General features: G+C 40.6%; 1 protein-coding gene and 1 long non-coding RNA gene across 7 annotated transcripts; one reads left to right on the plus strand and one right to left on the minus strand.

Moving 5' to 3' along the window:
* Positions 1-112,800: 112,800 nt before the first annotated feature.
* Positions 112,801-243,580, plus strand: tnpo1 (transportin 1). 6 transcript variants are annotated; one of them, XM_048527436.2, is made up of 25 exons: positions 112,801-112,902; positions 134,406-134,519; positions 135,152-135,227; positions 145,844-145,993; positions 151,355-151,461; positions 162,318-162,451; positions 167,035-167,116; positions 173,084-173,206; positions 173,693-173,811; positions 181,899-181,959; positions 182,770-182,938; positions 185,738-185,890; positions 186,804-187,029; positions 190,033-190,204; positions 192,263-192,349; positions 200,367-200,474; positions 201,945-202,103; positions 202,187-202,274; positions 202,427-202,525; positions 208,068-208,163; positions 212,065-212,140; positions 213,177-213,276; positions 220,082-220,156; positions 230,068-230,206; positions 237,306-243,580. In XM_048527436.2, exons 1-24 carry the CDS (start codon positions 112,882-112,884, stop codon positions 230,173-230,175), a joined length of 2,703 nt encoding a protein of 900 aa, XP_048383393.1. In that variant the 5' UTR covers positions 112,801-112,881; the 3' UTR covers positions 230,176-230,206; positions 237,306-243,580. The 6 variants fall into 6 exon arrangements, 2 of the variants coding, with proteins under 2 accessions (XP_048383393.1, XP_059500776.1); XR_009445597.1 differs by lacking the exon at positions 237,306-243,580 and having other exon boundaries at positions 213,177-214,626; positions 214,826-220,156; positions 230,068-230,120; XR_009445598.1 differs by lacking the exons at positions 230,068-230,206; positions 237,306-243,580 and having other exon boundaries at positions 213,177-215,448.
* On the minus strand, positions 113,392-134,752 carry LOC132209493 (uncharacterized). The gene is made up of 3 exons (XR_009445600.1): positions 133,940-134,752; positions 133,079-133,163; positions 113,392-113,497 (listed from the first exon to the last, which is right to left on the minus strand). It is a non-coding gene; the product is annotated as an uncharacterized LOC132209493 (long non-coding RNA).
* Positions 243,581-243,793: the final 213 nt, after the last annotated feature.

Consider the following 243,793-nt stretch of genomic DNA (forward strand, 5'->3'; position numbering starts at 1 on the left):
CTCAACTCCTGAAACAACCGCTTGATACCGCATGCCACTGTCTCTTCGCCACAAAGCTGCATGTGTTCCTCACTCCTTTCAGGCAGCTAAGAAATGCAAACTCAAAATAACCGTGGATGTTGGAAATCAGAAACAAAAACAGAAATTGCTGAAAAATCAGAGTTAATGTTTTGGGTTCTGTGACTCCTCCTCAGAATCCTGAAAGAAAACTGTTCTGAAGAAGGGTCAAAGGATGCAGAACATTGGCTATGATTTAGAACAAAGAACATAGAACAGTACAGCACAGTACAGGCCCTTTGGCTCACGATGTTGTGCCGAACTTTTACCCTAAGCCTAAGGTCTATAACCTCCAGCCCTACCTTATACTATCATCCATGTGCCTATCTAATAGCCGTTTAAATGCCCCTAATGAGGCTGACTCCACTACCCTCTCCAGCAATGCATTCCATACCCCTTCCACTCGCTGAGTAAAGAACCGACCTCTGACTTCTCCCCTTTATCTACCTCCACTCACGTTAAAACTATGCCCCCTCATAACTACCTCCACAGCAGGAAAAAGCCTCTGGATGTCCACTCTATCTATACCTCTGATCATTTTGTACACCTCTATCAAGTCACCTCTCTTCCTTTGTTGTTCTAAAGAGAAAAGCCAAGCTCTCTCAACTTTTCCTTGTAAGACCGTCCCTCCATTCCAGGAAACATCCTGGTAAATTTCCTCTGCACCTTTTCCAAAGCTTCCACATCTTTCCAGTAATGAGGCGATCAGAACTGGACACAATACTCCAGATGGGTCTGAACCAGGCTTTTGTATAGTTGAAGCATAAATTCACAGCTCTTGAACTCAATCCCTCTATCAATGAAAGCTAACACACCACACGCCCCCTTAACAACTCCATCCACCTGGGTGGCAGCTTTCAGGGAACTGTAGACATGAGCCCAAGATCCCTCTGCTCCTCCACACTGCCAAGAATCTTTCTGTTAGCCTTGTATTCTACTTTCAAGTTTTTCCTTCCAAAATGAATCACCTCACACTTTTCAGGGTTAAACTCCATCTGCTACTTCTCATTCCAGCTCTACATCCTATTGATGTCCGTTTGTAACCTAGAACAGCCCTCCGCACTGTCCACAATGTGACCTACCTTCATATCGTGCACAAACTTACTAATCCACACTTCCACTCCTTCATCCAGATCATTCACAAAAATCACAAATAGAAGAGGACTCAGAACTGATCCTTGTGGTACACCACTCGTAACTGAGCACCATGTTGAATATGTTCCATCCACTACCACCCTTTGTCTTCTAAGGGTCAGCCAATTCTGAATCCAATCTGCCGCATTTCCCCCTATCCCTTGCCTCCTTACCTTCTGCCTGAGTCTACCATGGGAAACCTTATCAAACGCCTTACAGAAATCCATGTATACCACATCCACTGTTCCACCTTCATCCACGTGTTTGGTCACCTCTTCAAAGAGGTCAATAAGGTTTGTGAGGCATGATCTACCCCTCACAAATCCGTGCTGACTATCACGAATCAAACTGTGCCTTTCCAAGTGATCATTAATCCTATCTCTCAGAGCCCTTTCCAATAATTTGCCCACCACTGATGTGAGACTAACTGGTCTGTAATTTCCGGGGTTATCCCTATTCCCTTTCTTGAACAAGGGAATGACATTTGCTCTCTCCAATCTTCCGGCACTATACCCATGGACAGTGAGGACAAAAAGATCATTGCCAAAGGCCTGTGATCTCTTCCCTCGCTTCCCATAGAATCCTTGGATAAATCCCATCAGGCCCGGCGGACTTATCTATCTTCAACTTCCCCAAAATTCCTAGGACATCTTCCTTACTAACATCGACCTCCTCTAGCCTACCAGCCTGTTTCACACTGCCCTCTTCTACAACTAGGTCCCTCTCAATTGTGAATACCAAAGAAACGTATTCATGAAGGACCTCTCCTATCACTTTAGGCTCTGTACACAAATTCCCTTTCCAATCCTAGACTGGCCCTACACTTTCTCTGGTCAGTCTCTTATTCCTCACGTACGTGTAAAAAGCCATGGAATTTTCCTTGTTCCTATCTGCCAACGTTTTCTCATGCTCCCTTATAGCTCTCCTAAGCCCTTTCTTCAACTCCTTCCTGGATAATTTGTATCCATCTATAGCCTTTTCCATTCCTTGCTTCCTAAACTTTTCATAAGCATCCTTCTTCCTCTTAACCATACGTTCGACCTCTCTCAAGAGCCATGGCTCCCTCACTCGACCGCATCTTCCGTGCCTGCTAGGGACAAACATCTCGAGCACACACAGTATGCATTCCTTAAACAATCTCCATATTTCAATAGTGCTTTTCTCTGACAGCATCTGTTCCCATTTTATGTTACCCAGTTCTTGCCTAACAGAATTGTAATTACCCTTCCCCCATTATAAACCTTACCTTGCTGTATATACCTATCCTTTTCCATGACTATTGTAAAAATAACAGAGTTAAGATCACTACTGCCAAAATGCTCTCCTACCAACAGGTCTAACATTTGGCCCGGTTCATTGTCAATCACCAAATCCAAAGTGGCCTCTCCTCGTCTTGGTCTACCTACATGCTGTATCAGGAGTCCATCCTGGATGCACTGGACAAAATCCGCTCCGTCTAAACTATTACAACCAAAATGTTTCCAATCAATATTAGCAAAGTTGACGCCACCCATGACTACACCCCGAGACTTCTGCACCTTTCCAGTATCTGCCTCCCAATCTGCTCCTCCACTTCTCTCAACCATTAGGGGATCTGTGTAAAAAAAATCCAACATAGTGACTGCTCCTTTCTTGTTCCTGACCTCAACCCAAACTGACTCTGTAGACATATTATTCTCAAACTGCCTTTCAGTAACTGCAATACTAGGCCTGACTAACAATGCCACTTCCCCACCTCTTTTTCCACCCTTCCTATTTATTTTAAAGCATCTAAATCCCGGAACTTCCAACATCCATTCCTCTCCCTGAGTTACCCTAGTTTTTGTAATGGCCACAACATTGTAGTTCCAAGTACTGACCCATGCTCTAAGTTCATCCGCATTATTTCTGATGCTTCTAGCCTTGAAGTATACACACCTCAAACCATCTCTGTGTCCACAATTACGTTTCATTGGCTGCATTTCTTTATTAACAACCTCACTCCCTGTTGATAATAAAATGTGAGGCTGGATGAACACAGCAGGCCAAACAGCATCTCAGGAGCACAAAAGCTGACGTTTCGGGCCTAGACCCTTCATCAGAGAGGGGGATGGGGGGAGGGAACTGGAATAAATAGGGAGAGAGGGGGAGGCGGACCGAAGATGGAGAGTAAAGAAGATAGGTGGAGAGAGTAGAGGTGGGGAGGTAGGGAGGGGATAGGTCAGTCCAGGGAAGACGGACAGGTCAAGGAGGTGGGATGAGGTTAGTAGGTAGCTGGGGGTGCGGCTTGGGGTGGGAGGAAGGGATGGGTGAGAGGAAGAACCGGTTAGGGAGGCAGAGACAGGTTGGACTGGTTTTGGGATGCAGTGGGTGGGGGGGAAGAGCTGGGCTGGTTGTGTGGTGCAGTGGGGGGAGGGGATGAACTGGGCTGGTTTAGGGATGCAGTGGGGGAAGGGGAGATTTTGAAACTGGTGAAGTCCACATTGATACCATATGGCTGCAGGGTTCCCAGGCGGAATATGAGTTGCTGTTCCTGCAACCTTCGGGTGGGATCATTGTGGCAGTGCAGGAGGCCCATGATGGACATGTCATCAAGAGAATGGGAGGGGGAGTGGAAATGGTTTGCGACTGGGAGGTGCAGTTGTTTGTTGCGAACTGAGCGGAGGTGTTCTGCAAAGCGGTCCCCAAGCCTCCGCTTGGTTTCCCCAATGTAGAGAAAGCCGCACCGGGTACAGTGGATACAGTATACCACATTGGCAGATGTGCAGGTGAACCTCTGCTTAATGCGGAATGTCATCTTGGGGCCTGGGATGGGGGTGAGGGAGGAGGTGTGGGGACAAGTGTAGCATTTCCTGCGGTTGCAGGGGAAGGTGCCGGGTGTGGTAGGGTTGGAGGGCAGTGTGGAGCGAACAAGGGAGTCACGGAGAGAGTGGTCTCTCCGGAAAGCAGACAGGGGTGGGGATGGAAAAATGTCTTGGGTGGTGGGGTCGGATTGTAAATGGCGGAAGTGTCGGAGGATAATGCGTTGTATCCGGAGGTTGGTAGGGTGGTGTGTGAGAACGAGGGGGATCCTCTTGGGGCGGTTGTGGCGGGGGCGGGGTGTGAGGGATGTGTCGCGGGAAATGCGGGAGACGCGGTCAAGGGCGTTCTCAATCACCGTGGGGGGGAAGTTGCGGTCCTTAAAGAACTTGGACATCTGGGATGTGCGGGAGTGGAATGTCTTATCGTGGGAGCAGATGCGGCGGAGGTGGAGGAATTGGGAATAGGGGATGGAATTTTTGCAGGAGGGTGGGTGGGAGGAGGTGTATTCTAGGTAGCTGTGGGAGTCGGTGGGCTTGAAATGGACATCAGTTACAAGCTGGTTGCCTGAGATGGAGACTGAGAGGTCCAGGAAGGTGAGGGATGTGCTGGAGATGGCCCAGGTGAACTGAAGGTTGGGGTGGAAGGTGTTGGTGAAGTGGATGAACTGTTCGAGCTCCTCTGGGGAGCAAGAGGCGGCGCCGATACAGTCATCAATGTACCGGAGGAAGAGGTGGGGTTTGGGGCCTGTGTAGGTGCGGAAGATGGACTGTTCCACGTAACCTACAAAGAGGCAGGCATAGCTGGGGCCCATGCGGGTGCCCATGGCCACCCCCTTAGTCTGTAGGAAGTGGGAGGAGTCAAAAGAGAAGTTGTTGAGTGTGAGGACGAGTTCCGCTAGGCGGATGAGAGTGTCGGTGGAGGGGGCCTGGTCGGGCCTGCGGGACAGGAAGAAGCGGAGGGCCTTGAGGCCATCTCCATGCGGAATGCAGGTGTACAGGGACTGGACGTCCATGGTGAATATGAGGTGTTGGGGCCCGGGGAATTGGACGTCCTGGAGGAGGTGGAGGGCGTGGGTGGTGTCACGGACATAGGTGGGGAGTTCCTGGACCAAAGGGGAGAAAATGGAGTCCAGATGGGTGGAGATGAGTTCGGTGGGGCAGGAGCAGGCTGAGACGATGGGTCGACCAGGGCAGGCAGGTTTGTGGATTTTGGGAAGGAGATAGAAACGGGCCGTGCGGGGTTGGGGAACAATGAGGTTGGAGGCTGTGGGTGGGAGGTCCCCTGAGGTGATGAGGTCATGAATGGTGTTGGAGATGATGGTTTGGTGCTCGGGTGTGGGGTCATGATCGAGGAGGCGGTAGGAGGTGGTGTCGGAGAGTTGGCGTCTGGTCTCGGCGATGTAGAGGTCAGTACGCCATACTACCACTGCGCCACCCTTGTCTGCGGGATTGATGGTGAGGTTGGGGTTGGAGCGGAGGGAGCGGAGGGCTGCCCGTTCTGCGGGGGAGAGGTTGGAGTGGGTGAGAGGGGTGGAGAGGTTGAGGCGGTTAATGTCTCGACGGCAGTTGGAGATGAAGAGGTCGAGGGAGGGTAGGAGGCCTGGGGGTGGTGTCCAGGAGGAGGACTTGTGTTGGAAGCGGGTGAAGGGGTCAGTGGAAGGAGGGTTGGGTTCCCGGTTGAAGAAGTAGGCATGCAGGCGAAGACGGCGGAAAAACTGCTCTATGTCCGACCGTGACTGGTATTCGTTGATGTGTGGTTGTAGGGGGACAAAGGTGAGCCCCTTGCTCAGGACTGACCGTTCGTCCTCAGTCAGTGGGAGGTCTGGGGGGATGGTGAAGATTCAGCAGGGCTCAGGGTGGCTGTCTCCTCTGGGGTTGCAGGCTGTGGAGGTTGTGGGCGGAGCGATGATGTCGTCGGCCGTGGGCGGGGTTCCGTCGGCCGTGGGCGGGGTTCCGTCGGCGTCGACCGTGGGCGGGGTTCCGTCGGCGTCGACCGTGGGCGGGGTTCCGTCGGCGTCGACCGTGGGCGGGGTTCCGTCGGCGTCGACCCTGTTGTGTCTGTTGGAAGGCTGAATACCTCATCCTCTGAATTACAAATCTGATTCCCCACCCCCTGCCAATCTAGTTTAAACCATCCTGTATAGCTTGAACAAACTTCCCTCCCAGGATATTTGTGCCCTTCCGATTCAGGTGCAACCTCTCCTTACTATACAGGTCCTAACTTCCCTAGAATGTACTCCAATTATCCACAAAATGGAAGCCCTCCCTCCTACACCAGCCCGGTAGCCACATGTTTAGCTGCACTCTCTCCCCATTTCTTACCTCGTTATCACGTGGCACAGGTAATAATCCAGAGATGACTACCTTGTTCATCCTGGACTTCAGCTTCCAACCTCATTCCCTGTATTCGTTTTTCACATTTTCAGTCCTTTTTCTGCCTGTGTCATTGGTACTGATGTGTACCATGACTGCTGGTTGATCACCCTCCCCCTTAAGGATCTTGAAGACACAATCCAAGACATCACAGATCCTTGCACAGGAGGCAACATACCATCCGTTCATCTCGTTCGCACCCACGGAACTGCCTGTCTATGCCTTTTACTATTGAATCCCCCACTACAATTGCTCTCCTATTCTCCCCCCCTTTCCTTCTGTGCCACACGGCCAGGCTTAGTGCCAGAGACCTGTCCGCTATGGCCCCTGGTAGGTTGTCCCCCACAACAGTATCCAAAACGGTATACTTATTATTGAGGGGAATGGCCACAGGGGATCTCTGCACGGTCTGCCTGTTCCCTTTCCCCTTCCTGACAGTCACCCAACTGCCTTTTTCCTGTACCTTGGGTATGACCACCTCCCTGTAACTCCTCTCTATTGGTCCCCACACCTCAGGAAGGACATACTAGCCCTGGAGCGTGTCCAGCGGAGATTCACACGGATGATCCCTGGAATGGTAGGTTTAACGTATGATGAACGGCTAAGGATCCTGGGATTGTACTCATTAGAGTTTAGAAGGTTGAGGGGAGATCTAATAGAAACTTACAAGATAATGTATGGTTTAGAAGGGGTGGACGCTAGGAAGTTGTTTCCGTTAGGCAGGGAGACTAGGACCCGTGGGCACAGCCTTAAAATTAGAGGGGGTAAATTTAAAACTGAAATGAGGAGACATTTCTTCAGCCAGAGAGTGGTGGGCTTGTGGAATTCATTGCCACGGAGTGCAGTGGAGGCTGGGACGTTGGATGCCTTCAAGGCAGAGATGGACAAATTCTTGATCTCAAAACGAATCAAAGGCTACGGGGAGAGTGCATGGAAGTGGTGTTGAAATGCCCATCAGCGATGATTTAAATGGCGGAGTGGACTTGATGGGCCAAATGGCCTTACTTCCACTCCTATGTCTTATGGTCTTATGGTCTATCACTCCCTCAGCTTCCCGAATGATCCGGAGTTCATCCAGCTCCAACGCCAGTTCCCTAATGTAGTTTGTGAGGAGCTGGGTGCACTTCTCACAGGTGAAGTCAGAAGGGACGCCAGCAGTGACCCTTACCTCCCACATCCTGCAACAGGAGCATGCAACTGCCCTAACTTCCATTCCCTCTCCTCTTGATTTCCAGAAGAATAAAAAAAAGCCTTACATTACTGACCCTCCACACAGTCTTTTTTTTGGTTAGAGGAGGCGGATGGGTGGGAGACACTACATGTGCAGTGTTTCGGGTTTAGCCAATGCCTGAATATATTAGTTCCCCCCTGGCTTGCGTTCTCTCCACACATCCACCGCTGGAAACATGGGGGCAGCTGCTGCACGAGGTAAGTTTTTATACAGGGGAAAAGAAAACAGCCTCACCTTACTGTCGGCACCCTGGCTTGCTCTGCTGCCACTGAAAACAAGAAGACCCCTGCTGCACGAGGTATTTCTCTCCACAAATCCTGCCAGACCTGCTGAGTTTTTCCAGAAATTTCTGATTTTGTTTGTGACCCACGATATGTAACCAGGCATTTCTCGGTAAAAGAACATCAAGGGGAAGAGCAGGAAGATGGTGACAATGAAGAAACAATGTCACTCATCCTCAGACTCAGAGCTATCAGCTCAAACATTGAGATAGCATATACTTCAGAGTCTAACTTAAAATCAGAAATATCAGGCATGAATGCAATCCAACGAGGAGGGGGAACAAGGATAGCACAAATGACAATTTGCTCCAGATTAAGATGTACAAATTTCCTCAAAGTCCAACATTATCCTGACTTGAAGCGATGACACCATTCCTTTTCTGTTACTGGGTTAAAATCCTGGATCTCCTTCCCAGGCCCAAACAAACAGCACAGTGGATGTACCTAAAACATTTAGTCTGTAATGGTTCAAGAGAGTAACTTGCCATTAGAAGGCTGGATTTCCAACTTTTTCAAATCATTTTTATTTGAATTAATACATTTCAAAACAGGGAGCGGCATGGTGACTCAGTGGTTAGCACTGCAGCCTCACAGTGCCAGAGACCTGGGTTCGATTCCAGCCTCGGGCGGCTGTCTGTGCGAAGCTTGCATGTTCTCCCCGTGTCAGTGTGGGTTTCCTCCTGGTGCTTCAGTTTCCTCCCACAGTCCAAAGATGTACAGGCTAGGTGGATTGGCCATGCTAAATTGCACATAGTGTTCAGGGGGGTGGGTCTGGGTGGGATGCTTCAAGGGGCAGTGTGGGCTTGTTGGGCAGAAGGGCCTGTTTCCACACTGTAGGGAATCTAATCTAATCTAATCTAATCACCATTAATGGTAATTAAAGATGGCTAATAAATGTGGGTCTAGCCAGCAATACCCATGACCCAAAAATCAATAAGAGAAAGAAATGAACAAAATTTACAACTCTTTGTAATGGATTTAAAGGTGAAGGGAACCTGTAAATTCCTCAGATGGCCTTCCCACTGTCCTCCTGCTTGACTTCAGCATTTGCACAATTATATCATGACAGATAAGGCTTAGGCCAACCCGTTTTTCTTTACCCCAGTTGAGACCCTTAAGAAAACACATTGACTACTTAAGGGCTACCTGTGCTGCCTCAATTTATAGCTGGCTAGAAGAATTCAAAGGTATGAACCTACTGGCTTACCCTGCTAGTGCCTCCAAGTCACCTCGCTCAAGGGCCAAGGTTTTGACATTGGACACTCCCAGGTCTGCCTGCGTAGTGATCCTTCTCCATCTCCAGCTTCTCCATCAAAGTTCCTTCCTCCTGTGCGCATCCTGGCCTAGGACTCACCTCCTGCTCTTGCTGTGAAAGTTCCTCTCCAACTCATACTCTCGAAATAGAAAAATGTCTTCAAATATTTAAAAGGCTGCCTTGACAGCGGCCTTGGGCACTCCTGCTGATAGTTCATTTTGACACCTCATTTTGGCAGTTCCTTGTTATAACAGTCTTTTTAGTTCCAGAGTGTATGTGCACCTTTTACACACTTTCATGTCTGTTATCAACAACTTCGAAGAACAACTTATCTCTCCCAAGGTGAACTCAACTTCACAGAATCACAGAAGTGTTGTCATGCCAATGGAGGCTGTTCAGCCCATCATATTTTCACATGCTGTCCAGATGAGCGTTATATCTTGGTACCCTTGTCCTGCCTTTTCTCCAAACCCTTCATATTACTTCTTTTAAAATAATTATACAATGCTATCTTGAATGCCTTAGTTGAACCTGCCTTCACCATGGCCCCCAAGTAATGTACTGTAGAAGCTAATTATCCTGCTGTCTAAATAACATTCTTCTTCCATTGTATTCCCTTCTTTTGAAAAGTACTTCAAGAATGTGCTGTCTTGCTTTCTAGCCTTTCATAAGTGGGAACTGTTTCTTCGAATTTACTCTGTCCAGACACCTCATGATACTGTAACCTTCCAACAATTCTCCCCATAACCTTTTCAAAACAGCCTCAACTTCTCAAAATCCTCGTCATAACTAAAGATTTTCAACTCTGGAACCATTTTCACAAAACCCTTCTGCAATTTTTCCAATGCATTCATATTCTTCCTAAAATGTGACACCCAATACTGTACATTATACCAGTTGAGGTCTAACTGGCTCTTATGCAAGTTTAGAATAGCCTCCTTGCTCTTGTATTCATTCTCCTGTTAATGTATCCCAGCATACTATATGTTTTATTTACTGCTCTGTACACTCGTCCTGCTACTTATAGTGACTTGGACACATACATACTTCTGTCTCTCTGCTCCTAAGCGCCCTTTAGCGTAGTACCCTTTAATTTGTACTGTCTTTCTATGCTCTTTCTTTCCACACTTAATACATTGAACTTCATCTGACCACTCTACCAACTTGTCAATATCATGTTGAAATTAGCTACTCTCCTCCTTGAGGCTTACAATGCTTCCAAGTTTTGAATCATTCGCAAAGTTTGAAATTGTCCCCTAATCACCAAGGTTTATATCATAAATGGATACCAAGAAAAACAAAGTGCCAATAACGAAGCCCAGGAAACTCCCCTCCAAGCATTCCTTCAGTTTGAAAATATCAGTGAATTGAATTCGCTTTATTGTCACGTGGCTTTGAATGAGAGCAGTCAAAAGTTTGCAATGTCGCTGCTTATGCTACCATCTTAGGTACAAGATACCTAGGTACAGATACTTCAGTATTTGATACAAAAATTGAAAGAATAATGAATAAAATTCCAGCATAAGAATAAAAAGGGAAGAAAGTACTCAATTTACAGCCCTTTCACCCCAGTCTGTGCCAGCACCGATCCTCCAGACCTCACTGGGCCAAGTCTCTGGACCACACTGGGCCCCGCCTACAGTCTACAAGGGACTCGCATCCTGCTCTAGCCTCCCATCTGGGACCCACCTCCTGCTCTGGCCTCCCGTCCGGGACCCAACTCTCGCTCTGGCCTCCCATCTGGGACCCACCTCACTCTCCGGCCTCCCGTCTGGGACCCACCTCCTGCTCTGGCCTCCCATCTGGGACCCACCTCCCGCTCTGGCCTCCTGTCTGTGACTTGCCTCCTGCCCTAGCCTCCCATCTGGAACTCACCTCTCGCTCTGGCCTCCCGTCTGGGACCCAGCTCACTCTCCGGCCTCCCATCTGGGACCCATCTCCTACTCTGGCCTCCCGTCTGGGACCCACCTCCCGCTCTGGCTTCCTGTCTGGGACCCACCTCCCGCTCTGGCTTCCTGTCTGGGACTCGCCTCCCGCCCTGGCCTCCCGTCTGGAATCCACCTCTCGCTCTGGCCTCCCGTCTGGGACCCACCTCACTCTCCAGCCTCCTGTGTGGCACCCACCTCCTGCTCTGGCCTCCTGTCCGGGACCCACCTCCTGCTCTGGCCTCCCGTCTGGGACCCACCTCCCACTCTGGCCTCCTGTCTGTGACTCGCCTCCTGCCCTGGCCTCCCATCTAGAACCCACCTCTCGCTCTGGCCTCCCGTCTGGGACCCACCTCACTCTCCGGCCTCCCGTCTGGGACCTACCTCCTGCTCTGGCCTCCCGTCTGGGACCCACCTCCCTCTCTGTCCTCCTGTCTGGGACTCGCCTCCCGCCCTGGCCTCCCGTCTGGAACCCACCTCTTGCTCTGGCCTCCCGTCTGGAACCCACCTCTCGCTCTGGCCTCCCGTCTGGGACTCGCCTCCTGCTTCAGCCTCCCGTCTGGGACTTGCCACCCGCTCTGGCCTTCCGCCTGGGACTCGTCTCCTGCTCCAGCCTCCTGTCTGGGACTCGCCTCCCACTCCGGCTTCTCGTCCGGGACCCAACTCCCGCTCCACACTCCAGTCAAACACTCGCCTGCCTCGCCTCCTGGAGCCATCTAGTTCATTACATATAAGTTTAAAAAGTTAAAAGTTAAAACAAAAAACTCAGGGAAGGAGAAAAAGAGAAAAGGAAAACAAAAGGAACAGAACAGGTGGAGCAGAGGAGCTACTGCCAGCTTCCTGCCATTGAAACCAATTTTGTATCCACTGTCCCTTTTATTCCATCAGGTCATCTTTGCTCAGAGGCCTGTTTTGTGGTGCTCTATTGAATGCCTTTTGGAAACCCATTTATACAATGTCAACTGCACCACCCTGATAATCTACTCTTGTTACCTCAGAGCCATAAGAGTTTCATGGCCCACCACGTCCATGCTGCTCATCGAGCATCTATCTGCTGTGGTCCCACTTTGTAGCACTTGGCCCGTAGCGTGTGAGTTATGGTTTCTCAAGTGTTCATCTTCTCAAACGTTGCGATGGTTCCACTTCAACTACCCTTTCAGGCAGTGAGGTCCAAATACCAGCTACCCAGTGAGTGTAATAATCTTCCTTAAATCCCCATGAAATTTCCATGATTGGTTTTCACCATTTTGCTGCTATCGTTCTCTGTCTCACCCTGTTAAAATTTGCCTTCTAGGTTACCCAAAAATTTTCATTTCTGCTTCACAATCTTTATATTGAATTCAGTCATTTATGTTCAAAATTCGATAAATGTTCTTTTATTGTTAGTCTATAAACTAAATCTATCAAAATACTCATTACCAAATTGAAAAGGTTCTGTCCTATTGGTGATTGTAGACCCTTATCTTGAAGGCACTCAAGAAATTCATCAGCTTTCTAAATTGAGCTTCTCTTTTATTCCCAATTTACATGAAAGACAAAGTCTTACAGTAGAAATTATTTCAATTCTACAGGTATCTCTTTTGCAGAATCAATAGAACTTGCAGCTTTTTTACTGTTATCAAGGGGCCCATAGACAAATCCCATTACAGTTTTAAGAGCGCTTTCATTTTCCAATTCTAACATTCTTGGCTCTGTTAATTGATTACTCTAACAGTATTGTTATGACACAACAACATTTTGTTCAACATTTATCATCCACAAAACACACTATCAATACAGGTTATGTCTTGTTTGTTTATTACTGATTGCATTTCAAAAGGAATTTATGAGTTACAAAGTACTTCTGAGCATTTTGATAAGATCCTGTGTGTATGTAGTTCATTCTTTCTGGATCCTACACTATTTGCACATTAAATGGTTGTATCATGGTATTATTTTTTATCAGTGAAGGAGCCATAAACATTGCTTGTATGTCACAGCTCATGTTATATCATCCTGCTGCTAGTAATAACTGTGCTGATCATGTTGTGTTTCAGTGCATTATCTGCTCTCATCGTTGGCCCGTGCAATTTAAACAAAAGACTAAGCTGAATACATAGACATTACTATTGGTAATAAAGTGTGTTGAAACAGCAGTCAGATAGCAAATGCTGGACACAATGTGGCTTTTAGTTATCTCTTGTGATATCTACAGGCAATTGAGGAAGAAAGGAACTGAGCTTCTTTTGTATAAAGATAATCAAATGAATGAATATAAATGAGTGATCATTTTCAAAGAAAAAGGAAAGACTACTATTTAATTAAAATGTTTCATGACCTCAGAATATGCTAACATGCTTTAAAGCCAATGAGGTGCTTTGAAGTGTGCCATGAGGTCATTGAAACGTAACTAATTATAAAGGTGAATGCAGTAACAAAACAGTTCCTGAGGATACATTAAAGATGGTAGGACAGGTGGTATGTCACAGTTACTGCATGTGGGAGTTCCTGGACACCAGCTTTGTCTAGAACACGCACATATCTGAGGCAAATGTTTGAAGTTTCAGCAGCTTTGGCTTAGAGCTTATGAGCTGGAGGCTGACCTAATATAGGTGAGCTATATTGATACATCAGGAAGGGGCATGTTACCTGGATTCTTTGTAGCAGAAAGCAATCCTCCCATGGTAGGAACATCTACTTTTGTCAGGGACAAGAGAGTGTGACTTCAAGTGAAGTAGGTAAGGGGGCCTGGAAGGAAGGACCTCAGAAGCATCCGCCTTTGTAATTGTCCGAGGGGCTTGAGATTCTTTCAGCTTGGCTGGATGAGAGAGAGGGTTGCAGGGTCGATGAGCTATCAGACAATGGTACAGGAAACCATCCAAGAGGGGGGAGTAAGAAGAAATGTAATGATAATAGGGGACAGCATAGTGAGGTGGTTTGACACAGTTCTCTGCAACAAGGAGGGTGACTCCAGAAGAGGCCAGAGAAAAAAAGATAGTCAGTAGTAAGATGGACAGTAAATATGAAGGCTAGGTAGCACATTAAGAAAAAGAACCTCAAACAACATAAACTCTGCATTATTTCTTGAGCCACATACAAATTGGCTTGTGGCAAATGAGATAAGAGAAATGAATGTGTAGATCAAAGACTTGTGTGAAAACGGGTTTCAATGTGTGGGCCACTGGCATAGATACTGGGGAAAATACCAATGCAAAGGTCTTGACTTTAACCACGATGGGGCTAATATTCTTGCCAACTGCGTAACTGGAGCATCAGAGAGGATTTTAAATTGAACAGACGGTCAAAGGCTTTAAATGGTGAGATGTGGTAAATGAAAAAGAACAGCAAAGGCCAAAGAGAATGGTGTTATTATGGAAAATAATCAACAAACTGTGACAGGAAGAGACAAGAAGTATGATTTTAAGAGTCAACCAACAGCTAAGACTAGAAGTTATAAAAAGAGTAAAAGGATAAAACTAAAGGCTCTGATTTTGACTGTGCAAAGCATGAATAAGTATGATCTAGTAGCCAACACAAGGGACGTGCCCATAAGGTGACATGGATCAGGACTGAAATCTTGAAGGATTCAGAACATTTAGGAATAATAGGGAAGTATGGAAAGGTAGATGGGTGGCTCTGATTGTTAATAACAGTTTTGACACAATAGGAAGGGATGCCTGCCTGAAATGGCTGTCTGATCATGTCTGAGCCTCTGACCTACCAACACAGGCTACCCTTGACTTACTGTGTTGGGACTCCTGACTGAAGGTTATCTACCTTGATTTGACTTTCCTGACTTTGTGTCTGTGCTAAAGGTCCAGACAAGATAGGGGTAATGTGAGCCTGATATCCCTGGCTGGGGATAAATTGTGAAAAGGCAATGCAAGGCTGGAATGGGATGAACATCACGTAGGTTCAAAGTGAATGAGGCAGCTTGGTCCAGCCCCTGAGCCAAGCGTGTGGCCCTGAGTGTGCTGTGTCCTTGCTGCAGCATCACAATGAGAGTTGTCAGTACAGCCCATGTGCAGAATTGAAGCGCAGCTATGGATCAGCAATGTGCCACAAGTGGTCTTAGAGACTGGCACATGTCAGATGTCAATGTCTGTGGACACAAGGTGCAAGTGGCCGATGTTCATAGAGTGTGTCTTCAGATATTGCTGCTGGCATCCAACATGCCAGCTGTTCAGACCGAACAGCTGGGTGAATTTGCCAGGTACCTGCTCTGATTTTCAGGTCGGGTTTTCTCATAGTGACTTTGGTAAAGTGGGAACCTGAATATTGTTGATCACCCAACTTGCCTCAATAATGCATTTGGCAAGTAATAATGCCCCTTAAAAGGCAACTCTCCCTTCTCTAAAGAGAAACTTGTCATGCAACTTGTGACAAACATAAAAGCTGGTACCAGATGGTCTTGATGTCGAGATTGGCTTTGTCAGATTTCTTATCTGATTCTGCAACAAATCAGGCCATAACACACATTGCTTAGTCCCTGATACCATCGGAATCCTGAAATACAAACAGAAATTGCTGGAAGTATTCAATAGATCAATTACCATCTGTGGACAGAATAAACAATTTCATATTTCAGGTGAAAACCCATCATCATTTCTAACTGACCTGCTGAGTGGTGTAGAACAACAAATTATAAAGTACAAACACGTAATGAAATGGCCAGAAGCCTTCATCAAAATTAATGGTCAAGCATCATTCAGTCAAATGAATAATTCACATAACTCAATATGCATTAATTTCAAAGTCATATCACACTAAGTAGTATTAATTAATTAACTAGGTAGAGTACCATGAAGCTGTTACACACAAAGGAAAGTCCAGCCAATTTGGTTCTGTTGGTGATAATGGGAACTGCAGATGCTGGCGAATCCAAGATAATAAAATGTGAGGCTGGATGAACACAGCAGGCCAAACAGCATCTCAGGAGCACAAAAACTGATGTTTCAGGCCTAGACCCTTCATCAGAGAGGAAGGGTCTAGACCCGAAACGTCAGCTTTTGTGCTTCTGAGATGTTGCTTGGCCTGCTGTGTTCATCCAGCCTCACACTTTGTTATCTTGGTTCTGTTAGTACTTCCATTTAAGTAAGTGATATTTGTCTATGTGACATCCTATTTGAAATGAATATACTGGGTGAAGAATTTCACAGGTTACCTGTGTAGCAACCTCATAAAAACATTAATGAAGATTTCCTGAGTGTTTGTGTCTTGCAATTTCATAAATGTATTCACAAAGAGCCTTTGTTTTGGTTTTTCCATTGTTTTCAACATTGTCCAGTCTTTCAGTGGGCATTCTCAGATTGGAAATAGGGGTGAAATTGATTAACTTTATGGGCAAATTTATGCATTCCGTGGATAGTGGATTTGATATTTGGCATTTATTAAAAGCCATTCATGATGTGCACCTTCAAAAGAGTGGACTTGCACTCATCCCCCACTGTGGCGATAGACTGGCAAATGGAAGGCCTGCTGTTATAGTGGGCAAAGGCATCAGGAGTGGAGCCCTGTGTCTTCCTTAAATCCAACACCATTGTAGAAATGTAAGAAATAATGGAGACACTTAGGGACTTCCTGCCATGTGGGAAATTGCCAGATAATCCCTAGATAACCTCCGAATGGATTCTCATTGGGTTCCCCCCTAGTCATTGCACTATGTCCAGAGGAACTCCCTGATGGCAACTATCACCTCATAGCTATGCCACTGCGGCTTGAACATGAACCTAAGCATTCCTGTGCTGTCTGGCCCCAGCCCTTTAAAACAGAGCATCGTCTTTGAAGTTTCCAGCCCTTTCATTTGGGCCTGCAGTAATGGGAGGAGGGTACGGTGTTTGGGGGATTCAGACCACAATTAGGAGGCTGGTTTGGAGGGTGAGTTTTCATCGACTTTTACTGGAAAATTGTCTGTGCCATGTGAGTTCTTCTCCTGCTTTGCTGCATCAGTCCTGAAAAAAATCAGCCTGACATCCTTTCAGCAAATTCAACAGAATATATAATCAATCCAACTTGCCTTGCTTCAATTTTACTCCAATTGGGATATTTACTAGAACAAAGTATTTCATGTATTCTACCCTTGGGTTGCAACATTTTATATTCCCACTTCTGTGTCAAAACTGAGCTTTCAAAATTTGTGATATTTTACTGTATTTTCATCTCCATGGAGGCCTGATGGGCATTACAAATTGCTTAAAATTATATTTAGCTTTTATTAAACATCTGACTTTGCTGAACTTTAAAACTAGTTGCCATTGTTTTGGAAGATTCTAACGAGGATTGTAGATGAACTAGACTCGACAATACACCCTGTGGAATGTGTCAGAGATAATAGGAACTGCAGATGCTGGAGAATCCAAGATAACAAAGTGTGGAGCTGGGTGAACACAGCAGGCCAAGCAGCACAAAAGCTGACGGTTCGGGCCTGGACCCTTCTTCAGAAATGGGGGAGGGGGAGAGGGTTCTGAAATAAATAGGGAGAGAGGGGGCGGCGGACCAAAGATGGAGAGAAAAGAAGATAGGTGGAGAGGAAAGTATAGGTGGGGAGGTAGGGAGGGGATAGGTCAGTCCAGGGAAGACGGACAGGTCAAGGAGGTGGGATGAGGTTAGTAGGTAGGAGATGGAGGTGCGGCTTGAGGTGCGAGGAGAGGATGGGTGAGAGGAAGAACAGGTTAGGGAGGTGGGGACAAGCTGGGCTGGTTGTGTGATGCAGTGGGGGGAGGGGACGAGCTGGGCTGGTTTTGGGATGCAGTGGGGGAAGGGGAGATTTTGAAGCTAGTGAAATCCACATTGATACCATTGGGCTGCAGGGTTCCCAAGCGGAATATAAGTTGCTGTTCCTGCAACCTTCGAGTGGCATCATTGTAGCACTACAGGAGGCCCATGATGGACATGTCGTCCGAGGAATGGGAGCGGGAGTTGAAATGGTTTGCGACTGGGAGGTGCAGTTGTTTACTGCGGACTGAGCTTAGGTGTTCTGCAAAGCAGTCCCCAAACCTCCGCTTGGTTTTCCCAATGTAGAGGGAGCCACAACGGGTACAGCGGATGCAGTATACGACATTGGCAGATGTGCAGGTGAACATCTGCTTGATGTGGAAAGTCTTCTTGGGGCCTGGGATGGGGGTGAGGGAGGAGGTGTGGGAGCAAGTGTAGCACTTTGTGCGGTTGCAGGGAAAAGTGCCGGGTGTGGTGGGGCTGGAGGAAAGTGTGGAGCGGACAAAGGAATCACAGAGAGAGTGATACCTCTGGAAAGCAAATAAGGGTGGAGAGGGAAAAATGTCTTTGGTGGTGGGGTTGATTTGCAGATGGTGGAAGTGTCGGAGGATGATGCATTGGATCCAGAGGTTGGTGGGGTGGTACGTGAGGACAAGGGGGATTCTCTTTTTGTGGTTATTGTGGGGAGGGGGTGTGAGGGATGAGTTGCGGGAAATGCGGGAGACATGGTCGAGGGTGTTCTCAACCACTGCGGGGGGATGTTGCAGTCCTTGAAAAACGAGGATAACTGAGATGTATGAGAGTGGAATGATTCATCCTGGGAGCAGATGTGGCAGAGGCGACGGAATTGGGAATAGGGGACAGCATTTTTGCAGGAAGATGGGTGGGAGGAGATGTATTCTAGGTAGCTATGGGAGTCGGTGGGCTTGAAATGGATATCGTTTTCTAGGTGGCTGCCTGAGATGGAGACAGAGCGGCCCAGGAAGGTGAGGGAGGTGTGAGAGATAGGCCAGGTGAACTTGAGGTGGGGGTGGAAGGTGTGGTGAAGTGGATGAACTGTTCGAGCTCCTCCTGGCCTGCTGTGTGCATCCAGCTCTACACTTTGTTACCCTGTGGAATGTCTCACCCGTTCTTCTGTGGACACTATATTATACATCAAACCAAAGTTGGTTCTGATACCATTCAGAGGGTTCCGACCAGGAGAAACAAAGGGATCTAGTCTCTCTCCCTTGTCTGTAACAGCACTGTTTATGGTATTTGTTTGTTAAATTCTCCACTATAACTTCGCCAGATTTAAGTGCAAGGTATCAAATTCGCCCACATAGGATTTCTGCTAATCTTCTGCCAAAGCGTCATTGACTGGTGCAGAGAACACCATGAAATTTCCTGACATTTGCATTTAAAGTGGTGATAAACAAGTGAGGCTTCTTCGGGGTCAATTGTTTAATTATCTGGATCCAATTTCCATTCAAGCCTTCCTAACCCATTCTTGTCTCGTCAGGCATCAGAAGCCCAATACGTAGTTAATCTTGCTCCTGAGACTGGTCCAGTCAATTGACCGGTCAAGATTTCTTATCTTTTTAAATAAAATCATTTTACTATTTATTGTCAATTTATGCACAGCTGTGTTTTAGATCCTTGCTGCACGCAACATCACACACGAATCCCATGCACAATAGTTTTCAAAGGCAGGCTACTGCTGAACTTTGCACACTTCATGCCACTGATTCTATGAGCATGGGTCATTTTACTCCAAATAACAGAAATTGGGTCTTAGCCCGAAATGTCAGTTTTCCTGCTCCTAAGATGCTGCTTGGCCTGCAGTGTTCATCCAGCTCCAGACCTTGGTATCTCGGATTCTCCAGCATGTGCAGTTCCTATTATCTCTAACATAAGTCTTGCTTTGTTCACCATCAGGAGTGACAGTGTTGTTCTTTGCCTTATGGATGTAAGCATATCTCTTGCCCAGGTAAAATTCTGTTTCAAAAACATAAGTTGCTGGAAAAGCTCAGCAGGTCTAGCAGCATCTGTGAAGAGAAATCAAAGGTAACCTTTCGGGTCCGGTGACCCTTCTTTAGAACTCTGATTTCGCTTCATAGATACTGCCAGGCCTGTTGACCTGCAGCCACAGTCCTTTCAGTTTTTATTTAAAATTCGGCTTCATTGAAGCAAGATACACCTTCAGTCCCCAGCAGGACAGTGTGGTCTTTCAGAATCTGAAAGCTTTGTTATCACCCTGTTAACAGAGCTTTGCACTGCGGTCTTCCAAGTATTGATTGGGCCTCGAAGATTAAAGCTGACTAATCAACATTAACCAGCCAAAGGCCTACACAGGAAAGTTGAAAATCTTCAATTAAGTCAGTTCCAGGTATATTTTGGAACACTTAGATCTCAGCTCTTCCCAACATGTGTCTACCTTTAAGAAAGGGATGGGTCATAAGTTGAACCAAAATGTGCACCACATCAAGCAAAGAGAAACTCTTCTTTGTAGGTGGTCTTGAAGATTTTGAATTACATCAGTAGATTTCCCCAAAGAGAGAATCGTGCCCTTAGATGGTATAGTGGCTCACAGCACCAGAGACACAGGTTTGATTCCACACTTGGGCACCTGTCTGTGTGGAGTTTACACATTCTGCCTGTGTCTATGTGGGATTCCTCTGTGTGCTCTGGTTTCCTCCCACAATCCAAAGATGTACAGGCTGGGTGGATTGGCCATGCTAAATTGTCCATAGGGTCTGGCTGGGATATTCTGAGGGTCAGTGTGGACTTTTTTGGCCAAAGGGCCAGTTTCCATACTGTAGGGATTCTATGAGATTTCTCAGATATGGTTAATACCTGGTGGCTAAAGGCATGGATTTAAAAACTATTTTTACAGTACTCAAAACCACCTGAAATCACCTGTGGTAACGTGTAGCTGACAATCCCTCATTTACCAATTTGCTGATCTCTTCATTTTAAAACTATTTTTCTTTCCTTGACTGTTTATTTGTGTTGACTAATCTCATATTATTTTAGTTTTATTCCTTGCAACTTTCAAGAACAGAAAATCCATTAATGTTACATTTACTCCAGTACAGAAGTATTCATTATTTAATTTACAATCGCCTTTTGTATTGTTATTTAAATATAATAGGTTGAATTAGAAAATTTTGCTGAAGGCTTTTGCATAGGTGTTCATAACTTGTACTGCTATACACAGATCTTATCAGTTAATTGCTTATTTCTTGGCAGGTGTTTCACCTATAGAGCATGGTCCACAGTAAGTTATAGATGTTACTTTCCCTTTATTTTGGTGTTTCTTGCAAATTGTCCTGATGACTGCAAGATGAAAAGCTTCAATCGAGTGTGTTTTTTTCGACAATACTCTAATTTGGTTCTCCTAAACAACTATTAACGCAGTCGTATAGAATGTTGATGAGGCCACATCTCAAAGAAATATTGTTAACGTATTTGATACACTTTAGAGAAATTTCACTCGCTGATACCTGGGATGGGGGTTGGTGTGTCTATCTTATATGGAAAAGCTATGTTCATTGGAATTTAGAAGCATGAGAGGTGAACCTGAAGAGACTTGACAGGATAGATACTGAAGGAGTGTTTCTCTTTGTGGAGGAGACTAGAAGCAGAGGCATAGTTTATAAAGAAGAGGTTTTCTATTTAGGATGAAGATGAACTTTTTTTCTCTGACAGGTTGTGAGCCTGTGGAACTCTCTTCCCCAGAAAAAGGTAGAGGTGGGGTCTTTGAGTATTTTTAAGATGTTCATGACTAAGAAGGGAGTCAAGTGTTTTGGAAGATAGCTGGGAATGTGGAGTTGAGGCCACAATCAGATCAGTCATGATTGTATTGAATATTGGAGCAGGTTAGAAGGGCTGCCTCCTGATCCTAGTGCATATGTCAGATGACCTAGATGTTTGTATGTATGATGAAATGCCTGTCACTGCAGGACCCTCTCATGAGTCTTAGCTTTTCCATTGCATTGTGTTCTCTCTTGACCAGGGAGAAAGCATGGAGTTATGATCTATGATCTATGAGTATTAGTGATGGTCTGTGTGCAGAGGAGGATAGGACACTATTTCTACAGGGTCATTCTGAGATATGGGTGCACAAAGGCATTAGGATAGGAGTGAGAGTAAATGAAGGCTGCTCAAATGGGGATGCAAGGTGGTGCCTGGAAAGACAGATAAATTGAAATCCAAGGTGTATTGTTTTGAGGAACACTATGCAAGAGAATTCTGGGAAAGACTGTGTGAGGCTTAGCACTTGAAACTGTTCTGCCACTCACCTTTCCAGCCCTGCTGAATTCCTAGATCGTCTTGGTCCATTGTCACCAGGTCAGAGGGATGCTGATTTCCTCAGTCACTTTCATCCAAGTGCAATGTTGTCTTATTATGAACCCCTGCAGCCTTTGTTATGGCATACACAGGTAAGAGTGGGAAACCCTCTTACCTGTGAGAGTGATTCCTCTTATTAGAAAATTCCTTTGACAGCTCCAACTTCTCATCCCATTCACTCTGTCTTGACTGGTCAGGATAATGGAGGTCAGATGCTAATTTCATGGCTCAGTTAAAGAGCCATGACAAAGCCACTGAGGATTTTCCTGGTTTCTCAACTTACTAATGATCCCACTGTTCGAGCATGATCTACATTGAGTGAAATGAAATCTACCCATTTAAATTGAGCTTATAGAGGCCAATGTACATTCCCACTTGGACTGCAGCCCCAGCTTACTGCATGGCCTCTAAAAAGTGGACAATGGATGTAGACAAGTCACACTTTGTAGAATTACTGTAATAAAACAAAAATGGTGTAAATTTCTATTTTTTGCTCAATATTTTAAGAAGCTACTCAGAAATGTTACAGAAGAAATGCTTAAAAACTGGAATCTTAGATCTTTTCTCAGATGTACAATTTTAACATTGTAGTGAAGTTATCAGATTTTGATTGTAGCGCAGAGGTGAAATAAAGGTGGATCAAATATAGTGATGAATGGAACTGCTAAGAAATAAAACAAATGTAAAGGTTTTATATACGCTGTAGATGGTTCTAAATGGATTAATTAATTAATTCAATGATGATGAAGTGATTTCCAATATGTCTTCACTCCAGCTGAAGTGTAAAAAACCTTTGCAGAACTTGGTTGTTATATTTAGGTTAGTCATGTCGAGCTGAAGTTTTTCTCCCCAAGAAGAAATGCAAAGTATAGAAAGATTTAATAATTCAGTAAACAGTACTAATTATTCGATAAACCTCCTTATTTGCAACATGGGAGATTTGCTGTATGTTAATAACATCCAGCCAAGTAGGAGATTGTTCACTAGAATCAACTTTTATCTTTTCTGTAAGTCTGTATCAATTGACACCACAAAACCAGGGAGCACTTCCCACGCACACAGACAGTCAGTGACATCAGTGGCAAAGATCCACGTCACAGCAGAAAATCACATTACTGCCAAATGTTACCGATAGCAACAGAAATTGTAAGAAAAGAAATGAAAAGAGACAGGACTGCAGAATGCAATCTATCAGTGAAAATTCCTGACAATAGAAATAAAATAATACTTTTTTGCTAACTGCAGACCAATAGCTCTGCTCTTAAGTCTTGTGTGTAGCCATCTTTTCATTTTTCACTGCACCATCTTCACCGTTTGAATGTGTCCCTTATGCCTCAGAATCTAAAATTATCACAAAGTTGTAAACTATTGCTTGTTAATCTATTGTTCTATTGACAGATCTAATACATGGCATTGAATGAGTAATTCTCACTGCTGACCACCGTTTGTATGAGACTGTCTGCACTACTGCTAATCCTCAGACAGGTTTTCTGCCACTATCCTCTTAGGAGGCACCTTAGTCTGATATGATAGAGAAAAACCACGTGCTAGTCTAATAATTGCATGCTTTTTTCTTTAAGATGTGATTGATTGTGTGTTAGCAGCAAGATATGTTACATTGGTATGATCAACATTGTTACAGAGACTATGAGTGGTAGGTGCTACTCCTTTGACATCCTCAACAATTCTTTACCCCAATCTCTACTTTTCAGTTGCTATTTACATTGCACCACGGAATCTGTTTGGGGAGGAAATGCTGATGGCCTGATAATGGAGATAATGATAACAACAACCTTCCCATTTTCAGGGCATTGGTGTTTAAGCATGTTTATGCCTGACCTAAAATTGATTCAATCGCAGTCACCCCATGTGCCATTGGTAACTCAAACGGTGGGACCCCCACACTCTACTGAGATTGTAAAGTTTTCCATTCCTAATCACCTGATTGTCTTTCTAAATGAAGCTTCATTTCATATCGGATTTTTATAATCTGCAAATAGTGAGGATAAGTCTAAGAAGACAAAGAAATGCATACTGACCTTCTATACTTCGTTATCTTCCCTTCACCCAAAATCATTTCTTTAGATATTGAAACTGAAGTTGTAATTTGAACTCACAAAAATAGAAGTTGCTGGAAAAGCTCAGCAGGTCTGGCAATATCAGTGAAGAGAAATCAGAATTAATGTTTCAGGACTGGTGACCCTTCCTCAGATTTACAGCATCTACAGTTCTTTTGGTTTTTGTTTTATAATTTGCACTATCTATATTGGTCCATAATACAGTATATCCAAAGATTTGTTGCAATGTGTTTTATGACAAAAAGCAAAGGAATCTGCTTAGCAATAAACGCAGTTTGAAGGAAATCTATGGCATTCTGGTCTTTGTATAATCATTTTTAACTTGTTCCAGCAGCGACAGTTTACCATCCAGTGTTTAAGGATGATCCTCAGCCAAAGGCTACAATATGTTACTTATGCATATTGGTAGCAGACACAGGCTGGCATTTGTGAAATTGGAATAAACTTTACGAAATAAATAGCACCTACTGACAATGAAGATTCTTTTTGCAGTTTTGTACATTGTTCAGCACTAAAATGTGTGAAGGAGATTTTGTTTCGTCTGGATACATTTGTTATATCTGCTGTAGTGGCCTATCAGTGAATCCAATCCTTGTAATGTACTCTCTGACAGAAGGCCATTTTTTTCCCAGTGCAGAATACTGCGATGGTCAATCACCCACTGCAAGGGAATAGGACACCTTATGTTCCTGACAATAGTGAATTGAGACAAATAGATCACAAATTAGGGCTACATTTCCTCAGTTTTTCTGGTGATAGTATTTCAGAAGCAAATTTCTACTGCACGTGGGAGACCAGACCAGGATTGTGACCCAGGCCCATGAAGACATAAACAGTTTTAAAAAGTACTGTTAATGAAATGTTGCTTTTTAAAAGAGGGCCATATGAAGCACAACTGCATTCCTGTTGGTGGATGAAGGGAAGATCAATTCTCTCAGGCGTGGCAGGGATTTTCCACATAACGGTGCTTGAAATGCATAATCCACTGCCGTTAGGTCACAAACAGGAACCTTCATTTCATCAAGCACAAGATTGGCCAGTTGTTGGGATTATAAGGCCCTGACTAGGAGGTCTTATGGAGCAGAGTGTGCTTTACTGCCTTTGAGCTAGAAGTTCCAGATACAAATACCACACTAAGACTCGGTAGGCAAGGATAGTACAATTCATAGCTTTGGTATCGGCCTGTAAATCATTCCACGACATGCCAGAGGCAGACCTTAAAAGTGGGAGAGATTAGCACTCAACTATGCGATGGAAAGAAATTGGAGTCCATAGCATCACTTGCCATAGTTCCAGGCTGTGTGTATGCTGCCTCAGTAACTTGGATTCCTTGAGTGGGGTTGGTTAGCTGGATGGATGGCTGATGTGAATCAAAGTGTTGTCAGTAACACAGGGTTCAATTCTGCTTCAATCTGGAGTATAAACAGGTTCAAAACAAAAATTGCTTGGAAAACCTTTTTGTTTTTGTTTCTGATTTTCAGCATCTGCTGTTTTTTGACTTTTTTGTTTCGTGGAAGCTGCTTCGTTGCCCAACTGGAGGATGGGGTGTTTTTCAATAATTAATAATCTTGATTTGGTTAAAGAAATGAGAAGGTAAATTATATTTTGTTTACCTGTTCGCAGCTGTGAAATAGTTTTTGCAAGAATAACCATCATGTGAACAAAGTAATGACATTGTTTTCTGGTTTTATTGCTATTTTATGGCTGAAGTTAATGGAAGCTAAGGCTGACACGTGAGAATCCTTTGAGGTAAAAAGCTTTTAAACAAAGGCATAACTATGCTTTAAAGTTGTTTAATTTTGCGGCTTAAAAAATGCAAGAGACCTATGGGCATATGGGAATTAGATTCTGTAATGCATCTTGTAGTCTTTTGGCTACTTTGTTCTTTGTGGGTGTATTCATTGGGATGTTTCAAGGTGATAGTGAACCACTGAGAGGTGACACTACATACTCTAAGCAAATGAATAAATTATTCATTGGTGCTAGCCTGTTTTCGTAAAAAGTCTGTGGAGATAGTAAGCTAAGGCAGAAAAGCTGTTACAAAAGAATAGTTATTACACAGGTAATTAACATGTCAAAGAATGAGTATGGAGGCAGCAGGAAGTGATATCAGTAAGTTCATCCACTTCACCAACACCTTCCACCCCAACCTTCAGTTCACCTGGGCCATCTCCAGCACATCCCTCACCTTCCTGGGCCTCTCAGTCTCCATCTCAGGCAACCAGCTTGTAACTGATGTCCATTTCAAGCCCACCGACTCCCACAGCTACCTAGAATACACCTCCTCCCACCCACCCTCCTGCAAAAATTCCATCCCCTATTCCCAATTCCTCCGCTTCCGCCGCATCTGCTCCCACGATGAAACATTCCACTCCCGCACATCCCAGATGTCCAAGTTCTTTAAGGACCGCAACTTTCCCCCCACAGTGATCGAGAATGCCCTTGACCGCGACTCCCGTATTTCCCGCAACACATCCCTCACACCCCGCCCCCGCCACAACCGCCCCAAGAGGATCCCCCTCGTTCTCACACACCACCCTACCAACCTCCGGATACAACGCATTATCCTCCGACACTTCCGCCATTTACAATCTGACCACACCACCCAAGACATTTTTCCATCCCCTCCCCTGTCTGCTTTCCGGAGAGACCACTCTCTCCGTGACTCCCTTGTTCGCTCCACACTGCCCTCCAACCCCACCACACCCGGCACCTTCCCCTGCAACCGCAGGAAATGCTACACTTGTCCCCACACCTCCTCCCTCACCCCCATCCCAGGCCCCAAGATGACATTCCACATTAAGCAGAGGTTCACCTGCACATCTGCCAATGTGGTATACTGCATCCACTGTACCCGGTGCGGCTTCCTCTACATTGGGGAAACCAAGCAGAGGCTTGGGGACCGCTTTGCAGAACACCTAAGCTCAGTTCGCAACAAACAACTGCACCTCCCAGTCGCAAACCATTTCCACTCCCCCTCCCATTCTCTAGATGACATGTCCATCATGGGCCTCCTGCAGTGCCACAATGATGCCACCCGAAGGTTGCAGGAACAGCAACTCATATTCCGCCTGGGAACCCTGCAGCCATATGGTATCAATGTGGACTTCACCAGTTTCAAAATCTCCCCTTCCCCTACTGCATCCCTAAACCAGCCCAGTTCGTCCCCTCCCCCCACTGCACCACACAACCAGCCCAGCTCTTCCCCCGCACCCACTGCATCCCAAAACCAGTCCAACCTGTCTCTGCCTCCCTAACCGGTTCTTCCTCTCACCCATCCCTTCCTCTCACCCCAAGCCGCACCCCCATCTACCTACTAACCTCATCCCACCTCCTTGACCTGTCCGTCTTCCCTGGACTGACCTATCCCCTCCCTACCTCCCCACCTACACTCTCTCCACCTTTCTTCTTTACTCTCCATCTTCGGTCCGCCTCCCCCTCTCTCCCTATTTATTCCAGTTCCCTCTCCCCATCCCCCTGTCTGATGAAGGGTCTAGGCCCGAAACGTCAGCTTTTGTGCTCCTGAGATGCTGCTTGGCCTGCTGTGTTCATCCAGCCTCACATTTTATTATCTCAGTAAGATGGCCATTACTTTTAAAGAAACGAACCAAGACTTGGTCCCATGTTGTTTATCCAATCCGAGACTGAACTGTTCATGTACGAATAAGCCAATTCACCTTCAGGATGTCTCTGATTGTAGGAACAATATTATTAAACCGGAGAAGGTTCAGAAAAAAAAGTTATCAGGGTGTTGCCAGGAATGGAGGATTGAATTATAAAAATATGCCAGATAGGCTGGGACTTTTTTTGTGGGAAGTTGAGGGATGACCATGTTTATAAAATCATGACAAGCACAGGATAAGGTGAATAGCAAAGGCCTTTTCCCTGAGGTGGGAGCGTTCAAAACTGGGGGACATATTTTTAAGGTGAGAGGAGAAAGATTTAAGAATTACATGAAAGCCAACTTTTTTTACACAAAGTGGTTCGTGTGCAGAGTGAACTGCTGGAGGAAGTGATGGATGCAGCTTCAGTTACAACGTTGGAAAGACATCTGGATAAGTACATGAATAGGAAAGATTTGGAGATCTATGGGCCAAACACAGGCAGGTGGGACCAGTTTGGTTTGGAAACATGGCTGGTATGGAATGGTTGGACCAAAGGATGTACTTCTATGCTGTATGACTCCATGTTTCTATCAGTGGCTGTAGGGTTAACACAGGATGTTTCTTAAGGTTTGGTATACAAAAAGGAAGACTGGGGAGAGAAAAATAACATCCATCAAAAGAGCAGAACAAAAGTGCTGTGCTCAGTGAATCAAACCGGCATCCCAAAGTGAAAACCCACTGCTTTTATCATTTGTTCGGTACTTGTTATAATAAACTTCATAAATTCTGTAAAACATGTGAAACATATTTGCATCTGAAACAAGCCTTGTTACTAATCAGCAGTGGTAAAATTGTAGATAGTTTTTTGCAAACCCAGTCTATAGTTGTAATTGACTTCGGTCCAATTAGGTTATGGCAAACCCCAAAAACATTTAGTACTGTGGTCAAGATCAGAGAACGTTGGGTCAAACCTGCCTTTCTGCAAATAATTTAAGAAAAAGCTGGGATTATCAGGACCACTGTAAGCATTCAGTTTCATAGTTGTAATCCATAGTATTGCTCCAGTGGTAATTATTTTTAAACTTCAATATATTTTAATTATGTCCAGACAGGAATTATATATTATGCAAGACAAACTGAAGAGAAATATCAGGGTCTCATTAAAAAATGGAGATGAAAACTGATCACATTATTTCATCTGTGGTGTATAGTTTTAGCCATTCCTCTATACTTTTACACTCTGTTCCCTTTGAAGTAAGGGCCAGCATTCCATTTGGATAATAGCTTCTTCTGATTCACACACCAGCAGGTGGGGACCAAGAGAGCGAGCACTAAGATAACAAGTGAGCAGCACTGAGATGCAGCCAGTTTAGTCCATGAGTTGATTCCTGTCCCTGCATGCAAACTATTCCGAAGCGTCAGTTACCAGTCTCCCTGAATTGCAAATCTATGCATCCTGAGTGGCCTGCAGATGCCATGAGTATTGTGAACGGTTGGCAAATGCTCGATGCCAATGCCCATTATTGCACGGTGCATGCAGCTGGTGACCATGAATCATGCTCCGAGGTGCGGTTGAGTCCTAATCAATATAGAGGTCCTTCAGAGTAATCGGAGAACTGAAGTTGCAATGATTTCTGATTTCCACGTTAAGAATTCTCACGACTAATTTGTTTGATGTATTCAGTAAAGAGAAAACTGCATATAAATGAGGCACATTGAAGCATTAATTGTGAGTTGGCCGAGCAATTCTCCCCCACCAGTGGTGAGAAACTTGCTTTGCTGCTGAGCAAAAAACATAAAAGATGGCATGAGATGCTCCTGACATTGAGATAAGCCTAACTGAACATCTTGTCCAATTCTGCTACAAATGCCTGCACAGGCGCTCTAAAAGTCTAGCATTACTTATGATTCTGTATTAGGTCAACATTTACTAAATAGTCCTGAGTGCACCAAGCATTACGCTGAAAGCCAATTTAGGATTGTTAGTTGGGTCAGGCTCACGTTACAGTGCATTTGCATGTACAGGGACCAAATATATTAATACACAGGTCAGTTCTGTGCAGACTGAAAAAAAAACCTAGACACTGCATTTGTTTCAACAAAATAGGTGGCAGGCATTCTCTGAGTCATTTCTCAGGGCAATGTCTTGATTACTAATGCCTGGTTTAAAATTTAAATAATGGTTTGCAGTTAAATATCAATCATCGAACTTGTTCATTCTTCATGGCAACATGGACTGCAGAGATTCAAGAAAACAGCTGGACACCACTTTCTCAAGGGCAACTCGGAATCCAGAATCTTGTACAATTGGAAAATATTATTTGCACCTTCATAGCACAAGCTCCAATATTGTCCATGTTTGCTGTGCAGGCACATGGCTCTGTTTCCTGAGGATTGTGAACCCTCAACAAAAGTCCTACCAGCAAAAAACTTTGATCTCAGAATATCCTTCCCCACTCAAACAATATGTTAAGTTTGTGAAACATTTTTAGCGTTCATTAAACTGCTACCAAATAAGCTTGATTCTACCACTTTGCATAAACTGCCTGCTGGCTTCATTTTCTAATTGTTATATCAATAAAGGTGATGCTTTATTAAGTTTCTCAAAGTATCCTTAAATCAACCAACTGTAACTGAGGTTACTTCTACTTGATTAAATAGCTGCAGTAAACCATGGAATACATAAATTAAACACAACTGATGATTTTCCAATTTGTCACTGACAACTGCTGCCAATTTCGAACTACGGACCTGCATTAATTTTACATTTAGTTACAACGTTATTTAGTACTGCATCTCAGCCAAGCCCAAATAGGCAAAAAGTGCCATTGGTTATAAACTGTAAGCCAATCTGCAATTTATAAATTATTTACAACAAGCTTTTCTTGCCCTTTTTTAATTTGGAAGCTAAAATATGACAGCATTAGAAACACAGGGGTGAATTTTAATCAGTACTTGAAGCTAATTAAAATACTGAACCGATTCAGTTTAAGTTATTTTTTTCTGAAGGGGCCACACAGGGTTTCAAGTTCTTTATTTTTTGTTCATTCACAAGAAGAGGGCATCAGCAACTCAGAGAATTTACTGCCCAGAGGGCAGTTAATAGTCAACCACATGGCTATGGGTCTGGAGTCACATGAAGGCCAGACCAAGTAAGAATAGCAGCTTCCTTCCCTTATGGACATTAGTGAACGAGGTGGTTTTTTCCCCAACAATCCACAATAGATTCATGGTCATCGTTAGATTCTTAATTCCAGATATTTATTGAATTCAAATTCTACCATCTGCCATGATGGGATTCAAATCCCAGTCCCCAGAATGCTATCTTGGTCTATGGATTAAGCAGTCCAGGGATAATACCTCACAGGATGCTACCCATTGCTGAGAAACTGAGGAATGAGGGCACAAGGCAGGGAGCCAGGCATAGCTGCTCCAGAGGATATGCCTGGTGCCATTACAGGGTCAATGAGGCAAAGCGAAACAGCATAAGATAATAATAGAAGTGAGAGATATCTTAGGGCACACTGAGTTGGTCCGCCATTCAATACCATAAAGTTTGATTCAATTGCATCTTTCCACCTGTTCCCCACATAGCTTGACACCCCAAAAATCTCCTACTTCAGCCTTAAATAGGTTCAATGATGCTATATAAGCAAACCTCTTGGGTAGAAAATTCCAAAGATTCACAACCCCTTAGGGGAAGAAACTTCTCATTTTAGTCAGAAATGATAGGGCCCTTAACCTAGGGCTGTGTCCCCTCATCCTAGGATCCCACTGTGGGGGAACAACCTCTTAGAGAGTTTACCCTATCAAGCCCCTTCACTATCTTGGAAGTTTCAATGAGATCACCTCTTATTATTTGAACTTCAAGAGAATATAGATCCAATTTACTGAATCACCTATCATAAGAAATTCTCCTAACTTAGCCACCAATCCAGTAAACATCTCACGTACCCCCTCCAATTCAAATATACCCTTCCTTAAAACTGCATATAGTATTCCTTTGGCATTGTGCAGAGAGCAGGGAATGTGGGCATTTGAAGACTGATGGAAGAGTAAAGCAAAATGACTGCCAGCATGGCAACTGGCCCACAAGGGAGTTGGTAACTGTGGTACGACTGTTGGATGTTGGATGCAGTGGTTGAGGTAATGTCTCATAGCCGCTAAGTAATATACTATTAATACACATACTCATCAAGGCATATCAGAATTAGCCCTGAGGGTATAAACATCTCAGACTCCATCTTAACTAGGGCCACTGGAAGCATGATGTGCTGGTGAAAGCCTGTTATAGTTTGCGACCACATGGCTTAATATGAGCACAGCACTGGTGTGCCTATGACTGTAATGTGTGCACTTATCAAGAATTGTAATAAACTGTCTGTTGAAACATTCAATGCCACTTTACCCACATTACGGGAACCAACATCAACTCTGCCACATAATGTACAAATGCCCTGCTGGAGGCAAAGATCACACCGCCATGACAGATGAAGGTAAATCCCTACTGTATGAAAGGTGGAGCCGTGGGAAGCCTGGGATGGGTGGGGGGGAGGGTGGGTTCTGGGAGAGTAAAAAACATTTCTTCCCGTGACTAGAGTAGTTGAAAATTGCATCACAGTGTGTGTAGATACCTCAAATTCTGTGCCAATGTTCCTTGATACGTAATCACCTACCACAGAGATATTTGTCCTGCATCACACTGGCAGTCATTGGTCAATCAGTCACCAGGGACAGGTGAGTGTGACAGTGAAAGAGGCAAGTATGACAGCTTAGGATATGGAGGAGCCTCAGACTTTGCAATTGACAAACAGGTTTCAGGTTCTTTCAATTTGATTTGATTTGATTTGATTTATTATTGTCATATGAACCAAGATACAGTGAAAAGTATTGTATTGCGTGTAAACCAGACAAATCATACCTTACATCAGAGTGATAGAATAGAATGCAGACCATAGTGTTACAGCTACAGAGAAGGTGCAGAGAAAGATCAACTTTCAGCTTTTTGGATAATAGTGAGAGCTGCAAGTGATGAGTTGATTCATCATAGCACTGTGGCAGAATAAGCCATTTAGACCATAAGACCATAAGATATAGGAGTGGAAGTAAGGCCATTTGACCCATCAAGTCCACTCTGCCATTTGAATCATGGCTGATGGGCATTTCAACTCCACTTCCCTGCACTCTCCCCGTGGCCCTTGATTCCTTGTGAGATCAAGAATTTGTCGATCTCTGCCTTGAAGGCATCCAACGTCCCGGCCTCCACTGCACTCCGTGGCAATGAATTCCACAAGCCCACCACTCTGGCTGAAGAAATGTTGTCTCCTTTCAGTTTTAAATTTACCCCCTCTAATTTTAAGGCTGTGCCCACGGGTCCTAGTCTCCCCGCCTAAAGGAAACAACTTCCTAGCGTCCACTCTTCTAAGTTGTAAGTTTCTATTAGATCTCCCCTCAACCTTCTAAACTCTAATGAGTACAATCCCAGGATCCTTAGACATTCATCATACATTGAACCTACCATTTAGTGAGGAAAGGGAAAAGGTATTCAGTGGTTGCAGGCAACAGCATTGTGGGAGGAATTGACAATGCTTTTTGCAGAAAAGAGCAATAATCCAGAAGGCAATGTTGCCTGCTCAGGATCTGCTCAAGGCTAGAGAAGAACAGACTGTGGGAGGGAAGATTAAGTTACTGTGGTCCGTATAATACCAATAACATAGGAAAGAGGTTTTTCACAGGCAGTATGTGAAGGCGGACACCAATTCAAAAACCAGAATTACAAAGGTAATTTCTTTGAATTATTACCTGAGCCATGAGCAAATTGGCATGGGGAAAATATGATTTGAGAAATGAATGCATGATTCAAAGTGTGACAGAATTGGGTTTTAGTGTGTCTGTCATTGGGACAATTACCAGGGAGAATAGGAGCTGTACCATTGGGCCTACACTGAATGTTGCTGGAGTTCCTGTTATAGCCAACATTTTATAAGGGATGTTGTTATAAAGCAGAGGTCAACTCCCTTCTGATAACTAAAACTGAAACACCCAGGAAGGCTCACCTTACCCTATAATTTACTAAAAGAAATGTGAGAAGTGGTATAACCTGCCAGTCACCCCTAATCTGTTACAAAGGAATGGTTAAATGAAATAGTCTCATAACGTTCACTCTATAAGCAAACAGTAACAATTTATTTGTTTAACTCTAACACTGAACAAATTAACTGAACTATTAACAAGCCAAACAAACAATTCCCCTCTAACTATTAACTATTCCCAAATAAAACAAAATTCTTATGGCATGTTGTTCCAATGAATACAATTCCCACTTACACAAACCAAAATTTAAAAAAATTAAAACGTAGCCTCTCGAAATTGCAGCCAGAGTACATCTTCTAGAATATTCTGTATCTTCTCATTTGACCTTTGGTCAGGACAGCCTTCTCCCTCAAATTCTTGTGTCAGGAATATTAGCTAAGAGGACTGTGCTACCTTTATTTAGATTATGCTTCCTCTGAGAGCTGAGAGAAAGCTGATCATTTATCAGATGGTAGTTGGGTTCTCTCTGCCAATTTTGAGAATGCCCTCTTTGTATACCCTTGATGACATATCAGTTTCTTACATTAGGATTGGTCCTATATAGTCAAAGCCATCAGATTTAAATTAAATTAGTTTTTAGCCTTTAAGTGCCTGGTTTAAATTAATTGGCTAAATTCAAACTTGTTGTCTTGATAACAAACTAAAACTGCTGCCTGGATTGCTAACCACGTAGCCTTTTGATACAAATGTTTCAATTCAGGGCCTCTCTCCGCACCTGCAAATCCCCAAGCTGATGCCTGCAGACTTTTGTTTTATCTCCAAGCCTAGTAAAAGTACATCATTGTTTAAAGGGACCATGCAGTCTTCTCCCCTATTATTTTACAAACATCAAATTCTAACATCCCACCTTCCAATCAATAAGTACTCTACCCAAACTCTGCAACACCTCCCCCTAAGAAAAAAATGAATCATCATTATGAAAAGAAGGCTTTTAAAAATTCTTTTCGAAACCTTAATGCTATGAAATTGCTAGATCCATATCTCATTAATCCAGGATAACATATTTCACACACACACACACACACACACACACACACACACACACACACACACACACACACATGCACACACGCACACACACACACACACACACACACACACACACACACACACACACACACACACACACAACATTGAACACCGCCGTTTTTATCTTATATACACATTTTCTTTTAAACCTGCTATAATTCATCTGCAATAACATTTTCACGACTCACAACATGTACAATCTGAGTCTTAAATGCTTGTAACATAAGGCTCCATCAAAATAATCTGGTGTTCCTGTCCATAAATTTTTCCAAAAATATCAAAGTATTTTGATTGGTGCGCATAACTGTCTCTGATGCACCGTTTGCAATGTAAACGTTAAAATGTAGTAAGGCCAATACCAAACTCAATAACTGCTTTTCAATGATTGAATGCCTTTTCTGGTGGATATTGAATTTCTTTCAATAACGAACTGGTTGGCCTTTCTATTCCACAATCATCCAATCCCTGCACCACTTACATCAATGGTAATTTTAAAGGGTTTCAAGAAATTTGGTGTGGCTAAAACAGGTGCAGTGCTTAATACTGCTTTTAAGTTCTCAAGTGCCTCCTGGTATTGTTCAGCAAACCAAAATTGTATGTTTTTTTTTTAAAAATCCATCAGCAATGCCACCATGCTACTAAAATTTGGTACAAGTTTCCTGTAGAATCCAGTCAGCCCCAAAAATCATGGCACTTTCTTCTCCAAGGATGGTCTTGGAAATTCCTCAATGGCCTTCACCTTCACATTCCTCGGTGTCATGCATCTGTGTACAATGTTGTGCCTTACGAAAGTCACTCCTGTCTTTGCAAATTCTACTTTTGCCAAGTTTATGACCAACTTTCCTTCTAACGCCTCTCAAAGGCCTCTGCCAAAGGCACCATGTGATCTTTCCACAAATGGCTAAAGATCACTAAGCCTTCTATATCGATGGAACAATTAGTCAATACTGCCACAACTCTGTTCATAAGTCTTTGAAAAGTGTCTGGTGCATTTTTCATTCCAAAGGGCATTACTTTAAATTGATATAGCTCATCTGGGCTTGCAAACGCAGGAATTTCTTTCAGTCTCTGTTACAAAGGTACTTGCTAGTAACCACGAAGTAAGTCCAACTTTGTGATGTAAGTGGCTTGTCCTACTTTTTCCACACAGTCTTCCTGCCTTAGAATTGGGTAGGAGTCACTTTTGGTCACAGCATTGACCTTCTGACAATCGTCACAGAATTGTGGAGTACCATTAGGTTTGGCAACCAATAAAATTCGCGAACCCCACTCATTTTGACTCAGCTCAATGGCCTCTTCTTAGAGCATTATTTACATTTCCTTTTGTGCCTATGCTGCTTTGAGAAGACTAAGCCAGTAGTGGTGTTTTATCGGAACAGCATTCCCAGTGTCGACTTCATTCTATTTCTACATATGTCCTCATAGCACTGCAACAAGTCTTTCAATTCAGCTCCTCTGCCCCTGGGGCAGATAGCTCACTACTCTATCCCATTCTTTAAGGTCTTCCTCATTATTCAATTTATTGTAAGGCACATCAAAAGCCAAATCATCTGGATTTGATTCCTCACTCTGAGTGGCAGTAGCTAATACCTGTTTCGCCTGCCCCCATTCACTGTCATAGTAATGTTTCACAATGTTCACATGGCATACTTGATAAACTTTTTTCCTATCTGGCATCTTTACCAGATAATTCGCCTGACTTAACTTCTCAATCTGACCACTAAACGTTGCTTTGAAGGGATCTCCTGCCACTGGTAGCAGCATCAATGCTTTATTCCCTTGGGCAAATGTGCCAATTTTTGATTTCTAATCTGCGTCTTGCTTCATTAGATGCTGTGTCACCTTCAAATGTTGTCTTGTCAATTCACCTCCTCCTCTTGATCTTTCTTTTGCCTCAGGTACATAATTGAACTGTGAGATCACTCACTTTGGACCTATCAAATTTTCCTTAACTAATTTTAAAGGCCCTCTTACTTCAAGTCTGAATATCAATTCACATAGAGTAAGCTGGGTTGATTCATCTTTAAGGACTGATGCCACTTTACACTGCTCCCTGGGATTCAGGATGGTACAAACTTGATTTAAGTGTTTGATGCCTAAACTATCCGTGACCTCCTTGAATAGTTTGGCAGTAAAATTGAACCGTCCGTCTGACTGACTCTCCCTGGGGAGTCCATAATGGGTAAAGAAAGCAAGTAACTTCTCCACAACCTTTCTTGACTAGACATTTCATAAAAGAATTGCCTCTAGAAGTCTAATAGACACATCCATTACGGTTAGCAAATATTGGATCTCACTTTTGGTTTTAGGGAGGAGACCTACACAAACAATAATAACCTGCATAAAAGGATCTTCAAATGCAGGAAGTGGCATCAAAGGCACTGGCTTTGTTACTGCCTGTGGCTTTCATACCATCTGACACATGGCAAAGTTCAGCCACACCTTTAAGTAATTCAGGCCAATAGAAATGCTTCTGTATCTTAGCCTGGGTCTTCCTCACTCCTACATAACCTCCTACAGGTAATTTGTGTGCTACCTGCTCTACTTCCTGTCTGTATTCTACCAGCATCACAATCGAGTGAACTTCTGCCCATTTCTCCTCTACACTAACCTGCCAAAGTCTCCATTTTTATTTAAGATTTTACTCTTAAAGCAATGATATTCCGTAGTACACTCTGATTCCTTTTCCAAGTAGGCTTTATGATATAAATCCTTTATCATCTCATCTTTTTGTGGTAAACCGATTAATCTTTCAGAACTAAACACCTCTGCCTAGTCCTCTACCTGCTTAGGTTTTTCCTTTGCCATTTCATCAAACAGGGTGTAAGTTAACTGGACATAAATTCCATCTTTCTTTTTCATTTTCCCTTCTTGTTTCAGCTTATGGTTGTGGGATCTTGTCACCACACTGTCTGAAAAACTTCCAAGGTATTTTCCTTCTAACTCCTCAGTTCCCTGGTTTTCTTTCAGTCTCTCCACTACAATGGGCATCATTCCTCCCTTCAATCTGGCTATATCATTTCCAAGAACAAACTGTACTCCTGGAATAGGCACACTTTCATCCACTCCCACTGTCACTTCCCCAGTCTTGATTGGACTTTTTAGCCTTATCTTACACAGAGGAACACTCTTTCTCTTTCCACATCAAAGGTTATCAGGGGAAATAAAATCTCCCATTGTTGGGGCTAACATATTGGCATGGAAGGAAGATTGGCCAGCAGAAATCTAGACAGTGGGAATAAATGGGCCTTTTTCAGGCCTGCAGGATGTCATAAATGGCGTGCCACAGCAGTCAGCACTGAAGCCTCAACTCTTTACAAATGATATATGAAGAAATGGGTGAAGTGATCAAAGGTATGGTAGTTAAATTTAAGGTAGATAAAAAGTGAATTACAAAGAGGACATAATGAGAGCCTACAAAATGATACAGATGGGTTAAGGACAAAGATTTGGCAAATGAAGTATAATGTAGGGACATGGGAAATCATTGTCTTTGGCAAAAGTAATAAAATGAATTTAATGGCTGCTAAAGCAGTTACTTCTCTTCTTGAAATATAAGAAGTTTCTTAAAAAGGACAAAAGACAAGTTGAAGGCTGATGTTTGCACAATTTTTTTTACAGTAAACAGCATGGTTTGTTTTTAGAATCTAGTCTTATGATAGACAGCGAATAAGAGCGGGTTAAGGAAGACATAGATTGTCATGATATTGTGACTAGTTTTTGTGCTTAGTGGCTAAAAGATTTCAGACAAGTGATTGCTACAGCATAGATTGCCATACTCAAAAATCAGGGGTATCAGCAAATGCTCAGTGTCAAAGGATGAACCTTGACTGTCAGAGCTCACCAGGCAGAATGGATCAGAATAGAAGCAGAAGACCAAAGAAGAGTTCCCTCATAAATTTGCCTCAGGAGGAGGACGCTGTCTTCCCAACATTAATGAAGTCAACACACACGTTGTGCCAACTGCCTGATATCAGTGAAACATACTCAATTGTCATCATTTATATCGTTCCTCTGTCTAATATCAAACAAAAACTGCTTGTTCTCAACAAATCTGATAAACTATCTGAAAATTCCTTAGGAATGGTTGTGTGTCTATTTTGTGCACTGTGATCGAACAGAAATCCCCCCCTGCCCCACGGCATCCCAAAACCAGCCCAGCTCATCCCCTCCCCCCACTGCATCGCAAAACCAGCCCAGCTCGTCCCCACCTCCCTAACGTGTTCTTTCTCTCACCTATTCCCTCCTCCCACCTCAAGCCGCACCTCCATTTCCTACCTACTAACCTCACCCCGCCTCCTTGAACTGTCCGTCCTCCCTGGACTGACCTATCCTTTCCCTACCTCCCCACCTACACTCACCTCTCCACCTATCTTCTTTTCTCTCCATCTTCAGTCCGCCTCCCCTTCTCTCCCTATTTATTTCTGAACCCTCTCCCCATCCCCCTCTCTGATGAAGGGTCTAGGCCCAAAACATCAGTTTTTGTGCTCTTGAGATGCTGCTTGGCCTGCTGTGTTCATCCAGCTTCATACTTTGTTATCTTACTATAACATTGAAACTGTTTTGTGGAGTTAAATGTTACAACCACACAATTAGAAAACCAGTTTCTCAGCAGGAAGAGAACATACATAGAGCATGCGTTATCGAAAACAATTAGAATTATCCTGCTCCAACTTGCTTGGATTCATTGCATTATGAGCAGCAAATGTAGTTAAGTAAGTTGGGAGAAGCTGACATAAAATTCTGTGCCTCACAGAAGAGGATGGAACAATGCAATGGGACAGACAAAGAAATAGATGCTGTATTTACCTCAGTTGTATCAGAAATATCAAGGAAAGGGCTGGTGGAAGATAGGGGAGTAGATCATTTTGCACTAATGTTCCAGAGTTGATGATCCCTCAGTAAGTCGAAAAGTATTTGAGAAGAGTTGTATTCAGTTGGATTGTATTTTACTGTACAGGGCAAATATGAGTTGAAAATGTGACAAGTATACAGGGTATTTGAGTGATCCTGCTGTTGTGCAATCATGCAACAAATTTGCTAAGGACACTGTCACAATGCTAAGGATATTCTGGGATAGAATGTGAAGTTATCAGTGCAGAGACAATTGAGTGCGAGAAATTGGGAGGAAAGGGTACACTGATGTAAATATAAAATACTGCTGATGCCGGAGATCTAAAATTAAAACAAAGTTTTGAAGAATTTTTTGAAGTATTTTTAGTGTTGGAGCTGATTGCCTCAAATTCTTGGAGCATTAATTTCTGTTTTATAATCTGTTGCATTGTTTTGGAACTTTAGATGAAAAATAGTCAAAACAATGGCACTTTAAAAAAGAGGAAGTCAGACAAAGGCAGTGAGTGCATAGGAGGTGAAAGAAATGAAATGAAATAAACTTGCACTGTTCTCTGACCCAGCAGTGGATCTGCACAGTTGACTGTTCTGCTGTTTGATTTCAAGTATCGCTGGACATCGAAGATGGTGTATGAAAAATTAACAAACAGTGAAATTCACAGCTGACTTGGAGAAACCTGTGTGGGGGACCTCACAGCAAGGGAGCAGATAAGTGGCTTTTCAAAGTTTAACCATACTGTTTTTTACTTTTGTGAATCTGCAATAGTGAGTAGAGTGAATTCCTTTTTGATCATATGTTTTATTGAGATCTGTCTTATGCTTAAATTTTAAAAATATAAAACATAGATATGAAGTTTGCCTGGAGCAGTGTTTTTTAGAGCAGTAAGATTTTCTGGGTTTGTAGATTGTTAAGGGGCAAAAGTAGCCTTTAGTAGAATGATGTGCTCCTCCTGTCATATATGGGAGATCAGTTTCCACGTTACTGATGACTGTGTCTGCAGGAAATGGTTGTAAATCCCAGTGGATCACATAGGTCGCTGGAGCAGTAGTTAGAGGTAGAAAGGAATTTACAGGAGCTGGGGATGTGATGGATGTCAGTTGGAAGAAGGGAGGTAAACTACAGGTACAGTCAGGTTGATGGGCTATTTCCTGAGAAGGTAGGAGGGGGAGGCAGGTCATACAGGCGTCTCCTGTGGCTATCACCATCTTAAAAAAGTATGCTGTTTTGGAAAATGTAGGGGGTGATGGACTCTGAGGAGAATGTAGCACTGACAGCCAGGTTTCCAGTCCCGAGGCTGGCTCTAACGAGAGGTACCTCAGGTTCCAACAATTGATTGTAACTGGGCACTCTCTAGTCCGGGCATAAACAGATGTTTCTGTGGCTGACAGCGAGACATTAGAAAGGTGTGCTGCCTCCCTGGTGCCAGCATCAAGGATATCTTGCAGGGGATGCAAAGTATTCTCAAACGGGAGAGGGAGCAGCAGGAGATTGTTGTAAAAGTTGAAACTGACAACAGGAAGAGAAAAGGATGAGATTCTGAGGAGACAATATGGGAAATTAGGCAGGAATTTAAACAGGAGGTCCTCAAGAGTAGTAATATCTGGATTGCTGCCAGTGCCCCAAGCTGGTGAGGGTAGGAATAGGAGGATAGAGCAGATGAATGTGTGGCTGAGGAGCTGGTGTAGGGGAAAAGGATTCACATTTCTGGATCATTGGAGTGCCCTCTGGGGTAGAAATGGCCTGTATAAGAAGGATGGATTGTGTCTCAATTAGCACGGGACTAATATATACTGGTGGAGAGATTTGCAAGAGCGGCTCAGGAGGATTTAAACCAGCTAGGGCGGCAGGGAGAAAGTGAGAAAATGTATCAGTCTAAGAATGGTATAGTTGGTCAAGTCAAACAGTCAGGGCAGGCAGCAACAAAACAGAGAATGAGGTTGGGCTGGTAAATTTAACTGCATTTATTTCAATGCAAGAGGCCTGACAAGTAGGGCAGATGAACTCCAGGCATAGCTGGGATCATGTGACTAGGATATCATAGCAACTACAGAGACGTGGCTTCAGGGATAGACAGTACTGGCAGCTTAATGTCCCAGGGTATAGATGCTATAGAAAGAATAGAAAGGGGGACAAGAGAGGAGGAGAAGTGGCATTATGATTAGGGATAATATTATGTTGGACTTAGGGAGGATATTCCTGAGAATAAGTCCAAGCAAGTTATTTGGGTGGAACTGAGAAGTAAGAAAGGGATGATTGCCTTACTGGGATTTTACTGCAGACCGTCCAGTCATCAATGGGATATTAAGAACAAATTTGTAAGGAGATCTCAGTTATGGTCGGGGATTTTAACTTTCCAAGCATAGACTGGAACTATCATAGTGTTAAAGGCTTGGATGGAGAGGAATTTGTTAAGTGTGTACAAGAATCTTTTCTCATTTAGTATGTGGATGTACCTACTAGGGAAGTTGCAAAACATGACCTACTCTGGGAAATTAGGTAGAGCAGGTAACTGAGGTGTCAGCGGGGGAGCACTTTGGGACCAGTGGCCATAATTCTATTAGTTTTAAAACAGTGAAGGACACCGATGTGTGGAACCACAGGAGATGGGGGAGATACTAAATAACTATTTTGCATCAATGCTTACAAGTGGAGAAGGATATGGAAGATAAGGAATGTGGAGAAATAAATTGAGATATCTTGAAAAATGTCCATATTACAGATGAAGTACTGGATATCTTAAAATGTATAAAGATGGATAAATCCCCCGGACCTGATCAGGTGTACGGTAGAACTAGGGAATGTGGGATGCTAGGGAAGTGGGTCCCTTGCTGAGATATTTATATCATCGATAACCACAGGCAAGATGCCAGAAGACTGGAGGTTAGCTAACATAGCGCCACTATTTAAGAAAAGTGGAAAGAAAAAGGCAGGGAACTATAGACCAATGAGTCTGATTTTGGTGGAGGGCAGATCGTTGGAGGGAATCCTGTGGGAAGGGATTTACATGTATTTGGAAAGGCAAGGACTGATTAGGGTCAGTCAACTTGGCATTGCACATGGGAAATCGTGTCTCACTAACTTAATTGAGTATTTTGAAGAACGGAGAGGATTGATGAGGGTAAAGAGGTGGATGTACTCTATATAGACTTCAGTAAGGCATTCAACAAGGTTCCTCATGGTCGACTGGTTAGCAAGGTTAGATCACACAGAATACAGGGAGAACTAGCCATTTGGATACGGAACTGGCTCGAAGGTAGAAGACAGATAGCAGTAGTGGAGGGTTGCATTTCAGACTCGAGGCCTGTGACCCAATGGCGTGCCACAAGGATCAGTACTGGGTCCACTGCTTTTCATAATTTATATAAATTTATATAAATATTTGAATGTAAACATAGTTGAAAGTGGAATCGCAGGTAGATAGGATAGTGAAGAAAGCATTTGATATGTTTTCCTTTATTCGTCAATGTATTGAGTATAGAAGTTAGGGGGTCATATTGTGACTGTACAGGATATTGATTAAGCCACATTTGTAATACTGCGTGCAATTCTGGTTTCCCTGCTATAGGAAGGATAGTATAAAACTTGAGAGGGTTCAGAAGAGATTTACAATATTGTGGCCAGGGTTGGAGGATGTGAGCTATTGGGAGTGGCTGAATAGGCTGGAGCTATTTTCCCTGGAGTGTCAGAGACTGACAAGTGACCTTATACACATTTATAAAATCATGAGGGGCATAGATAGGTTAAGTGGACAAGGTCATTTCCCCAGGTGGAGATCGAAACTAGAGGGCATAAGGTGAGAGGGGAAAGCTTTAAAAGGGACATAAGGGACAAAGTTCTACACTCAGAGGGTGGTGCGTGAATGAAATGAACTGCCAGAGGAAGTGTTGGAGCTAGTACAATGACATTTAAAAGGCATCTGGATGCATATATGAATAGGAAGGGTTTAGTGGGATATGGGCCAAATGCTGGCAAATGGGACAAGATTTATTTAGGTCGGCATGAACGTGTTGGACCGAAGGGTCTGTTTCTGTGCTGCACAGCTCTTTGACTCGAAATTCATCAGGTCTGGCAGTCTGTGGAGACAGAAATAGAGTTACTATTTTGAGACAAATAGAGATTCAATGTTCACCTTATTATCTGTCTACTTCATCTCTTGAATTTAAAAAAAAAGTCGTCACAGTGGAGAAATGGGGCTGGTTCACAATTGTGGAGCATTATGAATGAAGGGAGTTTTGTCAGAGGCATCCGAGCCAACAATGTCCACTTGTCCCTTTGTAAAGACTCCATTCAGAGTTTCAGCGGACAGAATGGAGGTATTTCAAAGCCATGTATCTGTCTGAGCAAAGTATTAGCTTTTGCTGTAGCCTGAGAAAGGGAAAGGGAAAGAGGTTCGGTTTAGATATGTGTAGTGAGAAGCTCACCATAACAAATGTGTGGGCCCTACCTAAACACAAGTAATCAAATATTATTTTAATGCGACTTCATTATAAATGACACTGTTGCAGGGTGTTCTAAATGCTTTCCAAGGTTGAGGTGAGAGGGCAACAGTATCTCCAGATACTAGTGAAAAACTTTCTACATTTTCTTTTCAGGTAGTAAGAATTAGAATTACAAGCAACTGTACAATTCTAAATAATGCTCTCATCCTTCTCCTTTCATTTCTTGTGCATCCAACTAACTGAAACAACTATGACTTACAGGGCTAGATAGTAAGAGATCACAGGCGCATGCTAACCATTCTATGGTGAATTGCATGAAATGTTAGGAGTATTAGATATTGCAGCATATATCATTTGAGAGATGTAAAGTAAATCCATGTGGAAAGAATGAAAGTTTATGAAGCCCTCATCTCCAAACCATTTCTTATGGATTTCACTATTCTTATATTTTTAAAGTTACTTGTCTGGACATGTAGTGCTGCATTTTATGAAAATATTCAGAAAATAAGCATCATTTTAAAGTTGTAGAAGTGATTCACAACTTGTTCTATCAAAACCTTCAGTAGTACAGGCTCCATTTTCTTCTATTCTGCATTTTAGCTGAACCAACAGTTTAAAAGATTGTATTTCTCTGGCATATTTCCCAGACAATAAACTTCTAATTTTTCCAAGTCTCATAAGCTAAGTTTGTGCACTGTTCACATGCTCCAAGCAGTAAAATAAAGCCTTGTCTTAGTGTTTATCAGTTATTAAAGAACAAGTTAATCTTAGATCTTATACAATGTACCTTTTTGATGGCTCCCTCATAAATGATCCGAAGTGTTGTCAATTTCAATACCTTTTCCATGACATGATTTTCTGATTATTGCTTGAAATTTAGGAGGGATCTATTGTGGTTTGTTGATTTATACTAAATGTCTAAAGAAACTAATCAAGGAGCAGTCTTTCTTCACAAATGTAGACACCTATTACCCTAATTCTCTTCCACTCCAGTCCTAAAGTTTAAATTCCAAAACTTCCTCATCATTTTTGAGTTGAGACAGTCTAGACAGGGTACTAAATCATATAAACATCAGAATGTATCACAATCAAGATTGATCTTGTCTTTTCCTAATTTCCACAAAAGTGAACTTTGCAACAATGAAAATAATGATTTTTCCCTTTCCCTGAAAATGCAAGGTCATTATTGTGCTCTTGCCTCAACTCAGCCAAGATCAACAAACTCAGCACAGATGAAAGATTTGAATTTGGGAACTTCCTGGTGTGTGTGGCTTCTTGCCAACCCATCTGCTGCACTTACCCAGTAAGTCATCAAGAAGCCGGTTTTGGAGTCTCATGAGAGAAACTATATCTGTCTCTGATTAACAAGGTGTGGAGCTGGATGAACACAGCAGGCCAAGCAGCATCAGAGGAGCAGGAAAGCTGACATTTCGGGCCTAGACTCTTCTTCAGAAATGGGGGAGGGGAAGGGGAAGGGGATTCTGAAATAAATAGGGAGAGAGGGGGATACTGATAGAAGATGGATAGAGGAGAAGATAGGTGGAGAAGAGACAGACAGATCAAAGAGGTGGGCGTGGACCCAGTAAAGGCGAGTGTAGATGGGCAGGTAGGGAGGAGGTAGGTCAGTCCAAGGAGGATGGACAAGTCAAGGGGGTGGGATGAGGCTAGTAGGTAGGAGATGGAGGTGAGGCTTGAGGTGAGAGGAGGGAATAGGTGATAGGAAGAACAGGTTAGGGAGGTGGGGACAAGCTGGGCTGGTTGTGTGATGCAGTGGGGTGAGGGGACGAACTGGGTTGGTTTAGGGATGCAGTGGGGGGAGGTGAGATTTTGAAGCTTGTGAAGTCCACATTGATACCATTGGGCTGCAGGGTTCCCGAGTGAAATATGAGTTGTTGTTCCTGCAACCTTCGGGTGGCATCATTGTGGCACTGCAGGAGGCCCACAATGGACATGGCATCTGTGGAGTGGCAGGGGGCGTTAAACTGGTTCGCGACTGGGAGATGCAGTTGTTTATTGTGAACTGAGCAGAGGTGTTCCACAAAGTGGTCCCCAAGCCTCCGCTTGGTTTCCCCAATGCAGAGAAGTCCACAACGGGTACAGCGGATGCAGTATACCACATTGGTAGATGCGCAGGAGAACATGTCCCCATCCCCATCTCCTACCCACTGGCCTCATCCCGCCCCCTTGACCTGTCCATCTTCCCTGGACTGACTTATCCCCTCCCTAACTGCCCACCTACACTCACCTTTACTGGCTCCACGCCCGCCTCTTTGACCTGTCTGTCTCCTCTCCACCTATCTTCTCCTCTATCCATCTTCCATCAGGGGAGGGGACGAGCTGGGCTGGTTTTGTGATGCAGTGGTGGGAGGGGAAGAACTGGGCTGGTTTTGGGATGCAGTGGGGGAAGGGGAGATTTTGAATCTTGTGAAGTCCACATTGATACCATTGGGCTGCAGGGTTCCCAAGCGGAATATGAGTTGCTGTTCCTGCAACCTTCGGGTGGCATCATTGTGGCACTGCAGGAGGCCCATGATGGACATGTCATCTAAAGAATGGGAGGGGGAGTTGAAATGGTTTGCGACTGGGTGGTGCAATTGTTTATTGCGAACCGAGTGGAGGTGTTCTGCAAAGCGGTCCTCGAGCCTCTGCTTGGTTTCCCCAATGTAGAGGAAGCCACACCGGGTACAGTGGATACAGTATACCACATTGGCAGATGTGCAGGTGAACATCTGTTTGACATGGAAGGTCATTCTGGGGCCTGGGCTGGAGGTGAGGGAGGAGGTGTGGGGGCAAGTGCAGCACTTCCTACGGTTGCAGGGGAAGGTGCCAGGTGTGGTGGGGTTGGAGGGCAGTGTGGAGTGGACAAGGGAGTCGCGGAGAGAGTGGTCTCTCCGGAAGGCCGACAAGGGTGGGGTTGGAAAAATAGCTTGGGTGGTAGGGTCGGAGTGTAGATGGTGGAAGTAGGAGACGAGCTGGGCTGGTTTTGTGATGCAGTGGGGGGATGATACGTTGTATCCGGAGGTTGGTGGGGTGGTATGTGAGAACGAGGGGGATCCTCTTTGGGCGGTTGTGGCGGGGGCGGGGTGTGAGGGATGTGTTGCGGGAAATGTGGGAGACGCGGTCAAGGGCGTTCTCGACCACTGTGGGGGGAAAGTTGCGGTCCTTGAAGAACGTGGACATCTGGGATGTGTGGGAGGGGAATGCCTCACCCTGGGAGCAGTTGCGGCGGAGGCGGAGGAATTGGGAATAGGGGATGGAATTTTTGCAGGAGGGTGGGTGGGAGGAGGTGTATTCTAGGTAGCTGTGGGAGTCAGTGGGCTTGAAATGAACATCAGTTTCTAGCTGGTTACCTGAGATGGAGACTGAGAGGTCCAGGAAGGTGAGGGATGTGTTGGAGATGACCCAGGTGAACTTGAGGTTGGGGTGGAAGGTGTTGGTGAAGAGGATGAACTGTTCGAGCTCCTCTGGGGAGCAAGAGGTGGCGCTGATACAGTCATCAATGTAACAGAGGAAGAGGTGGAGTTTGGGACCTGTGTAGGTGCGGAAGAGAGACTGTTCCACGTAACCTACAAATAGGCAGGCATAGCTGGGGCCCATGCGGGTACCCATGGCCAGCCCCTTTGTCTGTAGGAAGTGGGAGGAATGGAAAGAGAAGTTGTTGAAGGTGAGGACGAGTTCGGTTAGGCGAATGAGGGTGTTGGTGGAGGGGGATTGGTCGAGCCTGCGGGACAGGAAGAAGCGGAGGACCTTGAGGCTATCTGCATGAGGAATGCAGGTGTATAGGGAAAAGGTTGTGATCTGCTTTCTGATGCCTACAAGCCCCTGACCTCTTGGGTCTTCCTGTGCTACTTCTTTTATTCTTCCACCCTCTTGTACAGACTTTAATTCAGCTGCCTGGAGGCCATGCTGTCACATTGCTTCCTTCAGTTCCTTCACCTTTCCACTCTCCCCGTTCTTTCTAACCCTATCTAAAGTCCACTTCTTTGTTCAACCTTGGCTTTCACTCCTCATCACTCTTTCTTTGGTTTAGCTGGTTCTCCCAAGCATTGATCTACCAGAAACTGTGAATTCCTGTGATGGGATTTCAATGGGAAGAAGCCTTGTATCTTTTGTCCAAGGGGTTAGAAAATTTGCTACTAGAATCATCAATAATCCATACATCCTCTCCTCAGTTTTCAGTGTAAGGGGGCTAATCCAATTTGGTTTATAGACCTGGCCTATTTTAGGGATTCCAGGCCATTTATTTTATGCAGATCCCTCATGTGGCCTACTTCAACCCACGTCAGTAATCCATTGCACCTCTTCTGAGCCTTAGAAGCAGAACCTCTTCAGCAACACTGTTACTCAACCCAGTGAAGACGAATTTACACGTGACTAATCATTCAGTATTCCAGTGTAAATGGGGGTTGTACACAGGAACATTAGGAATCTCCATTGTCGCACACTCCAAAAGGAATTGCCTGAGATACTGGAGATTCCACTGGCAATTTCTCTGCACTGAAATTCTCCAAATGTCTCCATTTAACTCGAAGAATTCAGAGCGTTCTGATGCAATTATGTAAAATAGTTACTGAGGAAAAGTTACAGTGTTTAAATATAGGGCTTAACTCCTGAAAAACAATGCAACTGACGTCAAACTTAACTCATGCACCCCCGTTCCCCGTACCACCCCCAGGCCTTGACCTGATATCCACTAGAGCTTGCCACTCCCTGCCCTATTCTAGTCCTAATATTGTTGGAACCAACTCCCTGCCCCTGCCATTCGACCTGACCTCTTTTCCTGCCACTAGACACTTACCCCTCTTTGGACCCATATCACTTTTAAGGGAACCATCCCCCACCCCTCTTTTTACCTTCTTAGGACCCAAACCCACCTTCACTTCCTTAGGAGCTAGCTACCCAACTCCCACTTGGGAACCAAACTCTCCTCCCTTTCCCTGTTCTAGATCTGTGCCTTTTCGTCCATCCCACCCCCTCCCACACTGCAAACCTAATCTGCCTCTGCACCTCCATTTCCCCTGTCACTGGAACCAACACCTACCCCACTAAAACCACCACCCCCAGTCCCATCCTCTCCTGCACCCAGTGGACCCAATTTCTCCCATACTCACTACCCTAAATGCTGCCTCATTTCCCAGCCCCCTTTGCCCATTGGCACCATCTGGCTTTCTAACCACTACTCAACTGGCATTCTAGCCACCTGGCATACTAGCTCCAGCTCCTTAACCTCTACTTACATAGTACCCTTCCCACCTGGCACACTGTGTACCTGGTACCCAACTCCATGCTACCCCTCTGACGCCCTGACTTCCCGGCACACTAACCTCAAACTTAACTTCTATTCTTACTATTTGACCACAGCTGGTAAAGTGGCCTGCATCTGATTCTGGATCTTTGACTTTCTCAATATGGAAGCTCGCAATTGTGAAAAAGGGTCATGACTTACCCTCCCCTAAAGTTCAGCAACACAAAACAATCATCAGAATGGAAGTACAGCTCCATATTTTTGAAAGAGCTCTAATCACAGTCAGACCATCGAGCACAGGAGTTAGAACAGCATGTTGTGGCAGTACAGGATGTTGGTGGGACCAGTTTTAGTGTACTGCATCCAGTTCAGGTCTCTCTGCTACAGGAAAGGTGTTATTATACTGGAAAGGGTGCAGAAAGGATTTACAAGGATGTCATTAGGGCCAGAAGGTTTGAGTTATAACAAGAGGCTGTACAGGCTGGGAATTTTTTCCTTGGAGCATAGAAGTTTGAGGGGTGACCTTATACAGGTGTATAATATCATGAGATGCATGGATAAAGTGAATAGCCAAGGCATTTTCCCTAAGTAAGGGAGTCCAAAGTAGACAGCATAGATTTGAGGTGAGAGTGGAAAGATTTAAAAGGGACATGAGGGAAAATTTTTCACACAGAGTTTGGGGCAAATACAGAACGAACTGCCACAGAAAGTGGTAGAGGCAGGTACAATTACAACATTTAAAACACATTTTGGACAGGTACATGAATAGAAAAGGTTTAGAGGGACATGGGCCAAAAGCAGGCGATAATGACTAGCTTAGTTTGGGAAACTTGGTCAGCATGGACATGTTGGATTGAAATGCCTGTTTCAATAGTATATGACTCTATGACTCTAAACGCAGAGCTCTCTTTTCATGTCTAACAGAAAGGGTGTCACCCTCAGAAAATCCACCCATATAATCAGGGAATCTATGGTTCGACTATTTTCAAAGATCAATAGATATTTTGGAAGTTGTATGTTGACAAGTGTTTGCACATAAGCATGACCACAACCTGTGAGAAGAATTTTACTCAACTTTTATAGAGCCAAATGTTTTTCTTTACATTCAATGTCTGTCTGAAACCATAGCTAAAATTAAGAATCTCTTGTATCCTGATCTTAAATAAATTTCCATTTCCATTGTGCAAGCCAGCAGGATAGCCAATGCCAAATATTTGTCTTAAACACAGCCTTCCGATTAGCACTCTCCAAAGTAAATGTGTATCAGGTATCATTCAATGTTTAAACATGCAGTGAATTTCCAAGCACAAGGTATTGTCCATTAACCTCAGCGACCTACAAAAGGTGATGAGCCATTTTCCTGAACTTTGCAGCTCTTGAAATTATTCTTGATCCTCAAAGTTTTGTTGGAATTACAGTTTCAGGACTGCAACAGTGAAGGAGTGGTGATGTAGATAGTATCATCACTGTGCCTGGATATGCCCCATCCCACCATCAGGCCAGATTCACTCTAAGTGGCAGCACAGTAGTATACAGTTGGGATGGAGTTGCTATGTAAGTCCTCAACATTGATTCTGCACCCCAGGAGGTCTCATGGCACCAGGTCAAAAATGGACAAGAAAACCTTTTGCTGATTATCACTTCCTGCCCCACCTATCATCACCTCAGCTGAAGAAGCAGTATTCCTTGATTTTGAATATCGCTTGGAGAAAGCATGGAGACTGGGAAGGGAGAAGAATGTCCTCTCTCTGGAGGACTTCAATGTCCATACTAAGGGTGGCTGAGTAGTACTGATATTGCCCGAGCTGTCTGAGTCCTGAAGAACATAGCTGCTAGACTGGGTTTGTGGCAGGCAGAGTGGGAACCAATAAGAGAGTTATTTATCCTCATCTTTGGCACACTACCTGCCAAAGATGTGTCCATGGTAATAAAGATAAGAGTGACCACAACGCAGTCATTATGGAGATGAAGTCACATATTCACATTCGGGTACCTTTTGTCACATTGTGTGGCACTATTAATGAGCTAACTAGGACTGAGTTCAAACAGATCTATCAAATCAAAGCTGAGTATCCATGAGGCATTGTGTGCCATCAGTAGCAGCAGAATCAAATTCAAACAGAATCTGTAATCTCACCCTACCATTACTATCAAGCCGAGGCATTAAACTGGTATTATTTTACTCAATCACATCCCTTGATGATTGGGCACAGGGCTTGGCCCTTAGGAATTCCTGCAGAGATGTCCTGAAGATGAAATGACCAACCTCCAACAAGCACAATTATCTTCTTATGTGCCAGGGATAACTCCAACCAGCAGAGAGTTTCACCCCCGATTCCCATCAACTTTAATTTTAGTACGATTCCTTGATGCCACACTTTGTCATGGGCAGTCACTCTCATGTCATCTCTGGAGTTCTGCCCACTGATCCATGTTTGAATCAAGGCTGCGAAGACAGCCTGGCACAGACTGATTAAGCATTAGTGAGCAGGTGCTGCTTTCTAGCACTGCTGATGACCCCCTTCCATCACTTTGCTGATGCTCGAGAGGGGACTGTAATTGGCCGGGTTAGATTTGTCCTGCTCTGTGTTTACAGGACATACCTAGACAATTTTCCATAATGTTGGGTAGATGCCAGTGTTGTAACTGTACTAGAACAGCTTGGCTAGGTGTGTGGCAAGTTCTGAAGCACAAGGCTTTAGTATTACTGGTTGTCAGGGCCTAAAGATTTTGCAATATCCATTGTCTTCAGCCATTTCTTCATATTAAGTGCATTGAACTGGTATCTGCAGTGATGGGGCCCTCAGGAAGCTGCAAAGAAAAGTTATTCCACTTGGCGCTTTTGGCTCTAGATTGTTGCAAATGCTTCAGTCTTAGTTTTTGCACTGAGGTACTGGGCTCTCCCATTTTTAAGGTTGGGGACTTAGCGGAACCTCCTCATCCAGTGAGTTATTTCCTTGTCCTCTAATGTTCATGACTGCAGAGATTAGATCTGATCCAGTGGTTGTGAGGTGACTTAGCCCTGTCTATCACTTGCTGGCAAAGCTGTTTGACATGCATCCTGTTTGGTAGATTCACCAGGTTGACACCCCATTTTTAGGGATGCCAAATGCTATTGCTCTTGGCGTTGTATCCTGTGCTCTTCATTGAATCTGTGTTGATCCCCTGGCTCAATGGTAATGATAGAATAGGATATATGCCAGGCCATGAGGTGGTAGATTGTATTTGACCATAATCCTGCTGCTGCTGTTGGCCCCATAGCACCATCATGGACACTGGGACTTGAGTCACTAAATCTGTTCAAAATCTATTCTATTTACTGTGGTAGTAGTGCCACACAAAAAAATGTGAAGTGGTTGACCATGTTCTTCTTGGCGATAGTGACTGAAGATGTGAAAGATGCTGTCAAAGGAGTCTTGGTGATTTGCTGCTGTGTATTTTATAGATGGTACACACTGCTACCATTGTGTATCCATTGTGAAAGGCATGTTTTTTGAAGCTGCTGAAAAGGCTGCTAATCAAATGGACTGCATTGTCTTGAATGATGTTGTTCTTCATGAGCGTTGTTGGAGCTGCGCCCTCCAGACAAGTGGAGGGTATTCCATCACACTCCTAACTTGTGCCTTGTAGATGGTAGACGGGCTTTAGGATGTTAGGAAGTGAGCTATTTGTTGCAGAATTCTTAGCCTCTGACTTGATCTTGGATGCATATTTATTTGTATTCCCTCGTTATCACACTCTTTTCACATTAATCTCCACTTGAACCTAAAACTCTACTGTTTTAAAATGGGAATAGGATAACCAACTTCAAGACAAAATATCAGCAGATCAACTGATCTGCTAATTTAGCCAATGTGCTTCCTTCATAGTTTTACTGTCTGCCTGTCAACCAAATCAAATTATGGCTTGTCAAAGGGATTTCTTAAGTCAGGCTCTATTATGAATTTTTGGAACGGACATCGAGGCCCTTGTAATAGCTTTGAATATAAACTGCCTCAGTCCAGCAATGCAGAAACAGTGTAGTCAGCTGATTACAATGCAGCAATTACAGGCTTTTCCAGTTAAAATGTCTCAGCCCAGAATATTCAGCTCAGCTGCTGACATATTTTCTACCAGGCCAAATTAAATTTCCTAAACTGGAGGAGGAGTATGGAAGTGCATTAAAAATATTATTCAGCCATATTTAGGCATCTGTTTGGTTCAGTAATAAATTCTTACACCTGAACCAAAGGTGACGGATTTCAGATCCATTTCAGGACTTTAGTGTATGGTGCAGGCTTGGATCTCATATGTAGCTCAACTGGAAACACGAAGACTGTAATGGATTACAGACCCAATATCTTTAGGTCACTGGATCTTTTCCAGCTCAAAGGAGCCCAAATCCTTTGATTGTTCTCACAGTTGTGCCCCTACCTCTAGGCCAGGAGGTCCAGCTTCAAGTCCCACCTGCCATGGATATGTATTATACTATGTTTAAATGGGGTGATGCAAAATACTTAGTGACTGGTGTTGGAGGTCCATCATCTTTGCTCAGAATCATTTTGGGCTTTTGTGGAGCAGTGGCAGCATTCCTGTCTCTAGGTCAGAAGATCCGGGTCAGGTCATAGCTGCTTGGAGATGGGTTATAACACAAAAAAAATACTGCAGGCTGATGTTTTATAGTGGGCAGTGACTTATAAGTAAGATGTTAAACTGTGGCAATATGCACCTGCTTCGTTAGGTATAAAGATCACGGTAATTAAAGATGAGCAGTGGAGCTCCTTTGGAGTCCTAGCCATGGTTCCTCTCTCAATGAACAATATTTAAAAGAGATTGACTTGAATAAAATCGGGGTAGTTGGCTGAGTCAACATTTGACCAGCAAAACAGATTAACTAATTATGGATCTCAAACTTGGCATGTACAAACTTGTGGATTTATCCTTTAAAAAAGGTGTTCAACTTAATTAATGAATTAATTAGCTCCAACATACTTTGAGATACATTGAGGACATGAAACTCCGGATTTGGGGTCTCATGGGAATTCAAGCTTATTTTTTGTTACATCACTTTCGCTCCAAGTCTCATTCAAAAGTGAAAAGTTGAAGTATTTAATAATTTGGCCTTGATTCCATGTGGAGTTAAAGATCCAAACACTGACTCAGTACTATCAATGTGATTTAGCCCCACTTTAATGCATCATTGCACTACACATGCTGGATGTGATCAATAGATTAACTCTTTTAAGTACAATATTTTGTGAAGGCTCTTCCATAACCAAATTAATTTTGTAATTTAAAGAATTACTACAATTGCACATTTGTGTCTTTCAATGTGAATTTCATTATTCGGATAAAAAGGCAAATTGGGCAGAAATCTTACAGTAGTCTAATAACTTAATTTTTGAAAAGTAATAAGAAAAAATGTGTACATATTGATCCCTTTAATTTAAATAATGCTTTTGTTTCTTCATTTGCATTTTAAATAAACACAATTTTATTTCCAATGTTTAGTCTAACAGGACAAATTCAAAATATAGTATGGGCCATAGTAAATTGTCCCATAGTGTGCAAGCTAGGTGAATTCTCCATGGTAAATGCAGGGTTTCGGGGATGGTTTGGGTTGCTCTTCAAAAAGATGGTGCAGACTCAATGTATCGAATGGCCTCTATCTGCACTGTTGGGGATTCTACAAACATGTTGTGGGGCTTACCACATGTGAAATGAGTTGGAAAGGGTATAGGCCAAAGCCAGTAGATCAGTATCCAGTATAAAATATCCTAGTTACCAAAATAGGTCAAAAGAATTGGGACTGCTGACACATGAAATGATCAGATTGAAGTTTATAAACTGACGAAGGTACTACATTCTCCACAGACCCATCACTGTTGTACTGTCTGCACGCTTAGCTCTGTATGTAGTACAGTGAAGCACATTAGCATTGAAATCAAAATGTATCCATCTGTGAGTGTACCCATTATAAACTGCTAGAAAATGTTGAGTGACTTAAAAGATTGTGGGAGTGAAACATTGTTGGGAGCACAAGCAAGTGGTAGTGAGTGGACAGTCCTTCATACAGGTAATGATGTGATTTCCCTACGCAGTGGGTTCCACTGGATTGGCTTGGTTTGAGTTGTTGGAGAAGCTACTTGAGGGATTGAGCATCACCAGACACCCATTCTGGCAACAGACAGCGGCACTACTTGGTCTCCAGGTTCCACGGAAATCAAACCAGAGGCCCATGTTATTTCTGCGGTTTGGCGGGGTGGGGGGGCGAACAGAAAAAGTATTTATCTTCTGAAATGTGGGCCTGTGTTTTGCTGGGCCTCCTCAGAACGACTCCCAGTTGCTGTTGTGGCTTAGAGAGTGTAGAGAAAGCGGCACTCTCATGCATTTGAGGCTTTAGTTCCAATTTCAAAGCAGGAAAACTCGGCTGAAATTTACCCCAACATATGTATTGAGTGAGAATTATGCACTGTCTGGCATTGTTACGGCCTGATGACAGTTTCGATGAGTTTAATGAAACTGGTCAACGTGACCAAAACTGTTAACTGGAATCATATGTAAACACCCGGGTCTTGTCTAAATCATACAACAACCAAAGTAACATATCAAAAGAAGAAGAAAACAGAAACATTGAAAGATTCACTATTTTGAAATGTTCTATTGTGCTTAACATTTATGAGCTTTGAATGGATCAGTCAGCCAGTTTATTGATGTGTGCACAGCTGATTGTACAAACGCCAAACGTTTACAATTGGATGAACAGATGAAGTAAATATCACAGACCCACGTTTCAGAAGATAAATACTTTCCTAATTGGCGACCTCACTGTAAATATGTTTCTATGATAAAAGATGCTCCCGGAAACTACTGACAGACTGCACTCATCACAACCGCAGCTATATAAAGAATGTTAGAAAGGGAGCCCATTCCTGCGACTGTCACTTAGTACCAGCAGGGCCTTGTTGATACAAAGTCTCTCTCTTTACATCTTGGAGTGAATTTCATTGGGACCTCTTCCACTCCACTACCGGATCACTAACATTGGCACCGGGGATTTCGTTCTGAGGAAGGGTCACCGGACCCGAAACGTTAACTCTGATTTTCTTCACAGATGCTGCCAGACCTGCTGAGCTTTTCCTGCAACTTTGTTTTTGTTCCTGATTTTGTGGCGCAGCTGCCCACATTATAACTTTGACAAAATGTTTCCTGTTATAATGAACGTCATCCTTTTGAATGTCATTCCCTGTTAGCAAGGGGCCGAGTTTATTCTGTAGAAGATCAAATTAACTGCACCAGTTATAACATGGTAGATACCTTCCTATTCATAGAATATGTGAATTATTAGGAATATTATTTGCAGATACCATACTGAAAATGAGATTCTAAATCAAATGAAATCCATTTTCATGTCCAGGTTCTGCACGTGTATGTGTGTTATACAACACTAGCTGGATTTCCTCATGGAAAACATTACATTTGGGCAGTTAACATTCAAAAGTCTTACTATAAACAGTGACTAGTAACATAATTGAAGAGCCAGTGTTAACATGCCAGAGCTGTCATTGGCTTGCTTCAGACTTTGGAACAAGTTTCATGTTTCATCAGTGCACTGTGCCAGCAGGGCCTTGCAGTTGGGAGGTCTTGGAATGCATCCCATGTGGCATTTGTACAGCCATGAGCAAATACGGTTACATCTCAATAATAAGCACTTCATTACCAATTTATTTGGTCCAAAATTGCAGAGTGTTCTTATTTCGTGTAATTTCATTTGACTTGCTTTAACTATTTCCATACTAGTTACACATGATGGGAATCTTATATCATTTTGTTATAAATATTGTTTTCTTAAAAGTGATGTCCTTTGGAACTTGTATTGCTTTTTCCAGTGGTGCCATGTTCCACCCTGACCACTGTCACAGACTGAGCAGAAGAGTGATCACTACTTCGTCATGAGGAGAGGTTTCCATTGATTCCCATTAATTCCAGTTTTGCGAGAGCGCTTGATGCCATGTTTGGTCAAATGCTGAACAAAAATAGCAGTTTAAAGTTTCAGCAAAGATTTGTAGCTCGGGTTGGGATGAGATTGTTGACTTGCTCACTGATTGGCTTGTTTTTGTTCAGATGTTTTGTCACCATGCTAGGTGACAGCATCAGTGGAACCTTTATTGAAATGAGGTTATTCTGTTCTGCTTGGAATTTATACTGTCTGATCTGTTATGGTGAGTACTGTCATTTCCGATTTTGTTCTGTATGGAGTTTGTATATGGGGTCCAATTCTATATGTTGATTGCATTACAGGTTGATTGAAGCAATAAATATTTATTGCTTTATGTCCATATTTGGAACAAGGCTGCAATGAAGTCATGAGCTGATGGGCCCCAAACTAAGCATTAGTGGGCAGCTTATTGTGTATGCTGCTTGATAGTACTGTTGACAATATCTACTGTCGCTTTGCTGATCGATAGTAGACTGATTGGATGTTATTTGACTGCATTGTATTTGTCTCGCTTTTCTGTGTACAGGACATATCTGAAATTTTTCAAGTTCTTGGGTAGATGCCAGTATACTGAGAGAGCTTGGTTCGAGGCATTGTTACCTTTGGAGCACAAGTTTTCAGAATGCTTCTCAGAATGTCATCGGGGGCATAGTTTTTGCAGTATTCAAAGCTTTCAACTTTTCTTGCTATCACATGGAGTGAATTGCATTGGCAGAATCTAGAATCTGCCTAGATCACCTTATACCTTTTTCTACCTTTGAAACATTGTCAAAAACAAAATCTTTGCTTTGCTGTGAAGCTCTTTTGAGTGTTTGTTTTTCTTTCAATGGCATTTTATAAATCGAAGTTGTTAAATTATTATTTAAGCAAGGAGCATATTTCAAAATCCAAAATGTGGTTTTGACCTCTGTCAGACAAAAACAGTTATACAGGAAGCTGGTAGGACTTAACCTTTATAGTAATTTAATGCTATGTTTGAACAGTATTGCCAATAAAGCTTACATAAACAATGTATAAACTAGCAGGTACAACTCAAGTCACTAATTAAAGATAGCAGTGCACAGGAGACTTTCTGAACCAGTTTCAAGCACCGATCAAGAACAAATTATTTAAGCTATTGAATAATTAGTGTAACAACACATTAGGGTAGAAACTGGAAATCAAGGTCCACGATTTCTGGAGTCATCAGACGTGTCTAATTCAGATTGAATCCATTCAGATTCAGAGTATGTACAGTAGAATTTTATCAATTAAGAAAATAACTATTTATTGCAATCATACTGTTTTTAACCAATGGCGCAAAAAAGATGGGTTGAATTGCTAACCTATAGATCTATAATAATCACCAATCCTTTTCTTAAAATTCTCACACACGTGACAGACGCATAGAGAGTCAAGACACAAGCATTATGGGTGGGGAAGCAACAAGAAACATGAGCAACAGTTCTGGCATCAAGCTGGCATGCAAGCATCAATGAGTTGTTTTCCTTCCATTTCCTTTTGAAACTTTGAGGTTGCTCAAACCACACACATTCTCATTCTTTCATTCACTGGTTGAAGTCCCTGAAGGTCGTTTTTACCCTTTTCCTTTTTAGGAGTGGAATTTGTAGAGCAAGTGAAAGTATCTAGTTCTCAGAATTTTATTTTAAGCCTGAAGAGAGAGAAAGAGAGATTTAGGTGCTTCGTCTTTCACAGATTGGACATTTCTGCTGCATTGACCAAAAACAAAGCTGTCACCATTCACCCAATAACAAGAAGTCATTACGATGATGTGTACTGCTGAACACACGTAACCAGTCATATGCAAATAATGTTATGAATATAGTTCCATAATTCATGTGTTTGAGGTATGATTCAATTTTATGAATGTAGCTTTTCAGTTGGAGATTAAGTGGCTGAAAGTAAGATAAATGGAAATCCTGACTCAGAACCTAGTCAACAACCCTAAAGAGAATGCAAACTAAACAAACATGGCTCACTTATAATTAAAAAGGTAACCCATGTCTGTCTTGGTGAGAAATCTTGAACAATAAATTATTTATTTCTAAAGATGTAATAGAATCAGAAGGTTGATACTTACTTCAATAAAAGATTAAAACTGGTTGTCAAGCCCAGATGAGAAAAAAACTAGAGGCAATTTGTTAACATTTGGATTCTTAACAGGCACAACACGTCCTCCCACTGCAGATATTGCAGGAGACAAGGGAGCAAGGGAGAATCATAGACCCCCAAAACCTGGGTAAACCCACGATCATGCCAAGGGCAGGTCGGCAAACCCCAATGATGGAGTTGGACGTCTTTTCGAGCAGGGTAGGGTGGAAATATGTAGGGACTCAAAACAGTGAGGGGCAAATAGAATGTCACTGATTGGAACAAGGGACTCCAGAAGAGGCAATCCCTCTAACTGACCAGCAGTCACAGGATTAAAACTACATCACCTGGTAAGTTAATAAAATGTGAGGCTGGATGAACACAGCAGGCCCAGCAGCATCTCAGGAGCACAAAACCTGACGTTTCGGGCCTGGACCCTTCATCAGAGAGGGGGATGGGGTGAGGGTTCTGGAATAAATAGGGAGAGAGGGGGAGGCGGACCGAAGATGGAGAGAAAAGAAGATAGGTGGAGAGGAGAGTATAGGTGGGGAGGTAGGGAGGGGATAGGTCATTCCAGGGAGGACGGACAGGCCAAGGAAGTGGGATGAGGTTAGTAGGTAGGAAATGGAGGTGCGGCTTGGGGTGGGAGGAAGGGATGGGTGAGAGGAAGAACCGGTTAGGGAGGCAGAGACAGGTTGGACTGGTTTTGGGATGCAGTGGGTGGAGGGGAAGAGCTGGGCTGGTTGTGTGGTGCAGTGGGGGGAGGGGACGAACTGGGCTGGTTTTGGGATGCGGTGGGGGAAGGGGAGATTTTGAAGCTGGTGAAGTCCACATTGATACCATTGGGCTGTAGGGTTCCATGTTAAGCAAAGGTTCACCTGCACATCTGCCAATGTGGTATACTGCATCCATTGTACTCGGTGTGGCTTCCTCTACATTAGGGAAACCAAGCAGAGGCTTGGGGACCACTTCGCAGAACACCTCCGCTCGGTTCGCAATAAACAACTACACCTCCCAGTCGCAAACCATTTCCACTCCCCCTCCCATTCTCTAGATGACATGTCCATCATGGGCCTCCTGCAGTACCACAATGATGCCACCCGAAGGTTGCAGGAACAGCAACTCATATTCCGCTTGGGAACCCTGCAGCCCAATGGTATCAATGTGGACTTCACCAGCTTCAAAATCTCCCCTTCCCCCACCGCATCCCAAAACCAGCCCAGTTCGTCCCCTCCCCCCACTGCACCACACAACCAGCCCAGCTCTTCCCCTCCACCCACTGCATCCCAAAACCAGTCCAACCTGTCTCTGCCTCCCTAACCGGTTCTTCCTCTCACCCATCCCTTCCTCCCACCCCAAGCCGCACCTCCATTTCCTACCTACTAACCTCATCCCACTTCCTTGGCCTGTCCGTCCTCCCTGGAATGACCTATCCCCTCCCTACCTCCCCACCTATACTCTCCTCTCCACCTATCTTCTTTTCCCTCCATCTTCGGTCCGCCTCCCCCTCTGTCCCTATTTATTCCAGAACGCTCACCCCATCCCCCTCTCTGATGAAGGGTCCAGGCCCGAAACGTCAGGTTTTGTGCTCCTGAGATGCTGCTAGGCCTGCTGTGTTCATCCAGCCTCACATTTTATTATCTTGGATTCTCCAGCATCTGCAGTTCCCATTATCACCTGGTAAGTTGGTGCGATTGTAGACTGAGGCCCTTGATTGAGCTTAGTTAACCACTTAAGGGACTGAATTTATCCACAGGTGAGTGGGTCACCTGACATCTCCCCCATTGCTTATAAAATCATAGCAGTCAGAGGGAAGTGGGATGGCTTATAGTCACCAATGGCACACATTCTAAATTACTTGATTCCCCACCCATGGTTGGCCTGTAATATTCAGCCCGAAGTTGTTAGTGACATTTAAGTACCCATCACACAGACACACCAGAAAACACAAATGAACTACTTATTGTAGGAGGTGGAAAGAAGGAGAGAGGTTCTCTCACCACAGGTGACTCAGAGTCTCTAAACAGACAATGTAAAGGTAGTAAAAACAGATTGACCAAAATGGCTATGTCAGCTGTATAGGACCTGAATACAGTGCAGCAACAAGTTTAGTAATCATAAATGACCAGTCAAGGTCATTGAATGTCTCTTCAAATGTCATATCTTTGCAATTTCTCAATTCCCCTGCTGCACCTATCTGTGAAATGTGACTTACATTTCCCATTCACAGCTTCACCACACCCTCACAGCAGTGCGAGCTTCACAGCTATTAAACAAGAAAGACATACCAGCCACAGATATCACATTATACTTATTGGCACACGCCCCTTTTTTTACATGACAACCAGAACAACCGCATCGAAACGTTTTGAGTGACAAGCACACTTACACCGCTGTGGGGGACAGGGTAGAGGCCATTCACTGAGGCGACAACTGACATCCTGGCCAGTGATGAGGCTCAAAATATAGAAAATGATGTTGCTGTCAAAGCTAATCATTTATCTCGTTGTCGCTGTTTCGTATCTCTCAGTTTTTTCTGATTTAAAAGCAATAGTCAGCTTATTTTCTATCTATTAGTCTTCATTCTCACCAGCAGCTAAAATCTTCCTTCACCAGCCTTAAACTTGCGCCTTTCTCTTTTTTGAGATTCCCAACAACAACAACCTGGGCAGACAATAGTTGAGGAATGAGAAGGTTATCTCAATATGTTTGTTCATTTTGGGTGTTTGCTTCCAGGAAAGGCAACATTTATCGTCACTCCCAATTGCCTTTATGAAGGTGGTAACAAGCTCCTTTATTTGAGACACTGCCATCAATACAGTATTGGTATCCTCAGCCAGATCTGTTCTTCAACAAATTACTACAATTTGGTGTTATTTCTGTTGAATTATGAATTCACATTCACCATCTGGCTCGACGTGTTGGTTGCTGTGGGATTAGCACATTCAGAATTAAATAGCTCTCAGCACTACTGAACAGGGATGCATAATGAAGCTGCTAATGCAAAGCTGAGAAGCTCAACGAATGGAAAGGTCATACATCCATATTTTAACAGACTGAGACATGTCAATTGGACACTTTTTTTCTCATAAAGTAGTTGAGAAGCTCAAATGGACCATAAAAACACAATTATTGATGCATTGTGAGAGATTGACATAAATATAAGTATCATCTTGGTTCCATATTGTCTGAAGCATGTCTCGAGTACTTTATTAATGTATTGCAATTTTGTTAAGAATGTATAGAATATAGAAATCAAAATGTATAGTTCATAGAAGTTTGAGCACACCAGTGTTTGTCATGTTGGAATTGTAAAAGGTATCCCTGAGTCGATATTTCTCATGAATTGTGAGGTCAATAATAAAGAATTATATATTCAAACTGATTCACATGGAATGATTTGATTGAGTACTCCAGTTCAACTGTGTAACATGAGCTTATTGAAGAACAAGAATCTGATTCTATGATTGTTAAACTGATGCCTGTCCATGTTGAAACAAATTAAAGTAGAACTGGAAAACAGTCTAACTCTGTTTTAGGGAACTTAGGGCACTCATCCTCCTGATGAATTCTTTGCCACTTATCTGCGCCCTCATAGTGATGTGGTTATGTGAGATACAGCAGACTTATGTCAAATCATGGCACACACTCCAAGTGACTTTCAGAGTGGTCCAGGCAGCAAGATAATTTATTAAATGCCTCAGTGATCTGCAGTGGAAAAACTTTTGCTATATGCATGCTGCTCAGATATAAGACCATCCAACATAGGGTCAGAAGTAGACCATCCAGCCCATCAAGTCTATTCTGCCATTCAATGAGATCATGACTGATCTGATAATCCACAGATCTACTTTCCTGCCCTTTTCCAATAATTCTTAACTCCCATATTGAAAAAAGCTGTCTATCTCAGCCTTCAATATATTCAATGACCCAGCCTCTATACGTTTTTTCAGTAATTAATTCCACAGATTCATTCACTCTTCATTTTTAAATGGGCAATTACGCCCTCTGGTCCTGGATTCTCTCAAAAGGGGAAACAACTTTTTTACATCTACCCTGGCAAGCCCCCAATATGTGTACATGGCTTGTGCACAAGGGTAGTGAAGGAGCCTTAATTAAATTTGAGTAATTCACTCCTCATTCTCTACAGTTTAATTGCTGCCATATATGTCTGTTTTACAACCAATACAAGTTGTATCTGGCTCACATCAACAACTGCTAATTCATTACAGTCATGAAGCTATCAAAAGTGAACATTTAGCCCTTGGGATCTTTCTGTAGTAAAGTGTGTAACATGAGGAAAAGCACAAATAATTTGCAGAAAGTAAATCAAATTTATCAATTTTTTGAAAATTTTTGTTTTCTGTCAATGTTATTTCATTGATAATGCATGGGTGCAAACTATGGACTTTGAGCTGATGTGGTCAGTTTGCAAGGTGAACCCAATGAATGTGGGTGAATTGTGTGTTGGTAGACTGCTTTCATGATTAATGCTTCTTTTATAGCTAGTCTGAAGGAACTTTGACAGCAGCTTGCAAGATATAAAATTTTCAACAAGAACTGATCTGTTGAATTCTGTGTGTGTGTGTAGCCTGCCTGCTAAAAAAGGTAACAAGGTTTTATTTGAACAGCCAACACTTATAAACTGAGTTGATAAGTAATCCAACATGCAGCATATTTGTTTGGATCTTCTGCTTGTTAGCACATTCCTTCCTTCCTTCCTTCAGCTGGGAGGGAGGAGAATCTAGATCATGGAATTGTCTATATCCAAAATTCTTTTTCAATGGGAAAACAAAATGTAGATTTCTCGACATTGGGGCCCTGACTTCTTCTGGCGTTGACAGAGTACCTTCAGGAAATGTAGATGTCGGGTTGAATGCACACAAGTACATTTGCAAGGGAGAGACGACAACAGACAAAAGGATATTAGATTGACTCTGAGGCCATTTTAACTCCTTTCAATTAAATATTTCAGTATTTCTAATCAAAACCTGCAGGATAGGCCTGAACAGTGCATAAGTGCAAGTTGCAATACTTTCAAGTGAGTAATAGTTAACAATTACAGCCTTCTAATTCATTTCTTTCTTAATGCTTTTCACCACCAATGAGTCTTAAACCCAAGAATTTTATTCAGTTTTTGAATATTTTTAGTTGACTTGTTGGATGTTCTGACCCAGAGGTAGGGACACTACCAGCGTGCTATGAGAGACTCCCCTTTTTCTTCAGTTTTAGCAATATGTTTGACTCAGTGGAACATTGATTAGAATAAAATACAAGAAATCTTAAATGAAAACAGAAAATGCTGGAACACTCAGACATAACTGTCAAGAGAGAAAAAGAATTAACATATTCTTAGTCTGCATGTTTTTGGCCCAACAAGTAAGGAAACATTCCTGACTCTGGTTAATGAGGTGGGTCAGGCGGATAATGTATCCTGAAACTTCTAGGAAATTTTCATCATAATATCTGTGGATTTGAATTAGCAACTTGCCATTAGGGAGGGAGAGAGAGATAATGGGAACTGCAGATGCTGGAGATTCCAAGATAATAAAATGTGAGGCTGGATGAACACAGCAGGCCAAGCAGCATCTCAGGAGCACAAAAGCTGACGTTTCGGGCCTAGACCCTTCATCAGAGGGAGGCCCTGCTTTCGGTTGTGAAGATAGTTAAGCTTTTGATTATCCATATCACTGAATTCTTTTGTACAATGGGCATTCAGAGCCATTTTGAAAATTTAAATCCATGTATCTATTAATGTGCAAAGTTTTCCAGTTAATGATACTAATAAAATCTTGCTGCTATGGTTTAGGATTTATCCATGAACAAGAAGCAGCATCAGGGCAGCATTTCCCCAAACATCCATCCTCATAAAATTCAGCAAGATAAGCTAGAAAATAATAAATATTTAAACTCAGTTGTCACATAGAATCATCATAGATACAAAGTTTCAAGAAGAAAAGTAAACAATGAAAAGGAATATTGTTGTGGTATTGATGAGAGAGAATATGGCACTGTTGGAGAAAGAGAATGTAAAAGATGAGTTAAGGAAAGATTACTTTGCTTATAAACAACAAGTGCAATTACATTGCTCAATATAGTCTATAAACCACCAGCTCACGAGAAGGATGTAGGGGGACAAATCTGCAAGGAAATTAGAGGATTTGGAAAGTATAGAGTAGCTACAGGGAGACTTTAATTATCCCAATACAGGGAGGGATAATAGTAATATACAGGGCAGAGAGAGGCAAAATTTCCCAGAGTGAGTTCAGCAGAACTTTTACGCCAGTATGTTTTCAGTACAATAAGAAAGGAAGCACTGTGAGCTTGCATTTTTGAGATTGAGGTGGGCCAACTAGTCGGTGGGGGTGCATCTGGGGGATAGAGATCACTGCATCATAAAGTTTATGGTTATGATGGAAGATGTGAATAAACAATCCAGGGTAAGAATAGACAACTGAGGGAAAGTCATCTTCAATAGGGTAGGAATGGATCTAGATTGAATCCATTGGTGTCAAAGGAAAATTGGTAGATGAAAAATGGGCTACCTTCAAAGCATTGGTAGTGGGCAAGTTGTTGGAGGGAATCCTGTGGGACAGGATTTATATCTATTTGGAAAGGCAAGAACTTATTAGGGATAATCAACATTGCTTTGTGCATGGAGAATTATGTCTCACTAACTTGAATGAGTTTTGTTTTGCAGAAGTAACAAGGGCGATTGATGAGGGCAGAGGGGTAGATGTGATCGAAATGGACTTCAGTAAGGCAACATGGTAGACTGGTTGGCAAGGTAGATCCAACCATTTGGTTACAGAACTAGATCAAAGGTAGAAGACAGAGAGTGATGGTGAAGGGCTGCATTTCAGACTAGAGTGCTGTGCCACAAGGATCGGTGCTGGGTCCACCGCTTTTGGTCATTAATATAAATGAGTTTGATGTGAGCATAGGAAGTATGGTTAGTAAATTCATAGATGACACCAAAATTGGACGTGTAAGGGACAGCAAAGAAGGTTACCTCAGAGTACAACATGGCCTTGATCAGAAGTGCCAATGAGTTGAGGAGTGGCAGATGCAATGTAATTTAGATCAATGTGAGATGCTGCATTTTGGAAAGGCAACTCAGGGCAGGACTTCTACACCTAATGGTAAGATCCTGGGGATTGTTGCTGAACAAAGAGTACAGGCTCATAGTTCCTTGAAAGTGGAGTCAGAGGTGGACAGGATAGTCAAGAAGGCATTTGGTATGCTTTCATTTATTAGTGAGGACATTGAGTATAGGAGTTGGGAGGTCATACTGGGGTTGTACAGGACATTGGTTCTGCCACATTTGGAATACAATGTGCAATTCTGAGCTCCCTGCTGTAGAAATGGTATTGTGAAACTTGGAAGGGCTCAGAAAAGATTTACAAGGATCTTGGCAGGCTTGGAGTATTTGAGCTGTGGGGATAGGCTGAATAGGCTGGGGCTATTTTCACTGGAGTGTCAGAGGCTGAGGGGTAACCTTATAGATGTTTATAACATTATGGGGGGCATGGACAGGGGAAATAGACAAAGTCTTTTCCTTGGAGTGGGGAGTCCAAAACTAGAGGGCATAGGTTTACGGTAAGAAGGGAAAGATTTAAAAGGGACCTAAGGGGCACATTTTTCACGCGGAGTGTGCAGCTTGTATGGAATGAACTGCCAGGGGAAGTGGTGGAGTCTGGTACAATTACAACATTTAAAAGGCATTTAGATGGGTATATGAATAGGAAGCGTTTAGAGGGATATGATCCAAATGTTAGCAAATGGGACAAATTTAATTTAGGATATCTGGTCAGCATGAACAAGATGAACTGAAGGTTCTGTTTCTGTGCCATACATCTTTATGACAGGATGATTCAGGCAAAATCAAGGTATGTTTCCTTTAACTGGATGGATTGGACATTACAAATCCAAAGCTCCCTGGATGACAAAAGAGTGGAACTATTATAAAAAAAAGTATGTTTATGACAGATGTCAGGTAGAAAATACAATTGAAAACCAGGCTGATTATAGAAGGCACAGTGGGCTGGTGCAAAAGTAAATGAGGAGCATGAAAAAAGACTAGCAGTTCATATGAAAGGGCTTTCCAAAGTCTTCTGTAGGCATATAAATAATGAAAGTGTGGGTAAAAGGAAGAATGGGACTGATCAGAGACCAAAATTAAGATTTACACCTGGAGGCATGGCTCAAGTATTAAGTACCAAAGGTACAGATGCTGCTCAGATCATGGCGAAAGAGGAGGAAATACAGTCACTAGAATGGTTTAAAATCGATAAGGAAGTGGTATTGGATGTGTTGTATTTCATGCTGACTTGGATCAGGACTTAATGAGCTGCACCCAGTAATGCTGAGGTTAGTGCGAATGGAGATTGCAGAAGCTGGCAATAATTTTTCAGTCTTCCTTCATTTTAGGAGCAGTGTTAAGGAATGGGATAATTGTGAATGTTACATCATTGTTTAAAAAGTGTTGTTAGGATGAGCTAAGTACAGACTTTTGGCAGTTGGACAATCTCTAGAAACAATATTCGGGGCCAAAATCAATAGCCATATGGACAAATCCTAAATCCTATCCTTAATTAAAGCTTAGCCATCATGGATTTCTTAAAGAAAAATTATGTTTAATTTACTAGAGTTTTGTGGTAACACAATAGGCAGTCTGAATCAAGGCAATGATGTTAATGTGTTCTACATGAGTTACCAGAAGACATTTGAAACAGTGTCTCCCAACTGACTTGTGAATAAAGTTAGGTTTAATAGAATAACAAGGATTAAAGGAAAATTTATACAGAATTAGCTGAGTGATACGAAACAGAGAGTACTGATTAACTAACATTTTTCAGGTTGATGGAATGTTTGTAGGAAGTTCCCCAGTGATCTATGTTTGTGGAGGGGTCACCAGACCCAAAAAGCTGACTCTGTTTTTGCCTTCACAGCTGCTGCCAGACCTGCTGAGCTTTTCTAGCAACTTTGTTTTTGTTCCTGATTCTCAGTTCACATCTGCAGTTCTTTCGATTTTTATCTATGTTTGTGGCACTTGTGTCAATGTTAATGATGTAGACCTCAGTGTACTGGGCACTATTTCAAAATCTGTGGGTAATATGAAACTTGGAAGCATTGCAAACTGTCACGAGGAACATGTAGCACTTCAAAAGGCCATAGATATTTTGGTGGCTGGGTGAATAAGTGATAGATGGAGTGATGCAAAATGAGAGGACAGCAGAACATACAATATCCTTGGCTTGATTAGCAGCAACATTGAGAACAGGAGTGAAGAAGTTACACTGAGTTTATATAAGTTACTAGTTTGTCCTCAACTAGAGTATTGCACCCAGTTCCGGACACAGCACTTTAGGAAAAAATGTGAAGGTAGTAGAGCCAGTACAGAAGAGATTTACAAGAATGGATCTGGGGATGAGTAAGTTCTGCTATGAAGGACAATTGGAGAAGGAACAGCCCTGTTTGGAGGAGAGAAGGCTGAGAGGAGATTTATTGGAGTATACAAAATTAGGAACATGTGAATTGAGTAAATAGGGAGAAAATATTCCCATTTATGAAAGGATCAAGAATGAAAGGACACAAATTTAAAGTAATTTGTAAAATAAGCAAAGGTAATATGAGAAAATGCTTTCCCATGCAGCAAGTGGTCAGGGTCTGGAATGCATGGCCTGAGAATATGGTGGAGATAGCCACAATGAAAATGTTCAAAAGGAATTGGATGGTTATCTGAAAAGAAATAATGTGCAGGAAATAATGTGAGAAGGCAAGAGATTGATGCTAGATACAATGCTCATTTGACCACCTTTTGTGCTGTAACAAACTTGTGATTCTGCGATCATGAAATAGTTAAGTAGAGGCCATTTGGTCTGTCTTGTCTGTGTTTGCATTTCAAAGGGGCAATAATTCTAATGTCACTCTCACACCATCTCCCTGAAGCCCTGCCCATTCTTCCTTATTAGATTAAAATCAAATTTAATCTTTTGGAACATTTTGATTCCAGACAGTGAATTCCATTTAATTACATTGGTTAATTTTACTAGATAATTATTTGTTCCAACTTTGAATAATCAATTATCACTGTAAATTTTGATCTACCTGTTAATAGCAACAATTATTTCACATACACTTCTTTTGCACAAAACCATTACATCCTGTTATCAAGATTTTATTCAATATTTTGTAAATTAATTTCCCAATATAAATTCTTAGCTCTCTTATTACAGATTTTAATCATTACACCTTGTTACTACTTATTGCAGCTTGTTGTGGTGTAATCCACTTATTGCCTCACAGTTCCATGGCTTGTACTACAGGTAAACTTTTATAATTTAGCCAAGATGAATTCTCTGTTTCATGAGTTGCTATGTTTTGTTAATCAACAATGAATGAAATCATATTATAAAAAGAAAGGTGACTGCGTATCTACTTGATATACAAATAATATTTTCCACTTTTCCTCCTATTCTAAACATATTTCATCAGAAATTTGAAATTTCCTTGTCCCCCTATGTGCATTGTTCCAGTACATCAACATAAATTACAAAATTATTTGACTAGAAATTCTTGACATCTGGGAACACAAAGTAACTAGAATCTGGGAAAGCAAGACAGCATTTGGAAATGAGAGAAATAAGATTAGTCACCCTTCGGATAATAGATAGGATTTTAAACTGTTAACGTAAGGAAAGATACTTGTAAAAATAACAAAAACCTGAAGATAACAGAAAAGCATTTAATCAGCCCAAGGTAAAGAATAGTATCGATGTAATCATTGAGGGAACAGATGAGTCTTTGAACATAAGAATAAAAATATTGTTAAAAATTACACAATGGGAGCAATTAATAACAGTATATTACTTGCAGCAATGTAAATAGCATCAAACACAAAAGAGGAGACATGAAAACATTAGTCTGCAGTGAAAAGTCAAGTAAAATTGAAACAATTGAAATTTTGTTTGACAAAGGATAGGTCTAGAATTGAAATACTGCAGATTATTACATTAAGCGGGAGGAGGTTTTTGTGGTGCAATTGTTGCATTCTTACCAATGAACCAGAAGCTCTGGGTCCATTTCCCATATGGTTATCAGCTGCTTAAGGGCCATGTCCCACCTAGGCACACATGCTGTCCACCCTATTGTTGTGTTGCTGATTCAACAGGAAATGGGATGGGCAACTTCTTGCACTCAACTCATTTTGTGTTGACATAACTGAAAGAGGAAAATCTGATCCAGTCAAACTACCCAAGTTCTTCGCATTGCAAAAAGCAGTCATTGTAAATGCAGAGAAAAGATCCTGATGGAAGTGGGATATAGCAGCTTTTTCAAGCTTGGCAGCCAGACTGTTTGGCCTGCTGTGTTCATGCAGCTCCACACTTTGTTATCTCAGACATTTATATTTTGCTATTTCAGTTCCTTCTATTTTCAGTTATTTGTTCTTGTTGGCTTAGTTATATATTTGACAAAACTAATTTTGTTAGCTTGTCTCCAATGAGGTGAGGGACATTGGCTGTGGGCAAGCAGATGTTGTACCCATACCAGTGATAATAAGGGATAAAAGGCTAGAAAGGGCCAGATCCTGTTGGCAGGCATTCTTGAGAAGTAGGATAAGCAGACCATGAATCATTGAGTGCAGTGAGTTGACAGCCAATTGAGTGATCCAAACACTTTGCTCTTTACCAGCTGTTGCAATATTCAGCCAGAACTTCTTTTTTTAAGAAACACAAACAGAAATTACTGGAAAAGCTCAACTAGTCTGGCAGCATTTGTGGAGAAAAAGCAGAGTTGAGGCTTCGAGTCCAGTTCTGCCTCAGAACTGATTGTAGCTGGGAAATGATTGGTATACATGTCATAAGTCACATAATGAAGATAGGAGCAGGAAGAGGCCACTCAGCCCTCAAGTCTGTTCTTCCACCTCCACAAATCCCACATATGCCATATATGTTTGTGGAGCAAAGGGTGAGGAGTAAACAATACTCAACAATGAAGCCCAGAGAGAGAACAGCAGTTGGGCAGACAAAGGAATGGGTAAAGTTCAACCTAAGGAATGAATAGCTGCTAATAGGGCACATTAGGATCACAGTTTGATCTGTTGTTGTGTAAGCAGGCCATTCAGCCTGGCATCCATGCCAATGCTCCAAACAGCATTCCACCCACCTCATAACTCCACATTTCCCATGACTAATCCACCTAACCTATACTTCCTGAGACACTATGGGACAATTTAGCATGGCCAATCCACCTAACTAGTACATTTTTTTTATACAGTGTGAAAATAGGGCCTTCGACCCAATAAGCCCACACAGACCTTTGCAGCATCCCACCCAAACCCATCCTGCATAGCCCATCTAATCTACACACCCCTGAACACTATAGGCAATTTAGCATGGCCAATCCACCTAACCTGCGCATCTTTGGACTGTGGGAAGAAACTGGAGCAACTGGAGGAAATCCACGCAGAAACTGGGAGAATGTGCAAACCCCACACAGACAGTTGCCCGAGGCTGGAATTGAACCCAGGTCCCCAGTGCTGTGATGCTGCAGTGTTGACTATTGATAATGGGTTGCTTGTAGTAGCAACTCATTGTGATGACAAGGTCTGGTGTGTGGGAGTTTGGGGTAAGGACATGGGGGATGGTGCTCCAGCCCTAAAATTGTTAAACTCAATATTGAGTCCAGAAGGTTGTGGGGAAGATAGGAGAAGTGGAAAATGAGTTGCTATTCTCCCAGCTTTCGTTGAGCTTCACTGGACCACTGCAGTAAGACTGAGACAAAGATGTTGGTTAGGGAACATGGTGGCGTTGAACTGGCAGGCAACCAGACGCACAGGGTCATTTTTGCTGAGACAATGTCGATGTTCTGCAAAGAGGTCACTTTGTCTCCTCAATGTGGGGGAGTTTGAGTTTTGAGTTTGATCTGTTGTTGTCAAATGTACTGAGATACAGGGAAAAGTGTTGTTTTGGTGCTATTCCGACAGATTGTACCACACAAAGTGCATCAGGGTAGCAGAACAAGATGCAGAGTACAGTGTTGCAACCACAGAGAGGGTGCAGAGAGAAACATTAAAACTAACATTTAAGAGGACCATTCAAAAGGCCACATTGTGAGTAGGTAATAAACTAGATTAGATTGAGTAAAGTGCAGCTTCATCTGGAAGGTGTGCCTGGGCCTTTTATGGAGGGATGGTGGAGGTAAATGGGCACATCACCTTCTGTGATTGCATGAGAAAATGGCGCGCAGATGTAGTGCGTTGTCAGGAGTGGAGGAAGAGTGGATCAAGTTGCTCCAGAGGAGACAGTCTCTGAGGGAGACTGACGAGGGTGGCAAGGGCAATATGCATCTGGTGTTGGCATCTCACTGAAGGAACAGAAATGGAGGTTTACGATCCTCTGGATATGAACACTGGCGGAAGGGTTGGTGTAACTCTTCTAAAAGTTGTGCTTTAATTTCTAAGCACTGGTCCAACACTTTATTACCCTCTCACGGAGAGGTTTTGTCTATGGGTCCTCCCATGGGTAAAAAACATCAGCTGACTTCCAAAATTCCGGAGCAATCAACTCTGTAGAATATCAGCAGGGGCAGTTCAAATAGGACTTAACAGTGCAACTTGCCCTTTAGATTACACAATTGAATCAAACACAACCAGAGTGTTTTTTTTAGAACTCTTAAATTTCTTATTTTGCTAAATAAATATACTCTCAGGAATATGTAACATCTTGAAAAACAAAGTGAAATGTTTTTGTTATATATGAGCACCCCCACCTTCCATCGCTGCAATCTGATTCCCAATCCAGATAGACTGTCTTTTTCTGTCTCTGTTTATTTTAAATATTTTACATGAAATGAGTTCAAACATTGGTGTAGAGAGATTGGGGTAGATCTTAAGCTTGTGACGTTGTGAAACTCAGGTGATAAGGTGCAAGCAGCCCATTTTATATCTTATTTTCATGTCTGCATTGTGGACTTCAAATGTTAGAAAAGCAGAGGTCTCGTGCTGCAGTGGTACAGCCCTACCTTTACTTTCAAGTCCTAATCCAGGGCATCTTGGCTATGAAATCATTTTTCAGGGCTGATAATTATCCTGGAATTCTTCCATTGGTTCTCCACCATTCTCCAAAGGAAAGGGAGAAAGTGAGCAAATGTTTTTTGATGCTAAAACTTGTGCATGGTTGCATAAAGTGAAGGATTTCTGCCAATAGATCATATTCAAAATATCATTGCCAAGGGAATTTTTAAGACAGCAATAAAAGAGCATTCTTCAATCTAGCACAGTGAAGAGTGGGAGTCAGATGAACCTTTAATGATAAGATATTTGAATAAATGTTGCAGGAAGTGTGCAAGGCCTTTTTCTGTCATAGAAGGAAGTCATGATCATTGTTTCATGCTGAGCCTAGCAGGAGGCGGCTGAAAACATCAAAATAGGCAGCTCAGTGCCAACTAAAAACAGAAAGTACTTCAGAAATTCAGCAGATCTGACAATCACTGTGAAGACAAAACAGAGTTACTGTTCAAGTCCAGAATGATTCTTCTTCAGAAGACTTCTCTTCCAGTTCCAGAATGAGTCATACTAGACCCAAATCATTAACTCTGTTTCACTCTCCACAGATGCTGCCAGATCTATAGAGTTTGTACAGCACTTGCTGTTTTGTTTAATTCAGAATTCCAGCATCTGTGATATTTTGCTTTAATTAGTTCAGTGCCAAAGCCTGAAGGGAAAATACAGGTTTTTACCCAAATTCTCAGACCAGCATGCAATGCAACCGACCATAGAGCAGGCTTTACTAGACTTGTTTACCAATGAGATAGGATTAATTACTGACCACACAGTGAAATTGCCCTTGGGTAGCAGCAAGGAGAACATGCTTGAGTTTTACTTACATATTAAGGGAGAGAAGTTTTGAATTTAAACAAAAGCAATTATGAGGACATAAAAGCAGAGCCAGCAAAAGTGAGCTGGCAACTTAGGGTAAGGGATAGGCCGATAGAGATGCAATGGCAAACATTTAAGGTGATATTCCAAAAAGTGCAGAATGTATATATTGCAACGAATAAGAAAAATTCTAAGGGATTGGCCTGCCATCTACAGATAACTAAAAATGTCCAAGATACTATCAAACACAAAGAAAAGACACATAATTCGGCAAAGATACAAGGCAGGTCAGAAAATTGGACAGAGTTTATAAAAAAGCAAAAGTTACTGAAATTTTAATAAGGAGGGAAAAATCACAGTGCAAGAGACATTTAACCAAAACTGTAAAAATAGATGGAAAACATTTCTTCAGATGTTTAAAAAAGAGTTAATAAAATGACTATTGGGGAATTAGTAGTGGAGGATAAAGACATCCCGACAATAGCTGTGAATCAGGAATTGACAGAGTTGTAGGAGCTAGGGAAAATTAAAACAACCAGTAAAATTTAATTTCCATAGCTCCTTTCTGCCTTCTTTAATTTTCTTTTGACTTCTGTCCTTACCTCTTTGTATTCTTTTTTCTCATGCAACTTCTGCCGAGTATATTCTTTCTCTCTGTGAATTATCCCTTATGTATTCAATTTTCCATAGTCTCCCACTTGGCCTACTTTGCTCTTCATTTTTTGGGAAATATTGGCTTTCATGCTCTGTCCTCTTATGCACTATCTATGAAACATTCATATCTATTCTAAAGTGTGATGTCCAGAATTAAATGCAACACTTTTACCCAGGTTTATATAGGCTTAGCACCACTTCCCGGCTTTTATATTCCCACAATGAACTTTATCATTCCCACAGAGTCCGGTCTGAATGTGATCACAATTCCAACAAAAGGGCTGGAAAGTAGGAATGCACTGGGTGTACTTGTGGAAAATAAAGCTCATAGTAAAGGGGTATATTGGCATTGATAAAAGATTGGCTTTTTATCAGGAAACAGAGAGCAGAAGTAAATAGGTCATTTTCTGATTAGCCAAATATAACAAGTAGTGTCTCACAGGGATCAGTGCTGAAATCTTAACTTTTGACAATTTATTCAAATGACTCGAATGAAGAGACCAAAGTATACTGGTTAAACTTGATGATGAAGACACAGAAGCAAGTAAGAAAATAAGTCATAAAGAGAACATACAAAAGCAATTAAGGGATTAGTTTAAGTGAGTTGACAAAGATGTAAAAATGTAATATAATGCAAAATTATCCATTTTTGCCAGAAGAATAACAAGGAAAACTGTTGTCTTAAAGGTGAGAGATTGAAGAGCTCTGAGATGCAGAGGGACCTGAATACCTGATTGCACAAATCACAAAAGGTAACATGGCAAGTGCAGCAGATAATTAGGAAATGTAATAGAATGCTATTGTTTATTACAAGGGGAATTGAATACCAAAGGAGGGTATGCTTCTTTTAAAAAAAAACTATTTGGTGAATTGGCATTTGGAGTACTGTGCACAAGATGGAGGAAGTCTCCAAGGCTTCTCAGGTGGGATCTTCCAAATCCACAACCCTTACCATCTAAAAGGACAAGGGAAACAGATACATGGGAACACCACCGTATTCAAGGCCCCCTTCAAGCCGCGTGCCATCCTGACTTGGAAAATATCACTTTCCTCCCGCGTTGTTGGGTCAAAATCATGGAACTCACTCTCTCTCCCCTATTGGCATTGTGGGTTCACTTGCACCAACAGGACTGCTGTGGCTCAAGAAGGTAGCTTACCATTTTCTCACCACCAAGGCCAAATGGGGATGTGCAATAAATGCTGGCATATCAAACAATGCCCAGACGCAATAAATTAATTTTAGAAGTATTATTCTTTTTATTTAACGACAGATGGAAATGAATTGGAAGCAGTTCAGAGAAAGTATCTTAGTCAAATATCCGAAAAGGCAATTTCCTTGCTTTACAAGGATAGGTTGGACCAGTCGGTATATCCACCACACTTTAGAAGAACAAGCAACAACTTGATTGAAACAAATAAGATCCTAAGGGGCATTGACAATGTGCAGGTGGAAAGGATGTTTTCCCTTCTGGGAGAATCTGGATCTAGTGGTCAGTGTTTTAAAATAAGGAGTCCCCCTTTAAGACAGTATTGAGGCAAATTTTATGCTCACATGAGGGTCATGACCTTTTGGAACTGTCTTCCTGAGAGGAAGCAGAGTCTGAATATTTGCAAGGAGAGGTGGATGAATATTTATTAAGCAAAGAGGTGAGAGGTAATCATGGGTAGGGGAGATGTGATATAAACAGATCAATAATGATCTTATTAAATGAAAGAACAGCTTTGGGAGGCTGAATAGCCTAATTTTTCCCCAAATCTGTATGTCTGTATGCACTCTCTCGGCTGCATAGTTGGTTCGTGATGTAGAGTGACACCAACATTGTAGGTTCAAATCCTGCACCAGTTACAATGAAGGATTCCCCCTTCTCAATCTCACCCCTCACCTGAGCCAGGGTGACCCTCAGGCTAAACCACCTCCAGTCATCTCTCTAACAAGAGAGCAACCCTATGGTCTGGTAGGATTATGGTGATTTTATCTTTTTAACCTTTCTCCTCCTTTTGCTTTTCATTAAATTCCTTGCCCTCCTCATGATGCAGCTCCTCAATGTTTATAGTATGGTTGGCTTTCCAGGGTGTTCTATCATGAAGGTAGGGTGTGCAGCATAAAACAGACTATCTTTACACCACTTTTCAAGAATGTCAGGGCTTCTTCAATGTAGCCAACAGAGCAAAAATTACTTTCACATCTCAATGGTTTATCTGCTTTGTGTGCCAGCAATGTAATTATGATGCCAATATATCTGTACTGTGTGACTCTATCACTCCGTGACTCTATATAGGAGGGTTGTGCAATAGAGACATCAGCCCCATCATTAGCAGATGGCTTGTGAAATCGAGCAGCCACCTATCGACTAGTCGTGATAATTCAGATTAAGATAGCAAACTTTTCTGCTGCAAAATGAAGGCATTATGTCTATTGCCAGTGTATCTTCATTGGCCTGCATTATGTGCTGGCTCCAGCCAAGCTTTGAGGGAGTGGAATGTCTTTCAAGTGTAATATGTATTAGAGTTGACAAACCACAAACATAAAGCTATGTGTATGTAGTCAATGGCACCTTACGCATTGAGCAAGAATCCAAATCTCACTAAGTCATAACGAAATAACAAAGTGTAGAGCTGGATGAACACAGCAGGTCAAGCAGTATCTTAGGAGCAGAAAAGCTGACGGTTCAGGCCTAGACCCTTCATCAGATACAAGTTATAACAAAATATCGTCAACTCGCTTGAAACAAAGAGCCTCAGTGAAATTTATTTTGTGCAACAGTGGCAGCAAGCTGCAATATCACAAAGACCTCCTGCTCCTGTCTGAAAGAAACCTGACAATTCAATGTCCATAATCACTCTCATAGCCATTTTTCTAAATTATTTGCGTACTCGTTCATGAAATGCAAGCATTGCTGGCAAGATCAATGTTTATTCCCCTTACCCAACTGACTTTGAGAAGGTCACAGTGAAGTGCTTTTTTGAACTGCTACAAATCATAGTATCATTGGGCATGGAATTTCAATAGTCTGACCACGCAACAATAAGGGAGCAGTGATATATTTGCGAGTGAGGATAATGTATGACTTGGAAGGGAACTTGCAGGTAGTGGTTTTCCCATGCATCTGCTATCTTTGTTCATCAGAGATCATGTGTTTCCAAGGTGTTGTCAAAGAGACCCTGGCAAATTGCAGTACATTGCTGCCAATGTGAGCTGGTAATGAACGAACTAAGAGTTTAAGGTTGTGGATTAGGTGCCAGCCAAGTGTGTTGCTTTGTCCTAGATGATGTCAAGCTTATGTATTGTTGGAGTTATACTCACCCAGTCAATTGAAGAGTATTCCATGGCACTCATTGACTTCAGCCTTGTTAATGGTGTACTGGCTTTGGAGAGTCAAGAGAAAGCTAATTCTCCAAAAATTTCTGATTTCTGATCTGTATCATTTTGCAGATGATTAGGGCAGACTGCAGTAAGTGTAATTTTTTGGACCAGATTTTTTTTGTGGGCAAGAGAAAATATAGCAATTTTCTATACTGTTGGATAGATGCCAGTGTTGCAGCTGTACTGGAACAACTTGCAATGCATATACTGCTGGAGCACTAGCCTTTAGCACCACAGCCAAGATATTGTCAAGGCCTATAACCTTTACACACATGACTGCAGCAGGTGGCAGATTTCAGTCAAGAGTATCCTTGCTGAAATACAAATTTCCGTTACTCATTGAGGTTCAGCAAGGAAAATTGTTCCCTGAATTCCCCAAGATCATTTGGTCATCCCCTAAAACCTACTTCCCAATTATCCTCCCATTTCTGGCAGTTTGTCCTGCACTTTGCTCATTTACCCAGTTGTGCTTTGTACCTCAAGGGGCCCTCAATTACATTCATCTCAGTGAGAAATTGAACGTTTTTAAAAAAAATTATTCATAGGATGTGATCATTGCTGGCTAGGCTGACATTTATTCCGCATCCCTATTGTCTTAGGGCTGAGTGATTTGATAGGCCACTTTAGAGGGCAATTAATAGTCAATCACGTTGTTGTGGATCTGGAGACAGATGTAGGCCAGACCAGGTAAGGATGACAGATTTCCTTTCTTAATGGGCATTAGTAAACCAGATGTATATTAATAACAGTTACTAATATCATATTATATGGCCATGTCACACTAACCTTTTCTTGAATTCCGGACTTTTTTTATTGACCTGAAACTTCACAATCTAATTTGGTGAGATTTGAAGTTATGTCTCCAGAACATTAGTCTGGGATGCTGGATTACTTTTCCAATAACATTACCAATGTGACACGACCTCCTCATAAAGCTTGAATTATGACAAATTACTTCTACAAATGTTTATTGTATATGACTCTTAAAGGGTTTAAAAAGGATTTTACTGAAGACTGTCATAAGCACCATAAATGTTAAGGAAATGGACAAATGCAAATACTTTTAATTATATCATATGGACTTGTGGGCAGAATACCTTAGAATCCCAAGGAGTAAGATATAACATTCAAGTCCTGTTCGGTATCTGAAGCAACATCTACTATATCAAGCAACTGTAACTAATTGCTAACATGCAATTTTCCTCTTGCAGTTTAAAAACCCTAAATTGCTAGACTTGAAGGTAATAGTAAATGTACCACATGGTAAAGCGCAAACTCACTTTAACTCCACATATAACAAAGCTTACCACTTCCTGTATTTTAATAGTTTGGACGAAATCTGAAAAACTGAAACATTTGTACAATCATAACAACAGCTAGTGGAAGTCAATCAACCACTGCCCTAGTATTGAAGAACCGTTTATAGAGCAGTGGTGCAGAGGTATCATCCTGCTTTTGAATATTTGTTCATAATGTATAGTCAGGATAGGGTGTAACTGGGAATATTATGATAATTGTCAGTTTCAAATTAGCATGAAACACTGTTCGAAGTCACAATGTGCCTGCACTGTATACATCCAGCAGACTTCATTCTCACCAGTATTGTTGTATTATGTCTCACAGTCAGTATTTTGTTATGCCTTTAAGAGACATACATGTGATAATGTCACTGCATCATAGCATAAGATGTGAGGGTACAAAGTTCTCATCCTTCATCTCTTACCTTAGATTATTAAAGCATGTACTGCATTGGAAGTATCCTTCCTTAGTTGTAAACTAATAGCTTTAATACTAGCCCAAATACCTCTTTGCCTGAGGAATGTAATGGTTTTACATAAAATCATAGCATCCCTGCAGTGTGGAAACGGGCCATTCACATAATAGTTAGTTCTAATTATTGCTGTTGGATTCTTCAATACATAATATTCATTTAAAATTTCTTATGTTGTAAGAAACAAAATAAGAAACTCCACATCAGATAAAATGCCCTGTTGGAGACAATCCCACAAAATGATGGCTGTCTAGAAAAGACTAATTTTTTAAGGCAAAATATTTCAAAATCTAGTTGAAGACAAACAGAAAAACAACTTTGGACAAAGGACAATTTGAGAAAGAATTCCTCATCCTTAAACTGAACAGTTTCTTTCTGTGTACAGGTAGCTGTACAGATCTGTCGACGGTGGATTCGCCACAAAGATAGCAGATTGCATTTCCTTTTAAATATGATTGTCAGCAAAGAGAATTTCTGAGATTGCCTTAATTTAAAGAAAAGGACTTAAGTCCACTTTTGAACTGGAACATAATTTGATGAATTGCAGTACAAAAGTCTGAAAGAACATTCTGCAACTGGTAATTGATACATCAGTAACAATTAATCAGAACAGCACCTGAAAACATAGCATTCTTAAAGAAGGAAACACTATTCAAATACTGACACCAAGTCACAGGCACATGACTTACACTAATACAATGTTCAAGGCAGAATCTTGGATAGCATAATGCTAATTATGGATTAGGCATCTAAAGACACCTTCACATAATTACAAACTGTTCAAGCACCGTATTCCTTGTTAATTTACAGACCGACCAAACAATAAATGATCCCAAGTAAACAGATTTAAGAACCTTGCTTGCTATTGGCAGGGAGGCATTTTGCAGATAAAACATAATTGATCTTTTAACGGCTAATCAGAATGATCCAGAAAAGATCTGCAAGGCTCTTGAAACCAACTCAAGCTAAGGATTCACTTCAGGATTGACAGATTCCAACTCATGTCTTACAGTCAGCAACGCCAAGTCTCCGATGAAGGGTCTAGGCCCGAAACGTCAGCTTTTGTGCTCCTGAGATGCTGCTTGGCCTGCTGTGTTCATCCAGCCTCACATTTTATTATCCAAGACTGTCTTGACCTGTTTGTCAGAAGATGCTACAACAAAGAGTATAAAGTATGACCTTTCTGGCCGAGTAGTACTACCATAAAACTATGCATCCAGACACCCAGATAAAGTTCTTGACCTGGTTTCGAATCCCACCATGGCAGATGGTGGAATTTGAATTCAATTCTAAAAATCTGAAATTAAGAGTCGAATGATGGCCACAAAACCATTGCGGAATGCTGGAAATCCTCATCTGATTCACTAAAGTCCTTTACGGAAGGAAACTGCTATTCTTTCCTGGTCTGGCCTACATGTGACTCCAGTTACTCAAATGTGATTGACTCTTAACTGCCCGTTTAGGTATGGTAAATAAATACTGGCCCAGCAAGTGGTACTCACTTCATATGGATGATTTTTTTAAAAAGTCCTATCACTAAACTGCTGCTTCTTTACAAAATTAACAGACTATCTGAAAATGGTTGACTGCCAATATTAAATAACGGTAGTCCCTAACACCCTGACTGTGAATGTTGATCCTCATCTAACAATTTGGTGGTGCACATTGTAGCAGTTTTTTGTTATGTATTATTGATAATAAATCAAAATTTGTTTCAACAGTGAAATTCATGCTAAATAAGTTTGTGTTAAACCACATGATGCCAAATAGCAAAGCTAATGTCTCGTGCTCTATATTGGAATACTTGACTTGTGCAGGTGAGAAGATTTTCAAACAAAGGGTAATTGGATTTCAGTCTTGTGAAAGACATATACCTCAGCTGTTTTGCAATGCATTCACCTTGAGAATTGTGACTTTCCTTGGGTTGTATTTTTGCAATAGGTGAAATTTTATTGAAGAAACTGCTTGAGCAAATTGAAGACAAAGTGGTAATGGTCTTCATGGAGACAGCAGACGTCTTTCTTAAGCAATACCTGAGTGGATTACATTATCTGCAAAATCAGGAGTATATAACATTGGGTGTGACTCATACCGGAACTGTGTACCACAGATACCATTTTGGACTTCTAAGTGTGCTCTTACTGCCAATAAAACAGTCTCTAAAGATTTGTAGTTTGCTACAAGGAATTTAAATTTAAAGCAAATCTCAGCATATCTCTTTCTACATGCAATCACGTGACTTGATATATTCAATAGTTTGTTGTCAAATTTAAAAACCTCCAAGGCAAAGCAACGATGTGTATGCCAACACAACATAAAATCTTTAGATGTTGTTTTGGACACTATCTAACAGTAAAGCTAATGAAAAAATGCAAATTGTCATTGTTCATAGGTCAAGGAATTCATTTCTTTGTGTTTATTATAATAAACTTTACAGAATATAGTCTCAAATATAGATTTGACATTTCCTTGAAGAGCTCTCTGTTATTATTAGTATGAAAGAAAAGACTGGGAGAAAATGATTATCCTCTGCAGTGGTAACCTTGATCATTTAATTGCTTTATTACTTTGTATCACGGCAACAGGATTGTTCAAAAGCACAATAGCTTTTATTTGTTACTGCTGCTGAGTGGCAATTTACACTGATCAAATAACAACTGTGCTCAATATGGCTATTTATGATTCATTTCAGGAATATAAAATAAATGACAACTGCAATCAGTCACAAAAATATACTAGTTACATTTGCAGCCTTCCTACATCCATGCTCTCCTCACATTCCTTTTACTCAAGATTCAGTTAATTCAACTGTTGAGTTTACTAATAAATTAAGGTATTGCTTAAACTGAGTGGAGCAGATGACGTTTATAAAAAAAAATTCAAACAAAACTGTATCCAGGTTTGGTTCCATCACACTTGACCTACTACGCTCCTTGAGCTGATAATGTAGTAATAACGATAGCCAGGGTTGTGGAGAACGAGTGAAAATTCAGCCACTGATGCCCTCTTGGATTATGGTACAGCACCCCTATCCACATTCACTGGAAATTCTACCTCTTAAATTAATTTCACCAGAATAGTTTATATTAAATACAAGACAGAAATTTGACTCTACTTTTTCATAGCTGAAAGGATACAACTGATGTTGTTTGTAGGTTGAAAGTTGAATATATGGAATGGCATGAGGAAAGTGATGGAATTGAAGAAACTATATAGAAGGTCCAAATGGGAACCTGCATACAAGAACCAGATGGGCAATAGCAATGAAATGTCACTTTCTTCTCTTAATAATGGAACTCATATGTTACATTTTGTGTCTTGAAGTGATTTGGGTGGTCAGGTTGGTTTTTCTGAATTTGTGAGTAAACAGTAAAAAGTCTTTTTCAAAGGTGTTTTCGGAAAGACATTGCACTTTTAAAGCAATAACTAAAAGAAAACAAAAATACTGAATGAAATCTTGAAGGAACCATCAGTTTCATGTACATCGTGGATTAGAAAAATTTCAACTTATTGATATGAACTTACATATTTCTACGCTGCAAAAAAGTTCTGATTATGTCTAAGGATATGTGACAAGTGATGTGGCTTGACAGCTAAATATCTTGTTCATTTAGGATTGCCAACATTTTTACTTCTTATTCAGTTTTGCACTGTTTCTTAAATAATTTACTGTAATTTTTGTTATATCATTGATGTTTGACTGATTCCATATGGAAGATTGAGGATAACAACTTTGATTTGATTAACCAAGTGAGTAATTAAACAGTATTCTGTTTACTTGTGGTTAGTTGGGAAATGCTTTCTCTAAGGAAGGATAGCCTCATGGCCCGGGTCAAATGTACAGTTTATAGTTTTATTAGCCCAAGCTAATGTAAACTCAGGCTAACAAATGTGAAAATGCTTTGAAGCTATTTTGTTTACAATAGGTCATGATGATCTTTTGGTTTAGTAACTATCAGTTTTTTTATGGTTATTTTGAGATTTATATATGTACTGTTGTACCTTGCGATGACACTTTTTAACGTTGGATCTAAAACAACATTTACAGAGGAATTACACATGTTCTTATGGGTAAAATATATTGATAGGTTTTACAGAATATTTGAATGTATCAATTGCGATATTAGATATTAAATCGTTGGTGCAACATACAGATATCCAATTTACAAGTTACTGTGTTGGTATCATGTTATACTCAATGAACTAGTGAATGTACTAAATCCAGAGGCACAAACTGGCGTGAAAGGGAAATAATTGACAAATCGGGGAACACATCAGGAATGTGGCCAGCATCTTTAATGAAACCGATCAAGAAATAGGAATATCCTGTTAAGCCAATCTGAGAATGGACCATCTACTGTTCATGGATTGGCTGCCTTTGATAAAGTAAATGGAGTAGTGGCTTTCAAGGGATCATGAACAGTGATTCTTTATAGTTAAATAGCCAGAAGTGAAAACAAAAGGCAGATGAACAACTTCAGTCATCGGACAGGAACAAGAGAAATGTGCCTACTTATTGAGAAAACGTGCGCGTGTATCCTAAAGTAGATCGACTGAAAACCACTACTTTATTCAAGTATCTTTTATTTAAACTGATTTTGATAAATTTAATTAATTTTTTGAGAGATTGAAAACATATTTGTACTTGCAATGATATTAAGCTTTTAAATTGACTTTTCGGCATGCAGAGAGGTTATTAGAATTTGTAGTTGCCTCGACTCTGATCAAAACCTTCAGGAAAGGTCTTTTTGGAATGAAAACGAGTCATGCCATCGAGGCCTTGCTCGAAGATGAAAACTAAAAGGACTGCGGATGCTATAAATTAGAAACAAAAACAGAAGTTGCTGGAAAAGCTCATCAGGTCTGGCAGAATCTGTGACGGGCAACAGAAGAAAATGTTCAGGAGGTCTTAGAGAATATAAAAGTGGATAAATCTCCGGGATCTGATCAAATGTATCCTAGAATGTTATGGGAAGTAAGGGAGGAAGATACAAGACCCCTTGCAGAAATATTTGCCTCGTCTATTACTATGGCTGAAGTGCCTGATGACTGGTGGGAGGCTAATGTTGTACCTTTGTTTAAGAAAGGTTATAAGGAGAAACCGGGCAACTATAGACCTCTGAGTCTGACTTCGATTGTGGGTAAATTGTTGGTGGTCATTATTAAAGATAAGATTAGAGAGCCAAAAATTGATTAGGGAGAGTCAGCATGGTTTTGTGAGAGAAAAATTGTGCCTCACAAACTTGATTGTGTTTTTTGAGGATGTTACCAAAAAGGTTGATGATGGCAGCGCAGTAGAAGTTGTTTATTTGGGTTTTATTAAAGCCTTTGACAAGGTTCCACATGTAGATAATTAGTAGAGTTAGGTTACATGGGATTCTGGTGAGTTTGCCAATTGGATACATAATTGACTTAACAGCAGGAGACAGAAAGTAGTGGTGGAGGGTGACTTTTAGGACTGGTGGTCGGTTACCATCAGTATTCCAAAGGGATTGGTTCTGGGTCCTGATTTCCTGTCTGGGTCCTACATAAATGATTTGGATGAAAATATAGAAGGCATGGTTGGTAAATTTGCAGATCACACCAAACTTGGTGGAATAGTAGAGAGAGTGAAGAAGGTTTTCAAAGATTACAAAGGGATCTTGATCAAATGGGTAAATGGGCTGAAAAATGGCAGATGGAATTCAATCTGGATAAATGTGAGGTAATGCATTTTGGTGCAGCAAACAACAGTAGGGCATATATAATTAATGGTAAGGCCTTAGGTAGTGTTGTCGAACAAAGGGACCTAGGGGTGCAGGTGCATAATTCTTTAAAGCTTGCATCACATATAGACAACATGGTTAAAAAGGCATTTGGCATACTTGCCTTCATTGTTCAGCTCAGTGTAGGAGTTGGGATATTATGTTGAGGTTATACAGGACATTGCTGAGGCCTCTTTTGGAGTACTGTGTTGGTTTCCAGTCACCCAGATATAAGAGGGATATTATCAAGCTGAAGAGGGCTCAGAAGCGATTTACCAGGATGTTGCTGAGTATGGAAGGTTTGAGTTATATCTTAAGGCTGAATAGGCTGGGACTTTTTCACTGGAGCGCAGGAAGTTGAGACGTGACCTGATAGAAGTTTATAAAATAATGAGAGGTATAGATAGAGTTGATGTAGTTATATTTTCCCAAGACTAGGGGGCACATTTTAAGGTGAGAGGAGAGAGATTTAAAAAAGGCATAAGAGGAAAGTTTGAGTGTGGTTTCCATATGGTATGAACTTCCTGATGAAGTGGTGTAGGGTTGAGAACCGCAGAGTTAAAGGAAAACCACAGCTGGGATTATGTATAGGCCTCCAAACAGTAGTCAGGAGCTGGGGCACAAGACACACCAGGAGACAGAAAAGGTGTGTAAGAAAAACAAAGTTATGGTGATCATGGGGAATTTCAATATGCAGGTGGACTGGGAAAATCAGGTCAGTAATGGATTGAAAGATAATAAAATGTGGGGCTGGATGAACACAGCAGGCCCAGCAGCATCTCAGGAGCACAAAAGCTGACGTCTCGGGCCTAGACTCTTCATCAGAGAGGGGGATAGGGTGAGGGTTCTGGAATAAACAGGGAGAGAGGGGGAGGTGGACTGAAGATGGAGAGAAAAGAAGATAGGTGGAGAGGAGAGTATAGGTGGGGAGGTAGGGAGGGGATAGGTCAGTCCAGGGAAGACGGACAGGTCAAGGAGGTGGGATGAGGTTAGTAGGTAGGAAATGGAGGTACGGCTTGGGGTGGGAGGAAGGGATGGGTGAGAGGAAGAACAGGTTAGGGAGGCAGAGACAGGTTGGACTGGTTTTGGGATGCAGTGGGTGGAGGGGAAGAGCTGGGCTGGTTGTGTGGTGCAGTGGGAGGACGGGACGAACTGGGCTGGTTTTGGGATGCGTTGGGGGAAGGGGAGATTTTGAAGCTGGTGAAGTCCACATTGATACCATTGGGCTGCAGGGTTCCCAAGCGGAATATGAGTTGCTGTTCCTGCAACCTTCGGGTGGCATCATTGTGGCAGTGCAGGAGGCCCATGATAGACATGTCATCTAAAGAATGGGAGGGGGAGTTGAAATGGTTTGCGACTGGGAGGTGCAGTTGTTTATTGCGAACCGAGCGGAGGTGTTCTGCAAAGCGGTCTCCAAGCCTCCGCTTGGTTTCCCCAATGTAGAGGAAGCCACACCGGGTACAGTGGATGCAGTATACCACATTGGCAGATGTGCAGGTGAACCTCTGCTTAATGTGGAAAGTCACCTTGGGGCCTGGGATAGGGGTGAGGGAGGAGTTGTGGGGGCAAGTGTAGCATTTCCTGCGGTTGCAGGGGAAGGTGCTGGGTGTGGTGGGGTTGGAGGGCAGTGTGGAGCGAACAAGGGAGTCACGGAGAGAGTGGTCTCTCCGGAAAGCAGACAGGGGTGGGGATGGAAAAATGCCTTGGGTGGTGTGGTCGGATTGTAGATGGTGGAAGTGTCGGAGGATGATGCGTTGTATCCGGAGGTTGGTGGGGTGGTGTGTGAGAACGAGGGGGTCCTCTTTGGGCGGTTGTGGCGGGGGCGGGGTGTGAGGGATGTGTTGCGGGAAATGCGGGAGACGCGGTCAAGGGCGTTCTTGACCACTGTGGGGGGAAATGGATTGTGAGGTGGCTTTTTGGAACAGCTTCTGGTGGAGCCCACTAGGGAGCAGGCTATAGCTGACTCCCACAGCTACCTGGACTATACATCCTCACACGCCACTTCCTATAAAGACTCCATCCCATTCTCTCAGTTCCTCCGTTCTCCATCGTGTCCGTTCAGATGAGGCTAACTTCGACAAGGGAGCCTCCGAAATGTCCACTTTCTTCCTCAACCGAGAATTCCCCCACTCCATTGTTGACAAAGCCTTCAACCAGGTCCAACCCATCTCCCGCACTTCCACCCTCACCCCTTCTCTTCCCTCCTGCAACAGTGATATGTTTTCCCTTATCGTTACCTACCATCCCACCAGCATCCACATCCAGAATATCATCAGACCCCATTTCTGCCACCTCCAGTGAGATGCCACCACCAGGCATATATTCCCGTCCCCTCCCTTGTCCATCATCAGCAGGGAGTGTTCCCTCTGGGACACCCTGGTCCACACTTTTTTCACTCCCAACACCTCCCTCAGCCCTACGGCACCTCCCCCTGTAACCGGTGAAGGTGCAACACCTGTGCGTTTACCTCATCCCTCCCCAGTATCCAAGGGCCCAAACATACCTTCCAGGTGAAGGAACATTTCACCTGCACTTCCCAGAATCTAGTCTACCGCATTCACTGCTCACAAGGTGGTCTCCTGTACATTGGGGGAACAAAGCGTAGACTTGGTGACCCCTTTGCAGAACATCTACGTTCTGCTCACAAAAAATACCCTGAGGTACCTGTTGCCTGCCACCTTAATGCACCACCCTGCTCCCTGGCCAACATCTCTGTCTCTGGCTTGCTGCAGTGTTCCAGTGAGGCCCAAAGCAAGCTGGAGGAACAACACCTCATTTTCCACTTGGAGACCCTACAGCCCTCTGGACTCAGTATTGCGTTCAATAATTTTAGGGCCTAAACTCTCCCATGTCCTAGCCCCCTACCCCATACACCAGGCTTTGTTACTACAGAGCCTGCCACTACACACCCCCTGTTGTTAGTCACTAACAGCCCCCATTAACAACTATTCACTCTCCCAGCCTGATTGTTAGCAACACCTTTGTCTGTCCAACTGTCTTGCTCTCTCTTTAGGCTCTATCATATCATTTACTCCCTATGCCATCACCTTCCTATTTTCTGCATAAAAACCACCAACAGTTCTGAAGAAGAGTCACCAGACCTGAAAAGTTAACTCTGCTTTTCTCCTTCACAGATGCTGCCAGACCTGCTAAGCTTTTCCAGCAACTTTGGTTTTGTTCCTGATTTACAGCATCCGCAGTTATTTTTGTTTTTGTTTAATACTGGATTTAGTGTTGTGCAATGGGACAGGCTTGATAAGGGAGCTTAAGGTGAAGGAACCCTTAAGGAGCAGCTATCATAATATGATTGAATTTACTCTGCAATTTGAAAGGGAGAAGATAGGATCAGAGGTAATGGTATTAAAGCTTAATAAATGCCTCTTAACTTTAGAGACATGAGGGAGGATCTGGGCAGAATTGACTGGGAGAGGAGACTAGCAGCAAAAACAGTCAAACAGCAATGGCAGGCATGTCTAGGAGTAATTCAGGAGACACAGCAAAAATTGTTGCAGAGGAAAAAGATGCATGGTACAGGGACGATAAGGCAACCATGGTTGACTAGGGATAATAGGAACTGCAGATGCTGGAGAATCCAAGAGAACAAGGTGTGGAGCTGGATGAACACAGCAGGTCGAGCGCCATCTTAGGAGCAGGAAAGCTGACGTTTCTGGCCTAGAGCCTTCTGATGAGGGACAGGTAGCATTGCGGATGCGGGGAGGTTGCAGAAGGATCTAGATAGGTTAGGAGAGTGGGCAAAAAAGTGGCAGATAAAGTATAACTTGGGGAAGTGTGAGGTCATTCACTCTGGTAAGAAGAAAAGAAGCATGGACTATTTTCTAAATGGGGAGAAAATTCAGAAGTCGGAAGTGCAAAGAGACTTGAGAGTTCTAATCCAGGATTCTCTCAAGGTAAGCTTGCAGTTTGAGTCAGTAGTTTGGAAGGCAAATGCAACTTTGGCATTTTTATTGAGGGATCTTGAATATAAAAGTGGGGATATATGTCTGAGGCTCGATAAGGTCCTGGTCAGGCCACATTTGGAGTATTGAGTACAGTTTTGGGACCAATACCTCAGGAGAGATGGACTGGCCCTGGAGCAGATTCAGAGGAGATTCACGAGAATAGTCCCAGGAATGAAAAGCTTAACGTATGAGGAATGTTTGAAGACTCTGGGTCTATACTCGATGGAGTTTCAAATGCTGAGGGGGGGATCTAATTGATGCCTACAAAATGCTGAATGGCCTGGACAGAGTGGACGTTGGGAAGATGGTTCCATTGGTAAGAGAGACTAGGACCCGACGGCACAACCTTAGAGTAAAGGGAAGACCTTTTAGATTGGAGATAAGGAGAAACTTCTTCAGGCAGAGAGTGGTGAATCGATGGAATTCACTGCCTCAGAAGGTTGTGGAAGCCAGGTCATTGAGTATATTTAAGACAGAGTTAGATAGGTCCTTGATTGTCAAGGGGATCAAGGGTTACAAGGAGAAAGCAAGAAAATGGGTTTGAGAAACTTATCAGCCATGATTGAATGGCAGAGCAGAATCAATGTGATGAATGGCCTAATTTCTGCTCCTATGTCTTCTGGACTTATGGTCTTCTGGTGGCCATGAGTACAATTTCAATGTTTAAAAGACATTTGGATGTATATATGAATTGGAAAGGTTTGAAGGGATATGGGTCATGATCAGGCAGCTGGGACTAATTTAGTTTGGGGGTGTGATAGGATTGGACTGGTTGGACCGAAGAGTCTGTTTCCATGCTGTATGTCTATAACTCTATTAGTCTATGTATAAAGGTCTAAACTGTTTGCCATTCTTACAAAGTTGAGGACTCCGGGATATTTCTGCAGTAGTTCATCAGGGTAGTCTCCGAGACCCATCCAGCTGTGTTATCAACAACTTTCTCTCCATCATAAGGTCAGAAGTGGGAAGATTGTACAATATTTAGTGCCATTTGCGAATCCTCAGACACTGAAGCAGTCAATGTCCAAATGCAGCAAGACCTAGACAGTATCCAAGCTTGGGCTAATAAATGGCCACTAACATTTTCACCACACAAATGTGAGGCAACAACTATCTCCAGTAAGAGAAAATCTAACCATTACTCCATAATATTCAAAGAAGTTATCATCATAGAATCCCCACCACTGTCAACATCCATGAGTTGGGGGAGGGTACCATTCACCAGAAACTGAATTGGACTAGTGATACAAATTTGGTGAGTACAAGAACACTTTTGAGGCTAGAAATGTTGCACCTCCTGACCCCCAAAGCTTTTCCATTATATACACGGCACAAGTCAGGATTGTGATTGATTACAATTGTCTCCTTGCCTTGTTGTTGCAACTCCAACAATACTCAGAAAGCTTGACATCATCAAGAACAATGCTGACTGCTTGATTGGCACCACATCCACAAACATTCAATCACACTACCGCTGACAATCAGGAGTGTGTATCATCTGCAAGATGTACTGCAGAAACTTGCCAAAGACCCTTAGACAGCAACTTTTAAACTTATGATCACTTTCAGCTGGAAGGATAAGAACAGCAGATACATGAGAACACCACCTGCAAGTTAACCTCCAAGCCACTCGCTGCCCTGCCTTGGAAATATGTTGCCATTCCTTCAGTGTCAATGGGGCAAAATCCTAGTATTCCCTCACTAATGGCATTGTGGGTCAACCTCCAGCAGTTCAAGAAGGCAGCTCATCACCACCTCTTACAGGCAACTGGGGACAGACAATTAATGCTGGCCCAGCCAGCAATGTCCACATCCTTCAGGTGAATTTAAAAAAAATTGGATGATTATCCAGCAAAAAAATAAGATTATAAATGTAAACTTTAAAAATTAAATTCATACTGAAATAGTCTTCCACATCCTCAGGATATTCCTGAGCATTTCACAGCAAATGAACTGTAGTTCCTGAAATAATGGGAACTGCAGATGCTGGAGAATTCCAAGATCATAAAATGTGAGGCTGGATGAACACAGCAGGCCAAGCAGCATCTCAGGAGCACAAAAGCTGACGTTTCGGGCCTAGACCCGGAAACGTCAGCTTTTGTGCTCCTGAGATGCTGCTTGCCCTGCTGTGTTCATCCAGCCTCACATTTTATGAACTGTAGTTCCTCTTGCTTTTATAAGCAAAATAAATAGTCATTTTTCTCACTGCAATAAAATAAATCATGCGTCAATTGGAAGGAATTTGCTGTAATTTTGGAACCAAGTGGCAGAATTTCTATTTATATGGCTTATCAGGGATTTCAATGATCTTCTACACAAATTGTATTGGATAATCAGGAGACACTCTAAGAAACATCTTACAAACATTGATTGAAGGATTTTATCTTCATTGGATCATCAAGAATCAACTTCCATGAAAGACTTAAATGTATTAAGAATTGCTGTGAATTGGAAATATACTGACTAAAAGCCTGGACAAAACAAAGTAAATAGTAAATTTCAAAAGTAAATTCAATATACGCTTAAAAAGAGAGAATTTACCAAGCCACAGGGGAAGCGTTTTTCTAGCAAACAGTTGACATATCACAATTGACCAAATGGCCTTCTGCTGGAAAGTATGATAGTATAATTTCATAGTAGTTATAAAATTAGTGCAAAATAGGCCACCATTGTATAAACTGAATCAAAAATCCATGTAGGGACGCAATCGTAAACTGGTTTTATAACCAGTTGGGACATAATTTCACAGCAACATTCCTGGAATGTGGAAATTATTTTGAAATGATGCTAAATGTGAATTTTAAAGACACCAGGTAATACAGTGCTCAGGACAGAATAATATACATAGGAAGCTGAATTTTGATTGATTGGAAATCATTTTATTATTGATTGTCATACTTGGGATATTCAAATAAGTTAAAAGACAGTGACAATAGGAACATAGGAACATAAGAACATAGGAACAGAAGCAGGCAATTCAGCCCCATCGAGCCTATACTGCCATTCAGTGATATCATGGTTGGTCTGTGGCCTAACTATGTACCTGTTTTCGGCCCTTACCCCTTAATAACTTTGGTTGACAGAAGTTTATCTATCTCAGATTTAAAATTAACAACTGACCTAACATTAACTGCCATTTGTGGAAGAGTTCCAAACCTCTTCCAATCTTTGCGAGGACATTGATCATTTGTGTTTCAATAGAGCAAATATGGAGTTAGGAGGTGAGTTATTCACAGCAGTATTCCCAGCCTCTGACCTACATTTGCAGAAACTGTATACACAGCAAGTCCAGTTCAGTGTCTGGTCAATTGTAGCCTCCAGGATATTGATTGTGGGGGATTCAGTGATGATAACATCATTAAAGGTCAAGGGGTAATAGTTAGATTTTCTCTTATTGGGGATGGTCATTGCCTGGCAGTTGTGTGGCTGAATTTTAAAGCCTCTTTCCAGCCTAAGCTAAAAAATTGTTTCAGTTTTGCTCCATTTGAAAATGGATTGCTTCAAAGTCTGAGGAGTCAGAAATGGTGCTGAACATTATGCAAACATCCCCACTTCTGACCTTTGGTTGTTGATGAAGAAGCTGAAGGTGATTAGGCCTTGGGCACTGCCCTGAGAAATTCCCACAGTGATGTCCTGGAGCTGAGCTACCTGAACTCCAATAACCACAACTATCTTCCTAAGTGCCAGGTATGAATATGGCCAGTGGAAAGTTTACCTCCTAATGTCAATTAGTTACAGTTTTGCTCATGCTCCTTGATGCTACGCTCAGTCAACTGCAGCCTTGATGTTAAGAGCTGCCACTCTCACCAATGGAATTCAGCTCTTTTTGAACTAAGGCTGTAATGAGGGTCAGGAGCTGAGTGGCCCTAGAGGAACCCAAACTGGGCATCGTTGAGCAGGTGCTGCTTAAAGCACTGTTGATGGCACCTTTCATCACTTAACTGATGATTGAGAGTAGACTGATGGGGCAGTAATTGATCATTTTTGATTTGTTTTGCTTTTTGTGTACAGGATATACCTGGGCAATTTTCCACATTGTCAAGTAGTTATCAATGTTGTAACTGTAGTGGAAGAACTTGACAAGTGGACCACCATTTCCGGAACACTGGTTTTCAGTACTATTGCTGGAATGTTGTCAGGGCCCATAGGCTTTGCACTATACAGTGCCTCCAACCATTTCTTGATACCATGTGGAGTGAACTGAATGAGTTGAAGACTAGCATCTGTGATGCTGGAAACTACTGGAGGACGCCAAGATGGATGATGCCTTTAGCATTTCTGCTGAAGATCGCTGTGGATTTTTCAGCCTTATCTTTTGCACTGAAGCATTGGCTTTTCCTCATTAAAGAGATATTTGTGGATCCTCTTCTTCCTGCAAGTTGTTTAATTGTCCATACCATTCACAACTGGATTGGCAGGACTGCAGAACTAAGGAGACTATTCTAGTCCCCTAAGTACTATAACACTCTTTATTTTCATTGATACATTACAAGTTACTAAATATAGCTGTTGCAGGAAGGCAACTAAAGGTGAGTGTAGGTGAGGAAGTAGGCAGAAGATATCTGGAGGGAGGAGGGTAACTTCTTTAGAGTAGACATCCTTAGAAGAGGCTTCGCAAAAACCCTCTTCCCCTCCCCCATTTCTGATGAAGGGTCTAGGTCCGAAACATCAGCCTTCCTGCTCCTATGATGCTGCTTGGCCTGCTGTGTTCATCCAGCTCTACACCTTGTTATCTCAGATTCTCCAGCATCTGCAGTTCCTATTATCTTTGATACAATTTTAACCCTACTGTGAAGCATCTTCTAAGGATGCCTACCCCGAAGAAGTTACCCTCCTCCTTCCAGACAAACCTCAGGGGATCTTTCTCCCACTGCAACTCCCTTGTCCCTGGACTGACCTATCTCCTCCCCACCTCCCCACCTACACTCACCTTTACTGGCCCCATCCCCGCCTCTTTGACTTGTCTGTCTCCTCTCCACCTTGCTTCTCCTCTGTCCATCTTCTACCTGCCTCCCCCCTCTCTCCTTATTTATTTCAGAACCCCCTTCCCCTCCCTCATTTCTGATGAAGTGTCAAGGCTCGAAACATCAGCCTTTCTGCTTCTATGATGCTGCTTGGCCTGCTGTGTTCATCCAGCTCTACACCTTCTCATCTCTTAATTCTGTCTCTTACGTTGACTCTCTGATCTGCTTTTAAAGTCAGTTGTCTTTTTGTCCAGAGTCTAGAATTTTACCACTTCTGCTGCTCTTTGCGTCAGTGTTCCTCTGTTAGTTTTACCCTCCCATGGCTGTCAGAAGTTACATTTGGCTTGAGATTGCACTTCAGCGTCACTCCATCTCTTTCAACCTCCATCCGAGCAATAATGCTACGAGTGACTACACATTATTTAGTGATGATGCTCCATAACTGAGCAGTGATAATTCCCAGAGTTTTATTGTCTCTGTTTTTTCCAGATTCAATTGCTGTTGGCTGAGTACAGGTTTTTATGGCCAGTTTATTCAAGCAAACGAGGAGAAGTCTGCTTCAGTTACTAGACTGAAACAATACTCTGAAGCATACAGAAAAGTTGATTGTCTCCATACTGTTATTGACTCACTATCTACATTCCAGTCATTGTACAGATGTTCCTTCTATGTCATTGAGACCTTCTAGGCCTCCCTTACACAGCCAGGGAGTAAACAAACAAACTCCCACTAGATTTCCTGCCTCTTCTTTACCAATGCCAGTTCTACTCTGTCTCCTCCTCAGGCCCTCTTAGAATATATTCATTTATATTGTTTCCAGGCTACACAAATACCTACAGAGATCTTACTGATACTACATTCTAAATTGTTTGTGTTATTGAGGTATAATTTATCTCTTACAGCCTAAAATCTAAATTTCCCCCTAACAGACCTTCCTTGGCTCCTTGGTCAAAACTCAAATACAGAAGTGTCCTTTACATTCTGCCAATCATCAATATTAGCCGGGCATAACGCTTAGGTTTGTAAAGGTAGTGGATTAAACAAGCTGTATTATTTGGTCCTTCAACTGAGGTTCCTGATCTAACGCCCTATTGTCTTGATTTCTGAAGCGCCGTCACAATCTTCTATACAATTTGCTGGTGTGATAAATCAGCCATGTTTGACATTAAATGTCTAACAGTTGGATGACATTCAAAGCATGGGAGACAATCATAATCCGTGGGTGAATCTGTATATTTGCTCCCCAATTCCATATTTCCTCCCATTACATGATAATACCTATATGTTCAGTGTCACTGGCTAAGGCCTGAAGCAGCTGTTGGGGTGTATAGTATGTCTTATACACTTGCTGTATATCATCCCAGATCAGGATGAGTTATTCATGTAAATGTGGGATAACAAGTTTGGAAAAGGTTGAATTTCATGTTTCCCTCGGCTTGATTTGTAACTCCTTTCAAAGAAACAACAAAGAAACAAAGAAACCTACAGCACAGGAACAGGCCCTTCGGCCCTCCAAGCCTGTGTCGATCAAGATCCTCTGTCTAACCTGTCATATATTTTCTAATGGTCTGTGTCCATTTGCTCCCTGCCCATCCATGTACCTGTCCAAATATATCTTAAAAGACGCTAACGTGTCTGTGTCTACCACCTCCGCTGGCAACACGTTCCAGGCACGCACCACCCTCTGTGTAAAGAACTTTCCATGCATATCTCCCTTAAACTTTCCTCCTCTCACTTTGAACTCATGACCCCTAGTAACTGAGTCCCCCACTCTGGGAAAAAGCTTTTTGCTATCCACCCTGTCTATACCCCTCATGATCTTGTAGACCTCAATCAGGCCCCACCTCAATCTCCATCTTTCTAATGAAAATAATCCTAATCTATTCAACCTCTCTTCATAGCTAGCACCCTCCATACCAGGCAACATCCTGGTGAACCTCCTCTGCACCTTCTCCAAAGCATCCACATCCTTTTGGTAATGTGGCGACCAGAACTGTACACAGCACTCCAAATGTGGCCGAACCAAAGTCCTATACAACTGTAATATGACCTGCCAACTCTTGTACTCAATACCCCGTCCAATAAAGGAAAGCATGCCATATGCCTTCTTGACCACCCTATTGACCTGCGTTGTCACCTTCAGGGAACAATGGACCTGAACACCCAGATCTCTCTGTTCATCAATTTTCCCTAGGACTTTTCCATTTACTGTATAGTTCGCCCTTGAATTTGATCTTCCAAAATGCATCACCTCGCATTTGCCCGGATTGAACTCCATCTGCCGTTTATCTGCCCAACTCTCCAGTCTATCTATATTCTGCTGTAATTTCTAATAGTTCCCTTCACTATCAGCTACTCCACCAATCTTAGTGTCATCAGCAAACTTGCTGATGAGGCCACCTACACCTACCTCCAAATCATTTATATATATCACAAACAACAGTGGTCCCAGCACATATCCCTGTGGAACACCACTGGTTACAGGCCTCCAATTTGAGAAACTCCCTTCTACTACTACCCTCTGTCTCCTGTTGCCCAGCCAGTTTTTTATCCATCTAGCTAGCACACCCTGGACCCCATCTGACTTCACTTTCTCCATCAGCCTGCCATGGGGAACCGTATCAAACGCCTTACTGAAGTCCATGTATATGATATCTACAGCCTTTCCTTCATCAATCAACTTTGTCACGTCCTCAAAGAATTCTATTAAGTTGATAAGGCATGACCTTCCCTGTACAAAACCATATTGCCTATCACTGATAAGCCCATTTTCTTCCAAATGGGAATAGATCCTATCCCTTAGTATCTTCTCCAGTAGCTTCCCCACCACTGACGTCAGGCTCACTGGTCGATAATTACCTGGATTATCCTTGCTGCCCTTTTTAAACAAGGGGACAACATTAGCAAGTCTCCAGTCCTCTGGGACCTCACCTGTGTCTAAGGACTCTGCAAAGATATCTGTGAGGGCCCTGGCTATTTCCTCCCTCGCTTCTCTCAGTAACCTGGGATAGATCCCATCCTTTTAGTTATTTCAACCAGTTCTGCCTTTCCCACTCTTGCTGGCTCCTGTGGATGGAAGTACACTGCGTGGATGTAAATGAAGCATGGTAGGTTGTTCCTGTATCAAAACTTCTGCTGCCACATGGTAATACAATACATCCCATCACCCATATAAGCAACATGTATTGGCTCTTTTGCTGCCCATGTAGTCTCCATTGTGGTATTAAATCCACACCTTGCTTCCTTTATTAGATATAGAGGGTGAGAACATATGAATGAAATGGCTTCTATATTCTAGCCCTCCAGTGTACAACTAACTAAACCACCCTCTATCTATACTGTAGTAGATGGTATCAATAAGGTCATCTTTGTGTGGAACCACTGGAGATGGTAGATATACTCAACAAATATTTTGCATCAGTTCTTACTGTGAGGAAGGACACGGAGGCGAGGGAACTTGAAAAATAAATATTGATATCTTGAAAACGGTCCACATTACGTAAGAGGAAAACATAAAAGTAGATAAGTCTCTGGGACCTAATCAAGTATAATTCCCAGATTTTTTCCTACAGCCTTTCTTAAATAAAGGTACAACATTAGCCACCCTACAGTCCTTCGACACCTGACCTGTGGCTATAGATGATACAAATATGGGGCAGTACGGTAGCTCAGTGGTTAGCACTGCTGCCTTACAGCGTCTGGAACCCGGGTTTGATTCCACCCTGGGCAACCGTATGTGTGGAGTTTGCACATTCTCCCTGTGTCGACATGTGTTTCCTCTGGGTGCTCTGGTTTCCTCCCACAGTCCAAAGGTGTTTAGGTTAGGTGGATTAGCCATGCTAAATTGTTCATAATATTCAGGGATATGTATATTAGATGGGTTATAGAGGGGTGGACCTGGGTGGGATGCTCTGAGGTCAGTGTAGACTTGTTGGGCTGAAGGGCCAGTTTTCACACTGTAAGACTTCTATGTAATATCTCTACTAGGGTTCATGACACTAAATAAATCCTAAGATGTTGTGGAGGTTAGAGAAGAAATTGCAGGGCCCCTAGCAGAGATATTTCAATCATCTACAGCCACAAGTGAGGGACTGGAGGGTGGCTAATCTTGCATGTTTATTTAAGAAAGCCTGTAAAAAGTAGTCTGGGAGCTATAGGGCAGTGAGCTTGACATCAGTTCGAGTGGATTCTGAGAGATAGGATTCACAGGTATTTGAAGAAGTCGGGTCTGATTAGGAATAGTCAGCATGGCTTTGTCTGTGTGAAATCTTGATTGAGTCAGGGGCTGCGCTCCAAAAGCTTGTGTTATTGCAAATCAACCTGTTGGGCTATAACCTGGTGCAGTGTTACTTCTGACTTTGTCTGCCCCAGTCCATCACTGGAACTCCCACAACTTCTCCATAGTAAATATTGACATGAAATATTCATTTAGTAACTCACCCTTCTCCTGTGGCTCCACGCTGATGGTCTAATTGATCTTGAAGGGGCCTCATTTTCTCTTCACTTATCTTTTGTCCTTAATGTATTTGTAGAATTTCTTTGAATTCTCCTTAACCCAATTTGTCAAAGCTGTCTCATGTCCTCCTTTGCCTTCTGATTTCCCTTTAAAGTATACTCATACTGCCCTCCCACTCCTCTAGGGATTCACTGGAGCCCAGGTGTCTAGACACGCCATATGCCTTGTTCTTTTTTTTGTCCAAAGACTCAATTTTTCTAGTCATCCAGCATACCCTACACCTACCAGCCTTGCCCTTCATACTAACAGGAACATAGTATCTCTGAACTCTGTTTATCTCATTTTTGAAGGTCTCCCACTTTTTAACTGTCTCTTTACCTGCAAACTTCCTCCTCTACTTAACTTTTTGTAAGTTCCTGCCTAGTACTATCAAAATTGGCCTTGTTCCAGTTTAGAACTTTAGCTTTTAGATGAGGTCCGTCCTTTTCTATAACAATTTTAAAACTAATAGAATTATGATTGTATATGGTGAAATTAAAAAAAAAGTTATCAGCAGAAAAAGTTAACTCTCGGCTGGTCTGTGAGTGTTGGGCCCAAGACACCGAGTGATGTCATGTCATAATCTTACTTTTGAAAGACTGAAATATTCTGATAATTTCAAATTGACATTTTCAATAGTCCTTTCTTTGATTTTGCAATTTGTTTTCAATTGTCTTAAAGCCCTTCTTTAATTTTGAAGATCACCTATACAACAGAAGTGTATTTCTAGTGCTTTCATTTATTTTCAAAAGTATTTCTAAAAAGCTGAGTCCTAATGGGATATTTGCGAAAACACAGTTTAGCTATGTTTCAGGTACTTGTACAACATGAAAAACTTGTTTCAAATTATAGAATCCCTACAGTGTGGGAATAGGCCCTTTGGTCCAACAAGGTCACACCAACAGTCAGGGCATCCCACCCAAACCCATCCCCATATAATCCACCTAATTTATACCTCCCTGAACACTATGGGCAATTTAGCATGGCCAATCCACCTAGCCTGCATATCTGACCATAGGAGGAAACTGGAGGAAACCCAATCAGACACGGGGAGAACATGCAAACTCCACACAGACAGTCACCCAAGGGTGGAATTAAACCTGGGTCCCTGGCACTGTGAGGCAGCAATGCTAACCACTGAACCACCTGCAGATCTCATCATGTCCAAATTTTTGAAATTATTTATCCAATCAATTTTTAATTTATGATGTTTTGCAAACGACACCCTAAATTTCATTAAGGCCTCTTTAAGTGTAGGGTCAGTTTACCAGCTCCTTGAGATGTGGTACAGAGGGAAGTTGTGATTCATTATATTGGGTGGCACTGTCATTTCTCCATGTTTTGGCTGTTTGTACCTTACACTCATTGAAGCCTGCCACTGTGTTTACTCACAGTTCCTTTCTAATTTAGCATTAACACTGCATAATTGCAAATAAAGCAGTGATGATCATTTCCGCACTCTGCCTTTATCTTTCTTCTAAACCACCCACCAATTTTTTTTTAGCTTTCTGTGTGCCTTGTGCGTTCAATACATCTCTCAGCTTTCCCTTGATTATTTCTGATCATTGTTCTGCTATTAACCTAGTGATGGAGCTCTCCGTTTCCCTATCAAAGTTTACAACATTTTCCTCCTTCACTTTGTATGACTGCATTTTCAAAAATTTGTATCGTAATCAGCACAGATAACAACCATTGTGACCCTTCTTCATGGATTCTTCCAGCATGGATTTGGATCATTCACAGACCCTACATGGACATTACCAGCACAGAAATTGCTGGAAAACTCAGCAGATCTGGCAGCATCTGTGGCCAGAAATCAGAGTTAGCGTTTTGGGTCCAGTGACCCTTCCACAGAACAGATGAAGGCCTGAGGAAGGGTCACTGGATCCAAAAAGTCACCTATGATATGCTGAACTTTTCCAGCAATTTTTATTTTAGTTTCTGGTTTCCAGCATCTGCAGTTTCCTTCGGTTTCTCCTACCAGCACAGAATCAGCTCACATCCAAATTCTGCAAATTAGGTCAACAATGAGCCCCCTCACTTTCTTTTCAGTGTTTCTTATGCTCAGCATGACTTCAATTTCTTTGATCCTAATCAAACCATCTTGGCTCAGCTTATGCACTAACTATGGTGTTAATAGAAGTACTCCCTACTTTCACAGTGCTGCTTTGATGATTCGAGCTGAATATGATGTTTGTGAAGCCATGTGTTATCTTGACTTTTAAATGACTAACTACTAGAGTATGAGTATATGTTTTTCATTTGTTTTATTCAAGCGATGCAAGAGGATATCTGCCCCTGTTGCTCGGCCAAAGCATCGCTCTAAAACATATAGAAAAGTTGATTGCCTTTATGCTGTTATCGTATCATTATCCACGTTCCAAACTTCCTTCATACGCAACAAATAAAACAGTTATCCGTTCTATATGTCATAGGTTAATGTGTTAAAGTCTCCTTCACACAGCTAACCTGCTGTCCCTTCCTTTATCTGTCCAACTCTGTCACCTCCCAAAGCCTTCTTGGAATATTACATTAACATTGCCTCCCATTATCACAGATGGTTCCAGAGACTCTACAGAAACTATTAAGTTGCTTTTATTATGCAGGTATAATTTATCCCTTACAGTCTAAATTACCCCCCGAGATTTAACATTCTTGAATGGTGTCTCTATTCCATTTGGTTAAGGATGGTATGAAGAACTTGCCAACTGAATGATACCTGTCACTGAAGTGAACATTCTGAATTCCTCACTCACATATTCAGATCCATTGACCAGTTCTACTTCCTTTAAAATATGGTCTTGTCGTTTGTTTCAGTGCTCTATTTACCATGGTTGAATGAAGTCTTGCTGCTTCAATCCATCTTGAATAGTAGTCTATTAGGACTATATATCTGAGATAATGGGAACTGCAGATGCTGGAGAATCCAACATAATTAAGTGTGAAGCTGAATGCACACAGCAGGCCAAGCAGCATCTCAGGAGCACAAAATCTGATGTTTCGGGCCTAGACCTTTCATCAGAGAGGGGGATGGGGAGAGGGTTCTGGAATAAATAGGGAGAGAGGGGGAGATGGACTGAAGATGGAGAGAAAAGAAGATAGGTGGAGAGGAGAGTATAGGTGGGGAGGTAGGGAGGGGATAGGTCAGTCCAGGGAAGATGGACAGGTCAAGGAGGTGGGATGAGGTTAGTAGGTAGGAAATGGACGTGCGTCTTGAGGTGGGAGGAAGGGATGGGTGAGCGGAAGAACAGGTTAGGGAGGTAGAGACAGGCTAGGCTGGTTTTGAGATGCAGTGGGAGGAGGGGATGAGCTGGGCTGGTTGTGTGATGCAGTGGGGGGAAAGGAAGAACTGGGCTGTTTTTGGGATGCGGTGGGGGAAGGGGAGATTTTGAAGCTGGTGAAGTCCACATTGATACCATTGGGCTACAGGGCTCCCAAGCGGAATATGAGTTGCTGTTCCTGCAACCTTCAGGTGGCATCATTGTGGCACTGCAGGAGGCCCATGATGGACGTGTCAACTAAAGAATGGGAGGGGGAGTTGAAATGGTTCGCGACTGGGAGGTGCAGTTGTTTATTGCGAACCGAGTGGAGGTGTTCTGCAAAGCGGTACCCAAGCCTCCGTTTGGTTTCCCCAATGCAGAGGAAGCCACACTGGGTACAATGGATACAGTATACCACATTGGCAGATGTGCAGGTGAACATCTGCTTAATATGGAAAGTCATCTTGCGGCCTGGGATAGGGGTGACGAAGGAGGTGTGGGGGCAAGTGTAGCACTTCCTACGGTTGCAGGGGAAGGTGCCGGGTGTGGTGGGGTTGGAGGGCAGTGTGGAGCGGACAAGGGAGTCACAGAGTGAGTGGTCTCTCCGGAAAGCAGACAAGGGTGGGGATGAAAAAATGTCTTGGGTGGTGGGGTCGGATTGTAGATGGCGGAAGTGTCAGAGGATGATGTGTTGTATCCGGAGGTTGGTGGCGTGGTGTGTGAGAACGAGGGGGATCCTCTTGGGGCGAATGTGGCGGGGGCGGGGTGTGAGGGATGTGTTGCGGGAAATGCAGGAGACGCGGTCAAGGGCGTTCTCGACCACTGTGGGGGGAAATTTGTGGTCCTTGAAGAACGTGGACATCTGGGATGTGCGAGAGTGGAATGCCTCATCCTAGGAGCCAATGCGGCGGAGGCAGAGGAATTAGGAATAGGGGATGGAATTTTTGCAGGATGGTGGGTGGGAGGAGGTGTATTCTAGGTAGCTGTGGGAGCCAGTGGGCTTGAAATGGACATCAGGAAAGTCAAATAAATCAATTGCTAGATTTTCCCACAGCTTTTCTGGATTTTTTAAGCTACTAATGGCTCTCTTGGCACTTGACAGTTTATGGTACGTCATATGGCAAGATGAATTTTATATTTCTTTCAAAATGATCGGATGCCACACTGACTCTTGAGCTCTTGTTCTGCACTATGTGATGCCTAAATGCCCACCATAGTGTCTTCGTAATATCCTTACTTCTTTGACATTGGTAAAACTATTCTATTTTTATGTGCAAATAAGTCTGCAAAACTAAATATTGTTTTTGTTTGTGATTCCTTTTCATTTCTTGATCTGCTGGGCAGTATTTTGACCGCTATAACCATTGTGAAACTCACTTGCTTTCATGACTGCATGGATTTCTCTGACATTTCCCTCAGTTGTTGGCCACATACTGGTAATTGTATAGAAATATGACTCAATTTCTTGAGCAGGAATTAATGTTCTTTGCTTGATCCACTGTTATATTTAAGAGTGCACCAGTCTTTACTCATTCCTTGCCTGGAATATCGTCTATCACATAGTCGTATCTCAGCAGTGGAAGACTGAGTCTTGTATTCAAAATGACATTTTTGCTGTCTCCTTTCATATCATTAACATTACTTATATTCCAACAAACTGGAATCTCAATACCGACTGATAGTCCACGAACCTTTCGCATCCCCAAGTAACTACAAATGATTCCTTCTCTACTGCTGCACACTTCTTCTTCAGTTTCCATTAAAGCTTCTTTGTATCATGTTTGGTCCTGAGTAAGGACTGCTACTGTTCATCCACAGCTTCTGATAAATCGGGATTATAGTAAGGTAGAACACTCGTGATGAGTAATTTCACTTTACAATCTGAAAGACTGGCATCTGTCCCTGATTATGGTGCCATTTCTGGCCTTTATTCAAAACATCTCTTAGAGGTCATCGGCCAAATGAGATGAACTTTCTCACTTGATTCGCCATGTCTAAGAAGCACTGTACACAAATTACTTTTTCTGCCCCGTCTAAGACCTCCCTCTTTACATGCTTCTTTCTAGTCTGACATTTTATTTTGTTTAGGTTAGAACAATATCGTCAGTTACATCATATTCCATCGTACCACAGGATGATTGTGGAATGCTGGAGTTCCAGTAAAGCCTGCGTGAAAAACACTGTTCTGTTAATGAGGTGATAAAGTCTTATTAGAGCAATGCTAGTGAGCGATATTTCCTGATAGTTGTGCAATCTCGTTAATCATCTTTGGTCTTGTATAATGTAATGATGTTTGCATCATGTATGTCCTGTGTGATAAGGCTTCTCTCCAGCAAAGGATGAACTGAGAACTTACAAAATATGGAGTAATGCGAATATTTTGGCAATATTGAGCTCGGCAACAGAGTTTAAAATGCAAACTATAAAATGTTGAAAATTATAACTGGTTTCATTAGAGAAAAAGTCAGGACAGGTTCATGTTCTGCAGTCAAAGAGCTAACAGACAATTACAGATAACAAAGCGTGAAGCTGGATGAACACAGCAGGCCAAGCAGCATCTCAGGAGCACAAAAGCTGACGTTTTGGGCCTAAACCCTGATGAAGGGCCCAGGCCCGAAACGTCAGCTTTTGTGCTCCTGAGATGCTGCTTGGCCTGCTGTGTTCATCCAGCTTCACACTTTGTTATCTTGGATTCGCCAGCATCTGCAGTTCCCATTATCTCTAACAGACAATTACATATGAGATCATGGGAAAAGAAGGCAATCTTGCAGGGGTATAGGAACTGATGAGGTTAAGTCAAATAGATGATTACAAGGAACAATGGACAGAAAAAGGAATCTTGATTAGCTGGTACAAAAACAGAAATTGCTGTAAAATCTCAGCAGATCTGGCAGCATCTGTGGAGACAAATAAGAGCTAACTTTTCTAGCCAATGACCTTCTTTGGAACATGGAAAAGCTCAGCAGCTTTTTAGCCTCAGTGAAGGAAAAAAACAGAGTTAAAGTTTCTGTTATTTCCTTCACAGATGCTGCCAGGCCTGCTGATCTTTTCCAGCAACTTTTTGTTCCTGATTTACAGCATCCACAGTTGTTTCAGTTTTTATTATGGATTAACTGGGACCTGCTCAAACGGATGATGAGATCAAGTCACACGGAGACAATAGAACTTGGGCCAATTGTGCATGCGTATCATGATTCAGTGCCAGCTGAACCAGAATAAAAGAAGGGACATCAGACACATCAACAGGGATAACCTTCAGGGACAACCATCAAGGATGACCCCGAGTCAGGGCCTATGAGAAGACAGCGCGAACCTAGGAGCAACACTTGTACAAAGGATGACCTTGAGTCAGGGACTCAGAAAAGACAGCATCAACCTGTAGGATCGATCAATGTACAAAGGAAGTTACCCTGAGTCTAGAACTTAAAGTAGAAGATGATCTGACTGGGTACGAACCTGGTCAACATGCCTCAACTAACATAGAATTTGAGTTCAGGCTGTGAGTATTGTGTTTTGTTGTAGCAAATAATCAGTATTTTAGCAAGTGTCAAGTAAAAAGAAAGTTCAAATGTTTATCAAGTGTTTTAAGAGTAATTGGCATTCCAGCTAGTTAAGGAAAGAATATTTCATATTGTTGAATACTTTTATTAACTTTATTAAAGATTGAATTATACTAAATTCTCTGTATAATTGCTATTTTTCTACCACATCAGTTGATACCTTATTCTCAGGGTCAGTAGTTTAAGATCCAGCCCATCATCAGAACTCAGTACTTAGGGGAATATCACTGAAATTTACAGAGTACTGAGAGCTTGGATAGAGTGGATGTGAAAATGTTTCCACTCGTAGGGGAGACTAGGACCTGAGGGCCCAGAATCAAATTGAAGGGATGGCCATTTAGAATCATAGCATCCTACAGAACAGACAGAAGCAATTCAGCCAATTGAGTCTACCCTACCTTCCAAAGAACATCCCATTCAGACCCATCCTGTCCCCATGACTCCACATTTACTATGGCAAATCCTCATAATCCATACATCCCGGGACATGATGGGAAATTTAACAGGGCCAATCCACATAACCTACGCATCTTTGAACTGTGCGCGGAAACTGGAGAACCGGACTGAAACCGACAGAGACACAGGCAAACATGTGCAAACTCCACACAGACAGTCACCTAAGGCTGGAATGGAACCCAGATCCCTGGCAGCGTGAGGCAGCAGTGGAAACTGCTGTGCCACCATGCCACCCATTTAGAACTGAGATGGGGAGGAATTTCTTCAGTCGGAGATTGTGAGTCTGTGGAGCTCATTGCACAGAAGGCTGTGGAGGCCAAGTCATTCGGTATCTTTAAAGCAGGATAGATGGGTTCTTGTTTTGTGAGGAATCACAGGTTACAGGGAGAAATCAGAAGAATGGGTTTGAGAAACATATCAGCCATGATTGAATGGTGGAGCAGACTTGTTGGGCTGAATGTCCTAATTCTGGTCCTATATCATATGGTTTTAAAGAGCTAGAAAATGAAGAAAAATTAATACATTCATAACAGCATAGATTTGTTTCTAATATGCTGTTTATTAGTTTCAAACAGAGAAACCTTATGCACACACATCCTTGAACAACACTTTGGAAAATTTTGCATTACAATTAATTTTGTTTTCACATCAAATGTATGTAGAAATATTGATTTTTTAAAAAGATTAGTATGAAATAACTTAAACATCTTCATAACTCAATTAAACATAAAAGTGTCTTTTCGTCAGTTTTTCAAGAGTAAATTTTACATTTGAACGGCAACTTATTTGAATATGGTAAATGTGTGAAATTTTCTTTACATTTAAAAAAAAGGTACAAGTTATTGTAACTTTATTCTTAGCAAATCATTAAATGTAAACCCTGACAAAAGTACATTGCCCATCCCAACTTTATACCACACAAAAAGTACTGCCCACACAAAATACTGCATCAGAGCTCTAAGTATTCATGCTCAAAAGGCATACTTTTGTTTATTAAGCTTGGGCTGCCAGCAACCATTTTAGAGATTAAAAAGAGATGATGAGATACTGGTACAATAGTTTTTGTTTTCAAAGCAGTAGTTTGCCTTTCTGGTAGACTGTATACAATTACTCTTACAGGCAAACAATGAGCATCACTATTCATACAAGACTATCTCTCTTATGTAGTTTCACCATCTTTCAGCAAAGCAATTACTTGTATCAGCCAAAACCAAACATTTTTGCTCTTCTTTAAGAATAATCAGCTTTTTTTAAACTTTTCTATTTGAAATTCGTTGGTTTCCTTGAACAAACGTGTACCATGACACCGTTAAAATTCCCCTAGCCCAAATCCAATAATGTGGATGAAACATCAATGGGACATCTGCTAGGAAATTCAGGCATTCTATGACCTAACTCTGGAGTTGGAGAGCTGCCACTGTGTTTCAGCTCCATGCCTGAGATCCCATCTTACCAACCCGATGAGATCAAGAAGCCAAGGAAATGTGCCATGTGCTAAATAAATAATATGTCCAACCCACCCATTCCCTCCTCAGGCTGTAGATGCCTGTTTGTATGTAAAATCCTTCTGTCCTTGAGTTATGGTGCACAACTGTCTCTGTCTATAAATTTCTCTATTGGTATCTGTGAATAGAAATTTCTCTAAAACAGCCTAGGACTAAATAACTTGTATATAACTTTCAGACAAATTATTTATTAGAGTAAATATTTCCCACCATTGAAATGTAATGCATTATGAGGCAGTGATTATGATAGGAGTGCCATCTCAAAATTTAAAATCATTCCAAATATGCTTAACAATACCTTTACCAGAACAAATAGCTGAGAAATCACATGACACCAGGTTATAATCCAACAGGTTTATTTGAAAAAACAAGCTTTTGGAGCAGAGCCAGGCGAGGAAGCTACAGTCCGAAAGCTTGTGTTTTCAAATAAACCTGTTGGACAATAACCTGATGTGAGATTTCTGACCTTGTTCACCCCAGTCTAACACCAGCACCTGCATATCAGAGCAAATAGGAGAATTTGTGGAGGAGAATGCGTCCATTTATTTATGCCATTTCATATGTAATTTTGTGTCTGAAATGTGATGCAAAGATATTTTTATCATAATCAATTTGAAATAACATCTTGTCAGTGGCAACTGAATTTTATCCAGTCCAATTCTTGGCAGGAGTGCTCCTTCTGTCTGCAGCAACTGAAGGCTGTCCATTCTGGCTTACACAAGCATTTCTATCTCATCCATTTCCAGAAGGCCATAAGATCAAGAGACATAGAAGCAGAAGGCTTCGAGTCTGTTCTGCCACTTGGTGGCTGATTTGATCATTTTAAACTCCATTTTCCAATTTTTACCCCATACCCTTTGATTCCCTTACTGATTAAAAAAATCTGTCTATCTCAGTCTTGAAATTCTTAATAACCCATTCTTGACAGTTATTTGCAGCAAAGAATTCCACAGATACACTACCCTATAAAAGGAGAAGAAACTCCTCCTTATCTCTGTCCTAAATGGACAACCCCTTATTCTAAGATAATGGTCCTAGTTCTCCCACAAGGGGAAACAATCTCTCCACATCTACCATATCAAGCTCCTAAAATTTTTACATGTTTTACTAAGCTCATCCTCTCACTGTTGATGACTCCTTCTATCTTTTTCCTGAGAATGAAAAGTAAACTGATGAGGTTGTAGTTGATCTTGTTGGATTTGTTCTGTACTGTGCTGGAACAGCATGTTCTGGAGCTTGAGTCTTCAGCAGTATTTACAGAATATTGTCAGGCCCCACGCCGTTGCAGTATCCAGTGCCTTCAGTTATACTTTGATATCAGCTGGTTCCCTTGTCTGTAATCGACCTGATGCCATTAGACTTCGTGGGTTCTATCAATGGCAGCCATCATTCACTAGTATGATTGTCCACCTAATAAAATCCATACCACTAGTCATCATGGGGTCCCACAGGGCAACACCCTCCCAGCTGTACACAGAAATGCTATCTCCACTGCTGATGGTGATGTCTGGAATGTTGGCTGTAAGGTATAATGTTGTACGTGTGACTATTTTAGATTGCGGCTTGACTAATCTGTGAGGCAGCTCTCCAAAATTTGGTACTAGCTGCCAGATATTAGTAAGGAGGACTTTTCAGGATTGACCTGGCTAAGTTTATCATTGTCATTTCTTATGCAGGTGTTCCATTTGCCTTTACTCCTTTGAAACATCTTAGTGGTTTCAAACTTAGGTGGTTCCTTGAAAGTGGAGTTACAGGTAGATAGGATGGTGAAGAAGGGATTTGGTATGCTTGCATTTATTGGACTGTGCATTGAGTATACGAGTTGAGAGGTCATGTTGGGGCTGTACAGAACATTGGTCCAGCCACTTTGGAGAATTGCTTGCAATTCTGGTCTCCATCTTGCAGAAAGGATGCTGTAAAACTAGAAAAGGTTCAGAAATGATTTATGATAATGTCACCAGGGTTGGAGAGTTTGAGCTATTGGGAGAGGCTGAATAGGCTGGGGCTATTTTCCCTGGAGCGTTGGTGACCTTAGAGAGGTTTATAAAATCGTAAGGGGGATGGATAGGGTAAATAAGCAAGGTCTTTTCTCCAGGGTCAGGGAAGCCTAAAGTTGGAGGGCATAGGTTTAAGATGAGAGGGGAAAGATATGAGAGAGACCTAAGGGGCAACTTTTGCGTGCAGGGGATGTGTGTGTATGGAACAAGCAGCCAGAGGACGTGTTGGAAGCAGGTATAATTACAACATTTAAAAGGCATCAGGATGGGTATATGAGTAGGAAGTATTTAGAGGGATATGGACCAAATGGTGGCAAATGGGATGAGATTTATATAGGATATCTTGTCGGCATGGACAAGTTAGACCAAAGGGACTGTTTCTGTGCTGCATATCTCAATGATTCTGTGGCTCAATTACTGTGTTCTGCGGATTACTAAACAAATGGTAATTCCCTTACACCATAACCACCCACTTACCATTTGATTTGCGCTGTTAAAATACAGGTACAGCAGGCAATTAAGCACACAAAGACTATGTTAACTGTTATGAACATTTACTATGATGGTATAATGGCCATCATGACACCACACCTGAAGTATTGTGCACATTTTTGATTTCTTTGATGAAGAATTTACTGGAGTGTAGCGAAGATTCACTGGAATGATTCCTGGGGTTGAATGAATGTCATGTGAGAAGAGATTTGGGAGTTTGTGATCAGGAGGAGAGGGTTAGCTCAGTTGGTTAGCTAACCAACATGTAAATAGAGTCGGAGAGTCATACGGCATGGAAACAGACCATTCAGTCCAACCAGTCCATGCTGAACATAATTCCAAACTGAACTAGTCCCACCTGCCTATCTTCCATACTGGCAACATCCTGGTAAATCTCTTCTGAACATTTTCAAGTTTCACAACATCCCTCCTACAGCAGGGAGGCCAGAATTGAACGCAATATTCCAAGAGAGGCCTAACCAATGTGCTGTACAGCTGCAACATGACCTCCCAACTCATGTACTCAGTGCGCTGACCAACGGAGGCAAGCATATCAAATGCCTTCTTCACTATCTTGTCAACCTGTGACCCCACTTTCAAGGAACTTTGAACCTGCATTCCAGGGTCTCTTTATGCAGGAACCTTCTCAAGGACCTTACCATTAAGTCTATAAGTCCTGCCCTGATTTGTCTTTCCAAAATGCAGCACCTCACATTTATCTAAATTAAGCTCCATCTGCCACTCCTTGACCTATTAGCCCATCTAATCAAGGTCCCGCTGAACACTCAGATAACCTCCTTCACCGTCCACTCTGCTACCAATTCTTGTGTCATCTGCAAATTTACTAACCACACCTCCTATATTCACTTCCAAATTGTGGTGATAGACTTTGAGTACAGCCTGCATCCATGCCCTATATCGGCAGTAGAGATGTGGAGAGAGAAGGTTGTATGTGGCAATCTGCAGGAGGTTTCCTTGCCCATATTTGACTTGCTGCCAGAACGCTTCATGTGTTCCAGAGTTAATGTTTGGTTCAGAATAATGTCAACAGCATAGCATTTAATCCCTATTCCAGATGAGGTGTACTTGGGGGCTACCTTCTGATTCACTGCAGTAAAAATGCATAAATTGTGGTTCAACTGTCTACAAATAATTGAGGATATTAACTACAGAAAATGCAGATATGAATTATGTATACCTGAATTTGGAAAAAAATCAGAGGTGATCCAGTTGAAACATATCAAATCATAAAAGAGGTTGATTGTGCAAGTTACTGGAAGGATGATCCCATTGGCTGCAAGTCCAGCATTAGGGGTGACCATTTTAGAATATGGGATTAGCTATTTTCGATTGAGATTAGCAGAAATGTCTTCACTGAGAGGATTGTGGATGCTCACCTGTTTAACATACTCATGTCATCATTATTTCTTTGGATACTAAGGTAATTAAGGGACATGGTAATAGTGGTGTAAAGAGATATGTATATCTTAATGATGGTTCAAATGACAACGGTACTCTATCTGCTGAGCAGAAAGAAATGTTATCAAGACTTAGAGAGGTGAGACCTGGAGAGAGGGACTGCAACTGGAGCCCTGTGATCTGTGTACTTCATACTTTTGTGTAAATATGGAGTTTATAATATTACAAAGAGTCAGGGAGCCTTATTTTGCCAAGGATAAATTAAAGATTCAAGGAACTGAGCTTTCGCAACTTAGCAAGATACTGCAGCTTTTAAGACTGCAAGTGTAGGCACCCATCAACACTCTAAATGATCCATGAACGGAGAACCAAATAAACTATGCCCATGTCCAGAGAGCCAATCGGAGCAATCCAGGGTTCCTGCAGACATCTTCCAAAGCATTTTAGAGAGACGTCACCGATGATCATATTGAATGGCTCAAAGGGTCGAATATTTTGAACCCTGTTCCTCTTAATTATGTTCTTATTTATTATATTTTTGGAGACTTCGGAAAAATGTTACTGCAAAATCTGGTCAGAGAGCGTCCGCAGGCCTTGATTCTCCGAGTGGGTAGGTCCGCACTGAGGGAACAATCGTGCCCATAATGTTGGATTTTCTCAAAGCTCCGAAAGGCAATTCTCAAGAGCAAGATCCACTACCTGTGGTTGCCATGGAGACAGTTTCAAAGGTACAGGACCTGGTTGTCACGGTAACTGTCCGACCAATCAGATCCAAGCCTGATTGCACGTGATCCGGTCGCCGTTGGGCGCCATTTGAGGGCTGCGGATGTGTTTTGTACAGTTATACCGGACACTGTGATGGTTTGGGTAGGTCTATGTGTGTTCGCGGATGGATGTTCGTTATAATGTCGTAGGTTTACATTTTCTTTTCATTTAATCAGTTGTAACACATGGTAGGTGGTTAGAATACGCCATAAATATTGTAATGATTTCCGTTGAAATGTTATAGTGTTACCGATAGGTCATTGCGACCTTCTCAGGCCGCTTCGCACATTCCGCTCTATTAAAAAAAAATCAGTGAGGTCGAGCTTGAAGCCGGGCACGCTGTTGGACGGCATTTATCCTTTATATCTAACAGTTTTGTTTCACGCATTTCGCCGATGGCCGTTTAGACGCATCAACAATTATTCGTGCCCGAGATCTCAACACGTTATTTGATTATTTTTACATTTTGGAAGCAGCCCTCCAGGTGAGAGATACACATAAAAAATTACTTGTGTAGGAAGGGGACTGTTGTATGACTATCTAAATCCAGTCACTTAATTACCTGTTGTAGGAAACTGTCCGGCTTCTCGTGGATTTGGAAAGCTTTAATGGATAGCTTTCGCTCTTTAACTTCTCTAGCAATAATGAACTGGCGGAGTTGACTTGGATTGGTTGCCTTTATTCGTCCAATTAATAATCACACTTTGGAGTGTGTAAAGCCTGAGATTCCACTAATGTGACTGCAAAGGATAATACAAATGCAGAAACGTCAGTTGGGATTATTCTAGGCATCTACAGTTAACGCCAATGTAAAATGCTATTTGCACGTATGTTTTAGTTATTTTGTTTAATCTGTAGACCTCTCTGCCCATATTCCTCGATATCAAAATGTCTGTCAATCTCCATCATGAATATGATCAGTGATAGGATCAAGAATGTAAAACATTCACAACATTTTAAATGAAGAGCTTTGTCTTCCTTGGTTTTAAATGGTTGATATATTCTGAGACTGTAATTTCTAATGGTACTCTCTTCAGCCAAGGTATACGTTGCTATGGTATTTGCTCTGTCAAGCCTGTGAAGTATTTGTTTTAATGAAAACTTACCTTCTAGTATTACAAATGTCAGGTATAGATCTGGTCTATGTACAATTTTTTTCTCTCAGAAAAGACAATCCTATCACCTCTCGAATCAGTTCAGTAAATATTTACTAAACACCTACACACTTCCTTCTCCTTTGGATAAGGAGACCAAAAGTCTGCACCTCTCGATGTGGATTCACAAAGTTACTATGTTATTGTAATAAGATTTATTTTCCAATCCCTTTGTAATAAACTGTTGAACCATTTGCATTCCTAATTGCTGGCTGTACTTATTAGGTAGTTCTGAGAATCATGTACAGGCACACCCAGGCCCATCTCATTACTGATATTTGCATTCCCAATCATTTTAAGAGATGAAACACCTCTTATGTTTTCTGCCAAAAACCATAACATCGCACTACTCCTCATTATATTCCATCTGTCGCTCACTGGCCCACACGCTAAATCTGACTGTATGCTTTTGTAACTTACTTGCTTCATGATTGCATTTTATATTTTCACTGCATTTTGTGTGATCAGTGAATCTGTGTGTGTTACACTAACTCCAGTCATTTTTATAGGTTATAAATGGTGAGACCCAAGGCTTCTCGTAGCTCGGTACGTCACTGCCTAGCAGTCTGAAAATGACCTGTTTGTTCCTTTTCTGTTTTCAATTTGTTAACCAATCCTTAGTACATGCCAAGTTACATGAGCTGAGTTGTATGTAGCAATCCCTTGTGTGGCTTCTTATCAATTTTTTTTTGAAAATACAAATACAAATGCATAACATAAGAACTAGGAGCAGAAGCAGGTAATTCGGCCCCACGAGTCTGCTCTGCCATTCAGTATGATCATGGCTGATTTCATCTCCACCTCAACTCTTATTTTTCTGCCCACTCTCGATGACCCTTCAACCTGTAATAACTAAAAACCTGTTTGTCTCCTACTTTAATTTATTCAGTGTGCTGGCGTCCAGCACACTCTAGGGTGGTGAATTGAACAGATTCATAATCTTTTGAGAGAAGTATTTCATCCTCATCTGTTTTTAGTGCAAACCCCTTATGCTAAAATTATGACCTCATTTACCAGATTGTCCCAGAAGTGGAATCGTCTGCTTTACATATTGTTGACAAGATTGACTATATCCAGTAGCACTCTGTTTCCTCTCAGCTGTACAGTTGCTTAGAGATCCTGTGCCAGCTTGTTGACATACCGACTCATCTTCCACTTGCTGAAGTCGCTACCACATGTGGGCTTTAAAGGTCCACACACAGGCTTAAAAAATATTGGGAATGTAGCCTGATAATAACATTCCTAATAATAGATTCTTGTATTTTCTCTACTTTGGAGATAGAGACAAGATAGGCTGGAAGTGTTTTTGATAAAGCAAAGATGGCTGAGTGGGGATCTAATTGAATGTGCAAAGTTCTGAAGGGCATAGACAGTCGACAGGGAAAAACTTTTCCCCTTGGTCAGTAACCAAGAGGCACAGTTTTAAGATAAGGAGATGGCGGTTTAGAGAAGATTTGAGGAATTTCTTTTTCCATCCACGAGATTTGGGTATTTGAAACTCACTGCCTAAAAGAGAGGTGATGGTAGGAATCTTCAAGCCTTTTAAGAAGTGCTTAGATGAATGCTTGAAAGACCATAGCATATAAAGCTACATGCTAAATGTTGGGAAATGAAATTAGAATATACTGTAAAGATGTTTTCTGACAGATGCAAGTAAGATGGGCTGAGGGGCCTTTTCCCATGCTGTAAAAACTCTGCTTGTAAGGCTGGTGGAGTTAGAAACCTTCAAAACATTTAAGAAATATTTAGATCTGTATTTGTGATGCCAAGGCATGCAGGACTATGGCCAAGTCCTGGAAAATGGGATCAGAAGAGCTAGGTGCTTGTGTTTAATCAGCAAGGTGCGATGGGTCAGACAACCTTTTTCGTGTTATAGATCTGACTTCTACGACTCTTCAGGTTAACTCGTTTTTAAGTCCCTGTATTATTTTTATACCTCCGCCAATATTTTTTGCTCATACCTAACTGCCTCGAGGACAGTTAATTCTTGTATTTTCTCTACTGTTGGCGATAGAGACAAGATAGGCTGGAAGTGTTTTTGATAAAGCAGAGATGGCTGAGTGGGGATCTAATTGAATGTGCAAAGTTCGAGGACAGTTAAGAGTCTCCGCATTGCTGAGAGTCTGGAGTCACGTATTGGCTGGACTAGGTTAAGATGACAAATTTCTGTCTCTAGACTTAGTGAATCAGAGATAGTAGGAACTGCAGATGCTGGAGAATCTGAGATAACAAAGCATAGAGCTGGATGAACACAGCAGGCCAAGCAGCATCAGAGGAGCAGGAAAGCTGACGTTTCAGGCCTAGACCTTTCTTCAGAAAAAGAAGGGTCTAGGCCCAAAAAGTCAGCCTTGCAGCTTGGCCTGCTGTGTCCATCCAGCTCTACACCTTTTTATCTCTTTTTCTCGTGAATTAGTTTGGGTTCTATGACAATTAGCAGTGGTTACACAGTCAACATTAGAGCAGCTTCTTATTTTAAATTTTATTGATTTCAGACTTCACTATCTGCCCTGATTCAAATCCATCAAGTTCTTGTTTTAGATGTTTTGTTTCATGCCATGCCACTGCACCACTACCTCCTTGTGTTGTCATTATAATAATTTACTCACTTTAATCGAATACTATCCTTAAGTCAATTGAATACTACCCTTAAGTCAATTGAAAAGCAAAATACCATGAATAATGGAAATCTGAAATAGCAACAGAATATGATGGAAGTACTTAATGTATAATGCAACTGGTGAGAGAAACAGATTTAATGTTTTATGCCAATGACGTTTCTTCATAAATAAGAAAGGTTATTGATGTAATAGGTTTTGAGCAAGTGGTAGATGAGACAAGGACAAAAGAAAGGTCAGTGAATGACAAGAAGTGACCTCAAACATCCCGAGGGAAGGAGGACGTGGCATGAAAAGAAGAAAATGTGACTGGAGCAGGTATTGCTATCTGAAAGTGAAAAATCTGAGGTAAAATGTTCAGGGCCTGAAATTGTTGAGTTCATTGTTGAATCCAGCAGCCAGTAAAGTGCCTAATAAAAAGTGAGGTGCTCAAGCTTGTATTCAGCTTTACTTGAACAATGCAGAAAACAAAGAGAGGGATCTCTGTCAGAGAGCAAGGTAAAGGTTTAAAATGACAGGCCACTAAATGGTGGTGTTCCTCAAAATGGCCTCTCAGTCTGCACTTTGTCTCCCTAGTGTAGAAGTGACCAATTTGTGAACAGCAAGTACAGTAGACTAAATTGAAATGGGTTTATGTCACAAAGACATAAATTTAATGTTTTTGAGGGATTGTGGAAAAATTGATTTAATTCAAATTTGGTGGAAAGGCCTGGATTTTTATCAGATGTTTAAGAGGACTCTTCTGGGAAGTCACATGACTTCAGCTAATCACTTGGACTGCTGCTCAGGGATTAATCTGTCTTGGTTTAATGGCTTTTTAAAAAATTCATTCATGGGATGAGGGCATCACTGGCTACGCAGCATTTATTGCCCATTCCTAATTGCCCAGAGAGCAGTTAAGAATCAAACACTTGGGTCTGGACTCACATGTAGGCCAAACCAGGTAAGGATGGCAGTTTCCTCCCCTAAGTTCATTAGTGAACCAAGTGGGGTTTTTCCAACAATTGGCAATGGATTCACAGTCATCATTAGCTTGTTAATTCCAGATATTTATTGAATTCACATTCCACCACTTGCTGTGCTGTGATTCGAACCTGGTCCCCAAAACATTATCCGGGTGCCTGGATTAACAGCCTCGTGATAGTATTGCAGGCAGTGGAGATTTGTTTTAGTTTTCATTTGGGAGTAAGTGCAATCGGTGTGTTGGCGTCCAAGGTCTTTGTGTGATATGGACCTCTGAAATTGAAGAATGCCTTGGCTTGAGATACTAGGAACCGCTGATGCTGGAGAATCTGAGATAACACAGTGTGAAGCTGGATGAACACAGCAGGTCAAAGCAGCATCAGAGGAGCAGGAAAGCTTGACATTTCAGGATGGGACCTTTCTTCAGAAATGGGGGAGGGGAAGGGGATTCTGAAATAAATAGGGAGATGGGGGAGGCAGATAGATGATGGATAAAGGAGAAGATAGGGTGAGAGGAGACAGACAGGACAAACAGGTGGGGTTAGAGCCAGTGAAGGTGAATGCATGTGGGGAGTTAAGGAGGGGATAGGTCAGTCCAGTGAAGACGGACAGGTCAAGGGGGCAGGATGAGGTTAGTGGGTAGGGCTCGAGGTGGAAGGAATGGTCAGAGAGGCGGGGACTAGCTGGGCTGGTTTTGGCATGTGGTGGTTGGGGGAGGGGAGATTTTGAAGCTTGTGAAGTCCACATTGATACCCTTAGGCTGCAGGGTTCCCAAGCGAAATATGAGATGCCATTCCTGCATCTTTTGGGTGGCGTCATCGTGGAAGTGCAGGAGGCCCAGGACGGACATGTCGTCCGTGGGGTGGGGGGTGGAGGGGAAGGTAGTTGAAATGGTTTGCGACTGAGAGGTGTAGTTGTTTGTTGCGAACTGAGTGTAGGAGTTCCGCAAAGCGGTTCCCAAGTGTCCATTTGGTTTCCCCGATGTAGACGAGGCCACAATGGGAACAGCGGACACAGTATATCACATTAACAGATGTGCAGGTGAACATCTGTTTGATGTGAAATGTCTTCTTAGGGCCTGGGATGGGGTTGACGGGGAGGTATAGGGGCAGGTGTAGCACTTGCTTTGGTTGCAGGGAAAAGTGCTGGGGGTGGTAGCAATGGAGGGGAGTGTGGAGCGGATAGGGGAGTCACGGAGAGAGTGGTCCCTCTGGAAAGCAAATAAAGGTGGGGAGGGACAAATGTCTTTGGTAGTAGGGACAGATTGCAGATGGCGGAAATGTCGGAGGATGATGTGTTGGATTTGGAGGTTGGTGGCGTGGTACATAAGGATAAGGGGGCTTGCGTTGGCTTTCCTGGAATCTTGGAATGGCTGTACCCTTCAGCAAGGATATGAATTATTGTTCAGCCTGCTGAAGATGAACTTCCCAGCTCAGCTGTCTAGACTCTGGAGTGGAAAATGAAAGGATATAAGGAAAGACAATGCACTGACCTATCTCAGGCACACCAATGTAATTCATTGCTTCATCTGGCGGCAGTATTTGGACCCTTGGAAAGTGAGCTGAGAGGTGGTAAAATGGGTAGATGTTACATCTCTTGTGCTTAGATACAAAGGTTCCATCGTTGTCAGGATGTTTTGAGAACTGGACCAGGATATTGCTGAGGGAATGGTTCCTTTGGAATGTCAAGAGTTGAATGTTTGGTTGTGGAAAATAATCTTAAATATAGAAGTAGAAGGAGTGAGCGGGTGTGGAAAATGTGGACATGTTTGATCCCCTGTTGACCACAGTGGAAAGAATCTTCTGTGGATTATAAAAAACAATATTTTAGACATGCTGCTTTGGAAGACTGTACCATTAAAACAGATGCGACAAAGACTAAGAAACTGGATAAATGGAATCAAGTCTATACAGTAGTGTAAGTCACGAGACCGTGTAGTCAAGTTGAGTGAGTGGGCTTGTAACAAAATCAGTTGACAACCTGTTGCCAGAAATACAGACAGAATGGAATAGTTGGAGGTGAACATGTAAAGGTGGGAGAATAGCAAAGATTGAAAGCATTGCTGAAGCTTCCAGTTGGTTCAAAAGTAGGACACGGCACCAATATAGTCATCAGCATACTGGTGAGAGCTGTAGGAGGACAGGTGGAGAGTCCTTGAATGGAACAGGAATGAAGAATGTTCCATATATCGCACAAAAAGGCAGGAGTATCTAGAATTCCTGAGTACCAGCATAAACATCTGTGTTTGGGGGATATCAAAGTGTAGAGCTGGATGAACACAGCAGGCTGAGCAGGAAAGCTGACATTTCAGCTTTTGTGCTCCTGAGATGCTGCTTGGCCTGCTGTGTTCATCCAGCTTCACACTTTGTTATCTATTTCAGGTCTAGACCCTTCTTCAGAAATCTGAAGAAAGGTCAAGTCCCGAAGCCTTAGTTTTCCTGCTGCTCTGATGCTGCTTGGCCTGCTGTGTTCATCCAGCTCTACACCTTGTTATCTTAGATTCTGCAGCTTTGGCAGTTCCTACTATCTCTGAACATGTTTTGTTTGGGGGATGCACGATGAATGAAAGAAATTGTTCAGTCAGAGACCAAAGTGCTGGACAATGAAAACTTGTGCCTCTGTTCAAGGAAGAAGCAAGGGATCCCTCAGACCATGCTGGGCATTACAGGTGTAGAAAGATTGGCGTGATATGATGAAATATCTCCATCCTCAATGATAGAAGAGCCCAAAACATCAGTGGAAAAGATATGACTGAAGCATTCACAGCTATCTTCGGCCAGAAATGCCAAGTGGCTGATCCATCTCAGTTTCCTCCAGTAGCCCCCATTACAGATTCCTGTCTTCAGCCAAATTGTTTGCTCCACATGATGGCAAGAAATGGTTGGAGGCACTTGGTATTGCAAAGGCAATAGACCTTGACAATATTCCGACAATAGTACTGAAGACTTGTGCTCCAGAACTTGCAGCTCTGCTAGCCAAGCACTTCCAGTGCAGTTACAACACTGGCATTTACCTGACAATATGGAAGGTTGTACAGATATGTCATGTACACAAAAAGAAGGATGAATCGGATATGGCCAGTTACCACCCTATCAGTCTATTCTTGATCATCAATAAAGTGATGGAAGATGTCAAGAGTGCCTATCAAGCAGCACCTATTGAGCAATAATCTGCTCACTGACACTCAGTTTGAGTTCTGCTAGGGCTAAACTGCTCCTGACCCCATTACAGCTTTGGTTTAAACATGGACAAAAGAGCTGAATTTCACGTGAAGTGAGAGTGACAGTCTTTGACATTAAAGCTGCATTCAACTGAATGTGGCATCAAAGAGCCACAGCAAAACTGCTTCAATGGATAGCAGGAGTAACTCACCTGCCGGAGTCCCAAAGCCTGTCCAGCATTTACAAGACACAAGTCAGAAGTATGATGAATACTCCCCACTTGCATGCGTTAGTACTGCTCCAGCTGCACTGTAGAAGCTTGACATCATCTAGGGCAAAGCAGCCTGCTTGATTGGCACCACATCTACAAACATCCACTCCCTCCACCACTGACACTCAGTAACAGCAGTGTGTACTAGCTACAAGATACACTGCAGAAATGCATCAAAGGTTCTGTTTCTTCACTTTTTTGCAGTTTTAAACACCCTGGAATTTTCTCCCTAAGGGCAATGTGGGCAACCTGCAGCATGTGAACTGCAGCAGTTCAGAAAGACTGATCATCACCTTCTGATGGGCAGTAAATGCTGGCCAGCCAGCGATGCTCATGTCCTACAAGTGAACATATAAAGAAAGAAAACTGGTAGGGTGAGAAAATTGTGAACCTTTAAAGTGATGGAGGGCCTTTGAAGAAGTTCTGATGTAAGTGCAGAGAGACAGGATAATAGTGGAAAAACTGGAGCAAAGTTAGGAAGGAATCAGTTCAATAAAACAGGAACAGATGGATCTAAATAGGGTGGTCTTTTCAATAGATTGTGGAAAGGAGGTACAAATAACTGGTTTGGAAGAGGGAAGATATCTGATGAAGCCAGTGTTTTGGAAACAGTGGTTTGTTGTTTGGTGATGGGGTTATGGTCTGGTAAAATAAGAAGAATTGTCACAAGTGGTATTCCGCCTCTGCAGGGTAGAAGCTAGTTTGCCAGCAGACAATGGCAGTATCCCCTTCCTGTCATCAAGTTTGATTACAATATTAAGATTAGATCGACGAGAACAGTGCAGCAAGTTCAGAAAGAATCGGGTTAGAGCAAGTGAGAGGAACAGAGAAATTGAGGTGGCTGATAGGATACAGCTCTAAATGAAAAGCTCAGAGATTGAGACCATAGTGAGAATCCAATAAGAGGGAGAACACTGGAGACAGGTGAAAAGTTCTGTTGAGTGAGGGAGAACTCCTGGACAGAAATTTTTGAATGAATGAATGATTTTATTATCACATGCATTTTTCAGTGGAATTAAAAAAAACTTTTCCACTGTCACCACAATCTAGTGTCATTTTGAATGGCTTTACGAAAAAGGAAAGATATAACTTTGGAGAATCCATCAGCTCTGAGCCAGCTCATCGTCAATGATGCCCGCATCACCATCCCTCCTCCACCTTATCACATTCTTCACTGGACTCAAAAACGTTGAAAATTGGGATGGATGTCAAGGCAACTGAAGAATTCAATGTCATATCAAGTTCAGTTTGTAAACGTCAGTGTAAGGGAATAAAGTTGAGTACTTTGCAAAAGACAGATTGCTCTGTGTCAGAGAGGGGGTGGCTGAAGGCATTGTAAATACACAACAAGGAATAGAAGTCAGAGGGAAGTGTCGAGGAAAGGAGATTGAAACCTACGAGTTGTTGAAGCTTTAGATTCTTAGTGCCCAATAGAAATAACATGTTTCTCATCAAAGGATAAAATGAAACTGCAGAACTAAACAGTTTTCAGATAGTGTCACTACTGCTGAAGAGAGAGGTAAAGATTGTTCATGTGGCATTTCCTTTCTGTTTGTCCGATGTAGTGTTTGCCACAGTCTCTGCAGAGAATCTTGTCTATGATATTGGCCCTGTCCACAGTGGGTAGTGGGTGTTTGGTTTAAGTGAGCGGAGTCATAAGACTCCTATGACCACTGGGCATCACAGTAGCACACAAACCCACATCAACCCTACAACAATTGCTCACCCGAACCAAAGACCCAATACCCATTATGGACAGGACCAATGTCAGATACAATGTTCCCAAAGACTGTGACAAACAGGAAGGAAATTAACAACAAGGATACACAAACATCAATTGGCTACAAAAAGACATGATCAAAACTCACTCATCTCTATCCACATGGATAAGGAGAATGACCAATTTGACTGGGACAATGCCAAGATCCTGGGACAGGCAAAACAAAACAGGCATGGGAATTCCTAGAAGTCTGGTACTCCACGAAGAAAGCCATCAACAAACATATAGAGCTCAACCCCACATACACTCCACAGCGAATGAAAACTGCAAGTGAGGTAATCCAGCTGAACAGAGTCGAGAATTTAAATAACGGGTGGGAAAACACAATGTTGCTTCACCAGAGGCTGCGCTGATGATGTTACCCAGCAGGGTAATGAAAAATCTGCGGGGAAAAATAATGAACCAGCTCGGTGAGCCAACCAACCACAACTTTTTGTGAAATCCGTTGAATCAGTCATGACTGCATTTGCTGTTGATGAGTTCTGTGGGATATTTGACTTAAGTTTGTCCATGAACTTGATCAGAATGAACATGGAGTAAATATTAGGATATGAGGATCATTCAATCCTTGGCCCCATCACAGCCTTAGTTCAAACATGAACTGAAAGAGATGAAGTTCAGAACTGAGAGTGATTGCAAACAAAAACAGAAATTGTTGGAAAAACTCAGCATGTTTAGCAGCATCTGCCGAGAGAAAGCAGAGTTAATGTTTCATGTTCAGTGATCCTTCTTCAGAATTATATTGTCTTTCCTTCACCGTCACTGGTCTGCGTAGCCTCTAGTGTTTCAAGAAGACAACTAACCGCCACCTTCTCAAGGGCAATAAATACTATTTTAAACAGAAATGTCTACATCCCCTGGAATAACAGTAGAAGTTGGTACTGCTGAATTTGGTAAAACAGGCTTTGGCAAGGAATGATGATTAGTTGTATGATTGTTATACTCCGGCTTTGTTGGCTTTGGACTTAGAGGTGAAGATGAAAGCTTGTAAAGATACTTGCTTGAAGTACATAATATTCTGAACAGCCTTGATAGGATGAATGTGGAATGGATATTTCCAGAGTTAAGAATCACTGTTTTAAAATATTGAATAGATGAGAGCTTTTTGGAGAGTTCTGATTTTAGAACTAACTGCTTCAGAAGGCAGTGTACTTCAGAGATTCTTGTTAGGCAAGAGAATCAAAGGTTATTGAGGTAGAGTGGAAGACTGAATTCAAGACATGAACAGATTGAACTTGTTAAATGGCCAACCAGGGTCAAGGGACAAATGGCTTGCTTCTGTTCTGAACTGATGTGTTCCTGTTAGTGGTTGGAGTTGTTGGTTGGTTTGCCAATCTGACTGGTTTACATTGCAAACGTTTCGTCTCCCTTCTGGGTGACATTGTCAATGCTGTGTAACCTCTATTGAAGCTCTGTGTGGTTGTGTCCCTCTCTGATTTTATGTGGTCTGGTCTGTCATGGTGGGCAGTCTTGTTTCTGACTTTATACCATAGTGGTATGTTGATGGGGTCTATTTCAACATATTTGTTAATTGCATCAATGGTTAAAAACCCAGGCCTCCAGGAATTCTCCTGCATGTCTTTGTCTTGCTTGTATCTTAGTACTGTAACTTTTGTCCCAGTTAAATTGATGCCCTTCTATGTTGGAGTGTATTGAAATGAGGGAGAGTTGGTCAGACCGTTTTGCTGCAAGTTTGATTTCCATGTATCCTGGTGGTGAGTTTCCTGCCCGTCTATCCTATGTAGTGTCTCTTGCAGTTACTGCAATTAACAAATATGTTGAAATACGCCCTATCTGCATACCACTCCAGTATAAAACCAGAAACAAGACTGCCCACCATGACAGACTGGACCATATAAATTCAGAGTGGGACAGAACAATAGCACTTCATTGGAGACTACACAGCACTGACTATGTCACCTAGAAGGGAGACGAAATAGTTGCATGAAAAGCAGTCAGCATGGCACACCAACCTGAGCTATAGATCTTTGTTAACACATTAGAAATATTCCTATTAGCAGTGCTTAAAACAATTCAAAAATGATGTTATATGAATTTCTCTCATGTAAAGAATACTTAATAATGGCACTATTAATTAATAGCTTCAGTCTTTGGCTTGGTAACCTATTTTGCATTTGGAAAGGAATATTTGGTATTTCACCTGATGGATGCTATTACTTTGGTCTAAAGGAGATTAAAAACCTCGGAACTTTGTTTTTAAAATTCCAGATAGATTCTTCATTTGACAATTAGCCACTCGTTAATTTTGTAACTATAGTAGTTGCCCTGCTTCTAAACTAATCTATATTGTTTATATCACAAACAATAATGGACACAGCACTGATCCCTGTGGCATGCAACTGGACATCAGCCTCCAGTCACACGAACAGCCTTCTACTGCTAAGCCAATTTTGGGTCCAACTTGCTAAATTACCCTGGATCGCAAGTCCTTTTAAAGACTTTGAGTCTTATGAATTAGAACTGTTATAGTAATGCTTCACAAGAGTCATGATTAAAATTATTGCCACCTCCAAATTAGATTATTACAGTTTTCAATTCTTCCAAAGCTTTAGTATGCTCACCTTGTACTACTTGTTAGTCAAACAACTGGGCTCTGTGGTGATCACGTCACTGTGCTGTCCTAATCCTGAGTCCATATGTCTTGTTTGTTCTTGTGTCATTAGCACTTAATGAAAGTAATGTATGAAAAGGTAAAATAAGTCTGACCCTCTGTTTTACTTTGTAATTTCAATCTTGTGTAATCGTTAACAAACCTTTTAGCAATTTTACTGCTCGTTAAGGCACTTTAGTCATTCTGACTTCTGGTAGTAATTATCACTAACCAAGCCAGTCATCTTAGTGAAGGACCAAATTTTACCTAGTGCTGAGAAATAGATTCATCTATGATTACAGTATCCTTTGAAAGCTGGGAGGTTGAATTCAATTAAGATTAAATATTACAATGCACATAAATTAAGCAATCCTTAGTGTCCAAATCGACCACTGAAAATTTTTGTTGCACGTTAGTAGTTTCTATCTGGCAAGAATTTGATCTTTCTCAACTCCACTTTCCTGCCTTTTCCCTGTAACCCTTAATTCGCTTACTCCATCCACTGATGATGCTCAGTAGCAGCAGTGTGCACTATGTACAAGATGCACTGTAGTAATTCACCAAAGATCCGCAGACAGCACCTTCCAAACCCACGATCACTTCCACCTGGATGGAAGAAGGCAGCAGATATATGGGAACATGAACATCTTCAAGTTCCCCTCCAAGCCACTCACCATGTTGACTTGGAAATATATCACTGTTTCTTCACTTTTCCAGGTCAAAATCCTGGAATTTCCTCCCTAATATCATGGTGTGTCAACCCACAGCAGGTGTATTGCAGCAGTTCAGGAAGGCAGTTCAATACCTTCTCAAGGACAACAGGGGATGGGCACTAAGTGCTAGGCAGCCAGCGATGCCCACAATCCCACAAATGAATTTTTTTCAAAATCCTGTATGTATTTAAACATGCAGCCTCAATAACTCTCTGTGGTAAGGAATTCCACAGATTCACTAACCTCCAAGGGAGGGGAAAAAAAATCCACCCAGCTGCCTTTAAATATATGATCCCATGTTCTGCGATTATGTCCACTGGCCCTACGCTCTGCCAGAAAGGAAACAACCTGTCTGCATCTACTCTGTCAAGTCCTTCAGGAATCTTATGTTTCAATAAGCTTGTCTCTCTTTCTTCTGAATTCCAATGAGTACAGGCCCAACGTATTCAGTTTCTCTTCATAAGATTGCCCCTCCATACCCAGGCACATCTTAATGTAGCTCTCTTTGACCAGATTGAAGTTTTTGAAGAGGTTATTGAGAAGATAGGAAAGCAGAGTGTTAGATATTGTCTACATGGCCTTAACAATGCCTTTTGACAAGGTTCTGCATGGTAGACTGATTAGTATGGTTAGATCACATGGATCCAGGGAGACAGAGCATTGTTGCTTCGACTAGAGGCCTGTGACCACCGGTGTGCTGCAAGGATCAGTGCTGAGTCCACGGTTGTTTGTCAGATATACAAATTATTTGGATGTGAATATAGGAGGCATGGTTGGTATATGTTGCAGATGACACCAAAATTGGTGGTAAAGTAGACAGTGAAGAAAGTTCTGAGAGTACAATGAGATCTTGATCAACTGGGCTGGTAGGCCGAGGAATGGCAGATGGAGTTTAATGTAGCTAAATGCCAGGTGTTGCAATTTGGTAAGGCAAACCAGGGCAGAATTTGTACAGTAAATGGTAACTCCTGGGAAGTGTTGTGGAAGCAGAGAGACCTGGGAGGGGGAAAGTACATAGTTCCTTGAAGTGGTAACACAGGTAGTCAGGGTGGTGAAGGAGGTGTTTGGCATGTTTCCCTTCATCAATCCAGACTGTTGAGTACAGATGTTAAATGTCATGTTACAGATGTACAGCATGTTGATCAGGCCACATTTGGAATATTGTGTACAATTCTGGTTGTCCTGCTGTAAGAAGATGTTTTTAAACAAGAAAGTGTACAGAAAAGATTTACAAGAATGTTACCCAGACTGGAGTTATAAGGAGAGGTTGGATGGGTGGGACTTCTTTCCCTGCAGTTTCGGAGGCTTGAGGGGTGACCTTAGGTGAAGGGCATTGATAAGGTGAGTAGCCAAGGTCTTTTCCTCAGGGTAGGGGAATCCAAAACTAGAAGGCATGGGTTTAAGGTGAGAGGAAAAAGATTTAAAAGGGACCTGAGGCGCAACTGTTTCACCCAGAAGGTGGTGCATATGTGGAACAAACTGTCAGAAGAAGTGGGAGAGGTGAGTGCAGTTATAACTTTGAAGAGACAATTGGACAGTTACATTTGGAAAGGTTTAGAGGGATTATAAGATGAATGGTGGCAAATGGAACTAATTAGGACACAAATAGGAGCAGGAGTAGGACATCTGGCTCTTAGGGTCTGCTCTGTCATTCAATAAGATCATGGATGATCTTTTCATGGACTTGGCTCCACTGACCTGCCCGCTTACTGGGTTCAATTTAGGAAACCTGGTTGATGTGGACAAGTTGTGCCAAATACCATATGACTCCATAACTTGTCTTCCCATCTATTTTTGTCATTTGCAAACTTGCCTACAGTATAATCACTTTTCTCATCCAAGTAATTAACTTATATTGTAAGTAATTGTGGCCCTAGCACTGATCCCTGTAGCACTTCACGAGTTATATATTGTCATCTTGAAAATGCTTCCCACCCCTTTTTCCCGTTTCTGTCTGTCTTTGGGCTATCCAGTCCTCTAGCTTTGCTTATATACTACCTCCAATACTGTGGGGTTGTCTTATTAAGCCGTTTAACATGTGGTGTGTCTTCTAAAAATCCAGATATATTTCATCCACTGTTTCAACTTTGTCTAACCTGCTTTTATCTCCTCAAAGAATTCTAGTAAGTTAGTCAGGCATGATGTCCCTTTATGAAGCCATGTTGACTCTGTGATCATATTGTGTTTCTCTAAATGTTCTGTTATTACATCTTTCAGATTAGATTCTAACTTTTATCAATAGCAGACATTAAACCTGCCTATAGTTAACAGATTTTTAATTCCCTCCATTTCATTAAAGGTATTACATGGGTAATTTTTTTTCGATTGTCTGGGACTTCTCTAGAATGTTAGGATTCTTGGAATATCATTCTAGTGCCAGTGCATTGTTATCTCTGTAACTACTTCCTTTAATATCCTAGGATACATTCCGTCAGGTCCGAGAATTTATTTGTTTTTAATTCCATTAGTATCCATAGCATTTTTATTTCTAGTGGTAGTTATTGTATTTATTTCATCACATCTTTTTGCCCCTTGATTATTTAGTGATTTTGGAATGCTGTCAGTGTCTTCTACTCTGAAGACTGATGGAAATTATTCAATTCCTCTGCCATTAAAAGTTGTGTCTTCTATCTTTATGTGTGCAAAAAAAGTAGGCTCTTGTGATAGTGCGTGGGGACAGCTTTTTGTAAGTACTTCCTTTTGAATACAATTCTATCACATTTCTTGTGAAATAGATTGCTTAAGTCTGTTCCAAATATTTTATGCATTATAGAAGTGTTACTTACAAGCACATGTACCAGTCACTTAACTAAACTGATCAGAAGTAAAAGCATTGCGGTAAATTAAAGAAAATGGTGCAGACATTCAAAACCGGGATCAATCACTGGAAAAAAAGAGCTAGAATTAGCATCTTGGGTCCGTGATCTTTTAGTCAAATCAGAAGAATGAAAGGTGAACACCATTTTCCTCTCATTAAGTGCATGTTTCACAAATGGTGATCCATGACATCTATTGTTGATTGTTGTAAGAACCTGTCTGATTCATTGATGTCCTTTTTAAGGATGGAAATTCACCATCTTTACCAGGTCTTGCCTACCTTTGACTCCAGACCCACAGCAAAATGCTTAAGTCGCTCAATTGGAGAACAGCTATGAATTGCAATAAATGCTGAACTTTGCAGCAATGCCCATGTCACATGAAAGAATAAAAAATTATATGTAAATGTAGTAGCATTTAGAACTTTAATAATGCTTAATTTTAGAGGCATCATGCACAAAAGTGCACACAGTTAGAAAAAGACAATGTTGATGTTTCACAAAATCATGAGTGTGTTTTAAGCAATGTATTGTAAATTGCCACTGTAGGATTGTTCTGATGGAATGGAAGATTTGAGAGGTTAATTTTGATTCGGGCGTTTTAATGAGACTTGATATGCATAGAATGCAATGAAGGTGATTATGATTTGTAATGAGATGTAAAGCTGTGGTTTGCATGTTCTCGTTGATGAGAAATGGTCTAGCTTTGTATATTTCACCTGAAGTTAAAATGCTGTTTCTGTTGTTGCTGAAGCACAAAACAAAAAATACTGTTTTTAAAATCATATTTAATGGTATCTGACGAAAGTACTGAAGGTTCTGGAAGTACAACTAAAATAGGAATAAATTGTGACATGGTTTCATGGTACTGAAGTGCTGTTTGTTTGGTGCATTTGAGTTATACTGTATACAATGTGATTAATAGGTGGTTCTGAATCAAAGTTAAATGCCAGGATTTTACTGTTGTGGGCAACGTGATAAGGTACAGGTGTGTATGTTTGATGAAAGCAAAATTGTGCTAAGCTGTAATAGCACTTCACATCAAGAAACTTACTGAGACGTAAATAGGACTGAAACCCAGCATATCCAAAATCAGTGCCACATCCCTTCCCCAAGAATATAAACTGTATTTCACTGAACTGTGGATGGTGGAATCGTTCTATATATAATGGCATTAGAGGCACAAAATCAGCATTTGCACGTAATACAATAGGCAGCATGTTTATTTGTGAAGTGGACTGTAAATTACTTCAGGAAGATGCTTGGCTGAACTTAAAAACCAGTATAGATGGGAACAGAGAAAAGAAATAAAAGGAAGAAAGAGTCAGAATGTTATTAGAGAACCCCCAAAAATTATCATCTACGTATTAAAAGAATTGGGTCATTTAGGAGTCAGAAACAAGAACCATTTGTGAAGCAGTGCTGCTTTACTCAAGACAAGGAAGTGGGAATATCGCAATAAAAGAGGAGGAAGTAGAGAAATTGTTTGTTTGAGATCAAAATAGAGGAGCTACTGAAAAAGTGAGCAGTGATCAAACTGGAGAAGTCACCCAGTCTGGAAGGAATGCATCCTAGTTTGTAGAAGAGTAAACATTTTGGGAACTACAGCTACCAACTCATCTTTCATCAAAAAATGAGGAGGGGGGATAAACCTGATGTACCTGTTGCCAATCTGCCTAATGTCAGTGATGAAATATTGAGAGGCATTAATCCATGAATTGACACTTGGAAAACTATATGGGCTAATAAATGAAAGTGAGCACAGCTTTGTCGAAGGTGAATACTGATTCACGTATTTGAACCCTTTGAAGGAACGGAGAAGATAGTTGAGTCACAGGGTTGAGCATATGGATTTCTCTAAGTTCTTTTAATAAAGCACAGCAAAATAGATCTGTTAGCAAGATTGAAGCCCCTGGAATTAAAGTGGCTGTGTGAATATAGAATTGGTATGGATTAAAAGCAGAAAATAGAGATGAATGGTTATTTTTCAGAAGAGGGAAACATGCAGTGGAATCCCCAGGAGTAAGTTTTTGTTTTGGGACTGCTGCACTTTTCAATACTATATATTAAAGACCAATCTTGTGTCTGCAGGCATAATTTGAAGGTTTGTGGAAAACAAACTTGAAAAAATCTTTAAAAATGTGGAGAACAGTAAGACTTCAGAATGATCCAAAGTGAAATGTGAAGATACATGGCCAATGAGCTTTAACTCAGGAGTGTAAACAGATTGGTTTTAGTGGGGACCACATAAACCGAATGGTACAGTTTTAAATGAATTCAGGAATGGACCTGGTTTCGATATGCAGAAGTCATTGTGGCAGGTTTGTGAAGGCTGTTTAAAAAGATGTACAGTGCTGGGTCCTTGGCTTTTACACACACACACACACACACACACACACACACACACACACACACACACACACACACACACACACACACACACACACACACACAGAGAGATAAAGTATCAAAATAAAGGAGTTAAGCTAAACCTTAATAAAATAGGTGAGGTTGCACCTGAAGTGATGAGTCCAGTTCTCGCATTGGGGATGTTGCAGAGGAGATTTGCTGTTGTTGTACCAAGCATGAAAGAATTCAGTTGTGTGAAGAGGCTGGTGAAGCTGGATTTGTCGCATTTGGGCAGAAGAGGTTTTGGAGAGATTTGATGAAGACTGTGAGGGAGTTTTAATAGTATAAATAAAGAGAATTGTTTCTAGAGATAGGATTAATGTCAAGATGACTACAGCAGACACTAATTTTATACCATGAGTTTTGAGCAATTGAGTAAGCTGTTCAGTGTTACACAAGGTGGCACAATTATAAAGGAAAAAGAGACAGCCTCAGATATGTAAATCCTTTAAAGAAAAGCTGGTGTAAAAACCATAAAAGGATAGGGGATTGCATGTTTTATATATGATGGCAGAGAGCAAAGTAATGTTAAGTCTGTACGAATCATTGACTAATCCACAGTGAGAATGCAACATTGTTTTGAATATTGTTCTCTATAAATTATACCAAGATAATGGAGAACATGTAGAAGAGATTCCAAAGATATGTTGAATGCGATGCACAAGAGTTATGGAGTCATTTAGCAAGGAAACTGACCTTCCGGTCCAACTCGTGCCTGCCAACCAGATTTTCCAAACTAAACTAATCCCTGGCCTTTATCTCTCTGAATCTTTCCTTTTTACCAGTTCAAGCACACGAGCTCAGTAGTTAGCACTGCTGCCTCACAGCACTAGGGATCTGGGTTCAATTCCAACTTTGGGCAATTGTCCGTATGGAGTTTGCATGTTCTCCCCGTGACTGTGTGGGATTCCTCCTACAGTTCAAAAATGTGTAGGTTAGGTGGATTAACCCAGCTAAATTGCCCTGAGTGTCAAGGGATGTGTAAATTAGGTGGATTCGCCTTTGGAAGCGCAGCGTTACAGTGATAGGATAGGCAGGTGAGGGTGGGTAGGATGCTCTTGAGATTCAGTGTGGACTTGTTGGGCCAAATAGCTATACCCACACTGTGTAGGGATTCTACGATGATGAAAAAGATTACTGAGTTTTTAATGAATTCACTGCCTAAAAGGATGGTAGAAGCTGGAACCCTCAAGGCATTGGAGTATTTAGATGAGCACTTAAAATGCCATAGCTTAGAAAGGTACAGGATAAGTTCTGCAGAATGGAATTAGAGTAGATAGATACTTGCTATGATGGGCTGAAGGGCCTTTTTGTGCTGTAAAAACTTTCCAGAGCCAACTCTCAATGTTTTTGAATGCCTTTGAGATGTAAGGTCAGGTAAGGTAGGGTGTGAAAAATGGAAAATGAAGCTTTTTCTAAATTATTTAAAAATGCAACACTATTTTCATTTTTTTTGATATTGAGCTTGTTTGCAGGCAAATTTTGTTATGAATGAGCTTTCTCAAAGGTTTAGTAAATAACTGTGCATGTATGAACTAGACCCTTCATCCAGAAAACATTGATATTGGGGTGTTCAAAATTGAATAGTTTGAAGAAAATGGGGAGGCAGTGGATAATACCTAGTGGTGTTATCGCTGGACTGTTAATCCAGAGACCGAGATAATGAACTGGGGACTGGGTTCAAATCCTGCCACTGCAGATGGTGACATTTGAATTCTTTAAAATGTCTGAAATTAAGAATTCTAATGATGATTATGGATCCTTTGTTGAATGCCTGATAACTCGCCTAGTTCACATGTCTTTTAGGGAAGTAAACTGCCATCCTTACCTGGTCTGGCCTACTGACAGCAATGTAGTTGACTCTCAACTGCCCTCTGGGCACATAATGCTGCCTGGTCAGCAATGCCCTCCTCCTGAGAATGAATAAAAACATGTCAAATTTGATTGTTCTACTTGACAACGTACATGATATTTTAAACAAAAAGAAAAGCATTTACCAAAAGAATAAAGAGGCTCGTGTGAAGTATTGTGTTGTTAATGTGTGAAATATTCAATCAGAAGCAATGATTTGAATCTTAGTAATATTTAGAAGTGGATAAACATTATTTTTAGAAATTATAGGGAAGAGGAGATGGATAGATTATGAAAGAGCAATGATATGCTAGATGTAAAAATTTGTGTGATTTTTGAGAAGCTGTTGGAAAGATGTGTGTGTTGTTTGTACCGGCAGCACGATGGCTCATTGATTAACACTGCTGCTTCACAACGCCAGGAGCCTAGGTTCGATTCCTCGGATGAGTGTCTGTTTGGAGTGTGCACATTCTCCCCACGTCTGCGTGCGTTTCCTCTGGGTGCTGCAGTTTCCTCCCATAGTCCAAAAATGTGCAGGCTTGGTGGATTGGCCATGCTAAATTACCCATTGTATTCAGGGATGTGTGGATTAGGTGGGTTATAGGGGGATGGGTCTGGTTGGGATGCTGTGAGTGTCGGTATGGTGTTGTTGGGCCAAAGGGCCTCTTTCCATGCTGTAGGGATTCTATGATTTGAAAGGAAATACAACCCGAGAAATAATATTATAGCAACTGATTTAATTTTTGTGTGCAGATGCTGTTTATGGGTGCATAATGTAGTCTAAAGATCATTTATTGATATAGGATCAGAACTGCTGAGTTAATTTAAATTTATGTACCTTGCTGTTCACGCAGTAATATTAAATAATTGATTTTGTTCTTCTATGAAGCGTTAACAAAGTTTTCTAAAGTTAATTTTACTGATTTTTGAAGTATTTTCAATTCCGTGCCGACTGATATGTCTTTAGGACCCAGCGAAGGAGATTGGCAGATTTGTGGTGAGACGTATGACCGGCTGCGCATTAGGACCCGGGGAAGGGAGCAGGCTTTCAGCTCTGTTGTCTGAGTGGATTGAAAATTCGCCATGAGTCTGTCGTTTTAGGCCCTGGCGGTGCAGTGTCAGTAGAATTTGTTATCACGTTTGATTGAGGGCAAAGAAAACGCATACTTTGTAAAGTACAGTCAGGTCTGTCGGGAATTAAGTTGAGTTTCAATTTTGCATTGCGGTAAAGGGCAGTCGCTAATGGTGAGTTTGAATGTGTTTGCAGTTTGGTGTTTGACCCGACTCTCTCTGTTTCATTGCAGCAAACCAAGATGGAGTACGAGTGGAAACCCGATGAGCAAGGACTCCAGCAAATTCTGCAGCTACTGAAGGAATCGCAGTCTCCAGACACGGCCATACAGAGATCCGTTCAGCAAGTATCCTTTGCAAAAGCGGCCGGGCCTGACTTATTTTTCTTAAAAATGTCCGTCATCACCGGTTCGAGGCTTCGTGTGTCGTATTCGAGACGGGCGAATCAAGAATGAAGTAGTTTAAGGTTGTGCCCCAGTCGAAGAGGCTGAAGGACACGCTTCCCCCGTTTGCAAATCTCTCTTTTTTTAATTTAAATATTTCGTACAGCTTTTTTAAAAACCTTTTTACGTGATTTGACGCTTCCATATTATGGATACAAAGCGCCACCACCAGACTGAGCTCGAAGCCTATGGCGTACGCAGTTTTACGGAACCTTTTTTAACTGGTGCTTTAATACGAATGGCATGCTTAACACACAATCGCCATGCGCCTCACGTTGTATAAATTGGGTGATGGGGGAGGTGAATATTGTAATACGTTGTTTTAATCACTGCGGATACCTTTATTCACTCCATTTGAACGATGCATTTACATGTGTTTTGCAGATTACATTATTTGATAAACTATTAAAATAACTTTTAATGAATTAGGCTGTTTTAACATCTCTATTTTAACTGAAGGACTGTACCATGTTTTGACTTCAGATATGCTATATTTTTGTGGTTGCTTCAATGTGTTTCCTTAGCTGCTGCTTAAGAAACTGGAGCAACTTAATCAATATCCTGACTTCAATAACTATCTGATTTTCGTTCTGACAAAGTTAAAATCAGAAGGTAGGTGCTTTTGGTACTTGTTTGTTATATTTACTGACACCTCCTAGTTTGCTTTCAAACAGTTATCTGACTGAAAAAATATGTCTAAACAGTTTATGTATAATAAATCTTTGGTGAAAGAGATAAACAAGGGAACATTTTGCAAGTGTTTACTGTCTAAAATGCTTTGCAGCATTTTTTATTTTATAAATTTCAAATTTTTGAGATATTTGTGTGTCAGTTTTGGTACCAGCTAATCATAGAATCCTTTCAGTGTGGAAATAGACTCTTTGGCCCCACAAGTCGCATTGGCCCTCGGAGCGTCTCCCTTGGATCCATCCCCCAATAACCCACCTAATCTACACATCCCTGAACACTATAGGCAATTTAGCACAGTCAATCCACCTGGCCTGCGCATCTTTAGATTGTGGGAGGAAACTGGAGCACCCGGAGGAAACCCATGCAGACAAGGGGAGAATGCGCAAACTCCACTCAGACGGTCGTCCGAGGATGGAATCGAACCTGTGTCCCTTGCGCTGTGAGGCAGCAGTGCTAACCACTGAGTCATTGTGCTGCCCCTAATCATTTAGCTCATCATGTATCCTCCCTTGGTGGTCATCTGGGCAATGGATCATTAGTTAAAACATCTTGCTTTAAAAAATAGTTTGCATGTAAATTTGAATTTATTTAGCTGTATTCAGTTTATAGCTACATATATGTTCATAACCAACAGGAGCTATCCGCTACTGAAATTTAAGGATCAAAATTTCTAACATAAATATCTAACACAGGTTTAGAAGTAAACTTATATGTGGGCTTGACTTTTTCTAATTGAACATTGGAAGTGTAGTAAAAAAGGCCAATAGCTTAAATTAACTTCAACCACTTCAGGTTTTGGTGAGTTTATCCATCAGTTAAATTTCTGCATTCTAGTCTTGTAATGACTGTGTGTCACGTGACAACTTTTAATTCTAACCTGATAAATGGCAGAAAGACAATGCAAATTCAGATATATTACAAGTTCTCTTTGGTAAGAGAGTATCTTCAGGTTAACTTATCTCTTAAATGTTGTAGACAGTTTTACATTTGGTGATGACCAGATTTGTAATTCATACAATAAAATTAGGGGAACGAGTTTGGAAGCAGGTGTTTCGTGTAAATCTCAACGCTGATGTTACATGAAAGCTATTTGGTGCTCATCATTTGATCTGTAGAGTGAAATTGCATGATCAGGCATTATTATTTGTGAAACACAAAATTTCAGTTTGTTCTCCCATTGAGTAGTGGTGATAGGTGACTAAGGCAATATTCACAGTTGACCTTTTTAAAACATTTAGTGATGAACATGTATTATTAATACAATATCTTTCATATCCTTTATTTGTCCCAAAGAGGTTTACAGATAGCAGATTGCCATTGGCATAGTCTATTTTGTAGCAGTTAAAGCTATTTTGCATAGATGATGGAGAAAACCACTTGATAAAATAAAATACTGTGAATTCTAGAAATCCGAAATAAAAACAGAAAATGCTTTAGCATCAGGCAGCATTTAAGGCAAATGGCATTTCAACTCCATAGTCTTTTATCTGAACTGGCTCATTTTGTTTTGGTGGTATGGAGTGAACAGCATTGGCCAAGATATTTCAAAGGAAATAAAGCATCAGTTTAATGTTTCACCTGTCAGCTGGTTTAGTGATAGGGAAGTGACTTGAATTAATATTCATTTATCACGTGGCCCAGTTATGTTGATTAATGGCTCAATTTTCTCATTGTTTATTTTGATCTGTTCAAACTTAGTATAGTGTTTGCTGCCAACATTTGAAAAATAGGACAGCAATGGAGGAAGTGAAATTTTGTTGCATAATTTTAGTTTTTGATGCAAACGTCCTGATATTGAGATTTATGTTTTTAAGGTAATGTTGGGGGTATTTTTAAGAATTGAGACATCCATAATGCTGTACTGATTGGGAGCCATAAAAACTTTGTTGGCTGACAGATGAAGTTGCAATAAAAATAATGCAGATCAAAAACATTAATTCTGTTTCTCTCTTCATAGATGAGCTACAACTGCTGAGCATTTTCAATGTTTTCTGGCATCCATAGTATTTTACTTTAGTTGGTGTTACAACTTTGACTCACTAAATTTAGTTTGACTTTGAGGTGTTCCTAGCATCTAAAGTACTTACAATTTTTATTCAGAGAGAATATTTTCCTTGAGATTTGTTGGGATGATTGCTGTACAAATACTTTCAAGAAAAGTTCCTGAAATATGGCAATTGGCTATATAAAGTATACATCAAGGCTGTCTTCACCTTTGTACCCAGCTCTGATTAGTTTCTCCCAGATGAAGTGCATGTTTTTAAAATAATTGTCAATTCGTTTTCTAAAGCACGAGTTGCACAAAAAAAAATGATTTCCACGTTCAGGAAGTAACCACCAATGTACTTTGCGAGACTAGTGGCTCTGCCTACAGTTTGCAGTCACTTGATTTCCAGACTTTTTCTTTAAAAAGACATTTACCAATAGTTGTTTTAGTCCAGATACTATTTGAGACCCAGTGAAGTTATTACTTGTTCAAATTAAAAAGTAGGTGATTTCTTCTTTGCTCGCTGGTTTGAATTTGCATTTTCATATCAGCATTTGGAGTGAATCCTAACAACTCGGTATGCACATACTGTAATGTAGACCTAAATGAATTAAATACAATAATGCCTCATTAGCAGAGGTAATATTCACCATACTAAATTACTTTGTGTGGGGTGTGCTTGTTTTAATTTTAGATTAAACTGGGCATTTGTTTGCATTGTTGAAACCAATAATAAACATGCATGTGGTAAGTGCATAGTATTTTTTCCAGAATCTAAAGAGAAGCCTGATTTGTATTTTGATTGCAGACTGTTAGAACCGAAGCTGTTACTAAAGAGTGAATGTTTTGCACTTTATAGTTCTGAACTGGCATGTGCTATTTTCTATCTTATAAAGGATTCACAATGACCATTGCAATTAATTTAGAAGTTAATATATAATTTTGAATGTGAATTCACAGTAAGTTGAAAATATAAAATACAAGTATACAAAGTTGAACATAAACTTTTTGGTGTTTGTTGTATTATCCACTGTTACTTTTATTCAAGAAGTGTGACATAAAGAATTCGCTGAGTTGGATTCTTAGGAATATGTAAATTCAAAATCATCTATTACCTGTTAGACCAGACAATAGTGAAGGTGCATCAGAATTTTTAAACTGCTTTGTTTGTGACCTTTGGTAAAAATTTTGAGTAACTGTTAATTTTACTTGGGTGAGTTTCACAATAATTGTAGTTACACATAGACTACCATTCTCAAAGAAGCACAAACCAAATGAAAACCTATTTTATGCACAGATTGGTTGGCAGCTTGTCTGTACTGTGTACTGACCAGCTGACTTGAAACTACAATGCAGGCTGCATCTGGTTAGAATTTGAATTTTAGTGCAACCTGATATGGTTGGAAGCCCAGGTACATTGTTTAATCCTTGAGGGATGGGGATTTCCCAGAGTGCAAATCAATTTAAGAACATTGTAGAAAAGCTGGTACGGGTAAGAGTTAGCCATGTCATTTGATGAACAACAGAGATAAAAAGTGCCAATGAAGTGGGTTAGTTCTGATATTGCTGTTTTAACAATAATGGAAAATGTATTACAAAGGCTTTCAGCGGTATTATCTGTATATCTTTTGATTTTAGTTTTTGTGTTTTTAGCTAACTTCTTCCACATCTTATTCCTCACTGCAAATGTTGGGATTAACATGTAGATAAAGATGAGTTGTTTAATGGTTTGTTGTGTTTTCCAAATGTTTAGCATATAGTTGTATATACAAAAGCAATTTTAATATATTCATGTATGGATGATCATTTGAAATACTGCCTTGTATTTGACCTGAAATAGTGACTGCTTGGTTCCAGTGTATAGTGAAACGGTTTCTTTTGTTTTCTTTCAGCAGTTGATTGTGTCAAAAAGAGAGTTATGTCAGCTGAAATTTAAATTCTGAATGGAAAGATTGCTAGTTAAATTAGTCTTTTGTCATAATTGTCAGGCAAAAGATTTTTTTGTGGCATGAAAATATGAAGGTTTTTTAAGGGAGTCAGCAACTGAAACAGGCGATAGCCTAGTGGTAGTATTGGTGGACTGTTAATTCAGACTCAGATAATGTTCTGGGGACCCAGGTTCGAATCCTGTGACGCAGATGGTGGAATTTGAATTCAATAAAATATCTGGAATTAAGAATCTAATGATGTCAGTGAATCCATTGTCGATTTTTGGAAAAACCCATCTGGCTCACTAATGCCCTTAGGGAAGGAAACTGCCATCCTTACCTGGTCTGGCTTACATGTGACTCCAGATCCACAGAAATGTGGTTGTCTCTAACTGTCCGATGGGCAATAAATGCTGCCTAGCCAGCGTCATCCTCATCCCTTAAATAAATTTTTTTAAAAAGTATAGAATTGGGTCCAAAAGCAAAATACTGAAGATTGTGGAAAACTGCAATAAAAACGTGGTCTTGATAGAAATTGTCATCAGGCAGGATTACGTTTCATCAGAAAGTGGAAAGGTTTATACAGTAAGTTTTAAACATTTTTTTATCCAGTGTTTACCAGACCCTTCGCTTGTTTCACTCCTGCATTGTGGAGATCCTTCTTTTTACTTTCTACTCTCTACACCTTTGAAAACTTCACCCATTACTTTTGACTAAGTTCTCAGTCAGCATTGTAATCTTTCTTTACATTATTTGATTCCTAGTTTCTGTTGCTGTCTCTCAAAATCCTCCCTACTGTGAAGCATCAAACTGTTGATTTCCATAAGCAACACAACTTGCACAAGTTCTGAAATGTGACTTGTTTTATTTTAGAATATTCACAATTGTATTTCCCAATGCTCTCATTAGATCTTAGTACTGTTGAGAAAATCTGAGCACTTCGTTTTGTTCACTGGCTTTGTTGTATTTATTGAATGGGGCAAATCTTGTGGTCTGCTCTGTTTCCTATGTGAAATTGGATTAATTACAGTTTATTAGTGGCTGGAGCCTTCATGCAGACCATTGTCATAGAGCTGTACAGCTTGGAAACAGACCCTTTGGTCCAACCAGTTTCCATTTTCCCAAACTAACCTAGTCCTCTTTGCTCGTACCTGGCTTACATCCCTCCAAGCTCACCCCCATATCCCCAAAAAATACTTGAACCTATTGAAATGTCTTTCAGATGCTGCAACTGTATCTACATCCACCACTTTCCAACAATTTCTTCTGTACTGCCTAGCCCCTAATTGTCATCTGTCAATCACAATTCATCTAAACCTCCACAGCCTGTATTCTTTGACATAGCGACACAGAAAATAGGAGCAGGAATAGGCCAGTTTGCTCTTTGAGTCTGCCTTGCTATTTGTTATAATCATTGTGATAATGCTGTGCCTTTGAGAAATGTGTTCTGGCCTGTTTCTCTGGCGGAGGGATGTTGTTACAGTGGTGTGCAAAATTGTCACCTTCAGACAGGCAGTTATGGAGTCATACAGTATGCAAACAGACCCACCAGTCCAACCATTCGATGCCAAACATAATTCCAAACTAAGCTAGCCCTAACTGTCTGCTTCTGTCCCATATCTCTCCAAACCTTTCCTATTCATGTACTTAACCAAAAGTCTTTTAACTGTTGTGATTGTGCCCGCAAACAGCTTTGAGTTCTCTCAGTCTTGCCTTCATTTAAAAAAAAACACACAATCAGTGGGTGGGGTATGTTCTCACAGACCAAAAAGATTTTGCTGTTGCTTTCAGTTAGTTGGTGGTTTGTGCTGGCTGCTGGAACTGAAAGCTTGAGTTCTCTTCAGCTGGAGTGAAACCTTAGACAGTGAGGCTTCCCCTTTTTTAAAAAAAATCAGAGGGCAGATAGTTTCATTCGGTGTTTCCTTCTGCTGGACTGGAGAGAAAGAGGATGTGAGAATAGTAACTGTGGCTGAATTGCCTTTACCAGGGGTGTGTTTATGGGATGCTGCCTGTATTGGAACAGTTGATGATTAGGGGTTAAATAATATTTTATGTATTTCAATAGAGTAAAGATATTTACATACTCTTCTTGCATTTTGACTGTTGTAACAATAAGGTGTGCTTTGATTAACACTCAGTGGTTGACCAATTGAATCCTATCCTGAACACACTGCCTTACATTAGCCTTTTTAAACAATATTAAAGTTAGGGTCTAGGCTATCTCCATGATATACTTTGTAGAGGGTGTTGGGGTTCTTGTGTTGTTCATAACATCATGACTAGACACCCAACTTAATAGCCTGTTTCACTTTCTTCCCCCATAACTGTTGATCACTTTAGTCCCAAATGTTATATTTAACTCTACCTTGAAATCATACAATGTTTTGGCCTTATCTGCGTTCTGTGGTACCGAATTCCACAGGCTTACCACTCGAGGTGAAGAAATTTCTCTTCCTTTCAGTCCTAAATGGTTTACTCCATATCTTCAAACTGTGACCCCGGTTCTGAATTCCTATCATGGGGAGTGTGCTGGTTTCTGAGAGGTCAAGCCTTATGCTTCTGAGCTCAGAAGAATATAATTATATAATCAATCTCTTCTTGTACATCGGCCCTGCCATCCCAGAAATCAGTCTGGTAAACCTTTGCTGCTGTCTGTCTTTTGCAAGAACATTGTTCACCAGATAAGGTGACCAGAACTGCACATAATATCAAAGGTATGGTCTTACTATAGCCCTGTACAATTGCAGTAAAACATCCTTGCTGCTGTATCCAAATTCCCTCCCTATGAAAGTCAGTGTACCATTTGCCTTATCGATTGTCTGTCTGTTGCATCTGCATGTTCACTTTGTGATTAGGTGTATGTAATCACCCAGGTCCTGTTGCAAATTCCCTGCCTCAATTTATAGCCATTCAGATAATAATCCACCTTTCTGTTTTTGCTCCCAAAGTGAATAACCTCTCACTTAGCCACATTATTTTGCATCTTCCTTCCTTTGCCCTCTCACTCAGTTTGTCCAAATCACATTGGAGCATTCGTGTGTCATCCTTGCATCTCACCCTCCCACCCATGAGCAGGATGCTCAATATATCCTGCTCATGCAAATTTACATTACCTATGTTTGCTTTTATCCCTTCCAACTTATAACTTTTATTCTCATATTTGCTACTCCTGGCCTTGCCATTCACTATCTGTGAGGCTTCCTCCAACTCTTTGCCTTGCTGTTGGGGGGTATGCCTTTAACTGCCTCAGTTCTGTGTTTCAGGACTTTGCTTCCTTAAACTTTCCATTTGTCTCTATGACAGAGGCATGGAATGTTTCTCAATAGGATTAACACTAACATGTAACAAGGCTTCAAAGTTAAGTCATTAATTAACTTTGTATTCCAATTGAGTATAACATGTAGGCCTTGGTGAAATGAAATTCGGCATAGTTGAATTAGTTAAGGGCAGTACAGTGTCTCAGTGGTTAGCACAGCTGCCTCACAGGACCAGGGACCTGGGTTTGATTCCAGCCCCTGCTGACTGTCTGTGTGGAGTTTGCACGTTCTCCCCATGTTTGCGTGGGTTTCCTCCCGGGTGCTTGAGTTTTCTCCCACAGTCCAAAGATGTGCAGGCTAGGTGGATTGGCCATGCTGAATTGCCCATAGTGTTCAAGGATGTGTAGATTAGGTGGGTTATAAGGGGATGGATCTGGGTGGGATGTTCTGAGTATCACTGTGGACTTGTTGGGCTGAAGGGCCTGTTCGCACAATGTAGGGGTTCTTTTCTACAATCTATAAACCCAGTGGACCGTAGGCTGCTGTCCCACTAAAAAAGAGGTGATTGGCAGTGGAGTTTAATCTGAAGATTGCTGTACTTCAGACAAGGGGTGAGGTTGAGAAGGCAGACTTTTATGGTCACCTTAATTGAGCCTGCACTGTTGGTATCGATCTGCATTGTAAGTCATTTGTTCACCGTTGAGTTCATATTCCATCAAATGATAGATTGTTTGGGACTGGGTAACGGTTGTGAAGACGATGAATAAATAGCTCTAAAAATATTGATGCGAACGGAGATTCATTTAAGGTCCAGAAATGGGTTGTTTCAAGAGAGTAATAAAGATCATCATAGGTAACTGCAGCAGGTGGTAACCTGATATCTAACCTGATTGATGTCACAATAAACTTTATTTTCATGTACAAAACAATTACTACCACTTCTGGCCATTTTCCCACACCCACAGGAGAATCTCAAATGATTAATTTATTTTTATCTTAGCTTGTGGGTTTTGCTAGCAAGGTCAGCCTTTGTTGTCCTTGAACATGCCCTTACTAGGCCACTTCAAAGGGCAGTTAAGAATCCACTGCACTGTTGTGGATCTTGAATCCTAAATAGGTCAGACCAAGAAATGTTGGCAGATTTCTTTGCCTGAAGGACATTTAATGAGCTAGATTTTTACAATAATCAGTGATAGTTTCAGTGGTTACCTTTGACTGATCTTGACTTTCATGCCAAATTTGTTTAATCTGATTTTAAAATCCATCACCTGCACTGGTTGAATTTGAATCAGTTTCTCTTGATCCTGAGCCAGAGAATCTGGATTACTACCAATGGCATTACCTCTGCACGCTACCCCAGGGACCTCCACTGCATACTCCCTTCTGATTTAAAAAAAAACTCGTTTCCAAGCATCTGCTGGAAATTTTGTAGTTCAGTTTTGAAAACTAGAATCTACTCATCATATCAGCAATTACCCTAAGCAATAATTAGCAAACCTTTTCCCTGAGGATTTGTTAGAGAAGTCACGCCAAATTTTAATGTTTAAGAAATTTTTTTGAAAAATCCTCTGGTCTCTCTATAATGTAATCTTATTCCATCGGTCATGGAGAATATTGATGGTTGGGGTGTTGTGTAAGTAGATCACCCGATCTTCAGTCTATGAAGTTAGTCATAGCACAGCTGTGTCGTTCCAGGTGAGTTTTCAGTTTTGTTCCTACCTTGTCTGTTGTGGATGATGAAGTTGATGTTGAGTAATCATGTCAGTTTTTCATTAGTGGTTTAATCTTTATCTTGTTCTGCTGATGGTCAGACTAGTCATTACCAGACTATTTTTGGTCATTGGTAACCTTTCCAAACTGCTATTGGTCAGAAACCTGTAAATGGGTGCTGCCTTGAACACTGGAGTGATAGGTTGACTTTGAAATTAGGTTGTCACAAACCAACCATAAGAAAGATGTAGGAGCAGAATTAGGCCATTTGGCTTATTAAGTCTGCTTCACCATTCAGTCATGGCCGACCATGTTTCTCAAGTCTATTCTTCTGCTGACTCCCCATAACCCTTGACTCCTTTACTTAAAGAAGAACCTACGTATCTCTGTCATAAATGTATTCAGTGTCTTAGTCTCCACGTTGTTTGTTTGTGTCAATGTGTACCACACGTTCAGGTGCCACGTAATATGGGGCAAATGTTAACTAACATTTAATGCTTAATTATCGAATGTTTCATATTGGCACTGAATTGTAATCATTAACAACTATGCTGTCTATTTTCCTTGTAAAAGGGGAAGCTTCCTTGATGTGACAGCTAAGTATTTGGATCAGAGACTTCCATGAGGAACTTGTAAACCACTGTTATGTGATTACTCTGATCCAGAGGTACCTTTCCTTTTTGTAAGGCATGACTCCGTCCCTTGGAGGGCTTTACCCACCCCCAGTGTCCTCCAGTTTGGTCGGCTTTTTGTATTCATTATGATGTTTAAAAACTTCTGCTCATGCTGTCCACTCACTTGGTCTCTTGTGTGTCTGATGGGATCACAACTGAAGGCGTTTGGAACGGTGTACTTCTAGTTGAAACCAAACCTAGCATTGGCCAGCACTTTGTTAATCTGCATGTATGCTTCAGTCCATTACTAATTACATGTGTATTTGTAGGTGAAGGCCAAACTCGATTTAATTATTTTAAAATAAGATGTGTAATATGCTTGGTTTTTGTTAGCTTTTATTCAGTGTGACACTTGCTTTTGAATCAGACAGGTTCAGACTTTATTTGTAGGCATGTGAACACTCATCAAAAATGTGAATGCTTAATTGAAGTAGGATTCCAGAGCATAAGGCTACTTCCTCTTTTTAGAAGGAGACTAACTAGTGCTGGTTGAAACTGATGGTCAACACTCCTCAGGTGAGGGGAGCGGTTGAAAAAGAGTCCTTCATGCTAATCTCAGCTTGTACAGGAATTGAACTCTCATAATTGGCATCACTTAGTATCTGAAACCAGCTGCCCAGTCAACTGAGCTAGCCAAACCCTGTCATATCAAAGGCCCCATCTTTTGAATTAGATGCAGAAGTAAAAGACTGAATTATTCAAACAGAAGTGACATTCTCCCACTCACTAAGCATCATATATTCTTAGACGACAAAACTACTTTAAACATTTGGATAAATTCTGTATAAATTAATTTACAGTAAAATAGTGACTGCACTTAAAAGTTCTTTATTGGCATGGAACTGCTTGCAGATGCCGCGAGGATGCATAAAATGAAAGTAATTCCATTTTTGCACGCATCACATTCATACCAGTATTGCAGTGGCTTTAAAAACACAATGCACTGTATGAAAGCGCTGACCTTTTCATTGTTCTATTATAGATGAACCTACGCGATCCTTAAGTGGTCTGATTTTGAAGAACAATGTGAAAGCACATTTACACAATTTCCCTAATGGGGTAACAGATTTCATTAAAAATGAGTGCCTGAAAAATATTGGTGATTCCTCACCTTTAATAAGAGCTACTGTTGGTAAGTTGTTAACTAATGTTTTCTAAGGTTTTGAAGTAGATCTGTAGCTCGGGTTGAGTGTTGAGGCTGGTTGGCTTGCCAAGCCGGTTGTTTGTTCTGTAGACATTTCGTTGCTGTGCTTGGTAACATCCTCAGTGCAGCCTCTGATTAAGCATCGGTGTGTTTTCCCGCCTGGTTTTTAAATTCTGGGGTCTGTTGCAATGGATTGCCTCACTTCTGGGTTTCCTCCATAGTGGAATGTCTGTGGGGTCAAGTTCAATGCGTTCATTAATAGTCTGCTCCATAGAGTGCCATGCTTCCAAGAATTCTTGTGCTTGTCTCTGCCTAGCCTGTCCCAGGATCTTGGTGTTGTCCCAGTCGAAATTGTGGTTCTCCTTATCCACGTGGATTGAGATGAGTAAGTACTGGTCGTGTCTTTTTGTAGCCAGTTGATGTTTATGTACTCATGTTGTTAGTTTCCTTCCTGTTTCCCCGATGTGGTGTTTCTCGCAGTCTCTGCAGGGGATCTTGTAGATGACATTGGTCCTGTCCGTGGCGGGGATTGGGTCTTTAGTTTGAGTGAGCAGTTGTCATAGGGTTGATGTGGGTTGATGTGCCACTCTGATGCCCAGCAGTTGTACAAGTCTTGTGCTGAGTTCTGATGTGTTCCTGATGTAGGGTAGTGTAATATGTAGGTAGGACATGTAGAATCTTTCTGATGCTGTGCCTGTAGGCATCTCCTGACCCAGTTCTTTGGATATTCATTATCCTTGAACACTTGGAAGAGGTATTCCTCCTCCTCTTGGCGTAGTTCCATGTTGTTGCAGTGTGTAGTTGCCCTTTTAAAAAGTGTTCACATGCAGCTTCGTTTGTGTGTGCTGGGATGGCTACTATTGAAGTTCAGTACTTGGTCTGTATTTGTGGCTTTTTGGTGTACTTTCATTTGCAGTTCCCCATTTGTCTTGCGCTCTACCATCATGTCCAGGAATGGGAGTCGTTGTCCCCTGCAAAGACTGTGAGAAACACTACATCAGACAAACTGGAAGGAAACTAACAACATGATCACCAACTGGCTACAAAAAGACATATCCAGTACCCTTGTACCTCAATCCCTATGGACAGGGAGAACCATGATTTCGACTGGGACAACACTGAGATCCTGGGACAGGCTAGGCAGAGACAAGCACAAGAATTCTTGCAAGCATGGCACTCCATGGAGCAGACTATTAATGAACGCGTTGAACTTGACCCCATAGACATTCCACTATGGAGGAAACCCAGAAGTGAGGCAATCCAATGCAACGGACTTCAGAGTTTAAAAACCAGGCAGGAAAACACACTGATGCTTAACCAGAGGCTGCAATGAGGATGTTACCAAGCATGGTAATGAAACCATGCTCTCTGATGAAGGGTCTAGGCCCGAAATGTCAGCTTTTGTGCTCCTGAGATGCTGCTTGGCCTGCTGCGTTCATCCAGCTCCATACTTTGTTATCTTGGATTGTACAACATTTGCAGTTCCCATTATCGCATGGTAATGAAACGTCTGCAGAACAACAAACCAGCTTGGCGAGCGAACCAACCTCAATAACTAATGTTTTGATATGTTGACTCTAGATACTTTCATAACTTGCACTTGTAAATTTTAAAGTAACTTGTTGCAGATAGTACCTTATTTTTCTTTTAGGAGAATCATCCAAGTCTGGTAGTTTTTTTGTACTTTCCTTTATAAGGCCATGAAAAATAGGTGCAGGTCTAGGTTGTACAGTTGTTCAAGCCTGCTGCACAATTCAGCAGAATCATGGCCGATCTTATGCAACATTATCTTCCGCACTATCCCCATATCCCTTACCATCAATATCTACAGGTATGTCAGTTACTGCCTTAAATAAAATTAGAACTGTATATTCACAGCCCTCCCTGAGCTAGAGAATTATGAAGATCTGCAGCCTTCAGAATGAAGAAGATTCTCCTCCTCTCAATCTTAAATGACTGACCCCTAGTTCTGAGTTCTTCGGCTAAGTAAAACGTTCCCTCTGCATCTGCTGTACTACATCCCCTAATAAGTTGTATTGGATTACTACTTGCTGTTCTAAGTTATGTGGCCCATAAGCATAGTCTGCTCAATCTATTCTTATCCCAAAAATCTATTTTTAAGTTTTGTTGCACTTCCTTGAAGACTGGTAGATACTTCTCCCTTGCATTAGGGCAATGACTGTGTAGTGTCCCGGTATCAAGGATAACTTGCTTCAGCTTTGGTTCTGTTTGTTCAAGATTGGTCATAAAGTCCATTGTGTAGTCTATGGACTCAGCCACATGTGGGGCCATGGTGCTTGGAGAGTCGAATGAGTGGTTTGTGTTCTTTCTCTGGTGCCTCAACTTGGCCTCTGCATGTTACCAACAGTTTCTTGGTGCTTGGCGACTTCCTGAGAAAGCAACCTTTTTTGATCAGTCACAAGTCATGGACTTGCCATGAGTTAATGGGGGTGTTTGACTTTTTCAGGCATGGTTTGAAGACTGTCCAAATGTTTTGCGGTCCAGCCATGACTGCGTTCCAAAGAAACTGCTTGTTTAGGGAATCATGTCAAGTTTAAACATGGCCAGCCCAGTGGAGCTGGTTTAGAGTAATTTAGCCTCACTGTATCAACACTTCTGTACCTTTTATTCTCCTATTTCCCTGTTTAACATAGAAGCATAGAAAGTAGGTGCAGGAATAGGCCATTTTGGTTCTTGGAGCCTGCACCACCATGCAACATGATCGTGGCTGATCATGCAATCTCAATATCCCATTACCGTCCTCTCCCCATACTCCTTGATCTCTTGAGCCGCATCCAGCTCCTCCTTGAATATATCTAATGAACTGGCTCCATCAGCTTCCTGTCACAGAGAATTCCACAGGTTCTCAACTCTGAGTGAAGAAATTCTTCCTCATTTCAGCCCTGAATGGCTTTCCCTTTATTCTTATTCTGTCACCACTTGTTCTGGACTTCTCCAACATTGGGAACATTGTTCATCCATCTGGCTTGTCCAGTCTCATCAAGATTTTGTATGTTTCTGATATTCCCCCCACCATCAGTCTTCTAAATCCCAGCAAATACAAGCCTAATTGACCCAGTCTTTCTTCATCTGCTGGGAAACAGTCTGGTGAAGCTTCGCTGGACTCCTAGCAAGAATGTCTTCCCTCAGACCAGGAGTCCAAAACTGCATGCAGTACTCAAGGTGTGGCCTCACCAAGGCCCTGCTTAACTGTAGCAAGACATCCTTACTTGGTTACCCAAATCCTCTTGTTATGAAAGAGAGCATGCCAAGCAAGCCATTAGCTTTCGTTGCTGACTGCTTTACCTGCATGGCAGCCTTCAGTGACTGTTTCACTGTGACACCCAAGTCTCATTGCACCTCACCTTTTCCTAAACTGCCAACATTCAGATAAGAATCTGCCTCCCTGTGTTTGTGACCAAAGTGGATAACCTCACATTTATTCACTTCATATTGCATTTTCCAAGTATTTGCCCGCTCAGCCAGTCTGTCCAAATCACACTGCAACCTCTTAATATCCTCCTTGCAGCACACATTGCCACTCAGCTTAGTGTCATCTGCAGACTTGGAGGTATATCATTCAGTTCCTTTGTCTAGATCCTTAATATATGTAGTGAACAACTGAGATCCCAGCACTGAACCCTGTGTTATCCCACGCATCACTGTCTGGCTCTTTGAAAAGGACTCATTTATTCCAATTCTCTGCTTAAATGTTAACGTGCATTTTCCTTTCATGTTTTTTTGCTATGCCTGCATGTTAACTTTGTAATTCAAGCGCAAGTGCACCCGCCTCCATCTGAACGTCTACATTTAACAAATTTTCCACTCTTCAGTATTTTTCCTTCCAGACTACAAAGCTTTACACTTAACCTCTTAACCCTTTGCTAATCTATTCCAAGTCCCCAACATGTTTATGTTACAGAATTCCCTTTAATTCAGTGCTTCTTATACTATTCAATAATGTAACTTTATTTTAACACTTAAAAATTAGTGTGATGCCAAACCCGAACAACACCAAAACTGCAACATAGCTGCATTGTGGTATGTAGTATTTATTAAAGTTTGCATATTTGTAGATCAATCTGTAATGCACCATAAAATTATGACAGTTTGTTTTAAAGTACTTAGTTGTTGTCTTTAAAGTTATTTTATGTTCTCACTATTCCATTATTTTTTATAACCCCGTTCAACTCTTAGACCTTGACCAGGAAAGAATGGACACAATTTCATATTTGCATTCAGCATTACGAATCTTAAACAGCATTGCTAAAGTTCCCTTAAGGTCGTCTTGATATTGGTATTCGTGACAGACCAATAACATAAACTTGACATTTTGAACTGAGAATTTCAATTTTCTCTGCCTTCTTTCTCTCTCTCACACGCACACACGCACACGCACGCACGCACACACGCACACACACAAGCACATGTATGCAATAATCCGTTCGTTTTCTGCGGTCTCTTTCTCTTCCCCCCAACCTACCTACCCACCCACAGATCAACAAGCGGGCTCATGTGACAGCCTCAGCTTGTGCTCATGTACGGCTGCGACCCCGTGGGCAATGTTTTTAAATACTCTTGAGATGAAGGCTGCTGGTGCAAGGTTCATTGTGAGCGGGCTGAAGTATGCTGTCATTGTTCTGTGATTGAAGTTGAGCATTTGTGAGTTCCCCTTGAAAACAGTCTTGATGAATTGCTGCTTTTCATCCTGTAAACGTGGGAATTTGTTGGTTTTAAAGCATTATGCAGTACAAGTTGTAGCTGTTGCCATCTTTAAAGCTCAAATGAAACATGCTTGAATGTTCGCCTGAAAGGAAGGTGTCATAACACTTTTAAAACTGTCATTTAATAGAAAATTAGCTGACCTCTACCACTGAATTCAGTATCTACCACGTCCGCACCTGATGCAATGCGGTAACTCATCTAGCTTAATTCAACAACATCTCCCTTCTTCACAACCATAATCACTCAGATGAGCAGTCGTAATGTAGGAATGCTTACAAATTGAAGTTTGCTTGGTTGTTTACTGTTATGATTCGCCATGTGTATAGCTGGGTCCACCATAACCACAGTCAGTGTCCTAGAATTCCCCAGTTGCATCAAGCACTGGACCACTTAAAGGAAAAGATCCATCATTTTGGACAAGGGCAGAAGGTGTACACTTGACAGGGTCAGTGACATTCCAAGAACAGAAATGTTGTAATGCAAGTACATTAACTTCTTATAAATTAAAGATTTAGTTAATTCATGAAGAATGTGATAGTTTTGATTACACTTGCACCATTTACCTAGTCTTTTGTATTTGTGATGCTGAATTGAGACAGAAATATTGTTAATCTTACATTACAGGAATTCTGATTACAACTATAGCATCAAAGGGTGAACTACAAAACTGGCCAGACCTCTTGCCTAAGTTGTGTGCACTGTTGGATTCAGAAGATTACAACACATGTGAAGTAAGTTTTTGTTCTGTAGATTTTATTGATTTTAGAACTTCAGTTTGATCAGGTGCCAAGTCACTTTTTAACTTGGAGACATCTTCCTCTGGGCAACAGTATACTTTGGATACTATAAATCTGAAATACGACTAGTAATACCTGAAGGCCAGTTTAGACCATAGTTGAAATTTTTTTGCCCTTTTGCTACGTCTATGGCAACTTCAGAGTGACCAGTAATAAAAAATAAGGAATTGACAAGCATTGCTATGTCCTTGTATTTAATAACGCATTTAAGATATTTCCAGCAGAAGTGAAGTCTTAGTGACTATACACAAGTTAAATTTAAAAAATATTGTGGTGAAATTTTCACCTTTCTCTGTCTCCACCTGTGGCCTATCTGTCTTTGATAACACAATTTTGAGAATTGTGCAGCATTACTGCTTGGTTTCTGACAGGTTCAAGTGTATTTAGAGGGGTGCTTCACAGGACTTTTAACTTGGAGTCAGTTTGATACTTATTAATTTTTTTTTATTCTTGCTTATTTACAACAAAACCTCAGTATAGTTCAGTATTTAAGCTGAGTTTTTAATACCTTCTCTTCAACTCATCAATGTATTTCCATAAACAAGGTGTTAGTGTATCCATTGTAGTTTCCCTTGCATTTTTGCTTTTCAGACATTCAATTGAACAGCATCTTTCTCCTTTTAAACCAATGTTTAGGAAATCTGTGCCTCACTTCTGATATTATGCTCACTGTATACTTGCAGCCTTCTCCAGCAGAAATGCAATATTGTCACCATCAGCAAAGCTGAACTTTTATTCCACAAAATATCTTCAAGTTGCAGTGGGGACATAGATAACACGAGCTTTCAGCCTGCACAAATGCACAATACCATTCATTTCTGCACTGGTTGCTTCAAATTACATCACTATGGACTCTGCACAGTGCAGTCTTGATTTTCATGACCATTCATTGCTTTGCAGCGAATGAAGTACTATTTGAAGCATGGAGATTGTTGTAACGCACGAAACATGGCAGCCAATTCTGTGCACAAACAGCTCCCAAAATGAAGTAAATAGCAGTTAACATATTTCTTTGAGGCAGGTGAGCACCAATGAGTAGTTACGTTCATGGCATCACCAGGGCAATTACCAAGTGCTTTGAAGGCATACTGTTCAGTACAGTCCAGTGAGGTTGTCAAGAACAAAGAATCAGTTACTTTTCAAATCAAGTTCTTCATGCATGGTGAAATGAAAGACCAGAACTTTGAACAACAGTCAAAGAACACTGTAGGAAGATGTTGCATAGAAGAATCTTTCTCTGGCTATATGGTATCCAAAGGAGGACCTAAAAAGGGGCATGACTTTCCAACCTGCCATTGCTGTTAATGTTGTCTCAGCCCTATTTTCCTCCTTTGCAAAAACACTCAACTATTCATATATGTTAGTTTGGCACTCATGTTTGCGTTTGTCTAATATGTTCTATATAGCCAGAAAAATATAACTGTTGATTTGTGTAGTACTATTAATTATCCTATTTTTCAGTTCTTAATCATTGTAACTTGCATGGTATTTGAATGTTTGCTCCCTTTCAGTTCTGTGGTCTCATTTGTGGGGAGCAGTGGCACAGTGATGATGTCATTGCATTAGTTATCAGGAAGCCCAGGCCAATACCACAGAGACATTGACATTGACATATGACAGCAACAATTAGTAAAAATCTGTAATTGAAACCTAATGCCAATAATAATGACTATGAAGCTGTCATCAATTGTCGTAATACCCATCTGATCCATTGATTTTCTTTAGTGAAGGAAATTAACCACTTGTTGTTTGGTCTGACTGCACATAACCAAGTCCCTGGTAATGTGGCTGATGCACCTACCCTCTGAAATGGCCTGGCAGACTGCTCAGTTCTCAAAAGGCAAGTAGCAATGGGCAGTAAAGGCAAGCTGTGCCAGTAATGCCTGCATCCCATGACGGAATTTTCAGAAATTCTCTCCTCTGTCCTTCAATGGTAGTAAGATTTAAAATTGTTGACTGGTACTTTGGCACTGGATGGTTTGCTTTATCTTCTCAGGCCATCTAAGGCTGTGTTGGGAACTGCTGCAAGTTGTTTTATGTCATGTTGTGAGCCTTCTGGAAAAGCTGGTGAAAGTCTTATTAGTACACTGCAGACAGCATTGGCGAATGGCAGGAAATTTGACAGTAGCGCATGAGTTTTTCCAGCGTTGTATTTTTATTTTAGATTTCCAGCACTTGCAATATTTTGCTTCTATCCACCTAGTATTTTGAAGTTATAAGTGAACCTGCTGTCTCCTTTAGGTATCAGAAGTGTCTGTTGCAGTTGTCTCCTATCTGTTGCAGTTGTCTCCTCATGGGTAAGGAGAAAGGACTTATATTGCCAGTTGATCTAGATTTGTCACCTGCTCCTCTTAATGGATGTTCTTTACCATTGAACAGGAATGTTCCATGATATTTTTGCAGATATAGTTGGTGGACTACGATGTTTGCGGCATGATCATCAGTTTTATTTGTGTTTACAGTGCAAGCGTTTTTGCTTTAAATGCTGATTGTTCAGTTATATTTTCTGAGACCTTGCGGTAAATGACAAAAGAACATTAATAACACAAACCAACATGTGGCCTCTTGTTTTTCCTTTTAGTAAATCAAGCTGTGAAAATAACCGCACTTTACTTAGTGTTCTGCAACCCCAGCAAAACTTCCTCTCTGTCTCACTCTGTCTCACATGCACGTGCACTCGCACACACACTCATGCCCACCAACATTTGATGCCTTTCTAAACCAAAAAAACCATTTTTGTCTCTGTGCGACCCTTGCCCCTCTATCCTCTGTCTATTAATATATCTTTGAGAAGCTTCATAAATGTTGCCTTTGTGTCCATCTCTGGCAACACATTGCAGACATTTAACTGTCTTTTATGTGTGTTAAAACCAAACAAACAAACCTTGCCTCTCACATCTCCTTTAAACTTATTCTGTTTTACCTTAAACCTGTGTCCTGGGTAATTAACATTTCTACTCTGGGGATAAAGAGTCTGACTATCCACTCTGTCCTGCCACTCATAAGTTTATAAACATCAGTCAGGCGTTCCCCCCCCCCCCACCCGACCTTCAACGTTCAGGTGACAGCAAAACAAGTTTGTCCAATTTCTTCTAGCTAACACCCCCAAACTAGGCAACATCTAGTATACTGTTTCTGTACCCTCTCTAAAGCCTCCACATCCTTCTGGTGGTGTGGTGACCGGGACGGTAAACAGTATTCCAAATATGGTCTAACTAAAGTTGCATACAGCTGCAACAGAACTGGCCAGTTTTTTTTATACTTATGCCCTGACTGGTGAAGTCAAGCATGCCATATACATTTTGACCACCTTATCCACTGTGTTGCCAAGTTTAGGAACGGTGTGGGCCTGTACATTTTGATCTCTTTGTTTGTTGATGTTATTCAGTCCATTTCCTGTATGCTACTTCTGCGTTAGATCTCCAAACTGCTTTATTTGCATTTGTCCAGATTAAACTTTTATCTGCCATTTCTTCATCCAAGTCTGCAGCCTGTCAGTATCCTGCTGTAACTGGTCATAGATCTCTGTTTGAAAAAGCACTTCCACTCTGTCTGCTATGTCTAAGTCATTTCTGTATCCAACTTATCAGCTCACCATGGATGCCATGTGACTTCACCTTTTGTATCAGATCAGTATCTTCTCCATAATTGTCTTACCACTGATGTAAGGTTCACCAGCCTGTAATTTCCCAGATTATCCCTGTTGCCCTTCTAAAACAAAGGAGCAACATTGTCTGTTCTCTGGTTTTTTGGGACCTCTTGTGTGACTAAAGAGGGTACAAAGAGTTTTGTATAAGGCCGTAGCAATTTCCTCACCTTCCTCCCTAGGTATTCTGGGATAGATAGAATCCCAAAGGTCCTGGGACTTGTGTACATTAATGCTTTTCAAAACACAACACCACCTTTTTAAAATATATGTTGACATGCCGTAGAATATCAACAAGATACATCATCCACCATGTCCTTCTCGTTTGTGAATACCGATGCCAAGTATTTGTTAAGGATCTCTCCCACTTCCTGTGGATATATGCATATATTCCCTTCGACCTACCCCTTCCCTAGCTACTCATGCTCCTTATTATGTATAAAATGTCTTGGGATTTTCCTTAATCTTGCTAGCCAAAGACATTTCATAATGAGCTCCTGTCAATTTTGGTTCAGCTGTTGTACCTCCCCTACATCTTTTTGGGTAGATAATTAACACTCTGGGTAATATCCAACTATAATTTCAGTGTATTGAGGTAGAACTTGCGGAAACTGAAAATGCATGAGAAAATTAATTTGAGTTATGGAGTCATACAGCATGAAAACAGATCCTTCAGTCCAAACTGACCATAATCTCAAAGTAAACTAGTCTCACCTGCCTGATTTTGGCCCATATCTCCAAACATTTCTTATTCATGTACTTATCTACATTGTATGTTGCAAGCCTCCCAGCATCCGTCACTTCCTCTTGAAGTTTATTCCACACAAGAGCCACTGTGTAAAATAAAAACAAATGTACCTTTTGTGTCCTTTTTAAAATCATTTCCCCCACTTTTAAAAACATGCCCCCTTGTCTTGAAATCCCCCACCCTGAGGAAAAAGCATCTGCCAGTCACTTTATCTATAGCTCTCATGATTTTATAAACCATCTCATAAGGTCATCTGTCAACCTACTACGCTCCAGTGAAAAAGGTCCTAGCCCATACAGCATCTCCTTATAATTGAAACCCTCCATTCATGGCAACATCCTGGTAAATGTCTTCTGAACACCCTCCAACTACTTAATACCATTCCTATAACAGAGAGGCTAGAACTGCACATAGTTCTCCAGAAGAGGCCTCTCATCCTGTAAAACCTCAGTGTGACGTCCCGACTCCTATACTCAGACCTTTTGAGCAATGGAGGCAAGCATGCTAAACACCTTAAACACCCTATGTATGATGCAAACGTCAAAAAATTATGTGCCTGAACCCCAAGGGGTATCTATTTTACAACACTACCCAAGACCCTACTTTTAACTCTAAGTTTTGCCTTTGTTTGTTGTACCAAAACACACTACCTTGCATTTAACCAATTAAGCCCATTGACTCAATTGATCAAGATCTCTTTGTAATCTTAGATAACCTCCTTCACAGTCCAATCTTGGTGTCATCGGCAAGCTTACTAACCACACTTTTTATATTCTCATCTGAATCATTTATAAAAATAACAAATGGAAGTGGACTGGCACTGATCCCTGTGGAACACCTCTGATCACAAGCCTCCTGCCTGAAAAACAACCCTCCATCATCACACTGTTTCCTGCTGTGAAGCCAATTTTGCATCCAGCTGGCATGCCTTAGACATTAAACTAAGACATTTTGCTTGGCAGTTTTAATGTCTTTGCCTGCATGTCTTTTTCAACCCACTAAAAGAGCTCTTGTAAATTAAGAGACTGGAAATTCCAACACAACTAGATCAACTGTGACCTAGTAGGATGGTGGAGCAGGCTCTAGGAGCCGAATGGCGTGCCCCTTCTCTTAATTTGTAAATTCATCTATGTTCGTGGTTAACCAGGTGCATTGTGCAAATAATGCTAACCATTTCCACTAAAGTTGATTGAAAAATACCACCTGTTTTGGGTAGTGTAGATCAGATTGTCATATTGCACATCTAAGTTTTCATATACACAATAAGTGTCAAGAACATAGCATGCAATTGCTTTCCACATCAAACTCATCATGTATGGAGAAGTGAACAAAGAGAACTTTGAACAGCAATCAAAGGACCATTGTGATGATGATGTACGAAATCTTTCTTGAGCTGCATGATAATCAAAGAAGGAGCTAAAAAAGGACATGGTTTGCAAACTTGCTGTTGAAGCAGTTGCAGCATGGCCCTGCTTTCCTCCTTTCCAGAAACAGGAAACTGAAATCGAATAATGTTGTCTTGAAAGTTATTTCTGCAGTTGTGATCAGTAGAGGTCCCAGGAGCATTGGCTTTCTCTTGGCCACAGCTGTCCGATTTCAAATTGGCACTTTCCCTCTATGAAAATGAGGATTCAGTTTTGCTTAGAGTGGCAGCTGTTTCCCAAGCTCAACTATTTCTTGTACGTTAAATCTACTATTTTTCAGTTTTATTAGGTTCAATGCATCTTCATGATTTTGATAAACTCTCTCAACATTCTAAAATATAGTTTTGTTTTAATGTTCACTGACCAATGCTAAATTGCATTCAATTAACAAAGGAGATTTTTAAGCATGAAACCGAAGTGATGGATACTGTGTGCAAAAGTGTGTTGAAATTAGTGCGAGATCTAAAAGTACAATTCTTAAGCACATCTTCAGACAAGAATTATTTATATGGTTCTCAATGCTTTTGTATTGGACAATATGGATTAAAACCAATATGACCATTTACATTTGCATCATTATTGACTATTCTCTGAATCTATCGGTATTATTAATAAAATGGATATCAGAATCATGGAAGGGTGACCATTTGGCTCATTATGACTTCTGAAAGAGGAGTACAGCGAATGCTAATCCCCTGTGTTTTTTTTCCTATAGCTCTGCACTTGCATTCAAATAATGATCCAATTTCCTCTTGAATGCCTCTAATATACACTGGCACTGCCATATTTGTTTCCTCTCATCACAGTTGCTGCTTTTGCCAATTATCTTAATTCTGTGCCTTTTGACTCTTGATTTTTCCAGCAAGATGGAACTATTTCCTGTCTACTTCATCCAAATCCCTGATTTTTCAGTGACTTAATCTAGTTCCCCCTCAGATTGCTCCTCCCCAAGGAGAGTAGTCCCAACTTCTTCACTTTTTCCATGTGACTGGTTCCAGGGATGAACATTGTACTTGTGAATGTTTCCTGCACCTGATCTAACTCCTTTAAATCCTTCAAGTGTGGTGGCCAGGACGGGACACTGAATCTGGAATGCACTGCCCGGTGGAGTAGGTGAGGTGGAAATCCTCTCAATCTTTCAAAGATACTTGGATGATGATTTGAAATGCCATTACATTGTAGGTTATGGACCAAGTACTGGAAAAAGGGACTGGCGTAGATGTAATAGTTTTGTCATAACAGACTTGATGAGTTAAAGCGCTTCTTCTGTAGTGTATGATTCAGAACATAGCACTCCAGCTGAAACAAAACAAATGTTTTATGCAGATTTATTATAAGTTACTTATTTTTGATTGCTACCTGCATTTATAAAGCTCGTGGTGCCGTATGATTTAGTACCTCCTCTCTCAATTTGTTCTTTCACCAATACTGACGTGCACATGCACATGTATACAAAGGTTCCTCTGCTGATGCCCCTCCATCTCTTTTGAATTTGACTCGTTATTTTGTATTGTCCTGCTTTGTTCCGTAAAATGGGTCACTCCACGCTTTGTGCATTAATTTGCATCTGTCTCATGTCCTTTGGAAGTTCCATATACTTAGGCCCCTCATAATTCACAATATCTCATAACTTCATGCCACCCTCAAGTTTTGAGATTAATATGTGCTGCAAAGTCTAGGTGATTGGATTGGATGCTAATTGATTTGGATTCATTAGATTAAAACCTAGGTCACTTCAATCTTTCTAATAAAATAAAACTTCATTCTCTGCTTCCTACCATGGTCTAATATTCTACTTCAGTGAATACAATCCAAAATAATTTTTCTGAAGTATTCTTATATGGAATACTGAAAAAGACACTGATTTGAAAATGCATATGTGTAAGCCCTTTATATAGCTTGGTTGTGATGTTTTTCTTTAACCATGTTGACATCATTGACGTGAATACAGGAGAAGTAGAATTAAAGACATTTTTGAGTTGAATTTATTGCTATCTACCCTGTGTGCAAAACAGCAAAGTTAGGTTAGTTGCAAATGGCTTCTCTAACCTTGGGTTACTTTCAACACTTTCGAACTAAGTCTCCCTAATAAATCAAAGCTTCTGTGCAGGCTTAAGACTCTTCTGCAAGTGAAGTCTCTATTGCAAGTTGAAGTAAATGAATGTTTAATCAACTTGTTTCAAAGCATTTAAACTTTAATGCTGTAAAAGTAATTGTGCAGCAAAAAATGTTATCAGACAACTTACTTCCAAGTGCTCTTTGAAATTAAGGTCCTATTTATTGATTCTATTTGACAAAATCCTTAAGAAATTTACTAGATATAGACATTTTGAATGTTAAAAATTTCTTCTGTCAGTATCAGTTCAAATCAAAAGTACCAGTGGATCTGATGTGGCTAGGTCTTGGATTTGGGGTTTTTTATCTCTACAGTTTTCAAATAGTAACCAAAGTATTTCAAATAATTTTAACTATACATGAGAAAACTAAATCCAATGTTTGTAACAGTAATGTGGTCTTGTTTTTTTTTTTGCTTTGTTTCTAAGTACACATGCAACTTTGCTCAAGGTGTTGCTGTGGATTATGAAGGTGTACTTGTACTAGTAGAAATTATATCAGATCGGTACAGTGCCATGTGGTATGTGGAGTGTTTTATAAAATAGATCTCTGTCTGGCAGAGACTTTGTTTTAAGATGCATGATTTGACTTCCTTGATGCCATTTTTTTTAAGCATTGAGCATGCCTGCATATTAGTTCAGGCTCACAACAACTATACCTCCTTCAGTCATATGCTGTATCAGTGTCCTCTTAGTAACCATAATTCTACTAGGGAACATAAAATCTAAACAGTTAGAATGCTTTCTTGTTCAAAAAGGGGAATAGGGATAACCCTGTAAATTACAGGCCGGTTAGTCTTAGTCAGTGCTGGGCAAATTATTGGAAAGGGCTCTGACAGATAGGATTTATGATCATTTGGAAAAGCACAGTTTGATTAATAATAGTCAGCATGGATTTTTGAGGGGTAGATCATGCCTCATAAACCTTACTGAATTCTTTTAAGAGGTGACCAAGCATGTAGATGAAGGTAAAGCAGTGGATGTGGTATACATGAATTTAAGTAAGGCGTTTGATAAGGTTCCCCATTGTAGGCTCATGCAGAAGGTAAGGAGGCATGGGCTAGGGGGAAATGTGGCAGACTGGATTCAGAATTGGCTGACGCTTAGACAAAGGGTGGTATTGGATAGAAAATATTCTACATGTTGCTCAGTTACAAGTGGTGCACCACAAGGATCTGTTTTGGGTCCTCTTCTATTTGTGATTTTTATAAATGATTTGGATGAACGGGTGGAAGGGTGGATTCGTAAGTTCACGGACAATACGAAGGTGGGTAACGTTGTGGACAGTGTGGAGGACTGTTCTAGATTACAAAGGGACATTGATAGGATGCAGAGCTGGGCTGAGAAGTGGCAGGTGGCGTTTAACCCTGAAAAGTGTGAGGTGATTCATTTTGGAAGGACATACTTGAAAACAGAATACAGGGTTAACAGACAGATTCTTGATAGTGTGGAAGAGCAGAGGGATCTTGGGGTTCATGTCCATAGTTCCCTGAAAGCTGCCACCCAGGTGGATAGAGTTGTTAAGAAGGCGTGTGGTGTGTTAGCTTTCATTAGTAGAGGGATTGAGTTCGAGCCATGAAGTTATGCTCCAGCTATACGAAAGCCCGGTTCGGCCACATCTGGAGTATTGTGTCCAGTTCTGGTTGCGTCATTATGGGAAAGATGTAGAAGTGCTGGAAAAGTTGCAGAGGAGATTTACTGGATGCCTGGAATGGAGGGAATGTCTCACAAGGAAAGGTTGAGAGAGCTAGGGCTTTTCTCTTTAGAACGATGAATGGTTAGAGGTGTACAAAATGATCAAAGGTATAGATGGTGTAGACAGCCAGAGACTTTTTCCTAGGTTGGAGGTAGCTATTATGAGGGGGCATAGTTTTAAAGTGAGTGGAGGTAGATATAAGGGAGACGTAGAGGTAGGTTCTTTACTCAGAGTGTTGGGGCGTGGAATGCATTGCTGGAGAGGGCAGTGCAGTCCGCCTCATTCGGGGCATTGATAATCTATCAGATAGCCACTTCATCAAGAATGCCTAAGGTAGAGGTGGAGGTTCAATAGACATTAGGATTAGAGTAAAAGTTCGACACAACATCGTGGGCTGAAGGACCTGTACTGTATTGTACTGTTCTGTGTTCTATGCTCCCTTGGTTATACAGCTTTCATAATAACATAACTCATGATCTTCTTTGTCACTTTGAAAGGAATTTATGCTTCGTTAGCATTGTATAGTTAGAAGTATTGCTTTGAGTTTACCTCCTTGAACTTCTAAACAGCATTAACACGGTTGTGAAGTTTAAAATGATTAAAGGATAGAAGTTGGGGGCATATCTGATTTTTAATCTAACAGGCAGACATAACAATGCAGGTGTTTTTTTTTTACACTCTTTTGTGTACTATTGTTTTCCTGGCTTTTATCTTGTGTCTCATCAGTTCTTACTCATTCTATCCTTGTACAGCTAGCTCAGCTACTACCATGATGATTTTATGCTCTTATACATTTCTTCAGCCAGAGAGTGGTGAGCCTGTGGAATTCATTGCCACGGAGCGCTGTGGATGCCGGGACGTTAAATGTCTTCAAGGCAGAGATTGATAAATTCTTGATCTCGCGGGGAATTAAGGGCTCTGGGGAGAGTGCGGGTAGGTGGAGTTGAAATGCTCATCAGCCATGATTAAATGGCGGAGTGGACTAGATGGGCTGAATGGCCTTACTTCCACTCCTATGTCTTATGGTGTTATGATACATTATTATTAGATTATATCTTATGAATGTCATTAAGTTATCACAGTTAAAAATGCTGTCAAATTTGATTGGCTAATAGAGCCTACTTAACATTTGGAATTGACTTGTATTTTCTCCCTTTATCAGGGTGCCTTTGGTGCTCTTCAGAAGATATGTGAAGACTCTGCTGAGATTTTAGACAGTGACATTTTGGACAGACCTCTGAATGTCATGATTCCAAAATTTCTGCAATTTTTTAAACACAGCAGTTCCAAGATTAGGCAAGTTCAGTTTATGTTCCTATTTAATATGATTCTGATATTTAAACTGCTTATAGTTCTTTTGTGCTAACTCATTTCAAATAATCTGATCTTGGTGTGTGTTTATACATTTTCAAGTATTCCAAGTAACATTCCTACTTCCATGGGTCTATCGCAGCCACTTATCAATTTTCCCATGTGCTTTGAATGCATATTTCTTTGAGTTAAATTTCCCGCTTATATTGAAAGATTATCTTATTCTCAAATGGCAAATACGCAAAGTCTGGACATTCATCATACAGAGTAGAAATGAGGGTAGAGAAAGTAATGGGACAGTTGTCTAGAAAACTAAAACGAGTGTTTTGAAATGAAGAAGGTGCAGACGTGGATGAACACAGCAGGCCAAGCAGTATCAAAGGAGCAGGACAGCTGACGATTCGGGTCTAGGCCCTTCTTCAGAAATGGGGGAGGGGAAGGAGATTCTGAAATAAATAGGGAGAAAGGGGGAGGCGGATAGAAAATGGATAGGTGGAGAGGAGACAAAGGGTTGGAGCCAGTGAAGGTGAGTAGATGGGGAGTTAGGGAGGGGGCATGTCAGTCCAGGGAGGATGGACAGGTCAAGGAGGCAGGGTGAGGCTCGTACGTAGGAGATGGGGGTGGGGCTTGAGGTTGGAGGAGTGGATAGGTGGGAAGACAGATTTGGGAGGCATGTATGAGCTGGGCTAGTTTTGGGATGCAGTCGGAGGAGGGGAGATTTTGAAGCTTCTGAAGTTCACTTTGATACCATCGGGCTGCAGGGTTCTCCAGAAGCTTGGGGACCGCTCTGTGGAACACCAACACATGGTTCGCACCAAAGAACCGCTCCTCCAATCTCTAACCATTTCAACTCCCCCTCCCACTCTTTGACGATATGCCCATCGTGGGCTTCCTGCAGTGCCACAGCGATGCCACCTGAAGGTTGCGGGAACAGCAACTCATGTTTTGCTTGTGAGCCCTGCAGCCCAATGGTATCAGTGTGTCTACCCACCTCAAGCCCCACTCCCACCTCCTACCTACAGGCCTCATCCCGCCTCCTTGACTGACTGCCCTCCCTGGACTGACCTGTCCCCTCCTTAACTCCCCACCTACACTCACCTTTACTAGCTCCAACCCTGTCTGTCTCCTCTCCACCTATCTTCTCCATTTTCCACCTTCTATCCGCCTCCCCTTTTCTCCCTATTTATTTCAGAATCCCCTTCCCCTCCCCCATTTCTGAAGAAGGGTGTAGACCCAAAACATTAGCTTTCCTGCTCCTCTGATAGTGCTTGGCCTGCTGTGTTCGTCCACCTCTAAACCTTGTTGTCTCAGATTCTCCAGCATTGGCAGTTCCTACTATCTCTGTTTTGAGATGAACATGCCTTCAGGTCGAGGTTTCTGACTAGTACTCCCTCATAATTAGGAGATCCTAAAAAGATCCAAGAACTTGTTACTTAAATATGCAGCGTGGTTTCTTTTGTGGATGTTTCTTTTAAGGAAAGGTAATTATGTATGCTTATTATTAAACAAGTAAAAAAACAGCTTTAATTAGTCAAGACTTGGGAGTCCATGACACTGTATATCTTTCATTTTACATCCAGAATGTTTGTGCATGCTGCAATGTTCGAGTTTGACCATTCCCCTTTAAAAAAAAGTGTTCAAATTCGTCTCATGCAATCCAATTTTTTTTCCTCATGAGATTTACTCAGTATCTTTCCCTTGAATGTGTTTTAACCTCTTTCTAAGCCCTTAGTTTTGATTGGATACTCTCCTTTTCTACCTTTTGTTAACTAATATCCCCTTCTTTGACATGAATAAAGTGTGGCACTGCTTATTTACAGACCTTCCACTTCGCTTATTTTCCCAACCTGATTTAGGGGTGCTTGGGAGGAGGAAGAATTAACTATCGGTAGAGAAACCGGGGTAACTACAGGGACCAAATGCTGCTAAATCCACTGGGCCTGATGGATTGCATTCTAGGATTTTAAAAGAAGTAGCTGCAGGGATAGCAGACGCATTGATAGTAATCTTTTAAGAATCCTTAAATTTTGGCAAAGTTCTGGAGGGTGGAAAAACTGCTAATATAATCCCCTCCTTCAAAAGGGGAAGGAAACAAAATAAAGCAAGATACTATAGATCAGTTAGCTTAAGGCTGACATTGGGAAAATACTTCTATCTATTATAAAGGATGTGATTGCAGAGAATTTAGAAACACATAATCAAGCAGAGTCAGAATGGCTTCGTGAAGGGAAAATCATGCCTGACAGATATCTTGCTGTTCTTTTTGGAAGGTAACAAGCAAGGTAGCTAAAGGGGAAACCAGCAGATGTGCTGTATGTTTAAATTTTCAAAAGTAATTTAATAAAGCACCATGCATAAGACTACTCAATAAGATAAGAGCCCACAAGTTTATTTTCCTGGATAGAGGATTGGCTTTCGTTAGTTAACCAGAGTTGGGATAAAGGAGGCATTTTTCATATAACCTGTAACTAATGAGTGCTACAGGGATCAGTGCTGTCGGTACAAGTATATGTAGTATATAAATGACTTGGATGAGGGCAGTGAATGTACTATTGTCAGACTTACAGATGACACGCAGTAGGCAAGTAGTGAGTACGACACACAATCTGCACAGGGATATAGATTAGTTAAGTGCACGGGCAAAACTTGACAAATGGGAATACGTTGTGTGAAAATATGCACTTTGGCGGAGGAATAGAGAAGCTGAATATTATTCAGATTGAGAATGCTGCAGCAAAGAGGGATTTGGGGATTTTAATGCATAAATCACAAAAAGCTAGCGTCCAGTTTCAATAGATAACAGAAGGCAAATGGAATATTGGCCTCTATTTCAAAAGAGATAGATGATAAAAGTGGAATGGCCTTGCTAAAACTATTTGAGATGATACTCGTCAGACCACAACTGGAATATACTGGCATTGGAGGCAATCCAGAGAAAGTTAGGGTCTGTGCTTATCAATGTTTAGAAGAATGAGAGGTGACCTTATTGAAGCATGTAAGATTGTTAAGTGACTTAACAAAATAGATGCAGACAGGTTGTTTCTTCTTGTGGGAATGTCTCGGACCAGAGGGCATAACTGCAGAATAAAAGGGCCACACGTTTAAGACAGCTGAGGAGGAATACTTTCCTTGGAGGATAATAAATCAATGCAGTTTTTTCCAGCAGAAGGCCGTTTAGGTTGCATTGTTAACTATGTTCACACTGAAGTAGACCGATGTCTAATAATTAAGGGAATCCAACGTTATGGGGCTAAAGCTCGAAAATGGAGTTGAGGATTTCCACATCAAGCAGACGCTTTGGGCCAAATGACAGACTGTTTCTTCATATTTCTGCCTTTGCTCTAAGGTACATTGAGCACACTGGTTTGAAATGTGAGTTGCCATGGCAAACTGTTTGAAATTCTACCATGATATTATCATGATTCCTTTGGGGATCCTTAACTATGAGATCTTATTAAATCCACCTTCTTACACATTACAAGATCTAAACTACTTGGAGGCATTAAGGATAGCAGATGCTGGAAGCTAGAGTCAATTAATGCAGAGCTGGAAAAGCACAGTTGGTTACACAGTATCTGAGAAACAGGAAAGTCAACATTTTGGGCTGAAACCACTTGTCATGATGCCGTCTAACTGGCTGTGCTTTTCTAGTTCCACTTTTATTGACACAAGATCTAGACTAGTCTTATCCTGGGTAGGGAGTGCAATGTACTGCTCTAAGAATCAATCCCTAATTCACTATGTTCCTCTAACAACGTTTCCTGTGCTCATCCAATCTGTCTAGTTCATATACCATTTAAAATCACTCATGACAATTTTGAGCCCTTCTCATGCACCTCCATCATTTCCCAGCTTATACGTTGTCCTACATTGAGGCAACTCTTTGGGGAATCTAGAGATGACTGTGTCACCCGTGATGACTTTGTTTTTGCTGTCCCTTATTTCAATCCAAACTGATTTCACATCAATAATATGCCAAAATATGTTCGTCTTGCGTCTTGAGTGTTGAATTCTATTCTGCACGTCCTATTCTACTTTGGTTCTGGACAAGCAAGGGTAGGCGAGATTAAAAACTAGTGGGTATAGTTTCAAGATGAGGGGAAATATTTAAAAGGGACCCAGGAGCCAACTTCTTCACACAGAGGGTGATGCAAGTATAGAATGAACTACCAGAGAAGGTGGCAGAGGAGAGTACAGTTACAACATTTAAAAGACATTTGGACAGGTACTTGGATAGAAAATGTTTAGAGGGATTTGAGCCAAATGCAGGTGCATAGAACTAGTTTAGTTTGAATAAGTTAGAGCGAACGGTCTATTTCTGTACTGTATGATTCTGTTGATATTCTGGACGGAGGTGCTGCATTTGAACTTTATTGAATTCTTGTTTTCCAACAATTAATCTGTAGTTTAATTAGGAAATGCAAAGATTTTCGTTTAAAGAACAAATTATTGGTTCCAAATAATTTTGGAAATCATTCACATTGGATTATGACAGGAAAATTAAATGTGACAGATTTAACTGATTTGAAATAATGTTTTCTGATACAAAAATATTGCAATGCTTTTAGGTCTCATGCTGTTGCTTGTGTGAACCAGTTCATCATTAGTAGAACTCAAGCACTGATGTTGCATATTGACTCTTTCATCGAGGTACGTTTACTTGTTCATTTTGCAAATGACTTATAAGACTTCAGAATCATCAGTTAACTTCGCAATACATCATTTTTATGTCTGAACTATAGTGATATTGCAAGATTACTGACTAGGAAACCTTTCAAATCAACAGTACAAGGATGCTGACCAAGCAACAGTTGGTTCCATCACTAACTGATTAAATTGAATGTGTCCTTTTTCCTTAAAACAGTTGATTTGATTTTCCATGTTAAAGTTCTAAAACAGTTATGGTTAACACTTTATCATTTGAATTGGGTTTATATTCTAGGACATGGGGTGTTTTAATGGAAATCCTGTAATCCATGTAATATAAATAGAGTAAAACCTATTGTGTCATGGTAAGCTAAGACTAAACTTGATTTACAGAATTCAATCCTGTTATTTTTCATAATTGACAAACAGAATTACGTTTATTCAGTTGGCAGTTTATCACAAATACTGTCAATGTTGCTTGCTGCAATGTATAAGATTCCATGTTTCTGGCTTCAGAAACTGTGCTTTTTGGACATACTTGTCGTAAAAATTGACCCATTTTCTTATCCAGAATACTGTAAATGCATTAGTAAGTCAGCCTCAATTTTCGGCCTAACATGCATGTTCTACTTACCACTACTTGTAACTGGTTGCAAGGGTTCAAGATGGTGATTTGGTTTCTGTTGCAAAGATGAGAGATTAAAACTGCCCACTTCTTGCAGCTGATGGTGATGAGTTTTCGAAAATTTAGTCTCTTAACAACACTATTCACTTTTATACTCTGCATATAATTTGTTCCTCCCTTTTGAAGGAGATTGTTGAGACTTGGACTGTTGACTTAAAAACATTCCCAGCAGTTGTTCTTTGAGATCTTTAGTAATAAATTTATGCACATTTAATTCATTTTCTGTCTCCCTCCTCCACTTTTCCTCTCCCCTCTCTCATTTTCACTTTCTTTAAAATTTTTATTTTCATTTGTGAGACGAAGATGCTGCTGGCTGGCTAACGTTTATTGCCTGTCCCCCCCCTACTTGCCCTTGAGAAGGTGGTGGAGAGCTGCCTTCTTGAACTGCTGCAGCCCACCTGCTATGGATTGATCTACAATGCCAGTGGGAGGAAATTCCAGGATTTTGATCCACTGACAATGACGGAACAGCAATTATGTTTCCAAGTCAGGATGGTTGTGGCTCGGAGGGGAACTTGGAAGGTGGTGGTGTTCCCATGTATGCGCTGCCCTTGTCCTCGTGGTTGAAAGTGGTCATGGGTTTAGAAGGTGCTGTCAGAGGATCTTTGATGAATTTCTGCTGTGAATCTTGGAAATAGTACATACTGCTGTTACTGAACGTTGGTGTTGGAGGGAGTGGATGCTTGTGGTTGTGGTGCCCATCGAGCAGGCTGTTTTGACCTGGATGGTGTCAAGCTTCTTGAATGTTGTTGGAACTGCACCCGTACACTTAAGTGACCTGTCACTCTCCTGACTTGTGCCTAGTAAATGATGGACAGGCCTTGGGGAGTAGGGAGGTGAGTTGCTGCATTATATATAGCCTCTGATCTGCTGTTGTAGCTGCTGTGACTATGTCGTGAGTTCAGTTGAGTTTGTTGTCAATGGAACCCCTTGGATGTTGATAGTGGGGAATTCACTGATGGGAATAACATTGAATGTCAAGAGGCAGTGGTTAGATTGACCATCTCCAATATGAGACATTGCCTTGCATTTGTATGTTATGAATGTTATCCATGAGCTTTTATTTTTCACAATAACCTTTTGATATGGCACCTTACCAGATGCCTTCTGGATGTCCCAATATAATATATCTACAGGCTTTCCTTACCTGCAGTGCATGTTACTTAGAAACCAGGAACCGTAGTGTGCTATTTGACCCTTCCAGCCAGCTTCTCCATTTATTGTAATCATGATTGATCCCCTATGTGAACACCATATTCTTACTTTCTCTCCATTACCCCCATTCCTTTAACATCTAAAAATGTATCAGTCTCCTTCACGGACACACTTGGTGACCTGAGATCCACAGATTTTTATGGTCATGAGTTTCATAGTTGACCACCTTCTGCATGAAGAACTATTTCATCATCTCAATCCTAAACAGTGTACGTGGTATCCTGAGACTGTGACCCCAATTCTAGACTCCCCAGCCTCCCAGATCTAGTCTGTCAAGCCCTGTTAAAATATTGTGTTTCTACCAAGTACTTTCTCATTATTTTAAGCTCCTGAGAATACAGACCCAGTCGAACCAATCTCTCCTTCTACGACAAGCCTCCCTTATCAGCCTAGAGATCCTCTGCTGCACTTCCTGTATTGCACATCTAACTGCTGTTAGATAAGAAGATCAAAACTGCGCGCATTATTCCTGGTGCGGTCTCACCAAGATCCAGTATAAATGCAGTAAGTCAGCCATACTTCTGAATTCATATTCTTTTGGAATAAAGGCCAACATACCATTCACCTTCCTACTAGCCTGCTGCACTTTGGTGTTAAAGGACACCTAGTTCCCTTTTGTATGTCCATTACAATCTCTTTAATCTATTCTAATAGCTTCCTCACTGCAGACATCAGGCTAACAGGTTTATAATTTCTTCTTTCCGCCCTTCTTGAATAGAGGGCTATATTTGTTACTTCTCGGTCCGATAGAACTTTGTTTGAATCAAGGGAATTTTGGAAAATTAACACCAGCACAATCTTCTTAAAGAACTTAGAATGAAGTCCATCTAGACCTGGAGATTAGTCAGCCGCAGCTCTGTAATTTTGTGGATATCCCTTCTCTCATGACTGTGTATTTTTGGTCAATTTCTTCCTCCCTCCCACCTCCTGATATATAGATAATATCAGAACGCTTTTGTATCCTCTGTTGTGAAGAGAGAAACAAAATATTTGTTCATTTCATTACAGTTTCTTTATTATATCCTATCATCTCTCCATTCTCCCTGTTCAGAGTGCATTGGTTAGGCTACTTTCAGAATACTGTGTACAATTCTGGTCTCCCTGTAATAGGAAGGATATTGTGAAACTCAAAAGGGTTCAGAAAAGGTTTACAAGGATGTTGTCAGGGTTGGAGCGTTTGAGCTTTAGGGAGAGGCTGAATGGGCTGGGACTATTTTCCCTGGAGCATTGGGGGCTGAGGGCTGATGTTAGAGGTTTATAAAATCATATGGGGCATGGATCGGGTAAATAGACAAGGTCTTTTCCCTGGGGTGGGGGAGATCAAAACTAGGGGGCGTAGGTTTAAGGTGAGAGGGGGAAGATTTAAAAGGGGCTTAAGGGGCAACTTTTTCATGCAGAGGGTGCAGTGTGTGTGGGATGAGCTGCCAGAGGAAATTGGATGCTGTTGTCTTTTAAATATTGTAATTGCATCTGGATGGGTATATGAATAGGAAGGGTTTAGAGGAATATGGGCCAAATAGGAGTAGATTTATTTAGGCATCTGGACAGCTTAGATGATTTCGACCAAAGAGTCTGTTTCCATGCTGTATATCTCTGACTCTATGACCAATGCTGTCTTTACTTACCTGTTTCCTTGTTAGGTACCTGTGGAAACTCCTATTTGTTTTAATGTTCCTAGCTAACTTGTAGTTCAAGTTTTCTCCTCCCGATTTTCCTTTTTGTAATATTGTTTTTCTTTATGTTCTGACTTCTTTGCGCATTTATATGCTTTTTCTTAATTTTGATGCTCTTTCTAACTTCTCTTGTTGATTAAGAATGGTGGGCCTCCTGCCTTTAGAATTTTTCTTCATAGTAGGAATATACATACTTTGAGTAAATATACATACTTTGAGTAAATTGACATAAAATTCAGTTATATTATGATTATTATTACTTTGGGGTGCCTTTTCTTTGAGCTCATTAACTTGTCCCGTTACGCAATACCATGTCTAATGTAGCTTGCTCTCTGTTTCCAAATGTGTTGCTCTAAGAAACTCCAAAGTGTTCTGTGATCTCTTTATCCATGCTATTCCTGCCAATCTGACTTTTCCTGTTTCAGAGATAGTAGGAACTTCAGGTGCTGGAGAATCTGAGATAACAAGGTGTAGACCCGAATGAACACAGCAGGCAAAACAGCATCAGAGCAGCAGGAAGGCTGATGTTTTGGGCCGGGACCCTTCTTCAGAAAAATTTCAGAGTTTCACACAAAAGGTGTAAGCCTGAAACGTCAGCCCTCCTGCTCCTCCGATGCTGCTTGGCCTGCTCTGTTCATCCGGCTCTACACCTTGTTATCCCTTGACTTTTCCTGTTTATATATAGACTAAAGTCACGCATGATTACGCCAACACTTTACCAAAAGCAACCCAGCGTTTCTTTCTGTGTTCTTTGTCCTGCATTGTGCTTACAGTTAGGGCTGTATCCGACTCTCTGTAGCGACTTCTTTCTCCTACTGATTCTCATCTCCTCAAACCGATTTGTAAATCCTCATCTCCTAAGCTAAGTTTCTAATTGCCATCATGAGTAGCTCCTTATTGGAGTTATTTATCTTGAATGTCATATGCCTCCCGATTTTGGACTGAATCCATGTCATCTTGAAACCATGCCTCTCTAATGGCTATTAGATTGTATTTATTTACTGAAGTGTCTGCTGTCAGTCCATTTATTTTACGAATGTGAAGTGGCATACAGATATGGTATCTTTAGCTTTGTCTTTTTGTTGTCTTTTGTAACAACTAGTCTTGATGGATGTATTCTGAGTCTTCTTTGTTTCTACTCTCCTTTCCCATATTGATGTTTTTCCCTCCTACTTTGTTCTGCTTTGTTAATAAGATTGTATTGTTCCAAAAATTGGTCGCTTGCCCACAGAATTTAGTTTTAAATTCTCCCAGCTTCTTGTGCAGATCAGAAGAATATTGGCCCCAACATGCTACCAGTGTTGACCCTCTCAGTGGTACAGCTCCCATTCACTCCACTGGTCCATGAGCCAGAATCAGCTTTTCCCATGCCAGTCTTTGAACCATATATTCATCTCTGTAAGTTTAGCTCTGAATTAATTGGCTCATGGGAAATTGAGCCGATAAACTACTTCTATTGCTGCATTAGTTATATTTAGATGCCCATAGAAATCTAAATATTCCGTTTTCTCAAATGAATGAAATAAGATTTCCTGATCAAGTGATTTATGGCAATATCCATTCATTTTATTTCAGTTTTTAAATATTTTTATGCCTAAAGACATTTGATATGAAGATTTTTGTCCAGAGAGAGAATTTAGTCATCTTTTATGAAGCCTGTCAAAACCAAGGTCTCTTAAATCCTGGCAAATTGACCCTGTGCATCAGGTTTTTTTTTTGAACACTTGGTCGTTTACTGCTTGAAATGCTTTTATTTGAGTAAGACGCTATGGCATTACTTTGAAAACTGCTGAGTCGTTTTGTCATACAGATTTTTAATGTTATATCTTTTGAAATTTACTCTGTATCTTTACTTCCTTTACATAAAATAAAGTTACAGGAGCAATTGTATTAAATGCTGTATTAGGGTTGGTTGTGATTCATTTTCAATGTTTTGTAAATTATTTTGGGCAGTTATCTGAAATTGACTTAACATTGTTTGAATCCAATATTAACTTGTTACAACATGAAAGCAATTTTGTGGCCTGCCATTGAGAAGACACAAAATGTCAAAGCTCTTATTCTTTTAAGTGGCAACATGGAAATTTACCCACATCGACTATTGTATAAACATTCAGGATCTTTTATGTTGGGTATTCATCAAATAATGAAACTTATAATTTAGGCTGATGCTGCTTACTGGTTTAATGTGCGTAGTCTCCACATGGTACATATTGGCAGTATGTGTTTGTCAGGTGTATTGAATTCTGAGTGTTGAATGCACTTTCACTCTTAGTGCTGACATGTGGACATTTAAGTTCATTATCTCTCTTTCACTATGGGCTTTGTGTGCAATGTCTTGCAATTATGTAATATATGAATTCATGCAATTCTAAGCATTAAAAATTGTCCTCTCAGAACTTGTTTGCATTGGCTGGAGATGAAGAATCTGAAGTACGGAAAAATGTATGCCGTGCACTTGTTATGCTGCTCGAAGTTAGAATGGATCGCTTGCTCCCTCAGATGCACAACATTGTTGAGGTGAACACTGTGTTAAAGTACTCTTGGCTTTTTTTCTTCCTCACAACAGCTGTTCCCTTTCTTAATTAAATGTTGTGAACACTCATTCGGGTATGTCATGGTTTTGTAATGTGTTTTATAAACAAATATTTCTTGTGATGATACAGACTCTTGAAAAAACTTTCTCAAATCAGTGGTGAACTTAGTTTTCTCATGTTATTTCGGCTTTATATTAAATTTTGTTCTAATGTTATTCCACCAAGCGATTTCTGATTTGTTTCAGAAATATTCTCAACTTAAAATAGAAGCCTACTTTTGGGGTCAGCTTTTGATGTCCAATTATACAATCACCTAGAAGTATCTTGACAATTCTGTTTATGTTAATTTGTGCCACTTCGATTTGTTTGTTTCAAAGCGATATACTATAATGTGTAGTTGTATGTTTAAACAATTAAACAAAAACAGGTGCTGAGTTTTACTCATAATGATGACATTACTTTTCTGTAGTACATGTTGCAGAGGACACAGGATCAAGATGAAAATGTAGCACTGGAAGCTTGTGAGTTCTGGCTTACATTGGCTGAACAACCCATTTGCAAGGATGTACTTTCTGGACATATGTCTCTGTGAGTAACTGTCTTTCACTGTAAGAAGATTAATTTTAAATGTGCTAATTCTTACAAAGCATTTTTATTGTTATGCAACCTCTGTACATTTTTTTAAATCAAGTTGGCAATCATCGCTGAAAGGACTGATCCCTTGGGCAATCATCTCTTCAAACAAATGGAAAATATTAAAATGTTCTATGGAAATGGGAACCTTATTGAAGTAACTTTATGTAATTAAAAAAGTGAAAGCTGAACCTTTTTTAGCAAGGTTTCTTGGGGCACCTAATTACTTCTAAGCTGACTGGCCAGATTTTTTTTTCTTTTTGGTAAAATACTGAAAATGTAGCTGTTTATTGGCTATTGAGAATGATATTTTATCTCTCTCTTCCTTATACTTGCTCAGAATTAATGCCAGATGAAGAATTTGGGAAGATCATTTAATACATGATATTCCTTTATTTAGTTAAGCATGCTTCAGGTTCCACAAAACTGCTGTAACATCACAATGTAAATGCAAAGTGATTAATGAGGTACAAGTTAACAGGTTAATAGTACATCGCCACTTTTTTGTGTTTTTTTACTATATACTGTGAATAGAGAGCACCAATTTTGAAGTAAAATTGCGTTAGTTGATGCTGGGAATATTATCTAATTGTTGTACAACAGGACAGTGGTTTTCAGGATAGAGGGAAGAATAGTGGGGAAAAGAATCTAAGCTAGTTTCAGTGACTTCAGAATTGTAGGGTATCAGAAATCCTGTCAAATAATGCCTGTCAGCAATATTATGGGCCAGACTTGTGCTGTATGAAATGTGCACAGCTGTGTAAAAGGTGATTTAACTGTAGCTTGCATAACTAAGTAACATTCCAGCTGTAGTTTATACAAAACTGCTGTTGATAGTGAACATGATGGAATTGGCTGCTAGTCATCTTCAGAACATTCAGTCAGGAAACTACAATGGAAATAATTTATTCCTTTGGGATTCTAAATTTAACTTTTTTTAAATTAAAACACAGTTTACTCGGAAAACGCAATTTTGCTTCAAAATTGGTGCTCTCTATTCACAGTATATAGTTTAAAAAAAAACAAAAGTGGCGATGTACTATTTGAATATTGGATGGCTGCATGATACCGACTTGCATGACAAGGCGACCAGTTCCTCAGTAAACTGATAAACTTCTTCATGGATAGGGACATTTCCAGTAGACCAAAAGCAGTAGTGAGGAAAACACAAGGTTAAAACATTAGAAAACGAGAATCAACGTATTGGGAGTGTGTTTAGAAGAGAATTCCTGAAAATTTAAGAATGTGGAAAAGACAAATGATGTGAAATGCAGATAGGTAGGTTTGCAGTCTCACGTCTTTGTTTTCCTTCTTTCTGCTGCCTTTTCATCCCCTTCCTAGCCCATTTCATCTTGTTCATTCTCATCTGTCAGTTGTGATTCATTTGATAGTGCATTCCTCTCTGAGCCAGAGATTGTGTCCTGCATTGAGAATTGAATGTGAAAATTAAAGTTCACAATCCAGTGCAACAGGAGGGACGCACTCTTTTAGTACACATGTTATATTGAGGACTCATTTGACCCCTTTAATTGGACTCTAAGGATCCCATCTACTGTTTTGAAGAGTTACGGGTGTTACTCCAGTCAGTCTAGCTAATATTTGAGACTCAATCGAATCATGAAAGCAGATTATCTTGTTACTGAGATGATGGGAACCGCACATGCGGAGAATCTGAGATAACAAAGTGTACATCTGGATGAACACAGCAGGCCAAGCAGCATCTGGGGAGCACAAAAGCTGTCGTTTCGGGCCTAGACCCTTCATCAGAAAAGGGGGAGGGGGAGAGGATTGTGAAATAAATAGGGAGAGAGGGGGAGGTGGATCGAAGATAGAGGAGAAGATAGGTGCAGAGGAGACAGACAAGTTAGAGGCGGGGATGGAGCCAGTTGAAGTGAGTGTAGGTGGGGAGGTAGGGAGGGGGTAGGTCAGTCTGGGGAGGACGGACAGGTCAAGGGGGCGTGATGAGGTTAGTAGGTAGGGAATGGGGGTGCGCCTTGAGGTGGGAGGAGGGAATAGGTGAGAGGATGAACAGGACATCTGAGATCCTGGACCCCTCTATCTCCATCTCAGGCAACCACCTGGAATCCATTTCAAGCCCACTGACTCCCACAACTACCTAGAATACACCTCCCACCCACCTTCCTGCAAAAATGACATCCCCTATTCCCAATTCCTTTGCCTCCGCCACATCTCCTAGGATGAGGCATTCCAGTCTCCCCCCCCCCCCACAGTGATCGAGAACCCCCTCGACTGTCTTTCCCACAATTCATCCCTCACACTCCGTCCCCGTGATAACCACCAAAAGAAAATCCCCATCGTCCTCACGTACCATCCCCACCAACCTCCGGATCCAACGCGTCATCCTCCGACACTTCTGCAATTCGACCCCACCACCAAAGATGTGTTTGCTTTCCAGAGGGACCACTCTCTCCTTGACTCCCTTGTCCGCTCCACACTCCCCTCCAACCTCACCAGACCCGGCACTTTGCCCTGCAGCTGCAAAAAGTGCTACACCTGCCCCCATACGTCCTCCCTTGCCTCCATTGCAGGAAGACTTTCCACATCAAGCAGATGTTCACCTGCCAACGTGGTATACTGCATCCGCTGTACCCGTTGTGGCCTCCTCTACATCAGGGAAACCAAGCGGAGGCTTGGGGACTGCTTTGCAGAACACCTATGCTCGGTTCGCAATAAATAACTGCACCTCCCAGTCATGAACCATTTCAACTCCCCCTCCCATTCCTCATGCGACATGTCCATCGTGGGCCTCCTGCAGTGCCACAACGATGCCACACGAATGTTGCAAGAGCAGCACCTCATATTCTGCTTGGGAACCCTGCAGTCCAATGGTATCAATGTGGATTTCACAAGCTTCAAAATCTCCCCTCCCCCTACTGCATCCCAAAACCAGCCCGTCATCGCCTCCCTAACCTGTTCTTCCTCTCGCCTATCTCTCTCTCCTCCTCCCCCCCCAACACCTCAAGCGGCACCCCCATTTCCTTCCTACTAACCTCATCGTGTCCCCTTGACCTGTCCGTCTTCCCCAGACTGACCTATCCGCCCCCTACCTCCCCACCTACACTCACCTCTACAGGCTCCATCCTGCCCCTTTAACTCGTCTGTCTCCCATCCACCTATCTTCTCCTCTATCCGTCTTTGATCCTCCTCCTCCCCCTCTGTACTTATTCATTTCAGAACCCTCTCCCCCTTCCCCCTTTTCTGATGAAGGGTCTGGACCCGAAATGTTAGCTTTTGTGCTCCTTAAATGCTGCTTGGCCTGCTGTTTTCATCCAGCTCTGCACTTTGTTATCTTGTTACTGATATGGCTTTTTGTCAGAGCTTAATTTGTGCAAATTGGCTGCTGATTTGCCTATCTTATAGTGACAGCAAAAAAAAGCCTGAGTGGGAATAGCTTGTAATTAATGCCAAATATTGAATGCTGCCAAAATAACTCTTGCATATCAACCCAGACCTCGTCAGTCAAGTAGCCAACCTTCTCTTTATCAAAGGTCGAGCACTTCCCATAGCTAGGTGGGCTCACAGACAAGAAGACCTGACACAGCATCACTGCATCATCTCAGCCTTCTGCAAACTACGATAGCCAGCCTTTGACAGTCAAGACTTTGGCAAGTCATTGCGAGCCTCAACTGTGTAGAGTAGTTGTCATCACCACATACTTGTATTAAAGTGAAACTTGTATTGTGTGTTAATGACCTGTAAAAGCGGTAGAGAAATCCCCATTAGATGTGCCTCCACTGCATCCTTCAGACTCAAACACATGATTGTCCTTTTTGAAACTATCATTGCCCTACCCCAACCAAGCATGCAGGCAAAACTCCTGTGACATCAACTCTGATGGACCAGGCATTGTGTCTAAATGACCAAAAGGTCTGCAATGTTCGGGGAGAAGAAAGTGAACAGTTTGAGGACACTTTCAAAGTGTCCTTGGCAGCATTGACATTAATGTCTGGGAGGAGTTGCTCAAATTAGTCAACATAATGACAAATTGTCTTACTAAAAATACTGTATCATGCTTTGAATCACAGTATCTTTTTGATTTATTGTCACGTGTACCAAAATACAATGAAAAGCTTCGTTATTGAGCGGAATAGGCAGATCACAGCAAGCAAAGGATGTACAGATCAAAAAGACTTAGAGGCAAATAAATTACATTGCAGGTTTCTTTATTTGAGGGTAGAGTCCATTCAACAGTCTGATAATGCCTGAGAAAAAAAACTGTTCCTGAACCTGCTCATGCACATGTTCAGGTTTCTGCATTCTCTGCCTGACTGAAGAGTTGGAGGTGGTCAGGACCAGGGTGCGATGGGTCTTTTGATATTGGCCGCCTTTCTTTGATCATCAGGAACAGCATTGGCAGTAAAGGGAAGCAAATCTGGTACACACTACCTTGTGGGATGTCAATCTTGATGTGCTGAAAGATCTGTGCATCAAGATTTTAGACACTGTTCCTAAAAACACACTCACCTGAGATATGAAATCCTCAAATTAAGGACTTTATTGGCACTTTGGAATTATGTACTTGAGTGAAATTTGATCAAGGACATCATGTGGTCATGCAAGGTGCATTTTGCTAACCTGGAAAGTACTTGTATGTGTCTCCCCTCTGCATCCTGTTAGCCAGTCAAGATGCTAATCCTGCATTGAGTTTTTATATTGCATAGTAATTTAAGTGTGGTAATTTTCATCAAAAAAACAAACAGGCCACATATAATGCAGAAAATAAGGAATGTAAATGGATTGTGGACACTACAACATTCACTAGTTGTTTTGATGCAGGTATATAAATCATCACAACAATAAAAACCATGCTTTCTTTCTAGGGGAATAGAAATAAAATGTAGACGTTATGCTGAACTCTTTGTATTGCATTACATTTAAGAATAGTGTATGCAGTTGTAATTGTCATTGTTATTTAAAATAAGTGCAAGAAAGATTTAAAACAATGCTACCAGTTTGCGGGAACAAGAGTACGCCTCTTATCTCCTTGAGCTGATTCTGAACTTCAAGGTTATACGTTTCAGCAAATCAAGGTTATATGTTTCAGCAAAGGACAGAATCTTGCTTCAGTTGAAAAGTGAAGGCTGAAGGATTGTCTAATATGCCTTTAAAATTATGAAAGGTGTTGAAAAGAGTAGATAAGTGTTTCCTCATGTAAGGAAGAGCAAACAAAAAAGCCAAGAATGGTGAGCATGTGAAACTCTGTTTGAAGCAAGCAGAATATATCCACTTAAGCAGATTATTAGGCATATGAGGGAGAACAGAGCAGTGGATTATGTTGGTTGGTGAGGAAAGATGTGAAGAAATACAAGTGGAACATAATTGTCAGATAAGTAGGTTGGTTTGTGTATATTTCCATTCCTGTTTTGAATCACTTACTATGCTGTAGTACTGCTCATTATTTTTGCACCAGCACTGCACGTTGTCCTTATTCAGTACTGAATATGCGATGATCTATGTTCTTGTGGAATCCCTGAATTGTTTTTTGATTCCCTATCCTTTGCCTGACGTATGGCTTCCTTAACAACTTGCTTTTTCTTTTGTGATCACTACCTGGACTATTCCAGGAATTTTTAAACTTAGTGACTTGAGTGCATAGTTGCTGTTTGAATGTGCAATACAATAATCAAGAATCTTCTTAGCACAGTGGTGTCAGAATCCTGAATCATCTGAAGTCTTTGAAATTTCAGTAAAATTTCATGAACTAAATTAAAGTAGTTAAGAAAAAAAGCTGTGTAATATATTCAAACTCAATGCCCTCATTTTTAAATTTAATTTAAATGTATTTAATTTTATGTCTACAGAACCTCAAAGTTACCTATGCTGAAACGTGACTCTATATATTTTTTGTTTTATTTTAATTTGGTACTTGTCTGTTTTGGCCCAAGGTGTAGTGTTTAAACACTCTCTGAACAATTCCTCAATGCCCTTAAAATACTTCGGAGGTTCTCTCAAAGTCCAAGAAGCCATATTTCACTTACAATGTTTGCTTTCTTTGGTAGCTGCCCTGATTCTCATAGTGTCAATGATCCCAGCATTGAACAGACTTTTCTGAGTGAAACAGTGAAAATTACAACAACCAGGCAGAGCTATTGCGACCTCTCCACTTTGTCAGGTCATTGTCCAAATATGATGAACTCTACCACCAAAAAAGTCAAATGTGCATATAGTTAGAATGTTGAAAGTATGCTTCAGGTGCCTGATCAGTCTGGATGTTATGCCATGCAATTTGCTTGGCGTTAATGATACCCTAAATGCCATACAACATTTGGAGCCTGGGAAGACCCAGCACGCAAGCATTGTGTAAGGGGTTAGCAAAGGAGCAGGGAAAAAGCCTCCTTCAAAAAAAAATAGCCATTTTCATACGTTTGATGTGTATTGACTAATTGAACTTTCTGTTGTTGGCTACATCTTGTTAAAATAGAACATTCCTGTTTCTCATGACAATATCCTGTTGTGTTCTATTTTATTTTGCACCTTTTCTGTCTGCATTTCACACCCGGCTCTCTCTTCATTATAACTCACCGATTGAATCCTTACCAGGTCAATACATGCAATGATTTTGGTTCTGCTTTTTTATTCTATGTTGTTCTACTTGTGTCTCTCTCGAATATTTTTAAGTTTTGGCAGTTCAGGGCTACAGTTACATAGGCAGGCATTCATTCATTCATTCATAAATAATTTCCCGGCATTTGCATTTGTAAATAAGCAGCTGTTTAGATATGATAGATTGATTAATTTGACCAAATATGTTCATAACGTCACAAATGAGGATGTTTCACTGATACCAGAGGATGGACAGACAGTTGTCAAGCTTCACAAAGTTCTGAAGGCAGCTTTCTGCTCTCTAGCTGGTGTATTAGGGAACTGTTTCCTGCATCATCTCTCCATCTTTCATGTCACCTTCCATCTGAAGCAGACACCCTTCTAAAGAGAACTGTCAGCTGATTGAGCATTGGTTGATATTCCTTATTTTAGAAGATGGCAGTTTACATGATGTTAATGACTTGTCCAAATTCTTCAGTCAGTGAACATGAGATAGCTACTCATCTGATTAGAATAACCTGTGTTCCCTTGCCCGCTTTCATCTGAATGTTGGTTTTCATTTCTTTTTGGAAAAAAAGCTTTACTTTCCTAAACACACAATAATAAGGTAGGCAATTATTTGATGTCACCTTATGAAATATGGTGGCATGGGTGGTTTTTTTGTCACTTCCCTTATTTCTTGTTGATTAGAAATTGTTTGGAGGAAGGAAGTAACTGCCAAAGCAGGAAGCTACTGCAAGAAGCAATAGAAAAATTAGTTTTAAATGGACTCCAAATTCCAACAGTATGCTTATTGATATTTGTCAGTGTTTCCTGCTGATGTAAATTTTGTTTGACACAGAGTACCTGAAAGATGCTGTAGATTTGCATAAGATAACTGGCTAATTTTATTTTGATAAGGTGTTTAAATTGAGATGGCTTCTCTCCTTCTTTGGTTTGTTAGCTGTTAGAAATACTGCTGCATGGACAAGGGCACAGATATCATTTTATCTCTAGATAAGAGTGTCCGTCATGCCAGCAATATTTGCCAAAAATAAGTCCTCAAATCTAGTGAAACCTGACTGGGTTTTTCAAAATTGTTCAAGTTATGACTTTGTAGAATTGATTGTCAAAAGCAGACAAAACAATAAGCAAAATGTCTGGGGCATTATTACTGTGCTAAGCAATTTGTAATCTTTTAACTTAATTGTTATTCAAAGCACCCAATTTTGAATGTCAGTAAATCTTGCTTATGTGAGCACGCTCAGGCAAAACTGATAGTGTAGGAACAGTCTGTATACTTATCAGTAGAAAGGCTTCGTTAGACATGAATAACTAATTTATCCATATTTGTACACCGGTTTCAAATACCTGATAGTGTGCACTACAAAATTTACAGCAACTTGGTATCATTTCAATGAATAATTGTAGTAAGTATTTAATTATGCTTAACTGCATATATTTTTAAAAAACCTTGACTCGAGAACATTTAATTTCAGATTAATACCTGTCCTTGTGAATGGGATGAAATATTCAGAAATTGATATTATTCTGCTTAAGGTGAGTTACTTTGTTTATATCTGAGCACAATAATTTTGAAGTAGATTTGTTTTTAAGCAGTCCACATCCATAGGCAGCAAGATCTATCCATATGAAGCAATTGACAACCTTTAGCAGCAAAATCTGGATAACGTTTGGGCTTGGGCTGATAAGTGGTGAGCAGCACTCAAGCCATGCACGTTCCAGAAAATCAGTTTCTAACAGGAGGGAATCTAACTATATCTTGATATTCAGTTGCACTTCTGTCAGTGAATCCCCCCCACTTTCAAAGTCCTCAAGGTAAGGGACCAGAAAACTGAATTTGGTCGGCCACATAAATATAGTGGCTACGAGAGCAAATCGGAGGTCACTGAGGTAACTTGATTAACCAAAACATGCTTGCCAAGCTCAAGGTTCAAGCCAGAGATGTCATGGAATCCTCTGCACTTGCCTGGATGAGCACAGTTCTAACAACACCAACTACCTCCACTATTTATGTACTACAATTCAACAGCACTCGACTGTCAACGCTTTCAAATTTGACCTCTACCACAGGGCTTTCCAGACTGTGTGCTATGATCCCCAGTGGGGTCATCAGCTACACCTTAGGGCTTGTGAGCACCAGCGCAGTTTCTGCTCTCGCATGCCTTTTATCCATCCTCCTCTTGCAGGCAATTCTCCCCCAGCCTCCCCTCTCAGATGTTTCCCTCCCACGATGCCCACATCCTGTGAATAAATAAAGATGTTTTGCCAACAGTCCAGATTTTTGAGAAAATGGTGTTTTTAAGGTTAAAAGTAAATAACAATTAACTGCTAAATTTTCTTTTTCAGGGTGATGTTGAAGAAGATGAAGCTGTTCCTGATAATGAACAAGACATCAAACCTCGCTTTCACCGATCCCGAACGGTCGCTCAACAGCATGAAGAAGATGGAATCGGTGAAGAAGAGGAGGACGAGGACGATCTCGATGATGATGACACAATTTCTGATTGGAATTTAAGTATGGCCAAATGGAAAATGTTGCTTATAAGATTGATTTGCTTTCCTATTCAGTATCCCTTATTACCTAATAAATTTTACCTAGCCTTTTTATTTTAAAAAAAGTATAATTTCCAGGACCATTTTTAATACAGGGATGCCATTCAAGGAACTATGTAAGCTCATTTGCCATGGCAAATGGTTGCAAGAAGTGGGCGATACCAAGATGGTATTATAATCAGTTTGTGTACAGATAGTTAACACTACAGTATACCGATAACAGTGCTGTGGAACACTAAATGAGAACACTGGGTCTCCAACAAAGTGCCCCTGCTGTATTCTGTCAGAGTATTTTAAAACTGCATGGAATTTGATGCACTTTATAAATTAGTTGTTCCAGCACATTTCCAATGAGTTGTAATTTAGGTTTTGTTTGATTTAACATTGGTACTTAATTGAAATGTGTAACTGTTCCAGAGATCACCTTCCCAAAGCCTCGGGAGTAATAGCAAAAAAATGGATGCTGTTTGAATACAATTCAATGTAATCATACTATCTGAATCAAAAAGCTGACACTATTAAAATTCCACAAAGTCTGTCAATTTAGGAATTTTTACAGACTTTGTGGAATTTTAATAGTGTTTATTAAAAGAGGGGGGCTCAGAGGGCATAAGTATTATAGGGGTGCCTGATGAAAGAAGTACGCTTATGGAATAGGATTGCAGATCCAGTTAGTAGTGTTGAAGTTTTGCTGAAAGGAAACTTTTGAAACATTGCATCAAAATTCATAATAATAGTACTGTGTGTTGCAGAAATGATGTTTGTAAGGCAAGTAATGTAAAGTTCAGTTTTAACTATTAGACAGAAGTTGCTGGAAAAGCTCAGCAGTTCTGGCAGCTTCTGTCAAGAGAAAATCAGAGTTAACTTTTTGGGTCCGGTGACTCAAACTCTCAAGTTCTGAGGAAGGGTCGCTGGACCCAAGATGTTAACTCTGATTTTGTTTTCTTCTTCACAGATACTGCCAGACCTGCTGAGCTTTTCCAGCAACTTCTGTTTTTGTTCCTGATTTACAGCATCCACGGTTCTTTCAGTTTTTATTTAACTATTAGACCCCCTAGTTCCTGGACACAACGTATGCATAATTTTTCTTTTTTTAAAAGGTGATTGAATAGATGCTGTCATCACCATTACGTAGTAGTAATTAATATCACTATTCTCTTGAGTCCAAAAAAGGAACTAACCTTATCCATTAAATATTTTTGGTTTTAAGAATGTGTGTTTTTTTTTAAACATAAGAATCAGAACCAGGAGCAGGAGTAGGCCATTTGGCCTGTTGAGCCCACTCTAAGATGATGGCTGATCTTTTCATGGCCTCTGTTCCATTTACCCACCCTCTCACCATAACACTTAATTTTTTGAATAGTAAGGGAATTACCCATCTTAGCTTTACAAACTAGTTAATGAGGAAGCGTCAACTACTTCACTCAGCAGGGAATTCCACAGATTCACAACTTTTTGAGTGAAGAAGTCCCTCCTCAATTCAGTCCTAAATCCGGTTCCCCTAGTTTTGAGGCTATGCCCTCTTGTTTTAGTTTCAGCTGCCAGTGGAAACCACCTCCCTGCTTGTGTCTCATCTATTCCCTTCATAATTTTAACGGTTCCTATAAGATTCCCCCCACTTCATTCTTTTATATTCCAATGAATACAGCCCCAGTCTATTCAGCCTCTATAAACCAACCTTGCCAACTCTGGAATCAATCTAGTGACTTTTCTCTGCTGCCCATCCAGTACCAATACATCCTTTCTCAAGTAAGGACATGAAAAACTGTATGCAGTACTCCAGCTGTGGCCTCACCAGCACCCTATAGAGCTGCAACATAACCTGCCTGCTTTCGAACTCAATCCCTCTAGCAATGAAGGCAGAAATTCTGTTTGCCTTCTTAATTACCAGGTGTACCTGCAAACCAACCTCCTGCGATTTATGCATGAGGACACCCAGGTCCCTCTGCTCAGCAGCATGCTGCAAGTTTTTACCATTCAAGTAATAGACTCTGTTACTGTTATTCCTACCGCAATTGATGACTTCACATTTATCAGCATTGAAGTCCATCTGCCAGCCCTTCACCCACTCACTTCTTATGTATATCTCTCTGCAAACTTGCAGACTCTGCTGCACATTTTGCTCTACCACTAATCTTAGGGCCATCCTCAAGTTTTGACACACTGCACATAGTCCCCAGCTCCAAATCATCTATGTAAATTATAAACAATTGCAATTTCATGTTCTATCAGCCTCTCAATATCAGTAAAATTCTTGAAATATTGAGCTGAAACTTTCACCCATTAAGTTTTTGGTCCACATATTTAAAATGTAACACTCACAGTTATATCTGACCAAACTTTACAAATTCTCATTGAAGTTTATCACTTTTTATATATTTCTGTTATACCAGCTTTGTGAACCTTGGCATGTCCTCTTATCACATCATTACATCGAAAGAAGTCACTTCTCAACAACACTATATGCATACTTACATTACAAGGGCTAAAACAATTCGTGAAGACAGCAAGGCAGTTTGGAATGAGCAAGTAATGCTGGCTGAACCAGTGATGCTCACTTCCCATCAATGATGAAGAGAAGTTCTGTTTGTTCTTTATCTGGTTTAAATAGCCAGCTAATTTCTAAATTAACTGCTTTTGAAGGCACTGGCACTGCCCTACAATAGTTTGTAGAAGTTAAGGCCAGTTTGAAGGTCCTACTTTTACATACGCGTAAGTTATTATAAGTACAGCATAATAAATGTAACAAATTATTCTTTAGGAAAATGTTCTGCTGCTGCATTAGATGTGCTAGCTAATGTTTTCCGGGATGAATTGTTGCCACACGTGCTGCCACTCCTGAAAGAGCTGCTGTTTCACCCAGATTGGGTAGTGAAGGAATCTGGAATTCTGGTACTTGGAGCTATTGCTGAAGGTTGGTTCAAGATTGCATTCTGGAAAAGTTAATTTACATTTACATCTTTTAAAAAATTATCTATAACATGGAAACTTTTAATCTTAGGATTGATTTTAGTATGTATGTAAATTTAGAGTGCATACATTTTTAGTAAAAGCTCATTAACATTGCAATCATAACTTCGAGTATGTAAATGGATTCCTGTACACACAATGCATGCACTTTAGCTGGCTTTTGTGGCACCTTTCCATGAATAAGGGGAAATTAGTGCATGAGAGTAACCTTGAACGCTTAAAGGGAAAAAATTATTTCTTTACTGTATTTTCAGTTTGAGATTGAGCTGTTCAGCTGTTTTCTTGGTTGTTAGATGTGGCATAAAAAATCAGAATGAAGGGAAGAAAAAATCAAATATGTATTACTTGCTAGCTGTAATTTGATGAGCAAGAACTAAAATTCGTGCATGCATCACTTTGTGACTCCTTTGCAGTTAAAATTGAGCCTCTGACTTGGAATAATTAACGTTTCAGTTAAATTATAACATTCCCATCTTGCTAGAAGGAATGTTAATTCAGCTGTTGGATTTTTAACATTGCTCATGATTGCATCACATTTGTAATCACTTCATATAAAAACTAAAATTTGATATGATTCTGGATTTTCTGCTACAATTCTTGATCACTTCTGAACTAAGCTCACTCAGTGAAGATTAAGCTTGTTCTCCACTGAGAAACAGATCCAAGGGAAAATGTTGTGAAGTAGCATAATATGGTGTGTAGGGGACCAGTGAAGATTAGAGATTGTTAGCATACTGGCAAGAAAATGCAGTACTTTTATTTATACATGTGAACAATATATTTATCTGTAGAACATGGATCTCAGCTTTGTAAGATGATGATCAGGGAATTTCCCCCAATTTTTTTTCATTTTACAGGCTGTATGCAGGGTATGATTCCTTTCCTGCCTGAGCTTATCCCTCACCTTATTCAGTGCCTGTCTGATAAAAAAGCTCTTGTGCGTTCTATAACCTGTTGGACACTCAGCCGCTATGCACATTGGGTAGTAAGTCAGCCCCCAGATACTTACTTGAAGCCATTAATGACTGAGCTGTTGAAGCGTATCTTGGACAGCAATAAACGAGTACAAGAGGCTGCCTGCAGGTATGTTACTGGATAATATTTTGAGAGGTCATTACAAGTTTTCTGGATGAAATTATAAATGTTGCATCTTTTTATTATTGTAAGAATGACAAGCACGTAAGATTCAAACTCTGTTGTGAAATGCCTTTGACCCTAATTCCCAACTTCATGGCTTCTGAGGCTGAACCAGACTCTTTGCAACCTGAGTATTGTACTTGACCCTGAAATGAGCTTCCACCTGTGTCTGCCTATGGTATCTTATTTCTACTGCCATGACCTCACCTAACTGCCTCGAAATCAGCTCATCCATGTTATTTGTAAACTTTCAGATTTCACTATTCCAATTCTCTCCTGGCTTGCCTATCACATCCTTTGTTCTATAATCTTGAAGTCATCCAACCCTCTGCCTGTGTCCTTGATCGCACCAAGTCTGTCTACTCTTCCTTGTGTGCTTGTGGGTGTACATTAGCTTCCATTTAGACAATGCCTTGATTTTAAATCACATCTTTGTCTTCAGATTCCCTTCTTATCCTTGAACCTCCTTATCTTAATAATGCTACAGAACGTCTGAAATATATGTGCTGATACACTCTGGCTTCTTGAGTGTCCCAGACTTTAATTGCTCTGCTGTTGATGTCCATGCCTTCAGTTGTTTAGGCCTTAAACTCTGGGATTCCTGCCCTTAACCTCCTCATTTCTGTTTCCGATTTTAAGATGCTCCTTAAAATGCACCTCCTTGACAAGTTTTCGCAACTTGTTCTAATGTTGCCTGATGTGGCTTATTCAAATGTTGCTTTGATACTTTTGTGAAGCACCAGAGGACATTTTATTTCATTATTGGTGCTATAAGTAAAAGTTATAATTTTGCTAAATATCTTCTGGACGAATGTCCACTGCCAGTATTGTGCAAAATGACTGAATTTTACATTCTGCAACATGTTCCCTCAAATAAATTTCAGTCATTGCTTCAATGGTTTATATTTTTGCGGTTGGCTTTTTTTGCATTGTTGTTTACTTTGAAACACACAGAATCATGCGGCACAGAAGGAAGCAGCTCACGCTTGGAAAGGATTGTCCAGTTCATCTGAAAATATAGTATTTCTCCTATAATGCTGCAAATTTGTGCAATTGCCTTTTTAAAAGTGAAATTTGATTCTGTTGCTATTTTAGGTAAAATAATTAGCTTTGGATTCTAATAAACCTTGGCTAATTCACTTTTGTAAACAAAAATACAAATTTTGATTGAAATCAATACAGTTTGGTCAGTTTTGAGCCCCTTTGTGCGATTTCGTTTGTGTAGCCCTTGACAGGTGCTGTAATGATCAGAAGCAAGCTTCATTTTCAATTTGAAATTTGTTAGGCTAGTGTCCCTACTCTTTGAAGTATTTCTAAGATCTTGGAGTGCACATAACTTGTAATTGACATAAGTATTTAATTAGTGTGAGTTTCAAAGAGCTAGACTAAAGTTTACCAGTTCAGATTAGTTTCAAGACCTATTTTATGAATAAATATTTTCACTAGTTTTTTGGAATTCATTAAGTTCAAAGCATATACAAGAGAAAAGGTATTTAATGAGTCAGTAGAGACTCAAGGATATCTCGTTGTGACATTGGTTAAAGGGTACCAGTGTCACATTCTGTTCTGTTGACTGATCTTCTGACATAAATGGTCTTATACATCAAATCACTGAAACCCAGGATAACCTTTGGCCACTATCTCCTGTGCATGATCAAGCACATCATGTACTCTGATTGGACAGTTAATCCCTCAACAGTCAGAAACAATTCATTATCAAATATGGATTAGCTAGGTAGTATCTGCTCTATTCCTGAGTAGACTTCTGAAACTAGTGGTCATCCTACTGACAAAATTTCTTACTCCACTTCATTAATGCTTTTAACAAGTTCATCATTTTGTAAAGACTGTCCCTTTTGTAACAACTTGTCCCTCTAAACATACCATTTCCACACACATTTACCAAGGTAAAATGACACCAGTGAACAATTAGCGTCTACTTAAAGTGTAATGTTACCTCCTCGTGATTAACTGTTGTTCCAGATGTTTTAATTGATGCATCTTAAGAATTCGCCAAAATCCATGGAAAATCCTTTAACTAAAGAACCATGTGCGATGTCACAATAACTGTTGAGACTGAAATAGACGGCTTTGAGGAACAGTTAAGTCCTTTAAAGTATTCGCTAGTGTTAACCTAAGTTTACATTGATTTGAGCTAGAAAACAGCAAAGAAATCATACATAATCCTTAGTTTTGACGTTGCATATGACTACTTCAGTATAAAACGTATTTAACAGCCAACTACAATTAAACAGAATGGAATTTAATTTCTCCGTTGCTTAGTTAAGTGAAAGTTATTAATTATTTTAAAAAGGTTAAATCCTATATATGATTCTTGGTGTTGTCAGAACTGTTCACAGAATTTACTTTTGTCATTGGAAAGCCCAGTAATAAATATCCTCATTACTGAAATTTGCCCTGGAGATGACAATCAACTTTGTCATTCCCAATCACTACTTCAACTGAGTATGCTCATCGTTGATCTTTCATACGGTAGCAGTTTACATCCATTAAACTTAGACCAGTCTTCAGTTTTCCCTTTCGAAAGGTAGGTCTGCTGCTGCTGATGAGAACAAAGAGGCATGTAGTAAGATGTGTGAATATTCTGGAAAACACAAAGGAACTGAACCAGATGTAAGACAGAACATTTCCAGGAGCCAAGATAGTGTAGTGCTGCCATGTTAATCAATATTTGAACTGTAAATAAAAGTTACTGATTTGATGTGTCTTAACTCATTAGCATGTACTGTATGCATAATTTGGGATTTTATAAATTTGTGATTGATATGTTTATGTTGCAAATTCTATTATTATGACCATGGACAGATTTGAAGAATCAGTTCTGCAGCTAAAATTGTCCTGATTTCTAGTGGTCTGTATACAAAAAAGTGTGTTTAAGTCTATATTATAAATTATATATTACAATTTCTTTTAAAATTTGCTTTCCAGTGCTTTTGCTACCCTAGAGGAAGAAGCTTGCACGGAGTTGGTGCCATACCTTGGTTACATACTTGATACCCTTGTTTTTGCTTTTAACAAATATCAACATAAGAATCTTCTAATTCTTTATGATGCTATTGGAACCCTTGCTGACTCAGTAGGGCATCATTTAAATAAGCAGGTGAGGGAAAGAAAATGCTGTTGCATAATCCATGTCTTGAGTTAATAGAACTGAGAGGAAGTTAAAACTGAACCGGGCAGAGTGTAATCGATTGGATGCCTTTTAAGTAAAAAAAAGAACTGAGGATGCTGTAAATCAGGAACAAAAACAGAAATTGCTAGAAATTTTTTTCTTCACAGATGCTGCTAGATCTGCTGAGCTTTTCCAGCAACTTCTGTTTTTGAACACTTTGCGATTGTGGGTGTTTGAATCTAGGAGTAATTAAACACAAGGTAGTTACTAATGAATGAGTGGTTAGAAGGTGGAACGAGGAGTAATTGAGATAAAGATTATGGGTATGTCAATGAGGAAGTTAGGTATAAATAAGAAGGACAAGGGATTCAATAATTTGAGCAGATAATTTTAGTTGAAAAGGGATGGGAAGTATTATCACCTGTGGACTGTATGACCTGTTTCTGTGCTGTAAGTTATGTGCAATATACCCTAAGTTGGCTGTTTTCAAGCACAATGATGTAGCAGTGTACTCTTTTAGTACTTGCTTGCAAATTCAGATTTTGCATTGAAATATTGTACAGTTTTGCTTTACTCAATTTAAAACTCACCACTTGTACTTATTAATAATGTGTTAGAAAATATTAGGCTTGTAGTTACTATCATGATTTCTTCTCTGTTACATCAACCACTCATCACTTACGGTCAAGAGTTTACTACCCAATATGCCTGTCTCTGGCTCTTTATTTTTAAACAGCAACATTTTTGTTTCAGTACTCATGGTAAAATCTTTTCTGGAATCAGCATATTTAATCTAAATGTTGCATTGACTAGGTATCAAGAAAACCTTTTGTGGCTGTTTGTTTTTGGCTATAATTTCAAAAACATACAAATTTGAATGATATGTAACAGGAGCAGGCTATGCTATTTGGCCCTCGCACTTGCTGTGCCATTTAATAAATTAAAGATTGATCAGATTGTGGCCTTAGTTCAAGTGACTGTCCCATCCCCACACCACACCCATTCAGTAACCCTTTAGCACATTGCAGATGATTTACTGCCACCCCCCTGTCCACACTTCCCGACAACCCAATAGTGCGACAAGCACATCTTCTGTGATCCTATACACAAAAATTAAAGGAGTTCTTAACCCCACGAAAGTAAACGATTTTCTGGAGCAGGTTTTCAAAAAGTTTCTAAATATTATAATATAGAATTTGTAGTATTTATTTCTGAGGAGGCAAATGATCACATTCGTTTAAAATAAACAGAGTTTATTTCAGAATACTGGATTGGCTTTTCGTGTCTGTTATGAATGGATTGCTTTATACGTATATTATGCTATCCGACAGATTTTCTAATTGCACTAGGACTTCAGACAGTTGAAAGTACAATACAGTGCTGTGCCCCTTTTTTTCAAACAGCGACCTAAGTAGGTCAAACAACTTGACTGATTGGAATGAAGAGTCCTTACTGAGACACCCAGACCCCATACCAAAAAATAAAAGAGCGACTCATTCAAAGTCAAATCTACAATTTCAGTTTCAAATCATATATATATAAGTGAAAGAAATAAAAATAGGCAAAACTAAAATTATTGGAGATTTTAAAAATTCACCTCTGGAATAAGGCTCCATACTTAGAACGGTACATTTTTGGTTGATAGTGACAAAGATGTCTTGTGATATTTGAAATTCATTTACGCTTCAATGGAAAAATCCTTGATCATACAGCACATTTATCTACAGTTTGTAGGAGAGCAGCTTTCCCATCTACTCCAGTTTTATGCCCTTCCACATATTTGACTATTGAGCTTCAGTTCATGACTTGTAGCAAAGTTTCTGGAAGAATGAGTCCTCTTAGACACATGATCACAGGAAGTTAGAGTCTGATTTAATCATTAATAATAATGGCCTTTGAAAGCCTCATTATTTATATTGCAAAATTTGGACTATGATGTTACCATGATAGATGTTTACTGCTGATTTTCTGATGCTTTGTGTTGTCAAGTAGTTTAACAGCATTCAGTAGAGCTATAAAATTAATCTACTTTGAATCTTTCACAAGGAATATATACAAATGTTGATGCCTCCGCTCATTCAGAAATGGAACATGTTGAAAGATGAAGACAAAGATCTTTTTCCCTTACTTGAGGTATGTAGAGCTTCAGTTTGTTATTTGCACAAAAATATTTCATGTTAGTCGATTTATTGAAATGGGAAATTACAGATTAAGAAACTTTGTTGGTCACAGATAGCGTCTTCGTTTCTTTTCAAGCCGAGAATTCAGCGAGGTTCACTACAGTCTTCGTGAAGAAATTTCTCCTGATCTCAGGCCTAAATGGCTACCCCATCTTGTTAGAGGGTGACCCCTGGTTCTGAACTCCTCAGTCATCCTTCTTGCATTTACCTCGTCTAGTCTCATAAGAGCTTTATAGGATTCTGACATTCCCCGCATATAATCCTAACTGATCCATGCTCTCTTCATATTGTCATCCCAGGAACCCATCTGGTAAACATTTCTTGTATTCTCTTCATAGCCTGAATATCCTTCCTCAGATGAGAAGACTGAAATTGCACATGAAACTGGAGGCATGGTCTAACCAGGGTCCTGTGCAAATGCAGCAAGGTGCCCCAGCTCTTGTATACGAATCCTTTCACTATCAAGACAAACTTACCATTTGCTGCCTTCACTGCCTACTACACCTGTATGTTTATTTTCAATGACTGGTGTACATGGAAACCATGTCTTGTTGCACTCCTCCTCCCCACCCCCCTTCGCAGTCCCTTACCATTCAGATAATCTGCCATTTTGTCTATGCTACCTAAGTGGATAGCCTCCATTTGTCCATCTTTTATTATGCATCCATCTGTTATACATTTGCGCACTCACTCAACTTGCCCAAATCTCTCAGAAGCACCTCTGCGTCGTCCTCACAGTTCACGCTTCTACCCAGCTTTGTGTCATCTACAAACTTAGAGATGTTGTATTTAGTTCCCTCATCTAAACCATTAATGTATATTTTGAACAGCTGAGGTCATTGTGCTGATCTCTATTAACCTGATGGCTGATTGCCACTCAGAAAATGATCCATTTATTCCTACCTTTTGTTCCTTGTCTGCGAACTACTGTCTATGCTTTGATTTTTGCATGCTGATTTCTTGTGGGCAACCTTTTCAGAAGCCCAAGTAAGTCACATCCACCCTTTTATCAACTTTACTAAACACATTGTCAAAAAATTCCAACGCGTTTTTATAAATCACTGAAGACTTTGTCCAATCCTGTCACTGTTTTCCAAGTACTCTATAATTTCTTGTTTTCTTTTACCTCACTTTTAAATAGTGAGTTTACATTAGCTTCTCTTTTAATCCAAAGGAGCTGCTCCAGAGGCTATTAAATCTTGAAGGATGACCATGAATGCACCCACTGTTTTTCAGGTCAAATCCTTGAACACTGTTAAGTAACCCAGTTCTCGTTGCACCTCCTTTCTCAGTCTGTCTCCTATCAGATATTCTGCATTCCTGCTTTTGTTACCATGGTGGATAACCTCACATTATCCACGCTATGTTTCATCTGCCATGCATTTACTGTTTCCTGCTGATTGTGCCCTAACTGAGGTCATGCAGATAACACTGTGAAGAATCTCCCTAAGTTGCACCAATCTCCATGGCATTGTGGTGTAAATGGCTTGTTTTCATAGAAGATCATAAAATCCTTAGTGTGGGAACAGGCCTTTTAGCCCCACAAGTCCACACTGAACCTCAGAGCATCTCACCTAGACCCTTGTAACTTACCTAATCTACACATTCCTGAACATTATGGGCAATTTAGTGTGGCCAGTTCACTTAACCCGCACATCTTTGGACTGTGGGAGGAAACCAGAGTATCCGGAGGAAACCTATGAAGACATGGGGAGAATGTTTGTGTGGCGTGTGCACAGTCGCCCAAGGGTGGGATTGAACCTGGGTTACTGGCGCTGTGAGGCAGCAGTGCTAACCAATGAGCCACTGTGCCGCCCCAATGCCCGATAAAAAGTAAAATGAATTAACTTCTAATTTCAGCACGTTCCTTAGTTCTGGCAAACCATGTGAATAACTTTCTTTATTGGAATAAATGCAAGCATCATGATGTCAGCCTTTCAACTAATTAAGCAGTCTTCTATTTGAATGATGTTACCTTTCTAGCTGTTAACCTTGTAAGTTAACGTGAATAAGTGTTGTGAAGTCCAAGCTTGTTTCAATTACATTTTATCCGTGGTTTTTACCAGTTTCTCAATCAAGACTTTCCATTTAACATCTCACCTAATCTTATGCTCTAAATAATATGAATAACAATGTGGATATTTGCGACAATGAGCATAGTTAGTCGGGCCAGTACTTGCCGGCTATCCCAAGTTCCTCTTGAAAAATGTTGACCTAAGAAGTGTTGTATTGAAAATAATAGGCAACACATTACTCCAGTTTGAACAATAATGATTTTTACTGGTCTTGCTACTATCTGTCTTGGAACCATTTTACTTTATTCAGTGGTGACACTGATCGTCCTGTTCTATGAGCCATTTTGTTAACCAGCCTTTTTCAATGTACTTTGTCAAAGGATATATTGAAATCCAAGGGACTTAAGTGCTGTAGTGGCTGTGCCCCTCTTCTGAGCCAGAAGGTCCAATTTCGAATCCTGTATGCCACAGAAGTGTTGTCATAAGATTAATTAAAGATAATTATCTTAAAATCAGTGGGAAGAAGATTTTCCTTGTTCCCCTCATCACCCCCACTTTCTTACTACCTCAAGAAATTTATTTAGTAAATAATTGCTTGGTACTTTAGAATCTGAGAATTGCTGAAAAAAAACACTGTCTGTTCAAGCTTTTCATCTTGCTGTCGTTAGGACCATTTGCAAGAATACCAATTCAAGGAAGAAAAATTGCATAATTCATGAGAGGACAATGCTGATTGATAGTTGCATTTAGCATAGCAATGCCTCTTGATGTTGATTGGCAGTTAACTGCCAGGTTTGGTTTAAATTTTAACCCAGGCAGTTGATCTCTGAATCGTCAAGGTGATTAATTCTCTTGACATTTAAGAAGCATCTGGAAGAGTATATAAAATGCCAGGGCATAGTTAGCTATGGACCAAGTACAGATAAATGGGATTAGTGTAATTTGATGTTTATTGGTTGGCATAGACATAGTTTATGACTCTATGACTCTATTAAACTGTCCGAAGCTATGTCACTGGCAGTTTAAAATGTGACCCTAGAGAGATTACAGTAAGCTATCAAAACCTTAAAATTAAGTTGGAAGAACTGTCTTAATTGAGGAAAAGAAAGTAGGCACACGTGCTTTAGTGAATTTCAGAGCTCAAGGCTCGGGCAAGTGAAGCCATGACCACTACAGAATTTCAGAATTTTTATGGTGCAGGAGGAGACCATTCAGTTTGTCATACCTGCAAATAATTCTATTATCCAGTGCCATCCTTCTGCCTTTTTCTTCTATTTCCCTGCACACCGTTACTGTCCAAAAAAAAATCCAGTGCCCTCATGAATGGCTCAGTTGAAGCTGCCTCCACCACCACGTTTCCAGGTGGCTGTTCCATACCTTAATAACTTGCTGTATGAAAAGTTTGTTTTACACATGACCCTGGCTTTGTTTGCACATCACCTTTAAATCGCTGCCCTTTTTTTTTAAAACAAGTAGAAACAGCTTCACTGTATCTACTGTACCAGCCCACCCTCTATTTTGATAATCTCAATCAGATCTCCTTTCAGACCCTCCTGTCTTATGTAGAACAGTCTCCACTTTCAGTCTATCCTCAGATGAAATTTCTAATATCTGGAAATGTTATTTTAAGTCATTTCTTCACTTTTACAATGTATTTGAATTTTTCTTATAATGTGGCAGTACAACTATGCGCACTACTCCAGTTGAGATCGTGCAAGTGTCTTATACAAATTCAACACCACTTTGCTGTTGTATTGTGAGCCCCTATTAACAAAGCTGAGAACCTTCAATGCTTTATTTGCTGCTCTCTTCATCTGTCCTGTCACCTTCACTGATTCTTGCGTGTTTCCGTCCCAATCCCTCTGCTCCTGCACCCCCTTTGAAATTGTATCCTGTATTTTATATTGTCTTTATCTTCTTCCAACCAAAATCCATCACCTCATACTATTTTGCATTCAACCTCATCTGCCACCTATCCACCCAATATACCAACTTATCACTGTCCTTTTGGAGTTTCACACTATCCTTTCAACATACAGTTCATCCAGCTTTGGTGCCATCTGCAAACTTTGAAATTGTTCTTGAGCATCAAAATCCAGATCAAGACAAGCAAGATTCCCAATGCCAACCCCTGGGGAACTTGGCTACAAGCGTTCCCCCAGCTTGAAAAATATCCATTGACCTTTACCCTCTATTTCTGTCACTCAGATCACTCACCTAGTTTACTATCCATGTTGTCACTCTCTCTTTTATACCATCTACAACTTGCGTCACACTTTATCAAGTGCCTTCCGACAACTCGTGTATATGTACATATTACATCAAAAGCATTAACCTCATCAAACCTTTCCGTTACCTCTTCAAAAAAACTCCAGGTCAATTAAACACACTTTCCCCTTCCATGCTGACTGTCTTCGTAATGAGCCTACTATTTTTCAGCTTTTCCGTTCTACCCCAAATAATTGTTTCCAAATGTTTCCTAGCAGCCGGAGTTAAACGAATTGCTGGAGTTATCCTTGCACCCTTTTAAAGTAGGCCATAATGTTGGCAGTTCTCCAGTCTTCTGGCACTTCGTCAGAGTTGAGAGAAGACTGAAGTACAATGGCCAGTGCCCTCGAAATTTCCACTTCCTTCTAAATCCTTGCGGTTGCATCTCATCTAGCCCTAGTGTCTTGTTAACTTCTTCTAAGTGTCAACAACCTATCCAAGACTACTGCCTCCTTCATTTCCTTTCTAGTGATGAAGCTCCATCCCATGTCACCGTGACCTGGGCAGTATCCCTCTCTTTCGTGAAGGCATTTGCAAAGTATTCATTTAATACCTCAGCCATGATCGTATCTCCATCTGTAAATCTCGTTTTGGTCTCTGATCGGCCAGACTCCACTTTTACCCATTACTGTTTATATGCCTGTAGAAAACTTAGGAATCCCCCTTATGTTGCTAATTTCCTTTGTCTTTTCTCATAGTTCTCATTTGCTTTTTCACCTCTCCCGTAACCTTTGGTATTGGTGTTGATTCTCATTTGTATTTTCTGGCTTACACTTGTGATAAGCACATCTTCCCTATCTAACGTTAGTTTCTGCGTCCTTTACTTGAACTACAATGTAATTGCACCCTTTTTTATTCCATAGCTCTAGCCAAATTGACTGTGTTCTTAAACCCTCTGAGACATTCTCCTTGTTTGGCACTGTAGTGTTACCCTAACCAACACAGCTACCCCTCCTTTTCCTTTTTCCTTTTTTTCTATCTTTCCTGAACAGCTTACACCTAGGAATATTTTATAAGCAGTCTTGCCCTTCCTTGAGTGAGATCTCTATCACGTTGCAACATCATTATTCCAAATTACAATCTCGTCTGTAAATCCCCAACCTTGGTTGCCATACTGACTATACTCCATATGTTTACATGCATGCACATTTAACTGATTTTTTTTTTGTCTCCTCTATTCCAGCTTCACTCATTATCTTACTACTTTCTATGCTTGTGATACCTGTATCCTTGAGCATTTTGAGAGCTGTGTTGTTCACCTCGAATATGGTCTTTCACTTCCCACGCCCCTGCCAAGTTATCTTAAAGCCATAAGACGTGAGCAAAGCACCCTGAAAGGTTTCAGTCCCAGCTGTGTTTAGGTGCACCTCATCTTGGTTATACAGGTGGCATTTTCCCCAGAGCCAGTGCTAGTGTCCAAGGAATCTAAAGCCCTACCTCATGCATTAGCTTTCCAGCCGCACATTCAACTGCCTCATCTGTACTCCACTAATGGAAGCATAGAAATAGGAACAGGAGGAGGACATTCGGCCCTTCCAGCCTGCTGCACCATTCATCATGGATCATGGTGATTAGCTGATTCAGTAGTCTAATCTTGCTTTCTCCCCGTAACGTTTGGTCCCATTCATCCCAAGTGGTATGTCTAGCCGCCTCTTGAATATATTTCAATATTGTGGTATCATGTGTTCCTGTGGTAATGAATTCCACAGGTTCACCACTCTTTGCGTTAAGAAATGTCTCTTCATTTCTGGTCTAAATGGTCTATCCACATCCTCAGAATGTGACCACTGATTCATGACACGCCCACCATCAGGAACAAGCTCCCTGCATCTACCCTGTCTAGTCCTATGAGAATTTTGTATGTCTCTGAGATCCCCCCCCTGCCTTTATTTGTCTGAACTCCAGCAAAAACAATCCTATCCTAGTCAATCTGTCATGCGTCAGTCCCGCCATCCTTGAAATCAGCCTGATAAACCTTTAGTGTAACTCCCTCGATGACAAGAGCATCGTTCCTTGAAAAAGGAGACAAAACTGTACACAGTCTTCCAGGTATGACTTCACCAAGGCCCTGTATAACTGCAACAACACATCACTGCTGCTGTACTTGAAACCTCTCACAATGAATGTTAACATACCATTTGCTGCCTTTGCCACCTGTTGCACCTACATGCTTACCTTCAGTGACTGGTGCAGAAGGATACCCAGCTCCCTCTGCACACTCCCCTCTCCTAATTTACAGTCATTCAGGTAGTAATCTGCCTTCTTGCTTTAGCTTCCAAAGTGAATAACCTCACATTTATCCAAATTGTACTGCATCTGCAATTGATGTGCTCACTCACCCAATCTGTCCAGATTACGTTGAAGGATTTCTGCATCCTTGTCGCAGTTCACCCTCCCACCCAACTCGGTATCATCTGCCAACTCAGATGTTACATTTAGTTCCCTCATCCAAATCATTAATATATATATATTCTGAATAGCTGGGGTCCCAGTGTCAATCCTGGTGGCACCCCACTAGTTACTACCTGCCAATTTGAAAAGGACCCATTAATTCCTTCTCTTTCCTATCTGCCAACCAGTTATCTATCCATCTCAATACTCTTGCCGTAATTCCACGTGCTTTAATCTTACACAATAATCTCTTACACGGGACTTTATTGAACGCTTTCTGAAAGTCCATATGTGCTACGTTGACTGGCTTCCCTCCAAATCAACCAGTTACGTCTTCGTAACAGTTATGGCTGTGTACTTAAGAGGTCAGAATAAGAGAAATGCAGTTATCACAAATGTTTTCTGCTAGCTGCAAGTAGCCACTGTCCCCTCTGCAACTAGGAAGCTCCACATGTGCCCTTTGGTGTGCCTGACGAATGGCTTCCATGTGGCTGCCTTTCAGATCCATGCAGTTGAAAAGCAGATTGAAAGGGGCTCTGCAAGGAGGCACTTATTTTCCAAACTTCTTGATTCATATGTCTGAAATGGAAATACTCTTACCTGGCTGCTATGTTTTGATGAAACATTATTGTAGTGCAGGTTTTTCTTTGGATTTCTAAATGTTAAGGCACAATAGTGACCTGGCGTATGTCGTCTTTCCTCAGTCTACTTTTCAACTTCACCACCTTTGGCCAACATCTAAATAAATATCACTTTTTCTCCGTCTTTCAGAAGATCTATCCAGGAAGTAGTATCTGATTAGCTTTCTGTTGGTTAAATTCTCAAATAGGTGGCAAATGCAGGTCTGGGCGCACGGGTGCTTAGACACCAGTAATCTATACATGTGTATACCCAATTTAAATAATAAATCGTCAGCTGGTGTTGGAGCAAGGAGGAGAATAAAATTAACATCAGTAAATGGAGCTGGTATTAAGCAACTGATTCAGTGGAATTTTTTTTCAACAAATGAGAATTTTTAAAAATTAGAAACTCAGTTTTCATTATAAATTAGTAAAAATTGATGGACAATTTCTGGAGCTAAGCCTTCCCGAATGTACTGGTACCACTAAAATGTATTCACGATCTCTGTACGTTTAAAGCTGTCCATTGCCTTCTAAATTTAAATCACAAAGGTAGTGATATGAGAGCTGTTTAGGATGTTTGTCACAAATTTTAGTTATGTAAGAAAGGCTCCATGTTCTTGACTGAATTTTCAGAAGTAGCACTTTGTTAAATCTAATATGTTGTGTGTTACAGTGCCTGTCTTCTGTTGCCACTGCCTTGCAGTCTGGCTTTCTTCCATACTGTGAACCTGTATACCAGCGTTGTGTAAATCTAGTCCAAAAGACGCTTTCCCAAGCTATGGCAAGTATTTTAGCACTACATACAAATTGTCCACAAGAGCAGTGATTTGTTAATTTTTATTATATATCAGTGGATTTATTGCAATCAAGAATTTATAAGGAACCTCTTTATCCAATGTTGTTAGAATGTTAAATTTGATACTACAAGGAGTTGTTAAGAATAATGTACACCTTGAAGTTGAATTCATGTTTTCTATTTTGTGCTTTAAGAGGAAGGGCAGACATGGCTTAGTTTTATTTGAGTGTTTTTGTGGGTTAGTATTTCTGTACCTTTTGATAAGATTTTCAGGCCTTCATGTGAACAGTTCAGTACATGAAAGGAAAGGACTGGGCTGTTGCTCAGCAACATGGGTCTACTAACATACAGAGGCAAAATAATCCAAGAAGTCTGTCATTGTGATGTATGCCAAAAAAAGAATGCTAGACACTGCATTTGGGGAGCTTGTGCACTTGCTCTGAAATTAGAGTAATGGTTTAGTTTGCAACTTGTTTTCGGCAACTTAGGGGAGATTTAGGGAAACAGTGTTTACTGGCTGCAGAGAAATTTGTTGAAAGGAAGTGGTTGCAGTTGTACCAGCTTGGGCCTGAACAAGTGACCTTCATGTGAAAATAGCTGTTGCTCTTCATGGGTTTGGGCTGCTTATAAACAGCGTTCATTCTAAGCTGCACACTGTACCACTGCTCCAGTATTCAGTACATGTCGATTCGTGTGCTGATGCAGATAAAAAGAACAGTGTGAATTGGACTTCTTTTCTGATGTCTGTAATGATGTATTTACAGTCTTTCATTTTGTTTTTCTTGTTTGATAAATGCTTTATTTTCTCTAACAGCCTGTTGTGAATCTGTTCAGTAACTGATATGTAGATTAAAAAAGTTAGGATCTAACAAGCTGGTTTTCACTGTGGGATCTGACTTACTCTATATTAATATCAGCTAGGATTATAATAAGATGAATGGCACAAGATTGATATGACGAGGCGAGATAATAGGCGTGAGACAAAGATGAGTGCATATACTTTACCAGGTAGAACCAATTGGATAGACTTTTTTTGGGCATGAATTCTACAGACTTTATTTTAGCATGTTAATTTGTCAATTTGTTCATCAACTGTTTATTTTATTCAATATTCACTAATGTTAATTATGAACAAGTATTGTTGTCATGCTTAGCAAGTGATTCATTGTTGTAATCGGGCAATATCTGTCCATCAGCTCGAATTTAGATTTTTTTGTTTCCTTTTTTTTTGAATTTAAGAAACCTCCTATGGAAGTCTATGGACCATTCCAGGAGTGGAAGGGACGACTAGATCAATAGAATAATGATTTCTGACACTACTTAGAGATACGTTCAGGCTTCATCTACAGATCATCTGAGTACACTTAGTTTCAGGCAGAAAAAAATCAATATTATTGTGATCCAAATTGTTTCATTGTCTTGGTCTTTGCTCATGTCATTGTTCTTGTATTATAGTTGCATGGTTCCCAGCCTGATCAGTGTGAGGCCCCAGATAAAGATTTTATGATTGTGGCACTTGATTTACTGAGTGGTCTGGCCGAAGGCCTTGGAGGAAGCATTGAGCAACTTGTAGCACGGAGCAATATTTTGTCGTTAATGTACCAGTGCATGCAGGTAAGCAAAGCTTCTACTGTAACTGAACTTTTTTTTTTCTAATTCCAAAAAGAAATCAAACCATTTTTTCTTTTTAATTATAGGACAAGATGCCCGAAGTACGGCAGAGTTCGTTTGCCTTATTGGGTGATTTAACAAAAGCCTGTTTTCAGCATGTGAAGCCTTGCATTGGTATACAATGTTGTCTTTGTTCACTTGTTTCTGCCACTATACGCATAATGTGAAATTCACGGCTAATAAATTCAAGGATGTATATTTTGTCCTATAAATATATTTGTTAAACACTACATCGATTGTAACTCCAGGTTTGTTTCTTATTGCAGCTGATTTCATGCCAGTTCTTGGAACTAATCTGAACCCAGAATTTATTTCGGTGTGTAATAATGCTACATGGGCAATTGGAGAGATCTCAATTCAGATGGGTTAGTATTTGATGGATATACTGCACACTGTGAATTTGGTAATAAATGTATGTTTAGAACCAGAGGTGTTTTCAGCACATGGTCAGGCATCACACAACGTCAGGTAATAGTCCAGCACGTTTATTTGAAATCACAAGCTTTCAGACTGCAGCTCCTTCACTGGGTGCAGCAAGAGAGACGAGCACACAGAGCGTTTATAGACCGAGAGATTAAAAGATTGTACAAATGGTGTGAGTGGAGTGTCAGATAATAAGTCACTGCAAGAATGGTGACCAAGGATGGTAGACTGTGAGTAAAGCGTCAACAGCTGAATAATTCACAAAAGGATGACCTGTAATCTGATTAAATAAGAGACAAAAGATTAAAAATAAGGTGGTGTTGGAGACAAACTAAGACTGGAGTAATATGATAGGTATGAGAGGTGCATCCCAAGCGTCTAACCAAAGTAATAAGTAAATCAAAATTATACAAGCTAGAGAGATCATAATTTATCAGTGATGCTGTCAAAACAGGGCAGTAAGGAAGATTTTACAGACACAGAAGAGTGATGATGGAGTTACACGTAGTGCCACATGAACCCAAGATCATGGTTGAGGCCATCTTCGCGGGCATGGACGTTGGCTATCAGTCGTTGCTCGGCGATTCTGCATTGTTGTGTGTCTCAAAGTCCGCCTTGGAAGATGCATACCCGAAAATCAGAAGTTGAATGCCCTTGACCGCTGAAGTGTGGCCTGACTGGCAGGAAACAATCTTGTCTGGCAATTTGCTGGCGTGGTGTCCATTCATCTGTTGTTGTAGCACCTGCATGGTCTCACCGATATACCACGCCTCAGGCACCTTTGCCTGCAGCGCATGTGATAGACAACATTGGCTGAGTAACATGAGTGTCTGCCATGTATGTGTTGGATGGTGTTCCCACTTGTGATGGTAGTATCCGTGTCTGATGTGTCTTGCAGAGGTTGCCATGGCAGGGTTGTGTGGTTGACTTTGCCCTGTAGGCAGGCTATTTGCTACAGACAGTGGTCTTTTTAAGGCCTGGTGTTTGTTTGGAGGCGTTGGGAAGATCTTGGCAAGATGTTCATTGTCATCGATGACCTGTTCAAGGCTGTGAAGAGCACGGCGTAGTTTCTCCACTCACTCCAGGATGATGAAGGGTACTCTAACAGTCATATTCTCTGTCTGTTTTCTGAGGAGGTCATTGGTGATCAATGAGTTGAACATCGTACCCTGTTCTTACGAGATCGTCCTTCAAAACCTTTAGGTGTCTGTTGCGTTCCTCCTCGTTGGAGCAGATCTTGTGTAAGCTCTGAGCTTATCTGTAGGGGATGGCCACTTTATGTTTAGGGTGGAAGCTAGAGAAGTGCAGCATCATGAGGTTATCTGTCTGTAAAGTAAGGTACTGAGGTGTCGGTCCTTCATGCTATATCCGACCCCACCACAATGTTCTGAATCTGTAAAATCTTCCTTTTTGTCCTGTTTTGACAGCATTACCTTGATAAATTATAATCTCTACCTCAATTAGTTTGCACAGTTTTGAATCACTTGTTACATTACTTTGGTTAGACCCTCGGCATGTGACTTGTACCTATCATGTTATTCCAGTCATCTAGATTGTCTTCAGCACTACCTTATTTTTAATTTTTATAATTATCTCTCTGCCGCATTTAATTGGATTGTAGGTCAGCCCTTCAGTGGTTATTCAGCTGTTGACACTTTACTCACCGTCAAACACTCTTGGCCACCTGTGGAGAGTTATTATCTGTCACATGAGTTGCCTGATCTCTTGATCTGTACCAATAAACTGTGTCTGTGTGCTCTTCTCTCTCATGCTCTCTCTACCTGACAAAGGAGTCTGCACACCAAAAGTTTGAGATTTCAAAAAACCCTGCTGGACTATAACATGATGTTGTACAGCTTCTGACTTAGTCCACACCGGACCAACACCAGCACCTCCACATCATTTTTAGCGCATGGTAAATGACTACTTGTGATGCATCTTGCTTTGAGGACTCCAAAATATTCCTCCTTGTCCGATCCTTTTTAGTTAATATTGTATTTACCTGTGCATATGTTTATTTTTTGCTTTAAAAATTGAGTGGTCTTTGCTAATTTCCCTGAGGCAAAACATTCTGCATTGTAACAACACTGATCTCAGCCATCCTGTTCATAAGTTACCTTTTTCCAAATCTCTTTCCTCACTTCAAGATTTGAAATTGATTACTTTGTCACATTGACTTTAAACATGACTTTTTGTCATATTTTAATCAAAAAAAGTCCCTTGTTCACTTCAGTCAAAGACTTAGTAACTTTTTGAAAAATGTTACTTTCTTTGTCCTACCCTATGCTAGTGTAAATAGTTTCAAGATATTGAACCTTCAGTACCAACTTCCTTAATCCTTGATATATCTGTGAATATTTCTTATGGTTGCATCATGGTTATTTTCCTGGACCAGTAGTATACAGAAAACATGGATGACCTTGATTCGTTCTCAACATTGATTTTTGCCTCTTTAAATGAATGGACAAAGAAACTTGTTAATTATCACCTACCACAATTCCTCAGCTGGTGAACTAGTACTTCTCCATGTTGAACATCACCTTGGAAGAAGCACCAAGATATCAAAGCTCAGTGCATGCTCTGGTTTGTTGGGTTTCACTGTCCCACAACCAGTTCATAGCACAGTGAATGATCACGTTGATTGAGTCCTGTAGTACATAGCTGCCAGACCAGGCTTCTGGCAGGTTGTAAGAACCAAATCAAGAGAATAACCTACACGTCCAGTTGCTTGCCAATATTTTGCAGATTTGCTTATCACAACAAAGAAAGAAGTCACCACCAATACAGCTCTTGTGGAGACACACTGTCCACAGTCTGATGACAGGACTACTATTGTCATGTCATGTAGATGCAACAGTATGCAGTTGGGATAAATTATGAACAGATATAACAGCTCTCACTGTTTCCATTAAGTGCATGCCCCCACACACTAACTTCATGGCACAGTCTTTATGTTTCACCGTTAGCATATAACTGATACTGGTCGTTGAATGGTATACAGAGTAATGCTAGATATTCCTGAAAATGAAGCGCCAACCTGGTGAAGCTACAGCATAGAACTAAATGTGTGCTAAACAAATAAACAGAAAGGCAGGCCACTATGGAGCTACTGAGAGATCCATGCGACTGTACAACTAAAAGGGAGCATTTGTATGCACAGAACCAAGTGATCCCATGTAGAATAGAACAGCAAGGCTCTGCAACTCTACCATTTGTTGATGGTGGTGAGACGTTAAGCAAGTAACAGGAGGAGCATGCTCCAGTAATTCTCCCAGCTCAGCAAAACCTGAGTGCATATGTGGGTACAAATGGCTTGGCTGAAGCCTTTGTAGCTGTCTCCAACTAGAATTGCCAGATTACTGATTTCTTGGGATCTACACAATATTTACCTGTTTCAGCTAGTTCATTTCACGGCATGTGATTGCAGTGTGTACTGGATGTAATGTCTGTGCAATAGAAGCAATAGACTTCCTTTAGTAAAAACAGTTGGGCTCCGTAAGTAGCAGTTCTCAAACTGAACTGTTCCACTACAGCTATAAATATTCGCATCCTGGTGTTATGGAATATTGCTCTTTATATACGGTGCAAGAATGCGAATTCAATGCAGCCTACTGCAATTAAGAACAGATTGTTGATTAACTCACACCATCAGAGTTAGTGCAAATAATGTAACTGGAACAGCTATACCAGTACCATGCCTAATAAGACAGGTCACAAGCTAGCTATCCTGCAGTCCTCGTCTTACTTGACTTTTCTTAGTTTCTTCACCACCTTGATAAGTATATGATGGCGTGGTGTATCACAGAATACTGACTTGGAGATATGTTACCATTCCTTCAATTTTGCTTGGTTACATTCATGAAGCTCCCTAACTAATGGCACTATTATACTGTCACTGCAAATTGCAGCAGTTCACAAAGACCACTTCTGTCACCTTGAGATCAATGAGGCATGGGCAATAAACATCAGACTTGTTAGCTTCTGTGTTCCAAAGAATGACTCAAATATATCTCTCCACTTTGTTTTCTATCCTGGTATGTTCAAAACTGAACACAGTACTTCTTTCTCACTTGCAAATTGGAATAAACAGATCTGTGAGATGAATGAGTGGAACAGTTTCAGGTCGATGACCTTTCATCAGTTTCATCCTATGTTGGAAATGTAACCAGTTTGAAGAAAGTGAAGGTGCAATAAAGAACAAAAACAAAAAGTTTGTGTTGGGGTGAATAGAATTATAGGATGGTTACAGCACAGAAAAAGCCATTGCCCTGTCATGCCTGTTGCAAGTCTCTGGCAGAGCACTTCACTAGGCCCCACTTCTGCACCCTTTATTAAGGTGAACCCTAACTTTATTAATAAAGAGTAAAACCAAAGCCAAAAGAGGGATTGAGCTCCACTTAATTACTGAATTCATTGGGTCATGACCACACCAAGATGGGATCAGTGTTCAAACAAGGAGAGAACAATTCAATCTAAACCAAAATGTTGGAGCAGTGTAATGATTGGGATAAAGTGAGCAGAGCATGACAGATTGGAATAAGTTTAGTGGCAATAGTACGTCAGCTAATAAGATCACTTGAAGGAAAACGAAAGGGAAAAAAAACAGTATCTGATTGCATCTGTGATTCTTTGCCATCTCCTCAAATTAAAGCAGAGATAGTAAACAAATTTGTGCCTTCCTCTTACAAGGTTCACACCAGAAATAGTGAGAAACCAGAATCTAATGAGTGAGAAACTGAAGGTAATGAAAATTACTGAAATTAAAAAAAATTAATGCCAACAAGTTTCAAGGATCTAATGGCCTAATAAGAGACAGAGAATATATCTTAGAGATAGTGGGTGCATTGGTTGTGACTGTCCAAAGCATCCTACATTCTGAAAGATCCCTGTAGATTTGGAGGTAGCAAATGTGCCACTGCTGTTGGAGTAAGGGAAAAGAAAATTGGGATCTTGAAGCTAATTAGCTTCATCTTCCAAGAAAATGTTGGATCCGTTTTATTTTGCAAGGTAGTATCAGTGGATTTACAAAAATATGCAATTAGAATCATATGGTTAACAGTATTTCTGAGGATGGCACTAGCAGGATGGACAAAGGTGGTTCGAGAGAAGCAAAAATCGATGGATGCAATGCATTTGTATATGAAAAGATCTTGCAAAGGATTCTTGTAGAATTAAAGTAAAATATTACCGTGCTCTATTTGTAAGCCTCTATTCATGGCACAGAGAGGAATTTGGATGGTTTTCATTATCTGCTGAATGTGACAAACGATTGCTGATTGATTCAAGAAATTGATGTTAATTGAAGACATTTGGAAAAGTATGCAGTATGTATTCCACCCTGAAGGCCTCTGACAGAATCAGGTTCAAGGATGCAATTTTATTTGCAACTAAATTAGCAGAAAAAGTGTGTAGAATTTTAAAATTTAATGGCTGAATATCTACCTTTAGCTAGTAAACTCTTCACTAATTTTATTTTTTCATTAGGGATTGAAATGCAGCCCTATGTGCCAATGGTCTTGCACCAGCTGGTGGATATCATTAATAGACCTAACACACCAAAAACGTTACTGGAAAATACAGGTAACTCATACTGGTTTTGTAGGATATTTAATTTGTTGAATGTTGTGATTAAGAATGTATGAAAGGAATATTTAAACTGCGTAAGTGATAATACTTGGATGTTGGCAGAAAAATATAGGCCTGTTTGCAAAATACATTATTCAGCATGAGTTAGACCAAATCGTTCGATTTTAAGCTTTTAGATCCAGCTGCTGACCTCAGTCAAGGGCAGTAGTTCTACCGATCAGGTTGCCTTCTTGAGTGACTCTGATTAGTTTGGGATGATATTTAGTTCGTACTCGTTTTTGTATTGATTTGAGTCTTTACGAGCCTCAAATTTAGAGATGCTGAACAAACTTGCGATATTGTGTTGCTAAAGTTACAAAACTTCAAAATCACAAAAGGATATTTTGTCTAAATCAGAATAAACTGGAAAAGCTCAGCAGGTCTAGCAACATCTGTGAAGAAAAGATCAGAACTAATGTTTTGAAAAGTTAACTCTGATTTTTATTTTTCTTCACAGCTGCCATACCTGCTGAGCTTTTGCAGCAACTTCTGTTTTTGTTCCTGATTTACAGCATCCGCAGTTGTTTTGGTTTTTATTTTGTCTAAATGTTTGATTTACACAGGTCAGCCTTTGAAAGTGAAATTCAGGATAAAAGAAATACATTGTTAGCTATTAGATTACATAATTTTGAGTCTTGTAAGTGCATGATAATTGGAACAAGCTTGTCAATTCACTGTCAAATACATGGTCTGTTTAGTTACCTTCAGAAACTATTGTTAGCAACAAATCCGTTTATGAATGCTGAATTAAATAAAAATTATATTTAATGTTAAAAATGAACCTATTAGACACAGGATGTAGGAGCAAGTAGAGGCTACTCAGTCCATTGGTCTGCCCTACCATTCAGTGAGATCATGGCTCATCTAATAATTTTCAACTCTACTTTCCTATAGAATAAATATACAGGTTAAGGATATGATGGAAAGTCTTGTACTTGGCTACATAAGTGTGGCTGCAACAACATTCTCGAAGCTCAACACACTCCAGGGCAAAACCGCTCATGTGATCAGCCAATCCACAACCTTTAAACATTCAGTACCTCCGGCACCAGCGCAAAGTGTTAGTAAAAGTCAAAAAATAAGTGTCTACCAACTATTTCTCCTTTTAACAGTATTTTTCAAAGTGCAGCCTCTCTGCATAGAAGTACAAGGACAGCAGATCCATGAGTACCACACAACCTCCTTTACAGTTGCTGGTCAGAATGCTGGAATTCCTCCCTGAAACAGTGTATGTACACCGTGTGGACTTTCGCAGTTCAGGAAGGCAGCTCAGCACTGTCTTCTGCTAAACAGTTAGGAATGTGCAACAAATGCTGGGATTGCCAGTGATGTTCACATCTTATGATTGAATAAGTATAATCTTATTAGCTATAATTTTTTTTCTGACAAACTCATGGAATTTATTTCATTTGTTGAACCCTGCGGATTGTTCGGTACTCTCATGAATGAATCTTTTTTAATAAATGCATACAGACCTTGCAACTGACATGGAGTTCATTTGACTCCTTATCATATCATTTGATGGTTAATGAGTGCCTAGAATGAGGCCATTTATAAGCTTGTTCCTCTTTCTCAGCATTTGAATAATATTTAGATTCTTCAAATTGTAAGTGCAGGTATGCAGCAGGATGCTGCACAGCAACAGTAAATGTAAACAAAATGTTGCACGTTTAATGAAGGATAACTGATCAACTGTATCTTAAATATCCTGTCTTTAGAGTTAGGCTTGAAGAATTATGTTTTGTGTCAACCTGCTGTCTTAGAATAAAAAAGAGACTTAATGGTTTTCTGTAATGAAGGGACACTTGCCCATTGTGTATCCTGTATACAAGTTGCTAGTGCTTTCTTACTTCAGTCTTAAACTTACAAAATATCTCCAATATAGACATTTAGATAACCTTAGTGCAGTTCCAGAGGTGGTTATAAAGTCTTACCACATGCTTTGGCAACCCGGTTTCTTAGCTCTCTTTCTCTGCCTGATATAAAACAAAAGGCTGCTGAGGCTGGAAATATGAACTCAAAAGAAAAAATGCTGGAAAAGCCAACAGGATCGGGCAGGATTTGGAAGTGGAAACTGGGGCAAATGTTTCAGGTCAATATGTTGCATCACTGCCTTTTCTACTTCTGATGTATAGCCGACAACCTGAAGTATTGACTGTTTTTCTTTCCACAAATGCTGCTGATGTGCTCGGATATTTCCAGCATTTGCTTCTGCCATTTTTTAGATCAATGCCTTTTGGACAGAATCAAATTCAAACTGTTTTTTGAATTTGAAATGTTGTATTCTTGTTTATTTTCCTACAGCTCTGGTCTTTAAGGAAGTGTTTAAATAGTTCATAAAGAGCTGTTTCTGTAGTTAATGGGATTTTTTTTGGGACAATGATTAGAAATTTTATGTAAGTATTGATAATTTAAGCAATTTGGTTAAAAAGTGGAGCTTTAAGCTAATGCACTATTATTCAAACTGAGAATTTATTTTATGTGCAACTTACATGGTACACAACTTGCAAGAAATGTCATATTAATTGGCCTACGTCATACAGTTTGATCAGTATATCCTACACTGAACTTTATTTTTGAATGGACATTCATCTGCTTTCTGCATGTCTCATCAGATTGTTCATGAATGCTTGTTTTAATGAGAATGTTGCATAGTTTGTGTCTCTTGAACATAGGTTTCCCTCCTCTGCTTTATATGAATCTGCTGGATTTTTGTAACGTCCTTGTAGTTAGCTTGGAATAATCCTAAAACCATTACTTTTTTCTTTGAATGATAACCTTTTGTGAGTTTAAAGAGGAACACTTCTAAAACACTTTGTTCATTTCCATGTTTGACATTACCTGGTTTTGCAGAAATATCTAAGTGGATATTGCAAGGTCTTTGAAAAGAAAACTAGCTCATTTAAATGAAGGAAAGAAATTCCGATCTTGAATTTCTGCTGCTTTGAGGAAAGCTGATAGTTTTCTTTCTACTGTTAGTATCTAATAGCTGTACCCATGAGAATAAAATTTATTTTGAAGATGTTAATAATGTATTTGTTTCCCATTCAACATTCTCAATGTATTTGCAAAGTTGTCCTTATTACTATCCCAATATAGAAATCTCAATGCTTTTGATTTCTTGTGGTAGACAAATTGGCATTTTACATTGTACCAATTCTCAAATAAATTATGTTATAAACATTTGTAAGTGCTTCTGTATTTTTTGTAGTTAACTCAAATTAGTGTTTAGTGTACAAAGTGAGGGGTGAGCAGAGCATGACTATCACTTTTACATTTCAGTGATTTTTGCCTGTATTTGGTAATATTAGAGAAACAGTATAATGCAAGAGACTGCTGAGTATTCAGCATCCTTTCTAAGAATATGCTTCATATTTGAGTTTGAATATGTAGTTATACTGCATTAAGCATAGTGAAGAAAGCTTGAGATTTGATGCTAACGTTTTGGGGAAGAAAAGGTCTTGATGGTAAAAGTGTGACATGCCTCCACTGAAACAAATTTGTTTGCTTACAACACTGTAGGAAATGGAAGGGCTGTTAAGTTTGATTCATTTTTGTTCAGTTGGAAGGGTTAGTTTAAAATGTAGGTGTGCTTTTGGGAGTGTTCCCTCTTTTAACGTATTTTTTAAAATTTTTTTTTGATGATTGCACCATAACGTCTGCCTCCCTTCAGTGGGTGGTAGTTAATCTAATAATCAACACAAAAAGATGATCTTAATTTTGTTATCATACACAGATTCTGTTGATTTCTGTTTCTGAGTTATTTGTTGTTTTTTCTTTATTTTTCTCCTCCCCCTCATTTGCTCATGTCTTGGTTGGCGTTTGGTGGTGTATAACCGTGATTGCGTTACCGTAGCAATAACAATTGGTCGTCTTGGTTACGTTTGTCCTCAAGAGGTGGCCCCCATGCTACAGCAGTTTATAAGACCCTGGTGTGTATTATTCAATCTTTATTTAATTCATTTTCCTCTTCACTCTTTCTCTATCTCTTTCTCACTTATAGCAATAGTTTTCAGTTGATTGCAAATTCACAATCCTTAACCATTGCCAACCATGTGACTAATCTTGTCCTATCAGGTTTGTGATTTTTCAGTAGCACCGTTATGTGTATATTTTTATTTTATGTTGTGGCTAACAACTAACTGATGCATGGGATAAGATTGTCACATGCTTGCTGTGTTGAGAGGCTTGATTATGAACGTAAACGCATTCGAGAAATTTTCATCAGAATGATTAAATTGCATGCAGAAATCTTTTTTAAAAATATAGAAACACAGAACTTTAAACTTCTGTTGATTTGAGAAACATTCTGAAATTGTTAACTTTAAAGTCAAACACTTTGCTTGCAAACTGTGAAAGTCTTTTGTTGTATTCAGCTTGTATGAATACCAGCTTGTGTTCCACCTTGTCTTATATTCAGTCATTTGTCTTTCACATGCTGCTTCTTTTAAATTGAATGCATAAAGTAAACCCTGTATTACTGAATATCTTGTATTTCGAAGGATGGCATTGTTGCAATGATGGGGTTAATTGAGGTACTTTCTAAAATGAACTTAGTGTTTGATGGAATAATCAAGTCACAAAGAATAAAAGTATTTGTTTTTTGTTCAGCTTTTATTTTGGAAGTGAATATTAGTTGACTTTAAATAATACTTGATAATGCATAGATTTCACAAAATAAAGCACCTGTAAAGTAAAATTGAAAACACTATTATAATGTTAAAACACAGCATCATTGGTTGATATGGAGTATATTAAACTCTCCAGTTTACATTCAGAACTTTAGTATTAATTGTAATACTGCTGTCAGATTTGCCAAGATGGCAAATTAAACCTAAATTAACTACAGCATATACATTCCATTGAATACTACTCATAGATGTGTTGTGTGTGGTGCATAGTGTATTAAAGCAAGTTCTGTACGTACCATTGTTTATACATGACCTTTCTTTAAACACTATTGAACAGGTGCACTTCCCTGCGAAACATAAGGGATAATGAAGAAAAAGATTCTGCTTTCCGTGGCATTTGCAGTATGATTGGTGTCAATCCAGGAGGAGTTGTACAGGTGATAAGCTGAGACCAGTTAATGTGATAACTTCTTGGTAGTAATGATTATGATGAGACTTAAAAATGGGAGCCAAGATGCTGCCATTATATTTGATTTGCTGAACTATGCCACTTTTTTTTCACGAATGGAAGTGGAATGCTTCCTAAAATCTTTAGCATAATTGATAGTATTATAGACTTTTCAATATATTTTACCAGCAGTTTCTTGAATGTTAGTTGAGAGTCAAATAACATGAACTTGAAGCAATATTTCTGTTTGGTTCCTGTGTGAAGGTCTGTTCTATATCAATGAAGAGCTATTTTGGTTTTGTACAGAAAGTACTTGATTAACAACCTGGTATGCGCAAGAACCTTCACTCTGCATCAAATGTGGGCTTCTTATTGACTCAATAATCAACAAGTTTATTCTTTTCATTTTGAGATTTTTCAATGAAAATGTTAATGGAGCAGGCAGAGTATATTGTCTCAAATTCAAATATTTTAGATTTTTAGGTAGTAACTGCTTAGAATTACGACTGTTAGTTTTTCACTGAATTACTTTTGGCTGCTTTTATTCATGCATGTGTTGCTAGCTAGGCAAGCATTTATTGCCCTTCTCTAATTGCCCAGAGGACAGTTAAGAGTTAGCCATATTGCTGTGGGTTTGGAGTCACATGTAGGCAAAACCAAATAAGGATGGTAGTATCCTTCCCTAAAGGACATTAGTGAACCAGCTGGATTATTTCTTATGATTGACAATGTTTCATGGTCATCCTTTGACTTTCAGTTTCAGAATTTATTGAGTTCAAAATTCCACCATCTGTCATGGTGAAATTCAAACCTAGAACATTACCTGGGTCTCTGAATTAATAGTCCAGTGTTAATGCCTCTAGGCCATCGGCCCTACTAATGCAGGTATTTGTTAATCCAACCAATCCAAGATGGGTGAATAGCCAAAATGACACCTTAAGCAGGAATGAGTGCATGATCTGTTCAAATTAAGTGCTTTCCTGCAGTAGTGTTGGAGCAATGGTTGGAACCTCTGACGAACCAGGCAAGAAGATAATATTTTCAAGATGGAACTTCACTGGTTGCACAAAGCAGAAATGTGTGACACTTCAGGACTGCTCCTAACAGAGACATAAGCTAAACCATCATTGTGAAGAAAGTTAATAAACAGAAGTTTACAGAAAAAGAAAAAAAATCCATGACAAGGAATGGTAAAAGAAGCACCTTCAATATAAAAGAAAACTCAACTATATCGCACACCAGAATATCTAGATATCTTGTAGTCTGAAGTTATAGTGCAACTGGATTCTAGCTGAAAGATGAGCATCATATTATTCCTTTCGATCCATTGCTGAGTCTGGTAAGTGATCTAAATTATGCTGCCTTCTGCTTTTATGATTACAGCATATCATACAATAGCATTCTTTTAAATGTACATGACTAATATTTAGCAAGATCTTTCAGTTGCTAAAATGTTATAGATCATTTGTCTTTACAGTAAATATGAAAACTACCTTATTGCTTAAATGGATATAGCTAATGCAATTTTGTTTCCCCAGGTAACACCATCGGCATTTTCACAAAAGGTGCATTTGAAGTTGACATATTTTGACCACTTCTGACCTCCAGAACCAGAGTTGAGGCTGTAGCTGTGACCGCTGTGGAAGATGAGAATGAGAAGCGAGATTTTGTATTACAGAATTGCAATCTGCAAAACCTTGACCCATTAACGTCAGAGGGAGAGATACTGTTCACAGATGGTGATTCTGCTGTGTCTCCAATCCTAACCTAAGAAAAGATCAAATAAACCATTTATTTATTTCACAAGTAGTGTAAAATATTGACACTACAATCTAGGTTCATCACAATGTATGCCTGTTATGCCTAATGTCATATTGAAATATTGGACCTACCTGATTTTTCAAATATCTGGAATCGGGATTTAGGACAGGCATTTGACTTCTTTCATGTGCTCAATAAAGGCCAAATGCTTGTCTTGTCGTTCCACATTAGGGGAAACCCACGGAGTGGTACCACCCAGATCCCCATGTTACTTCTGGTGTCTGACTTCTGACTGCTTGCAATCAAGGAGAGATGATTGTCCCAAAATTCAGTGGTTTCAGTAGGCAAGAGGCAAGGTTCCAGTGAAGGCTTGACAGTTGTCCACTCCTTGATTATTTAAGTAAGCCCTGACACTTGATGGTATAATGGCTTCAAACCAGAAATAGGCCCAGGTGAATTTCCATTCATTAAGGTTCCTTGCTAGTAATGAGGAATTTTGTTCACGAAATAACATTGTTCTAGGCATCGTCAGAACAACATGCACATACAATATTATGAATGTATATTTTTGAATAATGTGTCAGAAAGCTTCTACTTCGAGTCATAGGTTTCAAGGATAAGAGAGAGCATATATTACCATAAGCAGTGAGGAATTATTTGTAAGCTGCCTCAAACTGCTCATGTCCTCATGGTAACAGTGCTTCCATATTACTGATCAGTGTAGTCAAGAGGTAGTTCAAGGATTTTTGGTACGTGAATAGAGGAACAGTGATGGGAGGTAGCGGTGTTCCCATGCAGCTGCTGTTCTTGTCTCTCTGGGCTTAGGAAGTTGCTGGTGAGGAAATCTTCTGGCGAAGATTATTTGGTAACCTGCTGCAGACAACTCTTTAGCTAGTGTGTCTGTTGAGGAGCTGCTGCGTGTTTCGATTGGATAATGTATTGGCCAAGTGGGCTGGTTTATTCTAGATGTGTTTATTGAATAATGTTGCAGTTGCAGTGATCTTGACCTGAGTATCATAATTATACTTGTGAACATCAGTACTTTTTTTTTGGATGATACTGCAACGACATATCCAGGTTACTCAGAGAGGCAAAGGAGGAAATACCTGGGGCATTGGCAGATATCTTCACATCCTTGTTGACCACAAGTGAAGTTCCAGAGGACTGGAGATTTGCAAATGTTGTTCCCTTGTTTAAGAAAGGATGCAGGATAATCCAGGAAACTATGGGCCCGTGAGCTTGATGCCTATGGTGGGGAAACCCCTTGGAGAAGATCCTGAGGGACAAGATATGTGCGCATTTGGAAGAAAATTGACTTGTTAGTCACAGGCACCATGGTTTTGTCTGGGGAAGGTCATGTCTCAACAAACTGAATTTTTGAAGAGGTAACGAGGGCAAAAAATGAGGGAAGGTCTGTGGATGTAGTTTATGTGGACTTTAATAAGGCATTTCACAAAGTCCCACGTGGCAGGTTGGTACAAAAACTAAAATCACAAGGGATTTGGGCTAGATGGCCTGGCTGGATGGATAGAAAACTGGTTTGGTCATAGACAACAGAGGGTAGTGGTGGAAGGATGTTTTTCAGAATGGAGACCAGTAACTAGTGGTATTCCATAGGCGTCAGTCTTAGGCCCTTTGTTGTTTGTAGTATATATAAATGATTTGAAGGAAAATGTGGGTGGTCTGATAAGCAAGTTTGCTGATGACATGAGGATTCGTGAAATTGCTGATCGTGCCAATGATTGTGAAAGTATACAGCATAATACAGTTAGAGTGGCGACTTGGGCACAGAAATGGCAGATGCTGTTCAATCCAGGCAAATGCGAGGTGATGCATTTTGGACAACCATATTTAGGTGTGAATTCTATTGTAAGTGGCAGAACCATTCGGAACGCTAGCATTCAGATGGATCTGGGCATGCAGGTCCACAGTTCCTCAAAGTGGAAACACAGGTAGCCAAGAAGGTATATGGCATGCTTGCCTTCACTACCGAGGGCGAGGAGTACAAGAGTTCATAACACCCTTGTTAGGCTTCATTTCGAATATGGTGTGCAGTTTTGGTCACTACAGTACCAGAAGGATGTGGATGCTGTGGACAGAGTACAGAGAAGATTCATCAGGATGTTGCCTGGTCTCCAGGGCATTGACTATGAGGAAAGTTTTAAAAAGAGTAGGATTGCTTTCACTGGAAAGACGGCAGCTGAGAGGAGACCTGATAGAGGTCTGCAAAATTGAGAGGCACAGATAGGGTGGATGGTCATTGGCTTTTTTCCAGGTTGAAGTTTCAATTACAAGGCAACACAGGTTTGAGGTCAGAGGGGGATAGTTTAAAGGAGATATGTGAGTGATGTTTTCAGAGTGGTAGCAGCCGAGAATGCATTACCAAAAGAGATGGTGGAAGCAGGCACATTGAAGACATTTAAAGGGCACCTGGATGGGCACATGAATAGGGAGGGAATAAAGTGATACGGTTTGAAAAATTACTTTTTCTTTTTAAATTAATTAGGGCAGGATGGTCAGCACAGGCTTGGAGGGCTTGTGCTGTACTTTTTCACTTGCTCATTTGTTTGTTCAGTTGAGAGAGGGATAAGGATAATTACTCATTTTTTGAATACATATGTTCCTTGAATTGACAATCAGGAGTTTCTGCCTTGGTCTTCATGTAACTGAATAGGCTGATTCTGAACCCACAGACCTTTGGACACATTGTGAAGTATTGGGATCTGGAACACTGGTTCTGCTTTTCTTTCTACTCTGCTTCATCATTAAGATATTGTGATTCAAAGCATAATACAACTTGATGGACAAGTTGTCACAATTTTGAACAATTGAAGCACATTTCTCTTAGTCACTAATGTCACTGCTACCACACTTCAAGATGACCTTACAGAATGCCTTTTAAGCATTTTTTTCTTTTCTGCCCTGGAATGTGATCTGTTTGAAAGTTACAAGAGCAACACCTGTTGGGCATGCACCTTTTTAGCCAGCTGTTTATCAAGTCCTATCCATTGAATTTGATTTCCCAGAAATTGGCCTGAATGCTTGTGGAACTAGCATGAAGAAGGATGCAAATGTTTATTTGATGGTCCTCCCATTGAATTCAGAGGGTAGGATTATTGTTGGTGAAACTTCTGTAGCACTCTTGGATTGTGTATCAGCAACACAAGTGTCACTGTGGTACAGAAATGTGGTGATGGCTGCTTTTCATATTAGGAGATTTATTATCGAATATTTGTGGCTATAGTTTGTACAAGGCTGGGTTAGCACAGCTCATTGTGTTTGGGATCTCATCATTCATGATGGCCTTTTTGAGAGGTGAATGGAAAGTACTTAAAGGTTGTCACCTTTGACATTTGCAGGATGTGAATCTTTGAAGAGGTGAGGGTTGTTATGAGTTTAATAATGGCAGAACTTAAGTTCAGACTGAATCTCTTCTATGCAGAATTGAAGAGATTGAGAGTGGCTTGCAAATTTAGTACAGTGAAGAATAGTACTGCTGCCATGCAAAACTATTGATCAGCTTTGTCAATTTTGGCCAAGGTCAGATTCTTGGGAATACAGAAATTGCAGAGCAAGAGTGCAAGCAAAACCATTCTAGGTATTCATTTGGCTGCAGTGAGGTATAGATTGTAACCAGGTGATGGCAGTCCCACCAAGGTGGCTAAGAGTGGAAAGGCATTGGAGTAGAATGGTGCAGTGAATTGTACGAAAGGTGGCAGATAGATTGAGAAGAATCTTGCCAAACTTCTAATATGTCTAGATAGATCTAGACTAATCATTTTATCTGGTCTGGTCCAACAATTGTGTGACTTCCTATCTTAAATGTTTTGATCATCCCCGGGTCAAGAACTCTGTGTTAGTCTCCTTGATAAACAGAGAAGTTCTGCCAGTTGGATCATTGCCAGATGTTCATTATATATTTCTGCATAACCCTGTCATCATTGTGCATCTATAAAATACAATTCATTTGTCTTCCTTGATTTTGTACTTGTTGCCTTGTTTCGTTTTCTGAATCATTTTGTATTAATTTCTCCATTATTAGCTATGGTAATACCATCTCAATGTTGACACTTTTTTCTAATGTATCCATGGTGTGGCATTTCTGTTTAGTTCTTGCATTTTATGGGGATACATTTCATAACTATTGATCAGTCTTTAAATGTTTTCCCCATTTATGATTTCATTTTTGTCCGTCAGTTTTCTAGTGTATATTCTGCATTCCTTTTCACTTGTCCTTAAAATCTGTCTTTTTTCAATTTATTATTTGGGTCTCATGTCAAACAAAGGCCATCAGTCTTTATTGAAACATTATTGTGTTGAAACAGCTGCTGTCTGGCCGTTCCCTTGCAAGTCTCTTTTATATGGCTACTTTAGTAAAATTGAAAATTATATGAGATTAGAATAAAGCAGTACTGTTTTTATTTCAAAATAGAAACAGAAGTTGCTGGAAAAGCTCAGCAGGTCTGGCAGCATCTGTCACTGGACCCGAAACATAACTCTGATTTTTCTTCACAGATGCTGCCAAACTTACTGAGCTTTTCCAGTCACCACTGTTTTTGTTCGATTTTACAGCATCCACAGTTTTTTCAGCTTTTGTATTTTTATTTCACGTGTTTGATGTTCATTATTGATTTGTTTTCATCTGGGGAAAATACACAGGAGAGCAAAAACAGAAAAGAGGCTTCACATGGTCTGGCTCATGTACATTGCCACTTTAGTTTCTTAACCTTATTCCTAAATTTAAGTGGTGACTTGTTCTGTGGATCTCCAGATCCATTTAAGTTCCTGATTTTATGTTTCTAATATAATGATTATCAAACTATATCCTATTTCAAATGTTCTTTTACTTGTTACTACAAGACCATTGTTGTTTAACCCAGTTACAAACTCTATAATGGGTAACTTTAAGACAGATCTGATTTCCAGATGGTGGATTGACTTTTATTAGCAAACCTTTAGGGAGCTTATGCACATCTGCCTGCTTTTTTTCTTAAAAAAGAAACCTGTTTATATCAGAGATTTTCTTTTTACAGGACTTCATTTTTTTCTGTGATGCAGTAGCATCTTGGATTAGTCCAAAGGATGACCTACGAGATATGTTCTACAAGGTATGAAGTCTTTCTGTTCTTGAAATTGCTTGTTTTGGTGAATTTAACAATAGAATGAAGACAGGAATAAGGAGCGTTTCATTTTTCATAATGTCTACAAAGTACATTTGTTTTATTTAGATGTACAAGAATGTTGAAATTCACCAAGGAGAAATGGCATATTTTTGAAGTGCTTTTTCATTAACTTAGAAATCTATTATAACTGCAGATCGTCTCACCTAGAGAGGTTTACCCTAAAGGTTTATAGATATGATGAAGATAGTCTTGACAAAATATTATGTAAATAAATTGAATTATGCTATAGTTTGTAGTGTCCAATTGAGTAATCTCGTTTGTACCTCTTAATAGCTCAGTAAATATTTTGTGGCATCACAGCTCTTGAATAGTATCACTTTCTATTCAACCATTTCAACAGCACCGCTATCATGTTTTTAAAATCCCATCGTAGGATATGGGATTTGCTGGCAAAGAGAACTATTTTTTTGTGATGTTTGTTTCAGCCCAGTGTGGTCTGTAGATTATTGTGAAAGAGGGTTCATTGATTTCCTGATAATTATATTGTTTCCAAGAAATGCTCGTTTCCAGCTATTGCTAATGGGAATGACTGACTAGGAAACAGAAGTTAAGTAGGAGTCTAATTTTGGGTCTGGCAGTATCTGTGGAGAGAGAAACAGAATTAATACTTTGAGTCCAATTTGAATCTTCAAATGAAGGCCTAAAAGGGTGACCCCTAATTTTAAACAATGCACCCTAATTCTGCACTAACCCACGAGAAGAAATGTTCTTTGAATGCCTGCCTTGTCAAGACCATTCAGGATATTGTATGCATTAATCAAGTCATCTTTTAATTTACTGAACGCTAGTGAGAACAAGCCTAGCCCATTCAGTATATTTTCATAAGACAACTCACTTTTTCTAGGTATCAATCTAGTACATCATCACCGCCATCACCTTCTATTTACATCCTTTAAGGATGTTGCACACATGAGACATGGTCACACCAATTCCCTGAATAACTAAAGCATAACGTCCTTACTTTTGTGTTCAATTTCTAATGTAATGAAGGGTAGCAGCATCTCATTAACTGTTTATTATGCTAACTTCTTGTGACTAAATCAGTTCAATTCCTCTGCACCTTGGAATTTCACACTCGTTCTCCACTGGGTAATTTAATCTTCCTGCTAAAATGAAGAATTTCACTCTTTCCCCACATTATGCTCCATCTGTCCAAATTGTGCCTATGTCGTCAACGCTATATCCATCTACAGCCTGTTTAAGTTGTCTTCAAACATAATTTCCTGCTTAACTTGGCATCATCAATGAACTTAGCAACTATTTCTTCAGCTCCCTTTTCCAGGCCATGTGTGCAAATTGTCGAAAGTTGAGGCCCCAGCACAGACCCTTGTGGAACTGGTCTCATCACGTTCTGCTAATCAGACAAAATCTCATGCGTACTCTTGGCTGTCAGAAAATAATCTTCTGTCCATGCTAATGTGTTGCTCCTTTTTATCATGATATTTAGCTTCCACAGTAACTGTCAATGTTGCATCTTATCAAACGATTTCTGGGAAACTAGGAACAATACATTTACACGATAATAAAATGTGAGGCTGGATGAACACAGCAGGCCAAGCAGCATCTCAGGAGCACAAAAGCTGACGTTTCGGGCCTAGACCCTTCATCAGAGAGCTCTGCAGTTCCCATTATCTCTGATCCCACAATACATTTACACGCTTCCTTTTATCCACAGCAACTCTTCACTACTTTAAAAAGCTCATTTCTTTTTGACGCAACTTGATTATCTTAGATTTTTGTAAATGCCCAGCTGTAATCTCCCTTAATGATTGATTCTAACACCTTCCCATCAACAGATGTCATATGAACCACCTTATTGTTTCCTGTATTCTGCTTCCCTACCTCTTTGAATGAAACAGTTTTATTTGGTACAAGTTCATTTCATTTCAGCTGGTTCACCTTATGTGCTCACATTGTTGTCCTTAATTAGGTTTAAAACACTATTCTTAGACCAAATATTCTCCCTTTTCACCCTACATTTAGTATTCACTCATATTGTGGTCACTGCTACCAGGCATGCCTTTACTCTGAACTCAATCATTTCACATTCTCCATATGAAGTCTTAATATAATTTTGCTTTCTGGTTGGTTCCAAAACCTGCTGTTCAAAGGAATGCATCTTGAAAGCATTCTGTCAACTCCTTGTTCTGGGTTGCTATTGACAGTACTTAGTAAGGAGATCATGGGTCTGGGTTTAAGGCAGGAAAGTTTAATTGAAGATTCAGATCAGCCATAATTCATTGTGAATGACAGAGCAGACCCAGTAGGCTGAGTGGCCTACTTCTGTTTTGAGTCTTAACTTCAAAAATCAGTATTAGATATTTTTACGTAGATTAAAATTACTAAGGAATATTACTGTCCTTCATTATAAGATGCTTGTATTGATTGTCCCACATTGTAGTTGCTGTTAAGGAGCCTGCAAACCACTCCTACTGGAGATTTCTTTGCCCTACTCTTCCTCATCGCCACGATTACAGAGGGGGAATAGCCGAACCCTTCTGATAATTAAACTAAAATACAAGCCCCGATCTGTTATGACAGGAATAGTGGTTCCCCTCTAAAAATTAACCCTGGGGACATCCCGAGAACCTGGCCTTTCCCCTCATAATCTGGTTTTAAAGAAAGTCAATCCCTGATCTTCATAAATAACAAGAAACATTTTATTTATTTAACCCTAACAATGAACAAATTAACAGAATTACCTACTAAAGGAATAATTTGCCCTATGTACCAACTATTCCCTAACTGGTCTAAATTCTATGGAATACTGTTCAAACAAACAAAGTTGCCACTTAATTTATTGATTTCTTACTAATTGGGCTTATTAAAACTTAGTCTGTGCAAACTTGAAGAGATCGTCTTCTAGAATATTCCGTCTTCTCCATTGTCTTCACAAACACCTTATTTCTGCTAATTCTGCTGTCAGGGATGTTTTATCTCTAATTTCTTCAATGAGCTAAAATACTGTGGTACCTTTTGATTAATTAAATGGGCCTTCTCTGATCGGTGAATTGTGTTAACGTGGCAGGTAGCTCCCCCGGCCTCGATTTTCCAAACGTCTTTGTCTTTTATACCCCAGATGACATCACCAAATTCTACTAATATGATTGGTTCAAAGTTGTTAACACTAACAAATTTAAATTCACTTGGCTGTCTGCATCTAGGTACGTGGTTTAAATTAATCGGCCAAATTCAAACTTGACTTGAAAATATGCTGCTTTGTTGTCCTATATTTATAAACTGCGCCTGCATTTGTAAACTTACAAGCACGGACAAAGCACAAGCTCTGAAAGGGACCACAACACTCTTGTTTTCCCCCCACAATCATTTTTACCAGCAAGTTCTAACTTCCTGCCTTCTAATTCATGAATACTGTACCCAACTTCATAACACTACCCAAACTGATCTTGCATCCTGATGTCCTGAACTAAGGTAATCTCTAGCTTTTGTATATATACCACCTTAATTAACAGAATTACACCTCCACCTTTATTTAGCTTCCTAATTTTCTTTAATGTTATATAACCAGTCAAAATTCAAGACCCGTTCCGTGCCATCTAGAAGTCATGTATCTGTAATAGCTATCAAATCACATTCATTAACGTCCATGAGCTTTGCCAATTTGTTGTGAATGCCATGTGCACTCAGATACAGACTCCTTTAGATTTATCTTTCTTTTGCAACAGATTTTTAATTAAACAAAGAAGATAGGAGCAGAAGGTGGCCATTCAGCCCTTCAAGCCTGCTCCACCATTCATCACGATCATGACTGATCTTCCAACTCAATAGCCTAATCCTACTTGCTCCCCATAACCTTTGATTCCATTTGCCTCAAGTGTTATATTTAGCTGCCACTTGAATCTATTCAATGTTTTGGCATTAACTACTTCCAGTGGTAGTGAATTCGCAGGCTCACCACTCTTTGTGTGAGTAAATGTCTCTTCATCTCCACCCCAAGTGGTCTACCCTGCATCCTCATACTTTTGACCCCTGATTCTGGACACACCCTACGTATACCCTGCCTAGTCCTATTAGGATTTTATAAGTCTCTGAGGTTCCGTCCCCTCGTCTGTCTGAACTCTGGCGAAAACGGTCCTAACCGAGGTGATGTCTCCTCCTATATGAATCCCACCATCCCTGGAATCAGCCTGTTAAACCTTGGCTGTAACTCCCTTGACAGCAAGAGCATGCTTCCTCAGAAAAGGAGACAAGAATTGCTCACAATATGCTAGATGTGACTTCACCAAGGCCCTGTATAACTGCAACAACACATCCCTGCTCCTGTACTTGAAACCTGTCACACTGAATGTAAACATTACATTTTCTTTCTTTACTGCCAGTTTGCACCTGCATGCTTACCTTCAGTGACTGGTGCACAAGGATACCCAGGTCCCTCTGCACACTCCCCTCTCCCAATTTAGTCAGTCAGGTTGTAATTTGCCTTCTTGCTTTTGCTCCCAAAGTGAATAACCCCATATTTATCCAAATTATAATGCACTTGTAATTGATTTGTCCACTCAACCAACCTGTCCAGATCATGCTGAAGGATCTCTGCATCTTTGTCACAGTTCACCGTCCCACCAACCTTGGTATCCTCTGCAAACTCTGAGATGTTACATTTTGTTTCCTCATCCAAATCATTAATATATATTGTGAACAGATGGGGTCTGAATACCAGTCCCTGTTGCACCCCGCTAGTTACTACCTGCCAATTTGAAAAGGACCCATTAATTCCTACTCTTTGTTTCCTATCTGCCAACCAGTTATCAATCCATTTCGATACACTTCCCCCAAACCATGTGCTTTAATCTTGCACAATAATATCTTGCACGGGACTTTGTCGAATGCTTTCTGAAAGTCCAAATATGCTACATCGACTGGCTCCCTCTTTGTCAACTCTACTAGTTACGCCTTCATAGAATTCTAACACATTTATGAAGCATGATTTCCCCTTCATAAATCCATGCTGACTGTGTATGATCCTGCCACTGCTTTCTAAATGCTTCACTAAGTTTTTGATAATGAATTTGAGAACTTTCTCCACTGCTGATGCTAGGCTTACTGCTCAATTATTCCTTGTTCCTGCTCTACCTCCCTTTTTTGCATATTGGAGTGACATTAGCTACACGCCAATCTTCAGGGAATGTTCCAGGGTCAAATTGTTGGTGTATTCCTGTTTTTATTTTCCCTCTTTTTGTATCCCCATTATTTGCGGAGCCTCATCTCCCATATTGCTATCTTCTCTTGTCTTTAATCCTTCATATACAACATCATTCCACATTGGTCCCTTGCCCCCATTATTTATTTCAAAAGCTTCCTTATTTCTCTAATTTCCTAGTTATGTGGCTTGCAGAAACACTACCCCAACATGGTTCTAGTGTTGACTGTCCTAATGGTTTAGCCCCTACTTTTCACAGTACAGTGCCAGTGATTCACAAACTAAAACATATTTCTCCTGCACAAGTCTTTCAGCCATGTATTCATCTCACATTTTATGCAACCTATGCCAGTTTTCACATAGCTCAGGTAATAACCCAGACATTATATTCTTTGATATTCTGCTTTAAATTTAGTGTCCAGCTCCTCTTACTCTGTGCAGATACGCTTGCCTAGTTCAGCCTATGTTGTTGATACCTTTGGACCACGATCACTGAGTGCTCCTCCTCCCACCATAGATTCTTGCATGAATACTGGCTCCAGGCAGATAACACAACATAACTGTCTGAACTCTTGCTCTTTGTTACACAGAACAGTGTCAATCCCCCTCACTATATTCTTCCCTCCTAATACTAAATTCCTTATTACTCTGCCCACTTAAGTGGCTTCCATGGACTGAATCAAAACGTGCTATCCTAACTAATATGACAGCCTCTCAATACAGACAGAATGTAGGTATCTTTTCACCTCCCTGAAGCAACTCAAACTCTGTGCAGTTTTGGCTCAAACTTCAAATTTTAACTGTTAGTGCAAATGTATCTACCTTGGACTAGAATGGAATCTAGGGATATCATCATGCTACAATTTTGATGCATCATCTACCCTGCCATCGTTATTGAGTTTTAATGAATTATTTAGTTACATGATTCACTTATGTTATTTTGGCAGCTTACCGTTTTGTATACTGTTAAAACTTGTGAATAAAAAAGATTTAAGCACCTAGCAGAGAGATGTCAGTCACCTAGTATCATTTTCCATTGAAATACGAATTCCAAACCTGCTCCTATGAATTCAGCTCAGCACAAGAGAATTTTGAATTGACAGTCTTTGAACAGATCCTGGTATTGAAGCAGGAATCCGAAACTTCTGTGACTTTGCTTCTCTTCTGTCTTGCAAGTGAGATGGAGTGTACCCCAGGCTGATAGTAGTGATGTTTTCTTTCATACATTTGTAGAATGTGGCCATCTTGAGTTGGGCCAGCATTTGTCCATTCCTAGTTGCCCTGCTACAGAGTGGATAGCTGGGTCATTGTTCCAGAAGCATGATGTGGATAAACCAGGGAACTGTTGGCCAGTGAATCTAACATATGTGGTAGGAAAACATTTGGAAAAATTTCTGAGGAACAGAGTTAGTCAAGGACCTTAGCTTTGTCAGGTGGAAGATTATACCCAACAAGTTTGGTTGAGTTTTTCCAAGGAGCTGACTAGATATTTGGATGAGAATAATGTAGTAAATCTAGCCCGTGTAGACTTCACTGAAGCTTTTGACAAGGAGACAGGTCAAAAAGATAACAAACTGGGATGAGGGCCATTTGACAGACTGGTTCTGAGATTGGCTTAGTGCAGGAGGTGGAGGATAATTTTGTGACTGGCAGCCTGTGTCCACTGGTGTGCCGCAGAGTTTGGTGCTGGATCCCTTCCTGTTTGTAGTGTATAATGATCGAAACGTGATGTGGAAGTTTTGATCAAGTTCTGAGATGACGTGAAAATTGGAAAGCCTTTAGACTACAGGACAATAAAGGCTGGTTGGATGGACAGAACAATGACAAATGTAATTTATTCGTGAAAAGCCACTTTGGAGGGGGGAGCGAACAAGGCAAAAGAATACATTATAAATCATAGGACCCTAGGAACTACAGAGGATTAGAAGGGACCTTGGTGTGCACCACTGACCCTTGAAAGCAATAAGACAGGAGGATAAAACAGTTAGAACGCTTATGGGATACTTGCCTATATCAGTTGAGGCATTGAATACAAAACCAGGACATTATGGTGGAGCTGTACAAGATGTTAGGTCACAGCTAGAATACTGTGTGCAATTCTCTTTGCTTGTAGAGAGAATGCAGGCGAGAGTTACTCGGGGGACCATGGTGGCTCAGTTGGTTGGCACTGCTGCCTCACAGCGCCAGAAACCCAGGTTTGATTCCACCCTCTGGCGATTTAAGCAAGGAGTCTAGAGGGCGAAAAGAAGTCATGAAAAGTCATTGGCTAACAGGATTAAGGAAAATCCCAAGGCTTTTTATACGTATATAAAGAGTTAGAGGGTAGCCAGCCGGGCAGGCTGTTGGCTCACTCAAGGACAGGACAGGGAAGGGAATTTGTGCAGAGCCAGAGGAAATGGTTGAGGTATTAAGTGAGTGCTTCGTGTTAGTATTCACCATAGAGAAGGACTTGGTGGGTGATGAATCTGGGGAAGAGTGTGTAGATAGTTTTGGTCATGTTCAGATCAAAAGGGAGGACCTGAAAAACATTAAGGTAGACAAGTCCCCAGGGCCTGATGGGACGTACCCCAGAATACTGAGAGAGGCCAAGGGAGGAAATTGCTGGGGCCTTGAGGGAAATCTTTGTATCTTCACTGGTAACACGTGAGTTCCAAGAGGATTGGAGAATAGCCAGTGTTGTTCCTTTAGTTAAGAAAGGTGGCAAGAATAATTCAGCTAATTACAGGCCAGTGAACCTTATGTCAGTGATCGGGAAATTATTGGAGAGGATTCTTTTGAGACAGGATTTACTCCCACCTGGAAATCAACCTTAGGGAGAGGCAACATAGTTTTGTGAAAGGGAGGTCATGTCTCACTAACTAGGTTGAGTCTTTTGAGGAAGTGACAAAGATGATTGAGGGTAAGGCAGTGGATGTTGTCTGCATGGACTTCAATAAGGTGTTTGACAAGATCCCTCATGGCAGGCTGATACAGAAAGTAAAGTTGCATGAGGTCAGAGGTGAGCTTGCGAGATGGATGCTTCGGGCTCTTCCCACAGTCCAGAGATGTGCAGGTGAGGTGGATTGGCCATGCTAAATTACCTGTAGCATTCAAGGATTTGTAAATTAGGTGGGTTATAGTGGGATGGGTATGGGTGGGATGGTCTGAGGGTCAGTGTGGACTTGTTGGGCCGAAGGGCCAGTTTCCACTCTGTAGGGATTCTATGTTTCTGCAATCAATGATATTGTCTGGACTGGCATGTTTCAGCCATGAAGAGAAACTGGATAGGTTGGGGTTGTTTACCTTAAAGCAGAAAAGGCTGAGGGGGGTCCTGATTGAGAAGTACAAAATTGAGGGGCATAGACAGAATAGATGGTAAGAAGGGAAGGGTAGGAGGTTTAAAGAGAATTAATAGACAATTTTTTTTCCTCCAGAGGCTGGTAGGTTTGAGGAACTCACTACCTGAATGGGTGGTAAAGTTGGAAAACATCACAACGTTTAAGAAATATTCAGATGAATGCTCGAAACACCATGACTCAAGGCTGCAGGGTCATTTACTGGAAAATTACTAGAGTCATAGGTGCTCAGCGACCTGTCCTGTGAAACATTGTGGCAACTGTTACAATGGTTCTGGAGTCACATGTAGCCAGACTGAATAAGGATAGCAAATTTTACTCATTAAGTTGCATAATTGAGCAACTGGTTGTGTATGACAATCGGCAGCGTTTACATGGTCAACTTCATGCTAGTGTTAGTTCCAGATTCTTGCTAAATTCGAATTTCTTCATCTGCCATCATGGGTCAAGCTTTAACCCACATCCCCAGAACATTAGTCTGAACCTCGAGATTACCATATGTTGGTATTACTGCTACATCACTGCTCCCCTCATTATTGGTGGAATGATGACATGTTGCAACTTACTACAAATATGCCTGACAGTAATAAGTTCTGTTGCTTTGCACCTGAGGCCAGTTATACCTTTCGTTTCAGATGCCTAAATCAATGATCAGTAATCTGTGTGGTGTTATTTGGTACGGCTATAGCTCTTACCTTGCGAGATATTTCAGAGGACTGTAAGTGTACAGAAGTTGGAATCACATGTAGACCAGACTGATTTTCCTTTTTGAAAGAACATTAATGAATCACCTGGAGTTTTACAAACCATGTGCATAGTTCAGCCATTATTCCTGATGCCAGCTTTTTATCCTCCAGCTGTAGTCATGGGATTTGATCTTGTATCTCCAGCTCATTTAATAGAGTCCTCTGGATGAGTCGTTCTATAAAATAAGCGTTATTTTATCATGTCAATTACATGTTGAAAATGAAAATGTAAACCATTATTTTGTAACTTCTGTAACCTGAAATAATTGGAATCTTCTTGGGAGAATATGTGAAGCTTTAGAAGACAGTTATGAAAAATAAAGCTCTATTGATTTTAGTTGTTACTATGGAAGAATAGATTATTTTTAAATTATTTTGAAGTTTTAAGCTTATCACTGCAAGTACGTTTCAGAGGTATTTTCTATAAACCTCTGACTTATGCTTTCTTTTAACTCGTACTTAGTAATTCTAGACTAGACAATTAAATTAGAATGAAATGCTCATGAAAATTCTTGATTTTACAGTGCACATTTCTGAAATTGATCATGCATATTTTAAACTCGTTAGCTCAAAACACATTTTTCTGTTTAATTTCAGATCCTTCATGGTTTTAAAAATCAGATTGGGGATGAGAATTGGACCCGTTTTTCAGACCAGTTCCCACCTCCCTTGAAAGAACGCCTTGCAGCGTATTATGGAGTCTAGCTGTGTACGCTGTTGTCAACCCATACTCGTGGTAATTTCTAAAGTGCTTAGCTTCAACTGAGAGATGAGCTTCAATTCCCATGAGCATGCTGTTACCACTCTAACATTGACCAGCTTTGTTACTTTCTCACCTCAGCTGTTGCTGAGGTCTCATTCTATGCCTTTGAAATTGTCAAGTATAGAGATAACAATGAACCCAGCTTGTCTTTCATGCTCTGCCCTTTGTAAATTTTAGATAACTTAAAACTACGTGGCTTGTGCCATAGGAACATGGAAATTGGGACCAGGACGAGGCTTTTTGGTTCTTCAAACATGTTCATCCATTCAATAAAATCAAGCTGATCTGGTTGTGGTGTGAACTGCACTTCCCTGCATCTGCTTCTTGTTAGCTAACTAATCTGTTATGCAAGCCAATATGTTGCCCCGTATGCAATGTGCTGTTGTTCAGTAACTTTGGGCGTAGCTCCTTACCCAGTGTTTTCTTTTGTATTCTGAGAACAGTGTATCCACAGGACCCTGTTTGTCTACCGTACTTGATCCTTCCTCAATAACCTCTAATATGTTAGTGAAAATGATTTCCCTTTAACAAAACCATGTTGACCATTGATTTTCTAAGTATCTAGCTTTAACTTCCATGATAAGATATTCTAGCGATGTCCCTCTGGCAAATAGCCTAAATAGTCGAGACATTCCTGCTTTCTATGTCCCTTTTACTTGAATAAAGGCATTAAATATGTTATTTTCTAAACCACTGGCATAGTTCTAGAATCTAAGGAATTTGGAAGATTATAACTAATATCTCAGCTACCTCTGCCACCCCTTGTTCTACATGCTACAGCATGATAACATTCGGTTCTATGGACATGATCTAATAGTTTTCTCAGCACCTTTTCCCTGATGAATGGTTTTTAAGTTCATCTCTTGCTTTCACTTTTTAACTTTCAAGACCGATGCAAAAAAATCTGTTAAACACCGCTATCGTTTCATAGAAAAAAATACCAAAGCGTGGCAGGTGTTGGAAATCAGAAACACAAACAGAAATTGCTGGGAATATTCAGCAGGCCTTGCAGCATCTGTGGGGAGAAAGCCATTCTGAAGATGTGTCACTGGACCTGAAATGTCAACTCCAGTTGTCTCCCCAAATGTTGCTAGATCCGCTGAGTTCTTCCAGCAATTTCTGTTTTTATTTCTATCATTTCATTGTTTTCCATTACTAGTTCTACACACTCGCTCTATAAAGAACTAACACTGGCTTTGGTCACACTTTTCATATTTGAATACTTGTAGAAACTCTTACCATCTGCTTGTGTATCAGTAGCTAGCTTTCTGTCATGCTTTACTTATTCCTTTTCGATTTTAGTTATTCTTTGCTGGTTTGTAAAATCTAACTAATTTTCTGACCTGTCACTAACCTTTCCAGAATGATCCTTCAATTTGACAATATCCTTAGCTTCCTCATTTAGTCACAAGCAATGCATCCTTCTCTGAGTTTTTCTTTCTCACTGTGATGAGTCTTTGCTGAAAATTATTAATTATCTAATTTAAACGTCTGTCATTGCACTTTATTGACTTATCAAAACTACAAATCTTAAATCATACCAAGTCCCATTTCTCATCTGAGCATGCACTAACCTGTAGTGACTTCTGGTTAAGCAACATCCTCTTTTTCTGAAAATTCAGTGCTCCATGGTCTTTCACCACCCTAGCTCTGCACTGCTGTCTTGTCCCAGAATCCACTGAGCTGGATCCCTACTCTCAGAATTCTGATCTCATGACCATTTCTGATTTTGACTGTTCTGCCATAAGTTCTGGAGGTCTCCCTTAAAACTTCTCTACTACCCCACCTCCATGTTTTTTTTTAGCACACTCTGTAGAATCTTAGTTATTTCCATCTTGCTAACATTCTATCTGGCCTGTAAGTTCCTGCAAGAACATTTGTGGTTAGTCATATGCTGCTGCCCTTTCCCTGTAATAGTAACTTGAATGTAGCCATTGATCTCAGACTTTACCCCCTTGTTCTAGAAAGTCCAGCTAGTGGAAATAGTTACTCTGTCTTTTCCTATTAATATCTTGACTGCAATTGAGTCACCCCCCCCCCACCCAATCTTCTAAATTCTGGAGAGAACGGACCTAATCTGCATAGTCTCTCCTCCATTTAATCCCTGAAGTCCAGATATCATTCTTACAAACTTACATTGTACTCCCTCCAAAACTAATATGTTCTTTAAGGTGTAATGCCTAGATCTGTTCAGTGCTCCAAGTGAGCTGTAACAGGGTTTTGTAAAGCTACAGCGTATGTGGTGCGACCTGAAACTTCAGTCCTCTAGATATAAAGACCAGCATTCCATTAGCCACATTGATTATTTTCTGCACATGTTTGCAGCATTTTAAAGATCTGCACCTCAGCCCCAAGTCTGTTTGAACATCAACTGTATTTAATTTCATACCATCTAAAAGAAACTACCCTGATTTATCCTTTTTTGGTCCAAAACAGCTAACTTCACACTTGCTTACGTTGAACTCCATTTGCTACAATTTTGCCCAGTCCCTCAATATCCCTTTGTAATTTCATGTTCTCATCTACACTGTCAACAATGCCGCCTAACTTTGTCATCAGCAAATTTCTATCCAAATCATTAATAAATTTGTGATTACTTGAGGCACTGACGCAGATCCTTGTGGGACATTCTGCACATCTTGAGTACCTACCAGTTAGTTTTTCATTTCCTCATATTATCCAACTCCCTTTCTGAAAACCAGTTGTCAGCCCACACTTTACCACATTTCAGGTTCTGACTTTCATGTCACTTCTGATTATCTTCGCAGTGACTTTTAATCTTTGTCACCCTTTCTGCTAGTAGATTTTTTTCCCCCCAGTTCTCATTTGGATCCTTTGTTATTTGTTGATGCAAAGTTGATGTTGTTGGATAGGCCTGCATACGCTACCCATCTTTAATAATGAAAGGATGATCGTGAGCTGCTTTCTTGAACCATTGCAGTCCTCAGGATGCAAATACACCTACAGTGCTGAAAGGGGGTTGCAAGATTCTGGCCCAACAACAGTAAAGAATTAGCACTTATGCTTCTAAGTCAGGGTGGTATGTTGCCTGGAAGGGAGCTTCCAGTGGATAGTGTTCCAGTGCACCTGCTCCCTTCATTCTCCAGTTGAGATTGATTGTTTGGAAAATGTTGTTGAGTAGCCTGGGTGAGTTGCTGCTCTGCATTTTTAGATAATGCACACTTAGCACTGTGGCTATGATGAAGAGAGTGAATGTTTATGGATATGGTGCCAGTCAGTTAGACTTTTGTCCAGAATGGTGTCAAGCTTATTTAATATTATAGCTGCACTCACCCAGGCAAGTGGGCAGTATACCATTGCACTTCTAATGCTTGCCTTGCATATAGTGGACAAGCTTTGAGTAGTCAGGAAGTGACTTATTTGATATACATTTCCTGGCCTCTGACTGGCTCTTGCTGGCACATATATTTATATAGATTATCCAGTTCCATTTCTGGTCGGTTACAATCCCCAGGATTAATAGTTGGGAGCAGCACTACGATAACAGAACATTAGCTGGATATGGTAGGCTCTCTCTTGTTTAAGATGGCCATTGCCTGACACTTGTGAGCGTGAATATTGGCAGGATATTGCCCAGATCTTGCTGCATTTGAACATGGATTGCTTCAGTATTTGAGTTGTGAATGGTGTTGAACATTGTACAGCCATTGGTAAGCATCCCCACTTCTGACGTTATGATGGAAGGAAAGTCATTGATGAGGCAGCTGAAGATCATTGGGCCTAGGACACCACCCTGAGGAGCTCATTTCATTGTGAATGAAACCTTTGAAGAGCAGGTGTGCATGCTGGAATGGATAGAGATAGAGGAAGCTGATGTGCTGAAAATTTTGTCAAACATTAAGATTGACAAGTCACCAGGCCCGGACCAGATTTGTCCTCTGCTGCTTTGGGAAGCAAGAAATGCAATTGCTTGGCCACTTGCGAGGATCTTTGCATCCTTGCTCTCCACTGGAGTCGTACCTGAGGACTGGAGAGAGGCAAATGTAATTCCTCCCTTCAAGAAAGGAAATAGGGAAATCCCCGGCAATTACAGACCAGTAAGTCTCACGTCTGTCGTCTGCAAGGTGTTAGAAAGGATTCTGAGGGATAGGATTTATGACCATCTGGAAGAGCATGGCTTGATCAAATGCAGTCAACACGGCTTTGTGAGGGGCAGGTCATGCCTCACAAACCTTATCGAGTTCTTTGAGGATGTGACTAGAAAAGTTGATGAGGGTCGAGCTGTGGATGTGGTGTATATGGACTTCAGTAAGGCATTTGATAAGGTTCCCCATGGTAGGCTCATTCAGAAGGTCAGGAGGAATGGGATACAGGGGAACGTAGCAGTCTGGATACAGAATTGGCTGGCCAACAGAAGGCAGCGAGTGGTAGTAGAAGGAAAATATTCTCCTGGAAGTGAGTGGTGTTCCACAGGGCTCTGTCCTTGGGCCTCTACTGCTTGTAATTTTTATTAATGACTTGGATGAGGGGATTGAAGGATGGAAGTTTGCAGATGACACAAAGGTCGGAGGTGTCGTTGACAGTGTAGAGGGCTGTTGTAGGCTGCAGCGGGACATTGACAGGATGCAGAGATGGGCTGAGAGGTGGCAGATGGATTTCAACCTGGATAAATGCGAGGTGATGCATTTTGGAAGGTCGAATTTGAAAGCTGAGTACAGGATTAAGGATAGGATTCTTGGCAGTGTGGAGGAACAGAGGGATCTTGGTGTGCAGATACATAGATCCCTTAAAATGGCCACCCAAGTGGACAGGGTTGTTAAGAAAGCATATGGTGTTTTGGCTTTCATTAACAGGGGGATTGAGTTTAGGAGTCGTGAGATCTTGTTGCAGCTCTATAAAACTTTGGTTAGACCGCACTTGGAATACTGCGTCCAGTTCTGGTCGCCCTATTATAGGAAAGATGTGGATGCTTTGGAGAGGGTTCAGAGGAGGTTTACCAGGATGCTGCCTGGACTGGAGGGCTTATCTTATGAAGAGAGGTTGACTGATCTTGGACTCTTTTCATTGGAGAAAAGGAGGAGGAGAGGGGACCTAATTGGGGTATACAAGATAATGAGAGGCATAGATAGAGTTGATGGCCAGGGACTATTTCCCAGAGCAGAAATGGCTAACACGAGGGGTCATAGTTTTAAGCTGGTTGGAAGAAAGTATAGAGGGGATGTCAGAGGCGGGTTCTTTACACAGAGAGTTGTGAGAGCATGGAATGCGTTGCCAGCAGCAGTTGTGGAAGCAAGGTCATTGGGGTCATTTAAGAGACTGCTGGACATGCATTTGGTCACAGAAATTTGAGGGTGCATACATGAGGATCAAATGTTGGCACAACATCGTGGGCTGAAGGGCCTGTTCTGTGCTGTACTGTTCTATGTTCTATGTTGGACAGAGGTAGATGACCTCCAGTAATCACAGCCATCTTCCTTTGTGCTCATGTATTTGAACACTACATTTCAACTTTTTCTGAAGGAGAACAACCCAGCTAACTCAAATTATGCATGCTGGTGACTTAATTCTTGATAGCATTTATACAATTTTTCCCCCCCCACTCTTAAAGCCTTCAACCTTCCTAAGTCCCAGGCCAGATTTAGGGACAGTACACCTGGTAAGATAGAATCAGTGTTTTATAAGGGTTGATCATAAATTTCTTGCTTTTCTCCAACCCTCTGTGTACAAAGCGTAGGATTGGTCACACCTTATCAACCATATTTTAACCCTGTCCAGCCATCTCTAACCATTTGTACAACTGTGTATTCCCAGCTGTCGTCTTCTGCACCCCTTTTAGAATTATGTCCTTTATCTTATACTGATTTTCATTTTTCCTACCAAGTAAGTGATTGTGCTTTTAAATTTAGTCGACATCTTCTTAGAAGTCTATAATTATTCTCAGTTTACTGTTCTTTGAAGTTTTGTCATGTGCAAATTTTGAAATTATGCTGTGTGTACCCATCTAGGCGATTTATAAAATATCAGGAAAAACAAGGATTCTAATGGGGACCCCTAGCCCTGTTCCCTTTGTGAAAGAATGGGCCACAAATCTCTTTCCTGGGTCGTCTCCAAATCTGTACACATAATATCACAATCCCTTTCAAATCTTGAGCTTTGACTTTACTTTCAAACCTATTTTATCAAACACCTTGTGTAAGTTTCTTCATGAAGTTTAATCAAAACTGTTAAAGATGAATCATGCTTATTTAATATATACTGACTTCCTTCAACTAATCTACCTTTTTTTTGCAAACACTTAATTCTGCCCCATGTTATTATTCCCAGAACTTTCCTGCCTCCAAGGTTAAACATGTTTACTTGTTTGGTATATGCTTTGTCTTTTTTGAACAGAAGGGTAATATTTACAGTTCTGCATTCCTCTGGCACTTGCCCCCTATCCAAGGAGTATTGTAACAGTATGGCTAGTATCCACATTTTCCATCCTTACTTCCCTCTGTATTCTCCCCTGCGTACCACCTGGTCCTAGTGATTTAGCTTTTCAGCACATCTTTTCTACAACCCCCTTATCAAATTCAATCCATTTGGTATGTCAGTTACCTCCTTTCAGTATTTTTTTTCATTTCTGTTCTGAACTTTCTGTTCAGTGTTTGTGTTTTTGCCCCATCATGAGAATATATCAAGACTGTGTGAACAATTGCTTCTTTAAGGGCATCTGTTTTTCAATTGCTGTTTTCCCTGTGAATCTTTGCTTCCAATTTACCCAGAACAAATCTGTTTTCAACAAGTGAAGTTAGCCGTTCTCTATTTGTGTCTTTCTAGTAGATCTTTTCTTGTCTTGTTCAAGCTAATGATTCTGTGATCACTTTCATAAATGCTTTGCTTTTGATATTGATCCACATGACTCACTTCATTCTCTAGAACTAAACTTCTTTATTGAGCTAGAAACTAATGATCACTTCTGCATCTCAACCTTGTAAGGATTAAAGTCTACCTCTGCCCTGATGTTGTCTGATGTAGCTTGGTGCACTTTATTTGGTAACACACCTGTGAAGTGCCTTGCGATTGTTTTATTTTGGTCAAACATGTAAAACAGGTTTTTTTGTCTCTACAGGTCTTTCAAGCTGGGAAGTCCATAGGGAGACTCTGCACCCAGGGAAAACGTTACCCTTTACGGGGGGGGAAGGGTAAACCAGTGGGGCATATAGTACAATCCCAACCCTACTGGGACGGGTGGGAGGGAGGTGTTTAGCCGTCGCACTGTTCAGTCGACATTGGGGAAAGTTGAACCCTGAAGTCTTTTTCGATGGACATTTGTCTCTTCTTTTTAGAGCTTTACACCAGAAGAGAAGAAACAAAGGAAGACATCTGACCCAAAAACATCATGTTTCTGACAAAGGGATAATGCAACTAATGCAGGAATATAGGCTTCAAAAGTGGGTTTAAGTGCAGAGAGAAAATCATAATCATTAAGTTAAAAGTTGGCAGCCAGAGACATGGGGGTTTTACATACAGACTAAGGCTGAAGGTAAGAATTAAGAAACACTCGGGGATTAATAGGCATTTGCATGAATTTAGGAGAGCTACAAAAATGACAATGTTAGTGCAATTCTAAAGTGCAGCTTGTTTCCAAATTTATTAGTAAACACCTAAGTAAAATCATAGACATTAAAATGTAAGTTTCTGATGAAGTAATAATATCAGTCAAAATGAATGGCTAATGATTGGTAACAAGGCTAAATGGCTCGAGAAACCCTAAATAGCTTATATTTTCACTGAGTGGTACGTGCATATCAGTTAAGTTTGACATATCTTTAGTTTTGCATTTAAAACACAAGATAGTATAAGTATTTGGGTTGTAATGCCAGTGTTCAGATTCTTTTTCTAAACGAAGAACTGCAGTAAATCTTTGTAATGTACATGTTCGATTTAAGGTACAGGCATGTATTTGGTTCACTGTGGTTAACAGTAAGGTTGCTTTGTTTAGTGGGACATTGGTCTAGCATGTGTGCATCATAGACAGTGGAAATGGTAAGGTTTCTTTCCCACTAGAATTTTTTGTTAGTATTGCAGCTCAACATATTACTAAGTAGACTTTGTGTAAAATACCCCGAGGTTTTTCATATAGGATTTTAATTTCTGTTAAGGTTATTCATAGGTATAACAGTTTGTAAGGATTTGAACTATCTTTAGGATCCAATAGGGTTAAGATTGTTATTGTATTGTGTGTAACCTGCACAATGTGGAAAGCTGAAATCTCCATGCAAATCTGTTGCCTCTGTGCTGTCAATGTGATGTGCTTTCTGCATGGTTATATGCTATTGAAATTAATAGAACCTCCAGAGATAAAAGAATTATGTAGTAGGACAATTGAGGGCTGCATAATTAGATGGCATGTAAGGACAATTGTACACGTGTTAAGAGACAGGTTTGCTTTATTTAGTGTTTTTAATCTGACTTGATTGGTAATATTTTTGTTCAAAGCATGATCTCGTGAGATGCTTATTGTCCTGTACTGAGTCTTAAACAGGATAGATCAAAAATTCAATCTGGAATATGTGGTTTAAAAAATATTGGCACATTGGTGGCCCTTTGTGCCATAAAAGCTGCAGGAGTACAAAATGAAATGGATCCGTTTTCTTTAATTTGTTCCACTTTATGTTGCTTTCTATACTCCTTTGTGTAAATAAATCCTTTCACATTAAATTCTGCCCCTTCCCCGTAATGTGTATTTTGTTGTAAATCTTTTTATTTTTAATGGTATGTACTGTGAATGTGGAAAACAAAAGCTGGTACACGACCTTTGTTATGCGTGAGTCTTTTATAATACATTGACTGCCTGATAATTATCCCATGATGGTCAGATTTTTTTCAGATGGGACATAACCTCCCCCAGGGAAACAACAACTCTGCTGGTCAGAGTGTGGAGCGCAGCACAACTTTGGAGGCTGCAAGGCTAGAGTAAAAGATAACACATAATTTTAAGTACTTTAAAAGCCATGACAGCTTTTGTATTTCTAAGTTTCCCTACATTACATATTTTGCTACACAAAAAAAGGGAGAAAAGGCTGAATGTTTGGCTGATTTTTGCTGCTTGCTTTTAAAGTTGAGGTGAATGAAATAATTAATGCACTGAAAAAGACGGGCTTTGTGTGTGTGTGCATGACTGAAATTGTGGCATGAGATTCGGTGGCTAAGGTTTGCTTTGCAACACTTTTTTTAATTTGCATGACAGTGCAGTTTATACATTCCTTAATTTTGCACAGCTTGGCAAGTGTGATTAGGCAAGAGCTTGTTATTTAGTTTTTTTTCTAATAATTGCATATTACGTATGAACCATTTAATATGCTAGTTAATTAGGACCTTTATTTCGTAAAAAGCTTATCAGCTTGCATGGTCTTTTTCAATATGTGCAACATTCATGTACTTTCATGCAAAATACCTTCTTTAATTGCTAATACACAGATGATTAGAAAATAAACAGTATGCTCAGGTTTTTAGAAAACAAGCCCATGGCTGCTTAAAGAAGTTACCAGTATTTGTATTGTGAAGAGAAATGTATTTGCATGTTCTTCGTAGGTTTAAACCAAAAAGATTTCTGTGCTCAGCACCTGCAGTTGATTCCAAAATGTGCTTCTGATCTAAAAGGGCATTTTCTTCAGGTCCGATACTGCCTAACCAGGAATACAATATTTCAGACTAAGTTCTTTTTCACTTTGAAAATGACTAACAAAATTCCCTCCGTCATCTGGATTTAAATCTCTACAATATTCAGATGTAAAGAATAAAAGTTACAGTGTTACTGTTGGACAGAATTATAAATGCACTTCCCTGGGTTGGAGAGCTTTTTAGGAAAGGAGAATGGGTTAAGATTATATTCTTCTGTAAAACAAAATAGAAAGCTTGCATGAAATAGTTTCTTGAGTTTAGTTTTAGGGTTTCTAGTTCATCATTTACTGAAGAAAACACTAATTTTACAGTAATTTTCTTAAAGTTCAGAGTAGCTTTATTACTGTAATATTAATTGTACTTACTAAAATAGTGCTAAATAGTTCACTTACTGACCTCCCTTTATGCCTGTTTTCGATTTTATTATATTTCTACTCCACTTACCCTATTCTACGTTTTTTAGTACAAAATTGCTTTTATGCGACTTTCCCACCATCTATTTTAGAAATTGGAGAAGCATTTAAAAGTCACTTCCAAAGACTTAAAATACAGAAATGTGAAGTTACCAGGTCAGTCTTGAATATTACATTGTTAGTAACCCACCAGCAGCAGGATGAATTCTCATCCAGGAATGTGCTTTGATGAGAGAAACCGTCCTTTATACCCTTGGGTTAAAATCATGTTGGTAGAAATTTTGCTTGGATGGCCAAGCGAAATGCACAGTGGTTATCATTTTACATCTAGTAAATTTTCTAGCAGTGTTCGGGTTTAAATTGCTATAAATTTACCGAATCTATATGCAGTATTTTAAAGTCTGATAGTAGTGTAGTTTGTTAGGGTTAGGGCTAACCCAGAATTGGGATAATGTGGATGTGGAATTCTAGTCGTTTGATTTAGTCCCAAAAATTAATAATAATTTCTTAATGTTATCCATTTCTCCATCAAATAACTTTGAATGAGCAGACTCAGCAGTCTGAAGTTTGATTATTTATTTGTAAAGTCCCATTTGATCTTGATCTGCATAATTGTACACCACAATATTGTATTTACATAACTGATGCTAAACTGTTAAACTATAATTACTTCCACAGCATTCACTGTAGTGTTTGTGTTGAATAATCCAAGGTTCAGTATTCTAAAGAAAAGTAACAGTAACTCCTCATGGCCGGTGTCTTCATTTTCAGTTTGCACATTTGTTTTTATTGATTTAAAAATTCAGTGTTGCTAATGTCGACAGTTTTCACGTGAAAATTTACAATATTGGGGTTTTGGCTCATTTTGGTGGGCATAGCAAATTCTGATAATTTTCCTGCAGTCTCCAGTCTCTAATACACAATTTCCTTGAAAAACCATGAAGTTCACTTGAGTAAACAGGCAGCTTGTCAGCAGTGCATTGCGCGGGTTAATCTAAATAATTTTCAATTACTTAAACAAGAAGTATTCAACATTAAATATGGCTTTTTTCTGTGAAATTAGATTGTTTTAAACTCTCATAATACTTGTCATGTTGCACTTGGTTGAGTCTACATTCTACCAGTGCCTCCTAGTGAAACACAACCAGCTATATCATCACAGCCTAGTTTTCTGACGTGTTAATGTGCGCAGATCATTACAATTGTCGTGCTTTTTGGAAATCCAGCTTTGATAATGCAAAAAACAGCTGTGAATTAATATTATTGCAATTTAACAACACATTTTATTTAACTTTGAGCAACATGGAATATTGTTAACTCTTTGGAAAATAGTGCACCTACAAATGGCAGAATTTTAATTTGCTATTCCAATCAGGTTAAATGGAATCATAAAAAGGTTTGTTGCAGTGAAATTTAATTCAGTTAAGTGAGCGATTCATTTAAATAGGCTTTGTAAAATCCATGTTTATAAATTAAAATATTTTTTAAAAAATGTATGTAACAAGTGACGGAGACTATCAGTATGTAAGTATACTTTTTTAAAACAACTCGCAATTAATATTAGCCTGATTTTAATCTAGAAAATGGAGCATTCGTTAATTCCCCTTTCTTAGATCTTATCTGGCTGATTTCAATCAATTGATGAGATTCCTGGAAAGCTTCAAAACTGAAAATGAGGAACCTGAATTATCTTTAAATTTGCATGCACGGTGTATTGCAGATGCATGATTTATTGAATGATCCTTGCATCCTATTCAAGCCCAAAGGTTAGATTCCAGGTTTACTTACATTCATATTGCTGAGAATGTAGTAAGATATGCATAAGATATGCATTGTCAAAAACATTGTCCATGCCCCCCACATCAAAAAGTAATGAACTTGAATATCAACACTACTAAGTTTTTGCACAATTAAATGCATCATGGGATATACAGAGCATTTTAGTTTTTCATTGTGTAAATGTACTCTTATGGTTTTGGATGTTCGGAGAATGTTGATGGAGTCATGAGAATTAGTCTCATCACATTCCAGTGTTTTCTGCCTTTTTGGCACGCTCGAGCATGGCTTGATTTGTCTGTTCCTCACACTGAATGGAGTGCTGTTAGTGTGCTGTCTTTGCAGAAATGGCCGCTGCTACTATTGTAGCTTTTCTACTTGAATATTTTTATGTTGTAGAGATCTCAGGTCAGCATTTACTGTTTTTATATCTGCCTTTTACCTTCCCTTCCTGTTTGAGCTTCCCTCTTTAGAAGGGTTCTAACAGTGCATTATTTAGCTACTTCAGGTTATTCACCATTGAATTTAGTCATGTTTCTTTGTTGTCATAGTCAGTTAAATATGGTCTGAAATAAAATTTCATGTGGATGCTGTCAGACATGTTCCACATGATCAGTTCTGCTCTTTAAGAGTGGAAGAGTGCAGAACCTTCTATCTTGATTATCTACTAAGTAGAAGTCCGCAGTGATAGACCATTATAGATTTTGTTTTATTTAAAAACTGCATATAGATTTAGTTTTAATTTGCAGCTTTAGCATTGAGCATTTGTTTGTCAATATTTCACGATCAGGATAATTATAATTACGGCCTATGTGAAATGATACTTGTCCACCCTCTTTGGATAACCTGTCATTTATTAGAGTGAAATGTGATGATGGTCATAAAATACAAAACTGTTATTTGCTGTAATATTTTAAAATATTTATTAAAGTGACATCTCCCAAATTTTTAAATACAAATAGTGTTAGCTTGAAGGCATTTCTTGACTCCAGTCCTGTGGGGGAAAAGTAAAATATTAACAGCCTGAGATAAGTGACTTGCTTGAGTTTCAATGGTCACGTTTTGTGTCCTGGGGTAATTGGCTGTCGACAGGCTTGTAGCTTGGCTACCTGTGGAAGGTATCTGCATTTATACATGGGTTTTTCCCTGATTTAATGACCAAAGGATTCTTTGAAAGGAGCTTCACATGAGTAATGTGGTGTTAGAATTTACCCTTCAAAACCTCTCCTGCAACCTGTCAAGCTGTATGAACATGAGCAACATTTCTTGGAAGTATGCTTCTATGTAGACTTGACAAAACTTCATTTTAAATAGAAACATGGTTTTAATTTTTGATAAGCTGCTGAATTTTGAAGAAAGTTTTTGGGGCCACCAAATATTTTGGATCATGCAGAGAATATATATTGTATTGATCTTATATGTAGTAATTTTTGTATTGATAAATGTTAGTTTGTATCTTGTAGTGAACTATAGATGTTAATGTTAACCACTGCTAGGAAATGTATGTTCAAAATAAATCATTTAAGGATAATGGTGGAATTCGAGTTTTTTTTTCCCTCAAACACTCTAAAATGAAAAATACTGTGAAATCTGATTTTAATTTTAGAAAAATGTTTGTCTGTCATCTCTATACTCCCTGTCAACCTACTCACCCACCCAAATATTCACCACCATCACAAAAGAAAAATTTCCTGTCCTCTAGTAGAGAGACGAACTGTTTAAGTGCACTATAGTCTCGCATTAT

This window comes from Stegostoma tigrinum, chromosome 3, assembly GCF_030684315.1.
Source record: "Stegostoma tigrinum isolate sSteTig4 chromosome 3, sSteTig4.hap1, whole genome shotgun sequence".
Classification (NCBI taxonomy): domain Eukaryota; kingdom Metazoa; phylum Chordata; class Chondrichthyes; order Orectolobiformes; family Stegostomatidae; genus Stegostoma; species Stegostoma tigrinum.

What these genes read in the sequence shown, in the direction of transcription:
- tnpo1 (XM_048527436.2), top strand. Translation starts at nt 112,882, where the DNA reads ATGGATGTTCGTTATAATGTC. An exon ending in AAGATTACAACACATGTGAA is followed by an intron (nt 151,462 to 162,317) that starts GTAAGTTTTTGT and finishes TCCCTTTATCAG; the next exon opens with GGTGCCTTTGGTGCTCTTCA. An exon ending in CTTTCTGGACATATGTCTCT is followed by an intron (nt 173,812 to 181,898) that starts GTGAGTAACTGT and finishes ATTTAATTTCAG; the next exon opens with ATTAATACCTGTCCTTGTGA.